This window comes from Equus caballus, chromosome 2, assembly GCF_041296265.1.
Source record: "Equus caballus isolate H_3958 breed thoroughbred chromosome 2, TB-T2T, whole genome shotgun sequence".
NCBI lineage: Eukaryota > Metazoa > Chordata > Mammalia > Perissodactyla > Equidae > Equus > Equus caballus.
This window is the reverse complement of record NC_091685.1, coordinates 71,803,866-72,092,223: the sequence shown is the minus strand read 5'-3', so window position 1 is coordinate 72,092,223 and position 288,358 is coordinate 71,803,866. Positions and strand designations below refer to the sequence as shown.

At 36.3% G+C, this 288,358-nt stretch overlaps 1 protein-coding gene, 1 non-coding gene and 1 pseudogene across 35 annotated transcripts; 2 read left to right on the top strand and 1 right to left on the bottom strand.

Moving 5' to 3' along the window:
* Positions 1 to 58,446: 58,446 nt before the first annotated feature.
* NEK1 (NIMA related kinase 1) lies at positions 58,447 to 278,490 on the bottom strand. 34 transcript variants are annotated; one of them, XM_070261351.1, is made up of 36 exons: positions 278,310 to 278,486; positions 277,867 to 277,990; positions 277,360 to 277,420; positions 269,936 to 270,084; positions 269,191 to 269,287; positions 262,415 to 262,512; positions 242,197 to 242,280; positions 239,540 to 239,607; positions 239,322 to 239,408; positions 236,841 to 236,895; positions 234,492 to 234,692; positions 229,941 to 230,001; positions 226,647 to 226,798; positions 205,961 to 206,020; positions 205,654 to 205,713; positions 205,516 to 205,563; positions 205,278 to 205,352; positions 198,047 to 198,210; positions 187,924 to 188,026; positions 153,491 to 153,574; positions 152,976 to 153,063; positions 152,457 to 152,530; positions 151,598 to 151,693; positions 138,920 to 139,051; positions 136,951 to 137,016; positions 136,643 to 136,871; positions 121,957 to 122,109; positions 98,775 to 98,951; positions 95,180 to 95,300; positions 87,646 to 87,737; positions 86,755 to 87,002; positions 80,314 to 80,465; positions 67,218 to 67,426; positions 66,055 to 66,185; positions 65,751 to 65,883; positions 58,447 to 59,700 (listed from the first exon to the last, which is right to left on the bottom strand). In XM_070261351.1, exons 4-36 carry the CDS (start codon positions 270,050 to 270,052, stop codon positions 59,687 to 59,689), a joined length of 3,729 nt encoding a protein of 1,242 aa, XP_070117452.1. In that variant the 5' UTR covers positions 270,053 to 270,084; positions 277,360 to 277,420; positions 277,867 to 277,990; positions 278,310 to 278,486; the 3' UTR covers positions 58,447 to 59,686. The 34 variants fall into 34 exon arrangements, 33 of the variants coding, with proteins under 33 accessions (XP_070117452.1, XP_023492078.2, XP_023492079.2 ...); XM_023636310.2 differs by having other exon boundaries at positions 152,457 to 152,534; positions 152,980 to 153,063; XM_023636311.2 differs by having other exon boundaries at positions 87,646 to 87,734; positions 152,457 to 152,534; positions 152,980 to 153,063.
* On the top strand, positions 68,809 to 69,373 carry LOC138920123 (divergent paired-related homeobox-like; annotated as a pseudogene).
* On the top strand, positions 238,216 to 238,318 carry LOC111772629 (U6 spliceosomal RNA). The gene has a single exon (XR_002806633.2). It is a non-coding gene; the product is annotated as a U6 spliceosomal RNA (small nuclear RNA).
* Positions 278,491 to 288,358: the final 9,868 nt, after the last annotated feature.

Below are 288,358 nucleotides of genomic sequence, written 5' to 3'. Positions count from 1 at the left end.
CTGGCACTTTCCAGGCAGTCCAAAGTGCAAATGGTTTCTGCAGATCCTGATTCTGGCTCCAGGCCAGCGATATGCTCACTTGAATTGTAGCCAAACACCCGCGGACTCATAGCCCGAACGTGTGACTACTGTGCTCGTGTTTCTGCTACAGTATGCTCTTCTGCAGACCCACTGACATCTAATTCTCAGAGATCCCATTTCATTCTTTATAGACAAGTGTCTTCACCCTTCCAACCATAAAAATAGAAGTGTGATGAAGACATAGTTTGGAGGGTCTTAAAAGTTCTATATAAAGTCCTCCAAACATTTAAAATCCTGAGATTCATTTCTGGGAAACAGTGCTTCTGATTATCTTAATTTACAGCCTATTCTGGAAATTTCCCTCCTGGGAAAAAATCCATCTCCAAAACTTTCCTGTTTGTAAATAAATTATTTCCTTAAATGTCAAAGGAAGATATCAGAAAGTAGAAAAAGAAATGAAAAGTGGGATAATTTCTTGAAATTACCCAAGTTGATTATAGGCAAGACAACCTATAGCTTTCAGGAAAAAATGAGAATAAGATTAATGTGGCCATATCAATAGCTTAGTTTGACTTATTTTCACAGGGCTGCCCAAGCAAAGACAGAGAAAAGGAATTATTTTGCCACTAGATGAGGCTAAATCATCTCTAGGAAAGGAAATCCAAAGGAATATTGCTGCTTATGCAAGAAAGATCATGTCTTTGCTGACTGATTCTTTTGGGTTTCCTCACATCATATGTGCCTGTGCAGTTCTGTCCTGTCTGTGGACCTGCTTCCTGGCTGAATGTCCCCACAAGGCAGACTGCATGAATGCCCGCAGGACACCACTTCTTGCCAGAATTTTAGGGACAATGGACAATGGAATTTTGCTTCCCTGGTCTGAGAAAAGAGCAAAGAAATGCTTGTTTCCCCCAAAGGCCAATTGAAAAATGTCATGTTGCGGCAGAAGCCCAGCCCAGGACCTTGCCCACTGCTAAGCGTCCGTCAGCGCCCCTGGGCCTTGGTCCCCCTGCTGGCGGACTGGTGCAGAGGGAGGCATCCCTGGGCCTCATCTCAGCTCAGCCCTTTGAGGCACTCGCAGCTGCTGCTGCTGCTTACACTTTCTCATCCCAAAAGAGGAAGTAGCTTCCAAAATTTCTGAGACATAGCTCCCAGTCTAGATGTTTGAAAGGGTAAAGCAGTTTTAATATTACCTTAAAGAAGCATTTTGTATTTATTTACACAGTGCATGGTTCTTTTTTATTCTATGCTCCCCAGGGGACATGTTAATTGAAAGTGTACGTCATCCTACGTCAGGAAGGGATGAAGGTTGATGGATAGATTTTCCTCTGGTTGTTAACACTCACCTTTCCTCCCCGCTGGCTTTGCCGAGTTCTATCCGTCACATCTAAAAACCTGGTTTGAACTACAAAATGGTTGAGAGGATTAACGGTTGAAAGCATGAAGTTTTCTCTTTGATAACTTATTCAATAGGTGCTGAAGATTTGGGGGACTTCTTGTCTTGATTGAATAGTGGGACTTTACTTGGGTTAAGTCTAGTGAATTTGTGAAAGAATTGCATAGAATGGGCACAGAAAATTGTACATTGTATAAAAATTTGTATAGCATTATTTTAAATATAAATCTATATTCCTCCTTCACCATAAAGCTGGTCATATTGATGACAATAATGTATTTTTGCTTGTTTTTGGAAAATATAAAATCACCAGATTAACGACTGCAGCACCTCTGGAATAATGGTACTGATTTCTTGAGCACCTGCTAAGTGCGGGCCACCTTATGGATATGATTTCTAAGCACCATAAAGTGTGTATTATTGCTTCCAATTTACAGATGAGTAAACTGAAGTTCAGAGAGAGAGATCCTTTGTTCAAAGTCTGAGCCCCATGGGATGGAATCCCAAGTCTACTGGGATTTAGCAGACCAGGTAGGTCTGAAGTTCCTAAAGCTGAGCACAGTTATTCAGGATAAGTGTAAAATGCATGAAATGCTGGGACAATAGGCAAACCAGGACAAACAGTCACTTAAACTATATGGCATCATCTTGAAAATATGGGCACCACCACCTCAGTCTTTGCCAATAATCAAATGTACAGGGGTTGGGAAAGTGAAGCATAGTTATAGGGAGTACTTAACAGAAGAGTGAAGTGTGAGAGGATACAATTGGAGGGTTAATTTCAGAAAAGTTGTCAGGGACCTAAGTCCCAGGAAAGGAGTTTGAACTTTATCTGTAGGCAATGCCACATAACTACTAACATCTGTAGAGTGTTTGACAAGTGCTTTCACACGTTATTACACTTGATACTGAAAATGTGATGAATCGTTTATCCAGAGAGGTTAGGTAACTTTCCCAAAACCACTAAGCTGTAAGCAGTAGAGGTCCCTGTTTCTGTAAAACTTGGGCTTTTCCCACTTTCTCACACAACTTTCTAGCTTCCAAACCACACAGTCCTTCAGGATTTACAAATTGCCATCAGAAACCTCCAATAAAAAGCAAAATATTTTACATGGGGGAATAGCACATGGCCAACCCATTATTCTGTTTGTGTGCCTTATAACAGTTTCCTAGTAGAGGGCTGAGTCTTAAGGAGTAGATGTTAGGAACAAGAATATAGTTATTCGTAACCTTCTCTTGATTATGAAGGTAATAAATACTTTGTAATTTTTATAACTAATTTAAAACTGGGAAATAAGGAATATAAAGAAGAAGACAAAGTCATCCATAACTTCACAACTAATAGATAATTTTAACATTTTGGTGCATTTCCTTCCAGTCTTCAGTGTACCCCAGCAAGGAACTTGAATGTCACCCTTCCCTCACACAGTGCATCTGACCAGTCTCCCCGTCCTATGACCCTGTCTGCAGAATACATGCCAAATCTATCCAGTTCCACCCAGCCTCTACCCTCGTATAGACTCCCATCATCTCTTGCCTGGATTATTGCAACTTCCCCCAACCAGTCTCCTTAGCTTCAGTCTGGCACACCCTCTCTCTATTCACTCACCACACTGCAGCCAGAGTAGTTTTTCTAAAATGCAAACTGATTGAAAGCCTTGGATGGCTTCTCTTGCCCTTAGGATAATGCTCAAGCTACTTACCCCGGCTTCCAAGGCCCTTCCCCTCACAGCTCCCACCTCACCTCGGTCTCCCCACCTCCAGCCACCCAGACCTTTTTACCATGCTCTGCTCTCACACCTCTGAACGGCACTCTATAGGCTGGAACACTCTTCCCAGGCTCTTTGCCTGACTGATTTTCAGCTTTCAAACCTCAACTCTCATTTCAGCTCCTTTGGGAAGAGGTATTTGACTCCCTTTCTCTCTTTGCATGGGATTAGAGGCTTCTGCTATAATCTCAAATTCTCCCCCTATCATGACACTTATCTCACTATATTATTATCTTGTTGTTTAACTGCCTATCTCCTTCACTCCTTGTAAGCTGTGACGGCAGCGTCCAAATCCCCTTTGTTTATCGCTCCATATTCCACATGTAGCACAGTATGTACCTGGCAGAGGGTGGGCATTCAATATTATTCACTAACCATACATGCACATTCTGATATATAACACATAATGTGCTTAATACATTTTAATATTTTTTTCTGTAGATTCTCTTGGATTTATAACTAGAAATAATCTGGAAACTAATGTTATCTGTGAGTAATGACAGTTTGGCTTCTTCCTTTCTGGGCCTTCTCCCTTCTATTGTTTCCCTCCTCCGATGGTGCAGCTGAGACCTCCAGTGCAGTGTGAATAGATGTGTTGATAGTTGGCATTTTTGTACCTGATTTTTAAAAGGAAGGATTTACTTTCAACATTAAGTATCATGTGTGATGTAGACTTTTGACTGATGGTTTTGATTATTTTAAGGAAATTCCCTTCTAGTCTTAGTTTACTGCATTTCTCTTTTTATAAATTAGGAACACGGAATTTTATCCAGTGCATTTTCTGCTTTGCTGAGATGGTTTATCTTCTTTAATCTACTAACATGTTGAATTATGTTAGATTTCCTAATGTTAAAACATCCTGCATCCTTGCATTAGTCATGATGTGGTATTGTTTTATACATCACTATATTTGATTTATTAACATTTTATTGAGAATTTTAAAAATCTGTGTTTATTAGTAAATTTGACCTATAATTTTGTTTTCTCTTCCTGTTCTTGTCTGGTTTTGATATGGAGAATCTTTCTAGTCTCAGAGTTGGAGAAACTGTCTCTTTTTTCTATTCTCCAAAGCAGTGTATTCTTAAATGTTTGGTAGAACTCATTTATAAAACTATCTGGGCCTAGTGCAGGTTTGTACATACATCCATTAGCTGAAGTTTGTTAATTGTTTTGTTCAAATCATCTGTGTCCTTCATCCTATACCTTTGTGTTTTGGAAGGATTCTTAAATTTGTCTTTTATGTTTCAAATTCTGTTTTCTGCACTGTCAATTCTGCTCTATATTGCCTTCATAAGTAGTTTTGTTACGTTTTACTTTTGTTTTATCCTTTTCATCCAACTCTATTTTTGTCTCAACCCCCATCCTTATCTGTTGATTTTTAGTATCTTGCCCATCAGTTTGTGAAGTTAGTGTTTCTTTGTAACTGTTTGAGATCACAAAGAGGCTCCTTTCCAAGGTTGACTTCCATTTTTCCTATAGTAAATCTTCTTTAAAAGTACGAATTTGCTCTGCATCTTCAGGGCCATGCTCTTCATACTTTTTAAGATTTTTATGGCTCCTATATTGTTGCTATTTCAGTTCATTTATCCTAAAGTAAGGAAATCTGGAAAGATCATACGTACATTGACTGTTGGAAAATATCTGGATATCTACTGGATGTCTATTATGTTGAATAACACTGTTGTGCCTGAAAAGTTACACATCATTCTAGGACGCATTTTTCACACAATGCCTTAATAAGAGAGGCTTTTTCACAATGCGCAGCACTTGCCACGTCCCCCAAGGAGCTCAGGCCCTCACTGCTTTTTCAGTCTGGTGTAGTCTATATGCTATTTACCATTGGAAATGTCATGTGGGTCCTCCCTCTGCTGATTGGTCAAGGCATGATAAAAAGGTCATTGGTTAGTTGGCTTGTGATAGCACACGACAGGGATAACAAATACGCCAAGTCACATACTGGGGAGTGACTGCCTGTAGAACTTTGTTGAGAATGATTCTGAGGCCCTTTCTGGCTCAGTGGGAAAGAGTGCTCTGATTAATTAGTTATATCTGCTAGGGGCGTGGGAGTGGGGAGTGGCAGAATGAATGCCACTATTTGCTGCCCCTATCTTAATGACTGCCAACAGGTGTGGCATAAGGTATAGAAATCAATAGCCAGCAGTATTTAGAGGGCCCTGGCCTCCTTGAAGCTTATAAGGGACTCAGTTCCACGTGACCCAGCGTTATTGACAGCAGATCTGTCCTTGTAAAGTGCTTACCCCAGACACTAGTGATCAGAAATTGGCCAAAACTCCAGAGATGGGCAGACTAACCCAGGCCAGCTGTGTGATTAATTAAGTGGCGCACTCCCTAAGCTACCGAATGCCTAGATATGGAGGCACCCAGCTTCTTCACAGCCATATCAGAGCTCCGTCTTAATAAGCCTTTGGAAGCGTGTAGGATCTGGCGAGGATCTCCACCCCACACTCTCATTCTCCCCTTCTCAAAAGAACTGGCCATTCTTTGGGGAGCTTGGCCTTCCTCATTCCATGTAGCGCTGGTGAGGCTGTCACTGCACAAGACTGGGCATGTGACCCAGGCCTGCCCAGTCCAGAAAGTGGTCCCCAAATAGGTATGTGACCTAAGCTGGAACTGAGAGTCCTTGTCTTGGATTTAAATATGAGCACTTGAAGGGAACCACTCCCTCTCCTCTAGAATTGCTGAGCAGGGATTATAGAAGCCTGGAGCTCTCTGACTCCCACACACTGGGGAAGACATCCGTATGCAGTGGAGGAGAAGGAAGGTGAGAGAGAAAAGCAGAGGAGAGAGAGAGAGGCAGAGACACAGAAACAGAGAGGGGATACTTCCTGACATCATTGGGGTTTCTTGAGCCTTTGATATATACTCTACTCCTGGACTTTACGTGAGTCAATAAATCCATTTTTAATTGAACTTGTTTGATTTGGGTTTGTGTCCCTTATGACTGAAAGAGTCTTGATAAATACCATGATTACTCCTTCCATTTTGGTGTTGGTTGAGAGTGGTTGATTTGTCTTTCTGTTCTGGGAGGAATTAACAAACGGGCTCCATTCCCTTGGCCTGCCTCCATTGCCTTTGAGCCTTTCCAGAGGCCCCAGTGTACCACACCCTCCACCCTCAGCCACATTCCATACAGGGAGTGGAAGTTACAGCATGAATGTGTTGAGAGTGGAGTCCTGCAGGCAGCTGGCACAGTTTGCATGGCTGGAAAGAGAGTTCTACAGTATGGAGTAGCTGTCAGCCCTCTGGTTTTCACATCCTCGCTACACTAGCTAGAGTAAGATTATAGCAAGATCTGAACCTTCTCCACTTCTTTAGGCCCCTCCCCACTTTCTTCAAAGTAAAAGGCAGCATGTACACCACATAGAAATGTGTTTCTCAATTCAACCCACCAAAGATACAGTTTCCCAGGTGTTGGCGTATGGTTTTCGGTCTATAACGTTACTTACTTGGGTCTTCTGGGGCTCTCCATGAGTGATTTAATTGGAAAGCAAGGAAGGATGAGTGGGGCGCTGTTAGTCAGCAACAGGTACAGTGTGGAAATTCTTCGACAGGTATGTTTTGATGGTATGTTAGGGATTGGGGGAGGACCAGAGCTTTGGCACCGCTGATGACAGCCAGCCGCAGCTGGGAGATAGCGTGCAGATCCTGGTGTAAGGTGCTAAAAGGAGAAAAGGAGTAGGCGGTGCTGGAGACAAGCTGAAACGGTTTCCTGACTGCCTCCAGCCTGCCCTGACCAGCTCGGGCTTGTGAACTAAAGCATTCTTCCTAAGCCTTTCTCCTGCCTAGTTCTGAATGATGACAGGATTGTTGATATGATGCATTCGCAACATTTAACCATGAATGGCACCAATTAGTCATTTCATGAAGTTCAACGTGCACCAATACGATTCCTTATCTCAGCTCTCTGGGGCTGGTGGAGGCATTGGGAGCGGAATATGTGTCTCTTGCCTGAAGAAAAGTTGTCAACTTTTCTTCATCTAATTTGAGGTGACAAGTTGAGATGATCTAGTCTAACTAAAGCCTTCTTGACTCTATCTAACTTTGTAAAGATAAAATTTGTTCATATTCCTATGTTCATCAGTGTCTCCACTCCTTGACTTTGCAAATTTTCAGAAGCAAAAATTTCCCTCTTATTTACTTCCCTTCCTTAACTGATGAAAATGTGAAATGGTATAATCAATCTTTTTACAATTTATCTGCTTCTTTGACCAATAATGTTCACATACTTTTAGAGAATTGGGAGGGAGGGGATAGATTAAATTAGGCATTTACAGAGGGTGGGGAGAGAGCTAAAGTGGTACTCACAGCTTCATTACAGAAGATTTAAGAATAATATCTGTCAATAACTGTGAAGAGGCTGAGATGTAACCTACATTCAAATTGACAAGTGAATTTGCCTCAGTGTCCTGGATGCTGCCAGAAGGTGTGAGACTCCTGGGGTTAGAGACAGCAGACAATTTGTTACTCACAGTCATAGCTGTAGCCAAAATATCAGCATTTTGCACCAGTCCCCAAAGCCCCAGTTCCCACAGGTGATGTGAAGAGGGCCAGCTCACACCTGAACACACAGTGGACGCATTGCAGGGGAGAAACCAGAGTTTAGGAAACCCAAAGCTTTTATAAGGGGCAATAATCCTACCTGCCATTTGCTCTGAAGGGAGACACTGTATCTTCCAAGGCTGTTCCTTAAAGAAAAATCCTTGAAAAGATAATGTAAGGCCAAGTCAGTGCCTTGCTTGAAAGACATACAGAAAAATGAGATACTTAGGGACAAATTTCTCCCCCAAATATCCAACCTTCATTTCAACGCTGTTGTATCAGTTTCTCGAGAGTGCCCTAACAAATGACCACAAAAACTAGGTGGCTTAAAACGACATAAATTGATTCTTCTGCAGAGGCCAGGGGTCTGAAATCAAGCTGTTGGCACAGCCATGTTCCCTCCAAAGGCTCTAGGGGAAAATCCTTCCTTGCCTCTTCCAGTTTCCGGTGGCTGGAAGGCGTACCTTAGTTTGTGGCTACATCCCTCCATCGCTCCCATCTCTGCCTTTGCGTGGCCTTCCCCTTTCCTCTCCTGTGTCTCTCCCCTGTGTATGTCTTATAAAGACACTTCTCATTGGATTTAGGGCCTACCTGGATAATTTAGGATGATCTCATCTCAAGACCCTTCATTTAATTAATCCATAAACACCATTTTTCTAAATAAGGTCACATTTATAGGTTCTGCGGGCTAAGACATGGACATATCTTTTGGGGGCCACCATTCAACCCAAACTTCTCAGCTTCTAGTAAATTTTCGCATGAATACACCACTTTGTCAGTCATGCTGATTCATCTGACTGACAGAGGCTAAGACCAAATCCACTCAACTTTTTCTTACAGCATTTAATTAAAGCTACTATTAGCAGGACTCCAAGCACCAAGATGAGGCTAATTTACAGAGTCAGTCTCAACCATCCTCCCCAGAGTCCAAGGCCCAAGTTGAACAAATCTTATAAACTATCAGGGTTTACCTCAGAAATCCAGGTGGCTTACTCTTTCTCTTATGACTTGTCTGCTTGGCTTGAGGCGTTACTCCAAGTACAGCCAGATGTATTACCAATTGCACAAAGTGGAAGTCTTGGGCAATTCTATCATTCCTAACAATCCTGGCCAGTGAGTTGAAGTTATCTGACTACCTTCCAGGGCTGAAGTTTTGTTTCCATAAATACTTGAAGATCTTTATGACTATTCCAAATATGCATGTCACTATGTTTCCAGGAGTGAGGCAAGTTAATGCCTGGCTTCCACATAAGAATTACAGTCTCTGGAATATACATGGTACCCTAGAAAGAAAATTTTGTTTACACTTGCTGGTGCCACTCAAGTCAGACATCAGTTGGGTACCACAGTTGAAAGTACCTCAAACATGATCTCCTGGCTGGCTGGTAGGCACTGGGGCAGGCCAGTGCAGTAGAATAATTGAGTCTAATCCTTATTTTTGGGAAGACTGCCTTACAGCAATCAGTGCAACCTGTCCTTTTGTCCATCCTACCAGTAGGTGGCATATGTTTACTACATGGAATGATTGAGTGATGCCTCAAAAGAAGGAGAGTGTGAAGACATCTAGAGTCTTGACAAGTGTGTTGCAAGAACTGGGCCTATTGCCTGCTGCTTCCGTTAAACGTCTTGGTAAGATTAAGGGGAATGGAAATCAAATTCTGGTCAGAGTTGTCTGGCAGGGGATGGCAGACCCAGCAGCCAGCTAAAGGAAAGGTGTTTAATGCAACAAGCACTTTCTTTCATGGGGAATGCTTCAGGATTCTTTCCCTCCCTCATATTTTCCAGTGTCTGAGGTATTCCCTTCCCAGGTTCCACCACCACAAATTCCAGTAGCTGTAACTTTTTTCTTATCATCAATATTTGCACCCAGACCTTTTGTCTTGACAGCTTAGGCGCAAGAGGGACAGGGGTATTTTTATAAAACTTATAGAGACCCATTATATCCTCCATTTCGGCCCACATAGGTTGAGCAGTATACTCAACAAGTGGCCATTATCCTGATGATCTAGGACATGTTCATCCAACAAGAGAATCCAGGTATCTGAACCAGAAGTAAATTTGAATTCCTAAGATTCCATTTTGGACAGGCTGCCACAAACCAGGCCAAGCTAGGGTTGCTCTTAGGGGAAAGAAAGACACACCACGTCCAAGAATTGTTAGGGCAGAATCCTGAATTTCTAAAAAAGATCTTCCTTGGGCTAGCCTGGTGGTATAGTGGTTAAGTTCATACACTCTGCTTTGGCAGCCCAGGTTTTGTGGGTTTGGATCCTGGGTGTGGACCTACATACTGCTCAACAAGCCATGCTGAGGCAGCTTCTCACAACAAAATGGAAGAGGATTGGCACAGATGTTAGCTCAGGGCCAATCTTCCTCACTAAAAAAAAAATCTTCCCTCTACTTTTGTCATGATATTACTTAGGAAGCCATCAAGAGGAGATGATCACTTTTAGGGCATAGCCAATTCAGTGACCATATTGCCTTAGATAGGTGTGGGAACCTGGATGAAGTGAGGGAGATTGACTCAGAAATCTTGTTGAATTGAGTGTTGAGGAGGCCATTCCAACAGTCAAAAATATCAGATGCCTATGGATTGTAGGGAGCATGGAAGGTCCACTGAATACCTTAACTATCAGCACTTTTTGAACAGCTGTTGTGATAGAAGGTGCACCGTTGTCAGACTTAAATCATCTAGAAAGACAAAAGCTTGCCACAGATAAGTTTCAAGGGCCATAATGATGTGGGCAGACTCAACTGTTCAGACTACAACAGCAACACTGTAAACTATAACAGTGTCAATAACGGTGAGGCATCACCAGCAGCCTCTAGAAAGATCAAAGGTTCAGTTGATTCAATCTGCCAGGAGCTTACAGAGGTAACAACCCGTGCAATGTGGCCTTACTCACCACAATACAAATGGGTCAACTTATGCCAGGAATCCCAAGCCTAACATGCAGTGTGACCTCTGCATCAGACACAGAATCCTCTACTTTGTACCACGTCTCTGATGGTGGATGTGCTGCCATGTCAATATGATGATGGATCCAGGCAGTGCTGGTGGCAATCTGGAAGGTGCAGACTCAATAGGCAGCTTGATTCCAGTTGGTCTTATCAGAGAATGGGCCCTTAGTGTGGGTATCTATGTGAATGACCCAGATGGTTCAATCAGCAGCCACAATTTGTTTCCACAGTTCACAGCCCCAAAGATAGATGTCTTTAAAATGCCAATCTGTAGCTTTCAAAGTGCATCTAGACCATTGACAACAGCCAAAGAGTTAGTAAAAATATAACCTTCTTCATCAAGAGGAATACTGACCTGAGTTATGAAAATGTCCTTGATTCTGCCCACAGAGCAAAATGACCACCTCTATTCTTGGTTCTGCAAAGCTTGTGCTGAAGTTGAATAGACAGGGCAGCCCAGTGGACACCATCAGTGAATACAGGCACTTAGGGGAACCACTGTGAGTCAAGGACCCCATTTAGCCAGCAGCTTTGCTGCAGGTGGTAGAATGGGGATGGTTTCCCCAAAGAAATAGCTTTTTCACATAAAGCCAATATGTCACAGGAGCCAGGTTCTTGAATGTATCATTTCCATTTGACAAATGAGGCCCACTGGGCCCTTTCCACTTTGTTAGTCATTGAGTCAAAGTTGATCCACCACAAAATGAGAATGTAGGATGGAGAGTCACTTGAATGCCTCCATGGATCACTCACTCAGTTTCAATAAAAGCCTAGAAGCAAGCTAAGAGCTGCTTTTCAAAATGGGTATACCAGGTCACCATGTCATGGAAGCAACAAGTCCAAAACCCCAAGGACTGACTCTAGGTGGAGGCTGCCTCCCTTTGCCAGAGACTCCAATAATAATCAGTCACAGAGACTTACAGCTCAAAGGGTTCATTAGGATTGTTGAGCCCCAAAGGTAGAGTGTGTCACAGCTTGCTGGATGGCGCTAATACAGTCTCTTTGTTGGGGATCCACTCCAAGAATCCTGATATAAAGGAACAAGTTGAATACCCACTGAGGTTCATATTGTCTCTAATACCCAAAGAGTCCATGAAGGTTCTAGGCGTCCTTTTTGACGGTGCTGGTGGTAAGGCTGAAGTGACAGAAGTTTTCCCTAACTGCCGAGATGACTCAGCATTGTAAATCTGCTCCTGATTTTGTCAGGGTTTATCAGTTTCACCTGCTGGCAGAGGTATGACAATATCACAGTCAAGGTCACTGAGACTGATGCTTCTCACTTGCCAACCAATAGGAAGTCATCTACATAATGAAAGCTTTGGACACTAGAGGTAGAGGCGCTCACACTAAATTCTGACCTGCCCACTACTGGTGAGTGGCAGGGAAATTTAGGTACTCCTGAAGGAATACTGCAAATATATGTTGGAGGCCTTGCAATGTGAGTGGGAATTGTTCTTGACTCTTAGATGCCAGTGACACGGCAGAAAGGCATTGGCAGCATCCAAGACAGCACGCCAAGTGCCATTGGTCTGTGTAATGGATTCAGTTACACAATGTCTGGAACAGCTGGGGCTATGGGATCAGTAACTGAATTCAGTTGGCAATAATCTACTGTAAGCCTCCAGCTTCTTTTAGCTTTTTTCACTGGCCATACAGGACTACTATATTAAGATACCGCATCTCTTACAATCTCTGCTGCCTTTAAATTCTTGGTCAAGGCTGTTCTCCCCCTGGAATTCTATACTGTTTCTGTGGGACCAGGCAGGAGGGTCAGGGAGGTGAGTTGAGGAGCAATGTATGTATTCCACCAGCACATCTCTCAATGTGGCTCTTCTCTAGGAGGAGAATTCCCTCGGGACTTTATGAACATTCACAATACAAGTAGGTAGAACATCAATAACAGTTGTGCACACAGCAGTGGACCCACAACAACAGTGCCCTGAATCGGCCCAAAGGACCCAGGTGCAAGACCACTTCTGCTTCCCTTCCTAATTTCCTAAATTCCATCACTTGATTGGGAGCCTCCTTCTCCCCAGGACCACATAAGATATTGCCTTGGGCACCTGTATCCAACAGAGCCATACAATTTTAAGTCCCTTCTTTTCCTCCAAATCTCCAGCATGCTTGGACAGGTGAGTACGGACTTTGATTCCCTCTTGTGGACAGAGAGACCCAGCGTCACCTCTAATTATTTTTCCCTTAAGGTGATTGAGGTTAGACTAGTGTAGGAGGGAGGAATCGGGGGCCTGAAGGCAGAGAGTGCCTGTCTTGTGGACTGAATGTTTGTGTCCTCCAAAATGCATAGATTGGGGCCCTATTCCCCAGTGTGATGGTATTAGGAGGTGGGGCCTTTGGGAGGTAACTAGGATTGGATGAAGTTATGATGATGGGGCCCCCATTCTGGAATTAGTATCCTTATAACAAGAAGAGAAACCAGAGCTCTCTCTCTGCCATGTGAGGGCACAGTAAGAAGGCAGCCATCTGCAAGCCAGGAAGAGGGCTCTCAAGAGGAACCGAATTAGGCTGCACCTTGGTCTTGGACTTTCAGCCACCAAATCAACTTCTGGAGTTTAAGCCACCCAGTCCATGATATTTTGTTATGCCAGCCTGAGCAGACTAATACAGTGGCTCTGTCCATTAAACTAGGCTTTTAATTTACTTTCAGTTTCAAACAGCATGGCAGTAGCTCATTGCTCAACCCACTGAACTCCCACTGATTTTGGCCCTCACAGTGTTCTACAATGGGGCTGGTGACATCCCCGTGACTGATACTATTTATTTCAGCCTTGGGAACTCTTGACTCTGCAGTTACAGCCACAGCTGCGTTGTTTTCTGGGATCATGGGGTTTGCACCCTCTGTCACCTTGAGTGTGGCTCATACAGCTGTGACCTTCTTTGAAGAGTTCATCTTAATCTAGAACAATGGTTAGCCCACTACACAGACATCTCATGTTCTTGTCTTGTTTCCACATCAGGGTCAGGTGAATTTTCCATGGTGGCAGGACTGACCACAAGAATTTGTCTAATTTCTCTGAGTCAGATTCTCATTCTTCAGTTGGTCACCTTCAACAGCATTTTAAACCCTATCCAGGGCAGTCAGAGCCCAAATGCTGGTCAATGCCTCATCTACGGTTTCCTATGAGGGTCAGTTTGTCTCAGGGAAACCTCTCTGAGATGGCCAAAGCTTCTCTATAGCAGCCAGGACCTGCTGCAACAAACCCTGAGTCTTTTACTCTTGTCTCCAAATGGATCTAAGGTTGTCCTAATAGACTGCAGGAGGGGTTGGGCTGTAAGACACACAGCTGTTTCTAGTCTTTCTTTTCTTTTCTTTTTTTTTTTTAACTTTTTATTGAGACTTTGATAGTTTACAACCTTGTGGAATTTTAGTTGTACATTATTGTTTGTCATATTGTAGAGGCACCACTTCACCCTATGTGCCCACCCCCACCCCCCCTTTCCCCTGGTAACCACTAATCTGTTCTCTTTGTCCACGTGTTTAACTTCCACATATGAGTGGAGTCATACAGAAATTGTCTTTCTCTATCTGGCTTATTTCACTTAACATAATACCCTCAAGGTCCGTCCATGTTGTTGTGAATGAGATGATTTTATCCTTTTTTATGGGTGAGTAGTATTCCATTGTATATATATGCCATATCTTCTTTATCCATTCATCAGTTCATGAGCACTTAGGCTGCTTCCATGTCTTTGCTATTGTGAATAATGCTGCAGTGAACATAGGGGTACATGGGTCTTTTTGAATTGCTGATTTCAGGTTCTTTGGATAGATAACCGGTTGTTTGTAGTCTTTCTTAATAAGCATTATAGGTCTCGAGGTACCTCATCTCCCATGAAAACCAGCTGAAGTTCTAATGGTCTACCTGGTTTCTGCCCATTGTTGCCTTAAATTTCCCTCCTTTTATACTAAGTGTAGGTGCAGATCTCAGTAACTGTTATTTGAAGGGGGAAGACCTTTCTGCCCACCCGGGACAAATCTTGATGCTAATGGTTACAGTAGGGTGGGCCTGAGGCTGACCGCCAGATTGGCAAGGAGATCCTCCATCTGGAGGTGAGTTAGCAACAACCAGGGCACCATTTGGGCAGCTGTCTTTCATGAGGTCAGCCTTATCTGCACCCCTCTCCCCAGTTTCTCCTCATTAATAGGAAATAAAGTGGAAGACTATTTATTACCTTATTGACTATAAAATTTCATCAGCATGCTTCCTGCCAATTCCCATGGACTTTCCTCAAACCCCATTAGGTATCTTACAAGGCCCTCATCCTTCCTATTCCAGAAAGTCAGCACGCCTGTCCTTTGCTCTGAAGGGAGACACTCTCTCTTCCAAGGCTGTTCACTAAATAAACCTCCTTGAAGAGAGAGTCCAGAACACAGAGCAGTCAGCGCCTCACTCACAAGACGTGCAGAAACACAAGAGGCCCATGGAGCATTAGCTCCCAACAATACGTGTTCTCATTTGACAGAATACTTTTACAGTTGTTCACAGGTATTTTGAAATGTATTTCTGTGGCATAAAGTTTTAAAAGACAAGGCAACAAAAATTTTATCATCAAAATCATAGGGAGAGAATATTAAATATTCACCTCCAGAATGACTCTGAGATGGATAATAATGATGAAGCCTTTCTGCCAATCACTCACCTAAGAAACAGCAGAGGAAAACCTTTTAGGGGATTTTTAAAAGCTAAACTTTCTCATTTTGAGATAATTGTAGACTCACATACAGTTGTATGAAATAATACAGAGAGATCCTATGCACCGTTTACCCAGTTTTTCTGATGATAGCATCTTGTAAAACTATAGCACTATGTCACTTCTGGGATGTTGACGTCAACATAGTCAAGAGACAGAACATTTCCATCACTACCAGGATCCCTATGCTGCCTTCTTGTAGCCAGCAATATCTTTTTAACCATCCCAGTTTTCTCTAAATATGCTTTCTTAGCTAACCAAAGCCTTCATTTTTATCTGTGAAGAAATAGGGTTTTAAGTAACCCATCTGCTTGGTTTTAGGGTAAATCAGTCTTCAACTGATTAGACTGTTTGCCACAGACCAAAAGCATAAGATGATTTACACTTAACAGGAAGATATTTTATATTTTATTTTTGTAAGTATCAATAAAACAGCTCATTATAGAACATTTAGAAAGCACAGTAACAAAGTGGGAAAAAAACCATCTACTGCCCAGAGACAACAACTATTTACCAATTTGGTATATTTCCTTTCAATCTTTTTTCCTTTGCTGAGAGAGAGAGAGACAGAGACAGAGAACTATTATTTATCTATCTACATGTCTGTATATCCATGTATAAATACATTTCATTACATTCTGGAGATTAATAACAGTGAGAGAGACAGACAATTCTCATACCCTTTTCCTCTCACCTTCACTACAGGAAGACAAAGGAGGGAGGCAGCAGACTTTGTGGGCAGTTCGTCAGGTCTCCACGATTCCAACCAATTACGATTACCCTACGCCTCAGGCATAGGGACCGTCCCTCAGCAGGCAGGTAGCCAGGGGCTCCTGCGGGGGCTGAAAGAGAAGAAAGCCCTCTAGTTTCTGGGTTTGGCCAAAGATCGGAAGGAGACGGGAGAGCTGAGGAAGTGGTTGTCCCCTACAGAGTGGCACATTTTCAATAATCATTAGGTTTATGATGCAAAGATATTGGAAGCAGTGGTATGATGTATGTGAGTGTCTCCTCAGAGGTCAGAGCTCGAGCTGCCCTGAATTAAGCAGTCAACAGTGGCCCTTGTCGTGCACCCACCTCGTCTCATCAACCAAAGGCACTGTTCCTCTGTCCCTCTCTCTCCTCTTCAGTGCCAGGCCCTAGCCACAGAGCTAGTGGTGACAGGGGCATTCTGCCAACAGTATTCCAAACGCCAGTGGACTGGTTAGTCAATGCTGACTCAAACAAGCCTTCCCAGTGAAACCATAATTACCTCCCACTCTCAGAATAGGATTTACAGATGCAGTTATTTCTGTATGATCTTTTCACACATGATCTCACATATTTTACTCATGCTAATTTGATATTTCCCATTAGATTTTATGTTTCTTATGAGATTTTACTATGAGAAAAATCCTCTTATATGGATGTCATTACAAATAAGTTATCGGCACAAAAAAACCCTTGTTAACCACACATGGCCATGAGGGTAAAACTGTTTATCCCTTCATACAATAATACATTTCTCTTTTTATTTTTCCTTCTTCTCCCCAAAGCGCCCTGGTACATAGTTGTATGTTTTTAGTTGTGGGTCCTTCCAGTTGTGCCATGAAGTCGCCTCAGCATGGCTTGATGAGAGCACTGGGTCAGCGCCCAGGAGCTGAACTGGTGAAACCCTAGGCCGCTGAAGTGCAACACTCGAACTTAACCACTTGGCCACGAGGCGAGCCCTCTCTTTTTATTTTAAGAATGTTTCCTTTTATTTAATTTACAAACAAGGATGGGAACCAATTAAGTTTTAAGTGCTAAGACAAGGGATATGATTTCTAATAATAAAACAAAATAATTTGGATGTCCTTTGGAGGTAATTATAATAGGATTTTATTTAAAAGCTCCCATAGAATCTACTAGAACTATGAGACCTTATGAAAATTTATCTGAGCACCAATTTCATCATCAATAAGATGGGGTAATTGGTGACAACTTCATAGAGATGTCATGATCCAACAGTGGAGGCTCATCTTGTGTGGTCATTCCAGGAGTCCCAAGAACAGGTGCTTCCCAGTGTCCTGACAGCCTAAGGGAGTCCTGCTGGTGAAAATCTCAAGTTCAGTCACTGGCCCTGCTTGTTAGTCAGGAAAACAGGGCTAAATTGAAGTCGTAAACTATCATTAACCAGCTGCTGATTATGAACAAGGCTCAAACTCTCCGAGCCTCACTTCATCTACAAGTGAATGGGGAGTAGCTAGACTAGATCAGAGGTCCTTAACCCCCATGGCACATTAGCAGCACCTGGGGATATTTTTAAGAGCCTAGCGCCCAGACCACACCTGAGGCCAATTAAATCAGAATCTGAGGGGTTAAATTAACATCAATGATTTTTGAAGCTCCCCAGGTGATTCCACTATGTAGCTAAGACTGAAAACTAGTAAACTAGATGTCTGTCACAACTCAGCTCAAAAATTCAAGGATTCTGGGGTTCGCCCAGTGCCGCAGCGATTGGCAGCCCTGGGTTAGCTAGTTCAGATCTCGGGTGTGGACATGGCACCACTTGACAAGCCATGCTGTGGTAGGCGTCCTACGTAAAAAGTAGAGGAAGATGGGCATGGATGTTAGCTCAGCACCAGTCCTCTTCAGCAAAAAGAGGAGGATTGGCAGCAGATGTTAGCTCAGGGCTAATCTTCCTCAAAAAAAAAAATTCAATGATTCTAAATAAAATATTTAATAGTATTCTGAAAAATAAGATACTACTACTGTTATTCTTAGGTCCATAAAATTCCAATCCAAGGACCATGGTATTCTCCATAGGGTGAGGGTGCCAGAGATGAGGACGTAGGGTCTACGAGAGGATAGAATTCTTCATAGAGGGATTGTGCCGCACGTAGTCCTCAAGCCTGCTTCAACCGTTGTCCTCTGTGACAAAGACTTCAAGAAGAATCTGTCATAAGATCTGTGAGGAATAATGCGGATGCTAGCAGTGCAGCCTGGGGAAATTAATCTCATCGTACTGGCCTGTTCTCCTCTGGAATCTCCTTTGACTAGATTATGTACCTCCATGGCTCGCTCCCGCTTTAACCTTTAATGATTCCAGTGCACTGTTTTACTCATAGTAGGGAATTAAATGTCTGTGACAATAGTGTTTTTCTAGAGGAAGACATGGAAATGTGTCTAGTAATTCCACTATTTTCAAAGGAAATCAGAACCCAATGCTTTTCAATCTTGGAGTGTATTTTTAGGAAGAAATTTTTCTCGCGCATTTAGAGAAGGATGTTAACTATTTTATTTGAAGGAGCCAGACACTTTGGAGATAGGTATAATACTTCAAAAAGTTATTGGAGCCGGCCTGGTTGGTGCAGCAGTTAAGTTCGCATGTCCCACTTCAGTGCCCAGGGTTCGCCATTTCAGATCCCGGGTGCGGACCTGTGCGCTGCTTGTCAAGCCCTGCTGTGGCAGGTTTCTCACGTATAAAGCAGAGGAAGATGGACACGAATGTTGGCTCAGGGCTGGTCTGTCTCAGCAAAGAGAGGAGGACTGGCGGCAGGTGTTAGCTCAGGGCTAATCTTCCTCAAAAAAAGAGAAAGTTATTAGTTATGTAACTTAACCACAATTTTCTTTTTAAGTTTGGCCCCTGAGCTAACACCTATTGCCAATCTTCTTCTTTTTCCCTCTTGCCAAAGCCCCCCAGTACATAGTTGTATATTCTAGTTGTGAGTGCCTCTGGTTGTGCTATATGGGATGCCACCTCAGCACCGGCCGATGAGCGGCACCATGTCTGCGCTCAGAATCCCAACCAGTGAAACCCCAGGCCGCCAAAGCAGAGCCCACAAACCCAATCATTTGGCCACGGGGCCGGACCCCTTAACCACAATTTTTTTTTTTAAAGATTTAATTTTTTTTCCTTTTTTCCCTGAAGACCCCTGGTACATGGTTGTATATTCTTCGCTGTGGGTCCTTCTAGTTGTTAACCACAATTTTTATGCTTCATTTTGAACCATTATAATGCTAAATTTTCTACTTATTGAAATTTTATTTGCAAAACACAGGCAAGACTATTTAATTAAATCATCTAAAACAATGATGAATTCATAATTCCCAATACAACATAAGACTTATCAAGAGCAAACTGCAGCTCAGAATTATGTTTTTGTTGATAAATTATAACCATATTTGAGTTATTACTCAAATTTTAACCAGGAGAGTAACAGTTTTGAAGTCTGTTTTTATATGTGTATATTTTAATAGAATACAAAGATCCTATATTGATCAAAATTTCTCCAGCTTGCTTGATAGTTTTTCTGTAGAATATGTAGAATGAATAGTACTCATCTCCTTTCCTTTTAACTAAATGAATATATGTGTATATAATTCCATTAAGTTGAAAGTTTCTCTCTCTTTTCTGCGTTATTTTATCTAGGGTGTGTTATTAGTAGTGAAACTTAAATGGATTGTAGACTATTGGGCCAAGGTTGTGCCCAAACTAGAGGGGGAAGGAAGCTGTTTATGCAGAGTATAAATGTAGTTTTTCTTGTGTATTTTGATTACATAAATATGCTTCTTCACAAATATAGGTACCAAAAAAAAAGCATGTGTGTGTATGTTAGGCAGGCAAAGGGGTGGACTGGAGTTGATAGTTGTCATTATTTTGCTGTCCAGGATTGGAACCTTCTTATGTTTAGACAATTCTCCATTGGGTAAGTGTGGAAAGACACAGAACCCTCCTTTCACTATAAAGAATAAAAAGATCAAATCAGAAAAAAGATTTTTAAAAAATTACTACTCGTTTTCTCCATTTCCCTTGCAACTAGAGAATGATCATGTAACTAAGGCTCAGCCAGTGAGAGGCTCCCACCCAGGCCTCTGAATCAGGAGTGGTGATATAAAGATAAGGAGGTGGTGGAGAATCCCTTCTGTTGGCAGCAGTGGCAGCAGTGGCAGCAACACCCAGTTTCCAAGGGCAGCAGGCACAGCAGGGACAACAGACCCCACTGCTGCCGGCGGAGGTGATGGTGCAAGTGGAACATCCAGAGTTCAGAGCAGCAGCGTCCTGCCCGTGTTTTGCGGGGATTTAGACTCTGCTTCTAGTTGCCTGGCTGCCCTGTGTTCCTGACAATTCCTCAAGCAGGGCTCTCCAGCACTCCTGGTGACTTCCTGACCCACCAAATATCCTTTAAATAAATCCCTTCTTTACCTGTAATCAAAAACCGAGAATGGCAAGGCTCTATAAACAACTTTGGCAAGGATGCTTTTCTGGGGAAAACAGCAGACAGAACAGAGAAATCACCCATTATTAGGTTTTCTCAAAAGAATTGGACAGGTGCTTTGGTCTTTTAACTTCCCTTTTCCAGCTGATATTTGTTGCCATGGGAGATGACAGATTTATGTGTATATTTCTCTGTGTATTTTTCTTCCATAGCACTTAAGACAGCTTATTAAAAAATTATGTAATATACCAAGATCACATTAATTAAATGTAGGTAAGAATATGTTGCAAAGGGAAAAAATTGATAGCGATGTAAGCTAGAACTGGGAGTGAAGTTAATGCAAGAACATACACCATGAAGTTCTATATACTTGCTAAACATTAAGCAACAAATTTGATTCTAAATTTGCTACCAGCAACAGAAATGTGATCAATTACACAATTCATAGTTGAAGAAAAACACAAACTGATTGCTTGTGAGAAATGTATCTATTTCTAATATTAAGACTGGGTCATGATTTTCCCCAAGGGTTTTTAACTAATAGGGTACAGTGTAATGAAAGGAACATAAATCTCAACAAACAGGGGTTGTAAGGTTTGTTTGTTTGTTTGTTTTGAGGAAGATTAGCCCTGAGCTAACATCTGCCTCCAATCCTCCTCTTTTTGCTGAGGCAGATTGGCCCTGAGCTAACACCTGGGCCCCTAGTCCTCTATTTTATATGTGTCACACCACCACAGCATGGCTTGATAAGCAGTGCGTAGGTATGAGCCCAGGATCTGAACGAGCAAACCCCGGGCCCCTGAAGCAAAGTGTGTGAACTTAACTGCTACACCACTGGACTGGCCCTGTTTGTAAAGTCTTTTAGTGCATTCAGTAGCTATATTTGGAGGGCCTGAGTTACGGAATATCTTTCACTCTCTTCTGTTTTGCTCATGTATCTGCAACCATGTCACATGTGCACTGGGACTGTTCAAGATAAAACCTGAAAGAAGAGAAAAGGAAGCAGCATATACTAGGTCTCACTTTGGGCCAGTTTTTATATCTTATCTCCCTTAACTTCACCAGGGCATTATATATGCTATTTCACCTCACCTCCACAACACCTTGAGACAGTCCCATTTTACAGATGTGCCTACTGAGGCAACTTGAGCTAGGTTACCAGACTAGAAATCACTTCTTTTGGGAGCAAATTTTATCAATCTGACAACTTCAATTTAACAAATATCTGATGCTGGACACTGTAGGGAAACCAAGAGGAACCAAATATAGTCCCTTTCCCAGCAATGAAACTCACACCTCAGAGAGTTATCCCTTGCGATGTTTATTCATTAGGGGGTTACATATTTCAAATAGACCTGAGAATTCCGTTACAGAGTTCTGTGCCCACAAGTGAAGTCTTAATTCTGTGTTTTAATCCTTACTTTAAAGACTATATTGTATTTTGTAACGGCCCTAGGCTAAAAGCATGAATTAGTTGACTCTTTTTAAATTTTAAATCATCAAAGCTAAAAGATCTAAGTTGGAAATTTATTCCCGGAAAGAGGAGTGGAGAAGGAAGTAAGACCTGAAATACTTTTTGAGGCCCCTTCAAAATGAGTCCCCCCTCTTCCGTCGTCTCACCCCTTCCAGCCTGCCATAGAGCCTAAAACCCATACAGAGTTGCTTCTTTGAGTAATTTTAATCTAAGAAGATTAAAAGATTGGCCATTAATAGATTTACATAGATATAAGTGACAGATTCCAAACTGACTAGATATTGCCTTAGAAAACAAAAGGATGGTCTCCACAAGCAGAAAACAGGACATGCGAGACCTCCTGAGGGGGTGGGTGGGGGCTCAAGCAGGCAAGGGGCCGAGGGAAGGTGCTGACCATTCAGAGAAAAAAGTGAAAGGGACATGAGTAAAGTAGCCTAGTAGACAGATTCCAGTTTTGTGGGGAGCAGCAGTAGGCAGCACATGGAAGAACGGCAGACAGATGGTTGAGAGATGAGAGCTGAAGAGGGAGACGCTAAAATCTGAGAAACAGACATTTTTCCATGTCTAATCTGGAAAAAAAGGCAAAAGTATTCACCCTATCCAAGTGAGTTTTTTCTGCTCCCCTGAATATCTATAGGTCACCTTTAATCAGATACTACATTCCATTATAATTGTCCGAAGTTTCAATGTTCTAAGAAGCATTTTTGTGCCATTAAAAAAAATCAACTCGTTTTTTAAAAGTCATTGTGATTCCCTCAGACTGCACCATTTGGAGCTTGGAAGCAATAATGGCGACCAGCTTATGCAGCTAATTAGCTGATGACCTTCCCAGGGTGACGTCAAGGAAGGGCATGGCCAGCCATGAATACTGCATTTGGCGGTGCAAGAAGCCGTGACTGCCAAAAGGTGCTATTTGTTGAAGCGTGAAACCAAACTGGAGCAAGATAAAAGGGGCTTAGTCCCTATAAAAATAGTATTGTTTTTCGTTAATGAGCTCTTTTTAATCAAGTGCTCTTAATCAAGAATGCTTTTTCTCTACTAAAGTTTTAGGTTTCCATCTTCAGGTAAGAATCCTTCTGTGCCAAACGTAAAAGCTATTTGATGAGACTCAGTAACTTTTATTGGCATGCTAGAAGGAGTTTATAATTTTAATTGCTTTTGTCTCATTAGTACAAGATACAAACTTTAAAGATAAAATTTTTTTCTAGAATTTCCACAGACCACAAAGAATTTATGTATTCATCCTTTTGTCAAACATTTACCGAATACCTGCTATAAGCCAGGCATGGAGCCAGACCTTAGAAATGCAAAGATGAGTAAGCCACAGTTATTGCTCTAAGAACCTCACAAAGCCTTGAGGGAAGGAATGTTAAATCAATAATTTTTATGCAATGTAGGAAGTACAAAAATTTGTGGTATGCATCAAGTGTTGAGGCGTTCACGGAGGAAGGAGGAATTAGCACTGTCTGGGGATAGTAGGTGGTCACGGAGAATGGCAAAGAAGATTGAAGTGGCCACCACCAGATAGCATCTCAACTCCTGAATATGGCGTGTAAATGAAAACAAACACCCAAACCAGCATGTGTCAAACTTCAGGCATCTTTATGCCAGTTTAATCATTTTTACCTTACCTATCATTCATACCACTATATACTTGGCATTATTCTTTTAAATGACTGAATTTAACAAATGCAGTCTTTGATGTGCTGGTTACGTTTTCCTAACAATATTTGTAGCGGACGATATCCCCTCAGAGCGCTTTTGGATATTTTTGTGTGCTCTGTGGGCTTCAGTGTGCTTTTGCTTCCAACAGTCAACACTTGTGACTCTCTGACCAACTGCCCTTGGGCTATCCAAGCCACTCTGTCAACACATGCAGAGCCCCGTGCCTGGAATTGACATCCCGGGGCTGGCAATTAACCAGTACTGGAGAGGTGTAAGAGTAGGAAAGCCCGCTCCCTTACCTTGGGGCTGGACAATTTGCCAGCGCTCCCTGGGAACAGCTGCAGCTACCCTTTACAAAAGTGCCTTCAGCTGCACCCTTCCCTCTTCTACACCCACCTTCTCCGTACCAGCCTCCCCTGGAGGCACTTCCTTAACAAATCACCTGCACACAAATTCTTGTGTCAGATCTGCTTCTGAGGAAGTTGATTTAAGACAATATGAACCCCACTCCCCACGAAGAAGAAAACTGTTCTTCCTTGTACTCACAACATATCTTGTCCACCTACCTCAGTGACACACACAGCTCCTGGAACACTAATCTGACTGTTACGTGTTAAATTCTGCTCAATAGGGGCGGGCGCAGTGGCGCAGCGTTAAGTGCGCTTGTTCAGCTTCGGGGGCCGGGTTCGCCTGTTTGGACCTCAGTGTGGACATGGCACCGCTTGGCATGCCATGCTTTGGCAGACATCCCACATATAAAGTAGAGGAAGATGGGCACGGATGTTAGCTCAGGGCCAGTCTTCCTCAAAAAAATAAATAACAATTAAAAAATTAAAAAATAATTCTGCTCAATAGAAAACTCAGTTACATGGCAGAGACTTTGTATTCTTCTCCAAGAAGGAGCTATCTAATGAGACTGATTCTCCTACTAGAAATAGTCATACTTTTTTTAGTTTTCTTGTCTCTGTTCATTTGCTTACCATCAATCCTTCAGCTACTTGGTTCTGTCTCTGCGAGCCCTCAGCCCGGAGGTCATGCCTGCGTCGGCTGCGTCTGATTCTTCCTCCCTGCACGGAACCCCATTTTCACATATCTTCTATTCTTTAAATTGGAAAATGAACTCCCTGCCCTTTTTAAAATAATTTTTAAAAATTCTTCTCTGCCAAGCTTTAATAATTCTTGTGAATTATAATTAATTCCTTGTCATTTCCCTTAATGGGATTATAGCTATACAAATCATTCTAATACATGTTTGTGTTTATTCATTCATTCTCTGTTGCCTCACTGGAAGCTAAGCTCCAAAGGGTAGGACTTTGCTTGTCTCATTATTGCTAATTCCCAGTGCCTAAAACAGGGCGGGGCACATAATAAGAACACAAATATTTGTTGAGTAAATTGTGTGGAATTTTTCAACAACATAATTTCAAATTCAATTCTTTATTCTAATTCTTTCTGTGATTACTAAATACACCTATATATGTCTATCACATTTGTATAGATATGCTTGTGGCTTTTTCATGAAATAAAAAATGGATGGACCATTCCTGATCTATCTTGGTCATCTCTGAGGGTCTAAAGTCTTCGGCAAATCAATGTAATATCCAAAATATTTATGTGTATAAAATTTCATGTTACCATCAATAATAGGTCACACAGTAGAATCAAGCTTGTCTGCACTGTTGGCATATCTGATTTTTCTTTAGTCCATTCATATGAATACTCTTGAGGGAAATGGAAGGCACATAGTTTGACCCCTCAGAAAATCTGCATTGGAGTCTAGCTTTGCCTCAGTCTTGTGGACATCGCAGACACTCTGAGCATCAGTTTCCTCTTCTATAAAATGAAGATAATAACAAACTCCCTCAATCTCATAGGATATCTATAAAGATTGAAGCTCCCATCTGTTCAGCCTTAAAAAGGAAGGAAATCTGTCATTTGGGACAACATGGATGAACCTGGAGGGTATTATGCTAAGTGAAATAACCCAGACACAGAAAGGCAAATACTGCATAGCATTACTTGTATGTGGAATCGAAAAAAAAAGGAAAGTTGAACTCATAGAAACAGACAGTAGAAAAATGGTTACCAGGGGCCAGGGATCAGGAGAAGTAGGTAAAAAAGAGTATAAACGTTCAGTTATAAGATGAATACAGTCTAAGGATGTAATGTATAACATGGTGACTATAGTTGATAATACTGTGTTGTGTAACTGAAATTTGCTAACAGAGTAGAACTCTCACCAAAGGAAAAAAAAAAGGTAAATATGTGAGATGATGGATGTGTTAATTAGCTCAGTTGTGGTGATCATTTCACAATGTATATGTATATCAAATCATCATGTTATGCACTTTAAACACCTTACAATTTCATTTGTCAATTATGCCTCAATAAAGTTGTGGAAAAAAGGATTCCAGCTTCCAAAAAAAAAAAAAAGTGTGAAGAAAAGAATTATATGCCTTAATGGTTAGAAATTATGTCTGAAATTGCGGGGTTTTCATACTTACTAGCTGTATGACCTTTATTAACATCTTAACTTCCCCTAAATCTTTGTTTCTAATGTGGCACATCATAGTGTTATTGTAAGATAAAGTGAAATAAAGCACTTCCACACAAAAGATTAAGCTTGCAAATTTATGTAAAAACTGGTAGTGTAAATTGTTAGATATTATACAATTATTAATAATGGTGTTTTCCTTGAATATCACAAACAACCTTCAGTTTATGCACATCTTTCAACTTCAAAACACATTTGAAACAGAAATAGAAGTTGCATAAGTGAGGAATATGATAACTGACATTAAAAACTAACTGTGATGGGGCCGGCCCCATGGCCCAGTGGTTAAGTTCTCATGCTCGGCTTCTGTGGCCCAGGGTTTCGCTGGTTTGGATCCTGGGCGCCGACATGGCACTGCGCATCAGGCCATGCTGAGGTAGCATCCCACGTGCCACAACTAGAAGGACCCACAGCTAAAATATACAACTATGTACTGGGGGGATTTGGGGAGAAAAAAGAAAAATAAAATATTTTAAAAAAGGAAAAAAGCAACTAACTGTGACGTAGGCTTGGCAGGGATGTGGAGCAACTGGAACACTCCTACAGTACTGGGGAGTGGGGACTGGAACAGCCACTGTGAAAAACTGTTCAGTACTGTCTACTAAAACTGAGCATATACACATCTTACAGCTGAAAAATTACATTTCTAAGGATATACTCAACAGAAATTCATACATGTGTTCACCAAAAGGTAAGCAGAAGAGTGGTCACGACAGCTCTATTCAAAATATCCAAAAATTGGAACAGTAGAATGGATAAATAAATTGTGGAACATTTTAATAATGAATACAGGAATGAAAATGAACAAAGCAAGCAAACTACACTAAGTACCACAACATGGATGAATTTCACAAACACAGTGTTGGCCAAAAGAAGCCACACACAAAGTAGTACATATCACGTGATTCTGTTTATATATGGTTCAAAAACTAATCTGTGACGTTAGAAGAAAAGTTAGGTGTACCCTTGAGGGGTAATAGAATGGGACTTCTAGGGTACTAGAAATGTCTCTTTCTTTATCTACATGCTGGCTATATGAGTATTTGAACTGAACAATTATGATTAGGCACCTTTCTATATGTATGTTTATATTTCAATAACAAGTTTACCTAAAGAAGAAAAAATTCAATGGAGTTTTAAAGAGTAGATTGGACTCACTGGTGTGCTGGCATACTGACTTTCAGGGGAAAAAGGCCTTAATTTGTAGTGTTTGCCAAATTCTATGGTGTAAATACTCTTACCACGTTTGATTTCAGGTTATCAATGGTTTAACAACCACCTCATAAAAGTCTGGAATATTTAATAATCAGATCTCACAAGTTGGGACGAGCCATTCCAACACACCAATGAGACAAGACTGATGAGAGCATTAATTCAAAGAATGCTTTTGACCTTATAGTTATCTAATGTTCTTTAACTCTTGATGTGCTTTTTGCCTTATAGTTCTCAAAATTACCATATTATCATAAAAGGTGCAATTTATAAGAATAATATGCACCTAATAATATAGCTTCAAAATACATAAAGCAAAAATGGACAAAACTACAAGAAGAAATGCACAAAACCATCATCATAACGGGATATTTTAACACATCTTTCTCTGTAATTTACAGAAAGTCAATAAAGATCAATAGACAATAACAGATAAATAACACTAAATTAAAAGTTTACCCACTGGATATATAGAACCGTGGTCTCACTTCTGCAGAGTGCACATTCTTTTAGGCAAAGGCATATCTCAACAAATTTCAACTAATTGGTATCATATAGGAAAAAAGTCAGAAAACTATGGTCTGTGGGCCAAATCTAGCCCACCACTTGTTTTTGTAATAAAGTTTTATTTGAACAAGTCATGCTCACTTGTTGATGTGTTGTCTATGGCAGCTTTTGCACTACAATGGCAGAGTCGAATAGTAGCAACAGAGACCTATTGGCCCACAAAACTTAAATTATATGCTATCTGGCTGTTTACAGAAAAAGTTTGCCACCCCCTGACAAAGACCATATTCTCTGACCACAATGCAACAAAATAAAATAACCAAAAAATGTTTATAAATTTAAAACCACAATTCTAAATAACACATGGGTCAAAGAAGAAATCACAATGGCAATTAGAAAATAATAAAAGTTGAACAATAACAAAAATAATATAAACCTTGTAGAAACCAACTCAAGGAGTACTTGGAAATGTATAGCTTTTAGGATTATAACGGAAAATAGGAAAAGCAAAGATTAATGCACTAAACATTCAAATTAAAAAATTAGCTAAGTACAGCTTTGAGCCAAGATGTGGTAACAGGGATTACATACCCTCCTGCATAAAACAACTAAAAAACTGGAGAAAACAGATGAAAACATGATTTTCAGACATTGGACATGAAGCACTAGTTTTTTTTTTTATTGCTATGTAACAAATTACTACAGAATTAGAGGCTGGAAACAACACCCACTTAATATCCCACAGTTCTGTAGGTTGGAGGTCTGAAATGGACTGGAGCGTCTGCATTCCTTCTGGAGTCTCTAGGGGCTGTTTGCTTGCCTTTTCCAGGTTCTAGACACTGCCGCATTCCTCAGCTCTTGGCCATGAATGCAATTAGATAATCATATGGCTTTTCCTATTTTTGGTTAAGATGGTTTATTATCCTTTTTATATATTACTAGATCTGATTTGCTAAAATGTAGTTAAGAATTTTTGCATCTGTGTCTGTAGTTTTCGTTCTTTATAATGTCTTTGTTGATTTGGGTACCAGGGTAATATTGGCCTCATAAAAAGAGTTGGCAAGTATGTCCTCCTCTTTGATTTTTCTGAAAGAGTCTGTGAAGAGTTAGTATTATTTCTTTGTTAAGTGTTTGGTAGAATTCATCAGTTAAGCCGTCTGGACATGGAATTTCCTTCGAGGGAAATGTTTTTAATTATAAATTCAATCTCCTTAATAGAGATAGAGCTATTCATGTTATATAATTCTTCTTCAGTGAGCTTTCATAGTTTGGGTTTTTCAAAGAATATGTCCATTTTATCTAAAGTTGTTTTTAATATCCTCTTATTGTCTTTTTAATATGTATAGAATCTGTAGTGATGTTATAGCTCTCATTCATGATATTGGTCATTCATTCATTCTAACTCTTTTTTCCCAGATTAGTCCGGCTAGAAGTTTTTCAATTTTATTGATCTCAAATAATCCAGTTCTTTGTTTCATTGAGTTTCTCTATTGTGTTTATATTTTGTTTTCTCTTATTTCTGCTGTTGCCTTTATCATTTTCTTTCTTTTGATTACTTTTACCTTAATTTCCCTTATGTAGAGTCTTAAGTCTTGATTTGAGATTCTTCTTCTTTTTCAAAATAGTCATAGACTTGAGACTTTACTTATTTCCCAATAGAGGCATTTAGAACTATGAAATTTCCTCTAGTTACTGCTTTAGTTGCATCACACAAAATTTTTTCATTTTATTTCAGTTTAAAGTATTTTATAATTTAATTTCTCATTTATTCTTTGACCAATGTATAATTTGAAGTGTGAGTTTCCAGTTATTGGGAATTTTCCAGGTGTCTTTTTGTTATTGATTAGTAAGATAATTCCATTGTAAACACAGATTGTATGATTTGAATCCTTTTAAATTTATCTTTATTGAGATTTGTTTTGTGACCCAGAATATGGCTTATCTCAGTATATATTCCAAGTACAGTTGAGAAGAATGTGAATTCCACTGTTTTTGGGTACAGTGTCCTATAAATGTCAATTAAAGATGCATTGGTTTATAGTTTTGGTCAAGTCTGCTATAACTTTGCTGATTTTCTGCCCACTTTTTTTTATCAATTATTGGGAGAGGTTGTTGAAATGTCCAGTTATAATTGTAGATTTTTCTCTTCTTCCTTTCAGTTTTTTTTTCTTCAAGTATTTTGAAGCTCTGCAATTAAGTGCATAATTAATAATGAATTAATCTCTTTATCATTATGAAATGACCTTCTTTTTCTCTGGTAATACTATCTGTGAGGAATCTATTTTTTCTGATGAGTATATAACCACTACATTTTTCTTTTGATTAGTGCTAAAATCGTATATCTTCTTCCATTCTTTTACTTTTAGTTTCTTTATATCTGTATATTTAAATTGGGTTTCCGTTAGGCAGCATAGAATTGGATCTTGTTTTTTCATCCAAATTGACAATCTCTGCTTTTCAATTGGAGTATTTAAACCATTTACGTATAATGTGATTATTGATATGGTTGAATTTAAGTCTACCATCTTGTTATTTGTTCCATTTCTTCTTTGTTTTCTTTGTCCTCTTTCCTTTTTTTCTTGATTAATTGAATTATTATTATGATTCTATTTTATCTCTTTGTTGGCTTATTATATATAACTTTTGTTTTCCTTCTTTTATTGGTTGTTTTATAGTTTATAGTATACATCTTTGCTATATACTATACAGCAAAATTATAGTATAAACTTTTGCTGTCAGTTGTAAGTAAAAAAAGGTGGAGTGAGAACATCTGAAAATTTTCTTGTCCATAAAAGGAATGATAAAACTGGAAAAAGTAGTCAGAATCAACTTTTTCAGAAGACTGAAAATTAATCAAAGGCTTTCAGCAGCCCAGGGAGCATTTATTTAAGAAAAATGCCTGAATCTCAGTGAGCAGTGAGCTTTGTGGCGTTTTAGTTTGCCCTATTCCCATCCTCTCTCTCTAGTTCCACAGAAGCCTTGAAAACCAATAGCCCACAGTCACAATGAAAACCAGCAGCCTGGCAGTCAGCAGAGGGGAAAAAATTGAATCGGAGCTCTTTCAAAGCCTCATCTCCAGAGACTTGTCATTATTTAACTTGTTTGGTGGTTCCTTGGAAGACCCTACTGGCAAGACTGTCTTTAATTTAACTTGACTCAGAGCTCACTCAAAACAGCTCATGGCAGAAAGTTTTCTCTTCAAAAGATTTGTTGAATAAAATCAGAGGCAATTGTTGAATGTTGCAGCTGCCCCAGGTGGTGAATAACAGTTGGGGCAATCAATAGGCTAACCAAGGGTCTGCCCAGTGGTGCAGTGGTTAAGTGCACACATTCTGCTTTGGCGGCCCAGGGTTTACGGGTTTGGATCCCGGGTGCAGACGTGGCACTGCTTGGCAAGCCAGGCTGTGGTAGGCGTCCCACATATAAAGTGGAGGAAGATGGGCACGGATGTCGACTCAGGGCCAGTCAGAAAAAAAAAAAAGAAAGTAAAATAGGCTAACCAAAAAGCTTAAAATGAGATTCTGTGGTGTGAGATGTGCATAGGGGGCTTTGAAAAGTTGTGGCATATTCCTGAAAATTTAGAAAGCTATGTGCTTGCATAGGGCTGTGCACATGCTCAGGAAAGATCTGAGAGGGCCCTAAGCTTTCACCTTTGTCTCTCCCATGCAGGAAGTGAAAGCTAAGGCAGAATTGTCATCTGCCTGGCTGAGTGGTGAAGGCATACCCAAACATTCACATAGAACTACCTGGCAAAGACTGGGAGACTAATGGGTTCCAGGTGTTGAAGGAAATCTCTCAGTCATTAGCTGACCACTAAGCTAACTAAGCAGAGATTTTAGTGGCCATATATGATAATGAATACACATTTTATGGAATTATTTCAGAAAAGCTACTAAACAAAGGGGGTGGGGTTGGGGAAGAATTTGAATTTCAGATTTGCCATATTATATTATTTTAAATGTCCTATTTTCAATAAAAAAATTATGAGACATGGAAAGAAAGAAGAAAGTATGACCCATACACAGGAAAAAAAATGAAGCAATAGAAACTGTCCCTGAAAAAATTGAGACATTGGACTTACTAGACATATTTTAAACATGTCCAATGAATTAAAGGAAGTCATGTCTAAAAAACTAAAGAATATTATGGGAAAAATGTCTTATTAAATAGAGACTATCAATAAAGAGATTGAAATTTTTTAAAAAGAACCAAATTGAAATTATTCAGTTGGAAAGTGCAGTAACTGAAATGATAAATTCATGAGAGGGGCTCAACATAAGATTTGAGCAGGTAGAAGAAAAAAATCAGCAAACTTGAAAATAGGTCAATTCAGATTACCCAGTGTGTGGAAGAGAAAGAAAAAAGATTGAAAAAAAGTGACCAGAGCCTCAGAGACCTTGGGACAACAACATAAACATAATGAGAGTCCCAGAAGGAAAGGAGAAAGGAAAGGGGGAAGAAAGAATATTTGAAGAAATAGTGACTGAAAACTTTTCAAGGTTGATGAAAATCATTACTCTATACATCCAAGAGGCTCAATGAACTCCAAGTAGGATAAAATCAAAGAGATCCACACTGAGACACATCACAAACTTTTTTTTTTTCCTGCAGTAACATTGGATTATAACATTATATAGCTTTCAGATGTACATTGTACTATATTTCAAATTCTGTGTAGATTACATCATGTTCACTTCCCAAAAACTAATTATAGTCCATCATCTCATATGTGAGCCTAATCACACCTTTTGCCCTCCCACCTGCCACCTTCCCCTATGGTAACCACCAATCCAATCTCTGTTGCTATGTGTTTGTTTGTTGTTGTTTTTATCTTCTAATTATGAGTGAGATCACATGGTATTTGACTTCCTCCCTCTGACTTATTTCACTTAGCATAATACACTCAAGATCCATCCATGTTGTCACAAATGGCTGGATTTCACCACTTCTTATGGCTGAGTAGTATTCCATTATGTATATATACCACATCTTTATCCATTTGTCCCTTGATGGGCACCTAGGTTGCTTCCATGTCTTGGCTATTGTGTATAACGCTGTAGTGAACATAGAGGTGCAGGTATCTTTATGCCTTTGTGTTTTCAAGTTCTTTGGATACATACCCAGCTGTGGGATAGCTGGATCATATGGTAGATCTATTCTTAATTTTCTGAGGATACTCCATACTGCTTTCCATAGTGGCTGCACCAGTTTGCACTGCCACCAGTAGTGAAAAAGTGTTCCCTTCTCTCCACATCCTCTGCAACATTTGTTGTTTCCTGTCTTGTTAATTATAGCCATTCTGACCGGAGTGAGGTGATACCTCATTGTAGTCTTGATTTGCATTTCCCTGATAGCTAATGATGTTGAGCATCTTTTCATATGCCTGTTGGCCATTCATATATCTTCTTTGGAGAAATCTCTGTTCAGATCTTTTGCCCATTTTCTAATTGGATTGTTGGTTTTGTTGTTGTTGAGATGTATGTGTTCTTTGCATATTTTGGATATTAACCCCTTATCTGATATATGGTTTGCAAATATCTTCTCCCAATTGTTAGGTTGTCTTTTTGCTTTGTTGATGGTTTCCTTTGCTGTCCGGAAGCTTTTCAGTTTGATGTAGTTCCATTTGTTCATTTTTCCTTTTGTTTCCTTTGCCTGGTCAGAGACGGGACTTGAGAATATGCTGCTCAGACCAATGTCAAAGAGCCTACTGCCTATGTTTTCTTCTAGAAGTTTCATGGTTTGGGGACTTACATTCAAGTCTTTAATCCATTTTGAGTTGATTTTTGTGCATGGTGTAAGACAGTGGTCTACTTTCATTCTTTGCATGTGGCTGTCCAGTTTTCCCAACACCGCTTATTGAAGAGACTCTCCTTTCTCCACTGTCTGCTCTTGGCTCCCTTGTCAAATATTAGCTGTCCATAAATGTGTGGGTTTATTTCTGGGCTCTCGATTCTGTTCCATTGATCTGTGTGTCTGCTTTTGTGCCAGTACCATGCTGTATTGGTTACTATGGCTTTGCAGTATATTCTGAAATCAGGGAGTGTGATACCTCCAGCTTTATTCTTTTTTCTCAGGAATCCTTTGGCTATTCTGGGTCTTTTCTTGTTCCATATAAATTTTAGGATTCTTTGCTCTATTTCCATAAAAAATGTTGTTGGAATTTTGATAGGAATTGCGTTGAATCTATATAGATTGCTTTAGGAAGTATGGACATTTTAACTATGCTAATTCTTCCAATCCAAGAGCATGGAATATCTTTCCATTTCTTTGTGTCTTCTTCAATTTCTTTCAACAATGTTTTATAGTTTTCAGTGTAGAAATCTTTCACCTCTTTGGTTAAGTTTATTCCTAGGTATTTTATTCTTTTTGTTGCATTTGTAAATGGGGTTGTATTCTTAATTTCTCTTTCTGCTACTTTATTGTTAGTGTGTAGAAATGCAACCAATTTTTGTATGTTGATTTTGTATCCTGCGACTTGACTGTATTCATTTATTATTTCTAAAACTTTTTTAGTGAATTCTTTAGGGTTTTCTATATATAAAATCGTGTCATCTACAAATAGTGACAGGTTCCAATTTGGATCTCTTTAATTTCTGTTTCTCGCCTGATTGCTCAGGCCAAGACTTCCAACGCTGTGTTAAATAAGAGTGGTGAGAGTGGGCATCCTTGTCTGGTTCCTGTTGAGGGAAAGCTTTCAGGTTTTCTCCATTGAGAATGATATTTGCTGTGGGTTTGTCATATATGGCCTTTATTATATTGAGGTATGTTCTTTCTATACCTATTTTATTTAGAGTTTTTATCATAAACGGGTGCTGTATCTTGTCAAATGATTTCTCTGCATCTATTGAGATGATCATGTGATTTTTATTCTTCATTTTGTTAATGTGGTGTATCACGTTGATAGATTTGTGGATGTTGAACCATCCCTACATCCCTGGAATGAAACCCACTTGATCATGATGTATGATCTTTTTAATGTATTGTTGTATTTGATGTGCTATTATTTGTTCAGGATGTTTGCATCTATCTTCATCAGTGATATTGGCCTATAATTTTCTTTTTTTGTGTTGTCCTTGGCTGGTATTGGTATCAGGATAATGTTGGCTTCATAGAAGGAGTTAGGAAGCCTCCCCTCCTCTTCAATTTTTTGGAAGAGTTTGAGAAGGATAGGTATTAAGTCTTCTTTGAATGTTTGGTAGAATTTACCAGGGAAGCCACTGGGTCCTGGACTTTTATTTTTTGGGAGGTTTTTATTGCTGTCTCGATCTCGTTGCTGGTGACAATCAAAGTTTTTTAAAAAATTATTTTATTTATTTTTTATTTTTCCTTCTCCCCAAAGTCCCCAGGACGTAGTTGTATATTTTAGTTGTGGGTCCTACTTGTGGCATGTGGGATGCTGTCTCAGCATTGCTTGATGAGTGGTGCTAGGTCCATGCCCAGGATCCAAACTGGCAAAACCCTGGGCTGCCAAAGCAGAGAGTACAAACTTAACCAGTTGGCCATGGGGCCAGCCCCCACAATCAAACTTTTGAAAGCTACAGAGAGTATCTGGCAAGCAGCAAAAAAGAAGTGACTCATCATGGACAAGGAATCCTCAATAAGGTTAACAGTTAATTCCTGTTAGAAACAATGGAGGCCAGAATGCAGTGGTATGATATGTTTAAAGTGCTGAAAGAAAATGACATCAACATTTCTATACCCAGCAAAACCATCCTTCAAAAATAAAGGAGGGACTGGCCCCATGGCTGAGTGGTTAAGTTTATACGTTCTGCTTTAGTGGCCCAGGGTTTCACTGGTTCATATCCTGGGTGCGGACCTGGCACTGATCACCAAGCCATGCTGAGGCAGTGTCCCACATAGCACAACCAGAGGCACTCGCAACTAGAATATACAGCTATGTACTGGAGGGCTTTGGGGAGAAGAAAAAAGAAGATTGGCAACAGATGTTGGCTCAGTTGCCAATCTTTAAAAAAATTTAAAAAATAAAGGAGAAATCAAGACATTCCAAGATATACAAAAACTAAGAGATTTACTAGAAGGAAACCTGTCTTACAAGAAATACTAAAGGGAGTCCTTCAGGTTGATATGAAAGTACACTAGACAGAAACGCAAAAAGAATCCACATGAAGAAATAAAGAACATTGGTAGAGGTAACTACACAGGTAAATACAAAGGACAGTATAAATGTATTTATTGGCTGTAACTTTTTCTCCTATCTTATTTAAAAGACAACTGTATAAAACAATTTGAAATCTGTGTTGATGGTCACACGATGTAATACAATTGTATGACAATAACACAAAAGAGGGGAGGGAATGGAACTATTGCAATTAAATTGCTATTAATCCAAACTAGATTGTTATAAATTAAGATGTTAATTGTAATCCCCAGGCTACCACTAAGAAAATAACTTAAAAATATGTAATAAAAGAAATGACAAGAGAATTAAAGTAGTACACTAGAAAATCTCTATTTAATACAAAAGAAGGCAGTAATGGAGGAATAGAGGAGCAAAAAAGACATAAGATGTATCAAAAACAAATAGCATTGAAAGCTTACATCCACGCAGAAACCTGCACATGAGTGTCTATAGTAGCTTTATTCATAATTGCCAAAACTTGGAAGCAACAATATTCAATAGGTGAATGGATAAACAAACTGTGGTACACCCAGATAATAGAATATTGTTGAGTGCTAAAAGAAATGAGCTATTGAGCTATCTTCACATACTTTACCTTTACCCCTCATTCTTTAAGAACTCCATTGATACATATATTAGATCACTTGAAGCTGTCCCATAGCTCACTGATGCTCTGTTCACTTTTTTCCATTCCTTTCTCTTGTTTTCTCTCTGTGTCTCATTTGGATAGTTTCTCTTACTGTGGCTTCAAGTTCCCTAAACTTGTTTTGCAGTGTTTAATTTCCACTAATGCCATCTACTGTACTATTCATCTCAGATATTATATTTTTCATTTCTAACAGTTTAAGATCTTTTTTATATCTTTAATGACTCTTCTTAACATGATCTCACATTTCCCTCTATCTTCTTGAACATGTGGATTATATTTATAATAATTCCTTTAATGTCTTGGTCTCCTAATTATATAATCTGTGTGACTTCTGAGTAATTTTCTATTGGTTTATTTTTCTCCCTATTGTAGTTTATATTTTTCTTCTCCTTTGAATGCTTTTTAGCTAGACGTTGTGATTTGTTTACCTTGTTGGTTGTTAATTTTTTTGTTTTCCGTAAATATTCGTCAGCTTTGTATAGAAGAAGGCCTGAATAGAACAAGAAGACCAGCCTCCCAGAGCAAGAGAAAAATTCCCTGGCAGACTATCTTCAGATTTCATCTGCACCATTGGCTTTCCTGTGTCTTTGCCTGCCAGCCTTTGCACCATTGACTTTCCACCGTCTCCAGGCTGCTGGCCTTAAGACTGAAACTACATTATCACCTCTCCTGGGTCTTGAGCCTGCTGGTTCACACGGCAGATTTTGTACTTCCCTGCCTCCATAATCATGTGAGCCAATTCCTTATAGTAAATATATCTCCTATTAGTTCTGTTTCTATGGAGAACCCTGACAAATACAGAGGATCATGTTATTCCATCATGACTGGAACAGAAGTTAATGATGCATTTTAAAGCTATAGGAATGATGAGTTTGGCATTTATGCATTGCAAAGAAAATAGGATAATGGACTAAAATAGAGAGCCCTGAAACAGATGCATAAGTTATGGATACTTGATATATACCATGATTGTAAATTATTGGGGGAAGGATGGCCACACAACTATTTTTGCTTGGACATTTGTTATCTATACAAAAAATGAAAAAAAAAATGGTAGCATTATGACCAAAAATCCATTTTAGGAGAATTAAAGGCTCTAACTAAAACTTTTGGAAATTAATAATGTAAAATATATTCATAACCTCTGAGTATGAAAAACCATTGTCAACAAGCCCCAAAACGCATGACTTATCAAAGGACTACATTTTTAAAAAATGAAAATCAACGCATAAATTCACAGTAGGTACATGTAATACATATAGGAGTCAAAGATTTTTATTCAGAAAATATTTACTCCTTAAATCAACAAGATAAAGAACTCAATTTTAAAAAATAAGCAAGATACTTTAACAGGCATATGCCAGAAGAGAAAAACCTAACTGGACACTAGAAAAGTCAGAGGTGCTCAGCCTCATTAGTAATCAGGGAATTCACACGGAAACCACCGTGCAGTACTATTTGACACCTGCTGGAGTGACAACAATTAACAAGATTGACAATAATGAGTATTGGTGATGTGGTGCAAAATGAAGGCGTACTTCTGGTAAATGTATGAATTGAAAGAAAGACTTTGGAATACACTTTGACATTACCTTGTAAATTTGAACCATTCTTATAACTCAGTAATCCTATTACTATGAAGTAGGAATTCTTGATACATGAAGAAGAGCACCATTATTTTAACAGGCAGAAAAAACTGGAATATTTCAAATATCCATTGATAGGAACGTGGAAAACTAAATTGTGATATGTTCATACATTTGAATACTTTTTAGCAGATAAAATGAATGAACTTCAACTACTTTAGTCAACACTGATGAATCTCATGAATATAGTGTTAAAATTTTAGAAAGCAAATTGTAGGAGAATAATATGATAAGACATTATTTATACAACATTCAAACACAAGAAAAACTATATAATATATATTTTAGGTATAACCATAAGCAGCAAATCCAAAAGACAATAAAACTCAGAAGGATGGTTATCTCTGAAGGGGAGATGGGTGATGTGACCAGGGAAGGGCAAGGTAGGTTTGATGATGATGACAATATTTTTTATTTATTTATGGTGAGGAAGATTGGTCCTGAGCTAACATCTGTGCCAATCTTCCTCTTTTTGCTTGAGGAAGATTGTCCCTGAGCTAACATCTGTGCCAATCTTCCTCTATTTTGTATGTGGGCTCACACCACAGCATGGCTTGATGAGCAGTGTGTAGGTCCCCACCCAGGGTCTGAACCTGCAAACTCTGGGCTGGCGAAGCAGCACATGAGAACTTAACGACTACACCATCAGGCCAGCCCCATATTTTGTATCTCAAGCTGGGTATATAAGTGTTTATTTCATTATTGTGCTTTATGAATTATGTAAATTACTTAAATTCCATATTTATCAGGTAATTCATAAATTTTTTAAAAGTTGAAGAAGAAAGGAGGAAAAAGGGGCTGGCCCCGTGGCTGAGTGGTTAAGTTCGTGTGCTCTGCTTCAGGGTCCCAGGGTTTCACTAGTTTGGATCTTGGGCACAGACATGGCACTGCTCATCAAGCCATGCTGAGGTGGTGTCCCACATAGCACAACCAGAGGCTCTCACAACTAGAATATACAACTGTGCACTGGGGGGCTTTGGGGAGAAGAAGGAGAGGCAGAAGGAGAAAGAGAAGGAGAAGAAGAAGATTAGCAACAGATGTTATCTCAGGTGCCGATCTTTAAAAAAAAAGAGGAAAAAGAAGTTGAAGGAAGGAGGACAAAGAAGAAGGCAGTCACAAGAAAAGAGATGAGAGAATTAGGATCAATCAGTCAAAACAGGAACTTGGGTCAAGAGCTGATCAGGAAAAATACTTGCCCCCTAGAAATCCCAGAAAGTGCATGCTGGGTTTCCCACAGTGCTTGGAATGAGGGCTCAAGCCATTTTATGTAAGTATTAAAAGAAGGGATTTATTGAGTACCTGTTGTATCTAGTCCCTGTACCCAGTGCTGGTAATGAGGCTTATTTCTCAACGTTGGTCTTTATTTAATACCTGTCCTATTTAAAAAATTATGTTGTTGGGATACCTATTAATTTAGACATCCCTATTAATCTGGTTCTGATTTCACTTTAGAAAGATGGTGATGATGAGAAGAGTGGAAAATTATTCTCTTGGAATTCTGTGCCACCCTAAATTAATAGATAAAAATATCATTCTATGTAAAACTGTTGTGCAGATTGGTAAAGTACCAAATAAGAGAATTAACATCTTTGAGAGCATCCACATGCAACCTTAGGAAACAGGTTGTCCATGTCAGTACTCTCCTGCTTGACATGAGTTAAGAACAATAGACGGTTTTATATTCACAGGTCACATCTCTGGAATGTGTAGTTCTACAAGTCCCATTCATTTGAAATTGTTTATAACCATTGTCTAGTCTGGAGCCACAGACACCAGATATATCCATATTAGCAAGAAAGTTCAATGATTTACCTTAAAGTAATATTGGTAATGGCTGTGAGATTTGAATGTTTAAAGCCATTTGGGAAACAGAAGAAGATGATTTCACTCCGAAGTGAATTAAACTAGCTATGTGAATGAGTCCTGCATTCCTTTCAAATGAGAAAAAAATGTTCCAATGCTCATCGTGAGGCTTTGGTAAATGAAACACTGTGTTGCCCACTCCATCCCTGGACTCATTCAAGATTTAGAATTTCCACAACCAAGGAACCAAGTGCAAAAGCGAATTTACCTTAGAATCTAAGATAGGCCCATAATCTTCTTGTCTAGAGTCATGACTCAACCTACAAGACCAACATTTTAATTTTAATTCTCTAAAATGATTTTTTTTGAATAATTTACAAAATTACTGTAATTGTCATAAAAAGCAATCCCATTATGCTTGATTTCCTTTCTAACTATTGGGAACCTTGATTTATGCATAATTAAATAATTATAACTGAGTGTTTTTAACCCATTAAATGTACATTTCAATGATGACGTAATATTAGATACAATTTTAAGAAACTGTGTCTTGCATTAAATTTATTTTTACTATGTAAATAAAATCAACTATATTTCCCCCTGGAGACCAAATTCATATACATATATATTTTTCCAGTTACGTTTTTAAAATTGAGGTCATAGTAGTTTATAACATTATGAAATTTCAGTTGTACAATGTTATTTGTTAGTCACCATGTATGTGTCCATTTACCCCATATGCCTACCCCCCAACCCCCTTCCCCTCTGGTAATCACTAATCTAATATCTTTGTCCATGTGTTAGTTTATCTTCCACATATGAGTGAAACCATACAGTGTTTGTCTTTCTCTGTCTGACTTATTTTGCTTAACATAATACCCTCAAGGTCCATCCATGTTGTTGCAAATGGGACGATTTTGTCTTTTTTTATGGCTGAGTAGTATTCCATTGAGTATGTGTGTGTGTATATATATTTATATATATATATATCTTCTTTATCCAATCATCAGTCAATGGGCACTTGGGTTGCTGCCACATCTTGGCTATAGTGAATAATGCTGCAGTGAACAGAGGAGTACGTAAGTCTCTGAATTGTTGATTTCAAGTTCTTGGATAAATTCCCGGTAGTGAGATAGATGGGTCATACGGTATTTCTGTTTTTAATTTTTTGAGAAATCTCCATATTGTTTTCCATAGTGGCCGCACCAGTTTGCATTCCCACCAGCAGTGTATGAAGGTTCGCTTTTCTCCACATCCCCTCCAACATTTGTTGTTTTTTGTCTTGGTAATTATGGCCATTCTAACAGGTATAAGGTGTTATCTCATTGTAGTTTTGATTTGCATTTTCTTAATGATTAGTGATGTTTAACATCTTTTCATGTGTCTGTTGGCCATCTACATATCTTCTTTGGAAAAATGTCTGTTCATATCCTCTGCCCATTTTTTGATTGTGTTTTTTTTTTATTGTTGTTGAGTTGTATGAGTTCTTTATATATTTTGTAGATTAACCCCTTGTTGAATGTGTGATTTGCAAATATTTTTCCCAGTTGGTGGATTGTCTTTGTCTTTTGTTCCTGGTTTCCACTGCCTTGCAGAAGCTCTTTAGTCAGATGAAGTCCCACTAGTTTATTTTTTCTTTTGTTTCCCTTGCCTGAGTAGACACTGTATTTGAAATATCCAAGACTAATGTCAAAGAGGTTACTGCCTATATTTTCTCATAGGAGTTTTATAGTTTCACATCTTACCTTCGAGTCTTTGATCCATTTGGAGTTTATTTTTGTATGGCCAAAGATAATGGTCTACTCTCATTCTTTTGCTTGTGGCTGTCAAGTTTTCCCAATACCATTTGTTAAAGAGAGTTTCCTTTCTCCATTGTATGTTCTTAGCTCCTTTGTCGAAGATTAGCTGTCTGAAGATGTGTGGTTTTATTTTTTGGCTTTCACAGAATTCATATATTTTTAAGACTAGTGGGCAGTTGTGAAGGTGCAGTTAATGCTCCAAGGAGTCTGCCTTAATGTGATGCCAACTCCTAACAGAACATTTTTAGAAAGACAGCATTCCTCATGGTACCTGGCTAGGAGTAATGTTTCTCTAACCCCTCAAAATCTCAGTTTTATACCCAGAAAACAAAAGTTCAAATAGGAACAAAGCAAAAGTCTTTGGTGAATTTTTGAAACATTTAAAAGAGAGATAAATTTGCTAAAATTTTCAGTGAGCTACAGTTTATGAAACATTCCCACAGATATTTCCTCCTTTGATAAAATCACCCTGGGACTCACTTGGCAGTGGAGAGCACCAAATCCTAACCACTAGACCACCGGGGAGCATCTCCATGTCAGCTGAATAACAGACTTAGGTCAACTGGGATCAACAAGTGGTGGAACCAAGCCTGCGATTCAGCTCTTCTCACTACATGCCCAGCAAGAAAATTTAATAAGCATATACAACCACTCGTTTTGCATTTTGGTACATTATAGCCACAGGCATAAATATGTATACCCAAATCTGGTAGCCTGAACATAATTAAGATTGTTGATTAGAGCACGTTGTTGGTCTTAATCAACTCTGTAATTTGTTTCTCTCGAGTTGGTATTTGTGATCATACACTCACGTGTGTCTGCCTTTGTAGTCCTTTGGACAAATCCAAGACCTTGGCTCACATTCAAGACAAATGTCTATATATCTACCTACCGATGGGACAATTGCACCTGGATTCCCTCAAATTCAATAAATCAAAAATTGAACTTATTGTCTTCCTTGAAAACCTGCTTGTACTCAAAATGTCTTCGTAAGCCTGCCTTATTCCCCCCTTTTACAGGAACCGCCCACTGCCTCTGCAGATTACATATGGCCGTGCTATATTCCATAGGATATTGCATCTCCTCATCACAGTTGAGTGGAAAGGGATGGATGCTTCACCTAAGGCCGTAGGATGGTATGCAACAACTTATTTATATTTCCAGGCTCGAGGCCAATCAGACTCTCCCTCTTTGAGACACAGAATGAAGTACTAGCAGTTGTTCGAGGTTACTGAAACTGAAGACCATAGAGTTAAACTCTAAGGAAGCTGTTTTGGGGCCTATGGATTACACTTGATGCCAGGGTCTCAGGAGCACCCACATTAATCTAGGGAATCTCTTGATGATCTTGGGTAGGGGCTGCATGTCATGAGATGCCAAGAGACCACAAGACAATAACTAGAAGAGATTTCTGATGACAAACATCTCTGAATTGGCAGGTTTACTCCTCTTGTCTTTCTGACACAAGAGAATGGCTTTATTGTTTTTCATGGGATAGGGGTTATTACAACAATAGTTATGTCTATGGGCAGGGAGTATGTGGGATTTTAATGGAATGGGATTATGAAAACGCTACAAAGTGAGGTGTTTTTAAACCAACGTAAAATGGGATCTAAAGCTCTCTTTAGAGTAGGGCTTAGAACATCGCACTACTTGTGGGAAGTCCATCAAGTTTCCCTAACGTTCTGCAAACCAGACTTTTCTATGAGACTTTGGCAGTGCCATGAAGAACATATCTGTCAGGGACTTTAGTCCTGGAAGTGATAAGAAGCATTTAAGTGTATAAAACTGCACTAATTTGAACAGGGATTGGCTTTCGTAAACACTCGTTTAAACATGGTATCAAGTAACAACATAAAACATTGGAGGGCCACAGCTTAGAATATTTTCAAATACTCTTGAGTTCTTTAGAAATCTACTTACCTATGCATACTAATTATCTAGGAGGATCACCACAATCTTTACTGTTCACAGGGTTTACTTTGTTTGGCTTATGGGGTATAGTTGGGTGCAAAACATTTTCTAAAATTCTTCTTATGACTCCCCTCCTTAGTGTGAATTAGTAATACTATAATACAAAATCGAGTGCAATTCTCTTCATAAAAGCATTTCTTGCAAAAAGTACGTGAAACATATCTGTACAGTTTATCTAATGGTTACAAAGGAACATCTGTGTTGTCACCTCCCAGGTCCCATGCCTAGAACAGTTCAGGCAAGCCAGAGACTACCACCCCATGAGTAGCCCTTGTGTTTCCTTCTGATTACAACCTGGCCTCCCTTTTATGATAACTTATTTCCTTGTTTTTCTCTATAATTTTACCATTTATGATTGCTTCCCTAAGCCAGTCTGTTTAAAACTTTGGATAAATGGAATCCCATTGGGTGTATTCTTTGTTAGCTTGCTTAAATCACTCAAAATTCCTTAAATAAAATTTATTTCTGCTTTTGAATGTTGTGTAATATTCCTTCATGTATTCATATGAATATAGTACAATTTTGCCATCCATTGTAATGTTGCTGGACATTTGGGTTTCTTCCAATTTGGGGCTCCTAAGAAAAACGCTGCAACAAGCATTCTTGGGCATGAATCCTATTGAACATATACACATATTTCTGTTGGTTGTATACCTATGACTGGAATACCAGTCCTAAGATACGGATATTTTCAACATTCTACAAGATAAGGTCAAATTGTTCTCCAAGATAATTCTACCAATTTATACTCCTATCACAACATATGAAAGTTTATTTTGCCCCACGAAATTGCCAAGAATTAGATTCATCTGACTAATTTTTGCTAATTTGATGGGGGTGTAATGGCTTTGCATTGTGGTTAATTTGCATTTCCTTGTTTATCAATGAGATTGACCATCTTATCATATCTTTATTGGCCATAAAGGAGCTCTTTGTATATTCTAAATACTAGTGAAAATTCTTTACTCAATGGTTTGTCTTTTCTTTTCCATTATGGTGTCTTTTGAAGAATAGAAATTCTTAACTTTGATGTACTTGAATTTACCAATCCCTCCTTTATGGTTAACACTTTTGGACATGTTTAAGAAATTCTTCCCTACCCTGGGTTCAGAAGATATTCATGTCTAAAAGCTTTCGTTTTATTTTGCACATTAATATTTTGCCTGGAATTGATCTTTGCATGGAGTGAGTTAGAGTCCAGTTTCCTTCTTTCCTTTCTTCCCCACCCCCCACCAACTCCTCCATTCTTTCTTCTTTCTTCCTTTTCTCTTTCTCTCTCTCTCTTTCTTTTTTCTATATAGATACTCTATTGTCGCAGCACTATTTGTTTAAGAGATTGTCTTTTCTCCACAGTCCAGATGTGCTACCTCTGTGACATATCAAATATCCATATATGGATGAATCTGTTTCTGGGCTCTCTACTCTGTTCCATTGGCCTACTCACATCTTAATCACTACAGTTCTATAATAATTCTTGATATCTGGTACAGCAAGCCCATTCTTTTTATTTCCAGAAATGTCTTTGCTATGTCTGGCCTTTTCTATTCTCATATAAATTTAAGAATAGACTTATCAAGTTAAGATTTAGATGGTGTTTGCACTGAATCAATACATCAATTTTGTAGAGATTGACATTTTTACAATGTTGAGTCTTCTAATTCATGAATATCCTTCTCCATTAATATAGGCTTTCTTTAATGACTCTTGATAATGTTTTGCAATTTTCCCTTTGGAGGTTTGCACATCTTTTGTTGTTGATATTTTTGATGCTATTATAAATGGGACCTTTCATTTTCTACATGTTTCTTGCTGATGTAGAGAAATATAATTTACTTTCATATATTTACTTTGTGTCTAGGAACCTGACTAAAATCAGTTATTAATTCTAAAATTTATTTGAGAGGTTTTGGGTTTTCTCTACACACAATGATTTCACCTGAATTATGATTTTCTTTCTTCCTTTTCAAAACTTATAATTTTCTTACATTATTGCACTAATACCTCCAGAACAATGTTGAATAGAAATGAGAATAGTCAGCATCCACAGTTTATCTCTCCATTTCTTTAGGTCTTTTAAAATTTCTCTCAGCAACATTTTATACTTTTCAATGTGTCTAACTGTTTCACATATTCTGTCATATGTATCCCTAGGTATTTCAAATAAGTTACACAACTTAAATGGAAGTTTTAAAAATTCAATTTCTGATTGTTGCTAGAATATAAGAATACAGTTGATTTTTGTATATTCACCTTGGATCCTGCAATCTTTTTAAATTCATTTGTTAGTTACAGCAACTATTTTGTATATTCTACCATGTTTTCTATATATGTTGTCTGTAAATAAAGACAGTTTTACTTCTTCCTTCCAATCTTGATGACTTCTATTTTCTTTCCTTGTCTTATTGTAGTGACTAGAACCTTGGGTACAATGTCAAATGGGAAGAAACATTACAATTTTCATCATTAAGGACAATATTAGACACAGGTTTTTCCATAGATGTCCTTTATCAAGTTGAGGAAATTCCCTTGTATTCTTAGTTGCTTAGAGATTTTATTAGGAATAGGTGATGAATTTATTCAAGTACTTTTTCTGTGATTATTCAGGTAATAATTTGATATCTTTTAGTTTTGTGTCCTTATACATGAAGAGCTTTCTTATAGGCAGCATATAGTTGTATATTGTGTTTTTATCCAATCTGACCATCTCTGCCTTTAAATAGGGTATTTAGATCATTTACATTTAGTGTATTATTGGTATGGTTAGATTTAAAAATATCATCTTGTTATTGCTTTCTATTTTTCCCATGTATTCTTTGGTCCTTTTATTCCTTTTTTTTCTCTAAATTCTTTTGGATTGAGTGTGTTTTATGATTCCATTTGCTGGCTAATTAGCCATAAGTTACTTTTGTTACTTTAGCGGCTGCTTTAGAGTTTATAGCATATACCTTTAATCTATGATAGTCAACTTCAAGTGATATTCTCCCACTTCACCTATAAGACTTACAGTAGTATACTTCTATTTCTCCTTTCCAAGTCTCTGTGTTATTGTTTTAATATATTTTCCTTTTACATATATTAGAAACAGCAGACTATGTTGCTATTATTTTTGTTTAAATAATGTGTCTTTTAAAGAGATATAAATAAGAAAAAACTCATATATTTGATGACAAATTTACCATAGCTGGTGCTCTTTATTCCTTTATGCAGATCACTATTTCAATCTGGTATCATTTCCTTCTTCCTGTTGACATTCCTTTAGCATTTCTTGTAATGTGGGTCTTCTGGTGATGAATTCATTTAGCTTTCGTGTATCTGAAATGTCTTCACTTCACCTTTGCTTTGAAATATATTTTCATTAGAGACTCTTGGTTGACAGTTTTGTTCTTCCAGGACTTCAAGGATGTTGCTCCACTATCTTCTTGCTAACATTATTTCCGACAAGAATTCCTCAGTTATCCCTATCTTTGTTCCTTTTTATGTAACATGTCTTTTTTCTCTGACTGCTTATAAGATTTTCTCTTTGTCACTGTTTTTGAGAAAGCTGATTAGGATGTTCCTTGGTGTAGCATTCTTCATGTTTCTTGCACATGAGGTTTGTTGAGTTTCTCAAATCTTTGTATTTATAGTTTTTATCAAATTTGGAAAAATTTCAGCCATTATTTCTTCAAATATTTTTTATGTCTCCTCCCTTTCCATTCTTCAGAGATTCCAGTGAGACATATATTAGGCCCGTTGAATTTTTTGCAAAGCTTACTGGTGCTCTGTTCTATTATTATTATTTCCTCTCTTTGTTTTATTACTAGAAACAGTAGTTTCTACTATTACGTTTTCAAGTTCAATAATCCTTTTTTTTGCAATGTCTAATTTTCCATTAATCCCATTCAGTATATTTTTCATCTCATACATTGTGGGTTTCATCTCTAGAAGTTTCCTTGGGTCTTTAATTATTTCTTCTTCCATGTCTATACTTATCTTTTTGAACATATGTAATATAGTTATAGTAACTATTTTTCTATTAGAAGTTCCTTCTTGTTTTTAAAGATTGATATCTGGGCTAACAACTGTTGCCAATCTTTTTTTTTTTTTTTTCTGCTTTATCTACCCCCCCGCCCCCCCCCCCCCCCCCCGCCGGTGCATAGTTGTATATCTCAGTTGCAGGTCCTTCCAGTTGTGGGATGTGGGATGCCACCTCAATGTGGCCTGACGAGCGGTGCCGTGTCCGCACCCAGGATCCGAACTCTGGGCCCCTGCAGCAGAGCCCGCGAACTTAACCACTCGGCCACGGAGCCGGCCCCACTAATAGAAGTTCTTATTGAGATAATTGTAGATTCACATGCAGTTGAAAGAAATAATAGAGGCCCTATGTATGCTTTATCCAGTTTCACCAAATGTTAACATTTTGCAAAACTTTAAGGTACAATTTCACAACCGGGATGCTGGCATTGATATAATCCATCTATTTTATTCAGATTTTCCTAGTTTTGCTTATACTCATTTATGTGTGTGTATATATTTAGTTCTATACAATTTTATCAAATGCATATGTACTTTGTTCTATACAATTTTATCACATGTAGGTTCATGCATCCATCACCAGAGTCAAGAGAAAGAACAATTCCACCACAAGAATCCCTCATGTTGCCTTTTTACACATTCTATTATTTGGTTGCAGTTACTGCCTATTGCCACTAGGTGGGGGTCGAGAGCCCCGTAATCTGAGCCCTCTGCCTTCAGCTGAGAGCCCAGGCAGTGGAGCAGGTGTGGGGCGGCTGAGGGGAGGGAGGTTATCTCCTGTGTGCTCTCAGGGTTTTTCTCTCTCTACTCTTGCTATCTGGTCTCCTGGGGTGTTGGTTTGATGAGGTCACCCCCCTCCCACACCCACGAAAGCTTTTGACCCATTAGAGGACTTTCCTCTAGGTTGCAAGGGCCCTAGGGAGTACTTGATGTTCCAGCAAACTAGTGTCCCCTCTCCCATTCCTTCCCTCATGGAGCCTCCTGTGGTCGCAGATCCCAGTATTTAGGGGAGGGAGCGACGTTCTCTCTTACCCTGTTCCAGCTCCTCCAAGGTGGGGCACCAGCCTCTCCACCCTCCATTGCATGTCTCTCTGAGGTTTTTGTGTTGTGTTAGGGTGTCCTCTGTTGGAGTATGGATGTTCCTTTTTGTTATATGTTGGAAGGGAGAGAGTCCCGGGCAAGTTCACTCCACCATGATGCTTACATACTAATGTTGCCTTTTTGTAAACACACCCCTTGTCCCTCCTCCTGGCCCATTCCTAACCCCTGGCAACCATTGATGATCTGTTCTCTAATTCAAAGATTTTGTCATTTTGAAAATGTCATGTAAATGGAGTCATACAATATCTAACCTGTTGGGACTGGCTTTAAAAAAATTTATCACAATTATCTGGAGACTCATCCAAGTTATTCGTTGTTATGCGTATCAATAGTGTGTTCTTTTTATTGCTGAGTAGTATTCCATGGTATGGACGTACCATGTTTGCTTAACCATTCTCCTGATGAAGAACCTGTGGGCTGGTTATAGATTTTGGCTATTAAAAATAAAGCTGCTATGAACATTTCTGTACAGGTTTTTGTGAAAATATGTTTTAATGGCTCCTTTGATAAGTGCCTGAGATATTTGGATCATATAGTTGTTGTATGTTTAGTCTCATAAGAAACTGCCAGACCGTTTTCAAAAGTGGTTATAACATTTTACATTCTCATCACCAGTGTATGAAAAATCAAGTTTTTCTGTACCCTTATCAGCATTTGGTGTTGTCTATATTTTTTATTGTAGCTATGCTGATTGGTGTGCAGTGATATCTGATTGTGGTTTTAATTTGCATTTCCCTGATGGCTAAGGATTTTGAACATGTTTTCACATTCATATTTGCTATTTGTACATTCTCTATGGTGAAATATCTGTTCATGTCTTTCACTCATTTCTTTAATTTTTTTTGAGGAAGATTAGCCCTGAGCTAACTGCTGCCCATCCTCCTCTTTTTGCTGAGGAAGACTGGCCCTGAGCTAACATCCATGCCCGTCTTCCTCTACTTTATATGTGGGATGCCTACCACAGCAATGGCTTGCCAAGTGGTGCCATGTCCGCACCCGGGATCTGAACCGGCGAACCCTGGGCTCCCGATGCAGAATGTGCACACTTAACTGCTGTGCCACCAGGCCGGCCCCTTTCACTCATTTCTAATAAGATCTATTTTAATGTGGAGTTTTGAGAGTTCTTTATATATTCTAGACATTAGTCCTGTGTTAGATATGTAGTTTGTAAATATTTTCCTCAGTTTGTGTCTTTTCATCCACTTCACATGATCGTTTGCAGAGTAAAAGTTTTAAATTTTGATCAGGTTCAATTGATCAATTTTTCCTTTTATGGATCATTCTTTTGGTGTTAAGTCTAAGAACTATGCCTACACCTAAATCCCAAAGACTTTCTTCTATTTTTTTCTAAAAGTTCTATAGTTTTACGTTTTACATGTAAGCCCATGGTCCATTTTGAGTTAATTTTTTATAAGTTGTGAAGTTTGGGTTGCGTTTCATTTTTTTCCTATAGATGTACATTTGCTCCAGCACAATTTATTGAAAAGGCTATCTTTGCCCCACCGAATTGCTGTTACACCTTTGTCAAAAATCAGTTGGATATATGTGTGTGGGTCTGTTTCTGGCTTCTCTGTTTTCTTCCATTGATCTCTATGTCTATCCTTCCACCAATACCACACTGTCTTAATTACTGTAGCTAAACAGTAGACTTAACTTGGGTAGGGTTAGTCCTCCCACTTTCTTCTTCCTTGTTAAGATTGTTTTAGCTATTCTAGGGGTGTGCCTTTCAACATAAATTTTGTAATAAGCTTGTCTGTCTCCAAAAATCCCTAGTGGGATTTTGATAAAAATCTCCTTAGATCTATAGGTCAACAATGGAGAAAATTGACATAATTACTATGTTAGGTCTTTAAATCCATGAATTTGGTATGATTCTCCATTTACTCATCTTCTTTGATTTTTATCATCCACATTTTCTAATTTTCATTTTGTAGATCATATCAATCCTGGATATGATTGGGAAGTATTTCATTCACTTTGGAGTGATTATGAATGATATTGTGTTTTTAACTTTGGTTTCTCATGTTCATTGTTAATATATATAAATGAGATTGAGTTTTGTGTATTGATCTTGTATCCTGCATGTTTGCTGAACTCACTTATTAGCTGCAGGAGTTTTGTTTCTGTATTTCTTCCTTTCCAATTCACATGATTTTTTTTCTTTTTCTTGCCTAATTGTAGTGGCTGGAATTGGCAGTACTGTGTTAAATAAGATTAGTGAGAGCCTTGTTCCTGATCTGAGAGTAAAAGCCTTTACTGATTCACTATTAAGCATGCTGTCAGTTGTAGGTTTTTTGTAGATACTGTTTATCAAGATGAGGTAGTTCCTCTCTATTTCTAACTTACTAAGAAGTTTTATCATGAATTGACAGTTTTCTTAGCTTGCTGACATAGTAGACTATGTTTGATTTCTGAATGCTGAACCATCTTTGCATACCTGGAATAAATCCCATTGGGTCACGGTGTATAACTTTTTGTATAGTGTTAGTTTTGATTTGCTAAACTTTGTTAAGGATTTTTGCATCTAAGTTCATGACACACGTTGGTCTGTGGTTTTGTTTTTTTTTCCTTTCTTCCTCCCTCCTTTCCTTCCTTCCTTCCTTTCAGGCTCTTTCTCTCTTTTCTTTCTTCCTTTCCTTTCCTCCTCTCCTCTCCTCTCCTCTCACTCACCACAGTATTTGTCTGGTTTTGGTATCAGGATAATATGGAGTCATAAAATGCGTTGGAAATTTCTCTCTGTAAAAATTCTAAGTCTGTTCATTAATCCAAGTTTTATTTTCCTTCAAACCCTTTAACATATTTACAATAACTTCTTTAGAATCTTTGTTTCCTAATTGCATTATCTAAAAAGCTTGGGGTTGATTTCTTGAGCCTTTTCTCTTGAGCATGAATTGCATTTTAATGTTTCTTAGCATGTCTAATATATTTTCAAAAATCAACTTGATTGAGGTCTAATTTACATGTAAGAGAATAAACCCATCTAAGGGTACAATGAATTTTGACAAATGTAAACCTTTGTGTAACCAAATTCACAATAAAAATATAGAATACTTCTACTACCCCCAAAAGTTCTATTTTGCTCCCTCTCAGTTATACAATGCCCTGCCCCCTACCTCGTCTCAGGCAACCATTGGTCTGCTTTCTATCACTGCAGATTAGTCTTTTCTAGTTTCGAATGAATGAAATTGTATAGTATGTTTAAAAGCACATTTTTGTGACTCAAATATGTTGTATCAATAGCTCATTCATATTTATTGCTGAATAGTATTCCATTTTATAGATGTGCCGCAATTTATCCATTTATCTGTTGATGGACATTTAGGTTGTCTCTAGTTATTGGCTGTTATGAATAAATTTGGTATGAACACTCAGGTACTTTGTTTTTCCAAAGTGATTATATCATTTTACACACCCACCAGCAGTGTATGAATTATGCTGCACCATATTCTCAGCAGCCTTTAATTTTAATCATTTTAGAGAGTGTACTGTGATGTCTTATGGTTTTCATTTGCATTTCCCTAATGAATAATGTCAATATCTTTTAATGAGACTATTTGTTATCTGTTGATCTTCTTTGATTGTGTATTCAAACATTTTGCCAATTGTCAAACTGGGTTGTCTTATTGTTGAATTATATGTGTTCTTTATATAGTGTAGATAACATTTTTGTCAGATACATATTTGTCAACGTCTTCTAGTTTGTGGCTACGCTTTTCATTTTCTTAACAATACTCTTTGAAAAGTAGGAGTTTATAATTTTGATGAAGTCAAATTTATTTTTTCTTTTATATTTTGTATTTTTAAAGTCTGTTTAAGGATCTTTTGCCAAACCCAAGGTAACTAGGATTTCTCCTATGTTTTCTTCCACTTAACAATATTGCATCTTTTGATGTATAAATATCATATGTATGCCCACTTAGGTCATCTTTAAATTCTCTCAGCAATTTTTTGTAGTTTTCAGTGCACGGATCTTGCAAATCTTTTGTCAAATTTATCTTTAACTTTTTCATAATTTGTGATGCTATTATAAATATCTTAAAATTTTCTATTTCTGATTGTTCCTTGTTAAATAGAAATTGATTTTTAATATTGACCTTGTATCCTGCAATCTTGCTTAACTCTCTTTTTAGCTCTTGTAGCATTTGTGTAGCCTTCTCAGGACTTTCTACACAGACAATCACATCATTTGTGAATAAGGACAGTTTTTATTTCTTTTTTTTCAGTCTGTAGGTGTTTACACTGGTCCTCCTTCATCCTCAGAGAATACGTTCCAAGACCCCCAGCAGATGCCTGAAACCACAGATAGTACCAAACCCTATACATACCACGTTTTTTCCTATACATACATACCAATGATAGAATTTAATTTATGTTAGGCATAGTAAGAGATTAATAACAATAATAAAATAGAACGATTATAACAACACATTGTAATAAAAGTTATATGAATGTGGTCTCTTTCTCTCTAAAAATATCTTATTGTATTGTACTCACCTTCTTATGATGTGAGATGATACAATATCTGTGTGATGAGAGAAGGTGAGGTGAATGATGTAGGCATCACGATGTAGGTTATTTTCAGACAGTGGCTGACTACAGGTAACGGAAACGGAAAGTGAAACCGTGGAAAGGGAGGACTAGCATTTTTTCCGCACTACTGCAATAGCTAGAACTTCCACTACAACGTAGAATATAAGTGCTGAGAGCGGAAACCCTTGTTCTTTTTCCATTAGGCAGAAAACTTTGTTTTCACCATAAGTATAATTGTCCCTTGGTATCCACGGGGGGATTGGTTCCAGGACCCCTCTCAGAAACCAAAACCTGTGGATGCTCATGTCCCTTAGTCAGCCCTCGGCCATCATGGGTTCTGCATCCACGGATTCCACCAACTGAGGATCGTACACAGAACACATCTGTGATTGGTTTAATCCGCAGATGCTGAACCGCAGATATGGAGGGCAAACTGTATGTTAGCTGGGTTTTTTTTTTGTTTTTTAAGATGACCTTTATCAGATTGAAGCATTTCTCTTCTAGTCCTAGTTTACTGAGAACTTTTATAAGAAATGGATGTTGAATTTTGTCAAATATTTTTTCCTGCATCTATTGAGTTGATCATGTGTTTTTTTTCTTTTTTAGTCTGTTATGATGATGAATAACATTTCTTGAGTTTTGAACGTTAAACCAGTCTTGCATTCCTGGCATATATGCCACTTGGTTATGAGGCTTTGTCCTTTTTATGTATCGCTGGGTTTGACTTGCTAACATTCTGTTAAGAATTTTTTCACCAATGTTCATAAGGTTTATTAGTCTCTAGTTCTCTTTTCTTGTAATTCGTTTTGTTTTGAGAACAAGGTAACACTGTGCTCTTAGATTAAGTGGCAAAATGTTCCCTCCACTCCTATATTTTGGAACAGCTTGTGTAGAATTGGGACTATTTCTTCCAGAAATGTTTGATAAAATGCACCATTGAAGCCATCTGGGCCCACAGTTTTCTTTGTGGGAAGGTTTCAAATTAAAATTAAATTTCATAATTAGATACAGAGCTCTTCGGATTTCCTATGTGTTCTTGGATGAGCTTTGGTAAAGTCATGGACTGAATGTGCCCCCCTGCCAAGTCATTACGTTGAAGCCCTAACCTTCAGTGCGCCTGTATTGTAGATGCGGTCTCTAAGGAAGTAATCGAGGTTAAAGGAGGTCATAAAGGTGAGTCTCTGACCCCATATTAGTGTCCTTATAAAAAGAGAGACACCACAGAGCTCTCCCTCTGTGCCCACACACAAAGGAAAGGCCATGCGAGGACACAGAGAAAAAGGTGGTCCTCTGCAAGCCCTCAGCAGAAACCAAATCAGCTGGAACCTTGATCTTGGGCTTCTAGTCCCAGAACTGTGCAAAAATAAACGTCTGTTGTTTAAGTCACCCAGTTTTATTGTGGCAACCCAAGGTAATATAGGTAGTTTTTGTCTTTTAAGAAATGTCTTCATTTTTACTAAGTTGTCAAATACCTTGGCATAAATTGTTCATAATATTCCCTATCCATTCAATCTCTCTTAGATCTGTAGTGATGTACCCTTTTGTTCCTGATATTTCTAGCTACTTTATCAATTTTATTCCTGTTCTTAAGGGATTAGCTTTTGGATTCTCTGATTTTCTGTTTACATTTCATTGATTTTTCTGGCTTTTAAAGCAAAAAATCACTTCCTCTTTTCTGCTTACTTTAGGTGTAATTTGCTCTCTTTTTTTCTTCTGGATGTGTAAGGTAGAAATTTAAGTCATTGAATTGCCTTTTTTTTTTTTTTTTAACAATATAAGGGTTTAATGCTATACATTTCACTCTAAGTTCTGCTTTAGGTCTATCACACAAATTCAGCTATGTTACATTTTAATTTTCATTCAGTTCAAAATGTTTTCTAACTTTGCCCGTGATTTCTCATTTGATCCATGAGACGTGTAGAAATGCATTTAGTTTCCAAATTTGGGGGATTTTCTAGCTCCTCTGTGCAGCTCTCTCCTTTCTGCTACTCTGCCCTGCAAATTGTGGCTGCTTTCACCTCGTTAAATTTTAACCTCTATCATCTCAATTTAGGGAGAATCCTGGGTTTTGTATGGGTCCCCTGGCCCCCGTGCTATTTTTATGCAGTAAACGTGGGCAATCACAGGGCTTACCTCATTTGCTTCTCTTCTTTCATGGATCACTGCCCTTTGTTGTCTGTTGCCCACTGTCTGAAAACATTGAATCATGCATTTTGTCCAGTATTTGAGTTGTTAAAGGTGAGAAGGTAAATTGTTAAAGGTGAGAAGGTAAATCCTTTCTCTTTTATCTCATCATGGCCAGTAGTGGGAGTCTGCATTAATTTTTATTCACTCATGAAACACATTTTTGCTATGCATATAATGCTAGAATGATGATGATTTCCTTTTGGCCCATTGAAGATACTATTCCTCTGTTCCATTACTGTTGAAAAGCCAACTGTCAGTCTTTAACATACCTCTGAAGGTAGTATGCCTTTTTATCTTCGACTTTTAAGCTTTTCTTTTTGTCTTTGATTTTCCAGTTTCATTCTGAAGACACAAGGCATGCATTTACCTCATCCTGCTTGAAATTCACTGGGGTTCTTCAATCTATGGATTGGTGTCTTCCAATAGTTCAGAAAAATTCTCAGCCTTTCTCTCTGCAAATTACTCATTCTTTCTCTCTAGGACTCCAAACAAACATACATTAGACTTTCTCACTGAGTCTGTCTCTTCTCTTCTCTTCTGTACGTTCCATCTTTTTCTCTCTCTGTGCTATATTACAGATAACTTCTTCCAGTGCTTTAATTCTCTTCTCTGCTAAGTACAGTTTGCTGTCAAGTATGTTTACTGAGTTTGAAAATTTTGGTTATTGTATTTTTCATGTAGATGAATTCTATTTGGTTCTGCAAATCTATATTATTTTTCAGTTTTTCTTTCCCTGCAGATATTTTCATGTTTGTTGATTGTTTTAAACATAATAAGTAGTTGTTTTATAATACCTCTCTGATAATTCCAAATCTAAAGTCTGTGCAGATCCTGCTCCTCTTATCTCACTCTTACATTGTCTTTATTTCTTGCGCACTACTTTGACCATGTCCATCATTGGTCTTAAAAATTTATTTATGGTGCTTTTCAAGACACAAAATAAATGTGCCTTCCTTTAGACAGGCACTGGAATGGCTTCTGCCAGGTTCCTGGGGGCAACTACCAGTTGGGAACCACCTCAAATTATGTTTGAGTCCAAAGTTTCCCAGCCCACCCAGGTTTTGGTGCTCAAGACACAAAATCTCTTGGAGGCTGGTTTGTGGTCACAACTGCTCAGGGAACTTTTTGTCATTTTCCTTTCCTACAGTCCCTGAGTTTTGGATTGGGTTTAGTTTTCCCCCTTATTGTGATGATGTAACCTTTTGGAGTCTCACTGTAACGTAGGATTCTCCAACTTGGATGGGCGTGTGGCCTTGCCTTTTACCCGCTTTGCTCCATGAGCCCACTACACCAAAGTATGAGGTACTGGACATGCCCTCAGGTCAACAGTGCCTTTTTTCTCTTCAATATTCCACTAATCTCTAGGTTGAGGCTTTCTGCAAAGCTCTGGCCTTACGATTGATCTCCTCACCTCTTCTGTGTTTCTAGGTGTCTACAGTCATGCCAATGGGGATACATTCTGAGAAATACGTCATTGGGTGATTCTGTCATTGTGCAAACCACACAGACTGTACTTACACAAACCTAGATGGTATACCCTACTACACCCTGAGCTTTATGGTACTACTCTTATGAAACCACTGTCCTGTATGTGTACTGTACATGCTGAACAGTGACTGAAACATCGTTGTGCAGCACAACTGTACTAAACACACACATACATACACGTGCTTGCAATTTTGAAAGATCCATCATCAATAAAGTGATAAAGGGTAGAGTACGTACTAAATTATGGGGAAAAACCCAACTTTACTTAGCATTTAAAAGTTGTTTTCAGCAGAGAGGTTAATTAGAATAATATACTATTTCCAGAGACAGGAAATCTCTGTAGAATTCTTAATGCATTAATGCTAAATGTATTTTTCCTATTAAATCTATTTTTTTCACACTCTATAGGAGATAAACTTTAAAAGAATGTGCAACTAACAGCACAGTGTAAGACTTGGAACTGGTCTGACCCTGGCCATTTACACAAGTGACTTCATTCATGTACCAACTCAATGTCCTTGCCTGTTAAATGGAGAGAATACCAGATTATCGTGATTAGCTATCCTCATAATACTAAATTAGCCCTTTTCAGCTACAACATTCTATGAATCTATAGATGCTTCCACACTTCACCTCCAACTCCTATAAGAGACTTTACTGAACAATAGTCCAACATCTGTAACAGACTTTATTGAACAGTAACAGTCGTCTGCCCCACTGGCACAGACAACCTTTCCATAATAACACTCCAGATCCACTCATACCGATTGACTGGAGATAGCAAAAATTCTGTTTGTCAGCTCTATTCTTGTATATATGACATCTTTTGAAATATGCCTAAATGACCTTTTCTACCATGTTATACCCTTAATTGGTTTTCTAATAGTTGTAATATGTGAAGAATTAGCAAATAACCCCCTCCCCCCAAATCACTCTCATCTTTCAGGATTGTAGAGAGAATTAAAGTGCCGAATTCAAATATTCTTCCATTTAAAAAAGAGAAGGAAATCATCAGGTAAAACAACCAAATGAAAGTATTCCCAGCTCTGTATAATAGCGTTCTATTGATAATAGTGCTAATAAATAAAAGAAAACCAATAGTGCACCTCAGGTAGATAATACGAATTTAATAGTAAGTAATATCATAAAATAAACAAACATATAAAAATCAAGTATTTAGTTTTGGATGTTAGAAATAATATACATAATAAATTCAGCATAGTACAGATAGTGCTGCAAGAAAAGATTTTATTGTTCAAATTACAGATTATGCCAATCAGGCTGCTTTGTACTCAGAGTTTCAAAAATCCTGCTTTTATTACCAAAAGCATCTGGACCTTTGACCTCGCTAATGAAACCATGTAATACCTGGCATATTGCAAGTGAAGCTGTGTAACCATCGTCTTAATGACCTAACTAAATCCTCTCCTAATGGAAATAAAAGAGGAAAACATTTCCCCCCTTTGGAATGCTAGTTACCAAAACTGTCACAGTGTCCAAGTACAAATGATTCTTTTCTCCTTTTTAATCTCATATTGCCCTTGAAGCACATACATGAGAGAAAGTCAGAAACAAAAAGGGCAACTTTATGCTATACGCTAGGTCAATGTTAAAATTCAGACTAACTTTTAGATATAATATTCCTGGTTCTGTTCTTTAAAGAGAAGCAGAAGTAATTAACCAACTTTTTAAATATCAGGAAATATAATTTTTCTATTCTTTCATAATCAAATTTTTCAATGATTTTTAAGACTGTTTCTACAGCCTGTTTCCACTGAGCTAGTTCAAGAGACACACTGGTTGAAAACGGATCGTGAATATGAACTTTAAGGCTAAAACTTCCATCTTCCAAACCTAAAGATTTAAATAGAGCCCTTGACAAGGTTATTTAATACAGAATTGCTGGTCATTAAAATAAGTAGACAGAAAAAAGGGGCACGTTTAAATACTTAAATGAAAACCCATAGGCAGGTCTTTCACAACATAGGTAATTCTTTTAACCTAAAGACACCTGCTGAAAGTGAAAGTTCCCTTACCGCATGGTAACTCTTCAAAACCATTAAGTCCGGTTCTGGACCGATGTCGCTTATGCTTTGGCTGGATGATTTAATAAAGTATATATTCTGTAGGAGGTAACTATAGAACTCAATGAACAAAATAAATAGATAAAATACTAGAATCTTAATTGAAAAATGGCATGTTTCTCCATATTTTTCATGCAATCTGCATGCCCATCTTAAATCTGATATTTCATTTATAAAAAATTGCTACATTTCCCACGGAAGCTTGTTATTCTGATGAGACAAATTTAAATGCCTTCATACAGTTGAGGATTAAATAATGTTCTGAGGATTATTCATCATTATCTGTAGAAAAAAGAAAAAAATTTAATTCACTTCATTACAAATCAAGCTGTATATATCTTAGTAAAAAACTCATTCTTTTTCATGTTAAAGGAAAAGAGCTTTTATGTAGTTTTAAATGTAGTTTTTATTATAATATCACATACTCAGTATAAAAGTATTCAGATAATACAATGAGGATAAAGTGAGAAGCAAAAATCACCTATAAGCCAAAATCAACCAATGTTAATAATTTCATATAAATCTTCCCAGATTGCTTTCTTATGCATATACAAATATCTTTTTAAAAATTACAACAAAATGCAGTTTTGAGACATGAGTTTTTCCCTTTAGGACACATAATGGATGGAAAGATGTATAAATAAGCGATAAAGCAAGATTATAAAATGTTAATGGCAGAATTTAGGTGGTGAGTATATGGGTGATAACTGTAAAGTTCTTTAAACTTTTCCATATGATGAAAATTTTACAATAAAATGTTGAAAAAGAATAAATCAGGGATATATTGCATGTCAACTTGAATGGCTGCATGATATTTTATTTTATGGACATGGCATAATTAAATTAACCATTCCTATTTACATACATTTTGGTTATTTCCAATTTTTCTTTACTCTAAAAAAACACTGTTGAATGAATTAAACAGACTGCTTAATTTGATCTTACATGACAATCACTGCCTTCCACACTCTAGAACAGTGACTTTTCACTAAAATCCAAGTGTCATCTCAAATCACTGCACTGCTCAAACCACCCCCCCCCCCCCCCCCAGGTCCCCTCTGCCTCAGGACAGAACCTATGCTCCTTATATGGACTGCAAAGCCCTTCATGATGTGGCCTTTAAATATTTCCAGCTTTATCTGCTTTCATTGCCCACCTTCCCCAACTGTCTCTATAATTGATGCTTTAGTAACACTGAATTACTTATAGTTCCCCTGATACATTTTGCATCCCTCTATGTATAAGTGCATGTACTGATTGGGGGACAAATTCCTATTCATCTTTCAAAATCCAACTTTGCTGTCCTCCCCTCTAGGAAGAATTACCCTGACACCTTTATTTCTTCCAATATAGCTGAATTATTACTTTATGTAACACACATTTTATTGTTCCCAATGTTACACATCACTCTGTACTATAATTTACTTATTTTTTACAATTACAAAATGTTTCAAATAGGAAAGTACAGAGAGTAAACTAATAAACACACATGTACCAAATACTTAGAATTAATAAAAGTTAACTTATGACCATATTGGTTTAGACTACTGATTAAGGAAAAACATATTATAGATAGAGAGTACCCTTTTCCAATCTTATTTTTTGCTGAGGACGATTTGCCCTGAGTTAACATCTGTTGCCCATCTTCCTCTATTTTGTGTGTGCACTGCCGCCACAGAATGGTCACTGACGAGTGGTGTAGGTCTGTATCCAGGAACTGAACCCAGGCTGCCGAAGCAGAGCATGCTGAGTTGAACCACTAGGCCACCAGTGGCTGGCCCCTCTTTTCCAATCTTACTGCCTTCTCTTCCTCCCCAGAAGCATTATCAGTATCCTGAAATGGATGAGTATCCTTCCCTTTCATGGTGTTTTACTTCTATTATATATATGCACACCTAAACAAAATTGCTTTTAAATATTATATAAATGGTGCCATGTACTACTTATTCAACTCATCATATTTGTGGGGCTTATCCATATTGATAGATGGAAATTTAGTTCATGTGTTTTGACTGCTGTATAGAATTTCATTACATAAATACAGCACAAAATTCTACCTAAAATGAATGTGGAAGGAAGGTATGTGTTTCCTTCTTAAGAATCTACAAGCTTGGACTGCTGAAATCAATGTTCTCCATGAGGACTTGGTGGCCCCTGCCCATCTACCACTGGCAGTAGTTATACTCCTCTCCTTGTGGAGAAATTTTTTAGGAATAACATAAAGTAGTCTGCACTCTGGATGACTTCTGCCTCTGGATAGTACCTAGTTATGGACTAAGGAGTATTAATTCTATCAACAGCTATAGTTGTAGATGCTCACAAAACCTGCAGTGTAACAGTGTGGGGGAGTTGAATAGTTGAGGCCATCTTTTGAGGTCTCAGATAATTCCCAGTGAAATAAAACAGGAAAGTGTTTTAGACAATCTTTTTAACTTGTACCTTGATGACTCTGATACCACTTTTGGGTAAACTAGATATAATTTACCTATCCCTTCCCTTTATTACCCTCCCCCTTCCCCAACACAGAAAATAAAATTGTGTAAGCACCATATGCAGATGACATGGTTTTATCATCTCTTAGATGTGGCCTAAAAGACAATGTCTATAGGACAGGTAGATCTAAGTATTTCCAATAAGAAGGGCTCTAAATAGTTATTCCAAAACCATGTCTAATATTTAGCTGATTTATGATTAACAATACAAAACAGCATGTTAATTTATTCAGATAATTCTATATATGTGTTACAACCAGTTTACTGAGTTGATATATTAATAAGTTGGAATGGGCTTTAATGAAATGTTTTAAGAAAGGTTGCCACGGTAGGCATCTTCTTTAATTGCTTTACATTTTTTTTTAGGCTAAAGGAGTTGCTGCTAGGCTTGCTGAGACAGAACCTGAAGGTCCTCATCTCTTTCTCATGTGTGGCAGAGAAAATCTGGTATCGCTTCTTGAGGCATGTATTAGCTTAGCCCGATTCTTGGTGCTTTGGAGGGAAAATGGTCTTCTGTGTAGGCACGTATCCTTTTGAAGCTGCTCAGCTGTCAAAAGAGGGTGTCAATTCTACCTTGTGGCTCAGTTGACTGTTATAGGTTCTCCACTTAAGGGGCAATACAACATAAAACTTCTCCAGATACTTGTCAAGCAAAGCTGAACCCCAAGCACACTGTTCCTGATGACTTATAAAAAGCTGTATTGAAACAATCCTTCTGGAGAACTGCCTGAAGTATGAACAGTCTGAATATGAACAGAACTAGTTTGATACTCTCCACAGATTGACTTAAATGGAATAATTTTCTGGCCTCATGACACTAACTTATACTATGCCATACTATGAGAAAGAGACCCATGAAACCAAAATATTGTAAAAATTACTGAGGATAACTATCAGTCCATTATTGTACTGTTTTATAAAATGGGGTCCAAGACCTCAATGAAATCAAGTATCCGCAAGTTCCAGATAATGTTTAAATTTTATATTTTCATTTTGATGATAAAAATAGTCTTTTAATATTTAGGGGAAAAAACTATGTTTTACAGTAATACTTCACAACTGATGGTCATTTTCAAAGACTAAGACTTGAGTTTTTCATGGAGTCTATGGACTTAGATTCTTGGAGTCTGAAAAAAACTTTCCCCTTTAAAGAATCCACTTGTGTATTCAAATTTGAAGAACACTGTACCATAGTCCCTTCTTTTTAAGAATCATGGGAAAATTCTTCTTTTGTTTCAATACCGAAAACAGCTGTCCTTGAGTAACTGACATGTTTTGTCTCAGGAACACTGTGACTCATGTAATTAATTAGGTTTCCTTCGTTGCTAGAAAGATTAGCACCAAATTTGTGAACTATTTTCACAAAACATAGAGACCTATTGGACACGAACTTTGTATTCTTACTTCAATCTTGGCTTAATAGTATCTTGCTTGAGCTCACTTGCCTGATATGTTGACTTTCCCAAACATTGTTTTTGACAATTTTGTCTTATACTGTATATATTTTTAGATGCAATCTTAAACATTTTTGGAACAAGATGGAATATAAATAAATCTTTTAAAAATTTATATTGCCAAAATCAAGCATCAACATTTAAAATCTCAATTTTAGTCTACAAATCCTACCTTTAAAGTAATAGGAGTAATTTTGTCACAAATATTCTAGAAATCAATTATTGTTCAAAATGTCTAGAATCAGTTTACAAATTCATTTTAAAAATTAGGCTCATTACTTCATGGTGAAATACTCAAAACAAAAAGACCACTTATTATTTATGTTGATTACCCACTTCAGTCACTAAACGTAGTTTCAAGTAACTTTAAGCCTTTTCCAAAAAAATTAAATGCTCCCAAAATAGAAACTTGTATCAAGAAGGACATTCAAAAGAACCTAGTATATAAGTTTCAGGGAAATTCCAAAAGAGAAGTTTCAAGATATTTTGTGTAATGGAACATCTTCATTAGAGTAAGTCTGTATCTCTACTTTGAAGAAGCTAGTGTTTATTTGGATACGTAAATTCTTACAGTTTTCTCCAAATTGGTGTTATAGTCTTTTAACAATTTTTTAATAGAAAAGAGCTCCCTTAAGTTTCTATTGATAGATTTCATAGCAACCACCATAAATATGAAACATTATTCTGTTTTTACCTTTTTATCTGTGATAATCTTAACTACTAAGGGGGCTAAAGAAAACCATAATGAAGAATAAATGCAGCACTAATTACTGGCTTATGAAGGAGTGGTTTATATTCAATACATTACACATTGCTAATGGCCCTAACATTTTCCTGACAGTTATTCTGTTAATTTAAGAAGAATAGGAATGAAAATGCAGTGGTATCTGAAGCTATAAGAGTACCTACTGTACCTGAAGACTTTCTAGTTTTGATTTAACAATAACTATTAGTTTTTACAAGATTTTTACTTCCATTAAAGCAATTCAAAGAAGCATTTTTGCTGAGCTTTATGGTGAAGGTAAGCCTACATAATCGCAAAATTGTTCCAAAAATAAAAAACATTCTTGAATTTTATTTAACAAACTTAATTTTTCATAAGTAAAAATATAAAATATTTTCATAAGAACCCTGGCTCTGAAATACCTGAATTGACTATTAACACTATTCCTATGAACACTAAATCCAGGTATTCATGATCTCATGCCCAAACGCATCTACAGTTTAGAAACAGACCTTCTTATTTCCAATATCAGTACTCTCCTAGGTATCCCAAACATGCTGCTGGGTTGAACTTTATAAAACACCTGTTTCACTATGTCAGTCCTTTCAGTTAAAAAATCTTCACTGATTTCCCCTATGTGTTTTAAACAGTTCACAGTATCTAATCACAAAGACTAATTCTCAACAATAAGCTTCCAATATGGTAAATTTAATCCTAATACACATTAATTATTGGTTCATTCTATTTTCCCCTAAGTTATACCCCCTACATTTATTTCCATTTTTTACAGTCCAATCTCCCTTTCTCTAACTCCTACTACACTGAAAAGTATTTTAGAATGAGCATTTCTATACATAGTTTTATACTTTCTTTCTTCTATTTACGTTTCATCACCCAAGAAAATTATAAACAACATGTAAGGAAAGACTATGTCTTTTAATGTCCACAGTAATGAAGTGCTAGGCATACAAGAAGCACTCAACAAATACTTTGAAAACTAACCACAGTCCATTAGACTGGAGAGCATTTCTTTGTTTTATAGCAAAGGAAACTGAAACTTAAGACAAAATAAATCACTAATGTCACATTACTAGCTTGTTGCAGAGTCAGGACTATAACCTGGTCTCTTGGTTCCATATTTAGTGTTCTTGACTAAATTTAAGGGGAAAAACCATTTTTAACTTTAATAACTTTTAACAAAGTCCTATTATATTTGAGTGATTATGTAAGTGTTTTCCAAATACAAAAATGGTTCCCATTCAAAACACTATAGATGAACTCCACTAACTCTGAATGGAAGAGATTACATTTGGTATTATTTAGGAGAAATTGCACATATTGCTGAAGCCTATGTGTCTAAAAGTTTAATACTACATCTAATTTCTACAGTTGTCCAATAAGGAGGCTTTTAAAAAAGTCTCATTCAAATGTTACTTATAAATTAAATAAAAATATTGACTTACAGAACTGAAGTCAACAAAAGTATATGCCAGAATCAGTAAAAGTACCTGACACAGTTAATTTTATAATTGCTTCAAAGTACTAGATACGGTTTCAATATAGACTTCACCAAAATGCATGTGATATAAGCTCATCAATTAATATTTGTCATTTCGTTTTTTGCACATCTATTTAAAATATAAAGACCTGAGGAAATCTTACCTTCTTGATAGGCTCCATCTGCCATGACTAGATGAAGAATCTTGGCATAAAGATGTTGATGTTCATTTCCCAAAATATTCTGAACTACTGTTGAACTAATCTCAATATTTTCATCTTCATCTTCATGAATAGCCTATATTAAATTCCCAAATATAAATTAATATTTGAATACCAACTTTCTTTAATTGGAGACGTCATTTATTATTTGTAATAAATCTATTGGCCAATAAAGATCACTGACATTTCACTAGTCATTAAAACAGAGCATATTTCAAAACTAAGTTTTAACTGATATTTTACTTACTTTTATTTTCTCATAAACCTCAAAGAACTTTTCAAAGCCTATTTCCTGCTCCAGGTGAAGTCTCAGTTCCTCTAAATGGTTAAAGACACTGTCATATTCACATTCACTAGTTACCTCACCATCGCTGTTATCTAAAAAACACAAATAACAAGAAGATGTTTTACGATTACAAAGACTGAATAATTCTTACCCTAATAGACTAAAATTCAATGACAAGTGAATGATGTTACTGAAATAGACTACTTGTACTTAGATACAGTTTCTGACATTATAATATTTGTCATTTATGTAAGTAAGAAATGTACATATAAATCTGTCTTAAAAAATTGTTACTTTGGAAATCTTTTTTTTATAGCCTTAAACAGTAAATCAGGCTAGGATAAAAACACTCCTAGAGATGTCTTCTAATTTAGTAAGAAATAGAAAAAGCATACTCATATGTTCTGCATTCAGGCAACTAAGCCTATTATTTTTAAAAGCTGATATTAAACATGGGCCAAAACATGAAAAAAAGGCATGCAGAAGGCAGATGACCTAAGATACACATCATAAAACTTCAGGAAAGCACCTAATAAGTATTATAAATGCTCTATATGTTTTATGTCATGTATATGCCAAAGATACTTTGAAAAATTCTAGTAAAAGACAAAATTACTGAAGAATCATTCCTTTTCACATTAGTTCTTCTTCCCAAATAAGTACAGTTATTGAAACATACAAATTTTCAATGCACCTTAGGGGTAATGCTATCAACAAAAAATAGTTTCTAAACAACAACAAAAAATGAGTGTCAAGATCTTAAAAACTGCTTTTACTATTAACCCTGCTGGTTAATCACCGTATGTGGAAGCTCTTTGTAAAAGATAAACTGCTAAGAAACTAAGTTATTATCTTTACTACTAGAGAAATAAGTCAAGAAATGGAGGATTAAAGAATAAAAATGCTTCAATAAAGCATTTCCATAATTTAATGGGAAAGAAATGGAACTGTGTATACACATTTGTGTGACAAGAAAAAAAATGGATAAAAGTCAGAGAACAGAATCATGCTTCAGTTTTATTTACAGTTGGAAATAGTTCATATCAGATATCAGAAAAATATAATCTACTTGAAATATTTGTACACACTGAAAAAGGAAATGGCCCAGAATCATGATCACGCACCCGAGTGCCATTCTTCATTTAGGGCACTTTCACTGCTGGGATTGTCATCCTCATCCGCCAGCTCTGTCCCATTTGCAGTCTGCTCTATGTCACTGTTCTTTAAGACTGATTCCTCCTCCTCGCTGTCTTCTTCCCCAGGTTGTTCCCTAAGTAACTGCTCCATAGAGGCCTGAAGCTCTTGTAAGTCTGTGTCAGTTTCTTCAAACACACTAAAATTCAAAAAATGAAACTAAACATTACCCAAACTCTACCTTATTCTGAAATTTTACAACTCAATATGCATGCACTCCTTTCTACTTAATAGTACTAATAGAGGATAAAAAGAAATCTGAAAAAATTTACATTGTTTTTAACAAAGGAAACGAGGATTAATACAATTGATAAATAAAGCACACGACACACATGCTCAAATAAATAAACCAGAAGATGACTTGTTTAAAATGGTCCTGATTTGTCAAAGAGAATCACATAACTATCACTATTATTCACGCTTACATTTTGAAAGAATGTTTCAATATTTTAAGAGGCCATACTAAAGAGATTTTTCACTTGCTTTCTAAAACAAATACTTAATACTCAAACATTTTTCTTTTATGCTATTTTGTAAGTTCAGTAAAATCTTGCTGTGGATGTACAATAGTTGTACACTATACAAAAAGCTTTCCATATAAATGTTCACTGGGCATTTGAACTCTCAGAAATGGAAATACTTAGGGAATTATACGTTCAGATTAATAGGATGATCTAGTAAATAAAATAGTCACCAGAAATCTTATCTTTAGATGGTTATTCTTGAAAATATTTCTAAAGTACATAATTAATACATTTTACTGTGTAATTAGAATACACTAACCATAATAATTTTCACTGGGGAATCTTGTTTCCAAGCATTGCTCTGGATATTAACTCTATTTTCATGGGATTATAGATGCTGGAATGAACTAATTTATGCAAATATCTTACATTTATGTTGTACTTTTAGTTTATTAAGCAGTTTGATCTTATTATTTAAATTTTATCCACACAAAACTAACTTTAGAGGCATGGAAACTGTGAATCAAAGTGTTTAAATGACCTGTTCAAGGCCACACAGTCAATAAATGACAAATACAGGATTGACATCTAGTGTTCTGACCACTTCTAAAACATTCAAGAAATGTGCTCATCAACTTTATTTCTCTTATGATTTGCTTCTTTCTCCTAAAGTACCATGCAAAATGAAAAATTTGTAGACTAATATTTAATTGAGGTTTTAGATGTATGAAGTCTTATGAAAGAGATTATGTACCCACATTGAGGATTTTATCCACCAGAAAAGCAAGGCTAAATAGAATATAAGGGCTGATTAAGGTCAGTCTTAAATTTTGGACTCTAATCAAGTAAACAAATATTTACTGAACTAAAATATAAACAGTGTTATGTGAGAGCTTGAATAAAATTTCCATTAATGGAAAAAGAAAATCTTTTAATGTAGAAATATCTTTATTTTGTATTTATGTGTACAAACGTCTACATTTTGACTTTGTAGTGGCCATAGAAAAGCAAGCATTGGTTGCTGGACCAGAGCATAGGAACATACCTAGGTTACAGGATGTCAGCCCCAGGAGACCTTCCTAAAAGAAAGCACCAGAAATATCCACAAAGGAAACAAACCATGTTCACTGAGAACCAATGATCAGATTTGCAGCTCCTGTTCAGTAAGAACCCATATCCCACCTCCAGCCTTCAGAAAGAAATGGCCTCAAAACTGGAGATACATACAACAGTAGTGCAGGTTTTGTTCAAGAACCACAGAGGAAAACTGAAGAAAGCCAAACACAAGCATATTCAGCAAAAAGAACAAGAAGCTCAACAAGAACATTTAGCTAAGGGAGGAGTCAAGACCAGCTCTTCAAAGACAAATATGGATACACCTCCCAGATCCCCTAATGGTGGCTACCCTGCATCCCTAGTTTTATACAGATCATCTAATACTTTCATTCCAACTCAGCATATGCCCCGCAGACCACTTTGTTGGCCACAAAACAGTTCATTTTGGTGGCTGCAAAGACCCTAACATATACTGCCTCTAACCCATTTTGGAATCCCAAGTTCTTTCCACAAGCATCAATGCTAATGCTTTCTGCTCTTCATCTCCACAAAGAACTTGTCAGTGAGGGAAGCTAGACACAAAAGGTCACGTGTTGTAATGATTTGTAATGATTCCCATACAGGGAGTACTTTTCAGCCATAAAAAGGAACAAACACAAGATACGCACAACATGGATACATTTCAACAACATTATGTTGAGTGAAAGAAAAAAAGACACAAAAGACTACATATTGTATAATTCCATTTATTTGAATTCCTAGAGCAGGAAATATTGTAGTGGCAAAAAGCAGAGTAGGGGCTGCATATGTGGTAGAAGGAATTGAGCAGACAGAGGCACTAAAATTTATTGGGATGATGGAAAATTTTCATGTCTTAATTAAGATAGAAGCTACCTGGGTGTACAAATTCATCAAAACAGAGAACTGTGATGCTGAATTGTATACTTGAAAGTGGCTAAGAGACTAGATCTTAAATGTTCTCACCACAAAAAAAGAGACAATAATTATGTAACAGGATAGAGGTGCTAGCTCCCACTATGGTGGTAATCATTTTGCAATATATAAATGTATCAAATCAACAGGTTGTACACCTTAAACTTACACAATGTTATATGTCAATTATATCTTAAAGTTGGAGAAAACAGTTTTTAAAAAAAGAATAAAATCTGTGCATTTTAGTTTACATAAACTATATCTCCATAAAAATAAATATATAATGAGGCTAGGATGGACAGTATCTTTTTCTCTTTTTCCTGCTTCTTTGTCTTGACTTTATTTTTTTTTCCTTAAGTATTGTTCAGCTAAGAAGTCAGTGTCAGTAAGTGGAGAGTTGGCTGATTTTTCTACTTTTTATTTTTCAGTCACCTCCCTGGGCATCACTTTATATCACAATAACCACCCAAATGTCTCCAGCCCCCAAAGATTTCTATTTTTTCCCCCCCCCCCCACTCTTCTTAAGACAATGGAAACACAATAAACTCTTCCAAGGAAGTTCTCAAGCCTTCTGATTCCTTCCTACTAACCCTTCTCTCCTTGAACATGTGATATCTATGAATAAGGTGACATGCGATCAATTAAAAAAAAAGAAACAAAAAGCATCTAATTAGAATGAGAAAGAGAGAGTGTCTAATCTGTTGGACCACTCTACTAGTAGTATTTAACTTAATATTTAATTATAAGACTAACATACCATGCACATCTGCTGTGTACCATTACTATAGTGACTAAACATCAACTTGTTGATAAAATCCTGTAGTGGCCAGCCTAGAGGAATTAGTGCCCTCCACAGATGGTGTTAAAGTAAGTGGGGGCTGCTAAGTCTGCCATTGTAAGAAAAGTATGAGAAGATTAAGATCTTTTATGAAATAAGCACTCAAAAAAGTGTCTCAGGTACATTAAAACCTGGTCCTAAATTCGCTTTTTAGTGGGCTTTCTTATTATATGGCCTTGAGTAAAGTTTGTACCAGAAAAAAAAATTTCCATGGAAAAACATCAAGTGAAATTTCCCTATATGGACATGGAATAACTTACTTTAAAAAATAACTTAGGGGGAGTGACATCAGCATCATGGTAGAGTGAGCTCTTCCCTTAGACTCTCCCCCATAAGATACAATGAAAAGGACATTCATAAACCAACAGAGGGCATTCACATAATACAAAAGACATCTGAGAGACCCATGCAGCCATATGACTGAAGGTGGAGGTGCTGAACCCCCTGGAGGAAGAAGGTAAGGTCATCTTCTCTCCCTCCCCTAATAGCAGAAACCCAGGGTGTAGAATTGTGCGTGGCTCTGAGAAGAGAGAGGGGAGGGGTAGCTCTCTGCAGGACCACCTTCACTCTTCAAGTTCCCTCACAACCCATGGGAAAGCCCCACAAAGAGATGGCTAAGCTATTGCAGGGATGTATTCATCAAGCCAGTACACCAGGAGATCAGATAACGAGGGCAGACAGAGAACGTACCTGAGATCGCGCAGGCAAAAGAAACTGCCCCTCCCCCCACCTGGTGCTCCAGTTCAGCCAGTCTGCTAGAGTGCTCATGCATATGTTAGAAAAGCAGCAGCTGTGAGCAAATGAGGCAGGGATCATGGTGGGCTCAGAATACACAGCTCTTAACCGCCTCCAGTGGTGGCAGGTGGAGCTGCGACCACATACTATCACTATGCAGAGGCATAAATCCATGCCATCGAAGAGTATGAAGAAATATATTAATACTCCAGGCCAGAAGGAAAATGACAAGCACCCAGAAATCAATCCTGAAGGCACAGAAATTTATAATCTAAATGACAGAGAATTCAAAATACCTATCATAAAAAAAACCCAATGAGTTACAAGGAAATACAGATAGACTGTTCAATGAAATCAGGAACAAAATTAATGAATAGAGGGAATTCTTCAAAGAAGATATTGAAACTATAAAGAAAAACCAATCAGAAATGTTGCAGATGAAAAACACAATGGATGAGATAAAGAAAAGTCTGGTTTTCCTGAACAGAGCTGATATTATGGAGAAAAGAATCAGCAGTCTAGAGGACAGAAATATAGAAATGCTTCAGATGGAGGAGGAGACAGAACTAAGACTAAAAGGAAATGCAGAAATTCTCTGAGAAATATCTGACTCAATTAGGAAATATAACATCAAGATTACAGGTAGTCCAGAGGGAAAAGAGAAGAATAATGGAGCAGAGAGCTTGTTCAAAGAAATAATAGCTGAGAACGTCCAAAACCTGGGAAGGAGCTGGAAATATAAGGGAAAGAAGCTAATATACCTCCCAATTATATCAATGTAAAAAGTCTTTCTCCAAGGGATATAGTAGTAAAGCTGGCAAAAGTCAATGACAAAGAAAAAATATTAAGGGCAGGAGGCAGAAGAAAATAAATTACAAAGGAACCCCTATGAGGCTTTCAGCAGATTTCTCAGCAGAAATCCTAGAGGCTAGGAGAGAGTGGAATGGTATATTCAAAATTCCAAAAGACAAAATCTTTCAGCCAAGAATAATCTATCCAGTGAAAATATTCTTCAGATATGATGGACAAATAAAAACTTCCCCAGATAAACAAAGGCTAAGGGAGTTCATAGCCACAAGACCCTCCCGTACAAGAAATGATCAAGAAGGCCCTCATACCTGAAAAAAAAGAAAGGGGTTATAAAGCCTTGAGCAAGGAGATAAATAGGTAGACAAAATCAGAAAATTGCAGCTCTCTATAAGAACAGGTTAGCAAACACTGAATTATAACATTAAAGATAAACGGAAGGAAAAGATCAAAAATAAATATCTCGTCATTTTAACCCAAACTCACAACACAAGATGGAGTAACTTGTGACAATAACTTAGAAGGGGAAGACAGAAAGGATGAATCAGCTTAGTTTATCAGACTATCAGAATAACAGGAAATAAGAGGCTATCAGAAAATAGACTATCTCATCTATATGATTTTTTATACAAACCTCATTGTAACCACTAAACAAATAAGCAGAACAGACACACAACTGATAAATACACAGAAAACTGAGAAAACCATCACAGAGAACTACCAAACTGAACAGGTAGCCTCAAATACATGGGACGAGAAACAAGAGAAATGCAGAAGAACCAGAAAATGAGTGAGAAAATGGCAGCATGAAGCCCTCATATATCGATAATCACTCTAAATGTAAATGGACTGAATTCTCCAATCAAAAGACACAGAGTAGCATGATGGATTGAAAAACAAGACCCAACAATATGCTGCCTCCAGGAAACACATCTCAGCTCTAAAGACAAACATGGGCTTAGGGTGAAGGGATGGAAGACGATACTCCAAGCTAATGGCAGACAAAAGAACGCAGGTGTTGCCATACTTATATTAGACAAAGCAGACTTCAAGATAAAATAAGTAATGAGAAACAAAGAGGGGCATTATATAATGATAAAAGGGACACTCCACCTAGAAGACATAACACTTATAAATATATACGCACCCAACACAGGAGCACCAAAGTACATAAAGAAACTATTCACAAACTTAAAAGGAGATATTAACAACGACACAATAATAGTTGAGGACTTATCAATGGATAGATCATCCAGACAGAAAGTCAACAAGGAAATAGTGCATTTAAATGAAAAACTAGACCAGATGGGGTTAATAGATATATATATAGAACACTCCATCCAAACACAGCAGAACACACATTCTTCTCAAGTGCACATGAAACATTCTCAAGGATAGACTATATGCTGGGAAAAAAGGCAAGCCTCAATAAATTTAATATTGAAATCATATCAAGCATCTTTTATGACCATAATGCTAAGAAATTAGAAATAAACTACAAGAAAAAAAGCTGGGAAAGGGACAAATATGTGGAGACTAAACAACATGTGACTGAAAAACCAATGGATCATCGAAGAAATTAAAGGAGAAATCAAAAAATATCTGGAGACAAATGAAAATGAAAATACATCAAACCAACTCATATGGGATGCAGCAAATGTGGTCCTAAGAGGGAAATTCATAGCAATACAGGCCCACCTTAACAAACAAAAAAATCTCAAATAAGCAATCTTAAACTACACCTAACAGAATTAGAAGAAGAGGAACAAACAAAGCCCAAAGTCAGCAGAAGGAGCGAAATAATAAAAATCAGAGTAGAAATAAATGAAATAGAAACAAACAAAAAAACAGTAGAAAGGATCAATGAAACAAAGAGCTGGTTCTTTGAGAACATAAACAAAATTGACAAATCCTTAGCTAGACTCACTAAGAAAAAAAGAGAGGTCTCAAATAAATAAAATTAGAAATGAAAGAGAGGAAATTACAACGGATACCATAGAAATACATAGGATTATAAGAGAATAGTATGAAAAACTATATGCCAACAAACTGGACAATCTAGAAGAAATGGATAAATGCTTAGACCTCCCCAAACTGAATCAAGAAGAAATAGAGATGGGTCAGCCTGGCGGTGCAGCAGTTAAGTTCGCACGTTCTGCTTCAGTGGCCCAGGGTTTGCTGGTTCAGATCCTGGGTGCGGACCTATGCACCACTTGTCAAGCCATGCTGTGGTAGGCATCCCACATACAAAGTAGAGGAAGATGGGCATGGATGTGAGCTCAGGGCCAGTCTTCCTCAGCAAAAAGAGGAAGATTGGCAGCAGAAGTTAGCTCAGGGCTAATCTTCCTCAAAAACAAAAAAGAAGAAATAGAGAATGTGAACAGACCAATCACAAGTAAAGAGATCAAAACAGTAATCAAAAAACTCCCCAAAAATAAAATTCCAGGACCAGATGGCTTCTCTGGAGAATTCTCTCAAACATTCAAAGAAGATTTAATACCTCTCCTTCTCAACTACTCCAAAAAGTTGAAGAAGATGGAACACTTCCTAACACATTCTATGAGGCCAACATCACCCTGATACCAAAGACAGATGAGGACAACACAAAAAAGGAAAATTATAGGTCAATATCGCTGATGAACATAGATGCAAAACTCCTCAACAAAATATTGGCAACCCGAATACAGCAATATATTAAAAAGATCATACACCATGATCAAGTGGGATTTATACCAGGGATGCAGGGATGGTTTGACATCTGCAAATCAATCAATGTGATACACCACATTAACAAAATGAGGAATAAAAACCACATGATCACCTTAATAGATGCAGAGAAAGCATTTGGCAAGGTACAGAATCCATTTATGATAAAAACTCTCAATAAAACGGGTATAGAAGGAAAGTGCCTCAACATAGTAAAGGCCATATATGACAAACCTACAGCCAACATCAGACTCAATGGGGGAAAACAGAAAACCATCCCTCTGAGAACAGGAACAAGACAAGTGTGCCCACTCTCGCCACTCTTATTCAACATAGTACTGGAGGTTTTGGCCAGAGCAATTAGGCAAGAAAAAGAAATAAAAGGAATCCAAATAAGCCAATAAGAAGTGAAACTCTCGCTGTTTGCAGATGACATGATTTTATATATAGAAAACCCTAAAGAATCCATCAGAAAACTATTAGAAATATTTAACAACTACAGCAAAGTTGCAGGGTACAAAATCAACTTACAAAAATCAGTTGCATTTCTAAACAAAAAGAATAAAATACCTTGGGGTAAATTTAACTAAGGAAGTGAAGGACCTATATAATGAAAATTACAAGGCCTTTCTGAGAGAATTGGATGACGACATAAGGAGATAGAAAGACATTCCATGTACATGGATTGGAAGAATAAACATAGTTAAAATGTCCGTTCTACCTAAAGCAATCTACAGATTCAACGCCATCCCAATCAGAATCCCAATGACATTCTTTACAGAATTAGAACAAAGAATCCTAAAATTCATATGGGGCAACAAAAGACCCCGAATTTCTAAAGTAATCCTGAGAAAAAAGAACAAAACGGGAGGCATCACAATCCCTGACTTCAAAACATACTACAAAGCTACAGTAATCAAAACAGCATGGTACTGGTACAAAAACAGGTGCACAGATCAATGGAACAGAATTGAAAGCCCAGAAATAAAACCACACATCTATGGACAGCTTATCTTTGACAAAGGAGCTGAGGGCATACAATGGAGAAAAGAAAGTCTTTTCAACAAATGGTGCTGGGAAAACTGGAAAGCCACATGTAAAAGAATGAAAATTGACCATTCTTTTTCACCATTCACCAAAATAAACTCAAAATGGATCAAAGACCTAAAGGTGAGACCTGAAACCATAAGGCTTCTGGAAGAAAACGTAGGCAGTACACTCTTTGACATCAGTATTAAAAGGATCTTTTCGGACACCATGCCTTCTCAGAGAAGGGAAACAATAGAAAGAATAAACAAATGGGACTTCATCAGATTAAAGAGCTTCTTCAAGGCAAATGAAAACAGGATTGAAACAAAAAAACAACCCACTAACTGGGAAAAAATATTTGCAAGTCATATATCTGACAAAGGCTTAATATCAATAATATACAAAGAACTCTCGCAACTCAACAACAAAACATCAAACAACCCAATCAAAAAATGGGCTGGAGACATGAACAGACATTTCTCCAAAGAAGATATACTGATGGCCAATAGGCACATGAAAAGATGCTCATCATCGCTGATCATCAGGGAAATGCAAATCAAAACTACACTAAGATATCACCTTACACCCGTTAGAATGACAAAAATATCTAAAACTAATAGCAACAAATGTTGGAGAGGTTGCGGAGAAAAAGGAACCCTCATACACTGCTGGTGGGAATGCAAACTGGTGCAGCCACTATGGAAAACAGTATGGAGATTTCTCAAAAAATTAAAAACAGAACTACCATACGATCCAGCCATCCCACTACTGGGTATTTATCCAAAGACCTTGAAGTCAGCAATCCCAAAAGTCCTATGCACCCCAATGTTTATTGCAGCACTGTTTACAATAGCCAAGACGTGGAAGCAACCTAAGTGTCCAGCAACAGACGAATGGATAAAGAAGATGTGGTACATATATACAATGGAATACCACTCAGCTGCAAAACAGAACAAAATCATTCCATTTGCAACAACATGGATGGAGCTTGAAAGAATTATGTTAAGTGAAATAAGGCAGCGAGAGAAGGATAATCTGTGTATGACTCCACTCATATGAGGAATTTAAAATTATGGACTAAGAACAGTTTAGTGGATACCAGGGGAAAGGTGGGGTGGGGGGTGGGCACAAAGGGTGAAGTGGTGCACCTACAACATGACTGACAAACATTAATGTACAACTGAAATTTCACAAGATTGTAATCTATCAATAACTCAATAAAAAAAAAATTTAAAAAAATCAGTTGCATTTCTATACTCTAATAATGAACTAAAAGAAAGAGAATTCAAGAATACAATCTCATTTACAATCACAACAAAAAGAATAAAATATCTAGGAATAAATTTAACCAAGGAGGTGAAAGATCTATACAATGAAAACTGTAAGACATTATTGAACGAAATTGATGACAACATAAAGAAATGGAAAGATACTCCAAATACATGGATTGGGAGAACAAATATAGTGAAAATGTCCATACTACCTAAAGCAACCAGATTCAATACAATCCCCATCAGAATCCCAGTGACATTCTTCATGGAAATAGAACAAAGGATCCTAAAACTCATACAGGGCAATAAAAGACCCCGAATAGCTAAAGCAATCCTGAGAAAAAACAAAGCTGGAGGCATCACAATCCCTGACTTAAAATATACTACAAAGCTACAGTAAACAAAACAGCATGGTACTGGTACAAAAAACAGACACACAGATCAATGGAACAGAACTGAAAGCCCACAAATAAAACCACACATCTACAGATGGTTAATCTTTGACAAAGGAGCTAAGAACCTACAATAGAGAAAGGAAAGTCTCTTCAATAAATGGTGTTGGGAAAACTGGACAGCCACATGCAAAATAATGAAAGTAGACGATTACCTTTCACCATACACAAAAATAAACTCAAAATGGATCAAAAGACTCGAAGGTAAGACCTGAAACCATAAAAATCCTATAAGAAAATATAGGCAGTACACTCTTTGACATTGGTCTTAGCAATATCTTTTTGAATACCATGTCTATTCGGACAAGGGAAACAAAAGAAAAAATAAACAAGTGGTACTTCATCAGACTAAAGAGCTTCTGCAACGCAAAGAAAACCAGGAACAAATGAAAAGACAACCCACCAACTGGGACAAAATATTTGCAAATCATATATCTGATCCAGGGTTAATCCTCAAAATATATAAAGAACTCACACAGCTCAACAACGAAAAAACCAAATAACCTGATCAAAAAATGGGCAGAGAATATGAACAAATATTTTTCCAAAGGATATATACAGATGGCCAATAGGCACATGAAAAGATGTTCCACATCACTAATCATCAGGGAAACGCAAATCAAAATTACACTAAGATATCACCTTACACTTGTTAGAATGGCTATAATCACCAAGACAAAAAATAACACATGTTGGAGAGGATGTGCAGAAAAGGGAACCCTCATACACTGCTGGTTGGAATGCAAACTGGTGCAGCCACTATGGAAAACAGTACGGCAATTTCTCGAAAACTTAAAAATAGAAATATTATACGACCTAGCTATCCCACCACTGGGTATTTATCCAAAGAACTTGAAATAAAAAATTCAGAGAGACTTATGAACCCCTGTGTTCACTGCGGCATGATTCACTATAGCCATGATGTGGAAGCAACTCAAGTGACTGATGACTGGATAAAGAAGATGTGCTGTACATACACAATGGAACACTACTCAGCCATAAAAAAGACAAAACTGTCCCATTCGCAACAAGACGGATAGACCTTGAGGGTAGGAATGTTAAGCAAGATAAGCCAGACAGAGAAAGACAAACACCATATGATTTCACTCATATGTGGAAGATAAACACACAAAGAGAATAGTTTAGTGGTTGCCAGAGCCAAGCAGAAGAAAACAAGGATAAAAAGGTAACTTTTCCTCAAAATTTTGAGGGCACCAGCAAAAATCTAGAGAACTCTGTGAAAAATGAAAAAAAAAATGGCAATTTTTAAAAGATAAAGTTTGGTTAGAAACTTAAGAATCAAAGGGCAAGGCTTAAGAAAAACAAAAACAGAAAATGAAATGTACCAGATGCAGTAGCCCAGCTCAAATATCATAGGGGAAAAATTTGTGAGACTAATATAATGCTTTCAGTCAGATCAAAACACAAGTTCTTTCTATTGAAAGGCAGCTAAGAGCGGAAACTTAAGTTCAAACTAGAAATTAAATCATACAAATTCTAATATTATGTAACGTATTTTCCTGGTGACTTGGATACACTGTACCTTCTCAAACACTTTATTCTAGGGTTTGTCATTGTTAGTACCAGTTGAGTTGATTCAGACTCACAGTGACCCTGGGTACAGCAGAATGGAACCTTGCCTCGTCTTTTTGCACAATCCTCTCACCTTCTGGCGCTGTATCAGACAATGCTTCATAGAGTTTTCATGCCCAATGTTTTTGGAAGTGGATGGCCAGGTCCTTCTTCCTAGTCTGTCTTAGTCAGGAAGCTTCACTGAAACCTGTCCACTATGAATGACCCTGTTGGTGTTTGAAATATTGGTGGCAAAGCTGTCAGCCTCATAGCAACATGCAGCTGCCACAGGATGATAAATGACAGATGCATGGTGTGGTGCCCTGCCTGGATGTGAACCTGGGCCAGGGCAGTGAGAGCGTTGAATTTTAACCGCTAGACCACCAGGGCTGGCTAGTGGTATTCCAGGGTAGCATGGTTTTATTTCCCTAAAAAGTTCGTAATATTTGTCTGAGGGCCTGAGAGACTGCTAGGTGGTGAAGGAGGATTATTGTCTACGGGGCCATCGCTTCCCATCTCTCTCAGGAGTGTTGGTTAAATTTCCCTCCTGGATTCTAGACTCCCCATGAATCATGAAGAAAGGGATTTTGTAAATGCAATTAAGTTACATGCCGAATTCACATGTGAGCACATGTACACACACATAAAACCAAACAACTACGTATTCTACTTACTAACTCCCCACTGCCATGATTTTGAAATCAGACATGGCAGGAGATAGATGTGGATGGAGCTTTCTGGTTATCTTCCTGAGGAATTGTATAGTAGTAAGTACTTCATAATTTCCCATTGCAATCCTTCTATCATGTGGTGTTACACTATTAAATAGTCATTATCCTGCTAACGTTCATTCATTTAACCAATATTAAACACTTACCATGTGGCAAGCCATTGTGCCGGATGATCAGTGGTGAATAAGACAGAGAACACAAATAGAAACTATTTTCTTATAATCCTTAAGTGAGATTAAGTCATATTATTTAGAGGCAGATATACAAATCAAAATTTGCATGACTGTACTTTAAATATGTTGTAAAGTTAAAGCAGTAGCGAAAAAGCTACAGATCATTTTTAAGAACTATCTCTGTAGGTCACCGTCTCTAGAACATACATAAATTGAGAAATCTGCTAGTGTTAGCATCTGTTAATGACATCATGCTCACATGTCTTCAGAATCAGAAGGTCCGTCTTTAACGTGCTCATCTTCAATTTCATCTATTTCAAGATTGTCTTGACGTACATCTCCTACAGTAGGAACATCCATCAGCGTTCCGAACAATTTTGAGAGATCTGGAAGGGAACAGGTCCTCAACATCTAAAAAAAAGTCAACAGATTTATTATTAGGAATAAGACAATCAGAAAATAAAAATGAGAGAAAAAAATTAGAGCTAACAGTAATTTTATATATATATATATATATAATATCATATATTTAGAGCTAGAAGCTTCAGAGGTGACTTGTCCAATTCACTTGAATTTCAGCTCAGTATTTTTTCAGTGAGGAAATTAAAATTGCAAGTTATACTTGGGTTTTAACATACAGGTTTCAAGATAAAGTCACCTTTAAAAGGTAGGGAGAGGTGCCGGCCCCGTGGCTGAGTGGTTAAGTTCGTGTGCTCTGCTTCCGTGGCCCAGGGTTTCGCTGGTTTGGATCCTGGGCGTGGACATGGCAGTGCTCATGAAGCCATGCTGAGGTGGTGTCCCACATGCCACAACTAGAAGGACCCACAACTAAAAATACATAACTATGTACCAGGGGGCTTTGGGGAGAAAACGGAAAAATAAAATCTTAAAAAAAAAAAGGTAGGGAGAGGTGCCTGCTTGGGTATGCACATGGAATGGAATTGGAAATATGTCAGGAATCAGGCAGTGCTAGAAACTGACAATTCTCTCCTTCTCACTCATGGCCCATATGGTCCCTCTTTCAGGGTATCTCTGCTAAGTCTTTCTCTCATTTTCCTATGGCCAACCCTCTCCATATATTTTTGCCCAAATCCTGAAGTCAGTTAGTCTGAAGCTTGGCTAGGCACCAGCACACGTAATTGGTGGCCCTTTGTATCACTTTGTCCTAGGAGTTGCTGGCTAACCAACACTGGTTAAATCAGGGGCCTCAAATTAGGGCAAAGAAAGGCCTAACATCGCCTCCCTGAGTAATGGACTGTGAGTGAAGCCTTTCCCATTAGAATGGAAGGCTAGAGAGACAGGCACTTTGATGTTCATACTGAGAATCATTTATAGCAGCAGAGTGAGAAGGAATTCAGCAAAATGAGTTGGGAAAAAGCAGTGCACAGTTGAGGTGTTTAAAATCTGAATTTGTGTTGGATAAGACCAGAGATAATAGGAATAGCATCAGCGCCTCAACCTTTCAACAATCAGAATGTGATGAATAGACAGGGCTATGAAACAAACATCTATAAACATAAGACTCGGGGTTGGGTTAACCCTAAAGGAATCTGCGAGATTTGAAATATAACTCCTAAGGCCCTGATAAGAACCCTATACCAGATGGGAGACTGTGAAGAAAACACAATGTTTAGCATATTAATGAAAATTTATATACTTGGCCAATTTTATTGGTACAATCTGTTTTTGAGAATTAAAAAGAATATATTTCCATTATTTGAACATAATTTACATATTATAGCACTCAAGAGGAAAAAATGGTTATGAACTACAAGATGGTGAAGCTACACTGCTTCTTAATGCACTTAGTAATGGTACTGAAAGTATTTCTTTTGCTGAATCTCCCACTGTCAGCAGAATTTATGCCTCACCTGTTTATTATTTTAATGGTCTGAACCATGTATATTATAAATGCACAGTATGCAAAATATGCACCCAGTAACAGAGTCTCCAGACACATGATAATCAATAAAAATAAGTAACATATATGCATTATATATCTAAATACAAGGAGACTACACAAAAGGGTGCAATATTTTTTAGGCCAAGATGAATTTTAGCCCTGGTAAAATAATCTCAATTCTAGTTTCTTTCTTTCACTAAATAAAATACCTTTCATAATCTAACATAAAATAATATAGTTGGAAAGAAATTTCAAGTGGTGTGTAATTTGACAAGCTTCCTCTTGGAATGGGTTTACACACCCATCAATCCAACAGCTTTCTGTCCTATATTAAAAACTCTTTTTGTTCATGGTCTTCTTGACAGACTGTTAAAGTTTTAAATAGGATATTCATCTTCAGTCAGAAAAATTTTACATAAGAACCCTTTCAGTTCTATAATTCTGATTCTACTAAATTTTTTTCATGTCATTTAAATAATATTCTATAGTTTTAACACTCATAGAAAGAAATCCTCCTGAAAATAGCTGTCCATCCATAACACGTTGCTTGAGATTTTACTTCATTTATGGGTCAGACTAACTTTTTTCTAGATTCTTTGTAGCATGATTTTATGCAGCTAGCATTTGATACCATTATGAATCAAATAGGAGAGCAACATTTTAGGAAAACTGAAAACATTCTTTTAAAAATATATACTTCCTTTGGATTTTCTCTTGTTGGTTAAGTTCTGTTTTTTCCTCAAAAATGAAGAGAATCAAGTAAGATAGTGAATGAATTAAGTACTAGCTGCACTGACAGAACTTCATATGAAATTCTACTTGAAAGAATTTTGTCAACTTACTTTTTCATCTGTGGTATTTTTCATATAAAATTATAAATTAGTAATACTCAGTTACACTACAAAATGCTTTATGATAAGTATATTTGTTTAGCCTCTGCTCACTGCAATTAAACTATAACATTGTGCCCTCAAAATAGCTTCTACAAATATCCTGCTTACTTCAACCATAAAGTGGGTTAAAAATGGATTTAAAGCATTAATTAAAACACTATAAACACTTACCATAGGCAAAAACTATGAACATTATCTAAGAATTGATATTTGAGCAAATCAAAAGAAGGCACTTAAGGTACAGGTCCTCTTTGTAAATTGCACATTAATATTCCCCCCCCGACCCCTACATTTGCTCTAACAAGAAAAGAAATTCTCAAGTTTTCAGAGAGTCAGTTTTCCACTCCATTCACAGACCAGAAAAGTAGCAGTGGAACACATCTGGTCTCTCTCCATTCCTTATTCACTATCCCCTAAAGTAAGGAAGGTTTAAAAGGAAGGACAAGCAGCTTTTTCATTTGGCAACCAAAATTCTGTTCTTATGTAAGTCAGACACAAGGACACAAGTAATTTACCTTAACGTTTTTTAAAAAGAACTTTTAGCAAAAATCTTTGTAGGAAGCTAAATTATCCCATTTTAGTAAACAGATTATATAAATGCTTATAAATAATTTTTAGCTTTTCTTCATGATCCAGGGCCACCATTACGAACACTGATTATTTACTATTTTGGCCCAATGATGAACTTGCATGATCTCACAGATTTATGGGGTAGACAGGTATGGCTTTCTTTCCTCGCCTTAAATGGCTACAGATTGCTTTGATTTTCTAGTGTTTTTTCTTGCCCCTTCCCTCTACATGAAATCTGCTTTGCTGTGCTTACTTCCAGGGTAAGTACATCTATAGAACTACTAAGGCTGAACTAAGGTCATGGAAAAAAATCAAATAATGAAATGTATTATGCAAGGAATATTAACTTTATAGACAGCAATAAGTTATTAAAAATCCCTGTGCTAATGATAGCTATGCACCTTTACCACAAAAGAACGTACATGAATTATATAATAATCCTTCTCTGTCCCACCAAGGATTACCAAGTTTATGTCTTTGAAAGTCTGACTGCTTTTAGGTAAGTGACAGAATTTAACAATCTCTACATTTAAGAGAGGCATAAGAAAATTTTTCATAAAATAAAAACATACCCAACTGGAAAATTAAATTGAAAATCAAAATGACATATTTAAAAAACAGTCAAGGACAAAAGAATCCAGGCAATACATTCATATACAGACTTAAATATACAAAACAAACAACCCGATCCAAAAATGGGCAGAGGATATGAACAGACATTTTTCCAAAGAAGATATACAGATGGCCAACAGGCACATGAAAAGATGCTCAACATCACTAATTATCAGGGAAGTGCAAAATCAAAAGTACACTAAGAGATCACCTTACACCTGTCAGAATGGCCATAATTACTAAGACAAAAAATAACAAGTGTTGGAGACAATGTGGAGAAAAGGGAACTCTTGTACACTGCTGGTGGGAATGCAAACTGGTGCAGCTACTATAGAAAACAGTATGGAGATTTCTCAAAAAAATTAAAAATAGAAATACTATATGGCTCAGTTATCCTACTACTGGGTATTTGTTCAAAGAACTCAAAATCAACAATTCAAAGAGACTTATGCACCCCTATGTTCATTGCAGCATTATTCACGATAGCTAAGACATGCAAACAACCCAATTGCCTGTCAACTGATGAATGGATAAAGAAGATATGGTATATACACACAATGGACTACTACTCAGCCATAAAAAAGACAAAGTCATCCCATTTGCAACAATATGGATGGACCTTGAGGGTATGATATTAAGCTAAATAAGCAAGACAGAGAAATCAATGCATGGTTTCACTCATATGTGGAAGATAAACAAACACATGGATAAAGAGAACAGATTAGTGATTACCAGAGGGGAAGGGGGTTGGGGCATGAGCAAAAGGAGTAAAGGGGCACATACGTATGGTGACACATAAAAATTAGACTACTGGTGGTGAGCAGGATGCAGTGTATACAGAAACTGATAGGTAATGATGTACACCTGAAATTATACAATGTTATAAACCATTATGACCTCAATAAAATAATTGAAAAGAAAAAAAAAATCTCATGAGAGAAATGCTGAGTGAGAACTACCTGGCTTATTCCTAGTCTCGCTTTCAAATTTGTGAGCAAAATAAATGATTGTTATTGTCTTAAAAAAAATGTGTGTATATATATATGAAAAATGTTCAACCTCACTGGTAAACACAGAAATACAAATTTCAAAAAATTAATACCATTACTCATTTATTAAATATACAATTTTTAAGTAAATGATAATAGCTGGTGCTATTTAGGATACAAACTCTCATACACTATTGATGGTACTATAGATTGTTTCTTGAAGGGAAATCAGGTAATATACAATATAGTTTTTTGCATTCCTCTTACAAAAAAATTTGTTTTATGGAAATAATTGTGGATACATACAAAGATACAAATGTAGGTGGTTACAAAACCAAAAATTGAAACCTCAAAGCCCAACAATAGAAATAAATTAGCTAAAAAAATTATGATAGACCAGCACAAATGGAATTTGTGATGATTATTAAAGATGACATAAAAGAAAATTTGACCATATGACAACATATTATTTTTGTAATAACATTATTTGTAATAATATTTGTAATCATTTTATAATAACTATTAAACAGAAAAGCAGGTTACAAATAGTATGCATAACATCCTATTTTAGTAAAAAGTTATATATATATAAAAATTATATATATGAAAAGTAATACTTAAGGTATACTTTGCTTATGGCACTTTGCAGATACTGCGTTTTTTACAAGACCCTCTACCAGCAAAATGTTTACAACTCCTGAAGGTTCAGATGACAGTGAGCATTTTTCAGCAATAAAGTATTTTTAAATTAAGGTATATACATTGTTTTTTTAGACACAATGCTATTGCATACTTAATAGACTACAGTATAGTGTAAACAGAACTTTTATATGCATTGGGAAACCAAAAAATTTGTGTGACTTGCTTTATTGCCATGCTCTGGAACTGAACCTGCAATTATCTCTGAGGTATGCCTGTATAACAAAATGATATGTGATTTACTTTGTATTTCTAAGTTTCCTATAAAGAGGACATTCTAGTTTCTTTTTTTTTTTAGAGATTGGCACCTGAGCTAACAACTGTTGCCAATCTTTTTTTTTTTTCCTTCTTCTCCCCACACCCTCCCAGTACATAGTTGTATATTCTAGTTGTAGGTCCTTCTGGTTATGCTATGTGGGACACCACCACAGCATGGCCTGATGAGTGGTGCCATGTCTGTGCCCAGGATCCAAACTGGCAAAACCCTGGCCTGCTGAAGCAGAGCATGTGAACTTAACCACTTGGCCATGGGGCTGGCCCTGACATTCTAATTTCTTAATAAGAAAAAATTGTTTACATATTTTTAAAACAGCAGGTAAGAAAAGATAAGAGGTCTGAAGACTTTTACCAGAAAGTGCATATGAACATCTATTAAAAATTTTGCTAGGTACAAATTAGGCAATATAGCACTTCTATCCATTTAAGACATTTTGCTTAAGCTTAGTCTCATGCTAAAAATGGAAGTTGGGTTGGGTAGTGAGAAAGGGGGATAGTGTAAGAGGGTGTAAGAGGGATCTTTTGCTCAAATAAAAGGAGACCCTATAAAAAGAATCCTGAATAGGGAGCCAATGAAACAGTCTTTGTCCTAGTGGTACTCTTAATGGGAATTTCTTTGCAGCATCTCAGAACATGGAGGTTTCTTGTTTTTGTTTTGATGTGTGTTTGTGTGTATGTGTTGGTGTTTTTAAGGGATTAAAATTCAATATAATGGTTTATCAAATGGATAACATTTTCCATTTGAGGAGCATACTTGCCTTTGGGTTGTTTGCATCAAAGAGACCAGTTGAAAGTCCAATCAGCAAGGAATTCTTGTTTTTGCTTTTTGGTGGTGAATCAGAGCGAGATCGCAGTGGAAAGGATTCTTCTGGTGAACACAGAATTGATTGAATTTGAGACACGACATTCAAGTGCTCAGAATGAACCATTTTATGGAAAAATGGTTCTGGTTGCATAGATTTATCTACATCACATTTAGAGTGCTGGGAATCATCTATTCCAGGTTCTGTGGTATAAAGGAAAGATTATGTGGTAAGTCTGTATAGTTCTCAGAGTTCTAAGTGATACTGAAAAAGCATAGTATTTAACACTAATTCTAGCAAAAAACTCCATGTTTATCAGAAAAACAAAATCAAAATATATCCGTGATTGTATTACCTTATAAATAATCTTTAACAGAATATAATGTTTTATTTTCAGAAAGCAGATTTAATATGCTATCTATGTCCCTTATCTTGGAAGTTCTAAAATATAGATGCAAATGCAAGGAAGTGTGAAAAAATACTGTTTAGACAGTCATATTTAGTTCCAGTTTATCTTTGTTCCTATAGGCTAGAAAGAAAAAAATTATACTTCTTAAATTTTAATTAATACTATTAAAAACAAGAAGACAACTTATTTAATGTCCTTAGCATATTGGCTTAGTTTTGGCAAGGCCATTCAATAAAACAACTGACCTAAAAGTTTTACTGCCCACGTTGCCAAACAATCCAGGCTTATAAATGCAGAGTCCAGTGCTCTATGCCTATTATGTTTTTTAAATGATTGGTGTGACTGATAAGGAATGATTTGTATTAACATATTGTCCAAATAAAACAGGTTAGTGTTAAAAATCTTCCAGAAAATAATCAGACCAATATGATGCTTACCCATATGAACTTCACTAAGCTGATCCAAATTCCTCAGAATTCCATCTTCAGAAACTTCATTTTGCTGAATGTTGATCCTATCTTCCAACCTGCTGCAGAGATAAACCAGTGGCAAAAAAACCCCAACTCAGTTTACTAGAAATAAAAGCACTCTCAAATAGAAAAAAATGAAACACAAATTCACCAGCATCCTGTGATGTCTCTTGCAAATATTTTTCTCATTTTTATGTATACTTTTTCTCATAAGCACATTGTATTTTTCACCCCTTTCAAATCTTCACCAATCATAATCATTCACAGCAACCAGCCACACCATTTCTTATAACAGTGGTTCCCAAAGCATGGCTCCTAGACATCAGCAGCAAATGGAAACTTGTTAGAAATGCAAATTCTCAGGCCCCAACCTAGATGAATGAATGAGAAACTTTCAGAAATAAGGCTTGGTTTCTTCAGCTGGTTTCAGTTAGGGTTGAGATAAATCATATAATAGCTAGTGGTCAAGACAGAAAAATTAGCCATAAGTATTCTTGGGTAATGATTAATGTTGAAAGCATGAATGATCCATTTATTAGTAGGACTGATAGTAGAATTATTGCTAATGTTACTTCACATGAAATTGTTTATGCTACTGCTTGTAGGGCTCTAATTAATGCATATTTTGAATTTGAAACTCAGCCTGATCAGAGAATGGAATAAACATCTAGGCTTGATATGGCTAATATTAATAGTACTCTTGGGTTTACATTAATTAGTAGTACGGTATGGGTAGTGCAATTCATATTGTTTGTGCTAGGGTGAAGGCCAGGATTGGTGCAATAATAAATATGGATGTTGATGACGTTAGTGGCTGTTGAATAGAGATAATTAATAGGAGAATGCTATTATGAACATCTTGTTAGGAAGAGAAATTGAACCTCTGGTAAAAAATGGTTTAAGTTTTAGGCAATTACCGGGCTCTGTCATCATACTAAACCCTGTTCTTGAGCAGAGCTGGGCATAAATTATTTAGATTGAGATTACATCATCTATAGTTTGAAGGTGCTTTTGTAAAGTGGGCCTTATTTCTCTTGCCCTTTCATACTGGGAGAAATGTAGAACAGATAGAAAATGACCTGGATTACTCCAGTCTGAACTCAGATCACACAGGACTTTAATCAGTGAACAAACAAACCATTAATAGCAGTTACACAACTGAGACGCCCTGATCCAACATCGAGGTTGTAAACCCTATTGTTGATACGAACTCTAGAATAGAACTGCGCTGTTATCCCTAAGGTAACTTGTTCAATATCTTGGATCAATAGGTGATAAAATATTTTGACTAGTTGGTCTAGATTTTAATCACTTGGAGCTTATTTTATTCTCCAAGGTCACCCCAACCAAAACTGTTCGTCCATTTAAAGTTTCGTTATCCCTTAAATTTGGTTAATTTTTGTTCTTTATGGACTAGTTAATTAAAACTCCATAGGGTCTTCGCGTCTTACCATGTCATTCTTACCTCTTTATGGGAAGATGAATTTCACTGATTAAAAAGTAAGGGACAGTAAAACCCTCATGTGGTTATCCATACAAGCCCTTATTTCGAGAACAAGTGATTATGCTTCCTTTGCACAGTCAGGATACCACAGCCAATAAACAGATGTCACTGAACAACACTAGAAATGCCAGAGGTGATGTTTTTGGTAAATAGATGGGGTATGTGTTTGCTGAGTTCCTTTTACTTTTTTAAACCTTTCCTTAAAAGCATACCTCTGTTGGGTTAACAATTAGTTCAAAAAATGATTTATTACTGGGTTAGATTTATCTTGCTGTTAAGTATCAGTGCTTATTCGTTCTGATAAAAGCTCATGCAATGAGAGAGGATTCTTGTTACTCATATTAACGATACTGTTTCTATTAATTAATAGACTAATCCAGTATTAGATTAGAGTTGGTTTTCATTGTTGGAATTAAGTGCGTTGTTGAGCTTGAACGCTTTCTTAACTGATGACTGCTTTCAGGCCTACTATGGTGTTTTATACTTACTGTCTAAGGACGTATCCCGCTTCTCAAAGGCTGTACCCTTTTAGACGAGCATTTAAATTTATATTAGAATTGCTATTTCTTCAGTTAAATTTAAATTTGAACTAAAATTCTATTCTAGATAATCAGCTATCACCAGGCTCATTAGGCTTTTCACCTCTACCTATAAATCTTTTCTTTTGCTACATAGATGAGTTTGTTCTTTAAAACTGTTCATAGGTAGCTCATCTGGTTTCAGGGTATTTAGCTTAAGTTCTCTGTTAAACTGTTCTAGTTAAATCATTATGTAAAAGGTAAAAGGAGTAAACTTTGCTGTTTAATACTTCTTTCATCATTTACTCACAGCGCCAATTAAAATTTCTATCGCCTATACTTTAATTTTGAGCAAATGTTTTATTTATTTATAATAGTCGAATTTGGTAAGTTTGGGCTAGCTTTAGTTCAAAGCGGCCATTTAATACGACATCTCCTGGGTGTAAACTAGGTGCTTTGTTTAAGCTGCACTTTGATATATCCAAGCCCACTTTCCAGTGTGCTCACCTTATTACAACTCCTCTTATATATTTCGTACTTATTAATACATTATGCTGTAGGTTTATGACATTTGAGGAGGGTGATGGCAGGTGTGTGCGTGTTTCACGGCCTAATTAAGCTCTCTGTTCTTAATTTACTACTAAATCCTCTTTTAGCTTTTAACTTCATAAAGACTTTCATGTAATGTTCTTAAAAGAGAAAATGTAGCCCATTTCTCTCCATCCCATAAGCTACATCTTGACCTAATGCTTTTAGGCCTAATATTTACGCTTACCAAATGTTTACTACAATCCTTTTCAGGGTTTGCTGAAGATGGTGGTATATAGGCAGTATTAGCAAGGGTCAGTAAGGTTTATCAGGGTTTACCAATTATAGAACAGGCTCCTATAGGAAGATCTAAAGCAATGCCAAATCCTTTGAGTTTTAGGTTGTTGCTTAGTAGCATCTTGTGAGTAATTTTGTTAAAATAATTATTTGGGTTTAGGGCTAAGCATAGTGGGATACCTAATCCCAGTCTGGGTCTTAGCTATCATGTAATGTAGTCGAAAATATTAAAGTCATTTTCATAGTTTATTATTATTTTAGTTATAGCTTAATTAAGTTTTAATTTTATTATAACTATATCTTTAACATGCTTTATGCTGGAGTTTTATTAATTTGGGTTAAACATATGACTGTGGTGGCTGGCATGAAATTTACCAGCCCTAATTAATGAAACTTAGTCAAAGTTTCATTTTTGTCTTAATTTTTATCACTGCTATCTCCCATGGGGGTGTGGTTAAGCAAGGCACTGTGAGCTACTTTTTAGCGTGCTTGATGCCTGCTCCTTTTAATCACTGGTGATTAGAGGGCAATAACTTATCTCTGGGGGTTTGGTTTACAGGAAGTTTTTATTTTCTTAATACTTTTTAATCCATCTAAAATTTAAATAACTTTTAAATTTTTCAGTTTTAAATTTTGAACAATTTTCCATGTTTGTTTTTTAAAGTTTTTTTTAATCATATATGTAGTACATTTCTTCATTCAAAATGCAACGTTCGTTGGTTCCTCAAAAAGTTAAACAGAATTACCACATGCCACAGCAATTCTGCTCCTAGATATACACCAAAAAAACTGAATTCAGGTCTTCAAATGGAAACTTGTACACAAAATGTTCACAGAAGTACTATTCACAATAGCCAAGAGGTAGAAACAACACTGGAAATGAACCATCACCATCTGCTGAATGTCCATCAACTGATGAACAGACAAAAATATATGGTATATTCATATAATGGATTACTCAGCCATAAAAAGAAATGAAGAACTAATACATTCCACAACACAGATGAACTTTGAAGACATTAAGCTAGGTCAAAAAAGCCAGATACAAAAAGGCACACATTGTATGATTCCATGTGAAATATCCAGAATAGGCAAATCCATAGAGACATAAAGCAGATTAACGGCTGCTAGGGACTCAGGAGAGGGGAAAAGAGGGAGTGGCTGCTTAATGGGTACAGTGTTTCCTTTTGCAGTGATGAAAATATTCTGGAACCATATAGTGGTAATGGTTACACAACACTACGAATGTTGTGTACCGAATGTACTGAACTGCACACTTTAAAATGGTTAAAATGATAAATTTTATGTTATATGAATTTTACCTAAATTTTAAAAAAAGTAATGTTTCTTCTAAGGATTTCCCTAACCACTCAAATCCTAGTTGCCTTTACTAATATCAGTTGGGTGTACATCTTACCACACTTCTTCTTTAAATTTACATATACATGAGTACATATATAATAATTTTACATAGAATTATCATAGTATCATTCTAATATATGGAAATGCTTTTTTATTCAATATAATTTTATTTCATTAATCATTCGATATTTTGGACATATTTTCATATTAATACATGGAGTTCCATTTTATTCTTTTAAGTGCTGCATACTATCCATGATGCAGTATACAGAAACACAACAGTACTTTTAACCACTTTCTTATCAATGATTAAACTTTTTTAAATTATTTGCCATGATTCTACTGCAATAAATTTTCTTGCATATGCTTCTTTATGTCAATGCCCAAGTCCAGACCACTACCTGTTTTTATAGATAAATTGTATTGGAACAGCCACTCTACTGTTTATGTATTAACTATGACTGCTATTGTAGTACAAAGACAGAATTGAATAGCTGCATCACAGATCATATGGCCTACATAGCCTAAAATACTTACTATCTGGCCCTTTACAGAAAATGTCTGACAATCCCTGCAATAAAACATGGTAAAGGAAGGAACTTTGTTACTTTTTATGAAGAAAGCATAACAAGAATACCGAAATACGACAATGATTTCCCATAACAAAAGGGAACTACAGGTGACTCTTGCAAGTATTAATACAAAAATCCTAAAATAAAGTATTAGCAAACAGAAGTACATTAAAATAATAACATATCAAGACCAAGCAGAGTTTATTTAAGGTACGCAAGATGGTTCAATATTAAGTAATCTATTACTATAATTCATTACAGCAATAGATAAGAGAAAACATTTATATGAATGGTTCCATAGAGGTTGAAAAGTCATTTGACAAAACCCATTCCTGATTTTTTTTTAATCAGTAAAATATGAATAGATACCTAACTCAGCTAAAAAGTAGAGTCATGCCTAGTTTAGGGTTAACATTAAAATTATCTTCAGTAAAGTCAAGAACAGGACAAAGACACCCCCCATTTCTAATATTTAACATTGTATATAATGTACTAACCAAAGCAATTGGAGAGAAAGAAACCAGTGTTAAAAAAATTGAAAAGACATAAAGCCATCACTATTTTCATATGATGTGATTGTGTATCTGAAAAATACGAAAGATTCAACTGAAAAGCTATCATGAACAATAGTAGAAATCAATAAGACAGAGGGATACAAAACCAATATAAAGAAATCTACAGTTTTAATATATACAACCTTTTAGTTACAAGATCTCATAGGAGAATGGGCACCATTTATAACATCAAACAAAAGATAATATACCTGGGAATAAGCTTACCAATAAAAGTGTAAAACCTAGATAAAGGAAACTCCAAAACTTGATCAAAAAGAAAGGCCTATCATGTGCTTCTTGGACAGGAAGAACATAGCATGTTGATTTTCCCCATGTTAATTTATGAATTTAACATCCTGATAAAATACCAATTGATCTTTTGGGGGAGGTTAGGGGAAGGTGGGCTAAATTTAATAAGTTCTAAATTGAGATAAAAAATTACACAAGCAAGAATAGTCAGGAAAAACAAAAAGGAAAAGCAATGAAAATGAATTAGCCTTAAATGATCTTAAAATATATTTTACATTTTAATTAAAACAGTATGTACCAGCATACTGAATAAAGGCCAATGGAACAGGAAAAAAAAGTACAAGAATTTCAAATAATTAAGAAAATTCAGTACATACTAAAAATGGCATTTTAAATCTGTGTAGGAAAGATGGACTTTTTAATAAATGAAACTGGAACTATTGGGTAGCTATCTGGAAGAAAACCAGAATCCATACACCAAGTTAAACTGCAAACAGATCAAAGGCTTAAATATAAAAAGTACCTACATAAAAGTACTAGAAGAAAAGATTGAAAAATTCTTTGATAACCTTAGAAAGAACAAAGCTTCTCTGAATAATTACCAAAATTCAGGTAAAGATGACAACTTAAAAAAAAACACTTCTGCACAGCAAAAAAAAAAAGAAACATAAATGACCAAGAGGGAAAAAATAGTTGCAATTTAAATAATAACCAGGGAAAATATCTCTACTATTTAAAGATTTCTTACTAATTTATAAAAGACCAACAACTAAATTTTAAAAATGAGTCAAAGATTTAAACAGAGAACTTACAGAAAAGGAAATACAAAGAAAACTTAAACATTTGAAAAGGTGTGCTCAACTTTACCACAATAAGAGAGAGATTAAGACACCAAACAGAGATCCTATTTTTTACCTATCAGATTGGTAAAAATCAAAACTTTGGTGATAAAAGTTTGGCAAGGCTGTAGGGAAAACAGGAGGTTTCATACATTCTTTCCTTATATACTAGTTGATTGCTGAGCCCCATGAACGTAGTATCTATTCAAAAATTAAATTTTTTAATACCGTAATATAATAGGATTGAATGCAATATTAGGTTATTAGAGTACATCTTAAAAAGGTCTTATAAAAAGGGACCCAGGTTTTGAAACGTAAAAAAAAGAGGTAACACTTCGGTCAGAATAGCTATAATTAACAAGATGGGAAACAACAAATGTTGGAGAGGATGTGGAGAGAAGGGAGCCCTTGTACACTGCTGGTGGGAGTGTAAACTGGTGCAGCCACTATGGAAAGCAGTATGGAGTTTCCTCAGAAAATTAAGAATAGATCTACCATATGATTCAGCTATCCCACTGCTGGGTATTTATCCAAAGAACTTGAAAATGCAAAGGCATAAAGATACATGCACCCCTATGTTCACTGCAGCATTATTCACAATAGCCAAGACTTGGAAGCAACCTAGGTGCCTATCAAGGGACGAATGTATAAAGAAGATGTAGTATTTATATATGATGGAATACTACTCAGCCATAACAAATGATGAAATTCGGCCATTTGTGACAAGATGGATGGCCCTTCAGGGTAGTATGCTAAGCAAAATTAGTCAGAGGGAGAAAGTCAAATACCATATGATCTCACTCATAAGTAGAAGATAAAAACAGCGACAAACACACACATAGCAATGGAGATTGGACTGGTGGTTACCAAAGGGGAAGGGGGACAAGGGAGGGCAAAAGGGGTGATTAGGCTCACATGTGAGGGGATGCACTATAATTAGTTTTTGGGTGGGGAACATGATGTAATCTACACAGAATTCGAGATATATTACGATGTATATCTGAAAGCTATATAATGTTATAATCCAATGTTACTGCAATTAAAAAAATTAAAAATTAAAAAAAAAGAGGCAACATACTCTGTTTCCTTTGTTTCTTTTATCTCACTAATCCACACGTCGATAACAGTGCATGGCAAGCTACCATCTTTGTTGACTCCACTTGGCTCTTGTAGAACTTCCGTTTCCAAGTCATCAGGTTCTGAAAAGCAAAAACATCACAAAAAACATATTTTGAAGCAAAATTCGTTTAGAGAAAACTGAATAAATTTTCCGTAAATTACCATCACCTAGTTTTAGGCGAATATGTTAATTATAACAGAAAAAATTAAATATTTTATCTCTAGATCTTTAACCTTGTTACTGTGTTAACTCTCTAGTTCAATTATTTCTGAAATGATAGACTTTCCCTTTGCATTTTCACTGTAGTAAAAACACCCAAAAGAAATATTGTACACCCTATATTTTTCATTATTACACAAAATTTTCTCTTCATTAAAATTTCAGTAACATGTAAATTGCTTTAAAGAAGGGATAAAAACAAGTTGAAAGAATAACGATATCTGTGGTTAGAAATATGGAAGGAGAATAGACTGTAATATCATTGATTAGTAACTGACAGGAAAGTTCGATCATCAAAATCTTTCAACCAAAAAAGAAAACAAATTCTATTAACCTGTACTTTTACAATGATATTGAGAACATAACTGAAGTGCACTAAATCTATTTTCCTAGACCCTCAAATAGTTAATGATTAGGGTGCTACGTCTGTTTACTGGTGGTGGCTCACATTATACCTGGTAGATCTTTTCTGAAAGTATATAGGAATAAAAAGAGAGTTTCTTCCTTCATCTGTGAACTCCTCTTTTTCCTCTCCATGTCAGATTATTAATACTATCTTGTTTAAGCCACCATCACCGCCTCTTTTTTCCTGAAATCCAGATAATCTTTCCTTATCTATTTTAAAAGTTTCCAATGAGCTGTCCTATTTAGAAAGATAATCGATATTGTACCAATCCTTAAAGTTTCTATCTTTCAGTAAAACGATTTTTTTGTGGTCACTTATATAAGGTAAGCACTTGGGGCAGGGGAAATCTTTTTTATTTATTTTTTAATGAATAATCGTTCTCTAGTACCTTAAGCCATTTCAACATGACTCATTCTACAAACTATATTTGTGACTGTTCTGGCTGCAAAGTCTAAAATATTTACTATGTGGCTCTTTGTAGAAAAAATTTGCCGACTCTTGCACTAGGCTATATAGCCTCTATTATATGCCTAACAGAGTTTTGTTTTTTTTTAAAGAAAAGGCAAAAGATATCTACTAACTATGATTCTAATGAATAAGACTATTTAAGTTACTGTGGTGAAGTAAAGGCGGTCACACATATAGAAAGGTCTCTGATAGTCCTCTCATCTAGAGTGGGGCTCTGTTTCCTCTCTCTTTGAATTCGGGCTGCCATTGTGATTGCCTTGACCAATCGAGCACAGCTGAAGTGTTCCAATGCCAGTCTCAGGTCTAGCCTTTCAGAGAACTGGCAGCTTCTACCTTGGAATCTGGAAACGTAAGCCACCAAGAAAAAAGTTTAGCTATTTTAGAAAGACCATGCGGCAAGGCCCTGAGACTAAAATGAAGGCGAGGGACCCAGCTGAACAAGTCCAGCCGATCCCTGTCAAGTCACCATGCATGGATGGGAGTGACATCAACTTGTACCCAAAATAAGCCCAGCTGACAGCTGAATACCACTGAGTGATACCAGCTGATGCCACATGGAAGAGGAAGAGAAGACCCTTCCCAATTTTTAACCCACAAAAGTGAGACATAAAATAAAGTAGTTATTTTAAGTTTGGGGAGTAATTTGTTTTGCAGAAATAGATGACTGAATCAGAATTTTCTATCTGAAAACGAGGTGCTGACATAACAAAAGCCTAAAACATGTGCGCTGGTTTTGGAAGTGGGCAGCAGGCAAAAGCTGAAAGGGCTTCAAGGACTCTGTTGGTGAGACACTAGCCAGTGAAAAAAAGTTATTGGAGGCTGGAGAAAATGTAATTTTTGTTATATAGTGGCAGAAAATTTGGTACCTGTGATAACAAAGACAATAGAAAGGTACCTAATAGGTTCAATGACCTGGCTAAGGAGCTATCTAAGCAGAATGTTGAAAATAACAGCTAGCTTCTAGTAGCCTCTGATAAAGTATAGGAAGAGAGAAATTGAAGAAAGAACTGTTTAGTTTATGAGCAGACATTAGAAGAGAAGCCCAAGATAATGCCTTTTAGGCAACAAAAGCTTCTCAAGGGAAGACATGGCCTCATGATAAACACTAATTTTAGGGCAGTAAAATGCGGTTTCATGGCAAAAATGAAGGGTGTGACCATAAGACCTTTTGTTATGGCACAGAAAGATTTAACAGCATGTCTCACAGACTCTCTTTGCTGGACAAAAGGATTTCTAAGAATCTCAAGTGTACTATCTCACAGCATCTTCACAGACAACTCAAGGCAAAGAATGGCCAGTCTCAAAAAAAAAAAAGTGGTTTTTGTCTAATATCGTGAATATCAGTAATATTCATACAAAATCCACAAATTAAGAAAATTTTACTTGCAGAAGCACCACCAGCTTGGATTGAAGGGAAAAGACACAGTTGTAAGAGAAGAGCCCTTGAGGACCCCAACTTTTGGTCTAAAGGAAGCAACCTCTCAATGCTACTCCTGGCTGGATTTCAGAATTTCTATGGAGCAATGATCGCTATGTGCTTCCCATTTTCCTTTTTTTTGAAAAGGAGTCTCTATTCCTGTTTCACCATTTTATCTTAGGTATATAGAAGGCAAGTAACTTCCTTTTTTACTTATAGGTCTTCAGACCGAGAGTAACTGTACTCAAAGAACTGTACCCAAGGAAATTCATCTGTGCATAGGACTGACGTTGATAACAACATCTTCAGACTTTGAGCCAATGTCATAATAAGATGAGGGTTTGAGAAAGGGTAAATGTATTTCACATGGGGGAGAACGTAAGTAATTTTTGGTCAAATAGCAGATTACGACAGATTAAAGATGGCTGCAAATTCTTTAACAGTCTCACCTTTGAGAGGTGGGGTCTGTTTTGCCTCCCTTTGAATTCAGGCTGGCCTGTGACTGCTTTGACCAAGGATGTATAGTGGAAGTGATATTGTGCCAGTTCTGACACTAGCTTTTAAGAGTATAAGCAACTTTTACCTAGTATCTGTGTGCCCTGGGCCACCATATAAGAAGAGGGAGAGGGGCCCGGCTTAGCCCAACCCTCTAGCTGTACCTGACAAGACACCAGTTAAGCCATCTTGGACCCATCAGACCAGCCTGGCTGCCAGCTGAATATCAGCAAGTGATCCCAGAGACAAAAGCACATGGATTAGAAAACTCACATTAGCCAAGCCTTGACTCATTCCTGACACACAAAATCATGAGATATAATAAAACGATTATTGTTTTAACACTAAGTTTTGGTATGATTTATTACGTAGCAATAAAAAAAAACAGACCTGTTACTAAAAGTACAAAAATAGTGAACCTAATTTGAGATGAATCACCCAAACATATACACATATTTCGATGATTTGTTTATGAAGAGCTGTTTATAAAGAAGAAACTACAGTATTATTAAATCAAATATTGCTCATTTTGACCAATTAAAACGTACCATCCAAATTCCCTTCTGATTTCAATGATGTCTGTGGAGATGCCTCATTAAACTTTGGACTATTTGTCTCAACAGAAGAATCAACAGTAGCTAATGGGTTCATTTCAAGTGAAATAGATTTTACTTTTTCTTCTCCAGTAATAAAAGGTTTGTAATTCTCCTCATCAGGAGAAATCTCTGAAACAACAAAAAAGGAAAAAAATCATACTACATTCTCAAAACGACTTGAATTTTATTTGTAACAGCATTTACAGCAAAGTTCAGTAACTGTATTTTTACAACAAGAAATTACTGGTTAAGCTCTGTTATGTATTAGAAATTAATAAATGTTTAAAGTAGATGATAGCTGAATTTCATCTTAATTATACATAATGATTTCTAAGGTAGTTAATATACAGTTTACTTTTTCCTTTCAATGAAACTGATATATGTGTCAGAATGGTATTTTTAAAATGGTATATTTTAAAATTATTACCTAATTATTTTTGCTTGTTTCTGGTAATTGCTAATTACTTCGAATTGTCAGAAACTGCCCATATTTTTAATTGATGCCAAAAGAGAATGGATTTACTTCAGAACAAGACCCCCAGGTCACTCCCGTTCATTCCTTGAAGATGTTACTTTTTAGCTCACTGTCAGGAGATTGCCCCAACACTAATTCTGTCTTAACTAAGTTAGTTGATTTCCATACGTATGTCAATAATTCTTCCAGTATTTGGGCTTTTCAGTTCCTCTCTAACGATCTTATCTTTACCGTACCTCAGTCACTCTAATGGTCATAACTTGGAGACCCTGCCATTAAGTTCAGCTCCTAAAAGTGTTGTGTTAAATATTTCACCTTCTAATTTCTAACATCTTATTTTTCCACTTAGCTCCCTCTACTACCCCAACTCTAAAAAATGTTACCCCACCAGTATCTACACCACATTGATCTTGCCAAATTTTCTCTCCCCATCACCCCCATTAAAATCCATCTAAAGTCTGTCATTATAATCTTTCTCTTGCATACATCCTCAACTCATTGTACTCACATGCCAAAATCCAAACTCCACATAAATTCAATTTTCTGCCTACTATGTCTGCACACACATGGCTGAAATGAGTGGATAAAAACAGAGATCCTTGCTCATTGGTCTCGATTTCAATTCATTATCACTAAAGTCAAGTGGGCCCTTTGTGTTGCCTGCTGTCCTACTAGACATAACACTGGGTAGCAGAACTGCCCCTGGTTCAGTTAACTTCCTTAGGAAAAAAAAATTGTATACAGCTATGTGTGAGTTGTTTTACCTCTTATTTCTTCCTAGTCAACAGAGGATAAAACTATAGTGCTGTGCATGTTTTGGAATATCTTTCCTTCAACAAGCTTCATCAACAAATTGATTGTGTTTTTGCTCATTCAGCCTTACCATTCTGCTATAAAATCATGTCTATTAAGATAAGGAACAAGGATGCCAGAGAGCATCATTATTATTAAAGATTGCTTTGGGGTGTCTAACAAATACAGCAAGAACAAAAAGGAATAATGAGAATAATATTAAACAAAAAACTATTTCTTATACTGATGATATAAGCTGCAAATCTGGAATATCTAAGATGTCAAGGGAAAAAATTTAATAGATTTAATAAAATAATTCAGTAAGGAGTTTGGATATAAAATTTTACATAGATAGACAAAAAGAATGAATAGCTTTATTTTAACTAGAAATAAGAACACAGAAAGGGAAATGGAAAAAATATATCATAATAAAGACAAAAATATAAACATTATATAAGAATAAATTTACCAAAGAAGTTTAGAAATTAAATGAAGAAAACAAAATGTTACTGGCAAACACAAAATGAGATTGGTGCAAATAGAAAGACAGACTTAAAATCTCGAATTTAATAGCATAAAAATGATACTACAAAAATCAACATATAAATTGAATACAATTCTAATCACAATACCCAATTAGATAAAATGAACTTAAAATTTGTTTGGAATAATAATTGTCTAAGAATAACCAAGAAAAATATTTTTAGAATTCCAGATAGACTAAAGACTTTGTATATATGCATGTGTGCACGTACTTGCATGCATACATGTGTCTGTTCTCTGCCTATTTATCTAATCTAAGGATTTGAGAAAACTTTCCACCCAATGAAGGAAATTCAGAACACAGAAATTAAAAAGGCAAACTGGCAAAAAAATTACCAAAAAACCCTGAATGGCCAAAAATAGCATAAAATAAGTGAAATAGAGAGTGACGTCAGCATCATGGCAGAGCGAATTCTCTTGGCAATCTCTCACCTCCATGATACAATGAAAAAGATATTCACACTCCAACAGAGGACATCCACACAACACAAAAGACGTCTGAGAGACCCATGCAACCATACGTTGGAGGTTAGAGAGGCTAGAGTGCCCCTCAGAGGAGGTGAAACAGGGTAAGGGGAAACATTGCTCCCTCCCCAAAAAAAGACTGTGATCTGGGACTGCGTGCAGCCTCCAAGAGGTATGGAAGGGAGGAGGGGATGCTCATTTGCAGAACATCAAAGATCCCTGAGGTTCCTCGAAGTCTAGGGGGAACCCCCTACCGAGGTGAAAGCTGTTGGGTGGGGGTGACCTTATCAAGTCAACATCCCAAGCGAGCAGATAGCGAGAGCAGTGAGTAAGCCCACGAGAGTACACAGAAGAAAGCGTCCCTCCCTGCCCCTCCACTCAGCAGTGTTTCCAGTGCTTTGGATCCTAGCAGACCCAGAGGGCTCAGGGTATGCAGCTCTTGACCCACAACCAGTGGTGACAGGTGGTAACTGCGACCAAATAATACCAGGATGCAAAAGAACAAAGGCACAGCCTATAGAAGTATCAAAAATTATATTAAATCTCTAGGCTATAGAGAAAATGTCAAGTACCAATAAATCAGTCCTGAATATATAGAAAGATGTAATCTAATAACAGAGAATTCAAAATAGCTATCATCAAAAAAAATCAATGAGCTAAAAGAGAATGTAGAGAAACAATTCAATGAGTTCAGGAGCTACTTCACAAAAGAGATTGAAACTATAAAGACGAATTCAATCAGAAATATTGGAACTGAAAGACACAATCAATGAGATAAAACAAAATATGGATTCTCTGAATGCTCGTGCGGATGTCACAGAGGAGTGAATCAGCATAATCGAGGATAGACATAAAGAAATGCTCCAGATACAGGAGAGAGAACTAAGACTAGAAAGAAATGAAGAAAGTCTCTGAGAACTGTCTGACTCAATTAGGAAATGCAACATAAGAATTATAGGTATTCAAAAGGGAGAAGAGAAGGAGAATGGAGTAGAAAGCAAAGAAATAATAGCAGAGAACTTCCCAAACCTGGGGAAGGGGATGGAAATCCATGTGAAAGAAGTTACCAGATCTCCTAAATATGTCAATGTAAAAAGACCCACAGCAATGCATACAGTGGTGAAACTGGCAAAAGTGAATCACAAAGAAAAAATACTAATGGCTGCAAGGCACAACAAAATAACCTACACAGGAACCCCTATCAGGCTTTTAGCAGATTTCTCTGCAGAAACCTTACAGGCTAGGAGAGACTGGAATGACATATTCAAATCCTTGAAGGACAAAACCTTTCAGCCAAGAATAGTCTATCAAGCGAAAATATCCTGCTGTGGCAGGCATCCCACATACAAAGTTGAGGAAAATGGGCACGGATGTTAGCTCAGGGCCAGTCTTCCTCAGCAAAAAAGAGGAGGATTGGTGGTAGATGTTAGCTCAGGCTTATCTTCCTCAAAAAAAAAGAAAGAAAGAAAGAAAAAAATCTGAAGACAAATGAAAATGAAAACATACCATACCAACTCATATGGTATATAGCAAAAGCAGTACCAAGAGGGAAATTCATTGGAATACAGGCTCACCTTAACAAACAAGAAAAATCCCAAATAAGCAATCTCAAACTACTCCTGACTGAATTAGAAAAAGAAAAACAAACAAATCCCAAAGTCAGCAGAAGGAGAAATAATAAAAATCACAGCAGAAATAAATGCAATTGAAACAAAAAACGCAGTAGAAAGGATCAATGAAACAAAGAGCTGGTTCTTTGAGAAGATAAATGAAATTGACAAATCCCTAGCCAGACTTACAAAGAAAAAAAAGAGAGAAAGCTCAGATAAATAAAATTAGAAATGAAAGCAGAGAAATAATAATGGATACCACAGAAATACAAGGATTATAAGAGACTACTACAAAAAGCTATAAGCCAACAACAATCTAGAAGAAATGGATAAATTCTTAGACTCTTACAATCTCCCAAAGCTGAATCAAGAAGAAATGGAGAATCTGAATAGACCAATCACAAGGAAAGAGATTGAAATAGTAACCAAAAGCATACCCCAAAATAAAAGCCCAGGATCAGATGGCTTCCCTAGAGAATTCTACTAAACTTTCAGAGAGGATTTAATATCTATTCTTCTCAAGCTATTCCAAAAAATTAAGGAAGATAGAATGCTTCCTAACTCATTCTATGAGGCCAACATCACTCTGATACCAAAGCCTGAAAAGGACAACACAAAAAAGGAAAACTACAGGCCAATATCACTGATGAACATAGATACAAAAATCCTCAACAAAATATTGGCAATCCAAATACAGCAATATACATCAAAAAGATCATACATTATGATCAAGTGGGATTTATACCAGGGACATAGAGATGGTTCAACATCTCCAAATCAATCAATGTGATATATCACATTAACAAAATGAGAAACAAAAACCACATGATCATCTCAATAGATGCAGAGAAAGCATCGGACAAGATCCAACGGCCATTTACAATAATAACTCTTAACAAAATGGGGATAGAAGGAAAGTACCTCAACATAATAAAGGCCATATATAACAAACCCACAGACATCACCATACTCAATGGGGAAAAACTGAATGCCAGCCCTCTGAGAACAGGAACAAGACAAGGATATCCACTATCACCACTCTTATTCAACATAGTACTGGAGGTTTTGGCCAGAGCAATTAGGCAGGAAAAAGGAATAAAAGGAATCCAAATAGGGAGTGAAGTGAAACTCTCGCTGTTTGCAGACAACATGATCTTATTTACAGAAAATCCTAAAGAATCCACCGTAAAACTATTAGAAATAATTAAAAATTACAGTAAAGTTGCAGGGTACAAAATCAACTTACAAAAATCAGTTGCATTCTATACTCTAATAAGGAACTTACAGAAAGAGAATTCAAGAATACAATTGCATTTACAATTGCAACAAAAAGAATAAAATATCTAGGAATAAATTTAACCAAGGAGGTGAAAGACTTATATAATAAAAACTATAAGACATTATTGAAAGAAATTGATGATGACATAAAGAGGATGGAAAGACATTCCACGCACATGGATCAGAAGAATAAACAAAGTTAAAATACCCTCAAAAATCTCCAGATTCAAAGAAATCCCAATCAGAATCCCAATGACATTCTTCATGGAAATAGAACAAAGAATCCTAAAATTCATCTGGGGCAACCAAAGACTCCAAATTGCTAAAGCAATCCTGAGATAAAAGAACAAAGCTGGAGGCATCACAATCCCTGACTTCAAAATGTGTTACAAAGCCATGGTGATCAGAATGGCATGGTACTGATACAAAAACAGGCATACAGATCAATGGAACAGAACTGAAAGCCCAGGAATAAACCTGTACATTTACCGACAGCTAATCTTCGAGAAAGGTGCCAAGAACGTACAACAGAGAAAAGATAGTCTCTTCAATGAATGCTGTTGGGAAATCTGGACAACCTTTTGCAAAAGAACGAAAGTAGACCATTATCTCAAGCCATATACAAAAATAAACTCAAAATGGATCAAAGACTTGAAGATGAGTCCTGAAACCATAAAACTCCTGGAAGATAATATAGGTAGTACACTCTTTGACATTGAACTTAAAAGGATCTTTTTGAATACCACATCTTCTCAGAAAAGGGAAACAATAGAAAAAATAAACAAGTGGGACTTCATCAGACTAAAGAGCTTCTGCAAGGCGAAAGAAACTAGGATCACAACAAAAAAACAACCCACCAACTGGGAGAAAATATTTGCAAATCATATATCTGACAAGGGGTTAATCTCCATAATATATAAGGAACTCACACAACTCAACAACAACAAAAAAAACAGCCTGATCAAAAAATGGGCAGAGGATATGAATAGATATTTTTCCAAAGAAGATATACAGATGGCCAATAAGCACATGAAAAGATGTTCAATATCACTAATCATCAGGGAAATGCAAATCAAAACTACACTAAGATATCATGTAACACCCGTTAACATGGCTATAATCACTAAGACTAAAAATTATAAAGGTTGGAGAGGGTGTGGAGAAAAGGGAACCCTCATACACCGCTGGTGGGAATGCAAACTGGTGCTGCCACTATGGAAAACAGTATGGAAATTCCTCAGAGAACCTAAAAATAGAAATACCATATGACCCAGCTATCCCACTACTGGATACCTACCCAAACAACTTGAAATCAACAATCCAAAGTAAGATATACACCCCTATGTTCATTGCAGCACTATTCACAATAGCTAAGACATGGAAGCAATCTAAGTGCCCATCGACTGATGATTGGATAAAGATGATGTGGTACATATATACAATGGAATACTACTCAGTCATAAAAAAAGACAAAATCATCCCATATCAACAACATGGATGGACCTGGAAGGTATTATGCTAAGCAAAATAAGCCAGACTGAGAAAGACAAACACCATATGATTTCACTCATACGTAGAATATAAAGAAACACATGGACAAAGAAAACAGTTCAGTGGCTACCAGGGGAAGGGTGGCGGGGGTAAGGCACAGGGAGTGAAACAGAGCATGTATATGGTGACGGACAAGAAATAATGTACAACTGAAATTTCACAATGATGTAAACTATTATTAACTCAATAAAAAAATAGAGGAAATAAAAAAAAAATAAGTGAACTAGAAGAATGTGGGAAAAAATGTGATGATAAACTAGATAAAGATTTTCAGTACCAGATCAAATATTCACAAGAAAAAGATTGGCAATGCAATATAAAAAAGGCAAAGAATAAAATACAATTTACAGAGAAGTAAGTCAACATGGCCAAAAGAATATGACACAATAAAATTCACTCACAATCAGAAAATCACAAATGAAATCAATGAAATACATCATTTATACGACTGGTAACAATAAAACAAGAGATAATATTGACAAAGCCTGTTTAATATTTGAAACTCAATCAGTGCTATGTGCCACATTAATATAAGGCAGAAAAATCATATGATCATCTCAACTGATTCAGAAAAAAAGTTTGATAAAATTCACTGACTCTTCGTAAAACTGGACTAGAATTCCTTAATCTGATAATGGATATTTTTTTAAAAACTTGAGTTAATATGATATATTCACTCCCTTGAATCAAGAACATGACACTTCTATTCAACATTCAACTGAAGGGTGTATTTTGAAGAAAAGAAACTGTTAATTTTAGTATAGCCCAGTTTATTTAATCCTTTTATTTACAGTTAGAATTTTTAAGGACAAGTTTAAAAGGACAAATCACTAGAGGACAAAATATATTTACAACACATATAACTAACAAAGGGTTTCTATCCAGAATATACCCACAACTCCCAGAAACCAAAAGAAAATCAACAGAATGGAAAAATGTGCAAGACAATTGAATAGACACTTGACAAAAGAAGATATAATCTTGACAAGGACTTTTTGGGTATGACACCAGAAGCACAAGTAACAAAAGCAAAAATAAACAAGTGGAACTATATCAAACTAAAATGCTTCTGGCACAGCAAAGGAAACAATAAACAAAATGAAAAGGCAACCTATTGAATGGGAGAAAATATTTGCAAACCATATATTTGATAAGGGGTTAAGATCCAAAACACATAAGGAACTTACACTTCTCAATAGCCAAAAAAAAAATGTAAACTAAAATGAATTTGCTATTATTAATTAGTGATAGCAATTTAAAAATGGGCAAAGGAACTGAGTAGAAGACTCAAAAGAAGTAGAACTCAAAAGACGACATACAAATGACCAACAGGTGTATGAAAAGGTGCTCAACCAAACTAATTACCGGGAAAAATGCAAATCAAGATCACAATGAGAGATCACCTCACTCTTGTTAATATTATCAAAAAGAAAAGAGATAGCAAATACTAGTGTGGATATGGAGAAAAGGGAATCCTTGTGCACTGTTGGTGGGAATGTAAATTGGTACAGTTATGGAAAATAGTAGGGAAGTTTCTCAAAAAATTCAAAGAGAACTACCATATGATCTAGCAACTCCACCTCTGGGTATATATCCAAAGGAAATGAAATCAGTATATTTAAGAGATAGCTGTACTCCCATGTTCACTGCAGCATTATTCACAGTAGGCAAGACATGGAAACTACCTAAGTGTCCACCAATAGATGGATTATAAAGAAAATGTGGTATATATACACAATAGAATATTATTCAGCCTTATGAAAGAAGGAAATCTTTGGAGGACATTATGCTAAGTGAAATAAGCCAGACAGAGAAATACAAACATTGTATGATATAACATAGATGTGGAATCTAAAAATGTCGAACTCAGAGAAACAGAGGATAGAACAGTGGTTGCCAGGGGCTAGGAGGTGGGGGAATGGGGAGATACTGGTAAAGGGTACAAACTTTCAGTTACAGGATGAATAAGTCCTAGAGATCTAATATACAGCATGGTTAACTATAATTAATAATACCATATAGTATACTTGAAATTTGCTAAGAGAGTAAATCTCAAGTGTTCTCACCACATGTGCATACGCACACACACACAAAATGGTAACTGTGAGGCGATGGTTATGTTAATTGGCTTGACTGTGGTAAACATCACACAAGGGATGCTTATATCAAAACTCTATGTTGTATACCTTAGATATAGTCAGTGTTTTAATTTTTCAATCATAACTCAATGAAGCTGGGAAAAAAATTAAAAGCCTATTCACATGGCCACATCCAGTTGCAAAAGGAAGCTGGGAAACGTAGTCTCTGCTTAGGCAGCCATGTGCCAGCTCACATCCTTGCAGGCATGGGGAGATCTATTAATAAAACGGAGGAAGGGAAAATTGGAAACTGCAGGACAGTAGCAATTTCTGCCACACATGGACACACATACACACATCATGTCAGTAAAATGTGAGAATAGATCATGAAAAAGGAAGCCATGGGCTCCAGGCAATAAGAGATCTAACATCAGAACAGGTTAGGGAAAGGCTAGGATGACATCTTTACAGCAGGCCAAAGGAAAAACTTGTCTGGTTTGGAGAAGCTCAGAAGGGATTCCAAAGAAATGTTTCCAAGAAAATTATATTAATATAATACCTAATTTATTTAAATGCTCTGAGAACAGATAACCATATCTAGGGGAGAGCCTGGCAACAAACTAGAAATAAGCATGTAGAAAACAAAGCAAAAAATCACACATTCAATAAAGGGAAAATGAAATACTGTGCAAGAAAGAAATGTAGTCATGGTACAATATATCTTAGCTTTGAATAGAATATATGTGGTCATAACAATACCAACACTGTATATTGATTTAATTAAAATTATATTTGGAGGATGTGGGGATGGGAAGTATAGATGTACATGGTGAGATCAGGGGGAAAAAAATAGATGGGTGAAATGCAGCTAAATCCTTATCTTCCAAAGGACGAAGCCCACAGATAATGCCTAAAACTAAAATAAATAAATAAACATTTTTTAAAAATTAAGAAGTAATAGTACCGGTAACTGATTTATAATTATATTGATACAAAAGAAAAGAAATAGTTAAAAGAACTGAAAGTGGTTGACTCTGGAAAGCAGAAAATAAGGTGAGGAATGAGGTCTAGGGACCGCTGTTTGGTAAAAGACTTCCAGAACTAGTGGGCATTTTAAATTATGTGCATAAACAACTTTCATAACAGAAGAACTAAATTTTTAAATAAAAACAAAATTCATGTGAAAAACAGAAACATAATCTCTAGGTGGCAGGGTTATGGATAATTTCAATTTTCTAGCATAGTTTTTGGTATTTTTGAAATGTTTTACAATGTAAACATACTATTATAGTCACGGGGAAAAAATGGGTAGTTTAAAAAAAAAAATGTAGTGGAGGGGCTTTTGTTCCTGGCCATGACAATGTAACTCATATTGGATTAATCTCCCACTAAAAGTAACCATAAATGATGGACAAAAAATACATTTAAAAACTGTTTGGAATAATTGATGCAGGCAAGGCCTAATGGACAACAGTGGAGAGAAGGCAAATACATGAGATGAGCTCCACTTCGTCCCAGCTTTTTCCCTGAGGGCATTTTCTACATATTAGCACAGATAAACAGATACAAGCAGAAAGCAACAGTCTTACTGGGCTGTGAAGTCTCAGGCTACCAAAGTGACTCAGACTTCAAGGACAAAATCAGGAAGGGAAGTAAACAATTGAAAAGAAACGCTTAAATCTATGTAAAAGTCCCCTAACAGCAGCAGCAGCAGCAGCAAATCCCCTCTATTTTTGGCTAACTCTGCATCCACAAAGCAACACTCCAGGAAAACCAGCATAAAACAGCAGCTAGGAGGATAAAAGGCTGAGCAAAGATATGAGCAGCTAGGCGGTATTCGGGAGAAAGATCAGAGATCAAGTCCCACGAACGTGGAGGGGACTTGGTAACATCAAAAATTTTTAGTTGAGATCGCAGAAAGATCAAGACATAGGTATAAGGGCTACATGTTAGAATAAGTTAAAAACTAGAAATACAAACAAACAGAACCTAGCGAAGTCTAATACAAACCTCAATAGTGTCAAGGTAACATACTGGTATTATTTAGTTTTAAGAAGAAAACAAATTTCTTTGAATAAAGATAACATTATCCAGAAGCTATTAAATTTTTCAACCACAACGTCTGACATCCAATCAAATATTGTAAAACTTGGGTACAAAAACTACAACCTGTCCCCTGGTTTTGTATAGCCTACAAGCTAAGAATGGTTTTTACATTTTTAAAGGGCTGTACAAAAATTTAAAAAGAAGAATAACATGGATAACATGGGCTCACAAAGCCTAGAATGATTACAATCTTGCAATTTATAGAAAAAGTTTGTTGACCTCTGTTACAAAGCATGGGTTATTAAAAAAAAAAAAAAAAAAGGAAAAAAAAATGACTGAAAACCAAGAAGAAAAGAGAGAACAGAAACAGAACAGACACAGATAACAATAGAAACAGATATAGATAACTCAGATACGAGATTTACCATGCAGGGATTTTAAAATAACTTCAATTAATATGTTTAAGAAAACAGAGGAAGAGATGGACCAAATGGATAAATCTATGGATATTTTCAACAGAAAATTGGAATCTATAAAAGAATATCAGATGGACATTTTAGAATTGAAAAACACTATCTGATATTTTGAGCTCACTGGATTCTTTAAACATAGGTTAGAGACAGCAGAAGACAGGATGAGTGAAATGATAGAGAGATCCAAAGAAATATCCAAACTGAAGCAAAAAGGAAAAAATGTAAAAAAGCAGACTAGAGCATAAAAGATACATGTGATAAATATAAAGGGTCTAAGACATGTGTAACTGGAGTCCAAAAAGAGTAACAGAAATAATGGAGCAGAAGCAGTATAGGAAGACCCAACGGACAGAATTTTCCCAAAACTGAAAAAAAGGTTTATGAAGCTGACAAAACTCAAAGCAAGTTAAAGACAAAGAAAATTATATCTAGGCATATCACGGTAAAACTGTGGAAAATCAAAGAGAAACTATTAAAGCAGTTTGAAGAAAAATACATATTGCTTTCAAAGGAACAAAATAAGACATATAACTGACATATAATTACGAATGCCAGAAGAAAATGTAGACACCTTTAAAGCACAAAAAAACAAATGAAATAAAGCACAAACAAAACAAAACAAAGCCCCCTAAACCCCATCTACCTAGATTTTCACACACAGTGAAAATATTCCTTTAAACCAGAGGTGCAATAAAGATCTTTTCAGACAAACAAAAGCTGAGGGAATTTACAAAGAGCAGATCTGCACTACAGGAAACACTAAAGGAAGTTCTTCAGACTAAGGGGAAAAAATGTCAAATGGAAGTATGTAACTTCAAGAAGGAATAAACAGCATTATAAAGAATAAATTGTGGGTAAAAGTAAATGAATACTGACAGCTTAGGATAATAATGTCTTATGAACCATATAAGACATATGGAAATAAAATATATAATAACAATAGTATAAAAGGATAGAAGGGGATAAATGGAGTAATATTGTTAAAAGCACATGCATGGTTTGAGAAGGGATATAAATACTAAATTAAGGTAGATTTAAATGAGCATTATGGTAGAATTAAACAAGAATGCAAATTATAACCTCTAGGACCACAACAAAAGGGTAAATATGAAAAATATATTTAAAGACAAATAGAAGAGAAAAATGAAATGCTTGATCATTCCAAAAGGAGGAATGAAAAGAGTCAAAGGAATAAAAGAATAAACAAAGAACAGATGGGACAAATAAAAAACATACAGCACGACAGTACACAGACTAAAAATCAAACCATATCAGTAATTACATTACATATAAATAAACACCCAGATTAAAAGACAAAGATTTTCAGGCTGGATTTGAGGTAAGAGATGCATTTAAACATAAGAAGCCAGAGAAATTGAAAGAAAAAGATATACCAAGCAAACATTAACCAAAAGAAGGCTTGCTGGTGTAGCTATACAGTATGAGATAAAGGAGACCTTACAGGAAGTAATGTTACTAGAGATAACAAGAGACATAAAATATTAAAGAGTCAGTGCAACAGGAAGATGCATAAAAGCACTGATGCTATAACCTAAACAATCTAATGCAACAAGCTAAACAATCAATGCAATAATCTAAATTGCTCTGTACTAAATAACTTAGCTTCAAAATATAAAGAGCAAAGATGGACAGAATTGAGAAAATGACAAACCCGCAAATATACTTAGAGATTTTAACACTCCTCTTTCAGTAGCCAATACAACAAGCAGACAAAAATAATCAGTAAAATTATAGAAGATTTGAACATCATAATTAAACAACTCAACACAGAATATACATACATACAACTATACCCAATAACTGCGAAATACACATTCAAGCACATGCGAAATATTTACCAGAATGGACTATAAATTGGGTGATAAAGCAAGTCTCAAAAATTTCAAAGGACTGAAATCATGCTCAAGCACGATGTTCTGTGACAATACAATTAAACTAGAAAGCAGTAACAGAAAGATAACTAGAAAAAACCCAAAGTGTTATAAAATTGAATGCAAAATACTTGCAAATAATCCAAAGATCCAATGGGAATTACAGCATAAATTTAATCTGAAATTTAAATCTTTCCACAGAGGGGCCAGCCAGTGGTGTTGCGGTTAAGTTCGCGTGCTCTGCTTGGCAGCCCAGCGTTTGTGGGTTTGGATCCTGAGCACAGACCTATACATAGCTCATCAAGCCACCATTGCTCATCAAGCCATGCTGTGGCGGTGTCCCATATACAAAATAGAGGAAGATTGGCACAGATGTTAGCTTAGGGACAATCTTACCCACTTCCCCTCCCCGCCCCCACACCAAAAAAACTTCCCCAGAGAAAACTCCAAGTCCAGATGGCTTCACAAGTAAATTCTTCCAAATACTTAAAAGAAAAATAATAGTACTATTTCACAAACTTTTCCAGAAAGTAAGAAAAAAGGGAATATTTTCCAACTTGTTTTCTAAGGTCAGTTTCATAATTGATACCAAAATACCATAAGCATCTTAGAAAAAAGGAAAATTACAGGCAAACATCTCTCATAAATTACTTTCCATCACAGTGGGTGTAGGTGTTACATGTTTAGAAGGGAAAAACAGTCAAATGTGAGAAAAATGTTTATAGCAACATCATCCATGTTTAAATAATTAAAGACAAATAGAGAAATTCTGGGAAGATGGCAAAGAACATAGTTTTGTTTTTTAAAAATCTCCCTGATACCTGCACAAAAGAGACGAAATCAGGACAGCAAAACCAAATACCTATGAACAACATCTAAACCAAATCTAGGTGACAAGATATCCTCACAACCCCCAAAATACATGTGAATGGGGAAAAAAATCACTGACAGCCTCCAGACTCAGGTAGTTACAGCATCTGTGCAAAAGAAAGCAGAGAGAAACAACAGGGCACCTGACAGACCCCAGATCAGGAGAACGCCAAAATAGCCAGTAGGTATTCCCAAGCAAGTGTTATGGGCCAATTTAAGAATAGCAGCTGAAATGGGAATGGTTTTCACACCTTCCAATTTGCAAGTAAATGGAAGGGATGAATGGAAAAGTCGAAAAGGGTTGGGACAGTCTGGACACTAAGAATTCTCAAAACTAACTGATTAAAGCTCCCTTCTAGAATAAAGCCCACACTGAGAAGAAAATTCTGGAAGGAGAATCCAAATTGACCTGTGCAGGAATAATAGAAACAAAGAAAAGAGAAAAGTGAGGGAAGAGCAGAAACTACAAGGCCGTAATTTCTAAACATTTCATCAAAGTAACAGAAGAGGAAGCTCTAAGCTATGAAGTTAGAAAAGCTATTTTGACTAATTCTTCCCTTCTAAAAGTTTAGCAAATCTAATTTCACATGCAAATAACATAATAGGGTCATCACTGAATTCCGTACAAAGTTATTATAAGAAAAAACAGAAGTAAAAGAATAATATCCCTATTGACTGGAGTTTCCCAAATTTGGCACTATTGGGTCAGGTAATTCTTTGTTTGGGGGAGCACCTGGCACAGTATGCACTGTAGAAGATTTACCAGCTTCTCTGGCCTCTACCCACTAGACACTTGTAGTACCTTTCCCTGGTGGCAACCAAAAATGTCTCCAGACAATGGCAAAATCATGCTTGGTTGAGAACTGCTGCTACAGACAATTAAAACTCACAAAACAAATTAAAATTATAACCTAGCATTGCAAAATTAACTAGAAAAATTAAGAACATGATATGACACGAGAACAAATAAATTACAACGAGAAAATAATCAAGAATGAGGCAGCTGATAGAGCTCAGGAAAGACTAGGAAAAAGAACTTAGAAATAAAGATTCTAGAATAAACACAAGATCATATAAACAAAACAGACTATGTCTTAAGAGATATGGAAGGTGAGCAGGAGAAAAATATTTAATTAAAGAAAAAAGTGACAAAAAGGATTCAAGAGAAAGGGACACATACAGAAGAAAGGCAAAGAAGATCCAAAATACACATAGTAGAAGTCCCTGAAGTAGACTTAAGGAACAAAACAGAAAACTGTGACTCAGGAACACTTTCCTAAAATTGGGGAGGGAGAAGATTGGAAACCACATGTAAAAAAAACACACCACAAGGAGGAAAAACTACAAAACTGATGAAAAAGATCAAAGAAATACAAAGTAAATGGAGATATTATCCCATGTGTATGGATAGGAAGACTCAATATTGTCAAGATGTCAGTTCTTACCAAGATGATCTATGAATTCAAAGCAATCCCAACCAAAATCCTAGCAAGTTATTTTGTGGATATCGACAAATTGATTCCAAAGTTTATGTGGAGAGGCAAAAGACTCAGAACAGCCAACACAAGATTGAACAAAGGAATGACACTACTAAAAGATACAGTAATCAAGACAGTGTGATATTGGTGAAAGAATAGGAAATAGATCAATGGAATAGAACAAAGAGACTAGAAACAGACTCACACATATATAGGCAACTGATATTTAACAAAGGAGCAAAGGCAATTCAATGGAGAAAGGATAGTCTTTTCAACAATTGGTGCTGGAACAACTGGACATCCATAGGCCAAAAAAAAAAAAGGTATCTAGACACAGACTTTACACACTTCACACTTAAAATCAATCAGAGACATAAATGTAAAAATGCAAAACTATAAAACTCCTAGAAGATAACGTAAGAGAAAATCCAGATGACCTTGGGTTTGGCAAGGACTTTTTCAGATATAATGCCAAAGGCATGATTAGTGAAAGAGAGAATTAATAAGCTGGATTTCATTAAATTGAAAACTTCTTCATTAAAATTAAAAATTTTTCATTAAAATTAAACAGTGACAGAAACACACTGTCAAGACAATGAGAAGACAAGTCACAGACTGGGAGAAACTATTTGCAAAAGACAAACACAAAAAGGATTGTTAACCAAAATTTACAAAGAATTCTTAAAAGTCAACAGGAAAACAAACAACCCAAGTAAAAAATGGGCAAAAGATCTGAACAGAGACCTCAGCAAAGAAGATACACAGATGGCAAATAAGCATACGGAAAGAGGCTTCACATCATATGCTATTAGGGCACTGCAAATTAAAACATGTGCTACCACTACACATCTATCATGATGGGTAAAATCCAAAACGCTGACAACATCAAATGCTGCTGAGGATGTGGAGCAAGTGGAACTCTCATTCTTTTCTGATGGAAATGTAAAATGGTACAGCCACTTTGTTAAACAGTTTGGCAGTTTCTTATAAAACTAAACATATTCTTAAGCATACAATCTAGCAATCATACTCCTTGGTATTTACTCAGATGAACTGAAATCCTATGTCCACATAAAAAACTGCACTCAGATTTTTACAGCAGTTTTATTTGTAACTGCCAAAACCTGGAATCAATCAAGATGTCCTTTAATAGGTGAATACCCATATAAACAAACTGTGGTATAGCCATACAATGTAACATTATTCAGCACTAAAAAGAAGTGAGCTATCTAGCGATGAAAAGACATGAAGGAATCTTAAATGCATATTATTAAGTGAAAGAAGCCAGTCTGAAAAGGCTACGTAACGTATGATACCAACTGTAGGACATTCTGGAAAAGGCAAAACTATGGGACAGTACAAAGGTCAGCGGTTGTTAGGAGTTTGTGGGGAACATGGGATAAACAGGTAAAATGTACACTACCAAGAGTGAACCCTAACGTAAACTATGGGTTTTGGGTGATAATAATGTGTCAACGTTGGTTTGTCGACTCTAACGAAAGCACCCCTTGTGGGCGGCTGTTGATGGCTGGGGAGGATAAACATGTGGGAGGAGGGGGTATATGGAAATTCTCTGTACTTCCTGTTCAATTTTGCTGTGAACCCAAAACTACTCTAAAACAAAAGTCTTTTAAAAGAATAAACCCAAATACACTAAATACTAGAAAAATAAACCCAACACCAAAATATATTTTAAGAAAACTACTGGACTTTAAGGAAACAGATAGATATCCTTTGAGTATTCAAGCAGAAAGACCAAGTCAGTTACAAGGAAAAGAAAATAAGATTGTCACCAGGCTTTCTGAAAATTATGCCTTATGCCAGAATATAACAAAGTTATATTAAAGATATTCAAAGAAAGGAAATGTAAGCCAAGGAGGTATATTCAGCCAAACTGATCTCCCAGAATAAAGTCTTCAGACAAACTGTTATGAACGTGCAAAATCTCTGGTTATATTGTTCACACGAGCCCCTCCTAAGGAATCTATTATAAAAGGAGCTTAAGACAATCAAAATGATGAGATGGACAGAAGGATTGGAAGACTAAAGAACATCACAGGTTCTTTATGTTTGTCATTTAATCCACAAAGCAATCCTTGATAATAGTGTTTCCATTCCACACATGGAGAAACTGAACGTCAATGTCAGAGGAATTTGCGCATGGTTTCTGGGCAAGTGATGGAACCAGAACTGGAACCAAAACCCATTCCTTATCCACAACATAAAGCTGCTCCCACATACACATTAAATAAAGCTTTGCGTCTTTGCATATACAGTCATGTGTTGTGTAATGACAGTGATATATTCTGAGAAATGCGTTATTAGGCGAGTTCGTCATTGTGCATCCTAAATGACATAGCCTACTACATGCCTAGATGGTATAACCTACTATACACGTAAGCTATCTGATATAGTTCATTGCTCCTAGGCTACAAACCTGTACAGCGTGTTACTGCCCTGAATACTATAGGCAACTGTAACACAATTCTAAGTATTTGTGTATCTAAACATATCTCAACATAGACAAGGTACAGTAAAAATATGGTCTAAGAGATAAAAAATGGTATACTTGTATATGGCAATTACCGTGAATAGAGCTTGCAGGACTGGAATTGCTCTGAGTGAGTCAGTAAGTTAGTGGTGAGTGAATGTGAAGGCCTAGGACATTTCTGTACACTACTACAGACTTTATAAACACTGTACACTTACACTACACTAAATTGATAAAAAAATAATTTTCTTTCTTTGAGAATAAATTAACCTTAGCTTACAGTAACTTTTTACTTTATAAACTTTTAAATTTTTTAAAACTTTTTGACTCTTTTGTAATAATACTTAGCTTAAAATACAAACACATTTTATAGCTGTACAAAAATATTTTCTCTTTGTATCCTTATTCTACAAGCTTTTTTCTATTTTTAATTTTTTTTTTACTTTTTAACTTCTTTATTAAAAATTAAGATACAAACACACACATTAGCCTAGGCCTACGCAGGGTCAGCATCATCAATACCACTGTCTTCCACCTCAACATCTTGTCCCACTGGAAGGTCTTCAGGGGCATTAACACGCATGGAGCTCATCTCCTATGATAACAATGCCTTCTTCTGGAACACCTCCTGAAGGACCTGACTGAGGCTCTTCTTCAGGAGGTGTCACTCTTTTCAGAAATATGTCCACGGTGGTTTGTTTGGTTTGTTTCTTTTTTTCATCATAGATCTGCTTATAAGCAGATAATATACCATGAACATTCCCCTCTATTAAGGAAAATCTTTCAGTGCTGGCATCCATGTTTTCAAACTTTTTAAAGAGCTCGTTGAGGTCTGCAAAAGCTTCTGCTAAACTCTTCACTGTGAATTTTCTTGAGTGCTCTTATTTTTCTTCTCCTGCAGTTTCCTTTTCTCTTGCCTCTTCTTCAGCTATGTGTTCCTGTTCCAGTTCCAACAACTCCTCAGTAGTCACTTCCTCAGGAACCACCTCTAGGAACTCCTCAGCGTCATCCTCAATCACACTCAAGTTAAAGTTGTTTGCCATCTCAACCACAGCTTTGTTGATTTTTGCCACCTCCTTATCCTTGGCAAGTCCTTTGAAGGCATGGACGAACTTCTTGAGTGTCTTCTTCCAGATGCCATTCACACACTCCTTGGTGACATCACCCCAAGCCCAAGTAAGGTTCCTGATGCAGTCATAAATGTTGTAATCCTTCCAGAATTGCATCAGTGTCTTCCTCAGTTGCAGCAATAGCCTGGGCAAAAGTCCTCCTCAGGCAGTAGGCCTTAAAAGCTTCTATAACTCCTTGATAGACCGGATGGATCAAAGAGGTGGTGTTTGGAAGGAGAAATACAGCTTTGATATTAGGATGAAGATCACCAATAAAAGAAGGATGTCTGAGAGCATATCAACAATAAGCAATGGGGCCGGCCTCATGGCCAAGTGGTTAAGCTTGCGCGCTCCACCGTGGCGGCCCAGGGTTTTGCTGGTTCAGATCCTGGGCGCCGACATGGCACTGCTCATCAGGCCACGTTGAGGCGGCATCCCACAGGCCACAACTAGAAGGACCCACAACTAAAATACACAACTATGTACTGGGGGAATTTGGGGAGAAAAAGCAGAAAGAAAAAAAATAGATGGGCAACAGTGGTTAGCTCAGGTGCCAATCTTTAGGAAAAAAAAATGAAGATTGGCAACTGTTGTTAGCTCAGGTGCCAATCTTTAAAAAAATAAGTTCCTTTAAAAAAAAATAATAGTAAAATCTTGAAGGTTATGTTATTCTCCAAACCATATTTCTCTATTTTGCAGCATAGCAATTCAGGAGGGCATCTTGGAAGAGAAGCTGGGTCATCCATGACTTCTTATTACTCCTGTAGTACACTGGCAGTATGTGCTTACTGATATGTAAGGCTTGAAGGCCTTGGGGTTCTCACTAAGCCAGATCACAAAGCATTTCAATTTGTAGCCTGCCACATTGCCCCCAAGCAAGACTGTTACCCTATCCTTAGAAGCCTTGAAACCTGGCTTTGACTTGGCCTCCTTATGGATGAAAGTCATTTTAAGGATCCATTTCCAGAACAGGGAGGTTTCATCTATATTGAATATTTGCTCTGGCAAGTAATTTTCCTCCACAATCAGCTTATCTAAAGTTTCCAAAAATTTTTCAGCTGCCCTCACATCAGCATTTGCAGACTCACCACTTAATTTCATATTATGTACTGATAATGATTCTTGAATTATTTAAACCACCCAGAGCCAGCAGTAAATTCAACATCATAGTCAGGTCCAGCCTTTTCTTTCAACATTGCAAAGAAACGTTTTGCTTTGGCTGTGATCATCAAGATACTGAGAGGGATATGCTTCTGTGTCTGGTCTTTATTCGAAGTCATTAGAAGTTTCTCCATGTCTGATACAGGCCCTTCTCAAATTTTTATTAGTCTCATTGCCTTCAATGAGGCAGATCCTTTGAAAGCTTCTGTAACTTTGTTCTTCAAGATCATAGGGTGGAATGGGACATGCCCGACTGGCAAGCAATAACCATCACTGATTTTCCACCTACGTAGTCCTTAACCACTTTTTTCTCTTTCTTAATCACTTTTAATTTTGTTTTCAGGTCAATCACTTGACGTGATCTCTTACTGGCAACATTAGCAGCAGATTTTGTATGCTTGGGGGCAACAATGAACAAAACAACATAAGATTAAATCAAACACAAGAGAAAATAGTGCGATCAAAAGATGTAGTAAGCATGAGATGTCCGAGGCTGCTGTCAGAATAACACAGCATGCTATATTACAGTAAAATCGTTTTTGTAAGTACAGTCAGAAAAGTACACTCTAAAATAACAATAAAAAGTATAGTGGGGTAAATATATAAAGCAGTAACATAGTCATTTATTATCATTATCAAGTATTATGGACTGCACATAATTGTATGTGCTATACTTTTATACGACTGGCAGTACAGTAGGTTTGTTTACACCACCATCACCACCAACAGGTGAGTAATGTGCTGTGCTACAACATTACGACAGCTACATGGGACCTCTGTTGTATATGCAGTCTGTTGTTGACCAAAACGTCGTTATGTGGTGCATGACTATACTGGAATTGCATTTGCCCTGAATTTCATTTTCTTCCTTATCTACCCAATGAGCTCTTTTTTATCTTTGGCCTAACTCAAAATCACTTGCTGTCTCTGTGGCTTTCCCTTACCCAAAAGGGCCATATTATCATCAATGAAACTGGATAGCATTGATAACATAAAGCCTCCTGAACTGTGGCTCCACAGCTTTTCACACACAACACCTCTAACGCAGACTTTGTCACACATGATTTCCTTGATGGTAAGAACTGTGACATCTGTGTCCTAAAATCCCAGCACAAAGCATATTATTCTAAGTAAATGTAGTTGGGGAAAAACTTAAAAAGAGGGCAGAAGACGACTCTGGGAAGTGTTTAACTATCCAAAATAAAGTTAATTACTTAAACATCTCTGCACTACCTCTTAACTTTGTGCATATTTTATTCTTACTCTTTTCATGCAATATTATCATTTATTTGTTTTCATTTGTTATGTGTCCTCTGAGAGCAAGGATAATTTTTTACTCTTTGTAGCTCTAGCACCCACCGCATAATAGTACACACAGCCAGTAAATGTTCAATAAATAGTTGGGAAATTGAATTAAAAAAATAAAATAAATGATAAACTAAATTACTTCTCAGTTCCAATTCTATGCAGATGGATAATTTTAATACGTAGAAGGAAAGCCTTGCTTTCACATTGCCTATATATTATCATACATCAAATTACAAATATTTAAGCAACAAAAATTTTCCACAAGAGCTATCAGAATCTGATGTTTTTAAAGTAGGAGTTCTAATGGGAATGAACATATATAGGACTTTTAGACTACAAAATAATCTGCAATTCTTATCATTATTTTTGAAAGTGTTTTGGCCTGGAGGCAGTTTTTTCCTGAATAAAGCCTGAGGCATTTTGAGAACAGGCTCAGACTGAGACATAAGCATATTAAATTACTAGTATTTTTGGTTTTGATTGGTATTTGGGATACAACTGCACAATTTCCAGACACGAGAGTGTGAACAAATTAATTAGGAATACACACACTTTGTGTACTTGCCCTTTCTTCAAACAAATGATTATATATACTTCTTTATTCAAATTTTTTTCTCTTTAATATTAAAGAAAATGCCAGAATCATTAATGGCTAGGAGATTCACCCTTAATAAGGAAATAGCAACTCACTTTTGCAGCTTTATTAACACGTGTATAGGTTCACTTCACTGGCTAATTATTAGTATCTGACTAACTCCTACATATACAATGTGAATAGCCTCACCCCCTAGGTTATTTTTCTGTTAGTTTTGGATATGAGTTTCACTCTAAGCTTTAAGGAGAGACAGATAAAAAGAATAAAAGAGAGAGAGACAGAGGTAGAAAGAGAGAAAGAGAGCAAAAGTGACACATACACACACTACACTCATGCCTAGACACAACTTAAAAAAAAAAACTATATTCAACTTCCTCTTCATTTGAATAAGATGCTAAATCTGAAAACACCTCCTTTTACACAGACACTCTTCCTTATGCATAGTTATAATACCAAGACCCACAATACTCATGGATCATAAATATTTTCCTCCTGCCTCACAAGAATTGATCCTCCCCAGTCCTAGGTTAATGTATGTCAAACCTGTTAGAGATATCTTTTAGTCAACGTGATTCCTGAATCCACATTAAAATATACACGATTCATCTCAACACACTGCTTTTATATCTTTCTTCATGCAAAATATTGCTGTGACTATTCTACTTTTCTGGCTCCCTCCATACACATTTCCTTTTCCTTTTATATTATATCCTATTCAGATTATAACATACCAAAACTCAAGACTGTCATTTGAGACAGCTCCCCAGAAAATACAACCATTCTCCATCTAACTAGAAATTATAACAAAAAAGATGATCTTTTACAAATAATTCACTTAAAATAGACACATCTTAAAAAATACAATTTGATTTTTAATAGTATTATTTCTAGTATGGAAAAACAGCTACTCTCTGCTTACCCCTTCCAACGGCTGTGTTCTCCAATAGTTCTGTCTGCAGTTGTAGTTCAGCTTCTCCAAGTATCTTTAGAACAGAATTGGTAGGGCTTTTTCCCCAGACTCTTCTTGGAGATCCACCAGGATCTAATTTAATAACCTCTCCCACCGTATGTTCTAGAAGAGAAAGATACAAAAAATAATTTTCAATGATAGAACGTAATAATAATAATCCTGCATTATAAGTCAGATTTAAGGTCTTCTACCAGTTAAGTGTTTCGTGAGAAAAAGTTTTTGTAAACAAACAGCATATAATGATGATGTTTAAAGAAAGACTTTCAGGGAATGAACGACGAATGATAGAAAGAACAGAAGCAACTGACACTAGTAACAAGAAAAATATCTAGTATTGCCTTTTTAAATACTTAAGAATTAAATTCTAGTTTTAGGGAACATAAAGCATAAATTATAATATACTATAATTTTAATTCGAGAAAATAAAAAATGAAGATAGTTAAGCAATAATTTTGGGGAGTACAAAAAAATAAAAATATTTTGTTTCTATAAACTTAATTATAGAGAATAGAAAACAAATCCTAAGATAAATGTGCATGTGAATTAAAAGTAGAGAAAAGTATTTCTAAGAAATTTTGTTTTATTTTATCTTATACATCATAAGTAGGCAACTGACACTTTCTGACATTAACAATTTTGGGTAAACCTTATAAATAAAATTTAGCAAGCAAAAAATAGAAAATTATCTACTAAAGTCTGAGTCTTTAGAACGTTTAATAGTAGTACATTTAGTATATAGGTACCTAGCAGTAATAGACAGGATATAACCTCAAATATTATGGAGTATAAGACATATAAACTTTCCATGGTAACCAAATACAAGTTGGTACAAATTTCTGTGTACCAGTTTCATAAAAGTAAGCACCTGCAAATCAACGGGTAATATTCAGTTTTGTACAGCCAAAATGATTACCAATAGGGAACTGATTTTCAAAAAGATGGCTAAAAGAGAGTAGAGAACCCAGAAATAACTTACAGCCACTTGGTGTCTGACAAAGATGCCAAAGCAATCTAATGTCGGGGGAGGCTCTTTAACAAACAAAACTGGAAAAACCGAATGTCCATATGAAGACATTTAGACTTTATCCCCTTTGATGTGGGGAAGGAAAACCATGTGGAGTTGTGATCTCTCTGAGCAGAGGTCACAGAACTGGAAGTCCAGGGAGGCAAAAGCGGTTAATGTTGGCAGAACAGAGCCCTGAAGAGTAGAAAGCTACACAGAGAGAGAACTCAGGAGAACTGTGAAGAGCCTGGTTCAAGTCGAGCTGAATACCGATCAGCACATGTGTGAGGAAATAACTGCAGTCTAGAGAAAAGACTACCCAAAAGGAGTAGAGGGAATAATACTTGGACTTCACAAAGGATCAGAAACAGTCCCTACTCCCACCAGCCAGAAAAGAAAGTCTTATAATTCACAAGGCATCAAGTAGATTACTCAGAAAGGTTTTTGACACAGTAAAGGGGGAAACATCAGCCACAGACTAAACATTGCTCTGGTTCTACCTAACAAAGCTTAAAAGCAAGACCTAAAAGGGTCAAGCTATTTACAAGTAACTGAACTGTGTCTCAGAACAAAGGTCAAGAATATTTATAAGAACACAAAAATATATAGCACGCATCAAGGTAAAATTCACTGTTTGGCTTCCAAACAAAAATGACCAAGCATGCACAGAAGCAGTATTCAACCTAAGATAAAGAGGAAAAAAAAAATCAACCAATCAAATCAACCCCAAAATGATAGACATGATGTAATTAGTAGACAAGGACATTTATAACTGTCATTATAACTGAATTCCATATTTTCAACAAGCTAGAGAGAAGATTGATGGTGATTATTAGAGACAAGGAAAACATTAACAATATCCATACTGAACTTCTAGAAAGGGAGAGAGAAAAAAGGTGGAAAAAATTACGGCAAAGAATTTTCCAAATTTGATGAAAACACTATACTCACAAATCTGAGAAGTTCAACAAAACTCAAGCAAAAGAAACAGGAAGAAAATGACACAAAAGCATGTTATGGTCAAATTTACTAAAACCAAGGCTTAGGTGAAAAATCTAAAAAGCATCCAGAAGAAATAAGGCATATTATACACAGAGGAATAAAGAATAAGAATGACAGAAGACTCTCATCAAAAGAAATGCAAACTGAAAGACACTGGAGCAACATAATTAAAGTACCAAAAGAAAAAAAGTCAACTCAGAATTCTATACCAGAAAAAATATCTTTGAAAAAGGAAGGCAAAATAAACACTTTCACAGACACACAAGAGCTGAAAGAATTCATCACGAGCATGAATGCATTACAAGAAATGTTAAAGGAAGTCCTTCAGGCAGAAGACAAATGATAACAAATGGAAATCTGATTTACACTAAAGAATAAAGACCACTGGAAGCAATAAATACATGGGTAGATACAAAAGATTTTTTCCTCTTATTATTCAAAACTCTTTAAAGGATAAATGACCATGATGTATTGTGGGGTTTATAGCATAAATTTTTTAAAAAAGAACAGCACAAAGACTGGGAGGGAACAAATATAAGTACATTATTGTAAGGTTCTTACACTAGATGTGAAATGTAATAAGTCACTTGAAGTCACTTGAAGATAGACTGTGGTAAGTTAAAGATGTATGCTATAAACTCTAAGGCAAATGCTAAAATAACACAACAATGAGCTATAGTTAATGAGCCAGTAACAGAGATAAAAGGGAATCATAAAAAATACTCAATCCAAAAGAAAGCAAAATAGAAATAGGAGAGCAAAGAGAACAAAGAATAGAAGAGACAAACAGAAAAACAAATAGCAAAATGGTATATTTAAATCCAACAATATCAACAATCATATTAAATGTAAATGGTCTAAACATACTAAGTTAAAAGTTGTAAGAGTGGATTAAAAAAGCAAACAACAATATGCTGCCTCTAAGAAATCTACTTTAAATATAGAGACATAAATAGATTAATAGAAAAAAAAGAGGATAAAGATATACCAGGCTAACATTGAGCAAAAAAGAGCAGAAGTGACCATATCAATATAAATACTTTAAAAAGAAACAATCCATTGATAATCAATTACAACACAGATGAATCTCAGAAAGCATTATGCTGAGTTAAAAAAGCTGGACACATTTAGATTGTCTATTTGGGATTTTTCTTCTTTGTTGAGGTAGGCCTGAATTGCTATAAACTTCCCTCGTCGAACCGCTTTTGCTGTATCCCACAGATTTTGGCATGTCGTGTTTTCATTTTCATTTGTCTCCAGGAATTTTTTTATTTCTTCTTTGATTTCTTCATTGACCCAATCATTGTTCAGTAGCATTTTGTTCAATCTCCACATTTTTGTGGCTTTTCTGGTTTTCTTTCTGTAGTTGATTTCCAGTTTCATACCTTTGTGGTCAGAAAAGATGCATGGTATTATTTCGATCTTCTTAAATTTATTGAGACTTGTTTTGTGGCCTAATATGTGATCAATCCTGGAGAATGTTCCATGGGCATTTGAAAAGAATGTGTATTCTGTGGTTTTTGGATGGAATGTTCTGTATATATCTACTAAGTCCATCTGGTCTAATGTGTCCTTTAAGGCGAGTGTTTCCTTATTGATCTTCTGTTTGGATGATCTATCCATTGGTGTAAGTGGAGTGTTAAAGTCCCCTACTATTATTGTGTTACTGTCTATTTCTCCTCTTATGTCTGTTAATAATTGCTTTATATATTTAGGTGCTCTTATGTTGGGTGCATAGATATTTACAAGTGTTATTATTTTCTTGTTGGATTTTTCCCTTTATCATTATGTAGTGCCCGTCTTTGTCTCTTATTACAGTTTTTGATTTTAAGTCTATTTTGTCTGATATAAGTATTGCTACCCCCGCTTTCTTTTCTTTGCCATTTGCATGGAATATCTTTTTCCATACTTTCACTTTCAGTTTGTGAGTGTCTGTAGGTCTGAAGTGTGTCTCTTGTATGCAGCATATACATGGATCTTGTTTTTTTATCCAGTTGGCCATCCTATGGCATTTGATTGGAGCATTTAGTCCACTGACATTTAACGTAGCTATTGATAAATATGTATTGATTGCCATTTTGTCACTTTTTCTTTTTTTTGGGGTGTTTTAGTAGTTGTTCTCAGTTCCTTTCTTTTCAGTTGCGTTTCTATACACTAACAATGAAGTATCAGAAAGAGAAATTAAGAATACAATCCCATTTACAATTACAACAAAAAGAATAAAATACCTAGGAATAAACTTAACAAAAGAGGTGAAAGATCTGTACACTGAAAACTATAAGACATTGTTGAAAGAAATCGAAGAAGACACAAAGAATGGAAAGATATTCCGTGCTCTTGGACTGGAAGAATTAACATTGTTAAAATGTCCATACTTCCTAAAGCAATCTATAGATTCAACGCAATCCCTATCAAAGTCCCAACAACATTTTTTACAGAAATAGAACAAAGAATCCTAAAATTTATATGGAACAACAAAAGACCCAGAATAGCCAAAGGATTCCTGAGAAAAAATATTAAAGCTAGAGGTATCACACTCCCTGATTTCAAATTATACTACAAAGCCGTAATAACCAAAATAGCATGGTACCGGCACAAAAACAGACACACAGATCAATGGAACAAAATTGAGAGCCCAGAAGTAAACCCACAAGTTTATGGACAGCTAATATTCGACAAGGGAGCCAAGAGCATACGATGGAGAAAGGAGAGTCTCTTCAATAAATGGTGTTGGGAAAACTGGACAGCCACATGCAAAAGAATGAAAGTAAACCATTCCCTTACACCATGCACAAAAATCAACTCAAAATGGATTAAAGACTTGAATGTAAGACCCGAAACCATGAAACTTCTAGAAGCAAACATAGGCAGTATGCTCTATGACATTGGTCTGAGCAGCATATTTTCAAGTCCCATGTCTGACCGGGCAAGGGAAACAAAAGAAAAAATGAACAAATGGGACTACATCAAACTAAAAAGTTTCTGCACAACAAAGGAAACCATCAACAAAACGAAAAGACAACCTAACAATTGGGAGAAGATATTTGCAAACCACATATCAGATAAGGGGTTAATATCCAAAATATACAAAGAACTCATACAGCTCAAGAACAAAAAAACCAACAATCCAATTAGAAAATGGGCAAAAGATCTGAACAGAGATTTCTCCAAAGAAGATATATGAATGGCCAACAGGCATATGAAAAGATGCTCAACATCATTAGCTATCAGGGAAATGCAAATCAAAACTACAATGAGGTATCACCTCACTCCGGTCAGAATGGCTATAATTAACAAGACAGGAAACAACAAATGTTGGAGAGAAGGGAACTGCTGGTGGCAGTGCAAACTGGTGCAGCCACTATGGAAAGCAGTATGGAGTATCCTCAGAAAATTAAGGATAGATCTACCATATGATCCAGCTATTCCACTGCTGGGTATTTATCCAAAGAACTTGAAAACACAAAGGCATAAAGATACTTGCACCTCTATGTTCATTGCGGCATTATACACAATAGCCAAGACTTGGAAGCAACCTAGGTGCCCATCAAGGGACGAATGGATAAAGAAGATCTGGTATTTATACATGATGGACTACTACTCAGCCATAAGAAATGACGAAATCTGGCCATTTGTGACAACATGGATGGACCTTGAGGGTATTATGCTGAGTGAAATAAGTCAGAGGGAGAAAGTCAAATACCATATGATCTCACTCATAAGTAGAAGATAAAAACGACAGAAAAAAAAAACAAAACACATAGCACTGGAGATTGGACTGGTGGTTACCATCGGGGAAGGGGGAAGGCAAAAGGGGTGATTAGGGTCACATGTGAGGGGATGCACTATAATTAGTGTTCGGGTGGTGAACATGATGTAATGTATACAGAATTTGAAATATGACGTACATCCGAAAAAAATGAAAATTAAAAAGAAAAGAAGCTGGACACAAAAGGGTACAAACTGTTAGAGTCTGTTTAAATAATATTCTAAAACAGAGTGAGTTAATCTAAGATACAAAAAATTCAGAAAAAGTTGCCTCTGGGAGGCCAGGAGCAGAGACTGACTGGGAAGAGAGATGGAACTTTTGGGGGTGATGGTAATGTTCTGTATCTTGATAGGGGTTTGGATTATGTAGGTCTAGGCATTTGTTAAAACTCAGCAATGCACAGTTAAGATTTTTGCATTTCATTGTATGTAAATAAATATTGAACTCTTTTTAATGATATATATGCTGCAAACTACTTAGGGCAAAGTGCACCGATGTCTGCAATGAACTCTGAACTGCATCAAAAAATATGATAGACTAATTGATGGATAGAAGGATGGACAGATACGTGATCAAGCAAGCATAGCAAAATCTTAATGGCAGAATCTAAATGGAGGGTCTATGGTGTTCATTTTGAAATTATTTCAATTTTGCCACATTTGAAATTCTTCATAACAAAATGTTGGGAAAAGTAAATCATGTATAATCATACGATGGAACATTACACCGCTATAAAAAAGAACAACGGGATTTTTTTATGTACTGGTATAAAAAGATCTACAAGATATATGTATAAGTAACACAAAAAAATAAAAATATAGATAATATATAATAATGTAAAATGCAAGGAGCAAAAAATATGTCCTTTTTCATGTACACATACATACACAAACCTATGTGTGAACAAGCTCTGGAAGTATAAACAGTGAACTAGTATCAGTGGTTACTTGGTAAGAGAAAAGGAAATGAAATAAAAAGTGTTGAGGCAGGAGAGAAACTTCAACAACAAACTATTGATAATATGTGATGTTTTTATCACATGAATACATTGCCTAATTAATAAATTAAACATGATTTTTGAAGTCATGAGACAAAATATTTGTCTAACAGTATTCTCAGTCTCATATTAACTTTTCACAGGAAAGTGCTTTTAATAAGGTAATAAGGTACCTGATAGGTCCTCATATATTTGTCTGAGATAGGCTTATACGATCATTCAAGATTATCCAATTCCCAACAATCAACAAAGTGAAAAGATACACAGAATGGGAAAAAATATATGCAAACCATATATCTGACAAGGAGTTAATATCCAAAATATACAAAGAACTCATTCAACTCAATAGCAAAAACGCAAATAACACAATTAAAAAAACGGGCAAAAGACCTGAATAGATATTTTTCCAAAGAAGACAGATGAAAGGCCAACAGGTACATGAAAAAATGCTCAACATCACTAGTCATTAGAGAAATGTAAATCAAAACCACAATGAGATATCACCTTATGTCTGTTAAGATAGTCATCATCAAAAAGACGAGAAAACAGGGGCTGGCCCAGTGGCGCAGCAGTTAAATTTGCACGCTCCACTTTTGATGTCTCAGGGTTCACTGGTTCAGATCCTAGGCAGGGACCTAAGCACCACTTGTCAAGCCATGCTGTGGCAGGCGTCCCACATATAAAATAGAGGAAGATGGGCACACATGTTAGTTCAGGGCCAATCTTCCTCAGCAAAAAGAGGACCACATATAAAATAGAGGAAGATGGGCACACATGTTAGTTCAGGGCCAATCTTCCTCAGCAAAAAGAGGATTGGTGGTGGATGTTAGCTCAGGGCTAATCTTCCTCAAAAAAAAAGACAAGAGATAACAAATGCTGGCAAGGAGGTGGAGAAAAGGGGGACTCTCATGCACTGCTGGTGGGACTCCACAGTAAGGAGTTTCCTCAAGAAATAAAACATAGTACTACTATATGATCCAGCAATTTCACCTCTAGGAATATACAAAAAGGAGATGAAAACACTAACTTGAAAAGATATCTTCATCCCCATGTTCATAGCAGCATTACTTACAATAGCTAAGACATGCAAACAACCTAAATGTCCCTGGACAAAGGAATGAATAAAGAAGGTGTGGTATATATATACAACGAATATTATTCAGCCATAAGAAATGAGGAAACCTTGCCATTTGCAACAACATGGACGGACCCTGAGGGCATTGTGCTAAGTGAAATAAGTCAGACAGAAAGACAAATACTGTATGATCTCACTTATATGTGGAATCTTAAAAAACAAACAGAAAACCAGACTCAGATAAAAAGAGATCAGATTTGTGGTAACCAGAGGCGAAGGGTTGGGGTGGGGCAACTGGAGACAGGTGGTCAAAAGATACAAACTTCCAGGGCTGGCCTGGTTGTTGCAGTGGTTAAGTTTGCATGCTCTGCTTCAGCGGCCGAGGGTTTGCCAGGTCAGATCCTGGGTGTGGACCTATGCACCGCTTATCAAGCCACGCTGTGGTAGGCATCCCACATATAAAATAGAGGAAGACGGGCACGGATGTTAGCTCAGCATGTAATCTTCCTCAAAAGAAAAAAAGTGGAGGAAGATGGGCATAGATATTAGTTCAGGGCCCAGGGCCAATCTTCCTCAGCAGAAAGAGGAGGATTGGCAGTGATGTTAGCTCAGGGCTAATCTTCCTCAAAAAAAAAAAAAAGACACAAACTTCCAGTCACAAGATAAGTACTAGAGATGTAAAGTACAGCTTGATGACATAGTTAACACTAGTGTATGATATACAGGAAAGTTAAGAGAATAAATCCAAAGGTTCTCATGACAAGGAAAAAGTCTTTTCCCGTTTTGCTCTCTCTTTTTATTGTATCTATATAAGATGATGGATGCTAATTATTGTGCTAATCACCTGACAATTAAGGCAAGTCAAGCCATTATGCTGTACACTTTAAACTTACACAGTGATGTATGTCAATTACATCTCAATAAAACTGAGAAAAAGAAGACCCAATTCTTTTGGTTTTGGTCTGCATATGACCTTTCTTCCCATTTTTAAGAAAGTATGGCAGGGATTTTTTCATCCTCTATAAGACTTACTTGCACCTCTCTCCCCTTGCCTCTATCCCATCCTGTCACACTGGTGATAGTCTACTGCCTGAGAGCCGCTCTAAATTATCTCCAGCCCCACCATCTGAGAGGTCTCACAACACGAGCTGTGTTTGTCTTCACATTTATCTAACGACTACCTTTCCTATATAAAATCTGTGCCATATGATATGGAATACAAAACATGCAGTACAAGTCAGATGAGCTTATTTTAAAAGTTTGCATCATAAAAGAAAACACAGGCAAAAGATATTTGAATAAATGAAGAAAACATTTAGAGCATGTGATTAGCTCCTGAAAAATAATAAATAATATTCTATGATTTAAAAAATAATAGAAGAGGTTTACTTTTAATAGAGTACAGAAAAGTGAAGAAAGGTTTCCAGAAAGAAGGGGTGGGAAGTGTGGATACTAATCCAGTATGTCAAATGTTGTGGATACGTAAAACAAAGAGAGGTAACTAGCTTTCAAGTTACCAATGTGAAGGTCTTTGGTAACCCTGAAAAGAACAGTTGCGATGGAGAAGTGGGGACGTCGGCTAAGCAGTGGCTGAAGTGAGTTAAGGGAGACTGGAAGGAGAGGAACTGGAGCTGTGAACAGATCACACTTTCAAGAGTTCTGCTATAAAGAGGACTTCAGAAATGGGGTGAAAGTCCAAGAACAGGGACAGAAAAGAAAAGAAAGCAGCAGCTATGCAAAGGACTTGGGAGGGAGTGAAGAGCACAACGGAAAGGAAAGAGCTTGGCATGTTTTGAGAACTGAAAAGTGCGAAGTGAGTAGGTAGAAAGAAATGGATAGAAGGAGTGGGCCAGGGAAAACCACAGGAGAGCCTTGTAGATAATGAAAAGGACTTTGGATTTTTATTCTAATGCAGCAGAAATCAATTAGGTTCTAAAGTGAGAGAGTGATGTGATATACTTTGCCCTTCTAATCAGCATAAAACATTTTCAAGTCTCTTTTTCATAAGGTTACACTAACTCTACATTCCTCCCAAGTCTACATCTCTCTTCCTCTTCATAGCTCAGCTTCCATAAAAGGTTCTAAACTCCTTTTACTTGCTCACCTTCCATCTGCTTCTTAATTCCTGGATTCTATTTCTGCCCCTAGCACTCTAATGACAGTGCTTTCATTAAGGTCACAGTGCCTCTTCCCGGACAAACCCACTGTAAATTTTTTAGCCTTCAACTTGTCATTTCTCTTCATGAAGTACTCTCTTTTTCATTTTAAATCCATATCACACTCTCAATTTTCCTAACTCTGACTATTCCTCACTTTCTTTTCAAAATCCTTCTTCCTCTGACAAAGTCTTAGAAGAGTTTCACACGAAGCCCTTAGAAATCTGTCCCCTTAGTATCTCTTAAATATGTCATCTTCTCTTTATTATCTTCCAGTAAGTTAGTGTTAAGGTCATCAATAATTTTTGTCTAAATTACTGCAAGAGCCTCTGAAAACTGGTCTCAAGGACTTCTACTTCTGAATAAGATGGAATAGGGTAACTAGAGTTATGCTATTGCCTAAATAACCAAAACAACTGGACAAAATAAATAAAAGAATGGTTTCAAGACACTGGACAAGAGACAATTAAGAACACAGATCCCCAAGAGAAAAGGAACAAACAAGATGATTCCTATGATTGCCCCAGCTAGCTGCCTTGAGAGAGTTTCCAGGCTGCAGCCCAGGAAAGGGAAGCCAGGCAGAGTCCAGAAGACTCTAATTTCAGGAGATAGAGCTGGGATTCTTGGGAGACCAAGCCAAGTAGAAAAAGAATTCCAGAGATTTGCAGAGGGAAGCCCTTGAGTATTCAGCAGAGTAGTGATCCAAGCAAACATGTGAGAAAACTACCCAAGGTAAAAAAAGAACTACTCAAAAAGATGACAGGAAACACAGGACATAAAATATCTGCTCCCACCAGTCAGACTGGAAAATGGTATAACTCATGGTACACTGGGTACTGAGAAGGGTTTTATTTCTGCAGTGGGAAATAATTAGCACTGGACTAAACATGGCTCTGATTTCACCTAACAAATCTCAAAAACAAGACATGAATGGATCAAACTGAGCCCAACTAACTTACATGCATTCCAGAACTAAGCTCCAGAATAATTATAGAAAGACAAAAATACCTAGCACTCAACAAGGTAAAATTCCCAATGTCTGGCATCCAATCAAAAGTTGCCAGTCATGCAAAGAAGCAGAAGAATATGACCTATAATGAGGAGAAAAACCAATCAATCAAAATGGACCCAAAAATGAGACAGGTGTTAGAATCAGCAAGCAAGGGTATTAATGAAGTTTTTACAACTGTATTCCATATGATCAAAAAATTAAGTAGAGACATGGCAGCTATAAAAAAAAAATCCAATCAAACTTCTAGAGATGAAAACTATAGTATCTGAGATTAAAAATACAGTGGATGAGATTAATAGTAGATTAGGCAACGCAGAAAAAAATAAGTGAATTTGAAGATAGAGTAACAGAAACTATCCAGAATGAAACACACAGAATAAAAAGTATCTAAAAAATGAAAAGAGCATTACTGAGCTATGAGATAACTTCAAGCTGCTTAATATACATGAAATTGCAGTCCACAAAGGAGAGAAGGGGGAGGAGACACAGAGATATTTGAAGAAATACTGGCAAAGAAATTTACAATTTATGAAAATTATAAACCCCCAGATCCAAGATGCTCAATGAACACCAAGTAAAAGAAACATGAGAAAAACTATAATAAGGCATTTCACAATCAAATTGCTCAAAACCCATGATAAGGAGAAATCTTAAAAGCACTCAGAGAAAAATGTCATGTTATGTACAGAGGAGTAACGATTTCTTGTCAGAAACAAAGCAAGTGAGAAGACAATGGACCAACATCTTTAAAGCACTGAAAGACGAAACTGCCAACCTAGAACTCTATACCCAGAGACAACATCTTTTAAAAATTAAGGTAAAATACTTTTCAGTATACAAAAGTTGAAAGAATCTATCACCTACATTGCAAGAAACATTAAAAGAAGTCCTTCAGTCAGAGGGAAAATGATACCACATGGATATATGAATCTAAACAAAGAAATTAAGAACACCAGAAATGGTAACTACATGGATAAATACAAAAAGACTTTTTTTCTTAGTATTTAAATCTCTTTAAAGGATAATTAGAGTTCTGATTCCTGGGAAGATGGAGTAAGCACACATCAACCTGTGCCTCTCACTAAACACAGCTATAAAAACCAGGACAAAATGCATGAAGCAGCTACTTGAGAACTCTTGAGAAGCAAACAGCAGCAGCCGGATTAGGGAAGAAGAGAAAAACTCAAAGTACCACCAAACTGGTGAAAATTTACCATGCTCCCCCCTCCAGTATTCCCCAGTCAGGCTTTAGTATGCCAGAAACCCATAAGTAGGCACCAGGGTACAGATAGAGAGAGCTCGAAGAGAAGCCTTCTAGTTCTAGCTCAAAGAATGGAGAAGGGATATTCTAATGCTTGGAGAGAGTAAGGAAATCTTTCAGTACTTTTCTTTCTTTACTCTGTCATCTCCTTTACCAGCCCCCCTCCCCCAATCCCATGGTGGCAGGAGCAGCAGCTGGTAAACAGAACCCACAGCAGATAAAACTAGGGGAGAGAAGCTCCTTTTCTGTTTCGTGGAAATGTGGTTCCGAGAGGATGGGGCCAACTCTCATTGCTGTTTTTTCTTATATTTCTATATTTTTCTATGTTTCTCACCATATGGAGTAAGGTAACTAAAGCCTCAGCTTTCTGACCAGATGACCAAAGAGAGGAGACCCAGGGAACCAGAAAAAACTAGGGAGATAGTGAAGAAAAAAGAACTCAAGAAAGCAACTCCATAAAGCTGTTTATTATTACCTGGGCTCACCACCCACCCTCCCCACCCTGCAATATGTGCATGCATGGATCTGATCCTACTCAGCATATCAAAGAATAGGACAATGGAACTAACCACAGATGACTGCCCAGGTCCCAGACTAGTCACTGCCAGATAGATCAAAACAGCACTGACAGGCTTTGAAAAAAGAACGGCTATTGGAACCACAGGCCACAGAGAGCGGACAGGAACTTGTGACCTGACTCTAACTAGGTCAACTGCCTGCCAAATATTGATAAAAATATCAATATTCTCCATAGGATTTAAACAAGACCCAGAGTCTCATAGGGAAATACTCAAAATGTTGAGGATGTAATTCAAAATTACTCAGCATAAGAAGAACCAGGGAAATCTCAACTCTCGTGGGAGAAGATGGCTATCTCATGGGAGATGGCTATTCACAGCCAACACCAACATAACACAGATGCCGGAAATATCTAACAAAGACTTTAAAAACGGTCATTATGAAAATGCTCCAGGAAGCAATCATGAACACTCTTGACAGTGGAAATAGAAAAACAGAACGCAATGGAAAAAGAAAATTTGAGGAAAGAAATAGAAGATATAAAGAAAATTACATGAAATTCAAATTTCAGTGTCCTTAAATAAAATTTTAATGGAAACAAAACCATGCTAACATTTGCATATTGTCTACTGCTGTTTTGCAATGATAGAGTAGAGAAGATGCAACAGAGTCTATATGGCCTCAAAGCCTAAAATATTTACTATCTGGCCATTTACAGAAACATCTACTAATCCCTGTTAAAGACTCCCCTCCGTACTCAGAATAAGTTCATACGGTTTGACAGAGCCAACGTACAAGACTCTTCATGATCTGGCCCTGCTCGCTCTTTCAAGGCTTCTTGCTTGCCATTCTTTGTCTTGAATTCTGAACTTTAGCCATCCAAGCTGAATTGTATCCAGTTTCCTGAAGTTCACACGCTCTCTCACTTCTGGGTCTTGGCTATTCTCTGCCTAAAATACTGTGTGGCTTTTGGTTTAGCTAACTACTTATCCTTCAGCACATCGTTTTTTCCAGAAATCATTTCCTTGGCCCTCCTAAGACTGATTTATGCTCTGAAACATATTCTTACAGTAGTTTATGATTATTCCTAGCTTATTACTTATCAACTATAATTGCCTCTTTACATGCCTCCCTTTGCACTAGACCCTAAGCTCCTTAAAGGACCTGACTATGTCTTAACCGTTATTATATCCTCACTGCTTAGGAGTGGTGTAGAATTGGACTCAATAAGGAACTGTTGAATAAGTAAACAAAATAAATGCTATGGAGTTTTTGGTTTTTTTTTAATGCAAAGAACTTTAATAAAAATAGTCCATCAAAAAAATTACTTAAAACTATACTTAGTTGATAGTCAGACTTGTCCTTTTTAGAATGTAAGTTCCATAAAAGCACATATGTTTTTGTTCGTTGTTTTATCTCCAGTGCCTAGGACAACACAAGAAAATAATAGGTGCTCAGTAATTATTGTTGAGTAAATGAATCATTGAGTGAGATCATCTCAATACCCTTTCTAAATTCCTAAGGGATCTTTCTGAGATTTTATGAAAATTCATTACCCTGCTTCTCATCAAGAATTATTCCTGGTAATAGATTAATTTAACATGGTAGAAAGAGTTAAAATAATACAATTTCAATATGTATCATTCATTTCCTTTCTCACACTACACTTTTGTAGTAAAAATTTTTCCTATTCTTAAGGTTGAATAGTTTTCTCCATTTTTCACATATAGAAATTCTCCCAGCCTCTCTCAATCCCTCTAAGTATTCTTTCCTTCAGAGCCCCCATCTATGAGTTTGCATGGGTGCTAGACCAAAATAGGATTATACACTTCTACACCTACTTTCAGTTGCAGAGAAGGATGTATCCAATGTTAACTCATCCAGAGGAATCACAAGTTGACCTCCTGCCTCCCATTTCTTGCGATCAGATGAAACTGATTTTTCTTTCTCATGCTCTTTGGCTTCTTCATGAACAATTATCTCGCATGTATCAGGACGACACTGCTTTCCTGTTTCATCTTCTTGAGCTTTCAGGTGTTGATTTAATCTACGTAATATTTCTCGCTTACTCTGAAAGAGTTAAAATGTTGTGTTTTAATATGTATATAAGTAAAACGACTGACAGAGAAAATTTGAAAATTGTACCTACTGAAATAGCATTGTTAGTCTTTTGCATTTCTTCTGAGGTTTCCTGGGTATCAGTTACACTTCCGTCCTTTAAACACAGATAGTTATAGAGTAAGAAATAATGTCATTTTTAAATTTATTTAAAAGTCTACCTTAAAAATTTGATAATTTTGTTACTTTGTTTTTCATTAAATTGCTTCTTGTGAATATTTTTATTCCTGTAAAATGTTAACATAGTTTCCTTCATTATCAGCAGTGAGAAATAGTTAAAGATAGTCAAGTAACAGACTTAATATATAGTAGATGAGCCAATTCTCAATTATTTGCCGTATGTTTGGATTTTTGATCATATATTTAACTATATCTTCTTTTTTGGCACCCAACTTTGGTAATTTTAAGTCAATGGTAGAATTAAAAAGAAAATTAATTCATATATTCTCTTAATTAGAACTAGGAAAAGTTTTGATGGATAAAGTAATTCAAGATAGGCAGTGTCATTTTGAAGTCGTCTTTATGTTTCATGTATATATATTCTTATTAAGCCATGCTACTAAACATAATTGAGAATTGGTTTTTCTCCCTAAGCAAAGAGAGTAACTATAATAAGTTCTGAGTCCTTTGTACTATTGATAATATAAACTTTTTCTTTTCATTAGTATAATCATAGCAATCTAAAGCACCTAGAATTTTTAAATATATGAAAAGAAGAAATTAGTAGTTATGAAAGCCACAAAAGCAAAGGTATCTGGAAGACTCACAGTAAATTTTCAAAGTTTTACGTAAGCAATATTTACCAAGAAAACACACTAAGAAGAACCATTTAGTTACATGGATTACCTCAATTTTGTAATATTTGAAAAAAATACAAGAGTATAGTGGTCAGTTTTAAAGTAATACATGTAAATGAGACAAAGAGCATTTTACCCAGTAGTCAGGAATTAGCAGTCGCTACAATCAGAGAGATGAACAGCTACTTGAGATGTGAAACTGGGTACCAGGAAGGGAACCACACAGTGGTATGTATCTAAAGTAGTGAACAACGTAGCACATGCAAAGTCGTTACCAGAAGGAAAAAGAGACTAAGCCTAGTTGAAGAACAACAGTTTCTTATATGCAGTTCTTGAGAGTGATGAAGAAACTTGTATTTTCCTACTCAGTCTTATTTTCAAGATAAACACAAAGGCAGTAAAAAACTGGTGTAGCAATAACAACAGGGTTGTCTGCAAAAACCTAATGAAACTCAAAAATTAAAAGGCACAGACATTAATTACCAGGAAAGGAGAAAATCAGGTTAATGTGTTATATTATGATTCAGTAAGACATTTTCCCCTCTGTCAGATGAATTTGAGGCTGAAATCCCATGTCATAAACCCATTTCCCTTAATCCCAGAACAGAGTTTTCACATTTTAGATGAATACTCAGCACATACTTCCAAGTTTTAATTTTTCACTTGTGCACATTTCTTTGTTTCACTATCTATATGACACGATAGAGATTCAGAAGTAGAAGGTAAAAGAAATAATAGACGAATTAAGTGTAATTATGCTGAGTCCTCTAACATTTCCTAAGCCAAAAAATTTAAAATAAATGTAAACATGTCTTGGACTTTATTCCTAGAGTCAATTACTTTAAGTACCAAAGACATTATTTTTCAAAAAGTGAAAGCTTTTGTTTCATTGTGAAAGCTAGGGTATAAAAATGTTTGCTGCATTATTTTTGGTACATTTTCATATATATTTGTTCACTATTCTTTTAAAGTAAAAAAGAGAGAATCATTTCAATATATTTTTATCTACAACGTGGTCCTACATATAAAACTTACGGCAGCAAGGCTCCAATATTCAGAGTAAACCATACACAAAAATCCTAAGAAATAATTTTTTTCCCCAGAAAAATCTAATAGGACATTAGGAATTAACATAATTTCATTAAATTTAATCCTTTTAATAATCTTTTGACTATGAGGAATTCTTAATTTTAGGAAACTTACCATACCCACTTCTTTCAAAGCTGAAGTCACAGAAATAACAGATCTCATCTGTTGCTTCGACGGAGAGCCGCCTGCTTCATGCTGTCCCGAAGGTGGAGACATATCAGAACTCTTTACTCCTTTAGCCACCAACTATAACAAAGAATTTAAATACATTGGGAAATTCAGATTTTCATGAAGAAATAAAATGGCATATATAAGATCACTGTTTATCCATTCTATCCACAAGTAGTCTTTTTTCATTCCTCAATTTTTAGCGTGCAAAGCAACATGCTAGGTGCAGAAACATCAGTGAATAAAGAGAAACTTCTCTGGCCTGAGATGTAAAATAATCATGTGTCATGTAGTACTAAATAACTCCTTTCTATTACATTAACCACGTTTCATAAAATTATCTTAAAAAACAAAATGTCTTCTAAAAGATTAAATATTAGTCTTCTCATTTTAATTTTAATCCATTACAACATTTGTGGGAAGAAAAGACATTTTACTTATTCATCTTACACTTCAAAAAGAAAGGCTTCTGCAATTTCTGCAAGTTTGGTACAATCTTCTTAAAGTTTGAACATTAATCACCCAACATAAGAGCCCTCATTATAAAAATGTCAACATAAATGAGAATGTAAGAAGTGACATGTAAGGGTAATAAGATTTACTTCACTAAAAATATCGTTTGTTATATTCATATGTGTTCATTTCTATCTTGCCATTTAGACTCTAAACAATGTGAAATAGGATTCTGAATCCCTAATGTATATAAGGAAATGGTATTCGCAGGTATGCTCATAGTAACATGGCAGCAAATCCGCTCCCTACTTCTATCTCTTCTTCAAACCAGTAAACAAGAATTTCTGGTGAGTATATACTTGAAACGCAGTTTTTATTGAGCATCTTCTAAGCATAAGGTAGTAATACAATTCTAATATTTAGTCTCCTGGATGTGAATTTTACACTAGTATCTATATTATTCAAAAGAAGATGGAGGTAGCCAATATAGCACTGAAGGAGAAGAACAAAGTTGGAGGAATGACACTACTTAACTTCAAGACTTACTACAAAGCTACAGTAATCAAGACAGTACGGTATTGGCAAAAGAACAGACAAACAGATCAATGCAACAGAATAGAGCTCAGAAATAGACCCTCACAAATATAGTCAACTGATCTTTAACAAAGGAGCAAAGGCAATTCAATGGAGATAGTCTTTACAACAAATGATGCTGGAACACTTGGACATCCACAGGCAAAAAAATGTATCTAGACACAGACCTTACATGCTTCATAAAAATTAACTTGAAATTGATTATGGATCTAAATGTAAAATGCAAAAGTATAAAACTCCTAGAAGATAACACAGGAGAAACTCTAGATGACCTTGGATTTGGCAAGGACTCTTTAGATAGAACACCAAAGCCATGATCCATGAAAGAGAAAATTAATAAACTAGACTTCATTAAAATTAAAAACTTTTTCTCTGTGAAAGACACTGTTGAGAGAATGAGAATACAAGCCACAGACTGGGAGAAATTATTTGTAAAACACATAAGGGACTGTTAACCAAAATACACAAAGAACTGTTAAAACTCAACAATAAAAAAACAAACAATCCAATTAAAAAATGGGCAAAAGATCTGAACAGACACTTCACCAAAGAAAATACACAGATGGCAAATAAGCATTCAAAAAGATGCTCCACATCATATGCCAATTAGAGAACTGCAAATTAAAACAATGTGATACCTCTACACATTTATCCTGATGATGAAAATACAAAAAACTGACAACATCAAATGCTGCTGAGGATGTGGAGCAACAGAAACTTTCATTCATTTCTGATGAGAATGTAGAATGATATAGCTGACAGTTCGGCCATTTCTTACCAAACTAAAAATACTCTTACCATCTGACACAGCAATCATGCTCCTTGGTATTTACCCAAAGGAGCTGAAAACTTATGTCCACACAAAATAATGTACACAAATGTTTATAACAGTCTTATTCATAATCACCAAAACTTGGAAGCAACCAAGACGTCCTTCAGGAGGTAAATGGATATAAAAACTGGTACGTACATGGAATATTATTCAGCAAATAATGTTTAGAAACCTTAATATTAGAAACTTTATAATATTAAGAAACCTTAAATGCATATTACTAAGTGAAAGAAGTCAATCTGAAAAAGCTACATACTGTATGATTCCAACCCTATGATATTCTGGAAAAGGCAAAACTATGGAGACAATAAAATGATCTGCGGTGTTAGGGGTTGAAGTGAGATTAGAGGTGGTAAGAGGGATGAACAGGTAGAGCACAGAGGACTTCTAGGGCAATGAAAATATTCTGTATGATGTTACAATGATGGACATATGTTATTGTACATTTATTCAAACCCATAGAATGTACACCACCAAAAGTGAACTGTAATGTAAACTATGGACTTTCGGTGATGATGTGTCAACGTAGGTTCATCAGTTGTAACAAATGCACTACTCTGGTGGAGGAAGCTGATAATGGAGGAGGCTACACACGTGTGCAGACAGGGGATATATGGGAAATCTCTGTACCTTCCTTTCAATTTTGCTGTGAACCTAAAACTGCGCTAAAAAGATAAAGTCTTTAATGAGAAAAAAAAAAGATGGAAACATTGCTTTAACCCCACAGTTCAGCACTGTTGAGAAAGTATACTGATGTTTAAGATGTTATAATAAATAAAAAAAATTTAAAAAAATCTAGAGCTCACACAACCAAGTAGTATCTCCTTGAAAGATTATATAGAAATATTTTGAAACTTTATGATTGTCTTATTACCATAGAGTACATTCAAATTTTTACCACAAATTCTGAGGAAATAAAAATAAGCTCCAATTGGTTCTGAAAAATAGCAGCACTTTTAAAACAATTATGTTATTTCTCTAAATGATTATTTTGAAGCAAACAAATGAATTTGGATATACAAATTCTGCCATTTTATTTAAATTAGTAATTACTTCTCTCTCACATAGGATATTTATCAATTGTATTACACTAATTCACCTAAAGAAATGATTTCTGCCATTTCAATAAATAAGTCTGATGTGATCTGTGAGAAAATGAATAAATAATATCTGATTAAAAATTAATTAATCAACATATTCAAAGATGTGTTAAGCACAGTGCTAGATAATAGATATCTCAAATGAATGATATATGGTAACTATGTGAGGTGATAGATGTTTTAACTAACCTTATTTTGGTAATCATTTCACAACATATACATATATCAAATCATCACGTTGTACATCTTATACCTACACAATGTTATTCAACAATTATCTCTCAATAAAGCTAGAAAAAATCCCAACATATTGTAAACGAGAACTAATTACAATAAATAATTTTCAAACCAAAAAAAAAAAAATGGATGACATTATGGATTTATAAACCAGAAGAGAAAGGGGGACACATAAATCAATCAGTATGTTATAGAGAAATAAAAGTAGATAGATGTGTGCTACATGATCTGGAGAAAAAAAAAACAGAGTAAAAGCCAGAGAAAGAACTAACTGTATAAAGCCAGGAGGGGAGATGGTGAGAGTGGCCTTCATGGAGTAGCCAGTTTGAATAGCCATACATTGTTGAAAGAAAACACAGTTGAAGCAGGACAGTTCTGCACTCAAATCCAAAAACTCTCACTTCCTAGTCCTGTGATTTTTTCACTATTTCTTATCCTCTCTGAACTTCAAACTTTTTCTCTCTAAAATCGGAATGCTGTACTCATTATCTTCTTGTTATAGGGATTAAATGTGATAATTTACATAAAGTACACAGCTGTGTGCCTAATAAGTGGTATTAATTATTATAGTTCAGCAAACACTTATTTAGTTTCTATAAAGTAAGGTGATTTGGCTTAAACACTAAAAAGTCTGGTTTTAGTCCCTGATAAAATGAAGAAACTCGCACAAACCAAGTTTCTGATCTCTAGAATGTAGAACAAACACAGAAACCTCCCATTTGTGCATAATCAGAATTTAAAGTTTTAGCACTGCATAACGTTTTATGACACAGAAGTCAATAAGAAGCAGAAATCTGAAAGACAAATATTTTACATCATAAATTTTTTAAAAACTAAGATTTTTTTTTTAGATTCACCCTGAGCTAACATCTGTTGCTAATCTTCCTTTTTTTTTTCTCCCCAAAGCCCCAGTACATAGTTGTATATCCTAGTGGTACGTCCTCCTAGTGCTTCTATGTGGGATGCCGCCACAGTGTGGCTTAATGAGTAGTGCTAGGTCCATGCCCAGGATCTGAACTGGTGAATCCCAGGCTGCTGAAGCAGAGCGCATCAACTTAATCACTATACCACTGGGCCAGCCCCTAAAAACTAAGATTTGAAAAAGAACAGTCAAGAGTAATTTAATTGTATGACTAATTAAACATGAGAGAGAATACAAATTTAAACAATTTCACTAAAGTAAGAACAGCACCAACTTCCCTTCTCAACCTATGATACAGTTTTCACTTACGGTTATAAAGATTATCTCAAAAGTCATTTCCAAAATTATCAGGCAGAAGCCTATGATAGGAACGTTAAGGAAACTCTTAATGAGAGAAAAAAAGTCACCCACACCTACTGTTCTAATTATATTTTATTTATCTATACTCTTTCTTAATGCTTATCCACATGCACGCATAATTCTTATTTACTTTAGACAAGGCACTGGCACAACTCTCTGAAACTGTAGACACATGGCCTAAGAAAAATTTAAAAACCTCTAGGGAATACTCAGCAGATCTGTCCATAAACAACGGTAAAAGATACATAAAGGGATTGAAAATCCCTTATCTTGACTTTATATTCTTAAGTTGTAAAACACATTGAATAGAAATATTTCTATATTAATCTCAACCTTAAGAAAAACCTACAGTAACAGAGAAAAAAATATGTTTATTGATAAAGTGCTATGAGTAAAACAGAGTATGAGACCAAAGATAACCAAACTCAGCGGAGTTGGGATTATGCTAAGATATGGAAAATTTCTATTAAGTTCTCTTCATACTACTCATCTTTGTACCTACAGAAGCAAATCTTTTCTTTTAATCAACAGAAGAGAGATACAGTTTTGTTTTTTTTTTTTTTTTGGTGAGGAAGATTGGCCCTGAGCTAACATCTGTGCCAATCTTCCTCTACTTTGTACATAGGATGCCATCACAGCATGGCTTGATGAGTGGTGTGTAGGTCTTTGCCTGGGATCTGAACCGGTGAACCTTGGGCCACCAAAGTGGAGAGCGCTAACTTAACCACTACACCACCAGGCCAGCCCCAACAGAAGATATTTTTATTGAAGAAAATGTTTCACACATTACTATTAAAAATTTACTTTGTATTATATTAAAATGTGTCTAGCTGCCATATATATGGCTAATGACTTATGATATACAGTTTATGATCTAAGATATCTGATCCAATGTGTAAGAGAAAGTTACCTTTATAATAATGAGCATCAACAGCCTTCAGTAAATGCTTATGTTCTATAATCAAACATATACTAGTCTCTCCCCTCGGTCAACTAAGCTAACCGATTAGAAGAACCTGAAACAGTGAACTAGTAAAGAAACTCAGATATACGAAAAGAACAAAGACAAACAGAACATCCTACTAACTCTTAAAAGTACTTAATAACAAAACTAAGTCAGTTATTGAAAATTCAAAGGTAATTCAGGGTAACTACTGAGATGTGGCAACATGATTATAAGCCAAGGTAACACATAGCACAAAACTTATTAGTACAGTAGAATCTGGGCCTTCTGTGTAAACATCATGGATATATTTATAATCTGAATATTACTGCTATTCATTGTTAACCAGATCTTGAGACAGAAGATAATAACGTATTTTTAAATTGTCACAGGAGAAAACTGAGACAGAAATTAGACTGAGCCCTTAATTCAGAAGGTTGATCCAATATGACAAACAAAAATTAAATTAACTAAAGTAAGAAAACAAAGTTTCATAGAATACAAAAACATAAAATTTCAAAACAAAACATAAAACAATTTCGTTACAAAATTGATTACCATTTAAGACCAGGATACATATTTCATTGTAAGTACAGTTTTTCAAAATTCAATCACAGTTTTAAAAAAAACTTGTGAAAGGAAGAAAACATTGACCTGAAAGTTTCCTGTCAGGTTAAAAAACCAAATCGCTTTAGGGGCTTTTTTTTTCCTAGCCATTTTCTCACCAGGTTCATAAATTCAAGACTTCTCCACAATGCTTATATCTCCAGGAAAAGTTTTTAATTATTACTGTAAAACTGCTTCTGTTTTATCTGTCAATTTTACTATTTGCTGAAAATTAACCAGCAGTGCTACCAAATGACAAAATTCAAAATTTCAGCAAATACTGAGGCCAAGTTTATAAACACATTCAACTATCAGTTTACCTATCTTGAAGCATAAATAAATACAAATACAAAATCATTTCTATATGCTAAATGATGAGTAAGAATTTAATGTATGTTAGGAAAATATTAAGTGGCCTTTCATCTTTTGACTATAGAGACAATTTCACACATAATTTTATACAGCCTAAAGATACATCATAGCCAAATTTTATCAAATTCATATTTAACTTCTCAGAACTCTGAAGAACTAAAAATATAAAAGTACTCGTATCTGAATAATTTTTCTGAACTAGTATTGCTATAATGCATTTACAAAAATGTCTAAGAATAAGAACATTGCAAGACAGCCAGAAGGGGGAAGCATTTCCACCCTGGAGGAAGCCTTATAGGTACATATGGTAGGTCCAAAGAACAGGCAAAGATAGAAATGAAATAAACAAGAAAGAGTTCAACGCAACTTTAGGGAACTCATCATATCCAAAATATAGTCTGTGACCTAACCAAGGCAGAATTTCCTTTATTCTATTTTTCATTGAATTTTAATTATTAAATACATTGCTACCCTTCTTAAAAACTGAATCTATCGTTCTTACATGTTTCACTCACAATATGAGCACATATGCTGGCTGAGAAAGGCAATACTATATCAGTTGGGGAAAAAAACCCTAACATCATAAATGAAAATTATTCTCCATATTAAAGTTCTATTTAATACTATGGCTTTTACCATTAAATGTGACAAAGAGAAAAATTTATAAAATTGGATATACATGCCAAAGATCAGAATAATTAAGATAGTGATTTTTACCGTTTGTTAGATCAAAGACACTTGAGCATTGAATGAAAGATATGTAGTTTTACTGAAGAAAAAATGCATCAACATACATAAATCAAACTTTTAATGAACATTTCAGGGAATTTAATAATACTAACTCCAACTCTGAATGCCATGTTAACCACACCTGAGTTAGAGTAATGGTCAATAAGTAAATATAGACATATGAAGCCTCCTATACTACATGTAGATTACGCTAAATTAAGCTTTCTGTTGAAATAATTACTTGGTAAAATAACTTTAATTCATTTTCTGTACATTAAACTGAATTTAAGTACTTACATTACGAAGACTATTTTTCTAGGCAGTTTTGACAGAGCAACATTAGAGATCAAGCCTTTCATTTAGGAGATGAGGAAATAAAGGCCTGCAAACATTAAGCCAGTTCCCCAAACAGGCTAATTAATTGGCAGAGCTGAGACTAAAAATCAGGTATCCTGATTCCCGCCCTCATTTTTTTTCCAGTTTTATTGAGATATAATTGAGACACATCACCATATGAGTTTCAGGTATACAGCATAAAGGTGTGACTTACATACATTATGAATTGATTACCACAGTAAATTTAGTTAACGTCTCATATACAATAAAAAGACTTGGGGGGAAAAAAGGAAAAAAAAATTCTCCCTGTAATGAGAACTCAGAATTTACTCTCTTGACTTTCACATATATCATACAGCAGTGGTACCTATACTCATCATGCTGTACATTACATCCCTAGTACGTATTTATCTCATAAATGGAAGTTTGTGCCTTTTGACCACCTTCCTCCAATTCCTCTTCCCTCCAGGCCCCACCTCTGGTAACCAAAAATCTGATCTCTTTTTCTATGCGTTTCCAGCCTCATTTTCTTCCTCACTATACTAGGATGCATTCAGTAAACTGAATACTTCTCTACGCATAGCTGTGAAATATCACGAGCCACAGAATTCCCAATGAATTTATTTATTTGTTACTATTCACCAGGTACCATGCTAAGCACTTTCAATGGGGAAATAGTTAAGGTTCCTTGGTTGAAAGCAATAGAAACTAACTCTGAAGGGAGAAGAAGAAGGTGGGGAGCCAGAAGAGAGAAAAGATCCTGTAAGTAGGATCACAAAAGGCAAAGGAAAGCTCTCTAAAAAACCTGGGTAGTTGTATAGATCTAGGTACCAGAAACTAATTTACGGTTTCATGAGGTTCTTTTACCGGATCAAATAAACTCCAACTTCTTGTGATATTCTGCTTAAGCTTCAAACCTTGAGAGAGAAATCAATTGGTCTACTTCAGATGACCTGTCTATCCCTCTGCTAGAAGAAGCCAGGACACTTTGTTTGACAGTTTTACCAAAAGGGCACACAATAAAATTCCCCCAACACACTTGAAAGTGCATTGACTGGGCATAATTAAGTCTAGTCCAGCCTTCTGGTAGTAGAGAAGCCTGGCTCCAATTGGTCATCTGAGGAAACAGAACTATGCTACTATGCAGGTGTAGAGCTGCCCAGTAATAAAAGTATTATATAATAAGAATATAGAGCACCTGCTCAGAGCTGAATCATTGTTGGATATAATTTATAAAATGTACTTGTTGAAATACAAAACCTAACGGTGCTTCCAGAGGTGCTCCCCTTTCTCCTCTCCCTTCCCCTCCTCCACCACCACCACCAGTGAAACTTCTGCTCCTGTTGCTTAGGGAAAGTTAACTACATGAAAAAAGATCATCAGAGGAGTGGCTTTGAAATAGGGGTCCTTGGCGTAAGTGGAATCATGATTCTCTTTGATGCTCTTGGATCCTTTGATGTCAAATAAACATATTTTGCAGAGATCTCTGGAACTCTGTTAATGTCCAGTGTCACTTGACAAAGGGAGCATGATTCTAAATTGAGCTCATGATGTGTCTATTTAAATGGATGAGATTGCACTGCAAGACTAAGGATAAGAACATTCTGAGGTAGCCAAAGATGGGGAGTGTATCCACTGGAAGCCTTATAGGCCTACATGGCAGGTCCAAAGAATGAGACAAAGATAGAAATGAAATACACAACAAAGAATGAAATTCAATAAAGGAGGAACTCATCATATTCAAAATATAGTCTCTGACCTAACCAAAGAACAGACTTCCATAGATATTTTGCTTGAATTGATGCTAAGAAATATGCAGATTGGGCACCATGTTATGATAATTTAGATGAAAAATAAGGTAAAACAGCTCCATTTACACGTATAGGACTGAAATCCAGGGACGTCAATGGAGGTGTCAAGCACCAATGAGAATAAGAAGGTAAAGAAAGAACTGAGACAGTCAACCCAATAGAGAGATTATATACATAGCTACTGAATGATGAAGCATATGTTTATACTGATGCTTGGACAGTGGTTATGATCTTGTCAGATGAGCAGGACAATGAGAAACAAGCTATAAAAAGGCAGCCTGTTTAGGGAACTGCACTTCAGAAAACCATTACACAAGATGTACTTAAGACCACATTTAAAGGTGTTTGTGGGCTATGTTTCAGCCCACTAAGGGCTGATTTTAGGAAAGAAAAATAATGACAAAGCTCATGCTTTGCCTTCTCTGAAATATATTAACTTGAGCTGTTGGAAGTATAACATTCTGAATCACTAAAATAAGTAGTCCCTATCTGACTGGGAGAAAAGGAAACATCTCCCCTTGATAAATGCACTACTACAGTATCCCACATGCCAATCACAACATGAACTAAGACACAGCCATTCATTCTACCTTGGGGAAATACACAAGGTGTATAGACAGGTGGCACAGTGTAGCAGGTGGATTATATAGGCCTGCTGCCAAGATAGGGTCTATGCATGTATATTGACAAGAATGGATACAGTTTAGCTGACCCATCTCTAAGACTACAGGATATCACATAATCAAAGCCAAATAGACTGCTCTTATCAAGTACTTTCATACCCTTGTGTAATTTTGCATAAGAGATCACATTTTTAAAATAAGGCTAATTTGTACTAAGCATAAGTTGATCATATTTAATGGATATATTATGATCCCAATCACCTTCATGAGCTATGTAGACTGCTAGATTGGATTATTAAACACTAAACCAGAAACTAGACGGGGGCAATGGCCCTTAAAGCTTGTAACCACGGTATTGTAGCTGAACACAAGGATAGCTGCGGGCTTACTATGAGGAAAGTTGATTAAAAAGGAACACACACGGAGTTTCATACTGAATCATCTTGCTATAATCTTTGCTCCACTGTGCAAACCAGCACAGGATGAAATGTTCTTGTTTTTTGTTCTGAAGATATAACCCCAAGAGAACAAATAAATTGTTCCCTATTGCTATATATGTATGCCACCAAAGGCAGACTCACATGATTTTCCACATCAGAGTAAGCTTGCAAGGGATTTGGGTAATAGAAGAAATCATTGGCTCTGACTATGGAGAAGAATTATTTCTACTTCTCACAAATTTGGTTGCTACAACACTCTCTTGAGGAACAGCCGGTAAGTTAGCACAGTAATTGATTCTTACTACTGCCCTATTCATGCTATGTCTGAAACAAAGGGAAGGAAAGGGGGAAATAAGGAACACTGGATTCAAAACGTGGTTTAAACAGCATAATAACCTAAAGCCAGTTAAAATTTTGGCCAATGGGTCAGGAGATAATTATTAGACACTCTTGGTTGGATAAGATACATTTTCACAGCTATTGTTTCATATTCAAGCATTGTTCATACTATGTCTGAAGTCAGGAAATAAAAGAGAAATAAGATGAGAGTTCTCTACAACTAGATTTTTGAAACCAAAGAGAAAAACATAACTAGCAGAGGATGGAAAAATACAGCAGTTATTACCTAAAATTACAATGAATAGAAAACAAAAGGGAATTAGCAAAAAATCCTTAATACTTATTCTGACTTCTGGAGTTCTGTCTCTTTCACTCATTCTCTTATAGATAAATGGTTCTCTTTCATTAAGAATCTGGTAAGAAGAGAATTTCCCTGTATATTACATCAATGGGTGGATTAAGAAGAAACTAAGCATATTAACAGGCACACAAAAGACATTTGATAAAACTCCAAAATGCATTTCTCATAAAAACTGTAAAACCTAGTATATTCCTTACTATTTTACCATACCCAACAGAGAAATGGCTGGAGTATTTCCACTAAAGACAGGAACAAAATATCTCTATTATTATTTAACACTAGCCTAGAAGTTCTGGCCAATGCAGTAAGAATAAAATGGTAATAACAGGCACAACTTAAAGAAAGCAGGGGAATTTATGGTGCAGTGCCTAAGAATAAAGACTTCAACACTGAGCAGATCCAGGTTCAAATTCCTGTTCTGCACTTACTGGAAATGTGACCTCATCTAATCGTTTTATCCTTTCTATATCTGCTTTGTAAAGTTGTAAAGATTAAACAAAGCAAAACATGTGCAGTGGTTATAATGTGCCTGACATACAATAAATAATAAATTGTAGGAATTACTGTTATGATGTACAACATGACTACCTGCCAATGATATAGTCACATGCTAAAAACCCAGAAAATTAACTGAAAATCAGTAGAATAGATCAACTAAGCATAAAGATAAGCAAAAACCAACAATTTCTCCAAACTTCAGCAATATACTGTTAAGGGAAAAAAATCCCACCTTTTTTAAAAACAGAAATGGAATTATAAACTATCAAGAAATAGCCTTTACAAGAAATATAAACAAGTATGAGTTGAAAATGATCAAAATTGTGTAAGAGATATAAAAGAAACAATGAGTAAATGTAGATATTTAACATGCTCCTGGATAAAGACTATTATACACATATCAGTTCTTCTTAAGTTAATTTATAGGTTTAAGGTAATACCAATCAAAATTCCAACAGGAATTATTCTTTTTTTTTAAAAAAAAAGAACAAAAGTTACCCTACCTTGTATCTGGTAAAGAAAGAGAGCAAACAACTAAGGAAAACAAATGTAAAAAGAAGAGTAAAGGAGAAATGAGGGGAGAACCCTATCAGAAATTAAAATATACTCTAAATCTAAAATTACTAATACGATGAGGTACTGGCAGAACAGACAGAAAGAGTAATGGAGCAGAAAAGAGAGCTTGATGCATTTACGCTATAGATTCATTCTCTAGTATATAGAAGAATTTAATATATCTTAAAGGTAGTATTATAAATCAGTGCAGAAGGAATGCCCAGCCATTAAATGATGCTGGGACTTTGATTAGCTACTTGGAAATAATAAAAAATAAAATGAACGAATAAAATAAATTAGGTTCTCACCCCAAATCAAACCCTAAAATAACTTCTGTATACATCATCCTTAAATATGAAAGAGAGAGAGAACAATTCGGGCTGGGGGGGAGGGAGAGGGAGAATGCACGAGAAAAAAAAATAGAATTACAAAATTATAATGCTGAAATACTACTCAGTAAGAGATATAAGAACATTAACACGACCAGGATTAAGAATACGAGCTAAATCTTACATGCTCTTCCCAAACTTTCTTTTCTCTCTCATATGCCTCCTTTCTCTTTCGTTCTAATTGCTCTTTTAGTACAGCAGCACGTGCACTTGCTTGGGCCTGAAAATAACAACAAAATTACTTACCAGAAAGAAAGCATAGGGTTTTGTGCTTTTTTTCCCAGGTCTACAAAGATGATTACATTTTAGCCAAAATAGAAGTAAAACTACGTGTGTGTGGCTCCAGAATAAAAATGTAAGCTCACTGTATATCCCTAACACCTAAACCAGCAGGCAGCAGCTGCTCAGTAAGTATCTGTTGAATGAAAATAAATGCAGATACACTCTAATGGAAATACAAATATAGGATCCCTGGTGTGGACCTGTGCACCGCTTGCCAATCCATACCATGATGGGTATCCCACATATAAAGTGGAGGAAGATGGGCATGGATGTTAGCTCAGGGCCAGTCTTCCTCAGCAAAAAGAGGAGGATTGGTGGCAGATGTTAGCTCAGGGCTAATCTTCCTCAAAAAACAAAAACAAAAACAAAAATTTTAAACTATGATTATTATACATGGATTTCATTTGTCCAAATGAAAAAATTATATTTTTCATCTTTAAGGTTATCATCTTATCTTTTTCTAGGTTACTTGTGTGACAGTTTCATGTATTTATGTCATGGTTTCATTAAACTGCTCACCATAAATCTGTGATATAAAGAAAGAAAAACACTATTTTTCAGAAACCAAAAAGTGAGGGATAAGGGGAATGAAAAATTAAGGCAAGAGAATAAGGTGATTTAACTATGCAAGACAAGAATACAATTTTCTATCTTAGATTTCAATTTTATCTAAGAAAACTCGTATCATTTCTAGTCTATACCTTAAGTGCTTCAACTTTTTTACGCCTTGTGTCAGCGTCCTCACTTCCTTCTTGTCCTTCAGAACTATCAGCTTCTTTCTACAAAATAAATAGACAAGCAAACCAGTTAGGATAGAACCTCAAATTCAGTGCAGAGCTCTGTGGAAGATAATATGAATAAACTAACATCTAGAAATGTAAAATGGTAAATTGTTCAATGCTACTAATTTTCTCCCAGAGCTGCAGGTGAATGCTCAACAACTATCATCTCTTACAGACAATGGAAAAAAAGATAAGAAGAGAATGATATAAGATGTACCATTTTATGTGTTCATAGGTACTACTTATCTTTTCCTCTCAGAATTCCTCTGGAACAAACAGTCTTATCCAGTTTAAACAAGATTTATTTTATCCCTATGTATAGTTTTCTCATCTTTGACTGTCTTCATCGGATTTTACTTTGTGTTAGTGGCACAGCATTTTTAATCTTAATCTATTACAATGTTATTCAATTACTTTTTAAAAAATTGAATTTTCAACCTGCCTTTTCACCACGAAGTTTGGCTCTAATCTGTTGGCGCTCATTGAAATTCTGCAGTCTTATTTGTCTTAGCCTTGCCAGATAAACCTACAAGGAGAAAAAAACAACATTTTAATTCAAAAGAAAAACTATCAACATTTTTACTGCCAAAATTTTTTTAATTTAAAGAAAAGTGTTAATCTGAATATAAGAAATAAAAGTTTTGAAATCTGGTTAATGGAAATGTATTATTAGCTTTCAAGTGTGTAATTTAGATCAACTTATTTCTGAAAAGAAATACATTATAATTACAAATTTTTAATTTTATCAAAAGAAAAGAAACTGAACTCAGAATACTGGATAATAGTTATGGGGTAAAATTATAACACAGTATGTCAGTCAAAATATATTAACAGGTCCCTACAGACCTACAAAATCCTTGAAAAATTGTTAAGAATTTAAACCATGCAAAAAGGAAGGCAATCAACTCAAAAATGGCTATGTGGCGGAGGTAGCGAACATGCGGGAAGCATACCTCTTCCTCTTTGTTTCTTGGCTTCCCTCCTCTTGAAGAGCTGGACCTGCCTCCATACATAGCTGCCAGGTTTTGCAGGATTCCCTGTTCATCATTTAATGTACTAAGTTTAAAGAATGACTAAAGCTATATCAGCATCTTACCTAGGAATATCCAGGTGCCACTTTATTTCTTTTGGCAAATACTGATCATTTCTAGCTGATAAACTGATAACAAACCCTGGCATTTTCCTATATCAATTTAACCAATACATTCAGTGAGAACAGAAGGAAGCAATTAAACCCTAAACATAATTATTCAAAACAAAGACCAGCTATGTTTTTATTAGCCATTTTAGTAAAAAGGTTTTAAAAATTGCTTTGGAAGTTAGCTAAACCCCAAATCAAATGTTTCCTTTATAAAGAGGCAATCATTTCCACATGTTTGTTTCCATACTAAACACACACACACAATATAAAATATCTGAGCTCAAACTCCTTGCACTTGGGCACATACTATTACTAACAGGATGCAAATGGTCACACCCAATCACAAACTGACTCATTTTTTAAGTTTCTCATTAATATGGAATTATTTCTTTGTTAGAAATTATTAAAGAACTTCTAATTCAAAAAAAGTATCAGACTGTCAAATTATTAATGTTCTCTTCCTTCAGCACACAACTATGCTTCATATTCCTCCCAATTTAAAAAATCCTCAGTCCTACTTCCCTGTTGAATGTCTTTTTTTTTTTTAAAGATTTTACTTTTCCTTTTTCTTCCAAAGCCCTCCGGTACATGGTTGTGTATTTTAGTTGTGGGTCCTTCTACTTGTGGCATGTGTGATGCCTCCTCAGCATGGCTTGATGAGTGGTGCCATGTCCGCGCCCAGGATTCAAACTGGTGAAACTCTGGGCCGCTGAAGCAGAGCACGTGAACTTAACCACTCGGCCACAGGGCTGGCCCCATCGAATGTCTTTTTATCAGCTTGTTGAAAGCATATTTTTTATATTCATCACCTCCATTTTCTTGTTTCCCATTTATTTTTTAACCCAGTACAATCTGGTTTCTGATCCTACTATGACACTGAAAATTTTCTAAGGTTACCAATAACCTCCTAGCTCATTCAAACGGACCCTGTTGAGCAAATTTTGCAATTAACATTTCCAGTGGAAATCAGTTTGGACTGAATCCACTTAATTTACATATGTATTTTTTTCTCTCAAAATGTATATATGTTCACTACAGAAAATTTACAAAATAAAGAAAGCATAAATCATTCCTAATTCTACCATCTGAGAAACCTGAAGTTTAAGGCCACCCCCTTCCAAATTTTCTTCTATGCATATGTATGAATACATATATGTTTGTTTTTACAAAATTGGAATTTTGCTATATTTATTCTGATTTTTTACTTAATATTAATTAATATCAATATTCTGAGTCTCTTCTCACATTCAATATCTTAAAAACATTATTTTTAACTGACTATGCACTATTCATCATATTCCTGTAAATAGTGTTCTAGAATTCACACATTTAAAAAAAATCTCTCTCTTTCAATATTTATAACAGCACACTCTCCTGGGTTCTTCCAATCTTCACTATTTTTCACAGGCTTTTCTCTTCCTTGGCTCAAAGCTAATGTCAATATTTTCTAAAGATTCATTCTTTGGCCCTCCTCCCCTTCTCATACCCAGGCTTTAACGTATGCTGCCAAATCCCAAATCTAAACCAAGCTCACAGCCCTTTTCTCCTTAACTTCTGTGTATATGCAACAGATATCTGGACGACTCCACTCATGTAGCAAACATACCTCCAACAATTTATAAACCTGACGTCATCATTTTTTTTATGACATGATCTTATTTCTATGTCAGTTATTGATCACAATCAGCCACCCAAGTCAGCAAGCTGGGAGTTATCTTTGCCTCTCTTTCTTATCTGCCAAATACAAATGACTGCCAAATTACCAGTTCTGCCTCCTAATAACTCTATGATTTATCCCTTTAGTTTCTGCCTCTTTTCTTTAGACTCCTGGACTTCTAAAAGAGTTTTCTAAACTACCGTCTCACCTCTAGTCTCACATTCTCCCAGTCTATTCTCTACAAGGCAGTCAGAGTGACCTTTCTAACATTCTCTTTCACATCAAGCCCCACGTTAATCCTTCAATGGTTCCCATTATCTTCAGAATATAACCCACATTCTGTTGAATGGTAGATAAGGCTGTTTGTGACCTAGTATCTTTAGTCTCATCTCCGCCACTGCTCAGTCGTAAGGCCTACATTCTAGCCATGACAACTACTTGTGATTTGTGGACTATGCCACGATCTTACTCATCTCCTTAAAATGGCTAACTCTATTCATCTTCCAAAATGCAAATCCAACATTTCACCCCTGGAAAGCCTTTCCCATGCTTCCCCTTGTGAGTTAAGTGTGACCTACCATACCATTTTTTATATATACCTCCTACAGTAGCACTCATCAGAGTATATTCTAATGGTGGAAGGACAATATACTACAACAATTAAAAAGATGGACAATGACAGACCTTGAATTCTGTCAGTTCATATATGTGTCAATGTCACCTAACCACTGCTGACCTTCAGCAAAATTACTTAATTTGCTGTAAGCTGGGTATAATAATACCACCTACTTCATGGGTGTGCCAGAACAAAAAGTATTATTATATGAGCATGCTCTGCCTTTCTCCTCTTCTAGCCTGACAAAAATCTTCTGCTTACTCAGTTTCTTCCCCTCTTCAAGGAGATCTTGCCATTAGCTTACAAATTACTTGAGCTTTTGGGATATAGTTCAGAGAGTAGGGGAGGTGAGGGAAAACAAGTAACAAGCAGGGTCAAACAAAGATGTGAGGTGAACAATAAAAAGATGTATGGGAATACCTACAGAGTTACAGGAGAGTGGGCAGTGGAGAAGTGAATATTGCTGTAGACTATATCTTCCCTTCACGGTCTTTGAGAAATACAAGTAAATAAATCTGAGTTACTTTGAAGTAATTCTTTTAACTTTATAGTTTGAAATATTACAGATTCACAGAAAGGTGAAAAGTAATGTACAGGGAGGTTCCGTGCAGCCTCTCCCAATTTTATCATCTTGCATAACTATAGTATGCAAAACCAGGAAAATGGGACTGGTACAAACCAGAGAGGTTTCACCTGTTGTACATGCACACATTTGTGTATCTGTATCAATGCAATTTTATCACACATATAGCTTTATGTAACTACCACCATATTCAAGGTACTTAACTGTACCATTACAGTCATAATGACTGGGATACGTGCTGAGAAATATGTTGTTAGGCAATTTCATCACTTTGTGAACATCATAGAGTGTACTTACACAAACCTAGATGGTATAGCCTACTACACACTTAGGCTATATGGTACTAATCTTATGGGATCACTATCGTATATGGGTCCATTGTTGACCAAAAGGTCATTATGAGGCACACGACTGTACTATAACACTTCACAGACACATCCACTACGCCCTAACATGTGTCAACTACTAATCTGTTCTCCACTCATCTCCATATTTCATGAATTTTATACATATGGAATCATACAGTATGTATCCTTTTGAGATTGACTGACTTATTATTATTTCCTTGCAGAGCATCCAAGGTACTGAATACATGCATCAAAGGTTCCTTCCATTTTAGTGCTGAGCAGTATACCATGGTATGGATATACCATAATTTGTCCATTCATTCACCCACTGAAGGACATTTTGGTAGTTTCAAGTTTTTGGCTATTAAGAATAAAGTTGCTAAGAATATTTACATACAAGTTTCTGAGTGAAACGAAGTTTTCTTTTCACTGTGACATATGCCTAAGAGTGGAATTATCTGCTCTTGGTACGGTAAATCCATTTTTAGTTTTAAAAGAGACTGCCAAATGGCACTGGCTCCGTGGCCGAGTGGTTAAGTTCGCGTGCTCTGCTGCAGGCGGCCCAGTGTTTCCTTGGTTCGAATCCTAGGCACGGACATGGCACTGCTCACCAAACCACGCTGAGGCAGCGTCCCACATGCCACAACTAGAAGGACCCACCACAAAGAATATACAACTATGTACTGGGGGGCTTTGGGAGGTAAAGGAAAAAAATAAAATCTTTACAAAAAAAAGAGACTGCCAAATTATTTTGCAGAGTGGCTGTTATCATTTGACATTCCTATCAGCAATGTGTAGATGACCCAGTTTCTTCACATCCTCGCCAGAATTTGGTTTTATCACTAACGTTTTACTTTAGCCATTCTGATGGGTGTGTACTGATACATCATTGTGGGGTTTTTCTTTTTGTTTTCTGCTGAGGAAGATTAGCCCTGAGCTAACATCTGTGCCAACCTTCCTCTATTTTATATATGGGTCACCACCACAGCATGGCTACCGACGAGTGGTGTAGGTCCACGCCTGGGAACTGAACCCAGGCTGCCGAAGCAGAGGGTGCTGAACTTAACTACTAACCCACAGGTGGTTTCAACAAACCAAGCCCTTTGTTGAATATGGGGTTTAAAAATATTTTCTCTCAGTCTGCAGTTTGCATTTTCCTTCTGTTAATGGGGTTTTTTGCAGAGCAAAATTTTAAATTTTGATGAAGTCTGGTTTATCACATTTTCCTTCTACAGGTCATGCTTTTGATATCAAGTCTACAAATGTTTTGTCCAGTCCTAGGTCCTGAAATTTTCTTTTTTCTAGAAGCTTTACAATTTAATGTTTTACATTAAGAGTGGATGATCTGTTTTGAGTTAATTATTTTATACGGTGTGAGGTTTAGGTCAAGATTCATATTTTTGCCTACGGATGGATGTCCAATTTCTCTAACACTAATACTGAAAAGGCAATACCTCCTCCACTGAATTGCTTTTACTTCTTTGTCAAGAATCAGTTGGGCATATTTGTGTGGATCTATTTTTGGGTTCTCCATACTGTTCCACTGATCTTGTGCCTATCCCTCCACCAGTACTATATTGTTCTGATTACTGTAGCTATACGTAAGTCATTCTTCCCACTTTATTCTTCTCCAAAATTACCTGGGCTGTTTTAAGTCCTTTCTCTTCCCATATAAATTTTAGAATAAGCTTGTCTATAAAAAAATGTTTCTGAGATTTTACTAGGAATTGTATTAAACATACACATCAATTTAAAATGATGTGCCATTTTTACCACATTGAACATTCAGGAACATGTTATGATTCTCCAAGTATTTATGTCTTCTTTGATTCTGATTTCATCATTTTGTCATTTTAATCACACAAATTCTGCATGTTTTGTTAGTGTTCTTCATGTCCTTTGGAGAAATTGTAAAAGGTATTGCATTTTTTCAAATCAGTTTCCATTTGTTCATTGTCAACGTAGAGAAATTCAGTTGATTTTTGTGTACTGATCTTGTACCTTGTAACTATAATGAATTCCGTTTTTTTAGTTCTAGGAGTGTGTTTGTGGTGTCCTTGGAATATGCTATGCAGATAATCATGGCAACTGGAAATAGCAATAGCTTTTTTCCTTCTTTTCAGATACGTATGCCCTTTATTTCTTTTTCTTGCCTTACTGCAGTAACTAGAACTTCCAGTACTAGGCTGATTAAGAGTGGTGAGAGCAAGATTCCTTGCCTTTTTCCTAACTGGAGAGGGAAAGCATTCAGTCTTCTACCTGTAAGTATGAAGGCAGATGTAAGTTTTTTGCAGATGCTTATTATGAGGTTGAGGATGTTCCTTTCTATTTCTACTACACTGACAATTTTTATCATGTGTGTTAAAGTTTATCAATAGATTTTCCACATCAATTGATGTGATCGTATGATTTTTCTTCCTTAGCCTGTTGATATGGTCGATCATATTGATTTTCTAATATTGAAATAGACTTGCATTTTCAGACTAAATTCCACTTGGTCACAGTTGGATTCAAGTTACTAAAATTTTCTTGACCATTTTTGCATCTAAGTTCATGAGAGATATTAGTCTGTGTTTACTTTTTTGTGCTGTCTTTGTCTAGTTTTGGTATGAGAAAACAGGCCTCAAAATGCATTGGGAAGTGTTCCTTCTGTTTCTATTTCCTGGAAGACATTACATCATTCTATCAAATTAATGTTAATTTTTCTTTGAATGTTTGATAAAATTCTCCAGTAAAACCATTTAGGCCTGGAGATTTCTTTTCTTGACAGTTTTTAATCACAAGTTCAATGTTAAAAATATCTTTTGGGCTATTTAAGATATCTATTTTAACTTGGCTAACTTTTAGTAGTTTGTGCTTTTTGAAGACTTGGTCCATTTCTTCTAAGCTGTTGAATTTATGAGTGTAAAGTGGTTTGTTATTTCCTTTTAATCACCATGAAACCTGTAGTGATAGCTTGTTTCATTCCTGATACTGGTGATTACTGTTGTCTTTTCATCTTTGTCAAACTTGATAGAGATTTATCAATTTCATTCTTTTTTTCCTAAGAACCAGTTTTTCGTTTCATTAAATTTCTCAATAGTTCTGTTTTCAAATTCACTGAATTCTATTCATAATGGTTTCCTTCATATTGCTTCCTTTGGCTCTATTTCACTCTTCTTTTTATGGCATCTTGAAGTAAGAAATTAGACTACTGATTTGAGACTTTTCTTCTTATCTAATGTAAGCTTTTAGTGCTATAAATTTCCCTCTAGCAGTGCTTTAGCTGCATCTCACAAATTTGATACGTTGTGTGTCTATTTTCATTCAGCCCTATGTATTTTAAAGTTTCCTTTTAGATTTCCTCTTTGATACTGTATTATTTGGAAGTGTCTTCTTTAATTGTTAAGAGTTGGTAGATTTTCTTGTCATCTTTCCATTACTGATTTCTAGTTTGATTCCATTAAGTTCAAAGAATATACTCTGTGTAATTTTGATTCTTCTGAATTCCTTAAGCTTTGCTTTATGATTACATAGTCTGTTCTCGGTGAATGTTCCATAAACACTTGAAAAAAAATGTATATTCTGCTATTGTTGTGTAGAATGTTCTCTAAGTGTTCCGTAAGATCTACCAGATTAGATCTTGGTAGTTTGTGGTGGTGTTCAGCTATTCTATATCCTCGCTAATTTCTCTCTGGCAGTTCTACTGATTGCTGAGAGTAAGATGTTGAAGTTCCCAACTAGACTTGTGGATTTATTTCTCCTTTCAGTTCTATTAGTTTCTGCTTTATCTATTTTGAAACTCAGTTCGTTGGTGTATGTCCATTTAGGATTGAAATAACTTCTTACTGGATTGATTCTTTTGTTCTTATGTAATGTCTCCTTTGTCCCTAGTAATTTTATTTGCTCTAAAAACAAATTCTTTTAGTTTAATGCGTTTAAGACTGTCTTTATTTCCCCTTCATTCCTGAAGGATAGTTTCATCAGATAATAGGATTCAGGATTGATAGTTCCTTCCTCAGCACTTGAAAAATGTTATGCCACTTCCATTGGACTCCAAGGTTTCAGATGAGAAATTGGCTGTCATTCAAATTCGTGCTCCTTTATGGGTAATATGTCATTTTTTCTGGGGCTATTTTAAGATTTGTTTTCTTTTTTTATTTCAGAAGTTTAATAATATTTCTTGAGGAAGATTTCTTTAAGTTTATCCTGTTGGGGGATTTGCTCAGCTTCTTGAATCTGTAGGTTTGTCTTTCACCAAATGTAGAAAGTTTTTAGCTTAAGCGTTTCTTTAGATACTTTTTTCAGTCCCACACTCTTTCTCTTGTCCTTTGAGCTACAATGATACAAATGTTAAATCTTTTCTTATTGTCCCACAGATCCTTAGAACTCTGATAATTTTTTTTTTAATCGTTTTTCTATCTGTTGTTCAGATTAAGTGAATTCAATTGATCTGTCTTAAAATTCAGTGATTCTGTCTTCTGTCATCTTCACTCTGCTGACTCTATGCACTGAATTTTAAATTTTGGTTATTATATTTTCCAATTATATAATTTCCACTTGCTTCTTTTTATAAATTTTATTTGTTCACTGAGATTTCCCCTTTTTTCCCATTCATTCAAGAGAATTTTTAATTGCTTGGTGAAGTACTTGTTTTAAGTAGCTTTAAAATCTCTGTCAGATAATTCTAATATCTAATTCATCCTAGTACTAGTATCAACTCAGTGTCCTTCCTCATTCAGGTTGTGGTTTTTCTGGCTCTTGGCATGACAGTGATTTTTTATTACATCCTGAATATTTTAGTTATTATGTTACAAGACTCTTGATCCTCTTTATATCTTCTATTTTAGCAGGTAGTAGCACAGTTTAGGTTTAGAGTTTAGGTTTTGGCCTACTTTTATGGCCTTTAGTTCCAATGACAGTTTCGTTTTTTGAACCCTTATTTCACTTAGCATAATACTCTCAAGGTCCATCCATGTTGTCACAAATTGGGGGATTTCATCATTTCTTATGGCTGAGCAGTATTCTGAACCCTTGTAATGTTATTCTGGTCTGCTTGATTGTTCCGGTGCTGATGGCACTCCTGCTCAACCCCTTCTGGTACTATCTGTTGAGAATGGAAGTTGCTTCCCTGGGCCACCTGCTGCTATTGGAAGATCTCTTGAGGGTGGGAGGCAGATGCCACTGGTCCTGGTCTCCTTATATCACTAAGGATCCACTATCACTCCTTATATCACTACTGTTGCTGTGGATAGATGGAATCACCTGCTAGTGCCCTAGTTGTTGAGCGGAACTGGGATGGTTCACGGATTTCTTGCCACTAATGAGTCAAACTGCCCTCCAAGTCACCTGCCCATGCTCCAGTTGTAGAATATGGTTGGGACAGCCTGAGGCTTCACTGCTGCCCACAGCTTAAACCACTCGCCAGGATCCCACTGTGGCAGTTACAGAATTCCTCTTTCTGAGTACTATGGCGAGAGAGAGCAGGATTTTCTTGTGTTTTCTTGTCTATGTCTATGGTGGATCTGGGTTTCAGGCATGTTCAACACCCTGTCCAAGATACATAGGAGATAAAAAGAAAACCCAGGGAACCACATTGTTATTCCTCAAGTCCTGAGGTCCCTACCCAGTTCATCTTCTTCTTTCTAGCATTTAGAATCCTATTATCATTGTATGTTAAGTAATTTCCAGAGTACTTAATTGCATTTAGAGGGGAGGAGCAGGGAAAAGTGAGTCTATGCCATGGTTTCGCACTGCAACATACTCTAGAATATGACCAGCACCATCAAGGTTCAACAGAGTCACATGAAATTGTTGTAAAGCCTTGAAAGAGACTGTTAAGGGTTGAACTGTGTTCCCCCAAAATTCATATGATGAAGTCCTTACCTCTAGTACCTCAGAATGTGACCTTATTTGGAAATAGGATCTTTATCAAGTTAAAATGAGATCATTAGGGTAGGCCCCAGTCCAATAAGACTGGTGTCCTTATTAAAAGGGGAAATTTTGAGACGGACTTACATACAGGGAAAACACTAGCTGAAACGAAGGCAGAGACTGGGGTGATGATTCTTCATGTCAAAGAATGCTAAAGATTGCTAACCAACCACCAGAAGAGGTATGGAATAGATTCTTCCTCACAGCCCTAAGAAGGAACCAACCCTGTTGACAGGTTGATCTTGAAATTCTATCCTCCAGAACCATGAAGTAACAAATTTCTGTTGTTTAAGCCACTTAGTTTGTGGTATTTTGTCACAACAGCCCTAGTAAACTAATACAGAGATAATGCATATAAATTGATTAACATAATGTCTGGCATAGCAGGCTTTCAATAAATAATTATTATCACTTAATTATTGGTTTAATTGTCTATCTCCTTTTTTGCTTATCTTAAATTCTCTTGCTGGAACAGAACCTAATATATTACAGTCAAAAAATGTTTGTGTAATAATAAACAAATGAATAAAAGAGTGAATGAAATATTTAACAACTTAACCACATTTTAAAGACATTTTTCCATTAGTTTAAGTAAATACAGAATGATTTAAGATGAGTTAATAAGTAACATTTCTAAAAAGAAATAATAACTGCTTCATCATTTTTTCTAAAATTCAGAAATTTTTCTAAGTTATCCAACAGAAGAAAACAGATAACCAAGAAAAATTCTTGTACATGTATACCAGCAGACATGTATAAGAATGTCCAAAACAGGACTGGAACCAATCTAAATACCCACTATCAGGAGAATTAATCATTGTAGTATATAAACACAATGGAATACTATACATCTATACTCAACTACATGAATGAATCTTAGAAAAATAATGTTGAATAAAAAAAGGAAATCCCAACATGTATAATTTTTATAATGCTCAATAATAAGCAAAACAGAACAGTACATTGTTTAGGTACGTATACATAAGTGGAAAAAAGGATTTAAAAAATCCATAGGAATGATAAATCCAAAATTCAGGACGATGGTCACCTCTGGGAGAAGACAGACAGAGGAACAGGGCAAAACCCAGTCCTCCACCTGTTTTTGTATGGTCCATAATACAATCGTTTTTCACACTTTCAAATGATGGAAAAAGAGGAAAAAAGAGTATTTCATGACTACACATAAATTATATGAAATTAAAATTTCAGCATCCATAAATAAGTTTTATTGGAACTCAGCCACACTCACTCATTTACACAGTATCTATGGTTATTTTTATTTCTTCTCTCCAAAGCCCCCCAGTACATAGTTGTATATTCTAGTTGTAGGTCCTTCTAGTTCTGCTATGTGGGACGCCACCTCAGCATGGCTTGATGAGTGGTGCTAGGTCCGCAACCAGGATCCAAACTGGTAAGACTCTGGGCCGCCGAAGCAGAGCATGTGAACTTAACCACCTGGCCAGGAGGCCAGCCCCTATCTATGGTTATCCTTGTGTTACAATGCAGAGTTAGCAGTTATCATAGAGATCTTATGGCTCAAAAAGCCTAAATATTTACTATCTGGTCCTTTACAGAAAAACATTTGCCAATCCCTAGATTAGGAAACAGAACACAGACTGACTTACTGCTAGTGTTCTACCTCCTGCGTATATTACTCTGCTTCATAATTTACACATATATTACAAATATTCTTTTCTATGTGCCAAATGTTATGTTTTAGAAGGATAATAAGAGAATAATTTTTAAAGAAGAACTGAAAAAAAAATCTTTTAAATTCAGTGTTGAAGAACTAATTTACTATTAGGATACACTATAACAAGAGTCAGCAAACTATACTCTGCAGGTCAAATCTAGCCTGCTGCCTGATTTTGTAAAAAAAGTTTCACTAGGACACAGCCATGCCCATCTGTTTAGGCTTTCACTACCATGGCAGAGTTGAGCAGTTACACAGGACACCATTTGGGCTGCAAAGCCTAAAATATTTACTATCTGCCCTTTTACAGAAATGGTTTGCCTATTCTTGCTCTACAAAATTATTATGCCTACAAGTTTTACCTAAATTAAAGCAAATCCTAAAATGGAATTTAAAAAGGAACAAATAGCAAAGTAAAATAGTTGAAAGCATAATCCTGAAAGTCAGACACTGGGCTTGTATCTTGCCTCTGACATACTATGTGATCTTGGACAAAGTACTAATGACTATGAGCCAGTTTCAAAACCTGTAACTTTGGAATAATAACCCCCACACCAGAGAATTGTTGTCAGGATTAGATTCTCAGTAACTTTAGTTAATTTTTATCAATACTTCTTCAGAAAAACAAACCAACCAACCACTTGGTTTGAAGTCTTCCTTGTTAGAGTTTCCTGATAATGTATTGTTTGAAAATTTCAGTTACCAAAAAAGGGAAAATTTTGAATATGTATACAAGCAGATGAAATTATTCTGAAATCTGTGGTTTCTTTAAATTACAATTCAACCTAAAAATTATTTATGTTCCAAAATGTTTATTCATAGGTCAGGGACTTTGATTTCATTTTGCCATAGAAACAATGTTGTAATTAATTATAATTTCCCAAAGCAGTTAATAAAATGTACTGATCAAAGAATCTAACTACAGCAGTTTCCAGTTCCAGAGGGATTAATCTGTAAGACTGAAGACTTAATCTTAACTGTTTACATTTGTTTATTTATAATGTGATTTTTAAAAGCACTAGAAAACACATGCTAGGTTTAAGACCTGCATCTGTCACCTCTTTAAGACTGCTTCTCTTTATCAGCAAAATGGAGATTTCATGAGTGGTTATAAGGATAAACCACAGGGTAAATGTATATACATTTTCACAGTGTACAAACAAATTATGAGTATTAATATTTACCAATGGAAAAATATGTGCTGCCTTAAAATCACCGATGTTGATATTTTTTTCTTGAAGAGTTAGAGTTATTATTATAAATATCCATCATTGTACTGTGCTATAGGTACAGTTATTATATAAAGATTTCAGCAGTTACAATGCTGAATTGAGAAGCAAAAGTTGCTACAGACCAAAAATATGCATTAATGACCACTATAAAATTAGTCCTTCAAAATATTTTGAGTACTAAAAAATTAAGAAGTCACCTTAGGAAAACTGCCAAAGTCTCAGCCATTTTTGCAAAAATGGCTCTTTCTTACAATATAGTTATAAAAGTAAAACATATAAAAACATCAAGTGTATACCATATTTCATCAATTCCAACATGAATATCTTTTCACATTTTAACATCTCTGAAATGAGGTGAATCTTATAATCAGTGGCTTCTTATAATATGTTATAATCTTACAAACTGTTGGCCAGGCAGCAATTACAATGCAGATGTTACTGCCTGAGTGATGTACGAATTTTGTTAATTTTTCTTTCTTGTTGCCACAACCGGACAACCATAACCCCTCAAAGTTTCACTTAGAAAAATCACTTATGGACTTGTTTAAGAGGAAATACGAGCCCTAGTAGTTGTTGAAAATCTTCCACTGATTCTTCCTGTTAAGAGCAAGAAAGTGCTAGCATTAAAACTTGCAAACTGGTGTTGACTCCTTGAGAGAAAATCCCAGAGACAAAACTGGAGTAATTTTTTAAGAAATGTTGAAATCTCAATGTAGTTGGTGGTACAGAGGATAATATTATTTGAAAAAACATGATCATCAATGACTCATTTAAAAAAGAAATGATTGGAAAGCCAAATTATGAATGTGAAGTAGATGTATGAACGAATACCTTTACCAATTTATTTCATTCATATTTTCCTTTTTATGGACACACAAGAATGATATAATAAAGAATAATCCTCAAAAAGTTATTTCTGCAAGTATAAAATAAAAAGGTTATGGGATAAAAAGCACTGTAACATAGTTAATTGGCAACATTTTTTCTCTTTCAGTTACACGTAAAATAATATGCTGTACAGTCATATCTTAGATTTGATAAAATACATATAGTATTCATTATACAATTCTATCATAAAAATTATAATCCTCAAATTAATTACTTTCAGAATTAATACAGACTTGCAAATATAATCAAAATTCTGATAATTTTAAATTGCATTTTTCAAGACCCCAATCAAGCCTTTTTTTCACTCTTTACTACAAAATGTGGACTTCTATTTTAGCTGGCCTTACTTTAAGTGGTCTTTTTCCAGTGTCAACAATGGTGAGCTAAGGAGAGTCTCCTACACATGAATGACTTAGCACATCACTATGAGCAACCGCTCCCACAGACGTCTGATTGTTTTCAAAGTAGACTCTGAAGTACTCCATGAGTTGTCTACTATACTCCTCTTTCTCACTCCTCTCTAAGCCTCTCTAATTAATTAATTAGAGCTGATGAACTCTTAGAAGGGGTCAAGTCTTACTGTTGTATCCTTAGCACCCAATAATGCCTTGCACAACATAGATGTGCAGTACATACTTGTTGCATAGCATCAATTGTTTGCTTAGGGTGATAATACAATGTCTATAATACAAAATTGCAATGAAGATAAATGAAGGCCCCAAAAATCAGAAAGCTTTTTTAGAAACTATAGAAACAACTACTATTAATATGTACAGCGTGCTCTATGGTTAGTCATCATCTCCTCCACAGCAGGAAACCAACTCAGTGGTACTAAAAACATGTTGTTACTCTTCCCCCTTGAATCTCTCCCATATCCTCTGCAGTAGGCCTCAAGCCAACAAGGCAACAGGAAGGTACCATGAAGTCTCTTTCTAAGAAGATAAGGGAGATGGAGTTTCAGGTGAAACTAGGAAACAGCACTTTTAGGGAACTGCAAATAGCCTGGTATTGTTGAAGTTTACGGGATGAAGAAGGTAACAGTGATAGGAAAATCAAGAGCAGTAAGAAAGCCAAAAGATGGCAACTTTGTGCTATGTGAAAGAGGTTTTAATTTACCCTCCAAGCGATAAAGAAGCACTGAATAATTTTAAGCAGATGAGCAATGTGTTCAACTTTGCTTTGATCACATTGGCAGTTGAAGTAAAAGATGCATTAGAAGGATCCAAAATTATAAGTATAGAGATTAAAAGACTAGCAAGACATAAGGATCTCAACGAGGGCAGAAATAATAAAAATAGAAAGGAGAAGGATACAGAATACTTAGAAGGTAGAAAACATGGGATTTGGTCACTGATTAGATATGAGTTGGGTAGGACAGTGACAAAGAGAAGATAATAAAAGATGACTTGAATTTCCAGTAACTCAAACCAGAAACTTCAAAATCAAGCCATCTTTAATGGTGAGTCTCTACAATGAGACGGGTAATACAGGAAGGGCAATGGGTTTGAAGACAATGAAATGAATTTAGTTTTGGAAAAATTAGGAATGAGGTCCCAGAAAGCTCCAGTTCCTGTTAAGATGGAATAAGCACATGCCACCTTTCCCCTCCCACTGAATGCACATATAAAATCTGGACAGACCAATCTGGCAGCAGGCAAATTAGAGAACACCAGAACTCAAAGTACCACCAGATATGTGGTGATCGTACCATTTTTAAAAAACTATGGCATCTTCTGGCCTGGCTGAAAACTCGGAACTGAGAGCTCTGGTAATGACAAAGAGATAAGAGAAACCTTTTAGTTCTAGCTTAAGGAGGGGGAGGGAAGTTATAGGGAAAACAGGGAAAAAGGAGAAAAATCTCTCTTCTTTTTTTCTTTCTCTCTCTTTTGTTCCTTTCTTGTGCCTCAGACCCCAGGAAAGCTCACTGCTGTAATGGCAGCCAAGACAGCAACAGGAGCTTACAGGAACCAAAACTCTGAGGGAGGGGAACCTTTGTTTCCTGTGACATGCTCTCCTTCTGCCACTTGGCCCCAGAGGTGACAAAATCCTAGATGTATGAGGCACATACCTAGGAGAATGAAAAGTGGAGCCCCAAAGATTAGGAAAGCATCAGGTAGATGGTAGAATGGCAGGAGCTCAGGAAAATGACCCTATAAGTTCTTTATAAAATCTGGACTCACCTATAACCTAAGTATGTGTAGATATAATCCTGTTCTTTTTTTTTTTCTTTTTGAGGAAGATTAGCCCTGAGCTAACTACTGCCAGTCTTCCTCTTTTTGCTGAGGAAACCTGGCCCTGAGCTAACATCCATGCCCATCCTCCTCTACTTTATATGTGGGACGCCTACCATAGCATGGCGTGCCCAGCGGTGCCATGTCCACACCCGGGATCCAAACCAGCAAACCCTGGGCTACTGAAGCGGAACGTGCGCTCTTAACTGCTGCGCCACCAGGCCGGCCTGATATAATCCTGTTCTGCATACTGAAGACTTGGAGCACAGAGCTAACAAACAGACTTCTACCCAGATCTCAGACAGATCACAATGGGCAGTGTTCATGCGCGACAGATCTGAAGGGCACTGTAAGACTGAGGAAAGAAGTGTAACTAGAACTACAGCACATGAAGAAAGGTAGGAACTTGTAGCTTAAGCCTGACAGGTCAACTGCCTGCTAAAACAAACAAACAAAAATCTTCATAAAATTTAAACAAAATCCAGAGTCTAATAATGTAATATTCCAAATGTCCAGCATACAATCCAAAATTACAAAGCATGTGAAGAACCACAAAAATATCAACTTACTTGGGGATACACAATAAACAGATTATGATTAGATGACACAGAATACAATTATCTGACAAAAACTTTAAAGATACTACTATAAAAGTGCTTAAACAGCAATCATGAACAGTCGTGAAAAAACGTTGAAATAGGAAGTATAAAACAAAGAAAGAAAACATACAAAGAAAAACCAAAGGAAAACACAAGAAATGAAAAATACAATTACCAAAACACTCATTGAATGAACCAAATAAACAAAATGAGGATGAAAGAGGAGAGTAAGTGAACCTGAAAACAGAAGAGAAATTATCCAATCTGAATAAGAGAGAAAAGAAATTGAAAATAATTGAACAGAGCTTCACAAACCTGTGGAATGGAACAAAAGGTATAACATTCATGCTATTAGAGAATCAGAGAATAAGAGAGAGAGTACTGTGCTGAAAAAATATTCAAAGAAATAATGGCAAAAAACATGGCATAAGGCATAAACCTACAAGTTCAAGAAACTTAGAAAACCACCAAGACAATAAAGCTAAAATATCCATGCTCAGAGACAACTTAATAAGACTGCTAAAAACTAAAGACAGAAAAACATCTTGAAGCCTCTAGAGGGAAAAAAAGACATTAATTATATGAGAAAAATAATTTGAAAAGGTGAGGATTTCTCATCAAAAACTATGGAAGATAGAGTGAAGTGACTTTTTAAAATTTTATTTTATTGAGGTCATATTGGTTTATAACATTGTGTAAATTTCGGGTGTACATTTTTAAATATCAGTTTCTGTATAGACTGCATCGTTTTCACCACCAACAGTCTAGTTATTATCTGTCACCATATATATGTGCCCCTTTACCCCTTTCACCCACCCCTGACTCCTTTTCCGTCTGGTAACCACTAATCTGTCTTCCTAATTTATGTGTTTATCTTCCACATGTGAGTGAAATCATACGGTGTTTGTCTTTCTCTGTCTGGCTTATTTCACTTAGCATAATACTCTCAAGGTCCATCCATGTTGTTGCAAATAGCATGATTTTTGTCTTCTTTTATGGCTGAGTAGTATGCCATTGTGTGTATAAATATATATATACAATATACACACACACACAATACACTTGAGTTGCTTCCACATATTGACTATTGTGAATAATGCTGTGATGAACCTAGGGATGCATAAATTTCATGTTCTTTGGATAAATACCCAGAAGTAGAATAGCTAGATCATATGTCATTTCTATATTTAATTTTTTGAGAAATCTCCATACTGTTTTCCACAGTGGCTGTACTAATTTGCACTCCCATCAGCAGTGTATGAAGGTTCCCTTTTCTCCACATCCTCTCCAACACTTGCTCTTTTTTGTCTTGTTAATTATAGCCATTCTGGTGGGTGTGAGGTGATTCTCATTCTAGTTTTGATTTGCACTCCCTTAATAATTAGTGATGCTGAACATCTTTTTATGTGCCTGTTGGCCATCTGTATATCTTCTTTAGAAAAATGTCTGCTTATGTCTTCTGCCCAGTTTTTGATCAGGTTGTTCATTATTTGTCGTCGAATTATGAGTTCTTTATATATTTTGGAAATTAACCCCTTGTCGGATATAAGATTTGCAAATATTTTCTCCAGTTGGTGGGTTGTCTTTTCGTTTTGTTCATGGTTTCCTTTGCTTTTCAGAAGGTTTTAATCTGATGTAGAGCCATTTGCTTATTTTTTCTTGTTTCCCTTACCTGAGGAGACACAGTATTTGAAAAGATATTGCTAAGACTGATGTCAAGAGTGTCCTGCCCATATTTTCTTTTAAGAGCTTTATAGTTTCAGGTCTTATATCCAAGTCTGTAATCTATTTTGAGTTAATTTTTGTGTATGGTGTAAGATAATGATCTACTTTCATTCTTTTGCATGTAGCTGTCCAGTTTTCCCAACACCATTTATGACAGAGACTTTTCTTTCTCCATTGTATGTTCTTGGCTCCTTTGTCAAAGATTAGCTATCCAGAGACGCGTGGTTTTATTTCTGGGTACTCAGTTCTGTTCCATTAATCTGTCTGTTTTTCTGCCAGTATCATGCTGTTTGACTACTATAGCATGGTAGTATATTTTGAATTCAAGGAGTGTGATACCTCCAACTTTGTTCTTTTTCTTCAGGATTGTTTTGGCTATTTGGGGTCTTTTGTTGTTCCATACAAATTTTAGGATTTTTAATTGTTTTCTGATGGATTCTTTAGGGTTTTCTCTACATAGAATTGTGTCATCTGCAAATAGTGAGATTTCTACTTCTTGCTTTCTAATTTGAATACTTCTTATATCTTTTTCTTGCCTAATTGTTCTAGCTAAAACTTCCAGTACTATGTTGAATAAGAGTGCCAAGAGTGGGCACCCTTGTCTTAATCCTGTTCTTAGAGGAATGGCTTATAGTTTTTCACTAAGTATGATGTTGGCTGTGGGTCTGTCATGTATGGTGTTTATTATGTTGAGTTACTCTCTTTCTATACCCATTTTATTGAGACTTTTTATCATAAACGGATGTTGGACCTTGTCAAATGCTTTCTCTGCATCTATTGAATCATCACGTGAGTTTTAGTCTTCATTTTGTTAATGTGGTGTATCACACTGATAGATTTGTGGATGTTAAACCATCCCTGCATCCCTGGAATAAATCACACTTGATCATGGTGTATGATCCTTTTAATGTACTGTTGTATTCAATTTGCTAATATTTTGTTGAGGATTTTTGCATTTATGTTTATCAGTGATATTGGCCTGTAATTTTCTTTTTCTGTGTGTTGTCCTTGTCTGGTCTTAGTATCAGGATAATGTTACCCTCATAGAATGAGTTCGGAGGCATCTCATCCTCTTCAATTTTTTGGAAGAGTTTGAGAAGGATAGGTATTAAATCTTCTTTGAATGTTTAGTAGAATTCTCCAGAGAAGCCATCTACTCCTGGACTTTTGTTTTTGGGGAGGTTTTTGATTACTGTTTCCATCTCTTTACTTGTGATTGGTCTATTCAGATTCTCTATTTCTTCTTGATTTGGTTATGGAAAGTTGTATGAGCCTAAGAATTTATCCATTTCTTCTAGGTTATGCAGTTTGTTGGCATATAGCTTTTCATAGTATTCTCTTACAACCTTTTGTATTTCTGTGGTGTTTGTTGTCATTTCTCCTCTTTGATTTCTGATTTTATTTATTTGAGCCTTCTCTCTTTTTTTCTTAGTGAGTGTGGCTAAGAGTTTGTCAATTTTGTTTACCTTTTCAAAGAACCAGCTCTTAGTTTCATTGATCCTTTCTACTGTTTTCTTAGTCTCTCTTTGTTTACTTTTGTCCTGATTTTTATTATTTCCTTCCTTCTACTAACATTGGCCTTTTTTCGTTCTTCCCTTTCTAGTTCTTTTAGGTATAGTGTAAGCTTGTTTGATATTTTTCTTGTTTCTTGAGGGAGGTTTGTATTGCTATAAATTGTCCTCTTAGTATAGCTTTTGCTCCATCTCATAGGTTTTGGTATGTTGTGTTTTCATTTTCATTTGTCTCTAGGTATTTTTTTATTTCAACTTTGATTTCTTCATTGATCCAATAGTTTTTCAGTAGCATGTTGTCTTGTAGTCTCCACATATTTGTGAGTTTTCCAGCTTTCTTCTCGTAGTTGATTTCTAGTTTCATAGCATTGTGGTCAGAAAAGAGCTTGATATGATTTAAATCTTCTTAAATTTATTGAAGCTTGCTTTGCTTTCCAACATATGGTCTATGTTTGAGAATGTTCCATGTGTACTTGAGAAGAATGTGCATTCTGTGGGTTTGGGATAGAATGTTCTATATAAATCTATTAAGTCCATCTGGCCTAGTGTTTCATTTAAGGCCACTGTTTCCTTGTTGACTTTCAGTCTGGATGACTTCTTCATTGACATAAGTAGGGTGTGATGGTTCCCTACTATCATTCTGTTGCTGTCAATTTCTCCCTTTAGGTTTGTTAGTAGTTATCTTATATACTTTGGTGCTTCTGTGTTAGGTGCATATATATTCATAAGTGTTATGACTTCTGGATGCAATGTCCCTTTTATCATAATACCCATCTTCATTTCTCATTATCTTTTTTATCCCGAAGTATGCTTTGTCTGAATCAAGTATGGGAACAACTGCTTTCCTTCGTTTGTCATTTACTTGGAGTATTGTCTTCCATCCTTTTACTCTGAGCCTGTGTTTGTCTTTAGAGCTGTGTTTCCTGGAGGCAACATATTGTTTGGTCTTATTTTTTTAATCCATCCAGTCACTCTGTGTCTTTTGATTGGTGAATTTAATCTATTTACATTTAAAGTGATTATGGATATATGAGGGCTTAATACTGTCATTTTATCTTTTGTTTTCTGGTTGTTCTATATTTCCATTGTTTATTTGTCCTTGTGTTTTTGTCTGCCACTTCTGTTTGGGGGTTTCCTGTGATGGTTTTCTCAGTATTCTCTTTATTTATGATTTGTGACTCTGCTCTGATTTTTTGTTTTGTGGTTACCAAGAGATTGTATAAAAGAGAAGAGACAGCTGTTTTTCTGATCACCTCTCATTTCCATTGCCTATGCAGGTTCCACTCCTTTCCTCTTCTCTTCCTACGTTTTTGTTGTCATAAATTATTCTTTTTTGTGTTGTGAGAATTGACCAAATCAAAGTATTTATAGTTATTTTTGTTGCTTTCTTTCCTTTTATCCTTTATAAGTGTTTGCTAACCTATTCTGATATAGGGCTGCAATTTTTCAATTTTGTCTATTTATTTCCTTGCTCAAAGGTTTGTAAACCTTTGCCTTTCTGTTTCAGGTAGGAGGGCTCCCTTCAACATTTATTGTAGGGCAGGTGTAGTGGTGATGAGCTCTCTCAGTTTTTGTTTGTCTGGGAAAGCTTTTATTTCTCTGTCATATCTGAAGGATAATTTCAATGGATATTCTTAGCTGAAAGTTTTTGTCTTTCAGTATTTTGAATATGTCATTCCACTCTCTTCTAGCCTGCAAAGTTTCTGCTGAGAAACTGGCTGAAAGCCTGATGGAGGTTTCTTTGTAAGTTATTTTCTTTTGTCTTGATGTCCTCAACATTTTTTCTTTGTCCTTGACTTTTGCTAGTTTTACTATTATATGCATTGGAGAAGGCCGTTTTGCAGTGATGTGATTAGGAGTTCTATTGGCTTCATATACTTATAAGTCCAGTTCCTTCCTGAGGTTTGGGAAGTACTCAGCTATTGTTTCTTTGAACAAGCTCTCTGCTCCTTTCTCCCTCACTTCTCCCTCTGGCATACCTACAAATCCTTACGTTACTTTTCCTAATTGAGTCAGATATTTCTCAAAGAATTTCTTCATTTAAAAAAAAATGTTATTTCTCTCTCCTCCTCTACCTGAATCATTTATAGGTTTCTACCTTCAAGCTCATTAATTCTCTTCTCTATAAGGTCTACCCTATTTTTAATGCTTTGTACATTATTTTTTTATCTCATTAACTGTTTTTCATATCCAGAATGTGTTTGGTTTTTTTTTTAGAGCTTCATTCTTTTTGTTGAAGTATTCCTCCTGTTCGTTAATTTTATTCCTGAGCTCACTGAACTGTTTTTCTGAGTCTTCTTATAACTCACCAAGTTTCTTTATGACAGCTATTTTGAATTCTCTGTCAGTTAGATTGTAATCTTCTGTGATTTCAAGTTTCGTTTCTGGAGAGTTTTCATTTTCCTTCTGTTCTGGCATGTTTCTGTAGTTCTTCATAGCATTTGAGGAATTGGTCCTCTGCCAGCACATTTGTGGTAGTAACCACCTTTTCTTAATTGAGTATGGCCTCAGTCACCTTGGTTATTAGCTGCTTCTGATGGTATTTGCGAGCCTGCACTTTCCACCCTTCACTGCCTCTGCTGGTAGCATCATCAGTGCCCTCCTTGTGCTGCTTGTGCCTCTGGAGTTCCTAGTGCCTTGCTTCTTAAATGTCATGGTAGTCTCAGATGACGCCACCAGGGTCAGTAGGCTGCAAGCACTTCTGCTGCCTCTGGGGTTGCCTGGGTCCTGTGATCCTTTATTGGCTGTGAGTTCAGATGCTGTCCATGCATTACCTGCGCTGCTGTTCTTGAGTTGTCTGGGGGTGCTAGGTGCACTGCTGTCAGGGGTGATGGGTCCACAGGTGTTACTGGCAGGGGCTTAGGGACCCAGGGATTTGTATGCAGCCTCTGTTGCTGGTAGAGATGGTGTTGGGGGTGATGCCACTGGTGTCTTGGTCACCATTCTGCTGTGGGTTCCTGATACTTCTGGTTGCAGGTTCCACCTGCCACCACTGGGGTATGCAGGGGTTGTTTTTTTCTGCTCCTGCCTTGCCTGCTTATAGTTGTGTGGGTCAGGCCACTGCTGCCACCATGCCACCAACCATAATGCAGGCATGGCTGCTGTCACACTCCTGTTGCTGTGCAGCAGGCATTCATGTGTGGCTACTGCTCTGCAGGCATTCGTGTGCTCGTACAGGGCTGACCCACCTTTGCCTCCACTCAGAGTTGCATAGGCCACTGTGTGAGGACCCATGCCCTGGACAGGTGTCGCTGGGGGAGTGGGGGGGGGGGGGTTGCTCCCCTAGTTATACCACTTCCTGGGGATCCAGTCCACCCACTTTTAGATGTATAGCTGCATGGATCTCTTAGGTGTCCTGTTGTGCTGTGTAGGGAATCCTCTGTTGGTCAGTGGATGTCTGTTTGGTTGTAACTTAGAGGGGAGAGACAAAGGGAACAGCTCACTTTGGCCATGATGCTGACATCACCAACATTTTTAAATGATAAAAGAAATGAACTGTTAACCCAAAATGCTATACCCAGTGAAAATATTGTTTAGAAATAAAGATGAAATAAAAATAAGACAATTTACAGCCAGCAGACTTTATCTAAAAGAACAGCAAAAGGAATTTTTTCAGATAGAGGGAAATGACATAAGAAGAAAACTTGGAACATTAGGAATAAAAGAATAATAACAGAAATGGTAAATATTTGTGGAAATATAACAAAGTTATTCCTGTCCTCCTGAGTTCTTAAATATGTTTGAAGTTGCAAGCAAAAACTATAACACTGCCTGATGGGGATTTAAATGTATGTAAATGTGACATATAAGACAACTATAACATAAAGGGGAGAGTGCAGGGGAACTACATGATGGAAAGATTTCTACATTCCAATTGAAGTAGTAAAATATTGTTTATTGTGAAAAGTAACGTATGTTTTTTAATCCCTTTAGCAACCGCTAAAAAGATATGTGAAAGAAAGATATAGCCAAAATCACAACAAATTAACTGAAATGGAATAACAAAAAGTGTTCAAATAACCTACAGTCAGCGAGAAATTGGAAAGAGTGAAACAAAAACAGAAAACAAATAATAAAACATTATACCTCATTCTAAACATACCAATAATTACATTAAATGCCATCCAAGATAACAGTATAATGCAATTACATTACACGCATCAATTTAAAGGAATTGTTAGAACGGATTTTTAAAAACCCACACAAACCAATTATAGATTCATGACAACAAACCCATCTCAATCAATCATGACAGGTAGATTAAAAGTAAAAACATCGAACAAGATATACCATGCCAACACTAGTTAAAAGAAAGCTGGAATGATTATATTAATATCAAAGAAAGTAGACTTCAGAACAAAAGAATTTAACAAGAATGTGGCACATGGAGGTAGACTCCATGATCCTCGCCTCCTAAGGTTTACACTCTTGTATAATCCTCTCTTTGAGTGTGGGGAGGACCAGTGACTTGCTTCTAAACATAAGAACAGGGCAAAGGTAATTACAGGCTGTCACTCCTGTAATTGTTACATTATATATCATTCGGTTTTGCTAGCAAATTTCCTCCATAGACTACCCTTGCTCAATGAAGTAAGCAGACGTATTAGAGAAGTCCTTGTGACAAGGAACTTCAGGTGGTCTCTAGGAACTGAGGGAGACCTCTAGCCAATAGCCAGCAAGTAGTTGGGGCCCTCATTCATTGAGCCACAAGGACATGAACTGGCTCACCAATATGAATGAACTTGGAAGTGGATCATTACTTCAACTGGGCCTCCCGATAAGAATGTAGCGCAGCTGATCTTGATTGCAGCCAAGTGAGATCCTTAGCAGAGGATCTAGCTAAGCTGTGTCCAGACTTCTAACTCAGAGAAACTATGAGATAATAAATGTGTATTATAAAAGTCACTAAGTTGTAGTAATTTGTTACACTGCAAGAGAAAACTAATACAAGGAATAAAAAGACATCACATTTTCATAAACATGGTCAATTCACCAAAAAACTCCAACCATCCTAAATGTGTCTGCTCTTTAAAAAAAAAAAAAGGAAAAACTAACAGAACGGAAAAGAGAAATACATAAATCTACAATTATATTTGAAGACTTCAACACTCCTACCTCAGTATCAAATAGAATGTAGAATTTCAAATAGAATTTCAGCATGGATCAAGGACCACTGAAAAACACCATCAAGTATCTGGATCTAACTGAAACCTATATAATGCAGTTAACGTGCCACATAACAGTGTTTCAGTCAATGATAGATGGCAAATATGAAGGTGGTCCCATAAGATTACTACCACATAGCCTAGGTGTGTAGTAGGCTATACTATCCAGGTTTGTGTAAGTATACTCTACAATGTTTGTACAACAATGAAATTGCCTAATGATGCATTGTTCAGAATGTATCCCCATTCTTAAGAGATGTATGATGGTACTCCACCCAACAACAGCAGAATACACATTTTTTTCAAGTGTATGCAGAACATTCATGAAGACATCATTTCTTACATCAAAGTAAAAACTCTAAAAAATCTAAGAGGATTGAATGAAATCCTACAAAGTATGTACTCTGACCATAAAAAATAAAACTAGGAAACAGTAACAGAAAATAATAGGAAAATGTCCAAACACTTGGAAATTAAACAACACACTTCTAAGTAATCCGTGGGCTAAAGAGTATGTTTCAAGGGAAATTAGAACACATTCTGAACTGAATGAAAATGAAAATACAACACAGCAAATCTGTGGGATGCAACTAAAGTAGCACTTAGAAATTTATAGCATGCAATACCAATATTAGAAAAGAAGAAAGATCTCAACTATCTAAGCTTTGACCTTAAAACACTAGAAAAGAGCAAAATAAACAGAAATCAAGCAGAAGGAAGACAACACTGTGAATGTACTTAATGCCACTGAATTGTATACTTTCAAATGGTTAAGATAGTAAATTTTATGTTACGTGTATTTTACCATAATAAAAACATTTTATCATGGATCATAGATCTAAAGGTGAAAAGTAAAAGCATAAAAATTTTAACAGGAAAAAACAGGGGAAAATCTTCATAAGTGTTGGACAGGCAAAAGTTCTTAGATGTGGCACCAAAAGCATGATCCATAAAGAAAAAAATGGACAAATTAGACTTCATCAAAGTTAACACCTTTTGCTCTGTGAAAAATATTGTTAGAGAATGAGAAGCCAAGCTACAAACTAGGAGAAAATACTGGCAAATCACTTATCCAATAAAAGACTTGTATCCACATTATAAAGAACTCTCAAAGCTAACAACAAGAAAACAACAGAATTAAGGGAGCTGGCCCCATTGCTGAGTGGTTAAATTTCCATGTACTCCCCTTTGGTAGTTCAGGTTCGCAGGTTTGGATCCCAGACGTGGACCTACTCCACTTATCAGCTATGATGTGGAGGCATCCCACATAGAAAATAGAGGAAGACTGACACAGATGTTAGCTCAGGGCCAATCTTCCTCATCAAAATTAATTAATTAATTAAAAAAAGAAAGCAATTAAAATGGACAAAGTACTTAGACACTTCTCTAAAGAAGACACAGGGATGAGAAATAAGCACATGAAGAGTTATCAACATCACTGACATTTAGAGAAATGCAAACTAAACTACAATGAGATATCCCTATATGTGGATTAGATGGCTAACATAAAAAAATACTGAATATCAAATGCTGATAAGGATGTGCAGCAACTGGAACTCTCATATATTGCTGATAAGAATGCAAAATGGTACACGTACTTTGGAAAATGTTTGGTATTTTTTTAAATCAAGCTAAATATACACTTACCATATGATCCAGCAAACCCACTCCAGGGTATTTACCCTAGAGAAAAAAAAACTTACACTCGTACAAAAACTTATAAATGAATGATCAAAGCAGCACTACTCATAATTACCAAAACCTGCAAACAACCCAATTGTCCCTCAATAGGTGAACGGATAAATAAACTGTAACACATCCATATTATGGAATACTACTCACCAACAAAAAAGAGAAAGCTATTGTTACACGCAATAACTTGAATGAATATCATTAAGGTGAATCAAAGAAGCGAACTGCAAAACTTTACATACTATTAGGTACATGTACAATCTAAGACATTCTTGAAAAGACAAAACTGTAGTAATGGAGAATAGACCTGAGGATGCAAGGGTGATAGGGTAGGGGAAGAGTATGACTTTACTGAGAGAGAACACAAGAGCATTTTTTGGGTTGTGGAATTATTCTATATCCTGATTGTGGTATTGTTTACATGAATTTATATACGTATTAAAATTCAAAGAAATGGAGATGAAAATAAAGTTAATCTTACTGCATGATAATTTAAAAATTAAAAAAAAATTTTTTTAAAAGAGGAGCCAATGCAACACCTAGGAAACAATGTCCAGAAGGTAGCCAGATAGAATATAAGTTAGGAAAGTAGTCTGCGTCACTGATAGAGATTTTGAAGTCACTGGTCCCTGGCAGAATAAGTAAGATCATCCCAGGATATTATTTATAGTGAGAAAATAACCAAGGACAGAATCCTACAGGGTATCAGCATTTAAAGACTGAGAAGAAGAAAAGAATCCTGTAGAAGAAGATATTAAGAAATAGTAATCAGAGAAGTAAAGGATAAACAAAGAGAATATGGTATCACAGAAGGCAAGGAAGCAATTCTGAAGCAGTAGCGCATGAGATCAAACGCCACAGAAGGATCACATAAGATAAAGATTTAGGGGCGAGCCCGGTGGCGCAGCAGTTAAGTGCGCACGTTCCGCTTTGGCGGTCCGGGGTTCGCCGGTTCAAATCTCCCGGGTGTGGACATGGCACTGCTTGGCACACCATGCTGTGGTAGGCGTCCCACATAGAAAGTAGAGGAACATGGGCATGGATGTTAGCTCAGGGCCAGCCTTCCTCAGCAAAAAGAGGATTGGCAGCAGATGTTAGCTCAGGGCTAATTTTCCTCAAAAAAAAAAAAAAGATAAAGATTTAAACTACCCTATCTGGCAAGACGGACAGTGGTGACTTCTGTTTCAATACGATTACATGGTGATAAGCTGTGCACATGAATGGAAAATTGAATAATAGGTAAGCAACTAGAGACAGCAGCTGCTTCATTCATTTGAAGTGTCTGGCTATGAGGAGGAGAAAAGAGACAGGATGGTGACTACTGAGGAATGTGAGAAATGTGAATATATGTATAGGTTACAGGAGGGTACCAGTAAAGAAGGAAAGTTCAGAAAAGAGAAAACAATTGATGGACTAGGAAGGCCCTTAAGTAAACAGAAAGTATGGCGCAGAAGATAAAGAAATGAAAGTGCGGGCTCTAAAGTCAGACTACAGGAATTCAAATACTTACTCCATCATTTAGTAGCTGCAAATCTTGAGCTAGTAACTTTAATTTCTCTATGTCTCAGTAAGATGTAGGATGGGAATACAACAGAATCTACCTCAAAGGACTGCTCTGAGAATTAACTGAGTTAATATAGGTAAAGAACTCAGAACGATGCCTAACACGTAGTAAGCATCCAATAAATGACAAATGTTAACAATTATTAGTATTAGAATTATTAAATAGGATGGAATGGGAAAGACTACTTTTGAATGAAGGAAGTTATATCCTTCTCTGAGATGGGAGAAAACAAAGACTGGGTACAATTATGGGTACATTTAAAAGTATGGAGACAGAAAATCTGAGGACATGTGGGACTCTTAAGCCCAATTTTCTCTGTAAAGTAAATTATCTTCATAGAGAAGGATGAAGGACAAAATCATTGAGGAAAATTCCCACCGTGGGCAATGGGAGAGGCTGCTGACCATGAAGATATAAAACGATTACTGAGTAGGGTTGACAGTTTGGCTGAAACCAGAGACCATAAACTGATCTCACATTAATCATCGTAGCTTTAATTTTCTCCAGCAGTGTTCAAAACCTTGAATGTAAAAACAGTCATTAGTTAAGTTACACATAATGAGAGATATGCCAACTCAGAAAGAGGGCTGCCCAGGGAGGACAGGCTAGTTAGTTACACAGGTATGCATATAAGTGAGTGCATTTAATTTTCACATTACTCTGATGAGTTTAAACACATCTTTTTTGGAAACTACACAAATGTTCACCAACTGAGGAATGAATAAACAAATTGTGGTATATCCAAACAGTGGAATATGACTCAGAAATAAAAAAAACAAACTACTGATACATACCAGCCTCAAAAAACTATATATTATATGACTGATAATTTTAAATGAAATTCTAGAAAAGACAAAACTATAGCAACAGGAAGCAGATCAGTTGTTGCCTATGGTTGGTGGTAGCTTTCAAGGAAAGGGACACAACGAAACTTCCCCCTACCGCCAATTTTACTGACATACAATTGACAACACTGTATTAGTTTAAGGTGTAGAACATAATGATTTGATACATGTATATATTAAGAAATGATTATCACAGTAAGTCTAGTTAACAACCATCAACTCATAGAGTTGCAAATTTTTTTTTCTTGTGGTGAGATGAGGAAATTTTTAAGAAATGATGGAACAGTGCTATACCATGATATGGCAGTGGTTACATGACTATATACATTTGTCAATACTCATCGAGATGACACGTAACATTGGTGAACTTCCTTGTCTTTACATTATATCTTAATAAAACCAATTAAAAACAAAAAGTTCTTGTTTGGAGACCTGGGTAGCATTTTTTACTATCAAGCATGCTGCTAAAGACAGCACGTAAAAGCAGCTCCTTCACTTAGCCTAGTCTACTGCCCCTGATGTAGTCTCTAAAATTACAGGAAGGGAGTATGGTAGGCAGAACTTTAAGACAATCTCCAAGGTTTCTTGCCACCCCCTCCCACCCCCCCACTCCACCAGGTTTACAAAGCCTACCTAACCCCTAGGACTGTATATATGGTAGATTTTACCCACATGATTAGGTTACGTTAAATGGGATGACTCCATCGAAACAGATTGTCCAGCGGGCACGACCAAATCACATGAACCCTTCAGAAGCAGTTTTCTCTGGCTGGTTGTAAAAGTGGCAGTCAGGAGTTTGAAGTATGAGAGGGGTTTGATGGACAGGAAGTTCTTTGTTGCTGAGATGAAGGGGACCACGTGGCAAACACCTGAGAGTGGTCTCTAGTCAAAAGTCAATCAAGATGGAGACCTCAGACCTACAGTAGGAAGGATGTGAATCCTGCCAACACCGTGAGGGAATAGCGGAGAAGATTTTGCCATACTTGAGCCTCCAGATGAGGACACATCTGGCTGACACCTTGATGAAGCTTTATGAGACTATGAGCAGAGGACCCAGTTAAAACACACCAGATTCTTGACCCATAGAAACTGTGAGTAATACATTTACGTTATTTTAAGCCACTAAGTTTATGGCAATTTATTACACAGCAATAGAAAACTAACACAGAGAGGTAAACTTTATTTATTTATTTATTTATTTTGAGGAAGATTAGCCCTGAGCTAACTACTGCTGCCAATCCTCCTCTTTTTGCTGAGGAAGCCTTGCCCTGAGCTAACATCCGTGTGCCAAGCAGTGCCATGTCCGCACCCGGGATCCGAACCGGCAAACCCCGGGCCGCCGAGAAGTGGAACATACGAACTTAACTGCTGAGCCACCGGGCCGACCCCAAGAGGTAAACTTTAAATAGTATCTCTACCTCATCATAAAAAAGTTCAAATTTAGAACTTAAAATCTGTGAGGCCTCTTATCCTTCCCACAGTTAACCTCAGCCTTCACTTCCATTCACTGCCTCACATTACTAGCATATATATTCTTGTCCAACATTAGATTATAAAGTACTCTAGAGACAAACTATGTCTGATTAAGTCTTAATTAAATAACTTTAATTAATTAACCTACTATCCCCAAAGTGCTTAACAAACTGCCTGTTGTTAAATTAGTGAATAAAACAGTCATGGATGATGCACACACCCAAATATACTGAAAAATAGAAATTATTTACTTTTAGCCACATCTTTCTAAGATAAAGTTTTATGTACACATTTAGTCATCTGAGGAACGAAGAAATTCTACACAGTTAACAAAATGAATCTTAAAAATTCATATAAAAGCCAGTCAAAATGTACTGCTGATCTCTAAAGCACGTTTTTTTAAACGAAAACTAAACAAAATGAAAATAGTAATTTCTGATTGCAAGGCGGCAGAGTGACACTATAGCCTCCCTTCTTGCAAAATTCTAGAATAGAGAAGTTGTTGTTTTAAGTGAATACATATCAGCACTCAAAAACAAGCAACACTCTTGCTAGTCCCAAGAATAGAAGGAATCCAGAGACAAGGAATGTACACAAAATCAGTTTAAAGTAAGAAACTTCATGAGCAAAAGCACGTCAGAAAGAATACTACCAGAGAAGATGTGAGCAACATGAAGCATGCTCTAAAACGTGTTGGAAACTAAGAACATGAGAAGGCCTAACAGCAGACAATAGTGGTTACAATAAGAGGGTTACCCCCAGTACACTATCCATCTCCACAATTCAGGAAGCGGAGTCTGTTACCTTCAGAAAGGAGTGAGAAGAGAAAGCTTAGAGGAAAGGACAGGCCTACGCTCTGGGTGACTGGTGATTCCTAGGAAGAATGGGAATCTCCTAAGCCCAGAAAATAAGCTGTGAAGGTATTTGCCCGGAAGAATATCAACATGTCCCATCCCTCCTCTAATGTCAGTGAAAACTGTGCAAAGGACAGGTCAGTAGCACTCTTCTGTCTTGCCAGGGGCCACTCAAACAAGGTAATGAACAATAAAATAGACACTCCCAAATATGAACACAACATCAAGAACAGCGAACATTTGAGGAATGCCAACACTATGAAATAGGTAACAAACACAAAAACTGAAGAAACCAGGGTAACATGGCTGATCGCACACTAAGTACAAGATTTATAATAACGAAAGTATTATCATAGAAATAAGGATATGATCAAGGAGTTTTAAGGAAAAACTAATTAGAATTCATGGACATGAAAATACAAGTTTCTAAAATTAAAAGAAATTCATTAGATGGGCTGAACAGCAGAGCAGACAAAACTGAAGAATGTATTAGTGAGCTGATATTCAGGACTAAGAATCCTTCCAAAACATAGTAATAAGAGAAAAAGAGATAAAAAAGATGAAACAAAAGTACATTAAAAAGAACATTTGATGCAGAGGTTCTAATCTATCCATCTAATAAAAGTCCTCTTAAGGAGAAAAAGGAGAAGAAGCAATATTTGAAGAAATGTTAATTGAGAATGTCCCAGAAGTGAAGACAAGTACTCAGATTGAAAGCATCCAGTTAGAGCCTGAGTCAGGTCAATGAAAAAAAGTCTGAGAAATATTCAAGTGAAATTTCAGAACATCAAGGATCCAAAAATAGTCTTAAAAGCTATCAGAGAGAAAAGAAAATCCCTTAAAAAGGAACATGAACCAGAACATATCACATGTCTCATTAACAACACTGAAAGGAAGATAAGGCAGTATCTTCAAATCACTATGGAAAAGAACTTCAGACTTAGATTTCTTTACCCAGCCAAATTATTATTCAAGACTTTCACTTGTAGCCATGATGGAGCAACAGGGACCAGATCTACCCTCCTACCTTAAACAACTCAAAGTCTGGACAAAATATACAAAACAATGGTTTCCAAATACTGAATAATAGGCAACACAGGACAGGGATTCTTGAAAGAAGAGAAACAAGTGAGGTAAGCCCAATAATTGCCCAACTTACTGCCTGGCAAGAGTTTCCAGGCTGCGGCGCAGGGAGAGGGTCCCCAGACAGAGATTAGCAGTCTCTCTAAACTAAGGAAACAGGAGTCAGAGATTGGGAAGTTAAAGATCACTAAAACTTGCAGGATGGAGTACCAAAGAATAGAGAGCTGCAGAGAGCCAGCAGTGGAGATCTGCAGATGGTTTCCTCTGAGTCTCCTCTGAGTGACCCTTAGCATAATATCAACAATACCTGAGGCTCACTCAGGGCTGGGAATATTTTATGCTGAAAGACCTCCGAATCAAAAGGGCACTGGGTACTCAACTAGTGTCTCAGCAGTGGGGCCAAATTAGCTCTAGACTAAAGCCTTTCTGGATCTGCCCAGCAAATCTTAGAAGCAAGCCTTGAAAGACTCAAACTGTTTCCAAACAACTGCATCCCAGAACAAAGTCCCAATATATTTAAATACAAAAAAATCCAAGATAAAATACACAATGTCTGCCATCCAATCACAAATTACCAGGTATGTAAAGAAGCAGGAAAAGATGACCCAAATGAGGAGAAAAATAAATCAACAAACACACTCAGAAATGAAATAAATAATAGAATAAGTAGACAAGGTCATTAAAACAGCTATTATAATTATATTCCACATGTTTAAGAAGGTAGAGAAAAGTATAAATATTATAGAGAGACACATGGAAAGTATAAAAATGACCCAAATAAACTTTAAGTGATAAAAAATACAATATCTTAGATTAAAAAAATACACAACGTCTGGATGGGATTAAAGCAGATTAAACAAAGCAGAACACAAGATTAATGCACTTGAAGATAAAGAAATAGAAACTACACAAATGAAGCAGAAAAAAGACTGAAAAAAATGAAAGAGCATCAGTAAACTGTTGACAGAGCATCACATGGCCTAGTACATAGGTACTGAGCATTCTAGAAGAAAGAAAAGGGGGGACAACAGAAAAACATTTTTGAAGAAATAATGGCTGAAATTTTTCCAAATCTGACGACAGTTATAAACCCACAGATCTAAGAAGTTCAACAAATCCCAACAAAATAAACATGAAGAAAAATACACCAAGCTACATCATAATCAAATTGCTTCCAGTGATAAAGAGAAAATGTTAAAAGCTGTCAGAGAAAAAAGACATATTACTTATAGAAGAAAAAGACAAGAATGACAGCAGACTTCTTGTCAGAAATAGTCATGCCACAAGATAAGGGGAGAGACATCTTTAAAGTAATGAAAGGTAAAAAACTTTCAACCTATAATATTATACCTGGCAAAAATATTTTTGAAAAGCAAAAAGGCAAACTTTTTCAGACATACAAATGCTAAGCAAATTCACCCATGGACCACCACTACAAATTATCATTTAAGTGTGGGGACAAAATAAGGACATTTCCCAACAAATCTTGGAAAGTTTCTTTCCAGAAGGACTGCCAGAGAATATTCTCCAGCATGAAGAAAAATACACTGAGGGGAGAATATTAGGATGTAAGGACCAATGCTGAGGAACGAAATCTGTAAATCTCCATAAGTCTAATAATCATTTTATAATATTTTAAATTTAAATCTGTAACTAATATCCAGATGCTATTAACATAGGAGATATGGGGCAAGGAAAATGCAGGAGGTTCTCTTCTACTATCTATAGGAAGGATACAAACACAGATTAACTCCAGATATTAGAAAAACATAAACTGATGTAGGTTAAAAATATAAAGGGCATCCATTAAAAAAATTAACTATTTTCCTATGACATTATTTCAAAGAAAAAATACCCTAAATTGGAATAATTACATTAATTAACTCACAAAGATGTCACTTATGAACTTACAATAGACATGCTATAAGTCTAATCCAAATATACTACCATTGAGTTGACCTATTTCCTATGTGAGCGTGATGCTTCATGGGATGCTGAGCCAACAGAAACAATCATCAGTTGTTCTGTTGACAAAGGTCAAAAGGCATTTGTGCACCTCTACAAGTCAAAACTATTACGTTTCAACTATTGAAATGATTATCTAAAAGCTGTTAATATTTTCTTGGATACATGAGAATTTAGTTAACTGGCATAACTGGAGGCTTTAATATACTGTTGCTCTTAATTTGCTTTTGAGTAAATGCATAGTTACACATATCTTTATTCAAATGTTTACTTCCCATTTTTCTTCTAAAATTCTTTGCATACTGGGAAAAAAGTAAGCAATGTAAGAACTTATCATTTTAATATAAATATCTGGGTTGCTATACCTACTTCCATTCTTTTTAAGGGAAGGATACAGCTACGAACTTATTCTCAATTAACCAAAGCAATGATAGAATTTCACCCTTGGTATAAAAGAGAGATTAAATAAGATATATCACAACTTTATACTCTGCAAAAGTTTAGAGTAAATGTTTGTAAAAGGTTCCACTTCTTTTCATTTATACCTACCTTATTCCAGACCTTCCCTTGGAATACTAACATGTTCAAAATTTAGAAAAAAAGTCATACCATATGTCCTTCAGCTCGAGCTTTATTCTGCCTTGCTTCCCGTTTCCGCTGCAGAAACTCTTCCACTTGTTTAGCTCTTTCCACAGCTAGCTGTCCCTTTTGCCTGAGTAATTTGGACAAATAGCAAAGTCAGAAATTCTGAATATTAAATATTTCAAAAAGTTAAAAATTATTCTAAATACTTTCTTTGTTGCAGAATACTAAGAAAGGCTGATATGAAATAAAACCTTCCTCTGTAATGAAGAAATAGCTACATGCATATCAGTAACTACTACCTAAATCATATTCTTTACTATTTTAAATAGAAGTAAAATCTATACTACTACTCCAAATCTTAACAAGAAGTTTTCTCTGACACTTATTGAATCTATTCTACTTATAGACACATACAATTATTTTAGACTACACTTAATTACAGAACAGTCTCAATAGTTTCCAAGTAGTTAATCTTATTTCAGAACTCTGTATTAAATATATTTAAGAACCTTCTTTAATCAGTATTGAAGTAAAATTAAAGCAGTACAGTAGCAATTTCAAAAATGAAAACAAAGAATGAAAAGTATATTTGTGTGAGTTTTCAAACATATAGTAAAAAGCAATGTCTAAATTCCTTGCATATCACAAATATTAAAAAGTACAAGGGATAGATTAGGAAAAAAATTAAAAGCAGTTATTTGTTTTAATCTTTCCCAATTATATTTCTGTGTCTTTCTCTGACAATTATAAAAGAATGTAAACATGTTGTTGAGTTCAGACTACACATAAAAAATATCAATAACAAACACTTATTGAACATCTAATATATATTGTGCCTGTTACCATGCTAAGTATGGAAGATACAAAAATAAACAAAACCCAACTCCAGCAATCAGAGAATTCAGAGCATATTTCAACTGCAGTTAATTTTGTAGGTGAGGAAGAAAGATGAGCAAGTTATTGGCAGTGCATCTACTCAGATTTTGGCTACTAAGACACACAAACTTCCTACATCCTCTCTTTAGGATCGTTACCAAGTTATGTTCTGAAAAATACATGAAATAATGTTTGTTCTGTCTTCCAGTAGGTTTAAATACTTCTAATTTTCGTGCCCCAAATAATTATTACCTTCACACATTTTGGTAACAACTACTAATTGAAACATATAAAAAATATTTTAAATATACTTCACTTATAAGTGGAAGATAAAAAAAACGACAACAACAAACACATAGATCTAAAGATTAGACTGGTGTTCCCAGAGGGGAAGGGGGAGGAGGAAGTACAAAGGAGTAAAAGGGCACATGTGTATGGTGATAGATGGGAGCTAGTCCTTGGATGGTGAACATAAGTGGTCTACACAGAAATCGAAATGTAATGATGTACACCTGAAATTTATATAATGTTATAAACCAATGTTACCTCAATAAGCAAATGAATGAATGAACAAACGAAATTAAGCTGTAAAAACCTAAAATCTGTTTCACCAGAGTTATGAATGATTGTGGTCTAAGGTTCATTTACCTTATATGGTACTTAAAAGAGATTCTTGTGAAACTTCCATCACTGGAATTTTCTAGGATTAGATAATTGCTATAGCTGATTAAAGACCTTTTATTATGACTCTTAGATGTGTGTAGGTAGCTAAATCTTAATTTAGTTCCATGTCACCAAATTCAGAAACGCACTTCACCTAAGCCATGGTAACCTGAGTAGATTAAGAATAATGAATGAGAAATTTGTTATGCCTCTGTAGTGCACATGTGCTGTCCTCTAGCAGTCATATTATGCACTGTATAACTATGAGATTAATAAGGTACTTCTGGTCTGGATGCAACATATCTCCTGCATACATCCAGGCAAAGCTATATCCTGGTCTTTTATAGCCCAATTTATATAAGGCTGGGCCCGAAGAGGACAGATAAATTTTCAGAGGGTATGATGTTCAGACATATCATACGAAACTGTATGTCTACTGGCAAAGCTCTTTGGGGGGTCCTAAAAAGTTACAGCACCATCTGCAAATAGATAAAATTTCTGCTTTCTCTGCTGGGTATATTGACTGCATTGACTTCCTTCTCTAACCTTTACAGAAGTAAAATGTGTTTGATTCCCTGTTTTAAGCCACTGACTACGTCCAGTGTTTGTCAGTCTGAACCTTCAATTGAAATACATTAATACAACAGTTGCACAGAAATATTTTACTATAAACCTTCTCATATGCATAACAGCTTTGATTTACAGATTTTCACACCGTTTATGTATATATAGTACTACCTGCTTTACCTATTAATTTATATGACTTACAAGTTGTATTTCACTGAATAGTCTTTTCCTAAGCTGGTTTAAATAAGCAGGTTTACAGAACTGGCTGCTTTCAATCACAAACTTAAAACCTGTAGTGATTTTTACTTAACATTATTTCTTTTGTCCTCTCATTTATTAAACAAATACTAATTGTCAAATACCTGTCAAGATTATATCTGTCTTTGAAAATATAAAGATGTATGACACAGAATTCTAGGAATACAAGGTTGGTTCAACATAGGAAAATCAATCAGAGTAATACGCCTTATTAAAAGAATAAAGCATAAAATTAGTTTGATTCTATGACTCCTTATAATGTTTAAAAACCTATACACTGTCTATTTTCCACACACATTTTTGTTTACTACTTCATATACACCAAAAAGAAGAACCCATACTCATATTCTTATTTCTCTCTAAAGTAGTAAAACTGTGCTAAAGTGCAGAGGCACAAATTATATATTTGTCCTAGGCTCATGGGGATAAAGAGAAAGCAGTCAATTTACTTCTTAATAGTGATTCTCTTCATTAAACATTATTAAGAATTCATACACATATACTTTGTTTTAGGCAAATTTAACAGACTATATCTTTTGAGTTCCAGAATTATACCACTGAAAATCAGTAAAACAGTAATCTAGATTAATAGCAAAGGAATGAAAATAAAAACACTATATAAGCCACAAATATATGGTAAGAAATTAAGAATTTGGAAAGTAAAATACAGAGACATTAAAATGGGTTAAATAGAATTAATTATTCTAAGACAACTCCTTTTTTTTCATCCTGACAAGAGGAAAAAAGGACTAAGTTCTTTTCTTTCCCTTTCTTATTACAAATACATGAATAAGTGGCAAGATCTGGGTGGGTACTTCATATCCATAGCTCAAATCCTCTACTGATGAAGGAAATTTAAAATTTTTGAAGGATGATTACAAATGGATTATTTTAAAAGGTAAAAACATAAAAATAGGTAGCAGAAATAATCCGAGACATGAAAAATGAGTCAATGTGGCTTAAGGTAGAAAAGTTGGGGTGGTATACGGTTAATAAGATGAAAAGAGGATATAGAGGGTTTATTCATCAAGCTTCCTCTGCTGTTTAAGTGGCTTAATGTCTACCTGATGGAAGAGAATTGTTGTCAGCTTTACACCATTAAATAAAGCAATATAAAGGAAAAGATTTGGAAAAGTAAAAGCTCTATAAAACACAAATGGGAGTATAGGAACAACGTAGGAAGATTGGCAACAGATGTTAGCTCAGGGCAAATCTTTCCTAGCAAAAAAAAAAAACTAATTGAATGTAAGTTCATCAGTTGTAAGAAATGTGCCACTCTGGCAGGGGATGTTGATAATGCGGAAGGCTATGTATATGTGGGGAGAGGGATAGTATATGGAAAATCTCTGTACCTTCTCCCTTAATTTTGCTGTGAATCTAAAACTGCTCTAAAAAAATAGTGTCTTTTTTTTTTTTTTAAAGCTAATTGAAGGGATGTCTTATTAAGACACGGATAGAAGTAAAGTCAGACTGGCCAGAGTTACCAATAAGAAGGAAAGAGAAAAAATAATTAATATATACAGAAGGACCAGCCAAATATGGGTGAGCCAACATACGAGGAAAAGAGAATGTAAAAGCCTTAAATAATGATAGAGTTCAGTTTGCTGATTCAGTCTGAATCAGGGAAAAGAACTGACCAGGAATGACATACAAATTATAATAAAAATGAGAAGTTACGACAGTGTGGAGAAAATGTTCTGTAGTGCCAATGGTCACTAAAAAGTACAAGACAAAAGAATTATAATAGTCAAATTGGAAGAGACCTTGGGCGTTAACTAGTCCAATTTCTTGCTGAATAAAGTATTCCTATATTCCCATCTAAATATTCCTGACACACGGTCATTTAAATGGATATATGAATACTAAATTAGTGAATACTGAACCACTACCCCGAGAAGAAATACAGGGTTAGGTTCCTGGCAGCCTCTTGTTACAACATTTTCAACAAAAGATTAATATATAACCCTGTGTTATGTGTGTTTCTGTTTAAAGACACTTTATTTAATATATACTACACATAGTCGACTCATTAACACTGAACTCTTGGCCAGCAACACTGTAATTCACACCTGAACGAAGCATACCTGGCACAAATATTTTCTCCGTAAGGCACAGCACAGCCTTCCTGAACTTAGGAACACCAGACAGCACTCCAGCTCTATGCTTGAGGCCCATGTTAAACAATGACAACACCAACAAAATGCACAAAAATGCAAAAAAGTTGGTACTCAATAGACCACAAAAAGTATTTGTTAATGTGGGCTGAAACAGGAGAGCAGAGCACTGCTTTGTTCAACCTCAGCTGGGAATACGTACACTACGCAATTCAAATTTTTTGCTGCTCTGTGCACGTCCACAAATGACCATGAAAGCACTGGGAACATTGATTGTGGGGTCACAAATAAATCTTAGCAAGGAGGCAGACATGCAATTCATGAATAATGAGGACTGACCTTATATGTCAATTACTTCAAACTGGTCATGGCACAGTGCCCAATTAAATATTAGCTCCTATTTTTATTATCTTCATCATTATACTCACTATCACTATTCTTATAGGTGTCCAATTTGTGAATATCCTATTGTGTAACTAGTATAGAATATAGTGAAAACTTCATCTTCTCTAATACTTTAATCTTAAACTTTACGTTTTTTAAAAAACTCCTTTAGCTCCTAAAAAGCTATTGGTACCGGCCAGGTGGCAATAAATGGGCACTATCACATACTGTTAGACTGAGTATAAATTGGCACAGCTTTTCTGGAAAGAAATTTAGTAACATTTAGCTAATAAATAAATTTCGTTAAACTAATAAATTTAGTAATATTTTTTCCAGAACCTTCACCAAGAACACAACTGACCAACTCCTCTGACTCAATAATTGTCCTTCTAAGATTCTATTCTACAAAAATAACAATAAAAAATGAAATATGGCACGAAAATGTTCAAAAAAGTAAAAAGTTATAAACAATGTGTTATATTAGGGGATTTGCTATATAAATTATGGTAACTCAGACACTAGAATCTTATATAGACATCAAAAACCCCTTGAAAATGTTTTTTAGCATGGGAAAATTTTACGGTAAAAATGTCAAATAAGAACAGATTGAAAAAGAAAAACCAGATACAAATTTGTAGATAGAATTCGATCTCCTAACTAGGGAAAAAATATATTACAAAAAGAATTCGAGAAAATAGACCAAAGTCTTCAAACTGACTGCCTTTGTAGGGATGAGTAGTGATTTTCCTTCCTGTTTCCTAACACCCTCCTATATATTCTGATTTTTCTAAAACTAACCTATTAACACTTTGGCAAGCAGAAAACAGGACAAAAAAAATCACTTGTGAATTTCCTTGGGGTTTCCTTTTTTCCCTGAGCAAAAGGGAGAGAAAAAAGAGGTATGAACATTTGGTTAAGAATCCTAACTGACAGGGAGATAACAAGGTAGTCAGCTGCTAGTATTTTTAAAACAGGAAATATGTGAGCAGTCTTGAATTCAGCAAAGAAAACAGTATGAAAAGGGAACTTGAAGATGAGAGGAAGATAAAAAGAGTAAGTGCCCTCGAGTAAAGCTAAACGTTGAGGGACAAAGACAATAGTTTGTTTGATGGAGTAGTAAAAGTTGTTGATTCACGACAGTAGAAAACAATTACAGTATAAATGTAAATATGAGACAACGGCCATTAGTAAGTATGAGATTAGGAGAATATCATACACACAGTAGTTAAGTTTTTTCCTTACCAACAACTACCAGCTATAAAAGATAGAAGATAATGGCATTTTTATCTTTATAGCAAAATATAATACTAGTTTGAAGGCTTTTCTGTTATTTTTCATTTATAAGGAGTTTGCAGGAGAGAAGTAAATCTTTCAAACATGTTTAAACTTGCTGATTTATGAACATGTTTAAACTTGCTTCCTTTTCCCTCATTTAACCTACTGGAGTATATACTCCACCAGGATCTGAAAATAAAGATAAATAAATTTGAAATTCCACTAAATTGTAAAATCAACACCCTAAAAAAAAGCTGTAAAGCTACCCTAATGAGAAAAAATGGCATGCTGACAAAGGTAAGGTTTTGTTTAAACCTAATGATATTAACATGTACAAATAAAAAAAAAACCTCAGATGATGATAGTAGTAGTTGCAAAGGTGGTAGTGATGGTGGTTGTGATGAGGGGTGCCTGAGAATTTCCCCAAGGAGCTATCCAAGCAGTGACCAAGGGAGGGGATGCCCAACTCATAGCCTCGCACAGGCTTATTTCTACTACACAGAGGCATATTCATCAAAATGTGAGAGCATCCTGGAAGACCAGCTAATACAGGCTTAGAACAACAGTAGCGACTAGCCAGTGCTTGTTCTCTGACCCGGGGTAGTCCGTCACTAAGTTTTCAATAGTTGTCAACAATATAAAGAAACTATATAATTTTTAGAAATCCAAATTTATTTACTCCAAAAAGATAAGCTGTATTCTAAGATTATGTCATCCTAACTTTTATCATGTTAAAATGTCCATTCGTTTACTAAAGGATGGGATTAGAGCTAATAACTCTTTTTTTAGTGAGCTTACTCGGAATAATTAAAAGTTGGAAGTTCTCAATCAGGTCCCATGTTTTATTTTATTTTATAGACCCAGTAAAGAAGTGCCAACCTAAACCAAAGCCAGAATAATGAGTTGGCATTAGCCAGGCAAAATGGGCAGAGGCAAAGGTATTCTAGGCAGCTGGAGCAGCAGGTGCAAAGGAACAAGGATAAGAAAAAAGATGTCTTCCTCTCCACACCCAGAAGCGGAGAAACAGAGTAGCAAGATAAGGCCATGGAAGTATCAGGCCTTTATGAGAACTTGCAGGCCATTTGGGGGCTGCAATTTGATCCAAGGGGCAATGAAAGGTCATTAGTTCAATTTCTTTAATCTATGCTACTTATAAACCTTTTCTAAATATGTATTTGTTTGGTCAGATAATTTTTCAGACTCAAAAGTACATCAAATTTATTCCTGTTAAATTTTATCTAAATCAAGTTGGTTGTAGCTAAGGTCTACTAAGATTATTTTGTTTCCTGATCAATCACACAGCATATTTACTATTTCTTTCTATTATGTCTTCTGGAAATATGATGACTACATCCTTTGAATGTTTTGTCTATGCCTCTCCTTAAAAATGAAGATCAGTTTGAGGACAAGCCTCTAAAACTTTTTTATTTGGATGACATCAAAATATTAACCAGCATCCTCTGAATACAATTCTTTAACCAGTTACTAACCCATCTAATAATCTTTATTTATATTTCTTCACCTTATCTACATTGAGACACCCTGGCAACAATATATTGCTGAAGTTTATATACTCTACTAGGTAACTAAGTAATTTTTCCATAATGCCCCTAGGCCAGCAGAAATTCCTAGCAGTTCCATTAATTAAATAGTTAGGTCCCAACTGCTTAACAGTCGTGGTCTGTGCTTTGTCCAACAGATGTAGTTGTGTTTCCCTCAAAATTGTAAAATATCTAAGGCACTGTGATGCTCCAAGACACCTTAGTACACAGTTTGAGAACTAAGGTTCTAGCCTATAACCCTAAAAAGAAATAAAACATATATTTGACATAATCTATTCTCCATGAATTTATACTACATCAAAGTGATTACTGCTTCCTTCTAAAACGTTTGCAGGTCCTACTTCTAATCTTGCTGAGGTCAGCTTGAAGAAAACTAGTCCAGTATATAGAATCTGCCTTTTGAAAATTATATATACTTGATGACAGTATCCTACTGATTCTCCATTTTCCTTATCCTCAGATAAAATCAAAACAAATTTAACCAATATATATGAAAGTTCATTTAGTACTTGGCATCATGTTTTATTTTTAAAGTTTCCAATGTTTTACAATTTTATAACCAACTAAATCAATAACTCTTTAGCTGGTTTGCTAGCAGAATCTAAAGAAGCTGAGAAATCTTCATAACAATATTTAAGAAGCTGAACTCTACAGTCAGATGAACTTAGTTTAAATCCAAAACACTTACTAGCTGACTGACCATGCAACAAGTTTTAAATCTCTGTAAGGCCAAATTTCATGTCTATTAGAAGAATAATATCTAATTCAAAGGGTTGCTGTGATGAATAAATATAACTTGGTATATAATAAATAATATCTATCATCAATAAATAATATTTAATAAATTCAATAACTTCAATGCAACATACAAAAATGTATATGTTTGAGTACTGCTAAGCCCACCAAAGTTGATATAAATGGAATGATAAATGATCTCACAACCACAAATGGTTTAAAGACTGAAAATTAAAATAATGAAACTATATCCAATGCTCAAAGATTGAATGGAAAGTGTGGTATAGTGGAAGAGGTTACTGAGATACACAGCCATTTAAGACAATTTGAAACACAAGTATACATATATGAAAACATTTCAAGGTTATAATAGGAGATGGATGCAAGTGGCCCAATGTAGTCCATTATTTGTCACTCCAACTGTGAAGAACTAAGAAAGATTCTGGATGATGAACAGTGTGAAGAAGCATAGCAGAGTTTTCCCCATTTTCTTTGCAATGTACATTCTTATTTTAGGAGACGTGATTAAAATAAAACAAAATAAAGCCAAACAAATTATATACTAGAAAGATCAACAACACCAGAGGATAAAAGGCACACACAAAATTTGCTCTGCCATTTAATAAAACATATGTATATGTGTGAGTGTGTAGTCTTCCTTCCTCAAAAATGGAGAGAATCTACAATTAGCTTAACACTTCAGGCTGCTTTATATAATTCATAATGTTAATTTATATTCACTTCAATCATTTACCTCTGCTCAACTACATTTTAATTTTAATCCATCTTTTATAACTGAGGAGGATCATAAAGATTTTTATTACACTCAAAAGTATTTTCCTTAAAATGACAAGGCAAAAGCAATGTAACAATTTTCACAAAATATTTGCTTTTCCTTAAGCAGAACATTTTATAGAAGTGGAAAGGTCTAAGAAAGAATATATGCATAGTTAGGAAAAAAGGAGCTATGAAAATTAAAACTATTAACTGCTACCGCATTAAATTAATTCAATGAAAGAAAAGGAAAAATTTAATGAACTGGATCATAGAGAGCCATAAATCAGAGATGAATGTGAAAACAAGCAAAACAACAAAGAGAAAAGTGGGGTTCTAAGTGATGAAGAAAAGGAAGACAAAACAGCATGCTTTGGAGTTTTACATAATGTGTGATTCCATCTAAATATATTCTGATTTATTTCAAGCAAGTGGATAAAGTTATTACCACCATATGTTGGCTCAAAGTTATCACATGTTCCTTTAAATAGTATATTCAGCCTACAATATTTAAATACGCTACAAAAATTAGGTAGAATTGAGGACCTACATGTTTGCCACATGTAATCAAGGGCCAAATTTGAAAGTGAGAAAATTATTGCATCCAGAAGCAAAAGAGATTCTATGTAATCAATGGAGAAAACATCACAAAGTATAGGTACTGAGCTATACAAGACATAAGACAAAATTACACACGAAGATGAATTTATGGATCATCACAGTAAAACCTGTTTGCATTGGCTTGTTTAGACACGACATTCAGTCTTTTCAAGCTTTTCTAATAGCATCAGCATCAGGAAAATGGTGATGACCTGCAGCCCCATTAGGGAATCCTGGATGTATTCCAGGTGGAATTCCTCTGAAGATAAATATGCACAATGACTTTCATCACTTTCTCTAAAGTAAAGCATAAGCAACTTCTGCAGAACATAGTCATACCTTTCTGGAAGCCTTCGGCCACGTGTCTCTCCTTTCCATTTAGCTTCATTATTTTGTGCTCTTTGTTGCTGCATTTGATCAAAAATAGCATGATAATGTTCATATTGTCCTCGAGAAGGAAAAGGTGATGGGGCCACAGCCCCTCCACTGCCAAAAAATGGAGCCTAGGAATGAAACAAGGAGCTCTCACAGGTTTATCTCATGAGGCCTAAAACGCCCATACTATCCTCAAAAGAAAAAATGTCAACACTTGACTTTTAAAATGCAATTACCTAATTTGAACATATTAATAAACATATAACCTAAAGCAAAACGTTTTCCTATTACAACTATTAACAACCAAATAGTAGTACCCTTTGTTACTAACAAAAAAGTATAATTTAATATAACAAACAAAAATTTAAAATGTCACTAAATTCATGTAAATATGGAAAAATCTCATCCTAAGTTCTAAAACAAGTTTCTAGTATACATTTTATGTGATCTCATCATATTGTTTAAATATGTATAGCTTATAAGTAAGGCAGAGCTTGCTTTTCTAACACTCAAAATTATATTTAACAAAAGCATCTGCATATGGCACTTAATATACCCCAAATCCTTCAATTCAACAAGAAAAGATATAAAAACCATTGAAACATACTCAGGGTATAAATAAAAGAGGCAAAACATCATATCTATCCATAAGCAGTTTACAAACAAGTTGGGAAACAGCACAAAACTAGAGAACCAACTCACGCCTGTGGTAAACGAATGGTAATAAGCACACTCTAAAGTAGTAAGTACTGAACAAATTTATAAAATAGGAAAAAATTATCAGAAGTAAAAAAATCCTCAAAAAATTTTTTTAAACAGCATTGGAGAAAGATATTATTCAACCTAGCCTTGAATGCAATGTAAAAAAAGATTAAATGATTAACTAGGAGCCAAAGTATTAATGTAAAAATAAGTAATGTATGTATATATTCGGGTGTTGGTAGTAGAGTGAGGAAGGAAGTATGAAGACAAATATAATTAGAAGGAAGGCAAATATGGAGCATTAAGCTTGATCATAAAAGGTTGATACAGCTAACTGCTATCCAGCCTGGGTATTTGAGTTCATGTAACAAACAACAGAAAGCAATTATAAACTTTCTAGCAAAAGTAGCATTCCAAAATGGTTTTAAAGAAGGTCAAATAAGACAGATTATTCAAGATAAGACTAAGAGAAAGCAAAAAGTAGAGGAACTGATTAGAAGGCTTGTAACATTGACACCAAGCCAAGAAGCCTAGAAGTAAAGACAATCAACAAAAAAGTAAACGATGAAGGGAGCTGTGGATTCCCTGTACAAATGACAACCGATAAAGGCCAAGACACAAGGATGCATCCTCAGAGATATAAAAACTCAAGCACATGGAAAACTCATGGTTAGAAAACGGAGATGGCAGAAAAGGATAAGTTCAAAGTAAATAAGTGTATGCTACAGAAGTCATCGTGGAAGAATTTCACTGAGAAGAGGAAATCAATAACCTCAAATGCTGAGAGCAACAGCACTGAAAATAACACAAACTGATATGACTAAAGTTGATTGATAGCGTTAAAAAAAAAAAACATTTTTTTGTGAAGTGATGAGAACACAAGCTAGAGACAGTAAAGGAAGAAGAGCTTCCAAGTGATAGCATCTTAAGGAAGAAGTCTGGCTAAGAAAAGATCCAAAGAAAAATATTAGAATTAAATAAAAGAAATTTCAGTGTACACAATGAGATAAAATTTTTGTTAATATCTTGACACAGTAAGCTGCACACAATGTTACAAAAAAGCTTGACTTTTAAAAAATCAGCTCAAGATAAATACAGATAACTAAATATGCTTGAATCGTAAGAGATAAAAGTTGCTAGAACTTAGAAATTATACTAGCAATCACATTGCTAGAAAAAACTGCTGGCAGGAAGCTCTACCAAGGCGATTCCCACACACGTCTTCAAAACATGCATCTCAAGGCAAGAATCAGAATCGGAATTCTGGTAAAAGGTGGTCACTTCTCCTCTGAGACTGGTTATTCTTTGAGTTTACTCTGGTGCTAACATCATCTTAACCTGAATTTGAGTGTTCTAATGTTTCTTCTTTAGCAAAAACAAAAGTATATAAACAACTCTAAGGATGCCCAAACTCAAAATAACGTTGAAAATACTATACTAGAGTACTGAAGCAATATGATCTTTTAAAAATCACCTTATTCACCAATTATAAGCACAAATTGGTGTTTGGGCAAATATATATACTGGTGTAACCAATAGCATAATGAAACACATATTCATCACCCCAAAAGGTTCCCTCATGTTCCAATGCTCCCTCACTCCAGCAACCCCTGATCTGTCTGCCCTATAGATTGGATTTGCCTTTTCTATAATATTATATAAATCGAATCATGCAATACATAGTCTTGTGTCTGGCTTCTCTCACTCACTATGATGTTTTTGTTTGATTCACGTTGTTGCATGTATTTAACAGGCTACTCCCTTTTATTGTTGAATAGTATTCCAATATATTTCCATTCAACAACAGATACACCTCTTACATATTATGATCACATGATCAAACTATATCTGTGGAATATTTCATAATTTTTCCAAAAACACACATTCATAAGAGATACATCAAAAATGGATAAAGCAAAAAAGTCCCAGATTTTTCAGATACTAAATAATCAAAGACAGTTAATTGTACTGCGAATATCTTATTACTTAGAGGTATATAATAATAACATTGATTTTGAAATATTTCCCTTAATGTTCGTTCAGTTTTTGTTTTTATTTTGGGGATCTCCTTAATTTGACTCACTTTATACCAAGCCTCCAGGTCCTTATCAACTGTACAGAAATCAAACAGCCTAAAAAGTTAAATATTTCAAACCCCATGGGGAATAAGTACAGAAACTAGCATAGAATTTGCTTTAAGTCAGGAAAAATAAATTGCTCCTCAAAACTCTCAATGCTCCTCATTGAAATTAATCCTCAATGAAAGCACAATGTATGTGAAACTGGCAGAGTTAGCCATTGATGATTAAGTAGCGAGGAACTAAAGTTTTTTTTCCTTCTTCAATTACTGATTGCAGCTTTTGGCTGTTTGATGCCATTGTTAACGGTGCTGCTTAGGCAATATGCTAGCTGATTCCCACTGGGTTCCTATAGATAACATCTCCCTGGAGCCTGGATCACCATGGTAATGGGTGTGCGAGCTGTTTTTCAGGAATTAGAACTCCTTGTCCACTTCAGGCTGGTTGAGACCACCAACTCATCAACTAGGCCTGCGTAGATGTCCGATAGGTGACCTTTTGACGTCAAGAGGCTAAAAACTCCACCCTCAGATCACACTAATGCCACATTTGGTGAACACGTGTCCTATGAAGAGGGATGAAGTCTGACCACACTTGCACAGATCATCAATTACCTCACCTCCAATCACCTCTCTCCACATTTTAGACCACCTTGCCCCCATCCCATAAACATCCCCAAGTCCCTAGGTTTGGGCAAGCGAATTTGAGGCTCAGGCTGTCGCTTCCTCACATGGCTGCCTTGTGATTAAACTCTCTCTGCTGCAGTCTTGCCGTCTTGGTGTTTGGCTTTCTGGGTGGCAGGCAAAAACGAACCTGGTTCGGTAACATAAGTTTATAAAGTGAAGCAGAAATCCATTAAGCACATAGTATCTAACACTGTTGAAAAATTATCTCAATTAGTTATGAAACAATACTGATAAAACTGGACTTTCAGATTAAATACAGCTTTATTCATCATAGGGAAAAAAGATATCACATAGAAGAAGACCTATGCAAAGCAGGAAGAAAAAATCAAATTCTCAATAAAATGCTTGACAAAATCTGAGGGCCTACACCTTGGTAAGTTTTCACTTGACAATCAGATAAGATATAGGGTTAGTTATCTTAGAATGGGCCAAATTCTGTCTGATAAATGATAAATTCTTATCATTCAGGAGGTAATAAATTCTACTTCACAGTAAAGTAGATGCTAAAGTACAAAAACAGTAAAGTACAAAATTGTACTACTAAAAAACTGTATGTCTACATTAATACAGAATTAGAAAGAGTGACTCTTACTGAATTATTGATATGTAATATGAAAAACTTGTGCATCTCAAGAGACTGAAAAAACAAATCAAGAAAGCCAGGACAAAACATTTAGGTCTACATAAAATAGACAAACCAAAGTTTTAGTCAATGTATAACTTTTGGGGATGATAAACAAATGGCAAACAATAGGATATATTACAAGAGTATATGAAGAAGCCATTTGGTGTAAAACTAATTCGGCCTGACCTTGTTTTTCCAAAAGGACCTGACATGGCCATTGAGCATGCGTTGTATATCTGCTTTAAGCATTTGCTATGTCCCAAGACAAGAACATATACCCTTAAGATAAAGATGCAACTTCCCCCACGTTGGCATTTCCTTAAGGATGACAAATAAAAATGGCAAGCAATAGGATATATTGGAGAATATGAGGAAGCCATTTGGTATAAACCTAATTCAGCCTGACCTTGTCTTTCCAAAAGGTCCTGACTGTGGCTGTTGAGCATGCATTGTATATCTGCTTTAGATTTTCCCTATGGCAAGAACAAAGGTCCTTGAGATAAAGGTGCAAGTTTCCTCCCCCTCCCAACGTTGGCATCTCCTTAAGGATTAAGCATCTTTCCTTAGGCTAGAAACTGATTGCTGCGCTCACCTGTGACCACCCAGCTCCAGACAATCGACTTGCCTCCTGCTACGCCCACCAAGATAGCAGACCCACTACCTGCTGTGTCCATCAAGCGCTGTGCCGACAGGGCAATCTTGTGACTATTGTGGGAGGGACATTTCAATCATATGTGAAACACCCTGTTGGGGGGTATATAACCACTCTGTGCACCCCACTTCTTCGGTGCCCTTTCTTCTTTTGGGAAGAAAGGCGCCGGGCCATGGTCCTCAGATTTCAGCTCAGAATAAACTCACCCAAATTTTCATTTACAGATTGGTTATGGATTATTTTCGTAGACAAGGATAAGCATCTCTCACTAGGCTAGAAATGGATTGCTGCACCCACCCTGTGACCACTCAGCTCGAGACAACAGACCTGCTACCTGCTACCTGCTGTGTGAATAGCTGTGCTGTGCCGGCTAGGCAATCTCATGACTGTTGTAAAAGGACATTCCTATCATATGTGATGTTATGCTCTTTGTTCCAAGATGGTATGTAATCCTTCTGTACACCTCACTTCTTTGATGCCCTTCCTTCCTTGGGGAAGGAGGACCCCAGGCTAGTCCTCAGATCTGGCTCATAATAAACTCACCCCAATTTTGATTTATAGATTGGTTATGGATTATTTGCATCGACAGGGGAGAGAAACAGGTAAGAATGGTAATCATTTCAATTTTACAAATACCTAATCGGGCACCTAAATATCAAGTTTAATGAGCATGGCTCAGGAGAATTCACAGTTTAAAGACAGGCTGACTAACAGTTGAACAGATGATACAAATTAAAATTATAATACAGAGGAATAATAGTGTACTCATTTTTTACTGTTGTGTAACAAATTACCACAGACTTGGCAGCTTAAGGCAATACCCATTTATTATTTCACAGTTTCCCTGGCTCAGGAGTCTTGCTACAGTCAGCTGGGTTCTCTGCTCAGGATCTCACCAGGCAGAAATCAAGGTGTCAGCCAGGGCTGCAATTCTCATCTGAGGCTCAGAATCCTCTTTCCAAGCTCATGTGGTTCTTGGCAGAATTCATTTTCTTGTGGCTGTAATGGCTAGGTGACCTTTCTTGCTAGTTGTTGCCCAGAAACCACTATTAACTCCTAGAGGCCATCTATATTTCATTGGACGTAAATGTTTGCTTTTTTCCAGGCCAGCAGAAGTACATCTCTCTGACTCTCTTCTCCCCTTCTCGCCTGCTATGAGCAGTCTTATAAAATGTTAAGGTAATCACAGGAGCGACTATCCCACCACCACTTGCCATAGAACATAATCTAAACAAGGGAACCACTATACCATCATATTCACAGGTTTCACACACACTCAAGGAGGAAATAACCAAGGTATGTACATCAGGGGTCAGGAGTTTGGGAGACCATCTTAGAATTTGGCCTACCATAGATATGCAAAGGGTGCTACAAGAACAAAGGAAGAAATGCAAGATTCAGACTGGCAGAACAAAGAAAGGAAGAGGAGGTTAACATATGAGCCCTTGCTAGCCAAGCTCCAGGCACTGTTGTTGAATTTTTTTTTTCAAATGAAGAAGTTAAGGCTGAAAGAAGTAACTTGTCCAAGGTTATATAGTCTGGCTCTACCCAAAGGAAATGTTTCAATTAACATATCTAAGTAAATGGTTAGCTAGGTAATTGGTTATCTAGGTAAACGGCTAGAGATGGGAGTGAGGAGGAAGCGAGGGGCATTATCAAGAGAAACACAACTGTAAAGACAGAGATTTAACAGGCTACACTCAGTAAGGAAACTACAGTTATAGTCTTTAGTTCCAAAGGCTACAGTACACAGTGAGTGGTAGGGAACAGATGGAGATAAGTTTGGAGAGACTGGCAGGAGCAGATTAATAAGGGTCTTCTGAAAACTTAATCTTTAAGGCTACAAGAAGCTACAGAAGGATTTTAGGCAGGGGTGTGACAAATTGCATATGATTTTAAGAAGATTCCTCTGGCAGGAATGGTGAATCACAACCTTCACATCAAACCTTTTAAGCAATTTTAACAGTCACATATTACATATCAAACACATGAAGGAAAACTAAGCTTTTTTTAAAATAAAAAATCAATCCTGTTTACTGCTGCTTTTGTTTTTTTGTGTTTTTTTTGAGGAAGATTAGCCATGAGCTAACATCTGCCACCAATCCTCTTTTTGCTGAGGAAGATTGGCCCTGAGCTAACATCTGTACCCATCTTCCTCTATTTTATATGTGGGATGCCTGCCACAGCACAGCTTGATGAGCAGTGCATAGGTCCACACCTGGGATCCAAACTGGTGAACCCTGGGCCACCAAAGTGGAGCATGTGAATTTAACCACTACACCACTGGGCTGGCCCCTAAGAATTCTTAATAGACACTGAAGAATTCTAGGTAAAAAGTAAACGTAAACTAAAAAAATAAAAGTCATTTATGTACATTTTAAAGAGCAAGTTGAAACTGGAGAAAAATAGCAGCAGTGTGATACTACTATATATATTGGTATCAAATGCCTACCTTTACTTCACCACTTCCACCAGCACTTAGCACGTTTCTCCATCCTTGTTCCCTGGCTCTGTTTATTCTCTCCAACTTTTGGGGATAAGAAACAAACAAAACACCATTTCAAGTATTTAATAGAAAACACATCGCATACATTTACTAATAAAATGGAAATCAATGTATTTCTTTTAAAAAGGAAGTATGTGTGTGAAGAGGGGTGGAATATACCATGGAAAAATGGATTATCTCTTACCCTTTCCTTTTCTTGCCTTTTCATCTGTTCAGCCTTTATTAAACTAATCTGTAACAATTTTAAAGACAAGCTTCTTAGAACTTTTCAAACTATTATCAATAATTTGGCAAGGGAAGAAAATAAGAGCAAAAAAACTACCTGTTCCTTTTGTTTCTTTTCTTTTTCAATAAATTCCAATCTTCCTTTTCTTGCTGGTTCCTTGAAAAAAAAGAATAAAAACATTTTAATCAATAATAATTCCTACTTTTTCTATTTTCCTCAGGAAAGTTAGTACACCAATGGCAGAGGCATGCCCAGGGAGGTTAAAAAAAAGAGAAATGTTAGAGGTATTTGTTTGAAAGAAATAAGGAGGAAAGGTTTGGAGGTTTTCTATGTAAGATTTTGTTTCTTTTTTTAATAATTATTTTGGCAAAGCTTTAAAATAAGCAGACAGATGTCTTTATACCTCAAACATTTTCCTCCTTTCTTCTCCAGGATTCACTTTCTTCACTGGAGTTTGATGGGCCTGGACAAAAAGTAAAACTACAAATTAGATAAGGATTTTGAGGTACCCAATTAAAAAATTCAAATTCATGGAAATTTAAAATAAGAAAAAAGGTAAAGCCAATACTGCTATAACTCTCTTTCAAAATATACTATCCCTAAAAATAAAGAACCACTGTAGTGTTTGATATGCTGTTTGTTAAACAAAAGAGACATTAGATTAAAAGAAACTGTGGAAAAGCATTCTTGCCTAATCATCAGGTAAAGTTTTGTCCTCAGACACAGATGCTAATTTTAAGTTTTCTAATATCATGAAAATACAATGTTATTTAGAAAGCCCAACATTGAAGAGAGAAATTTTTCTAAAAAAAAAAATTAGTTACACAAAATATGTTCACTATGTAAAATTCAAACAAGAGTAAAAAGTTAGTCTACTTCACTCCACCTCCAGAGGTAACCATTATTAATATTTTCATGAGTATCCTTCCATTGTTTTATGCACTTAAATTCACACATAATCATATACAAACATAGAATCTTAGCTTTTTACACTTTTTACATAAATGTAATAATGTATTATTAGATGGAAAAATGTCTTTTACTATTAACAATGTTTCCAGAAATTTCCACATCATGGTAAGGAAACTAACAATGGCAATATTCCATACTATGGATATAATTTATTTATCCATCCTTCTAGGGACAGACATTGGGTTGGTTCCAATTTTTTCCTACTCTATACGCTATAAGGAACTTCCTTATACATACATCTTTGAGCCATAAGCAGGTAGTTCAAAAGGGCAATTTTTTTAAACAAGGAATTATAGAGCGAAAACATAAATGTTGAGAAAAATTGCCCTCCTGAAAGCCTGCATCAAATTTTACTCCTACCAAAGAACTCATTTCCCCACAATACCACAAATATTGGATATTATCCATCTATCTTGAATTTCTGCTCTTTGGAAAGGCTGAGAACATTTTCCAGTATATTAGATATTTACATTTCTTCTTTTATATACTAATTGTTCATCCAATTTTGGTGGTGTTCAATTTTAAAAGCTCTGTATATTACAGAAAATAAGACTGTCTTACAGATGTTGCAAATATTTTTTCCCATTCTGTCTTTTAGTTGCTGTTTATTGTATCTTTCACTGCATGAAAATTTGTAATTTATATTTAGTTAAATTTGCCAATCTTTTACTTTACGATTTGCATATACTGTTTTTCTAAGGAAGACATACTATATCTCAGTATTATATTTGCTTCTGCCACTTAGTTTCATTTTTATATTTAGATCTTTTAATTTATATTTAGATTTTTAAATATTTACAGTTAGATTTTTGTTTCTAGATCTAGTGGAATAAATTTTGTTCATTGAATGAGTTAGGAATCTAATTGTTTTTCTCTAGAAAATCCAATTATCTCATAAACATTTATTGGCTGATACATCTTTTTCCCCATTGATTTGAAATGCTTTATTAATCATATAATACATTCACATATATGGGTCAGTTTCTGGAATTCTCTATTCTGTTCCACTTATCCATCTCCCCTTTTGCTTTTTTTACTGTGGTATAAAGTTACCTATAGAAAAGTAGGCAAAAGATATACACAGAGGTTAGCAAATATAAAGGAAATACCCATGTAACTACCACCCAAGTCAAGAAATAGAACATTGCCAACCTCCACAAACCCTCTACCTGCCCTTCCACAAGTTCTCCCTCTACCACAGAGGTAACCACCATCCTGACTTTTGTCATTATCATCTTGCTTTTCTTTATTGTTATGCCCCTTATACATGCCTTCCTAAACACTACAGTTTAGTTTTTTTCTGAGTTTTATATTAACAGAATTACACAATACATATTGTTTTCTATCTTGCTTAGTTGCTCAACATTGTTTGCAGGATTCATCTATGTTATTGTTTGTATCTACATTTGCTTTCTTTGTTGATATACAGTATCACACTGATGTTGCTTCCTTTCTTTCACAGTTATTTTCTACTTTCTTCATTAGGTCTATTCTAAAGTATTTGCAAGAGTTTGTCCCAATCATTTTCTAACTGATTATTCACTTTTGCATGTTGAACTTCTATCAGGTCCCTTTACTGAATTCACTAATAGTTTTTTGCTGCTTCACTAGCATTTTCTATATAGGTAATCATATAATCTGTAAATAATGTCTATGTTTTCTCTTTTCTCCAAATACTTAAGTTTCTCATTTCTCTCTCTTTTTAATTGCATTCACCAGGACTTCTGGCATATTAAACAACAGCAATCATAGCAAATATCCTTGTCTTGTTACTGACTTTATTGGTAATGCTTCCAATTGTTCATCTTATGCATAATGCCTGACAGAGGTTTCTGGTATATATATAACCATATCAAGTTAAGTACTCTCCCTTCTGTATTTCTTGAATCAAAGAAGTTTTTGTTGTTTAAACTACTTTACTGAGGTATGATTGACATACAAAAAGTTGTACATATTTAATGTATACAACGAAAGAAGTTTTTAAAACAAAAATGTGTTAAATTTTACTGAACTTTCAGTATCTACTAAGATAATTTACACATAGTCTTTCTCTTCTAATCTGCCAATGTAGTGAAATTACAGTAATCAGTTTCCTACTATTGAATCATCCCTGGTATTCCTGAAATGAATTCTATTTGATAAACATTAAATTGTTCTTTTAATAAATTGCTTGATTTCATTTGCCTTTTAAAAAAAAACTTTTTAGGAGTTCTGCATGTATGCTCATAAGTGTAACTGACCCATGGTATTCCTTTTTTTTTAATCCTTTGCTAACTACTCAAATTTTGTAATCAAGGTTAAGCGTACTGTATGATCAATTTTTCAAACAATTCAAAATACGTTCTACATACCAAAAAAGATTACAAATACTTGCAGGAAACTCTAAGTAATGTATCATACCACCAGTTTTTACATTTTTCAGCTACCTTAGAAAAAAATGAATATACAAAGGAACACTGCACAAAATTATTTACCTATGTTGGGTTTCAATACAAAAGAAAGCAGATACTACTTTAAAAAATTACTTCAATGGTCATTTGTGTTATTATTAAACTAATTCAGCATTTGATTAAATCATTAAACGCATCTCCACTTACAACTTCATTATAATAGCAGCAGTATTTTAGCAGAAGTCAATGTTATGAAGCACTTATTGCTTCAATTTTCTAAATTTTGTAAAATGACCAAAATTCTGAAAGCAAATTCAGAATATTACAAAATAAATATGACGCTCAATCAATATGAAATAAAATTAATTTCAGAAATATATCACTGTTAAAATATTATATTCCTCACAATATATAAAAGAGAACTAGAAAGGCAGATATAAGTTTACTTTTATTAAAAAAAATTTAAAAATATGTTTAAAGTTCCTGCTTCCTTAGAGAGCAAAATGACATATAATTTAAACATAATTTCCTCCTTATGAAATGCAACTAATTTATTTTAATGAATACATTATTTAATATGAGCACAATAAAAAGATGATATTTAGAATATGTAACACCACCCAATGGGCTGATAAACTCATAAAATGAATGTAATGATTTTCTTATAATGCGCTTAGGCATTTTAATCAAACCATCATAAAACAAATCCATTTCATTGATTCAATAATGTTTTAACTGGGGCTGGCCCCGTGGCCGAGTGGTTAAGTTCGCACGCTCCGCTGCAGGCGGCCCAGTGTTTCCTTGGTTCGAATCCTGGGCGCAGACATGGCACTGCTCATCAAACCACGCTGAGGCAGCATCCCACATGCCACAACTAGAAGGACCCATAACGAAGAATATACAATTATGTACCGGGGGACTTTGGGGAGAAGAAGGAAAAAAATAAAATCTTAAAAAAATAATACTAATAAAATAAAATAAAAACCAATATGTTTTAACTAAAAGCTATATAATAAACCTCACAGCATGACTAAATAGTAAGTTTACTCCTTGACAAAATGACCCAAGCAGTAAGTTCCCAGGACTATCCCACGCCCTCACTGCATTATTAGTTCCTAACTCCTAACCTCTAACTTTCGTTAGTTATTTCAATTTAACTCTTATTTAAGCTAACCATATAACTCACCACTTAACTGCAGAAAAGACACTAGGGTTGAGATGACAATAATACTGAAATACTTATTTATTTATTTTATGCTTTATCTCCCCAAATCCGCCCTGGTACATAGTTGTATATCTTAGTTGTAGGTCTTTCTAGTTGTGGTATGTGGGATGCCACCTCACCGTGGCCTGACGAGCGGTGCCACGTCTGCATCCAGGATCTGAACCAGTGAAACCCTGGGCCGCGGCAGTGGAGCACGTGAACTTAACCACTCGGCCACGGGACTGGCCCCTGAAATATTTAAATAGCGATAGCTTTCAAACTTTTTCTAAAAGTAACCCAAAGTAAGAAACATATTTCACACCCAGACTCAATGAACATACACATACGTACACACACACACACACACATATACACACACCCCTAAGTTCCATAAAATACTTTGTGTAGTAGAGTCTGTTACTTTCCATCTATTACTTAAAAGAAAAAGTGCCTGTTTTTCACCCACTAAAATTCAACTAAAAGTCATGGTTTTGTCACGACTAATAGATAGCACAGTCCAATTTTAAAATAGTCAAGAGCTGTGTCTAGAGCTCTATGGGCACTATGACTGAAGTACAAGAAAAAAAAACAATTTTAGGTAATGCTCTTTATTGTATTACAAACACACAGCTAACATTTCGAAGTGTGTTCTGTGTATACGGAATTTAAACTGGTGGGAATGTTACACAAGAGTTTTATAAAAATATATATTCCTTCCATACAAAGGAATATTTGGCAATAAAAAGAAATGAAGTACTGACACACGCTACAACATGGATACATGTTACAACCTTGAAAACATTATGCTAAGTAAAAGAAGCCAGTCACAAAAGACCACACATTGTATGATTCATTTACATAAAACATCTAGAATAAGTAATCTATAGAGAGAGTACATTAGCGGTTGCCTAGGACTACAGAGGTGGGGAAAGAATGGGGAATGAATGCTAACGGGAAAAAGACCTTTTGGGGAGGTGATGAAAATGTTCTAAAATTGATTGTGGTGATGGTTGCACACTCTGTGACCTCACTAAAAGTCATTTGATTCAAAACTTTAAATGGATGAATTGTATAGGATGTGAATTACATCTCAATAAAGCAGCTTTTAAAAAACACATATCTCCAAGAGTTACTGAATCATAATATCTGGAGCTAGAGCCCTGCATGCCATATTTTGCCAAGTTTGACAGGTTAACTCTTAGGCAGCAGGTCTGGCACTGGTATCGAAATTTGTGAACCACAATACCAAACAATTAAAAAACATTAATGCAAATAATACAGCATCTCACCATAAATAACCAGGTTTTTACTAGATTACACAATAGTGTGCAAAAAGAAGAAGAAAATGTTTAACTAATACACCTACATACTATTGGGTAAGTTATATGAAGGCAAAAATGATATTCATCGTTTGACGTTCCATTTGCCTTATATATGATACTCAAATATTTGTGAAATAAAAATCCCAAGCTGTTCCTCTCAGATCATACAGGTATTTTCAGAACACTATTTCTACACAGAAGAGAAAAATATGGTAACATAAAACATCCATACTTGGAGAAATGTTTTGTTTTGTGTTTCTTTTTTAAAATCAGAACCAAAATACTGAAACATATTCATGGAGCTCCCTCTGGTGGTTTAATAATTACTCCCTTGTTTTAACAGAGGCCTTTAAAAAAATAAGCGATTATTATGAGAACTGGAGTAAAGAAAGTTTTTATGACGTGCAACTATTTTTATGATATGCTGAGTAATAATACCAATCCATATTAGCTTAACGTTTTGCAATTAAAAAATGATAGACAGTATCATCAAGTGGTTATGGTTTTCCTTATAAACTTTTCATTTTCAAGCTTAATAGGAAGTTAAATTAAAAATTCCAAAAAGCCATTATGAATCTGAATCCAAAATATGCTTTAGATTGTCTGGGAAAAAAATAAGGCTTTTCAAAAGAAATATAAGTTACGTAAAAACCAAAGAAAAAATATTTTAAAAATCATAATTAAAATAATTTAGACATTTAGTTTTTTCCTTCAATTCTTTTGTTAGATTCAAAAAACTTTTCACATATTTGATTGCCATCTCCTTTTTTCTTTTTTTAAAATATTCCTCTTAAATTTTTTTCTATTTTTTTCATTGTGGTAAAATACACATAAAATTGACCATTTAAACCATTTTTTTAGTGTACAATTCTTTGGCATTAAGTACATTCACACTGTTGTGCATACAGATTTAGTTTTAAGCGAAATGTTTTTAATTAAGCTATATGATATTTCAAGTGCTGGTTATTATTTACTTCTCAATGGTCTGGTTTAGAAAATCATGCTTATTTGCCTAAAATTTTTAAGGGCAACAACCTTGCCTGAAATCCAAAACACTTATAACAATCAACTAAATTATTTATCAGTCATTCAGAATATTTGATAGAATGGTATCTATTATTCAGATTAACTGGAATCTGAAAATTCCACAGCATGCTGCTCTTGCATACTGAATAAATATTAACTGAAAATGAGAGGAAACATTAAGAAAACCAACATATTATTTGATTCCATCAGCCATACGAAAAAACAGATTAAACACTTGGCTACGATCCTGCCCAAAGCTGAGGAGCCTTCTTTTGTTTTATTGAAGTATAATTGACAGGCAATATTATATTAGTTCCAGGTGTATGACATAGTGATTTGATAATTTTATACATTATGAAACAATCACCACACTAAGTCTAGTTACCATCTGTCACCATACAACATTACAATATTATTGACTATATTCTCTATGCTGTACTTCAGATCCCCATGACTTATTAATGTTATAACTCGAAGTTTTTACCTCTTGATGCATTTCACCTATTTCACCCATCCCTTCACCCGTCTCCCCTCTGGTAACCACCAGTTTGTTCTCTGTATCCATAAGTCTGATTCTATTTTCTTTTGTTTATTCATTTGTTTTGGTTTTTAGCTTCCACATATAAGTGAAATCAAACAGTATTTGTCTTTCTCTGACTGAGTTATTTAACTTAGCATAATACCCTCTAGGTCTATGCAAGTTGTTGCAAATGGTAAGATTTCATTCTTTTTTATGGCTGAGTAATATGAATAGACACTTTTCCAAAGAAGACATAAGGATGGCAACAGGTACATGAAAAGATGCTCAACATCATTAATCATCAGGGCAATGCAAATCAAAACCACAATGAGATACTACCTCACACCTCTCAGAATGGCTACTACTAAAAAGACAAGAATTAACAAGTCCTGGTGAGGATGGGGAGAAAAGGGAACCCTTGTGCACAGTTGGTGGAAATGAAAATTGGTATAACCACTATGGAAAAAACTATGGAGGTTCCTCAAAAAATTAAAAATAGAACTACCATATGATCTGGCAATTTCACTTCTGTGTATTTATCCAAAGAAAATAAAAACACTAATTCGAAAAGATATACACATCTCAATGTTCATTGCAGTATTACTTACAATAGCCAAGATATGGAAACAACCTAAGTGCCCATCGATAAATGAAAGGATAAAGAAGATGTGGTATATATATATACAAAGGAGCCTTCTCTTATATCATTGGTCCCATCTCACCAAGAGTTTTGATCTCTCCATTCTGTCAGGCTAAAACTTGGTCAAGAAACAGGATGACTGTATTTCTACAACTCCACCGAAGTGTATATTCCTTATTGAGCTAATAACACCCCTCCTCTCCATGGTAATTTCATTCCTTGGTAGGACGTAGATTCTGTATGTGTATAAACCAATTGTTAAAATGGACTGTATTCATAAAAACCATTTTGGAATAAACAAAAATCTGAAAAGTCTACATTTCATATTGATGAATATCTTTATGGTGAATCCGTATTTCACTGAACTCCATGAGAAGAAATAAATATATCTCCAAAGAAATTTTGATTCCAGGGCATGATTTTTTAAAAAGACATTTATAAGAATGCAATCAATCTGACTGACTTCATATCAATGAAATATAACCACTGATAATAATAAATAAAAATTTACAAAGAGTATATACAATATTAAATAAAGACATCAGAAGATATGCTATCTTCTGTATGCTATCAGAGCCACAATAAAAATACAGGCAATGTATATTTGAATAAAAACTGGAAGGGCCCACAACAAAATTAAGTTAAATTAAATGTAGTATTTGGATATTGGGAATATGGTTCTTTCTTCTTTTATTATATAAAACTGTCAAAACCATACTAAAAGACTACAGAAAATTTATTAAAATACATACTTTATAGAAAAAAGTTGAAAATAAACATTATATTACTTAAATAACTTCAAAAAACCAAATAACTTTAATAGAAATCAGTTTCTATCTCAGAAATTAGACACATATGTAAAGAACTGATTTCAAATGCTCTAAAGCTTTCTCTTCATTATCTCACACTGAAGTAGTTACCTTTAAGCATTAAGAATAAAAGCTCAAGGGTGACATCAGCATCATGGTGGAGTGACCTCTTCCCTTGGACTCTCCCCTCTAAGATACAACCAAAGGGACATTCATACACCAACAGACGACATATACACGTCACAAAAGACGTTTGGGAGACCCACACAGCCATACGCCTGAAGGTGGTGGTGGGGCTGGATCCTCTGGAGGAAGTGGAAGCTGATCCACAGGAATTCTGTGGTGAGAGATAGGCTGTGGCAGCGGGAAGGGTGCAGGTGAGAAGGGTGCCCCATCCCCACCCTACTACAGTCCCAGAATCATCCAGAGCACAGTGCAGTGAGGGGGCTAGTGGCGGCGGGGAAAGTGTGCAGCCCCAGAGCCATCTGGAACTCGGTGCAGAGACAGTGGCAGCAATGGAGGGGAAAGGGCATGGCTGAGAGAGCGCCCAGCCCCTACCTGGTACTCCAGCCCCAGAGTTGTTCGAAGCTCAGTGCAGAGAGAGTGGCAGCCACAGAAGGGAAAGAGCGCAGGGAAGAGAGATGCCCTGCCCCCACTCAGTACTGCAGCCCCAGAATTGTCCAGAGCATGGCACGGAGAGCTTGGCAGCAGTGGCAAAGAAAGGGAAAGTGCACAGTCCTGCAATCACCCGGAGCTCCATTCAGAGAGACAAGGAGGGGCTGGGGGAAGCACTGGGGAACGAGAGTACCCCTCCCCCTGCCCGGTGCTCCAGAACTGCCATCGATCAGTCGCTCAGAGAGAAAAGCAGTCAGTGGCTGGAGCCCCTGATCGTGCCAGGCCCAGAATACACAGTGCCTGATCTCCATCCAGTGGCAGTACATGGCAGCTGTGACCTGATAAAAACAACAGGAGGAAGCAAAAATCTACCCCATCAAGCAGTATGAGTAGGAATATTAAAGTCCCAGAACACAAGGAAAGTGACAAGTACCCAGAAACCAACCCTGAAGGAAGAGAAATCCATAACTAAATGACAAAGAATTCAAAACAGCTATCATAAAAAAACTCAACAAGTTACAAGAAAACACAGAAAGACAAATTAACAAATTCAGGAGCTTCTTCACAAAGGAGATTGAAACCATAAAGAAGAACCAATCAGAATTGCTACAGATGAAAACCACAATGGATGAAACAAAGAAAAATCTGGATTCCCTAAACAACAGAGCTGACAATATGGAGGAGAGAATCAGCCAATTAGAAGATAATACTATAGAAATGCTTCAGAGGGAGGAGAAGAGAGAACTAAGACTAAAAAGACATGAAGAAGCTCTCAGAGAAATATCTGACTCAATCAGGAAATGCAACACAAGGATTATAGGTATTCAAGAGGGGGAAGAGAAGGAGAATGGAGCAGAAAGCTTGTTCAAAGAAATAATAGCTGAGGGCTGGCCCCGTGGCCGAGTGGTTAAGTTCGCGCGCTCCGCTGCAGGCGGCCCAGTGTTTCGTTGGTTCGAATCCTGGGCGCGGACATGACACTGCTCATCAAACCACACTGAGGCAGCGTCCCACATACCACAACTAGAAGGACCCACAACGAAGAATATACAACTATGTACCGGGGGGGCTTTGGGGAGAAAAAGGAAAAAATAAAAAAAATCTTTAAAAAAAAAAAAAAAGAAAGAAATAATAGCTGAGAACTTCCCAAATCTGGGGAGGGAGCTGGAAATCCTTGAGAAAGAGGCCTCCAGATCTCCTAGCTTTGTCAATGTAAAAAGACCCACTCCAAGGCATATAGTAGTGAAGCTGGCAAAAGGTCAGGGACAAAGAAAATATGCTAAGGGGAGCTGGGCAGAAGAAAACTTACAAAGGAACCCCTATCGGGCTTTCAGTGGATTTCTCAGAAGAAACCTTACAGGCTAGGAGAGAGTGGAATGATACATTCAAAATCCTGAAAGACAAAAACTTCCAGCTAAGAATAGTCTAGCCAGCAAAAATCTTCTTCAAATATGATGGAGAAATAAAAACTTTCCCAAATAAACAAAAGCTAAGGGAGTTCATTTCCACAAGACACGTCCCCCCCCCAACAAAGAAATCCTCAAGAAAGACCTCATACCTGAAAAAAAGAAAAAAACCGGAAAGGGGCTACAAAGCCTTGAGCAAGGAGATGAATAGGTAGGCAATAATACGAAAATGGCAGCTCTCTATCAGATCAGGTTAGCAAACACTTAACTCTAACATCAAGGATAAAGAAAAGGAAAACATCAAAACAAAAATGATCTCATCTTTTTAACCACAAATTCACAACACAAGTTGGAAAAAGATATGACAGAAATAACTTAGAAGGGGAAGCGGAAAGGGATGGAATCAGTATAGTCTAAGGAAACAAGAGGCTATCAGAAAATGGACTATCTAACTACAAGATTTTCTATATGAACCTAAGGGTAACCACTAAACAAATAATTAGAACAGAGACATCTATGATAAACAAGGAGAGAAAGCAGAAAACCAACAGAGAAAACTACCTAATCAAATTGGAAGTCCGAAATACACAGGATGAAAAACAAAGGATATGCAGAAGAATTGGGGAACGTGTGATAAGATTGTAGTATTAAGCCCTCATATATCAATAATCATTCTAAACGAAAACGGATTAAATTCTCCAATCAAAAGACACAGAGTGGCAGGATGGATTAAAGAACAAGACCCTACAATATGCTGCCTCCAGGAAAGACATCTCAACTCTAGAAACAAACATGGGCTCAGAGTAAAGGGATGGAAGACAATATTCCAAGTTAAGCGTAAACAAAAGAAAGCAGGGGTTGCCATACTTATATCAGACAAAGTAGATTTCAAGATAAAACTGGTAAAGAGAGACACAAAGGGGCAGTATATAATGATAAAAGGGACTCTCCACCAAGAAGACTTAACACTTATAAACATGCATGCACCCAACACAGGAGCACCAAAGTACAGAAAGCAACTATTAACAAACCTAGAAGGAGATATCAATGACAACACAGTAATAGTAGGGGACCTCATCATCCCACTTATATCAATGGAGAGATCATCCAGACAAAAAGTCAACAAGGAGATAGTGGACTTAAACGAAAAACTAGACCAGATAAACTTAGTACTCCAGCCAAAAACAGTGGAATATACATTTTTCTCAAGTGCACACGGAACATTCTCAAGGATAGACCATATATTGGGAAACAAGGCAAACCTCAACAAATTTAAGATTGAAATCATATCTACCATCTTTTCTGACCATAATGCCATGAAACTAGAAATAAACTAGAAGAAAAAAGCTGGAAAAGGAACAAAAATGTGGAGACTAAACAACATACTACTGAACAACCAATGGGTCATTGAAGAAACAAGGGGAGAAATCAAAAAACATTTGGTGACAAACAAGAATGAAAACACACCATATCAACCCTTATGGGACGCAGCAAAAGCGGTCCTAACAGGGAAATTTATAGCAATACAGGTCCACATTAACAAACAAGAAAAAGCTCAAATAAACAATCTTAAACTGCACCTAACAGAATTAGAAAAAGAACAAAGACCAAACTCAGCACAAGGAGGGAAATAATAAAAATTAGAGCAGAAATAAATGAAATTGAAACAAAAAAACTGTAAAAAGGATCAATGAAACAAGGAGCTGGTTCTTTGAGAGGATAAACAAAACTGACAAACCCTTACCCAGACTAAGAAAACAAGAGAGAAGCCTCAAATAAATAAAATTAGAAATAAAGAGGAGAAATTACAATGGATACCACAAAAATATGAAAGATTTTAAGAGAATATTATGAAAAACTATACACCAACAAACCGGACAATCTAGAAGAAATGGATAAATTCTTAGACTCTTACAACCTCCCATAACTGAATCAAGAAGAAATAGAGAATGTGAATAGACCAATCACAAGTAAAGAGATTGAAACAGTATCAAAAACCTCCCCAAAAATAAAAGTCCAGGACCAGATGGCTTCTCTGAAGAATTCTACCAAACATTTAAAGACAATATATTACCTATTCTTCTCAAACTATTCCAAAAAATGAGGAAGATGGAAATATTCATAACACATTCTACAAGGCCAACATCACCCTGATCACAAAACCAGACAAGGACAGCACAAAGAAAGAAAATTACAGGCCAATATCAATGATGAACATAGATGCAAAAATCCTTCAACAAAATACTGGCAAACCGAATACAGCAAAATATTAAAAAGATCATACACCACGATCAAGTGGGATTTATACCAGGGACACAGGGATGGTTCAACACCTGCAAGTCAATCAATGTGATACAACACATTAACAACTGAAGAACAAAAACCACATGATCATCTCAATAGACACAGAGAAAGCATTCAACAAGATCCAACATTTGTTCATGATAAAAACTCTCAATAAAATGGGTATAGAAGGAAAATATCTCAACATAATAAAGGTCATATATGACAAACTCACTGCCAACATCATACTCAATGGGGAAAAACTGAAAGCCATCGTGCTGAGAACAGGAACAAGGCAAGGGTGCCCACTATCATCTCTCTTATTCAACATAGTACTAGAGGTTTTGGCCAGAGCAGTTAGGCAGGAAAAAAAATTAAAAGGAATCTAAATAGGCACTGAAGACGCAAAACTCTTGCTCTTCGCAGACAACAGGATTTTACATATAGAAAACCCTAAAGAACCCATCAGAAAACTACTAGAAATAATCAACAACTATAGCAAAGTTTCAGGATACAAAGTCAACATACAAAAATCAGTGGCATTTCTATACTCTAATAACTAACTAACAGAACAAGAACTTAGGAATACAACCCCATTTACAATTGCAGCAAAAAGAATAAAATATTTAGATATAAATTTAATCAAAGAGGTGAAAGATATATACCAGGAAAACTATAGGACATGACTGAAAGAAATCAATAATGACATAAAGAAATGGAAAGATATTCCATGTACATGGATTGGAAAAATAAACATAGTTAAAATGGCCATACTACCTAAAGCAATCTACAGATTCAATGCAATCTCAATCAGAATCCCAATGACATTCTCCACAGAAATAGAACAAAGAATCTTAAAATTTATTTGGGGCAACAAAACACCCCGAATAGCCAAAGCAATCCTGAGAAACAAGAACAAAGCTGGTGGCATCACAATCACTGACTTCAAAACACATTACAAAGCTATAGTAATCAAAACAGCACGGTACTGGTACAAAAACAGGCACACAGATGAACGGAACAGAATTGAAAGTCCAGAAATAAAACCACACATATACAGACAACTAATCTTTGACAAAGGAGCCAAGAACATACAATGGAGAAAGGAAAGCCTCTTCAATAAATGGTGCTGGGAAAACTGGACAGCCACACGCAAAAGAATGAGAGTAGATCATTATCTTTCCCCACACACAAAAATAGACTCAAAATGGATCAAAGACTTAAAGGTAAGACCGGAAACCATAAAACCTCTGGAAGAAAATACAGGCAGTATGCTCTTTGACATGAGCTTTAAAAGGATCTTAACAAATATGATGTCCACTCAGACAAGGGAAACAAAAGAAAAAATAAACAAGTGGGACTTCATGAGACTAAAGAGCTTCTGGAAGGCAAAGGAAACCAAGATCAAAATGAAAAAACAACCCACCAACTGGGAGAAAATATTTGCAAATCATATATCCAGTAAGGGGTTAATCTCCATAATATATAAAGAGCTCACACAACTGAACTACAAAAAAATAAACAACCCAATCAAAAAGTGGGCAGAGGATATGAACAGACACTTTTCCAAAGAAGATATACAAATGGCCAATAGGTACATGAAAAGATGCTCAACATCACTAATCATCAGGGAGATGCAAATCAAAACAACCCTTAGATATCATCTTACGCCCATTAGAATGGCTATATCACCAAGACAAGAAATAATAAATGTTGGAGAGGTTGTGGAGAAAAGGGAACCCTCATCTACTGCTGGTGAGAATGCAAAACGGCACGGCCACTATAGAAAACAGTACGGAGATTTCTCAAAAAACTTAAAATAGAATTACCATATGACCCAGCTATCCCACTACTGGGTATCTACCTAAACAAGTTGAAATGAACAACCCAAAGTAACATGTGTACCCTATGTTCATTGCAGCATTATTCACAAGAGCCAAGACATGGAAGCAACCCAAGTGCCCAATGACTGATGATTGGATAAAGAAGACGTGGTATATATATATACAATGGTATGCCATTGTATACTACTCAGCCACAAAAAAAAGACATGATCATCCCACTCACAAGCACATGGATTGGTCCTTGAGGGCATCAGGTTAAGCGAAATAAGCCAGACAGAGAAAGACAAACACTATACGCTCTCACTCATATGTGGAATATAAACAAACTTAGGGGCAAAGAGAACAATTTAGTGGTTACCAGGAGGAAGTGGGGGGGGGGGGGCGGGGAGAGTGGGCACAAGGGGTGCAGGGGCACATTTTCATGGTGTTTGACAAATATAAATGTGCAACTGAAATTTCACAATTTTATAAACTATTTAGACCAGAATTAAAAAATTAAAAAAAAAAAAGAAGGGGGAAGAAAAAGGTAGCAAAACAACAAGGCAGGGAGGTGGTGGTAAAAAAAAGAATAAAAGCTCAAAAACACTGGCTTTCTGCTTGTGCCTAAAAGCAGAGGTTTTATTTGGCCTTTAATCCTATTAAGTGCTGTTAAAATATTAAAGAATATTTGTTTACTGATTTGGAATTCACTCTATTCAATCATTTTTTCACTCATTTTTTAAAAAGAACCTTACTAGGAGCTTACTCTGTGCACAATGTATAACACACGGTCCCTAGCTTCAGAGAGCTGACAATTTTTTTAATAAAAATAACATTAAGAAGACACATATGAGGTGCTAAGGAGTTCAGATAAGGAAGAAATTATTTTCCTGCTTTTATTTGAGGGAAAGGGATAATTAGCAAAGAAACAAAAAAGGTTTTTGGAAAAAAAGTTATTTGAGGTTTCTCCTACCTCCCTTAGAGCAGTGGAAAACTGTAATCCCATGTGGCAGTGTCCTAGGACATAGAGCGAACATTATATTCTTTAATATATAAGCTAACAGTGTGAACATTTATCACACAAACGGCTCCTTTTGCTTTTTTTCAGAGCTTTGTCTTTTTAGTTAGACTATAAGATTTCAGGGAAGAACAAATATGGTCTTTACTTTGTACTCTTTGAGGGCTCACAGAATAGTACATGATCAATGTCACATGTACCTATGCAGAAGAAAGAAGAAAAGAAAAGAACACTTTAAAAGGAGGAGAGGGTATGTAATGAACAAAGACAAGAAAGGAAAAAGTACATACAGGGTATAGTCATTAACTAGTGCTACATCCAATTTAGCCCTGACTCAGAATTCAGGAGCATTATGGGAGATTAGTATATTGCATGCAGTTCAAACCTGGGGCATGAGTATGACATTTATTTGGTAGGGTGGGACTTTGCCACTAAACGTTTTCTACATGAACATACTTTATACATTTTTTATGTCAATAAGCCTGACTCTAAGGATCATTAGATTTGAATTTTGGTGTTACAACAGGAAGTTAAAGGAATTATATTAATTTTTAGTACCTTTACTACTACTATTAATAATAATCTTAGCAGACTACTTATTTTTCTAACTATAGAAATCAGTTACTAAAACTATTTTTTTCCTACTGTTGACCTTTTGGAATAAAGACATATTCCAGTGTTCTCAAGAGAGTTGACTATGATTAGTTTTTCTCTCCAGGTTTTATTTTCAATAGTTATCAATTTCCTAAAAATAATAACAAAATGTCTTTTATAGAGAGCTTGACTAAAATTTTTGGTTTTTATTCATTCTTTTAAAGAATGAGCAGGCAGTGACTTGACAAAGTCTAAGTTACTACTCATTGAACTATTCACTCATCAATTTATGAGGTAAATATTTATTGAGTGCCTACTTCTTGCCAGGAACTATTTGCCAGGAACCAGTGAACAATAACAACAAAAATCCTTGCTCTCATAGAGCTTACACTGTAATGGAAGAGACCAGCAACAAGCAAAGACATGAAAAACACATAGTACTTTAAACAGCGATAATGCGGAGAAAAACAAAGCAGATAAATCGCTGTGATGGGGTGGAAGGACAGTTGTTATTTGACATAGTGTGATCAAAGATGAAGGTTCTATTCATTAAGCAAGCTTTGAGCACAGATCTGAAGGATGTAAGGGAGAGAACCACACAGTTTTCCTAAGTGAGAGTGCTCCAGGAAAAGTGGACAGCAAGTATAAACACATTTTTTCAGATAAGTGCTTGGCATGTTTGAAGGCAACAGGTTTAGCATGGCTGGATTGGGAGTAGCAAGGGGGAGTAGAAAATGAGGCTTGGAGAGGTAGTAAGGGCATCAGAGGGCTCTGTAGGTCTTTGTAAGAATTCTGATTTTTACTCTGAGTGAGATGAAAAGCCACTGGAATCCTCTGAGCAGGAGAGTACAATGACCTGACCTTCATCGTGAAAGTATTTAGGCTGCTCAAGAGAGAACAGACTGAAGGAACTAAGCTTGAAAACAGTAAGACAGTAAAAAGATTACTATTATAGCCCAGGTGAAAAATGAGGGTGGCTAGGACTAATGTGGTGATAAAACAATGAAAAGCAGTCAGACTGTGAATATATTTTGCAGGCAGGGTCAACAGGATGTGATGTTGAAAGGGTAGTCAGTGATGACACCAAAAGTTTTTGATGAGAACAAATAGAAGGATGGAATTGCCATTTACTGAAATGAGGAAGATCAGTTTGGGGAAGGGGTGGAATCAGGAGTTCAGTTTCACATATATTAATTTTGAGATGTCTATTAGAAATCCAATTAGAGATATTAAGACAGATATGAGTCTGGAGTTAAGGGAAGGAGTCCAGGCTGGAGATATAAATTCGGGCGTCAGTTCACAGATGCTGCCAATTAGAGAGAGAGTATGGTACAAGAGACAAGATATCCAAGAACTGAGTATGTAAGTACTTCAGCATTTAAAAGTCAAGGACATGAGGAGGAACTTGAAAGTAGGCTGAGAAAAGCAGTCAATTAGGTAGGAGAACGAGAAGAATGTAATACTTTGGATTCACGTAAAGAAAATATTCAAAGAAGGAGGCAGTAATCAAGCTAGTCAAAAACTGAGATAGAGGAAGAAGACAAGTGACTCCTGGACTTCACAATATGGAGGTCTTTGGCAACAGCTGTTTCAAACCAACCGTGACAAAGAAAGCCCTGAAAGCAATAGGGTCAAGAGAAAATGAGAAGAGAGAAACTGGAGACAGCACTGACAGTGCTTTAGGAAAGTTGTGCTGTTAAAGGAAGCAGAGATATAGGAAAGTAGCTGGAAGAAGATACGGGAGATAAGAGAAGGGTTTTCTTTAAAAAAGACTGAAGATACAATATACAATGTTCTTTTGCTAACAGGAATGATTCAGTAGAGAGGAAAAATCAAATGATGCGGAAGAGAGCATGAAGTACTTTAGTAGGCAAAAAAATCCATAATAATAATAGTACACAAATGGCAGGGGTGGCTCTAGATCAAAACAGAGACAGATCATCCAAAGTAATAGGAAGAAAGGCAGAATATTTACAAACAGATATGACTAACTGGAAGAAATGGTAGTGAGTGTGGGAAAATTTTCTTCCAATTGCTTCTATTTTCTCAGTGAAAGAGAAAGCAAGGTTATTAGCCTGAAATGAAAAACAAGAAGGTAAGAAATAATCATCTAGAAAGTGGGAGAGAAAATGGACTGAGGAAATATAATAGGGCGGCCAGAAGGTACTCACTTGACACTGTTGGTTATAAATTTAAAGTGAGACCAGTTAGAATGGTTGTACGTTTTCTCCAACCACATTCTATTGCCCAAGATCAGGCACAAAAGAGGTGGAGAGTTGGATTTCACCAAGTTAAGTTTTTGCCAGGTAATTTGTAATAATGGAAGCGAGGGGCAAGAAAGAGTAGAGGTTTTGGAAATTATTATAATGAGAGAACATGGAATTTAAACGAGAAAAGGAAAATGAAAACTAGGAAGAGAGGGACAATGAAAAAACTAGTAAGACCCATGGATCCAAAATAGGACAAATTAGTTTTGGAGACAAGAGTCCTCGAGGAACAAGCTAGAAACATAGGAAGTAGTGGTCAGGGAGAGGGATGCTTATAACTGAGACCATGGAACAGCTGCTATTGTCAACAGTGACAAATTTGATGGCATGACTACAGGTTTGAGTTCTAAGGTAAGGTGGGAGACAAGATCACTGAACAAGAACAATCAAGAAAATAGACCATGTACCCTTGGAAGGACCACCTTTTTTGTATACAGAAATCACCAACAATTATGACAGTGTTGGGAAGACTGACACTGAGTTAGGTGTTAAAATCCTCAAAAAACAAGGGTCTGCAGATACCCCTAACACACAGGGATAGCGGGTGATACAGTCTGGTAGCATAAGCTCAAAGTTTGGTGGGGTGGGTTAGGGAGCAGGGAAGAGTCTGGCAGTGAGAAGCAAGGAAAACACCTTCCCCATCCTACCTCTAGACCCAGTGGTCTTAAGGGATTAGAGAGGAAACAGCCACCATGTAAGAGAGCTGCATGACAGTGTGTTCAGGGACAGGGCAGGTTTAGAAGAAAAAGGTAAAGACGATCTTTATAAGTTTAGACTACAAGGGATTTTGCTGATAATACACTATAAGAGGGCTTTGTGGAAGATTTTAGTGAGCCACGCAGAAGGGTGGGACACATAGTGACACTCACCCTGTGGGCAGCTTCCAGGAGAGTTCTGTCAGTGCCCCTGCCAGCATCCCTGTGAGTTTCAGCAGCCCCTCAAGGCCAGCTTCCCACCAAATTCTGCTGGTGCCCAGCTGGCATCCCAGCCTGCTACCCAAAGAGTTCAGCAGCACCTGCCAAGTTCCACCAGGATCCAACAGCTTTCCCAGTAAGTTCAATGGTTCCCAAGCAGCTTGCCAGTACATTTTACTGGTACTCTGGGCAGGTTCCCAGGGAGTCTGATCAGCTCCACACTGGACAATTTCATGTCTGCCAGCCTCAGCTTGTGGCACCTCAGTGAACGCTGCCATCCAGTGGGTTACAGCCATACCACACCCAATAAGGTCTGAATCTCAGCCTTAAGGGTGGGGTTGGGGATATATTTCAAAATTTGTCCTTCTTTGGGTACTCTGTCTGAGTACTAGGAGTAGTGGCTGCTTCCTATATTTGCTATTTCCGTATTCTTTTAGAGTTCTCTTTATCCCTTAAAAATTAATTCCCTAAAAACAGTTAAGGATTATTTATATTAAACTTTCCCTGATCAAATTATTTTGGTTTTTCTGTTTCCTGACTGGATGCTGACTTATACAACTTATTTGATGACTGCTTCACAGTAATCATTTTGAACTACTTTATGATCTATTTTAACCAAAGTGATCATTATTTCTACTGTGAAGTTTATCTTACAGCAGTGTGTACACATATGTATCTAAACATGTGTGTGTGTATATGTACATGTGTATACCTGTAGTCCAAAACAAAACAGGTTCCATATGCCAAAGTATGCAGCTATTGACATGAAGAAAAACGTCAAAGTCCTGCAACTAACACTGAGTGTTTCTTGGGCATGTCACCTAAACACTTACAGGCCTTAATTTTTTCATCTGAAACACAATAGAGTAGACCACATGATCACATTTCTTCCAGCCCTATGATTTTGATTTGTTTAACTGATTGTGAATTCTCAAATACAAAATTTTTGCAAATTTTTATCAAGCGTATCACAGATATTTACTTGTTTTATGCACAAAAATAAATGGCTCTGCTTAGGTTGTTCAAAAGTGATTTAATGGATGACGTCACTTTCTTTTATATTGCACCAACTACTTTACCTAATATAGCTACTTAATTTGTTTTATGACTTCTGTAAGGCTTCTTAGTTTTAGAAGACTGGAGAAGACTGGCGAAGCAGAGAACAGCAATGTTCTTTAGTAACTTAATCAAAACAATCCCATGAATATCAAGAAAACTGAATTGAGCTGCAATAAAAATAAGGTCAAACTGAATTTGTTACTAATATACAGTTTGTAACATGATCATACCTGTTTATGTTTTTGGAGTGGTTTCTTTTCATGTAGTTTTTTATCTCCATATTTCTTATATGTTAAAGGTACTCCATATTTAGCAGCAGGCTTTGTAATTTTTGGAGCAGACACAACAGAAGCCAAGCTTTGTCCTGAAGCTGGTCTTTTAGCTATGTGAAAAGATAGAGTTCTTTATATTATATCTTTAATCTCAAAATTCAAGATATCACTTTTTCATTTTTACAATCATTTGAGAGACTCTGAGACTTTTCAATAAACATCTTATTTACTCCTTAGAACATGCTAATGCCTTCATTATAACTATTTTACACTAAAGCCACTTTTTTTTCTTTGCAGGGGAAGAGTCGTCCTAAGTGAACATCTGTTTGTCAATCATCTTTCTGTTCCTTTTCCCCCCTGAAAGCCCCAGTACACAGCTGTGTATAGTTGTAAGTTCTTCTGGTTCTTCTGTATGAGTTACCAACACAGCACGGCTACTGACAAACCAGTGGTGTGGTTCTGAGCCCAGGAACCCAACCTGGGCCACTGAAGTGGAACATACCAAACTTTAACTGCTAGGCCATCAGGGGGGGCTCAAAAAGCCACTTTTTGAAAGAAGTAAAAAGCCATAGTCCTCTAAGATGTTGAAATTTCTCGTATAAAAAAAGCACACCCCTAAAACTGACTGTGGGTGATGACTGCACATATCTGTGAATATACCAAAAAACACTGAATTGTAGACTTTAAATGGGTGAACTGAATGGTATGTGAGTTATATCTCAATAAAGCTGTTAAAAATAAATTTAAAAAAGAACATTCACTATTTTAGAGATTACTTTCAAAATCAGATATAAACTTCAAGAGCAACTGTTACACATTAATTCCATCACTATGAGAAACTTTAATATTTTCTTCATATGTAGTCTGAATGATGTCTATACCCACACACCTACTGAAGAATAAACACTGAAACAATCATAGCTAAGGTCCCTTGAAATGGGTTCCTTTGTACACTGCTGGTGGGAATATTAAATTGGTCCAACTTTCTGGAGGGCAATCTACATCAGGAACAATGTTTATGAACTGATTTTAAAGAAATTATCAGAGAAACACAAAAATTTATACACAAGGATAAACCCTGCAGCATTATGTCTTAAATTCTCATTGAAAGCTAGACAAAGATGAGGCTTAGAGCAATGATAAATTCAAGAAAAATCATTAAACCATAGTAATTAAAAGGAAAGCCTACTACTTACATCTCTCAAAGATATCAAAGGATGTCAAAGAGTAGTCTACGTCAACCCTGTCCAGAACCCTCTTTCCTCTCCTAACCATTTCCCACATCTGCTAAGGTGCCTCTCTGCTCAAACTCCCCCACAGCCTGAGTAGCAGATTGCTTTCTTCTGCTTCCAGCCTGCTCGCTATCTCAGGATTTTATCATTTGCTAAATCAATTAAATCAACCTCTTCCAACAGGTATTCTTCCTTTTTAGGAGGGGGAAAGGAGAAAAAAATTTAACTGGCAAGTTCACCATGAAATACCACCATTAAACTCACTTCTTCAAAGAATCTTTGAATATATTAGAAAATGTTCATCATATAACACTGTGAATTAAAAGAAACAAACCTTTGTTTATAAAGCAACCCTAATTTAATCATTATGCATGTTATCACAGAAAAAAATATACTAAATATAACAGTGTGTGTTAAAATTAGGGGTAATTTTTATTTTCTTTTTAGTTTTTATAATGAACACATTATTCATATAATTTAGTAAACTCTTATAAAAATAAAAATAATATTAGCCATTTGATTGGTATTTTAGAGATTCATAAGTAATTTGTGTTGAAGATATGAGATATAGTGTGATAAGGTAAGGTTTTCCAAACTTACTCCAACTATATCCTAACATGAACCAGGAAATGCGCAGAAAAAATATTTCCCTTTGAGAGTTCAACCGTAAAATCAAATCAAAACACAGATATACCAAGTCACACTGTAACCTGGCTACATGTATTAACATAATCAAAGAAATACTGTGTATGTCAGAAAAGGTGCTGGAGGCACAAAAGCATAAAAATGAAGATTCCAAGAGACAGATACGAATAGTTCCCATTCACTTCCAGAGAAGAGGGAGAATGACTTATCTGATTTTTGAGCATTTCTCAGGCTCAGTGACAAGGCTACTAGTAGGATGAGGCTTAATATGGGAAATTGGAGCCCATAAAGTATTTATAGGCCTATTAGCAATACATCTCCATTTTAGCCCCATGCTACCAAATATTCCATACTTCCAACTCCTCTTACAACAAAATAACTTCCTACGTAGGCTTATCTATGTGGAAAGAATGTGCTGACATGGAGTATTTCTGACTTTTGTGACAATGAGACTTTTGATTAAGACTTGACTTCTCATGAGGCTTGACAGCCAGGAGAAACAGGCTGATTCTGCTGTGTGACTGTCTCTCATGAATTTTTTTAGAGCAAGTTGATTTCTCAGGGACTGACAGTCTCTGCGCACTGACAGGATGGATCTAAGCATCTTTAAGAAGAGCTAGGTATAGCTGGCCTTCCTAGGATGCACTGCCACACCACTTTCAGCTTATATGGACTCAGTTTTATGATACAGTATATATTTTTATTTATTTACTCAAACTCAAAATGGAGTAAAACATGAGAAGCACTAGGTTTGAAAAACAATGTACTCTTCAAATCTTAAATAACTTCCACTAATTTTAGAAATCCATTCTGAAACCACCTTACGTAGAAAAAATGTAATTTCCCTCTCACAAAAATCTATCTATCTATATATATATATACACACATAATATATAACCATACCCACAATCCTACAAATATTCTGCTGCTGCTGGCCACATTTAAAAGAAAAATGGTAAGGTTACTGACCTCACATTAATTTACTTGTTAACATTTTAGAATATGAAGTATTTCTCAAAGAAAAATATTTTACATAAAGATTTACACTTAACCAAGACATTTTATAACATTCTATGACAATATTCTAAGAATATCAGCTAAGCATTTGATAAAGACAGAAGATATCAAGATAGATTTCATTTAAATAAGGCAGATAAGAACTGGAAATTTTGTTATTAATTCATCAGAAAGTGTATATTGTCATATATCATAAATAATTTAAAGATACATTTTCTCTGGATCAAATTTACATACAATTATCCCAACTTATTATATCTACATAGATCTCTAGTACAATTAGTAGATATTACTAATTAGTATAACAGTATATTGATTATCACAAACAGGTGAAAGGATTCATATTAAATTCATTTACCTGGTATAGGCTGTGCTCCAAACTTGGAAAATGCTTTTAGGCAAAATTCTTCTGCAATAAGCTTAGATTGAAAGGGGAGGGGGAGTTAGAAAAGATGTTAAATTTTCAAAACAAAAAACCTACCCATTAATCAGAATACATTTTTTTTTTCCGTTTTCAGTCACAATTATGCTGTCAAATAAACTGTACTAACTAAACCCAAGTAATCCATTCACAGAATTCCTCTCATTCAAACTCCCTCCCAATCTTACCCATTTATTTTTTTCACTTCTCCAGACAAGCTTCCTTCTCAGACTAACCTAATGTACCACAAAGACACCAATACACTGCTTGCCTGTTCTATATCTCAGCAATTCAACACAACTACCTCCTCTCTGAAATAACCTCTATATTCTATGTGCATCTATAGCCCTCATTTACTTCAAAACTGATAAAGAATCATCTTATTATCCCTTTCTGATTAACCACTGAGTTATTTCAACTCTACTCTGAATCTTCTCAGCATCTTCGATGAGTTTTAACTCTTATCAATATATAACTGTAAACATGTTATTGGATAAATATTTGAAAATTCTTACATAATTTATCAAATGTCTCTTTCTACCATTACTAAAACACCGCACTTCTTTTTCTCTAGCATTTATGAATATATTTTGAGAAGAAAAAAATCATTAGTTTTTCCTGCAAGTAATTTTCTCTCCCTACTCACTACATTTTTTTCCCCTCTTTAGGTGCAAAACTATGATGCCAACAAAGATTTAACTCATTTTAAGCCTACTTTTTTTCTTACTGGGTAAGGAAGAGGAAGGCAAGCAAATTTTCTCTTTTTTTAGGAGAAAACAGGCCTGGTGGAGAGAATATTCCCACAGTGGTAGCAGACCAGAAACTCCAACAGGCAAAAAACCATGACTGAGATGGTCATCTTTCCCGTTAAGGATCCTCCAACAGCAGTTGTTCTCAAAGTCTCATACTAGCAGAATCAGCATCACCAGGAACGTATTAAATATGCAAATTCTCAGGCTCCACCTCAGAAGTACTAAAATAGAAATTGTAGTGGAGGGACCCAGCAGTACCCTCCAAGTGATTTTTACATATGCTAAACTTTGAGAACCACTGCACCAGAAGATAAATTAAGTGAAACTCTATTTCACAGTCAATTCAGAACAACTGTGTGAATGTGTTTTCTCTTCTAAACATTTGCATTTTTTCTCTTTCTTTATCATGGAAGAAAAATGGGTGCCTTATGATCTCCAGCTTGTCCCAAACTGGGTAAATTTTTCCACTGTTTGAATGTCTTTCTTTTCCTTGTGTAAATGCAAATATGAATTAAAAGATGGGATATGTAGGGCTGGCCCAGTGGTGGAGTGGTTAAGTTCGTGTGCTCCATTTCAGCGGCCCAGGGTTCGGGGTTCGGATGCCAGGAGAAAACCCAGTACGCTCGTCAAGCCACACCATGGTGGCATCCCACATAAAATATAGGAAGACTGACACAGATGTTAGCTCAGTGACAATCTTCCTCAAGCAAAAAGAGGAAGAGTGGCAACAGATGTTAGCTCAGGGCCAATCTTCCTCACAGAAAAAAAGGATGGGATGTGTAAAATCCAAGAAGATTCTGGAATTCCTAAGCTGTGTTGCCCAATACAGTTGCCACCCATATGTAGCTATTTGGATTAAGATTTAAACTGAATGTAACTAAAAATTCAGGTCCTCAGTCAAACTGCTGCATTTTAAATGCTCAATAACCACATGTGGCTAGTGGCTACAATGTTGGACCATGCAGATATAAACACTTCATCATCATAGAAAGTTCCACTGTACAGCACCTATATTACTCCTATATTAGTAATATAGATTCCTAATGAATCAGAGTTTATCTGTGATTTGTCAAGCCACATCCAGGAAAAAGTTTCCAGGGTTTGCAAGATTGAGAAGTAGTCCCTATTAACCTTGGCTGATGGCATTGAAAGAATTAAAGGATTAAAAAACAAACAACTGTACAGACTATTACAGTGATACTGGAAACAATAGTTCATATGTTCCAGGAAAGCTCATAAATTATTTCAAAGTTAAAGCCTTAAAAAAACGTATCACAAACTTTCTTGCTAGAATACTGAACAAGTGATATATAGTAGAAAATAAATCTTAAGAACAAAAGATAAAAGTTTTTATGAATAATGAAATCTAAGTGGTGCCTAAATAGCGACGAGGGGCTATGTATATACTAAACATGTAATGTCAAATACTCCATTTATTAACAATCGTAATCTGCCCCTTTTTCTTTCCACATAAGTTTTGCATATATCAGGCTTGGATATTTTCTTTCATTGCTGACTAGTTGGATTCCAGTGCTTCAGCCTTGAGACTGTATGTCCTAACTGCTGGTATAGGGGGAAAGAGACCTCAGCAAGATTAAATGAAGTCTTTCTTTCTTCTCTAGTAGTTTCCAAAAAACAATAGTACATTGCATCATAAAACTGTCCTTTAAAATGTTTTTTATAACAAAGGAGTCTTGTAAGACACCCACGTTTCAGAGACTGTTGCTATGTCCTATACAAGTAACTTTTAACTTTCAAATTTTAATTGGCTTTCCTGCTTACCAATGTGTTCTCCTGGTAATAATACTTAAACCCACATCTCTGTTTTCTGAAGAGTATTTGTTCCTACAGATGTTTTGTTAAGCCAGAGGATTTGGGCACCTTCCTCACAATAAAACTATGAGTTTGCTAGATATCTGATTTACAGAAGAATTTAAGTGATCATTTAAAATTAATAAAAGTCATACAAAACATGTAAAATAATTCCAGTTTCAGATGATTGTATTTATATCAATAACTGATGCTATTTGATAGAGATTTTTCGTAAATCCTGGCAAATTAAAATTAAATTCAACTCAATAAATATTTATTTTGGACCTATATGTGAGTACTATAGGAAAAATCGTGAGTCAACAATCTATTACACCCACATACAAATGCCCATAGAACAATGGTTTCCAATCATTTTCTATCAAGTAGAATATAACTGTAATCATATAAATTATGATGATATATTTATATTAGGATAATAAAGTGATATATTGATAACATTTAATATATATTGAATACATTGAGCACTTACTGTGTGCTAGACATTAAGTACTTTACTTAATAAAAGTAAAGTGCTTTATCACTGTTAATTCTTGTAAAAAACCTCATGATGGCAATATATTTATAATCCTATTGTTCACAGGTGAGGAAAGTGAGGCACAGAAAGGTTTAATAATTTTACAGCTAGAAACCCAAGAAGACAAAGTTAAAAGGTGGTTGCCAGGAGCTTGGGGGAGAGGGGAGTGGGGAGTTACTGGTTAATCGGTATAGAGTTTGTTTTACAAGACGAAAACTATTATAAAGATGGACGGTGGTGATAGTTGCCCAGCATTATAAAGTATTTAATACCACTGAACTGTACATTTAAAAATGCTTAAGATAATAAATTTTATGTTAAATACACTTTAGCACAATAAAAAAAATCAGAAAACAAAACAACAGAAACCCAAGAGACAGAGGAATGATTCTGTGCTATTGTGACTTATAATAAATATATATTTGGTCTTCATCTAGTTCTTTGCATACAGTTCCTAAAACCTTGGAATTTCCTAAGTGGTAAAAGCATAAAGGCGTCTTTTTTTTCATAACAAGTCCCTTTCAACCACATCTGAATTTCTGTTAATGAGGTGACTTGTGGAAAGCCCCTAAGGATGGTCCCCTCCCCCTGAGGAGGAAAGGGGCTGGAGTTTAATCAATCACTAAAGGCTAACGATTTCATCAATCACGTCTACGTAAAGAAGCCTCCACAAAAACCAAAAGGACGGGATTCAGAGAGTTTCTGGGTTGTAAACATGCCAGAAGTGCAACCCACATCCACAGGGACAGAAGCTCCTACACTTGAGACCCTTCCAGAACTTGCCCTGTGTACCCCTTTCATCTGGCCATTCAGATGTATCCTTTATAATAAACTGGTAAATGTAAGTAAATGTTTCTCTGAGTTCTGTAAGCTGCTCTAGCAAATTAATCGAACCTGAGGAGGGGGATCGTGGGAACCTCTGATATATAGCTGGTCAGTTAGAAGCACAGGTAACAACCTGGACTTGCCGTTGGCTTCTAAAGTGGGGGCAGTCTTGTGGGACTGAGCCCTTAACCTGTGGGATTTGATGCTATCCTAGGTAAATAGTGTCAGAACTAAATTGAATTCTAAGACACCCAGCCAATGTCACAGAATTGCTTGGTGTGGGAAAACTACCACACATTTGGTCATCAGAAGTGTCAGAAGTATTAACTGTTAAGACAAGACACACAAGAGGAATCTCTTCCTCCCTACAGATTCACAACTGGTAAGCAAACAGGAAGGGGAGGAGTTATAAAAGAATGGTAAGGAAGGTGACCCCAATGTAGTTTGAAAAAGGTGCTTCATTACTCAAAGATTCTGACGTACTCTCGTCAAAACAGGGGAGGGCATGTCCTAGTTAAGCACCATAACCCTACTGTTCAATTTTAATAAAGTAAAAGAACATACCTGAGGGGAGAGAAACTTTTCAATACGTTTGGCTATAAAACCTTTCTCCAATATGGAGTTGACTGATGGTCTATCCCTAGGATTTCTTTTAAATAACTGTGAGAGCAAACTGCGGAGCTCATAAGAATAATGCAAAGACACAGGTGGAAAAGATCCAGATATTATCTTCAGTACCAGGTTTTTCATATTGCCAGCTTCAAACTAAAATCCAGAAAATAAATTAACATATATTAAATGTACATAAATTGAAAATGGGAATATAAACAAGGAAAAACAGTTCTTTTCCTATCAAAATACAACAGAAATACAATCCTGTTCCAAATATTTTAATCAGCATATGTTCTCTATGTATCAGCAAGGTTTACTTAGTTATTTATAAACATATTTAAAAGAGACCAGCAGTCCTCCTAAAATGTTATAACTTGCTATAAGACTAATTTTTATTCAAAACACAAAAAGATGGGATACAGGTATTAATTAAAATGAAGATTTTATAAAAACATGACAACAACCAAGATGGTAAAACAAACAAACCTGGCGGCCTTCACTTAAGACCTGCCTTCCTGGGCCCCTACTGGAGTAACTAGAACAAGAATTAACTACAGGACTAAAAGTATTTGTGGAAATAAAATAAACAAAAGTACAAATTACTTTCCTTTTAAACACTGTTCCCATTATTTTTTTTAAGCATGTAATGCTCCCAAAAGCCACAGAATCAGCAATGTGGCAAACATTCCAAAGGAGATTATGAGCCATATTAACAGGAATATATATTTACAGGATTTAACACAATATAATCTCTACCTGAAGTTAGAAAAGAAAAAAAAAAAAAACAAACAGAGGCGGGGCAGTTTAAAATCTAAAGATTTCATTTTGAAAGTAAGTAAAATTAAGCTTCTGTCATCTCTGCTAAAATAGTATAGAACAGTTGTACACTGTCAATATGTTCCTAACATACACATAAGGAAATAAAACATACTATAAATAAGGCATTGGTGACTATACCAATTATAAAAGAGTTCTGTTCAATGTTGACTTCTCCTGTCACATTTAAAATATGTCATTCAGTTTATTAAAATTTGAATACAATTCAAATGTCTAGAAATATCTATGTACCTAAGAAGGAATCCTAAATGCAAAAAGATAGGTTACTCTTATTCCTTCACTACAGTGAATTTTCATTTATTTCTCAACTGACATATTCTTCATAAATAAAGGTTAGTGAATTACTTAATTTCATGTGTCCACTTAAGAGTAAACAATTCCAAAACATAGAAGCAACAGTGATGAACAATGTAGATGAAAATATTTTTAAAAAATACACTCATTTAGACCTAAAATGACTACATGTCACAGAAAAACTGACCAATTCCTTCAAATACAGATCTGATAACTACCATCCCACATCACTTTGGCAGTCTATGTTTTTCGCCTTAAGAAAGAAAAATAAAACCTAAGGCAACAGAGTAGAAGAACATGCAACCCTGAAGAAACACAACAAAGAATAATACTCTCCAAATAATATCAGGCAATAAGAACACGCTAAAACTGCTTATACAATATAATCAAATTTTTGAGGGGGAAAAAAAAATCTCATTCTATAAATTAATCTAGAAGAAATTTTAGAAGGTAACCTCAAAATATTACAAGTACTCATTATTGACTGGAAGAATTACTTTTAATATTCACTTCTTTATATTTATATGTACTTTCTTAAGTTTTCTGTAACAAAAATACATGATTGTTTAATCAATGAGGGAAGCATTTTTAAAAAGCAAGATTTTTGAAACAGAAAGTGATTAAAATTCAACCTATTTAGGCTTAGAACTTCCCCTTTTTAGTGTATTACGTGCTATCTCAAAAAAGTCTCAAAAGTGAAAATTTTAAATACTCTGAACTAAAGAGTATTTAAATTGATAAAATCTCTCAATGAGTATGTTAAAAAGCATTTGTTTGATAATTTAAATTCCAAACTCAAATAATTTTGGTGTTTTGAAAGAAATTACTAAAATGAAACTAATAAAATTTGTTAAGCTAAAATATCAAATTCCTGTATGAATCTAACATTAAAAAGATAGCAAATTTACTTCTGCCTTTAGAAATAATTTTCTGGAAAAAAGTATGATACATATATAATAACAAATATATAACATGCATATGTAATACATGCATATATGTTAAAAGAAAATCAATTTAAATTTATACTTCAGAGGAGAAATTTTAAAACTGACACAAGAATTTCTAACACAAGAGGTTCACCTGAAAGATGACTTGTAACTTTTTAAAAATAGAAATATTATAGGTACTTTTCGACATAATTTTTAAAACATCTCAGAAAATTCTACTTACTGCATGTTTAAGTGTGCACATCTCATAAAGGACACATCCCAGAGCCCAAATGTCACTAAAAAAGAAAAAGATGAGAAATTTTCTCTAGGTATCAGAATTTACTTAAAAATTTTTTTCATTTAAAGGAACCAAGAACAGCATAAAAATACTTTGCAAAAATATGAGTTCCATAAGACATCGTTTAAAATTTAAAATTTCAACCATAACCAAATGATAAAAGCAGCTATCCCAGATTATAAAAAGAATCTTTGCTCAAGTAATTATTTTAAAGTTCTTCATGATAGAAATTTGATATTTAAAAGAACAAAATGAGTAAATTTCATGGATATTCCATTTAGTTATTTTATTCACAAGTCAAACTGCTATATTCAATTATTTGCAAAATACTCTGACTTAGAAAATATTATAAAAGCAAAATACTGCTTTAATGAATGTAAAAATATTAATTTACTAAAATTAAGCAAGAATAAACTTGTGACAGCCAACTGAAATGTTATGAAAGAGTAAATGTATTATTTTATTTTATCCTAATTTAAAGACTTAGTTACACTACCTTCTTTATACATGGTCTCTTCCTCTCTTTTATTTTAAGTAGATATTTTTATAATGAAAAGAAAAGAAGAAAAGACCACGGGCCAGCCTGATGGTGCAGCGGTTAGTTGGCACGTTCTGCCTCAGTGGCGCAGGATTTGCCACTCTGGATCCTGGGTGTGGACCTACACACTGCTTGTCAAGCCATGCTGTGGCAGGCGTCTCACATATAAAGTAGAGGAAGATAGCCATAGATGTTAGCTCAGGGCCAGTCTTCCTCAGTAAAAAGAGGAGGATTGGCAGCAGACGTTAGCTCAGGGCTAATCGTCCTCAAAAAAAAAAGGACCATTTCCACTTTTTAAAAGGATGAAAAAACCCTCATAGTTCAGAGCTACAGTGGCTCTCAGAAGTCAACAAAAGCAAATCCACTGTTCCCGAAAGCTGAACTTATTGGAAAAGAATAAAATCCATTATTGAAATCCTAAGGTTATCTTTACCTGAACTCTCACAAAAAAATCTACAAATATAAACTCGTACCCCACAAATCTATTTAATTTCAAGATTCAGCTGGGAAAAATGGAAATGAAATTAAGCTATTTAGTGATTTGTACATGTTACATACTGAACAGTATAAACAAAAACATTAAACTAATGATCCTATTAATACTTTAAAATACATTTAGAAAAATATGCTCATCTGTTATATTTTTCGTGTTTTTTTTTTTAGATTGGCACCTGAGTCTACACCTCTTCCCAATCCTTTTTTTTTCTTCTTCTTCTCCCCAAAGCCCCCCAAGTACACAGTTGTACATTCTAGTTGTAGGTCCTTCTAGTTGTGCTATGCTTGCTTCAGCAGTACATACACTAAAATTGGAACAATACAGAGAAGATTAGCATGGCTCCTGCACAAGGATGACACACAAATCCATTAGATTTTTAAAGCGTTTTTCCCACAAAATTAATTTTATATAAAATTCTCCAATGGATGATTAAATCCATTCTAATTTAAAAGATAAAGACTGATATTTTTCACAGTTGATTTATCCACAAGAGACAGAAATAGCTTTAAAATGTAAAATTACTTTAGCTCAAAGAAAATGCTGGTATCCTTTAGAATATCCACTAATAATACATTCCATAGACTAGACTGATTAGTGTGATTTAAATTGATTTCAAAAATACATTGTTAGGATAATGGTCTCAGCCTCTATTGCTCAGGTTGAAAATACAACTTCTCTCCACCCTCAAAAAAAAAGCTGGGGGGTGGGGGTGGGGGGATAACAATCATGCATACACGCATTACTGCCAGCCACCACTTTCTTCCTTGCGGCTTCTATAGGTGCTTTCAAAATTAAGACCAATGTTTCTTGGTTGGGATTTTTCAATTAGAAAAAGTGAGAGAAAATAAAGTGTAATTCGAATTCAGCGGCAGAATTCCTCTTTCCATCCCCATATTGGACAATCTGTTAGCCATAGGATAGCTCAGGGACAGGAATTCGGGCTTGGGAGCCAGATGCCCAGGATCTCTCCACATTATTTTTCCTTATAAGGAAATGACTAATGATGAATACCTACAACTCAAAAAGTTATTGTGAAGATTAAAAGAGTTAATACATAGAAAGCATTCAAAACAGTGCCTGGTATACAGTAAGTGTTCAATAAATATTAACTATTATAATTCAATAGGAAGTGACTATTACAAAGAGAAAGACCAAAGAAAGCATTTTATTTCCAACTATCACTTAAATAATAAAGTGATTCTTTCTATAGTTCCTTTAGTAAGATAGTGAAATAGCTTCTTTTCAATTCTCCTCATCATATATTAAAAAAAGTATATATATGTTTACATATGTGCATTATGGATTTTAGAATAATACTCTGAAGGTTAATAAATACAACAGAGAAAGACTGAAAGGAAATATATCATGTAATGAATATCATTTTAAATACCTTTTATTATTGTATGGTTTGTTTTCACAGATTTCAGGTGACAAGTAGTATGGAGTCCCTATGCAAGTTCGAGCCAGCTCCACAGTACTAGAACAAAAGAGCATTATTGTAGACACTTAAGATACTTAAAGATATTACAAATCATCATGTATACATCATCATGAATTAAAATTTCACTGAAAACATTATATTAAAACAAAGTTTAAAATGGATGTTACCTATTAAGAACTCTAGCAATTCCAAAATCCCCAAGCTGTATTGTCCCATCTTTGGTTAAAAATATGTTCTGTAAAAAAGAGAAAAAAATCAGAAATACTATTATAGTCCAGTTCCAAGTTCAGAACTTTTTCCATAAAAATGAATCCAGTTAAAAAATACGCTGGGATAACTGGATATCCACATGCAAATGAATGAATGCAGACGCCTATCTCACACCATACACAAAAATTAACTCAAAATAGATTCTAGACCTAAATATAAGAACTAAAACTATAAAACCCCTAGAGGAAAACACAGGAGTAAATCTTTGTGCCACTAGTTTAGGCAATGGTTTCCTAGATATGACACCAAAAGGACAAGCAAAAAGAGAAAATATAGATAAATTGGATTTCATCAAAATTAAAAACTTCTGTGCAAAGGACATCATCAAGAAAGTGAATAGATAATCCACAGAATTGGAGAAAATATTTGCAAATCAGGTATCTGATAAGGAATTTGTATCCAGAATAAAGAACTCTTACAACTCAATAACAATAAAAGAAAACCAAATTTTAAAATAGGCCAAGTCACATATTATATGATTCCATTTATAAAAAATGTCCAGAATAGGCAAATCTATAGAAACAGAAAGTAGGTTAGTGGCTTCCAGGATCCAGGTGGAGGGGGAATAGGGAGAGACTGCTAATGAGTATAGAGTTTCTTTTTGGAATGATAAAATATGTTCTGGAATTAGAGAGCAGCGATACTCTCACAACTGTGTGAATACACTAAAAATCACTGAACTGTACACTTTAAGTGGGTGGATTTTATGGTATATAAAATATATCTCAATAAAGCCTTAAAATTTTCCAGTAATTTACCTGATTTACATTAGCAAATACAGAACTCCAATGCTCTATCAGTGAAGCCAGGAGTTTTGGGGTAATATGAATTAAACTCCATATCAGTCAGGAGACTTGACTCAGGGACATGCTCATAGCCAAAGATGACATAAAGTGAGGTTAAGTGGAGTAAGTAAGATGGGGTGAAATGGAATAAGGTGGCAGAGGGTCAAGGGACAGGAAAGATGGGGTATGGAGCTCCCATCACAGTTTCTCTTCTTTCTACTTCTCATCCTGGGACTATTAGGCTAGAAGCTGCAGGCCTAAGAAGGTAAGAAGACAAACACACAGCCTTGACACCAGGAATGAACTCCCTGTGCACTCCCTTCCCTGGGAACTTAGAGAGCCCACATGAGGCAACCATGAAAGAAACCTCTATGCAAAATGAGTGGGCTGTGGGGACAAAACATCTCCACAAAAGAGCCTGCCCTCCCCCCAAGAAAATCCAATATACATGAAGAAGTCTAATGCGAAGAAAAACAGCCAATACAATCATCAGAACAAGAATTCACTTCAGATAGAATTTTATGAAACAGTTCAACAAAAACTTTACCATAGACATGTTTAGAAAACTGCAGAGATAAATGAAGGAACAGATATTCATTTAAAAAGAACAAGACATTATGAAACACAAAACAACCAGAATGAAAAGAGATGTATATGAGAAAGCATTTAAAAATACTGGAGAGAAAAAAATAGTCAATGTAATAAAAAAGTGAATAAATGAGATAAGCACTAGTTTACACAAAATTAAAAAGGGATTTAGTTAACTAGAAAGAAGGTTGAGAAATTCACCTAAAATGCAGCTGAGAGAGACACAGAGATAAAAGGTGAAAGAACAAATAGGATAACTTGAAAGGATAAAGAAGTTTCAAAACACGTCTAGGAAAAAAAATCCATAAGACGCCCATGAAGGCAGTGAACAACAATATTTTAAAAAAATATAGCTAAACACTTTCCAGAGGAAACATACATTCTGAGGTCAAAAGTACACAGGATAGGGGCCGACTTGGTGGCATGGTGGTTAAGTTTGTGTGCTCAGGTTCCATGGCCTGGGGTTCCTGGGTTGGGATTGTGGGCACAGACCTACACACTGCTCAGCAAGCCACACTGTGGTGGCGTCCCACAAACAAAATAGAGGAAGATTGGCACAGATGGTAGCTCAGTGACAATCTTTCTCAAGCAAAAAGAGGAAGATTGGGAACAGCTGTTAGCTCAGAGCCAACCTTACTCATTAAAAAAAAAAAAAGACAAAAAAACCCATACACAGAATAAAGAATAAAAGCTGAACCTCATCAATGTACAACTCTGTGAAATTTCCAAACAATGGGGACAAAGAGAATATTCTAAAATCATCCAGAGAGAAGAAACAAGGATAAGAAGTCATAATGGCCTTAAATTCCTAAAGAGTAATACTAGAATTCAAAAGACAAATGAGCAGTATCTTTAAAATTCTGCAGGAAAACAATTTCCAACCTAGGAGTTTATATCCAAATTATTATTAAAGTAAGAGAATAAAGTCATCTTCAGACACACAAAATCTCAAAAAAACGTAGCTTCCACACATCCATTTTTTGGATTTTTTCCAACATAATGAGAGAATAAACCAAGAAAGAGGAAGATTTAGGAAGTAGAGAGGAGATCAAACACATGATGGTTATGAAGAAGATTTATAGGATATGCAAACTGGATTGGGTTCCAAAATTTTGCCCCAAGACTATGCTAGCCCCATGTCCATATCCATTTAGAAATTATTAATGACGGAATTAACATACCTGTGATTTTATGTCTCGATGAAGAATTTTTCTATCATGTACATGTTTCAAGGCCAAACATATCTGTACAAACCAATCCAGAATCTAGAGGGGAAAAATCAAATCTGTCATTTCTTTTACAATTCACATTTCATAGTAGTCTTTCCTTGACTATTAAAAAGACTGAGGAATATTTGGGGTTGAGGGGAACTAAATCCTTAAAAAAAATTTAGGCTATAATCTATTTTTAGTTTGTAGTCATTAACGTTAAGTAGATATTCAAGCAACTGACACTATGTGCTGGGCACACACTAACTTTAAAATGTAAGAGACTGCTACTGAAGCATCTTTTATAAATCAGAATAAATATGGAAAGAAATTTTCAGAGAAGAGTGAAAACTGGAAATAATTTATATTTTATGATAGTAGGATGGTGGATGACTTTGTTTTTAAATGTATCTTTTTTCTACATAAATGAAAATCACATGAGGAAAAAATCAGGCTGGAAATTTGGGAGACATCTCTGACTTTTTTGTCTCCCCACATTCACTAAATATAAACACACTCTCTGGAGTTGGCCCTTGAAAGTAAAAAGGGTTAATTTCTACCTCAGTCCTGAATTCCAAGTAGATGACATTTTTAAACATGAAAAAATTAAACTATAAAATGATTAAACATAAGTTAATTTTCTATGATCTTTGATTGAAGCAGGACTTTCAAAACATGACACAAACACCACAAGTCACAAGAAAAAAGACTGACAAAGCTTACTACATAAAATTCAAAACATCTGCCCGGCAAAATACATAATCAAGTTTAATAATTATTTGAGAAAATACCTTCAACATAACTGATAGATTGCTAATTCTCTAATACACAGAAGTTCTTCCAAATTTCTAAGGAAAAGACTTAGCAGCCAAAATAAGAAGCAGACAAAAAACTGGAAAGGCAAATGACAGAGGAAAAATAAACCAATGAACACGCACAGAAAATACCAATATCCTCCAAATTAAAAAGAATAATAATTAAAACAAGATACCATTTTAACTTGAAAAAGTGAAATAACACACAGTGTTGGTCAGAATGTGGGGAAATAAGTCTCTGTACACCTTGTTTGTGGAAAAGTTAATTAGTCACGCGACAAAGTATATAAAAATTTTAAATTCACATATCATTTGAAAGAGCAATTAGAATTTCAAATTTATTCTAGAGATACAATATCACAAGTACAAAAGGATATGTACAAGGATGTTTACCCCAGCACTGTTCATCAGAGCAAAAAAATGTAAACACCTAAATATCATCAAGGATCCTGGTCAAATATATTGTGATATCACCGTACTAGAAATATTATGCAGCCACTGAAAAGAATGAAGTACTTCTGTGTATACTGTTAAATGACAGAAAGAAAGTTGTAGAATAGTATGCTCAGCACTTTTTTAAGGTATATGTTTATGTATAATACATAGCTGAACTCTCTATATATGTACATGAGAGAGAGAGAGAGTGTGTGTGTGTGTGTGTGTGTGTGTGTGTGTAGGAAGGAAGCACAGAACGATTGCCACCCATCAGTTAACAGTGTTGACCTCAGGGAAGTGAATTTTCAGAAGACAGGATAAAAGGTAAGTAAGAAGCCTTCTTTTTACTCTTCTCTCTTCAGTACTTAAAAAAAAAATACTACATTAAAATAACCTAAAATTAATTTTCTTTAAAAAAACAAACCTCTCAGTTCAGTTCAAAAGATATTTACTGAGGACTACACAGATTTTTAAGTTCCTTTCCATATTCACATAAGGCACCATAGGTAGAAAAGTGAAACACCATTCTCTGACTCTGAGTTCATATGGTGGCAGAAATATACTTATAAACAAATACCGATAATAAACTGCACAAGCTTTATAACAGCAGTATGTACATTGAGAGAGTAATTAATTCAACCCCTCAGGGAAGGGACAGGACAAAGTACAAAAAGATGAAAATAAAGCACACTTGAGTCTTACCATTACACAGCCTACCAGGAGAACAAGAACACATCTTAGAAATCACCTGTGCCTCATTTTACAGATGGGGTTTGTCATTACCAGACTTCCCATACCTGTACTCCTTTATAATTTGATAAATATGTATTCAGGACCAACAATGTACCTAGTAGGTGCAGGAATCGGCAAAAAAAGTTAACAAATAACCTCATAGACCATGAGTCAGCCAATTTATTCTATAAAGGGCCAGATGATCAATATTTTAGGCTTTGCAGGCCATAGGGTCTCTGCCTCAACTTAACTTTGGCATTGCAGCGTAAAAGCAGCCATAGATTGAGTTGTCGTCAAGATGGAGCTGTGAGCAGAGGTTGAACTCGCCTCCTCCCACAAACACAACCAGGTTACAACAATTTTAGGAAGAATCACCCTGGATTGAAAACTGAAAACTGGATAAAAAGAAGCCCCGCAACAAGGGACAGTCCTGACGAAAGCAGAACAGGCAGTAACTCCGGCCAGAGAGGAAAAAAGCCACCTTTGGGAGCAGCGGAGCTTCTCAGCTGGCCAGGCCGGAGCCAACCTAAGGTACGCAGCCCTCCCTGGAGGAGTGAGGTCCGTAGCAGGGGCAATACTGCTATAACCATCCTTCGGACTCAGCCCAACTGAGAGGGGGGTCTTACTGTCTGGCTTTGCTGGCTATTAACTGCAGCGAGGACACCCCAGAAAAGCTATCGACTGAAAGTCGAAAAGATCTGGGTCTTAAAGGGCCCACGCACAAACTCACTCATTGCAGCAACCTAAAATCACCAGAGAGAAGGCTGACTGTCCTTTGGTGAAACGAGACTCACCTGGTGGGCTCTGGGAGCATCTTGGTGAGAGGAGGATCCTCTCCGGAGACTGAGACATTGATGGGGGCCGTTGTTCTGAGCTGGTCCAGGCATGCTGATACGGACACAGGTGGGGGCCATTGAGGTGCATCCCTTGGGCTGTTAGCCCAGGGGTCTGCCACACCCACTAGAGCACAGATTTAATCCAGTTCAGCCAGGGCAGGCAACCCACCCTAGGGACTGGCCCCACCTAACAGCAAGCTCTCAGGCTACTTTTCAGCCTGTATTAACTGAATGCCTTGATCCTCTACAGGCAGGCAAAGGTGTCTGCCTCTGTGGGGCAGGGCTTGTGTGAGGACCTGGTGAACTGTGGGGGGCATTGGGGCAGAGGTGGGGGCCTCTGCAGTGTGGCGGTGGGGTATGCTCCAGGGGGTTGAGAAGTGTGCATGGACCAGGACTGTGTTGACTGTGTATGTGGTCCAGAGGGGGGTTGAGGCTTATCGGTGGCAGAAGGCTTGTGCTTCACAAATAGCCATAAAAAGGATCAGGCCCACATTCCAAAGCCTGAAAGAAGGGAGTGCCTCCATGCCAAGGGCTAGCCCTACTCACCTGCACTCCTAAGAGAACTGACATCAGCCTTGTTGGCTTCAGGCCTATCACAACTGTACGCCCCTGAGCCTAGCAACCAGCTACACTGGGTACCAACCCATTTAAGAGGACAATTGCAATAAGAATGTGCTAATAGGCAGGACCATGATGGCAGAATGAGTGGTATTCTTTGTCTCTCCCCCGTCGAATCTACAACTAATTGGACATTCACCGATTAACAAAGGATATCCAGATAGCATCTCAAGACGCCTAAGAGTCTCGTGCTACTATACATCGGAAGGCAGACGGACTTCCCCCCAGGAGGAGGTGGAAATAGGTGAAAACTCTCTGACCCCCAACCCCCGGACAGCATAGTTCCTGCAGAAGGCTCTCTTCCAGCAGACTCCCCCATAGCATCACCACACACCAAGGGAGGGAGTGTGCACTCACCAGCGGAGCGATGGTGGAAACAGATGACAACAGCCCTACTCAAGCCCCCCACAATTACACCTAAGCCCAGGGGGAATCCCCAGGGTCCCGCACCCACCGTCAGGGAAGGCCTCTGCTCACCATTAGGAGGGAGGCCCCGCCCAGAATCCAGAACAAAGGGAAGCTCCCGGCAGGCAGATTCCCCGGCAAGGCACCAGACCGCAAGCTGCTGCTGGGCCCACAGTCTCTGGCTCACGGGTCGGTGCAGGGGGCGCCCGGACTTCCCACAGATGTACTTGGGGACACGGTTGGAGCTCTAGCACCTGGCTCTGCGGTCCGGGTGGAGGCTCCGGGGTCCCGCACCTCCCCAGCAGGGAAAGCCTCTGCTCGCCATTAGCAGGGAGGCCATGCCCAGAATCCAGAACAAAGGGAAGCTCCCGGGGGGTGGATTCCCCTGCATGGCACCAGACCGCCAGCTGCTGCTGGGCCCACGGTCTCCAGTGCATGGGTTGGTGCAGGGGGTGCCCGGACTTCCCGTGGATGTGCTTGGGGACTGGGTGGAGCTCCAACACCCAGCTCTGCGGCCTGGGGGGATGCTCCAGGGTCCTGCACCCCTCAGCACAGAGGGCCTCTGCTTGCCATTGGCAGGGAGGCCCCACCCAGCATTTGGAACACCAGGAAGCTCCCTAGAGCAGAATTCTCCACAAGGCAGCAGCTTACAAGCCACCGCCAGGCCCATGGACTCTGGCCGTGTCCCAGACGAGCCAAGGGGCTCCCAGAGATCCTGTGAGACTGGAGTGGGGCAGAGTGGAGCTCCAGTGAAATGGCTACGTAGCCCAGGGGGGAACTCCAGGTTCCTACAGCAGCCTCAGCGAAAGCCTCTGCGGAGAGGTCCCGACTGGCAATCGCAAGCCAGGAAGGCCCTGGGGCAAAAGTAGCACAGCTAGGTGAGCTAACGACAGACTGCAGAAGATACCCATAGCTCTGCTGGGACCTACAGTGTGATCTTGTGGGCTCTGTTAGGGTAAAAGTCGTGATTATAGGTGATCCTGCTCCTGGCTGCTGGGAAAGCCCACAACACTGCTGCAGACCACAAAGAGGGAGCGCGTCTAAGTGGGCTGCAACAGTAGGCATCAGCAGCCTGAGGCCCCCTTGCGAGTGCCCCCAAAACGGCCAAGGGACCCCACAGGACCTCTGTGACTACGAGGAGGGGTCCAGGTCCAGTCAGTAATAGCTGACAGGGTTCCTGGTTGGTGCACTTTAAACAGCTGCCCCCCCACACACACACCAGTTGCAATAAGTGGAAGCAGCGACTAAACTCTATCTCTATGCGGAGGCACAAATCCACGCCATCAAGCAGTATGAAAAAATATATTAAATCTCCAGAATAAAAGGAAAATGATAAGCACCCAGAAAATCCCAAAGACAATGAAATCCATAACCTAAATGACAGTGATTTCAAAACTGCCATTATTAAAAAACTCAACAAGTTAAAAGAGAATTCAGATAGACAACTCAGTGAGTTCAGGAGCTATGCCACAAAAGAGCTTGACACTATAAAGAAGAACCAATTAGAAATACTGGAGATGAAGAACACAATGGAGGAGATTAAGAAAAATCTGGACTCTCTGAACAGCAGGGTCGATAATATGGAGGACAGAATTAGCAATTTGGAGGATACGAATATAGAAATGCTGCAGGCAGAGGAGGAGAGAAAACTAAGACTAAAAAGAAACGAAGAAACTCTCCAAGAATTATCTGACTCAATTAGGAGATGCAACATAAGGATTATAGGTATACCAGAGGGAGAAAAGAAGGAGATGGGGGCAGAAGGCCTGTTCAAAGAAATAATAGCTGAGAACTTTCCAAACTTGGGAAGAGAGATGGAACTTCATGTGACAGAAGCCAATAGATCTCCAAACTTTATTAATGCAAGAAGACCAACCCCAAGGCATATAGTAGTGAAACTAGCAAAAGTCAATGACAAAGAGAAAATACTAAGGGCAGCCAGGCAGGAGAAAATAACTTAGAAATGAAACCCCATAAGGCTATCAGCAGATTTCTCAGGAGAGACCTCATAGGCTAGAAGAGATTGGAATGAAATATTCAAAACTCTGAAGGACAAAAACCTGCAGCCAAGAATACTCTACCCAGTGAAAATATCCTTCAAATACGATGAAGAAATAAAAACTTTCCCAGATAAACAAAAGTTAAGGGAGTTCATCACCACAAAACCTCCTCTTCAAGAAATGCTCAGGAAGCACCTCATTCCTGAAAAATCAAACAAAGGAAAGGGGTTACAAAATCCAGAACAAAGGAGATAAGCAGAAGGACAATAACACAAAGTAACAGCTCTCCATCAGGACAAAATGCAAAAGAACCGGAAAACAAGTGATAAAATGGCAACAGTAGGCCCCCACGTTTCAATAATCATTCTAAACGTGAATTGATTGAACTCTCCAATCAAAAGGCACAGAGTGGCAGGATGGATCAAAGAACAAGATCCAACAATATGCTGCCTCCAGGAAACACACCTCAGCCCCAAAGACAAACACAGACTCAAAGTGAAGGGATGGAAGACAATACTCCAAGCTAATAATGAACAAAAGAAAGCAGGTGTTGCCATACTTATATCAGACAAAGTAGACTTTAAAGCAAAACAAATAAAGACAAAGAGGAGCAGTATATAATGATAAAAGGGATGCTCCACCAAGATGACACAACACTTATAAATATATATGCACCTAACACAGGAGCACCAAAATTCGTAAAGAAACTATTAACAAAACTAAAAGGAGACATCAACAGCAATACAATAATACTAGGGGACCTCAACACCCCATTAACATCAATGGACACATCATCCAGACAGAAAATCAACAAGGAAATTATAGAATTAAATGAAAAATTAGATCAGATGGACCTAATAGATATATATAGGATACTTCATCCAAAAACAGCAGGTTACACATTCTTCTCAAGTGCGCATGGAACATTCTCAAGGCTAGATCATATCTTGGGAAACAAAGCAGGCATCAATAAGTTCAAGAGGGTTGAAATAATATCAAGCATCTTTTCTGATCATAATGCTATGAAACTAGAAATCAACTACAAGAATAAAGCTGGGAAAGGGCCAAAAATGTGGAGACTAAACAACATGCTACTGAACAAACAATGGATTATTGAAGAAATTAAAGAAGAAATCAAACATTATCTGGAGACAAATGAAAATGAAAACACACTGTACCAAATGATTTGAGACACAGCAAAGGCAGTCCTAAGAGGGAAATTCATTGCAATACAGGCTCACCTCAATAAGCAAGAAAAATCTTACATAAACAACCTCAAATGACACCTAACGGAATTAGAAAAAGAAGAACAAACAAAGCCCAAAGTCAGTAGAAGGAGGGAAATAATAAAAATTAGAGCAGAAATAAATGATATTGAATCAAAAAACACAGTAGAAAGGATCAATGAAACAAAGAGTTGGTTCTTCGAAAAAATTAATAAAATCGACAAACCCTTAGCCAGACTCACTAAAAAAAAAAAAGAGAGAAGTCTCAAATAAATAAAATTAGAAATGAGAGAGGAGAAACCACAACAGATACCGAAGAAATACAAAGGATCATAAAAGAATACTATAAAAAACTATATGCCAACAAATTGAACAACCTAGAAGAAATGGATAAATTGCTAGACTCATACAACCTACCCAAACTGAATCAGGAAGAAATAGAGAATCTGAATAGACCAATCACAAGTAAAGAAATAGAAACAGTAATCAAAAACCTCCCCAAAAATAAGACCCCAGGACCAGACGGCTTCTCTGGAGAATTCTACCAAACATTCAAAGAAGATTTAATACCTATCCTTCTCAAACTATTCCAGAAAATAGAGAAAGATGGAGCACTCCCTAATACATTCTATGAAGCCAACATCACGCTGATCCCCAAACCTGACAAAGACAACACAAAGAAGAAAAACTACAGGCCAATATCACTGATGAACATAGATGCAAAAATCCTCAACAAAATTTTGGCAAACCGAATACAGCAATATATCAAAAAGATTATACACCATGATCAAGTGGGATTTATACCAGGGACACAAGGATGGTTCAACATCTGCAAGTCAATCAACGTGATTCACTACATTAACAAAATGAGAAACAAAAATCATATGATCATCTCAACAGATGCAGAGAAAGCATTCGACAAGATCCAACATCCATTTATGATAAAAACCCTCAATAAAATAGGTATAGAAGGAAAGTACCTCAACATAATAAAGGCCATATATGACAAACCCACAGCCAACATCATACTCAACAGACAAAACCTGAAACCCATCCCTCTCAGAACAGGAACAAGACAAGGGTGCCCACTTTCACCACTCTTATTCAACATAGTACTGGAGGTTTTGGCCAGAGCAATTTGGCAGGAAAAAGAAATAAAAGGAATCACTCTCGCTGTGTGCAGACGACATGATCTTATATGTAGAAAACCCCAAAGAATCCATAGAAAAACTATTAGAAACAATCAACAACTACAGCAAAGTTGCAGAGTATAAAATCAACATACACAAATCAGTAGCATTTCTATATGCTAACAGTGAACTAACAGAAAAAGATCTCAAGAACTCAATCCCATTCACGATCGCGACAAAAAGAATAAAATACCTTGGGATAAATTTAACCAAGGAAGTGAAAGATCTATATGACAAAAACTACAAGACCTTCTTGAAAGAAATCGACGACATAAAGAGATGGAAAGACATTCCATGCACATGGATTGGAAGAATAAACATAGCTAAAATGTCCATACTACCTAAAGCAATCTACAGATTCAATGCTATCCCAATCAGAATTCCAATGTCATTCTTTACAGAAATTGAACAAAGAATCCTAAAATTCATATGGAGCAACAAAAGACCCCAAATTGCTAAAGCAATCCTGAGAAAGAAGAACAAAGCTGGAGGCATCACAATCCCTGACTTCAAAACATACTGCAAAGCTACAGTGATCAAAACAGCATGGTACTGGTACAAAAACAGATGCACAGATCAATAGAACAGAATTGAAAGCCCAGAAATAAAACCACACATCTATGGACAGCTAATCTTTGACAAAGGAGCTGAGAGCCTACAAGGGAGGAAAGAAAGTCTCTTCAATAAATGGTGCTGGGAAAACTGGACAGCCACATGTAAAAGAATGAAAATCAACCATTCTTTTTCACCATTTACTAAAATAAACTCAAAATGGATCAAAGACCTAAAGATTAGGCCTGAAACAATAAGCCTTCTAGAAGAGAATATCGGCAGTACACTCTTTGACCTCAGCTTCAAAAGAATCTTTTCGGACACCATAACCCCTCACATGAGGGAAACAATAGAAAGAATAAATAAATGGGACTTCATCAGACTAAAGAGCTTCTTCAAGGCAAGGGAAAACAGGATTGAAACAAAAAAACAGCCCACTAATTGGGAAAAAATATTCACAAGTTGTTTATCTGACAAAGGGTTAATCTCCATAATATACAAAGAACTTACACAACTCAACAATAAAAAATCGAAAAACTCAATTACAAAATGGGCAGGGGACATGAACAGACATTTCTCCAAAGAAGATATACGGATGGCCAATAGACACATGAAAAGATGCTCATCATCACTAATCATCAGGGAAATGCAAATCAAAACCACACTAAGATATCACCTTACACCTGTTAGAATGGCAAAAATATCCAAAACCAAGACTGACAAATGTTGGAGAGGCTGTGGAGAAAAGGGAAACCTCATACACTGTTGGTGGGAATGCAAACTGGTGCAGCCACTATGGAAAACAGTATGGAGATTCCGCAAAAAGTTAAGAATAGAAATACCTTATGACCCAGCCATCCCACTACTGGGTATCTATCCTAAGAACCTAAAATCAGCAATTCCAAAAGTTCCATGCACCCCTATGTTCATCGCAGCATTATTCACAATAGCGAAGTCATGGAACCAACCTAAGTGCCCAGCAACTGATGATTGGATAAAGAAGATGTGGTATACATATACACACACACACACACACACACACACACACACACACACACACACACAATGGAATACTACTCAGCCATAAAAAAGGACAAAGGCGTCCCATTCACAACAACATGGATAGACCTTGAGGGCATTATGTTGAGTGAAATAAGCCAGACAGAGAAAGACGAACTCTGTATGATGCCACTCATAGGTGGTAGTTAACATATGGATAAAGACAACTGATCGGTGGTTGCCAGGGGAAAGGGGGGTGGGGGAGGGCACTAGAGGTGAAGTGGTGTACCTACAACATGACTAATAATGACGTACAACTGTAATTTCACTAGGATGTTAACTTTCATAACCTTAATAAAAAAAAAAGCTAAAACAAAACAAAACCCCACAATCTATAAAATGCTACATAAAACCACTTTAAAACTACGAGTAAAAATTGACATCCAACAACAACAACAACAAAAAAGCAGCCACAGATTATATACAAACAAAGAAGTGTAACTGTTGTTTTAATAAAACGTTGTTTACAAACACAGACAGTCAGCCGAGTTTGGCCCATAGGCCACTGTTTGCTGACCCCTATCAAAGACTACTGAGGGAGATGAGTAAGCAAACCAGAGGGGATGGTCCAAGTGCTGAAGAAGCAGAGAAAGGCAGCCAACTCAGCCTGGAGGTAATAAAATTGGACAGAAGAGGGGATTCCAGAGCTAAATGCCGATGGAAGGTATAAACAAAGCTGAGGAGGAAAGCACAGCCTGTACAAGTGTAAGCATACAGGCTACATTTCCATTCCCTCTGTCTATTCGGTTCAGACTAACTACCCGAGGGTTTGATTACTTGGAGTTGGGTTGGGGAAGGAGGCCCTTACATTATAACCCTGCTTCTAATCTCTCCTTTTGACTTCCTTGAACACATTAGTTCATACTAATATTTACGAAATACTGTTGGGATAATGGCATTCTCTTGCTCAAAAAGGCTTTCAAATTCAAATATTATAAAATATGGAACCAGCCCAAACACCATATAGTAATTATCAAACACTTGTGTAAATTACAGTTTTACGTTTACATGTTATTTTCATTACTATAGTCTTTCATTACTTCTTTCATTACTATAGACTTTAGAGATTTTCATTACTATAGAACAAAACAATAGCACAATCCACCTTCTCGGCTCCAAAACTCAGGTTTCTCTGTGCAAAGAAATGTTTTAAAATTTTATTAAAGTGTGCTCCGTTTTGATAGGTTTATCTTTTAAAAAAAGTGTGAGAAACTTTTACTGCCAAATATTCTATCAAGGAAAAGATAGATGTTGGCTGTCTATTAGAAACATAAATTGATCTTAGAGCTCTTAATAAGAGGTAATAAGCTTATTTACTATATACCTTCTGTGTAATCTGCCCAGAAAGCAGATATTCCAGGTCCATCAGAATAATTTTCTCTGCTTTGTGCTGACTTTATCATTTGATTATTTTTTTTGAACAAAAGTTCCTCACCTATGAGAGAACTAACAAACCTTATAATTGCATTGCCTTCATGTAAATTTTTTCAATTTTTTGATTGTAGTAAAATGCACATAAAATTTACCATCTTAACCTTTTTTTTCTTTTTTTTGCTGACAAAGATTTGCCCTGAGCTAACATCTGCTACCAATCTTCCTCTTTTTTTTTTTTTTTTAAAGATTGGCAACTCAGCTAACAACTGTTGCCAATCTCTTTTTTTTTCTCTGCTTTTTCTCCCCAAGTCCCCCCAGTACATAGTTGTATACTCTAGTTGTGGGTCCTTCTAGCTGTGGTATGTGGAATGCTGCCTCAGTGTGGCCTGATGAGTGGTGCCATGTCTGCACCTAGGATCCGAACCAGCAAAACCCCAAGCCACTGAAGGGGAGCATGCAAACTTAACCACTCAGACATGGGGCCGGCCTCTGTAATCTTCCTCTTTCTGCTTGAGGATTGATGAAGATTCACCATGAGCTAACATCTGTACCAATCTTCCTCTATTTTATATGCAGGTCGCCACCACGGCATGGCTGCCAATGAGCTGGTGTTAGTCCACACCCGGGAACTGAACCTGCATTGCCCAAGCAGAGCACACTGAACTTAACCAATAGGCCACGGGGCTGGCCTCTCCATCTTAACCATTTTTAAGTGTATACTTCAGCGGTATTAAGTACATTCATAATGTGTACAACCATCACCACCCATCCGGCTCCAGAACTCTTTTCATCTTGCAAAACTGAAACTCAATACTCATTAAACAATAATTCCCCATTCCTTTCCCCACGTAGTCCCCAGCAATCACTATTCTACTTTCTGTCTCTATGATTTTGAGTACTCTAAGTACTTCATATAAGTGGAATCGTATGGTATTCATCTTTTTGTGATTGGCTTATTGCACTTAGCATAATGTCCTCAAGGTTGATCCATGTTGCAGTAAACATATGTCAGAATTTCCTTCCTTTTTAAGGCTAACTGACATGAAGGGACTTACTTCTATCATTTTGCTATTTGTTTTCTACATGCCTTGTAGCTTTTCTTTCCCTCATTTACTGCATTATTGTCTTCTTTTGTGTTTAGTTGATTTTTTATAGTGAAATATTTAAATTCACCTCTCATTTCCTTTTATATATATTCTATACCTATTTTCCTTGTGGTTACCATGGGGATTACATTTACCATCCTAAAATTATAATACTCTAATTCACATTTGTATCAGCTTAACTTCAATAACATACAAAACCCCGCTCCTTTACATCTTCACTCTACTCCTTTCAATTGCTGATGTCACAAAATTACATCTTCATACAATTACATCTTTGTGTGTCTAAAAACATACACTGGTAACTTTTAAAATGCATTAGTCTCTTAAATTATGTGAAAAACAAATGTAGAGTTACAGGTTAGTTACAATAATACTAGCTTTTGGACAGATAATTGCTCAACATCGTTATTCATTAGAGAAATGAAAATCAAAACCACAATGAGCTAGCACTTCACCTCACATCTGTTAGAATGGTTATTATCAAAAAGGCAAGAAATAACAAGTTTTGGTGAGGATGTGGAGAAAAGCGAACCCCTGTGCAGTGTTGGTAGAAATGTAAATTGGTGCAGCCCCCATGGACAACAGTATGGAAGTTCCTCAAAAAATTCAAAATAAAACTACCTTATGATCCAGCAATTACCTGAAGAAAACAAAAACACTAAGTCTGAAAGATATATGCACTCCCACGTTCACTGTAGCATTATTTACAACAGCTAAGATACGGAAACAACCTAAGTGTCTATTAATGGATGAATGGATAAAGAAATTGTGATATATATACAATGGAGTATTATCAGCCATAAAATAGAATGAAATCTTGCTATTTGCAACAACACAATGGACTTTGAGGGCATTATGCTAAGTGAAATAACTCAGAGAAAGACAAATATCGTATGATCTCTCTTATATATGGAATCTAAAAATAACAAAAGAACCAAGTTCATAGTACAGAGAACAGATTGGTGTTGCCAGAGGCAGGGGTGGTGGGCAGAAAAAAGGGGTGAAGGGAGTCAAAAGGGAAAAAAACAGCTGAAGTTAACCACAGCATTCATATTGGATTAAAACAAAGACAATAAAGCTGACTAGACCTTTAGTAAAGAATCAGGCTTTTATAAAAGGTACCTTTCCTACATATCTGAAATCTGTACCTTATTAATTTTTTTTAATGGAATAGCAAAGTTATTTACTTGTAGCCATTCATGCTCCCCTTCCTTTTTTGGCAAATGGTACAAGATATTTCCTTGTGAAAGTCATTTATTTCCAGGTGTTTTTCTATCAAACATTTAAGTGACAAGAACAGCTGTTCAAAAAAATGTATCAGTCTCTTAAACCATGCAGAAAACAAAAAGGGGAGTTACAAACTGTTGTTAAGATAATACCAGCTTTTATAACTGCCCATGTATTTACCTTTACTAGATCTTCATTTCTTCATACAGCTTTGAGTCACTGTCTAGCATCCTTTCATTTCAATCTGCAGGAACCCCTTTAGCATTTCTTTCAGTGCAAGTCTAGCAGTAACAAATACCCACAGCTTTTGTTCACCCGGGAATGTCTTAACTTCCCCCTCCTTTTTGAAGGACAATTTTGCCAGATACAAGATTCTTGGTTGACAGTGTTTTTTTCTTTTAGCACTTTAAATATATGAGTCCAGTGCTTTCTGGCTTCCAAAGTTTCTAATGAGAAATCTGCTGAAAATCTTATTGAGGCTCTCTTGTATGTGATAAGTCACTTTCTTTTTGCTGCTTTCAAGATTCTTTCTTTGTCTTTCAACAATTTGATTATAATGTGTTGGTACAGGTTTCTTTGAGTTCATCTTATTTGGAGTTTACTGAGCTTCTTGGATGTTTATAATCACGACTTTCATCAAATTTGGGAAGTTTTCAGCCATTATGGTCATGTGCCACTTAACAAGAAGGATACATTCTGAAAAATGCATCATTAAGCAATTTTGTCATTGTGCAAACATCATAGAGTGTACTTACAAAAACTCAGATGGTACAGTCTACTACACACCTAGGCTACATGGTATTAATCTTATGGGAGCACCATCATATATGTGGTCCATCATCGACCAAAACATCATTATGCAGTGCACAACTGTAATTTTTCAAATATTCTCTCTGCCCCTTTCTCTCACTCTCACATTCTGGGACTCCTACAATGCATATGTTAGTCTGCTTGATCCTATCCCACAGGTCCCTTATTCTCTATTCGCCTTTCTTCAATCTTCTTTCTTTTTGTTCCTCAGACTCAATAACTTCCATTGTACTTGCTTCAAGTTCATTGATTCTTTCTTCTGCCTGCTCAAATCTGCCTTTGAATCCCTCTAATGAATTTTTCATTTCAGTTTTTGTAATTTTCCACTTAAGAATTTCTTTTTTGGTTTCTTTTTAGGTGTTTATTGATATTTTCATTTTGCTCATACATTGTTTTCTTGACGTTCTCCATGTTTTCCTCTAGTTCTTTGAGCATCTTTAAGACAGTTGTTCTAAACTCTTTGTCTGGTAGATCTACCATCAGGTCTTTTTCACAGACAATTTCTGTTAGTTTACTTTTTTCCTTTCAATGGGTCATATGTTTCTGTTTCTTCCTTGCAGTTTTTTGTTGAAAAGTAGTCATTTAAGTCTAATAATGTGGTAACTCTGGAAATCAGATTCCTTTCCTTCCCCAGGGTCTGCTGTTTTTTGTTTTTGTTGATTGTTGTATGCTGTCTCTGAGCTGAGGATAAGCCTGAGGTTAAACTTAAAATCTTCTCAGGTCTTTTCTGAGACTGCATCTTTCCCTGGGTATACATGGTGACTTTCTAATTTCCCTCATATATGTACTTGCTTTTGAATGTATTCATTTTTAATGTCTGGCTCCCCAAATGGGAAAAAAGACATGAAGCAGGGAAAAAAAGGGGTACTGGTCCTTTAAGTCCCCAGTAAGTCACTTCAGCTAGAAGGGGTGGGACTTGCAACAATGGGAGGCGGTGCAATAACAATGGCTGCCCGCTTCTTTGTCTGCACCTCTGAGATCAGAAGTAGCAATCAATGATCAGAGCACAGATTCCTAATATTTGAAGCACAGGGACCTTTTTGCCCACCCTGGTTCCTAGAAGGTGCCTGCAAGCTGCTTCTGAAGGCATGCATGGCTGGCTGCCTTGGCGCTGGCAGGTAGGAAATGGGTAGCTGCTGCTACCTAGCTAAGAGCTGAAATTGATTAAAACTAACCGCAATGTAACATCCAAGCCTTTCCGTGAAGTTGGAAGCCTTCAACAGACTCCAGAGATCCAAAACAGTTACTTCAGGCAGATTCTGCCACCAAAAATTGCTGTGTAGGTGGGGACACAGATTCCTAAAGCTTCCTCCTGTACCATCTTCCCCAAATCCTCTCCATCTTTATTTATTTTAAAATATTTTGTTACTTTGATTAAATAGCCAAATTTTTTTTTCAGGTACTGGCGACCCTACCTTAACCAAGTGAGCAAATATCTGACAACTCTTTAGATTTTTGCCTTCCGTAGATCCTAAATTTAGAAAAATAAAACAAAACTTTCCAGCTACCTCTCACTATATGCATTAATCAGATCAACACTGTTGTAAGAGCTGCATGGGAAGACTGGCCCAATCAACAAAGATACTTAGCCTTTCCTAGGTTAAGTTTGTATAAGTAAAATATTATTAATATAAATCTTTCAGAAAATGCATGCCTTATGGGACAGTCTTAGAAATTTGTCAATGACTTTGCTGTCCAATTTTACCCTTAAGGAAAACTATTCATCAAGCCCTTCTCAAATATCCCTACAGAGAATTTTATTCTCTTATTGGTTACTATAATAAATTAACTTCAGCCTTTCTTAATGCTGGCCAGAAGGCTCCTGGAAAGGACTTCACTAGGAACACTGAACTATTCATACTTCAAAAACTAGACTCTTGAGTACAGCCTTCTGAGTTGACATCGCTTAGATAGAACAATGGGCTGAGTCAAGATTTCTAGGACTTTTTTAGTCCAGAAGCTGACAAACATCACGAAAGCAGACTGCCCCAAGATCCAGCAGAATAAGAATTACTAGGACTGACTGAACTAAATGAAATTTAATTGTTGTTATTTGTTTGGAATATGATATTATTTTTAGTCTTCTATTTTCTATATTTAATGAATACATAAAGTCCTTTTTTTTTCCTCTTAAGCTATCTCTAATGCTCAGTTTAGTAGACTATGCTTTTGTACACCAAAATGTAACATCTTAAAATGATTATCTGATTGTCACTGACCCACTCAGAATTCAGAAATAAATGGTTTTACTTTTCAGGACTATATTGTCCTTTTCATTGGTTCAATAAAAACCTATACTCCTTTTTACTAGAATACAACTGAACAAATCAATTATGCAACCAAGGCCATACCTGGAATGTCTTATTTGAGAATGATTTTCAATTAATCAATTATGACAAGCCTACTACTAAGAAATTTATGTAGAACCAATTCCTGTATCGTGCTGCCAGGAAAAACTGGCCTAGTACCTGACTTACAGGGTCACAGCATAACAGGTGGCAAGGTCATTTCCTAGTAGTCAAGAACCTTGGAAAATTTGGAAACACTCAAGAAGAAAGAAATTCACCCAAATGTATAGGTACTGCTGGTGAAATGTGGTGGAGAATATACTGACCTTGGTTTCCTGAATTGGGATGGAAGAGCAAGTAATAGTTTCTTTAAAAATCCCAAACAAGATCCCTTATGAAAACTTGTGAACAGAAATCAATTCTGTGGCTTTAGTAGTTGTTCAATACCATAACGCTCTAGATTTTCAGAGCAAACTCAAGAGGCCTATATGCTTAATTAACACTCTCACTGTACCTAAATATTAGGTTCTGATGAGACCAGACTTTCTTTTGAAAGAATAAATATTTGTAAATTATTTATGACCACAAGAGTAGACTATCAGAAAATTTATCCAAAACTTGGAAATAAAGCAAAAACAGTCAGTGGTACACCTTTTTAACATCTACGTGGGCAAAAGCCATCCAAGGATCGTTTAGGACAATGTACTGAGTTCATCTCATTGTTTACTACTGATTAAAAGTCACAGACTTAGGTTACTTCCTAACTTGATTAGATTTCTGTCCAGTAAAGATGCAAACAAGGAAGCATCACTGAAGAGAATGGCTTCAGTAGTTGGAGAATTATCTTGTTTCACAGGCCTTCCTGTTCCCATTTCCACTCTAGAAATAGACAAAAACCATCTCAGATGGATGCTCACCTACAGCCTAAGACAGAAATGGCCTCTGGCCTCTATATTTTTCTGCTTCAAAGCCCAGAAAGTAGTAGGATGTTTTTTATAAATAATCTCCATTTCAGAAAAGCTAAAATAAATAACATTCTTATTCGTGCTAACAAAACTTGTCATTCTGAAAGGTAGAAAAAACGTTATTAACTTAAAAGAAAGACTTGCCAAATTTCTATTGTTTTTTATGGAATAATCTCAGAGATGGTCAAAAATACATAAGGTGAATCTCCATAATAATTTCTAGAATGTCAAGATACATATATACACACACACACACATCATTATGTACTAAGAATATTTATCCAACAGTAGAACCAAATCCATAGATTATCAACATACTTTATAGTATGATGTTATACGATTTAATAGCAAGCATTTTAAAGTTCAATAAACACAAATGAATAAAAATAAGAACAAGCAACGGGACATATCAGATAAAACTCTAATAAAAAAATAGAATAGTATGTAAAGTAACATACATTACAATTGGATCTTCACTACAACAGCAAAGTCAGCTACATCGTAGCAACATCTCTATTAACCAATAAGGAAATAGTCTCAAAACAGGTAAGCAACTTGTAACATAACAATTACCAAGCTGAGAAGTAGAACAAGGACTCAAACCCAAGTCGTCTTCTCCCAGTTCTGTGCTCTGTCTAGTAGGCTTAATTATGTAAACAGAAATATGACATAACCCTCTTTAATAGTACTTAATTAAAATATAACTCAAGATCTCACCATACCATATATTTTAGTTACTGCCAAGAACCTAAAAGTTCCCATCTGTATGGCTTTATCAATTAACTGATCAATTGTGCCAACTTGGTGCCTACCAGAGACATAGCTTTCCTAAGCACCCTGAGATGACATAAGTAAAAACTGTGACCTCTGCTCTACAGTAAATTACAACCTAGTTGGAAAAATAATTCTAAAGTGAAATTATTCAGAGTACATTAAGAAGGGTGTATGGTGCAGCAAAAGTAAGTGTAGACTCAGAAGAATACTATGGAGCATTATATAGTAGTTAGAAGCAACAGATTCACAGATAGTAAAACAGATCAGAAACACAGTACTTAGAGAAAAAAGTAAAACTGAATGAGATATAAAACAACAACAGGTATGCATTTAAAAATACATGTATACAAAACAATGAGAGTCATTTTGCAAAAATACATAGATGTTCGTTAAAGACACTGGAACACTGCCTATGGAGGAGGGGAATGGAAAGAAAAGAGACTATGAAGATTAAAGAGTAAAAAGAAACAAAAAAGCACAGGGTTTGCTGGACTGGAATGTAATGCAGCTATTAAAACTAATAAAATTGATCTATATGGACTGACACGTAAAGAGAATCAAGATAATTTTTAAGTGACAAAAGCAAGACAGAACACATGTATAATATTCCATTTCTGAATATGTGTGTCTTGTATAAATGCACACGTGCAAGTATGAAAGACAGAGTCTGGAAGAACACACCAAACTAAAAACAGGGGTAATCTCAGAGATGAAACAGTGAGGAAAGAAGACTTTCTATTTCTGAACTTTTTAATAATTTTACAATTTATTTTAAGTTTGTAAAATGAAAATCTTATAAACTTTAGAGTTAGACAGAAGTAGGTTCAAACACCAACTATGCGATTTTGGGCAAGCTACTTAACATTTCTTAGATTTTTTTTATCTATTAAATAGAGAAAACTACACTAACTCATGGGGGGTTACAAGAATTAAAAGAGACAACAAATACAACACTCCTAGCACAGTGTTCCTGCCATTCCCTTATGTAAAAGCATGCAATTAAAACTAAGAATGGGTGATAATGAGAAAAGCAGTAGGTATTTAGAGAAGAAAAAGAACACGGAAGATGAGAATAGTTATAGAAAATTTAAAGAAAAAGCTGGGACTTGAGCTGAACCTTAAAAAATTGTAGAATATTAATAACACAGAGTTGGGACAAACGTATTACTAAATAAAAGAAATAATCAGAGTAAATACATAGAAAAGAGAATGAGATATATAAACATGTGTCCCAGTGCCTACCAAAATACATGCTCCATAAATATCTGTTAAATAAATGAAAAAGGGTACACATTATGGAATAACAGAAAAAAATAAGACTGTTTAGGTAGGATAGGGTCAACTTTTAGAATTCCTTGAAATCAAAACAAAGATTAGATTTAATGCGGTTGCCAATGCAAGGCTTCTAGAGATGAAGTTATCTGGCAAAACCACATTTTAGGAAAATACAGTGTGGAAATAAGCCAGATTGACAGGGCATAAAATAATTAACCAGTTATAATGAATAAGTTATATATATAAATACACACACACATAGGATATAGCACAAATTACACATATAACAATATTATTACAGACAGGAAATGAGATGGGGAATTGAACTAAGCTGGAAGCTGATTAGAGCAGAAATGTAATTAAGATACTAGAATATGATACCAAACTGCCCTAGTAATTACAATTAGCATTTGTAGTTACAAATAGATACATATATAAATAAACTTCAAATTACTTCTCAAGAACATTATACAGTAAGAGTCAATCTCCTACATGTTAACTCACCTGATCCTCTTGAAATAAAACGCCTTTCTGAGCATTTATTCGTTTAAACAGATCCCCTCCTTCACAGTAATCCATCACTATGTAGAGAGAGCCATTTTCTACAAAATATAAACAGTATATTCCACTTTAAAAAATGTATATCAAAAGCATAGCTAAATTAAAGGTACTTAAAGGTTTACTAAAAAGCAGTAGTTAATAGTGTTCTGTTAAACCAAAAACAGAACTATACTCAAAAGAATTAGAGTGCAAAGTCAAATCACACAGGCTGTACAATAACTTGGGTTAATAGGCAGCTCCATCATTGATGATATTTTTACCAAGAATATAGCATCCTGTTGGATAGCACTGTCCCTACTGACCTAAACATCTCTGGAACATAGACAAAAAGAAGACAGATATACTTGATTTCATTTAATAGATATATTTCCTTAAACATATCTATAAAATGAAGTTTTTCCACCAATTTGTCAGAGATGGCTTATCTTAGTTTCCAACTGACGGTTACTTTTCAGCTTTGATTGATCCACTTAATCAATTACTCGTTAAACAAATACAATAATAGATGCTGCAATGAACACTGAGGATTCAACAGTGAATAAGACAGTCTCTATTCCTTTGGAGGTTCCTTTGATTTTACTCTCTTTTTAAAAATTGCATAAAATCTGTGAACAAACATGAAGATGGGGCACTGCCCTATTCACCTTTATGCCTCAGTCCACAGAAAAACGGACTTCCATGACTTCCCGTGGGTGGGCAGAACTAGAAGAACACTTCTAATCCTTCTCTCCACCTTTATTCTTATATAAGAATAAAACTAAGCTTATTTTTTCCAATTAAGGAAGAGTGGCTGATACCATTTCTAACGTGTACTAAACCACTACTTACTAGTAAGATTATTGCAACTTAAAGAACAGTTTCCCTGGTTTTCACTTTTCTTACTACCCTGCGCTTATGGCCTTATTTCCAGCAGTATTTATTTCTTGCACCTTGTGGTGGTGATCTTGTTACTCATAGTGCTCATATCTCCCTTTTGATGTACTAATTCTAATGTGCCACTGATTGGGAACATACGTGACTGAGCTAATTAAGAAGCTGCATAACTCTTTATTATTGATATGGAAAGATCATCCCAATATACATGTGAGAAACCATAACATGAAAAAAAACCAAAAAACCCCAGAAAACTGTACAGTCCACTATTTACAAAAAATATGTACAGGATATCATCATTTATGAAGCATAAGAAAGAAAAGGCAAAAAATTATGTAAAGTAAGCTATAATTTACATATGTTTATTAATGCTTAGAATAGTTCGGGAAGGAAATACAAGACAGTAATAACAGTGGTTAACCCCAGGAAAGGAAAATAGGTGGCTCAAAGATAGGAATAGAAGGCAAACTTTTTACTGTTATGTAACATTTGAATTTTGTACCATATGCGTGTATCAAAAAATAAAACTATCAAAAGATTTTTTTAAAAGGTGAGTGTGTGTGTGTGTGAGCGAGAGACACACACTCAAAAACAGAGACAGGGAGACAGAGAAGTCAAACAGGACCTGAGAAAGGGATGAAGAAGCAATCCTGAAGTAAAATGTTTGAGCTTCAGTACGAGTTTCAGTACATTAACTCTGTAATGTTTTCTGCTGCTTAAAATTTTATTATTTACTTTTGGGATAAATACTACTTAAAATGTAGGTTAACAGAAAAGTCTTTTCTCCAAGAGGGAAGTACTAATCTGTTTTGTATTCCTTCAATCATTCAAACAACTGAGTGCTAACCATGAGGCAGGCATTTTGCACAAGATGCTAGGGATACAGAAATATAACACACCATCCTTATTACCAGTGGGCTCACACATTAATGGAGAAATGCCCTCCAAAAAAACCCAAAAACCACCACCACATAGAAACTGCTTGAAGTTGAAGCAAAAAGACTGTAAGGCAAATGACAAAGCCTCAATGCACGTTAGAAAACGACGAAGAGTGAAAATGACTCAGCGAAGCATGCACTGTTGGTTGGCTGAACCAACAGCTAATTTTAACACTCTTCTCCCTTCATGACCCCTCACTTTAAAAGCTGAAAAACTCCCAAATTTTCTAATTCCCAGTCTCTCCTACAGGAGAGAGGTGGTCATTGACCCAGTTTGGCCAATAAGACCTTAGAGGAAACCTGACAGTGGCTTCTAAGAAAGCATTTGGTTGTCTGATTAAAGGAACAGATTGAAGAGAAGAGCTGCTGGTGCTGCCATTTCCTCCCTCTTTTGGACCTGGTTGCAGACATGTGCCTGAAGTTGCAAGAGCCATCTTGGGACAAGGTGAAGGGCACTAGGCTGAAAAAGTGACATACTCAGGATGGCGGAGTGGAAAGACAGAAAGAGTCTGGATCTTGGTAACACTGCTGAGCTGCCATATATGCCCTGTTACAGGACTGCTTATCTTTAAGACTTCCTGTTAGGTGAGACAAGTATCTTTCTCTTAAGCCAATATTGGTCAGATTTTTTGTTACCTATAGCAAAAAGTGATCCAAATTTAGCCTCAAAGAAAAGCTTTCTTCAAATAGAGAAGTTAGATTTTGGCAGCACTGATGGGGAACAAGTAGAATGCCAACACCTATCTCCATATACAACATTGAAAGCTTCCATGAAAGATATAAAAACTAGTTTAGAAACAGTAAGAAATAAAACAAGCTTAAGAGGATAAAAAATATAAAATGTAGGAAAATAAAAATAAAAAAATGAAAGGAAGTAGATGCTAGCTACAGGCAATTAAAGATAGAAAGTAATATATGAACAACAGAGTGGAGAAAGTAAAAATGTCCAACACAGATCCCCAAACATACAGTGATACATGATAATCCCCTACTTTCTCAATGAGAAGATTAAAATTTTTTGAATTTATAAATGTTAGGGATATAGATGAAACAGTAAAGTGTCTGATTATAATATTTAATATTATAATCTAACTATACATTTATATACCTAGAAATATTGTTTTCTTCACACTCTCATGTTTTATGAAACAATTTTATCCAAACTTTTGACATCTATCTTCAATATCAATGTCTTTTATTGATTCATCTGCTAGTTTTTCCAACACACATGATCTTCATTTCCATTTAACAAAAAGAGAGCACTTTTTAAATCTGTTTATGTTGTCACTGGAATTTTTCTATGCCATAACTCCTATACGTATAATATCAGGACTTTAAAAATCATCCTAGAGGGCTTATATGCATGATTGTCACAACACAACCATACTGCCTTTTAAGTGACTTTAGAAGACTTACTTATGACGGTATCTAATGTCTGCAATTATAACATCAACATTAACTTCTTTGATGCCTCTTTTGTAAACTGATTCTGCCTAAGAATCTCTCTAAGCACTCAAAACTAACTCAGTGACATCTTCTTCCCCTGAAGTATTCTGTCACTTCAATGCATTAAAAAATTTTGAGAGCCCATCCTGTAATATGAGAAACTTTAGAAGAAAGAATTAGTTTATAAGCTAAGACAATTTTCTGGCAAACAAATTTTGGAATATTTTTCCTTATATTGAGATATATGCATTTTTTTTTAAATAGTGAAATGAAAACTTTTCTGCAACAAAGGAAAATCAGGGGCCGGCCCAGTGGCACAGTGGTTGGGTGTGCATGTTCTGCTTCGGTGGCCCGGGGTTCACCGGTTCGGATCCCAGGTGTGGACATGGCACCGCTTGGCAAAAGCCATGCTGTGGCAGGCGTCCCACATATAAAGCAGAGGAAGATGGGCATGGATGTTAGCTCAGGACCAGTCTTCCTCAGAAAAAAGAGGAGGATTGGCAGTGGTTAGCTCAGGGCTAATCTTCCTCAAAAAAATAAAAAATAAAAACAAAGAAGAATCAGAATCTGCAGGAAGAAAAGGTACAAAACATTCTAAGAGAACAGATTCAGAATTCTATTAAGTCATAGTCTGGTGAATTTCAGTGCTAAAGAAAGAGCCTGTTGGGGGCAGCCCCATGCATAGGGGTTAAGTTCAGCACACAACTGCTTCAGCAGCCGGGTTTGTGTGTGTGGACCTACACTACTTGTCAGTCAGGTTGTGGTGTGACCCACATATAAAGTGGAGGAAGACTGGCATAGATGTTAGCTCAGGGCTAATCTTCCTCAGCAAAAAAAAAAAAGACTCCTTTCGGCATCAAGAAAAGATAAAGCAAATTACCTCCAGAAAGCATTATATTGGACTCAAACTTTTTCTTTAAAGATTTTATTTTTCTATTTTTCCTTTGTCTCCCCAAAGCCCCCTGGTACATAGTTGTATATTTTAGTTGCTGGTCCTTCTAGTTGTGGCATGTGGGATGCTGCCTCAGCATGGTTTGATGAGCAGTGCCATGTCCACACCCAGAATCTGAACCAGCGAAATCCTGGGCCGCTGAAGCGGAGCGTGCAAACTTAACCACTCAGCCACAGGGCCAGCCCCATGGACTCAAAGTTTTCTAGAGAAACATCAAATGCCAGAAGACATAGTGCACTTGTAAGGGGAAAAGAGTAATCAAAATACTTATTCACATATAAAAGCATCAGTCAGATACTCTCAGAAATGCAAATATTAATTGCATCGAGGGAATACAGCATCCATAAGCTCTTCATGAAAAAAATATTGATAAAACCTAGCCAAGCAAGAGATGAATTCAAGTAACTCAGGAAAGGGGAAGGTAAGGTATAAAGAAGTAGAAATAAGAACTGAATCTGTCTAAATATAAAAGAACCAAGGCCAAATAACCCTGAGCATTATAATTTCAGAACAAAAGATAAATTGTTTTTATCATGTCAAGATGAACAAAAATCAGTTAGTGGGGAGGAACTGTAAATCCACTAATTTCCTCATCTTTCATGGCAGACATTCAAAATAATGTCAAAATTGAGATTTTTTTAACCAACTTTATTTTTAAAATGGACAGATTTGAAATGTTTGCATATATATGCTATTTTTAATCATTTCAGAGAATAATTAAATACTTGTGTTTTAGAGTTCCCAAAAGCTCTACTGAGAAGCTAAGGAAGTCCAAAGAGCTACCTGGATTAAAATGAGAAGGATTCAGGTCAGGGAGAAATAGGGACTGTGACAAGATACAATCACCAGATAAAGTTACACCACATAAATTTTAGAATAAACTCATAAGCCAGGGCTGGAGAGCTTGTGAAGAACTCTCATTCCCTTTAGTCTAACAATTCCACTCCTACAGAAATACTGCTCTAGTACACAGATACCTGTAACAACGATGTTCAGTACAACATTATCTATAAGCGAAAAACTAAAGACAACCTAAGTATCCAGAACAGAAAACTGGCCAAACGAATGGTGATAGAGCCATAAAATGGACACATGGGGATACACGACAGATGTTACAAAAAAGTTGTAAAACATGAGGTGCATCAATACATAACAACATGGAAAGATATCCATGAGATACACAGTGAAAAGAACAAGATGCAGAAGTACACTCATATGATCCCACTCATTTTTAAACATTAAAAGCTATCCGTATATGTTTATTCCATGTAGGTAAAGAAAATACAGTAAAGAAAAAACACTGAATTATTAACAATGCTTAGCCCTAGGGAATGGGAATGCAAGTGGAGGAACAGAGCATTTAAGGTTCATGCACATCTGTACTCTTTAAATATGTTTACCATGAGCATTGATTCCTTAAAAAATATAAAGCAATAATAATAAAACTTCACTTAAAGAAGGTGCTACTCCTTTAGAATCATTCATATGTTTCTATGTGAAACATTCAACATAAATAGAAAATGTCTGTTGAAATATGTGTTGACATATATTCAAATCTTTTAACTTGAAATATTAAAATCTTGGCGACGAAAGAGAAAAGAAGCTACAAGATAGATGTCAGGGGAAGATAAATAAGGAAATTCAAGGTCCTGGGAAGAAAGAGATGATTAACACTACTCTTTCATATGAGGTATAGATACTCATTTCACTGCCATCATAAAATAAATAAACAAACCGAGGACCTTATGACATAATGTGTTAAATGACCCTTTTTTAAAGAGGATGTTCTCCTTTAGTAGATACCAAGTTTATCTGGGAACGAGGATACTTTCACTCTAATTCAGACTCTGAAACTGGTATGTGATGTGACCTTGAAATAGTCATTTAAACTATCTTCTCCTTTCAATGTAGGATCCTTTTTTGTAATTCATAGGGATTTATAATAATAATAATGGGAAGGACTTCAATAAACCACCTTGACCTACCTTTATTTAGAAAAGCTTTGCCTTATCTTTCCTCCATTACCAAACATAATGGTATATATTTCCAAGACAGCAATATAGCTATAAAACTTTTAAGAACTTGAGAATACTTCCAATACACCTCACTATTATAACAATGAGGTGTATACAGGAGAACACTAACGAGTAGGATACTTTCTAAAGATCAGAACATTTTCTCAGTGGCAGTAGTGGTAGCACTTAAAGCGAGTTTAGTTGAAAAAGATGTAAATTACTGTTCTTGCTTCATCCACATTGTTGCACTTACCACACTGCTTCTTTTTAGCCATCACAGTAACAGTGAGCCACTATTAAACTACACAGAGACAGTGTAGTATTAGTATTATCCTAGAATCAAGCTGATATTCATATGCATATGTATTAAAGCAAAAAAGATATACTTGTTTTCCTGAGAGTACACTCATAAAAATATTCCTCATAAGAAAAACATTCAAAACTTGTCATATGGCTTAGAAGTTCTTTTGAACTCTCTTGCAAAATTTGTCTGACCTTCAAAGGATTCTCTGTACTGGACAATATTTGGATGCTTCATGTTTGCCAACACTGCAACTTCTCTCCTTGATTCTTCCCTTTCTTTATTGGACATCTTAAATGGGATGGAAAAAGAAAATATTAAACCACCAATAAACAACCTAAACAGTCCACCAGTAAGAGAGTGGTTAAAAAATAATGGTTCCAATAAAGCATAATCCAAATAACAAAATATAGCCAGAAGTTAAAAAGAATGAGTTGAATCCACAAGTAAAAACATTTTAAGATGCTCAAACTAGATTAAGGTACAGAACAATAGGTGTTGTATTTTTATTTTTTTCTTAAAGATTTTATTTTTTTCCTTTTTCTCCCCAAAACCCCCCAGTACACAGTTGTATAATCTTCGTTGTGGGTCCTTCTAGTTGTGGCATGTGGGATGCTGCCTCAGCGTGGTTTGATGAGCAGTGCCATGTCCACGCCCAGGATTCGAACCAACGAAACACTGGGCCGCCTGCAGCGGAGCACACGAACTTAACCACTCGGCCACGGGGCCAGCCCCTGGTGTGGTATTTTTTTTAAAACACACATATACAAGCACACATCATAGAAAAAAACCTGAAAGGATATACAGACTATTCTGAAATTAGTGGTTCTCTATGAAATTATGGCAGTTATGCAATGCCATATATTTTTTTATTCTCTAACAATGAGCCCTTTGGTAACCAGACTATTACTTGAATAACCAAACGAAAAACATACTTACTCTTGAGATGTTAATTTCCTTGATAACATATTGTCTCTCATCTTCTGTAGATTTAACAAGAACAGCTTTTCCAAATGAACCTTCTCCAATCTTCTGTAGTCTAACATACTTCTCCATGGCTCTTTTTCTAAGGCATCTTAACAGCTATGCTAGACATAAAAAAAAAAGTAACAGTTAACAGTGATAAAGTATGTCTTCTGTGACAATTATAATGTTTAATTCAAATTCTAATTCCTTAGTGATTTGCTTACTTAAAAAAAAATATTCAAAATCTTTACTGAAAGTTAAATAAACTTTATCTCAATTTTACTCATGCAACCTAATTACAGCTAGAAAGAAAACCAGTAACATTTCAATTTTATAAGAATGCTTTGGAAAGTCGAATGTTGTATATACTTAATGTCTACGGAAAGAAAAGCAAACTTCTTCCCACATCAATTAATTAGCAGCATTACTTTATTATCTCCAATAAGAACACAAGCTTAATAAGACCATTTCCCAAAGTTATTTAATTCCCTCTTATCAGACATTTAAATTGTTCATTGACATTTAAATTGAAAAATTCTTCCACATTTCTTGAACGTTTGTATTTCTTCTCTTTTGAACTATTCACTCATGTTCTTCGTCCATTTTCTACTTAAACAGTCTTCTTTTTATTAATCTGTAAAAGCTCCTTCTCTAATGAAGATTTTTTCCTTTATGCTATTTGCCTTTCAATTTGATTTAAAACAAATGTTTATTTTGATATGAACAAATTTATTAATCTTTCCTTTATATTTCTGCCTTTAGTATCATAACTAGACCTGTACTATACCAAGATATTTGATTAAGGTCATTAGTAGCTTTAGCAATAGTAATTTCAGGAGAGTGGTGGGGACAGAAGCCAGAGTACAATATGCTAGGTGGTAAAAGCTTATAAAAGTGAACTAGAAGGGAGAGGAAGGGAGACGGAGGGAGAGAAAGGGTGAGAGAAAGAGTCACAAAAGCAGTCACTAGCACTGCCTACTGGCAAGATTACCCTTATTGTGGGGATACATGAATGCACATTATTAATTAATTAATTAATTAATTAATATTTAATTAACCTAACTCGCTATTTTCTATTTCCAATCACAGCAAGCAGGCTTTCTATGTATGATTTCCTTCTAGGAGAAAATGGGCTTGTCATAAAGACTATATTAAAATTTCTGTGATAGTTTACAATATTTCTCATCGTAAATTAACAAATCCATGTTCTCATTTCATCCATCAATACTAAACTTGTTTAATTTTACTTTGCCTCTAAAAAAATGATCCAATATCCTAAATGACAAAATTTATATTCTGGTCTGTAAGACTAAAGGCCAGAATCCAGCCTGTGGTAAAAATCCATGGCATAATTATGCCTTATGAAATTTTGTGGGTAAGAGCCTTCCTCTATATTAGAAAACATTATAACCATTTTCCATTTCAAAACTTCTATAAGAAATCACAAGGCTCTTAGCAACTGTAAGAAAAATAAGACATTAACTATTGCAATAGCACTACAGCATCATCAGTGAGTTAAAGAAGAAAAGTCATTACAAACATACTTCCAAGTTCAAATTTGGTCAACCAGCATAATATAACAGCTCTCTGGACACCAGCCAGAATTTAATGCTTTCTCCAAGACATGAAAGTATATTACATTACTATGCCATTTAGAAAAAATATCAAGATAAACTCATCTTAGAAAACTAAATTTCATAAACCAAATTACATTAAATAACCTCATAATAAGATTATTTCACAATCATCATTATTCTGTGACTTTTGCCAAGAAAGAAAAACAAAATTAGTCTATTTGGCCCTGCCTCAAAACTCAGTTGCCAATACCTTTCGAGGGACCATACTAACAAGATGGAAGCTCCAAGAGCCCCTACTATTGCATTCTACTGCCTACCACATTACTGAGCATTGCAGCTCTGACAACTCGGTAAACTAGAGGAGAAGCTACTGCCTCACGTAGAGAAGAAAGATGACTTTAATTGCCATCAAATAATGTCAAGTGCAGACACTTTTCTGAACAATGAAAGACTTGTGATCGATGACTTTCACAGCAAGTGACAATCCCTCTTCTTCTGCAGAGTCTACACCAGACTAGTGTAGTGCATTACAGGAAGCGAAAGGAAAACAGGAAAAGAGTTTACTTTCAGTGTCTTACAACATATTTAACTGAGCCACTTATTTCCTAGTTGTGAGACTTCTCAGCTGAATTACAATCCTAGAAGATTTTTCAAACCAAATGAAACAAAATAATAAAATGGGAGCCGGCCCCATGGCTGAGTGGTTAAGTTCGCAGGCTCTGCTGCAGCGGCCCAGGGTTTTGCCGGTTCGGATCCTGGACGTGGACATGGCACCGCTCATCAGGTCATGTTGAGGTGGCATCACACATGCCACAACTAGAAGGACCCACAACTGAAAATATACAACTATGTACCAGGAGGCATTGGGGAGAAAAAGGAGAAAATAAAATCTTAAAAAAAAAAAAACAAAAACACCAATGTACTATAGGCTTACACATCCAAAATCATCATGATACATAACTGAAGGAACATAAGGATCCTGTTCTAATTTCATTATTGTAATAAATTCAAATTATAAATAAATGTTTGCCCTTTCTACACTTCAGCTCCTAACATCGAATGAAAATCACAATATCAATTTGACAGTATTCTTAAAGTCTCTAACAACTATATCAGTTTAATGACTATAATACATATCTGCTATTGAAGTATTCAAAGCATACAATCAAAGATGTTTTTTATATTTGAGCTTTCCAACGAGTTATGTGATGTAACAAATAAAGAAATGGGTTCAGAAGAGAAAAGCTATATGACCAAAAGCAAACCACATGACCTCTGTGGGCCTTAGTTACTTCACCTAAAAACACTAAAGATTTCAGCATTATTTAAGCATAATGCTAAGCATAAGCCTACCAACTCTATTAGTCTATGACTCAAGGAGAAGAAAATAAAGAGTAAGTAGGTCAGAAAATAAGAAACTTCAACACTGTTTAGAACTGAATTATTAGCTACAAAGAGCAGGAATGACAGAGAAATATGACCAAAGCTTTTCCTTCTGAAAAATCAAAAGAAGCCATGAGAGTAATTTCTTTATTCTAAATCTTTAAAAAATCAAAAAACAAACTGCAATTTACAATTAAACACACCATATTGAACATACATGTTTACCTCTTTTTCTTCCCCAAACCTAACTAACACAACTTTAAAGGGATCAAAAGGGCATAACAGGAGAGAAGGCAACAGCAATAAAATTCTGGAAGCTGACAAGCACAAGAACAAGCAGCAACTGACTTAGGAGACTAGAGAAAGCTGTAGCCTAAGCCAGCAGTGGGAAATAAGTCAGTTCCCACTACAGACTAGCTCAATAACTGGAAGCACCAGGTGCCTCTGAGAGTGAGGATAATATTAAGACTAAACCAGGATTGGTTGAAAGACTGGGTAAGCAGCAGTTAGACACACAGCTTGCCTCCTCCACCTCTCTCAGTCAGGTGACTACCCCTCTCTCATCTTGGCAGAAGATTGGAGATGACTCTAGATTGGGGATACTGACACAGTCGAGAATGGAAATACCATGTACAATCCGGGAGATAAAGTGAAAATCTATATAATAAAGGGTGAGACTCTCTGTTCCAACCACGATGGCGTAGCTTGTATCAGACCATCCCATCTCCAAAAACAATCATAAACGCTGAGTAAAATACATAAAACAAGAGACAGGAATTGAGGGGCTATAATCATTGAGAGGTGGAACATTCTAGTGAGTTCCACATTCACCCCAGCCTTTTCCCTGAAGACATTTTGCAAACTGAGGCATGGCAGCATGGAGCTTAAGTAAAAAGTAGCAGTCATACTGGGCTGAGGAAAGAGGTAAGTTTAGGGCTGCCAAAATCCTGGAGAGGAGGAAAAACGAGTTCAAAAGTATGCATGTAAACTCCTCTCCTGTCAGTTAGCCCATTCCTAAATTGTGCATACACAAGGCTGACTAAAACAGACTAGTCCTAACAAAGCCTGAAAGCAATCCTTGACAGGATCAAGGTTATCTGCTAATACTCCAACAGCCTGCCAGAACAAAACATAACAATGTTTGGAAGATATATGCCCAGCATCCAATCAAAAATTATGAGGCATGTCAAAAAAAAAAAAAAAAAAAACCAAAACAATAAAAATAGACTCACAAATGACTCAAATATGGAGTTAACAGTAGGGTACTTTAAATAATCATGATTAATATTTTCAAGAAAATAGAGGAAAAGATGAACAAAATGATTTTTTTAAAGGTGGAGAATTTCAACAAAAACTTGAAACTTATTTTTAAAAATTAAATGAACATTCTAGAACTAAAATATAAAATATCTGAAATTAAGAACTCATTGCATAGGTTTTACAGCAAACAGGATACTGTAGAAGACAGAATTAGTAACGTAAAAAATGGACCAATATTCAACAAGAGAATAGAAAAAATAAAGAAAAAACACACAACAAGAAAGAAAGAAAGAAAAATCAAAAGGAAGATTCAGTATTAGAAAGATTTTAATTCTTAATCTTTAAACTTAAGGCCACCCTAATAAAAACACAAGCTTTGGTGGTGAGGGTGATTAGACAAGCTGATTTTAAAGTTAATATGAAAAAAAGAAGAAAGAATAGCCAGAGAAATACTGAAAAAAAAGACCAATGAAGGAAGAGTTGATATCAAGACACATTATAAAGCTACAATAATTATGAAATACAGAGGCAAATCATAGTAAGTTCATAAACATATCAAAAAAGTTCTTTTAACTTGGTGGATGACCACGGTAACATTTCAAACTGGCAGGGAAAAGATGGACTTTGAAATAAAAAGTATTTAGACAACTAGGTAGTAACGTGGGGAAAAAAAAAGCTAAATCCATTTTCTTCACTTTACACCAGTACAATTCCAGATGATTAAAATACTTAAATGTAAAAAATAAAAACATAATAGTAACAAAACAAAACACGGGAAGACGATTTTTATAATCTTGGAGTGGGATAGCTTAGTATCACACAACTCCAAAATGCCTCAAGAGAGTAATATGACTACACAAAAATCCTGCGCAATAAAAACCAGGTTAAGACAAAATTCAAATGACAAAAAGAAAAAATATATTTTTTAGCTCATATCACCAAGGGCTCATTTTTATAACAAATAAAAAGCTCCTACATATTCATAGTACAAAAAAACCAACAGAAAAATGGACAAAGGATATGGAGTTAAAAGTTAGTAACAACAAAAAGGAATATAATTGATGCTAAAATGTGCAAAGGTATCCAGTCCTCTGTAAAGAGAAATACAATTTAAAAGTACAAGAGATAAGTTTTATGTTATGTATATTTTACCATAATTAAAAAAAAAAACACAAGAGAGCATTTTTCACCCACCAGAATGGCAAAATTTAGAAAACTTATTACTGTACTGTGTTGGAGGGGAATATAGAGAAACAGAATATAGTGAGAATACAGATACAAACTGATAAATATACTAAGGAAAATAATTTGGCAATATCTATCAAAGTTATAAATGTTTAGACACTTTGATCTGGCAATTCCATATCTGGGAATTTTCCCTCCAAATGTATGAAAATGATACATGTACAAAGTTATCCTCTGCAGCACTGTTTGAAACAGCAAAACTTAGGAGGCAGGCCGAGTGGTTAAGTTTGCGCTCTCCGCTACAGCAGCCCAGGGTTTCTCTGGTTCGGATCCTGGGCACGGACATGGCACCACTCATCAGGCCACGTTGAGGTGGCGTCCCACGTACTACAACTAGAAGGACCCACAACTAAAATATACAGCTATATACTGGGGGGATTTGGGGAGAAAAAGCAGAAAGAAAAAAAAAAAGAAATAGCAAAACTTAAATATCCTGAAATACGTCAAAGAGAGGCAACATTTATATTGATATGGATTAATTTCTAAGTACCAGAATAATAAATATGACATACTATTATTTGTGTATTAAAATGAAATATATATGTGCATATTTCTACTTTTACTTATATATGTGTGTATATACATATATACGTAATCTTTACATACATACACACATGTAATTGCTTGTATATGTAAGTAATATCTCTGAAGGGATACAATAAACTGGTGATACTGACTGCCTTCATGGAAGGAAACTGAGTAACCGAGAGAAGATTTTTTTTTTGTACCTTCTGAATTTTAAATCATATGAATGTACTATCTATTCAAAACAATAAATAAAATTAAAATGCTGATTGCGACAAGTAGGAAAGAAAGCTAGCTAAATCAATTTCTTTGGTTAAAATCCTTGAACAGTTCCCCATTTCCAAACTTCTAACCCTAACATCCAAAGTTTTTGATATGGCATCACTCTTCTTTTCAACTATAGATACTATGCTCCAGAAAAAATATCTTAGCCTCTAGTCAAATTAGACATCTTTCCTCACATTTTACTAACAATTTCTTTAAGCCACAAACAAGCAATGTTTGACATAATAAAATTTTGTGCACTAAATATGAAAAATGTCAGAGAATATGAATGAAAAACTGTAACCCCACCAATCTGGAACACTAAGCCTCTTCAGCTGTTTCAGCCGTGTGATGGACAAGTTGTCCTGAAGGGACACATTGGTAAAGGAATGGTAACAGATTTCAAGAAGTCCTTATGGCACTGTCTGCAGCTACAATCCATACTCCCAAAATAATAAAATCCACTATTTTTAATGGATTTTATTAATAAAATCCATCCAAAATAACAAAATCCATTTCTCCCCAAATAATAAATACCATTTTGGGTTGTGGGAGAGGGTCAATTTATCTTCTCAGTGAGGAAAAGTCCCTGCCTTATTTCTTATTACTTGAAAAAGCAGAAAGAAAAATGGGATCCCTATAAGACTTTTTAAAAAATATTTCTTTTTTTCTTTCCAAGTCTATGCAGACAATTAACAGCTTCCCTAGTGGAAATTACCAGCATGCAAATAAAGAATTTAGATTCATGAAATGGTGTCATGTCCACGACTTAGATTAGACAGAGTAAAATTTACTTGGAACACAATGTCAATGTATTATTAAAATGACCTCAAAAGAACTCCTGTGGCCAAGTTCTATAACCCTTACTAAACTCCTAATGGTGACTTCTACTATGCAAAAACCTGTTTTCCCACAAAATAGGCTCCTTACCTTTCACCTAGCACAATGGGCAATCTTAAATGAAACAGATCTGTGGATCCCTAACACTAGACAAATCTAAACTAGAAACAAAGGACTACTTCTTTCCATATTTGGTTGCCCTCCATCATCTCTTCAATACTGCTGCATCATAAGAAAAGGCTATTATTAGCATATATTGGATATTACTTTTAATTCTTCATAAATATTTCTGACGTAACTTACCGTGGCAATAAATTTTCTGCTTCTTGGGGGCAGATCTTACATTAGAGAATGAAAATTAGGCCTGTGTAGAAAAGAGCTATGATGAACTCTTAAAGTAGTAGAACTTTTAATGTCTTACAAATGGAAATTGTTTCAAATTATGGAAACTGAAATACAAGATTATAGGTTAACTAACTGCTACTCATTTTCTAATTAAAATGTATATGTAATTTAAGATCAGAGAAAACATATAAGCAATGTAAATGATTGCCTATTCATATCAAGATTTTGATTTATTATTATTTTAATTCTATTATCACTATAGCTTTTGAAATAATGTCCAAGGATTGCTTGGTAATACATACCGTTCCTTAGAGAATGAACATTTTAATGAGATGATGTTATTTTCCGTGCACTTAAGGTGAGTATCCGTGCAATCTCTACATAAGCAAGTCTAAGCAAGGTCTCCTCATTTCCAATATGACTTTACTATTTTGCACATCATTGCTTCCCCCAAGTGCAACTCACCTCGACGACACAGGACGTTAGTAGGAATAACGGTGATGCTCGATAAGTATCAGCCTAGGTGTAGCAGTCTTCCTAGGGAACTTAAAGGGACAGAGGCACCATCCCGCATTTTGAAAATGACATCCTGAAAGAGAAATCAAGTCTGTCTAACCAGCAGCAGCTCACAGCCAGTCTGAAGGGGGGGGGGGGGGGGCAGTGAGACTCCCACGCCTGACAACAGCCTTTTGCTGACCCCTCCGGCTTGACTCCGTCCCGCCTCGGGCAACGCCCCATGAGACAGGTCCACACTACCCGGACTAAACAAACTGGTTTCTGAGCCCCTTGGAAACGGCGAGCGGCAGCAGGGGGAGTGCCTGGGTTACCGCTTCTGCAACTTCACAGCGGTGGTTGCTAGTGGTCTCAGTGGGGTGGGGGGCGGGCAGCATTTGGGACTGGGAGGCTACCTGCCTGCCACGTCCTCCTGCCTCGCAAGGCCGGTTCAAAATTCTGGGCTACACAGAGACCCGCTAAGGACTCCGCGCTCAGGACGCCGCACCCTGGCTCCCCAAAACCCGGAGCGAGCGCAGCGGGAGGGGGAGCGGCCAGCGCGTCACTGGCGCTGGCGTGTGACGTCAGCTCGCGGAAGCCGGCGCGCAGTGGGAGTGACCGGGAAGGAGCGGCGGGGCGGGGCCAGGGCACTGCAGGTGGGAGAGGATGTGGGGGAAGGAAAGAAGGCGGAAAGGAGTGTGAGGCCGAAAGAGTAAGGCAGAGATGAGGCGAGAACTCACTAATAGGAGCTGACTTGGGATAAAGCATATTATAAATTTGCCACATACATACTACAGCGAGAAAGGGACTTTTTAAAATTTGAGGTCTATTACGTAGGGATGCCACATTTTAAAAATTTTAAAGTACTTTTGCTTTTAAAAAGAAAGCCTTTTTCTAGTATATTTTGGATGATTAAAGCAAGAAAGTATTTTTTTAATTTTTATTGAGTTTATGATACTTTACACCCTTGTGAAATTTCAGTTGTACATTATTGTTTGTCAGTCGTGTTGTAGGTGCACCGCTTCACCCTTTTGTGCCCGCCCCCCAATCCCCCTTTCCCCTGGTAGCCACTGATCTGTTCTCTTTGTGTACATATTTAACTTCCACATGTGAGTGGAGTCATACAGAGATTGTCTTTCTCTATCTGGCTTAGCAAGAAAGTATTTTTAAGTCTTATTTAAAAAAATGGTTAATGTGGTTTTCTACATCTTTACACCTAAGGTGTGTATAAATTACTTGCCAGTATTTCGAAAGGTTTGGTAGTCTAAGTACCTTTCTTCATTGCAGGACTTTCAAAGATAGAAATAGATTTTCCTGTAATGAGAGATCAAATCGAGTGTCGTCCTGAGCAACCCAATGGCTAAATTGCCATACCTAGAGTGATCCCGAGGTACTGGAGAATCCACACTTAAAGTTGAAGAAGGATGGTGGCTTGTATACTACCTTAGTTGCACTCCAAGTTGTACCTGTCGTACATGTCTTTTATCTATCATGGTGGAGAGGCCACAGATTTTGCCAGAGACCTCAGAGGTCAAATGATTTCAAATTTTTGCTTCAAAAAAATCTGCTTCCTTCTCCCTCATCCCCTCCCCAACACACCAACACCCAAGACCTCTCTGAGTTTTCCTGCCAGTCTTTGCTGGAGTCTTTGGTTTAGTTGTGCTTACGTGAAATACTTTATTCCCAGCATGGAAACTGAAAGTTTTTGGCTTCTTTGCCAGAAGATGGCACTGCAAGTCATCCAACCTGGCAAGCTGGAGAAAATCCGCCTTGGTTGTCTCCTCCTCAATCTCCATGCCCAAAGACTTGTTCTCCTCAGGCTAACCTCATGTGACCTCCACCCACCCCCAGTTAATCAGTAGGAATTTGGGTGTCTGAATGCACAATAACTCTGGTTCTACCCACATCTCTTTGTACAGCAATGCAACACAAAAACATTGCCAATTGCTAATCTAAGTAAGTTCTTTTTTCTGCTTTCATGAAAAATAGTTAGATATTCCTTTAGATAATTCTTTAGTCTCCTGTCATAAACAGTTGGTGGGGATATAAACTGCTTCGGTCTTTATAGAAGTCATTCTAACAATATGAACAGCATTTAACAGCAATTTCCCTTCTAAGACAAGTGAGCAAAGATGTGTATACAAGGATACGCATTATTATTTATAACCAGAAAAACTAGAAACAATGTAGATGTCTAACAACAAAGAGTTGATTGAATAAATTACAGTATATCCAAACAATGGAATATTCTGAAACCATTAAAAAGGATGGTCGGGATCTATTTTTATTGATGTAGAAAGATGCCCTTGATATATTGTTGAGTAATTAAAGCAGATGACTCTAACCTCGGTTAAGGTTACCTGATTATGTCCCTTTCTGGTTTATATACTTCTGTATGATTCAATATTTTTTCTTTTTACGACAAGAATGTGTTTGGGTTTCTTGGATTCTTTTTATTTAAATGTTTTATTAGCTTTTTCTTTCAAACAAGAAAGAGTCTTTGCTCCTTGCAACAGCTCAATAACACAACCATATGAAGATAAAGCCCGAAGTCTCTGTCTCTAGAACTCACCCCTGTGCTCACTCCTCCAGGAAGCCAATGTTAACAGTTTCACACATATCATCTACATTCTTCTCTAAGCTCGTAAGAACATAAATGAGCATATATTCATTTATATTAGTTTTAATCTTTTAAAATGAGACTATAGTATACACATTATTTTGCAACTTGCTTTTTTTTTTTTTAAAGATTTTTATTTTTCCCTTTTTCTCCCCAAAGCCCCCCGGTACATAGTTGTGTATTCTTTGTTGTGGGTTCTTCTAGTTGTGGCATGTGGGACGCTGCCTCAGCGTGGTCTGATGAGCAGTGCCATGTCCGCGCCCAGGATTCGAACCAACGAAACACTGGGCCGCCCGCAGCGGAGCACGCGAACTTAACCACTCGGCCACAGGGCCAGCCCCAGCAACTTGCATTTTTTTAACAGTATATCATGAACATCTCTCCAGAGATCAACTAATTCTCGTTAATGATATCAATATTCCATGATATGGATGTACCAAAATCTATTCAATCATATCCCCCTCAGTGAACATAGAGGTGGTTCCCAGTGGTGGTATTATATCTAAACAATAGATTCTTAAAAGTGAATTTACTGGGTCAAAAACTATGCACTTTTTTTTCACTTTAATAGGTACTCCTGTGCTTTGGTTATATAATTCTGTGTAACAAACCACCCTAAAACTTAGTGGCCTAAAACAACACTGATTTATTATTTCTCATAATTTTGTGGTCAGGAAATCAGGCAGGGTTCTGCTGGGTGGTTCTTTTGCTCCACATGGCTTCAGCTGGGATTGTTCATTTAGCTTCATTCAGCTGGCAACTGTGCCAGATTGGATGATCCAAGAAGCTTCACTCACGTGTCTGGTGCCATGGTGCTCCTCCACAGCTCTCCTTCTCTCCACATGGATAGCTTGGAATGGTCACAGCATTATGGTCTCAGGATAGTCATAGCCCTTTTATAGCAGCTGGCTTCAAACAAGGAAGAAATAGAAGCTGCTAGTCCTTTTAAAGGCTAGGCCAGAAACTGGCATGGTGCCACTTCTACCACATTTTTGGTGAAATCAAGGCTCAAGGCCAGGCAAGATGTACAAGGAGGGGAGGAATCAATGGTGGCCATATTTGTAGACTATCTACCACATCCTGGACTACTTTTCAGAAGTTTAATAAATTCACACTTTCAATAGCTTCGTTAAAAAGGTGCCTGTTTCCACCACTACTGGATGTTTCTCTCTCAGTTTTGCAAAATTCTGAATTTCCTCCTCTGTCTGCCTTTTATATCCTTGCCCCTTTTCTATTTATCTTATCAATTTGTAGATGCTTTTTGTAAAATATGGAAATTAAACCTTTGTCATATTATGGAACAAATATTTTCTGGTAGTCTCTCACTAATGTTTTGATACTTTTTATTGTATTTTTGGCTATACAGAAATTTGTAAATTTGTATATGGTCAAATCTGGCAGTCTTTTTCTTTGTTATTTAGGTTTCTCATCTTGCCAAACAAATATTACTTCAGCCCCCAAAATTATCCAAATAATCTCATTGTTCTTGTGTTCTGTTTAATAAATCTAATGAATTTGAAATTTGTTTTTACATATGATTAACATAGATAGACTAGCTTTGTATTCTTTTGGAGGAAAGCTAGTTATGCCAGAGTCATTTTTTAAATGTGATTTCCATTGATTTAAAATGTAAACTTTATCATATGTTAAATTTACTATTCATATTTGTATCTATTTATGAATTTCTCTTCCATTTACCTCTTGGTCTCCTACTCATTGTGTCAATTAAAAAAAGAATAAGTTTGTTTTAATAATCAAGAAATACTGTAATAGAGGCCAGCCCTGTGGCTGAGTGGTTAAGTTCACATTCTCTGCTTCCGTGGCCCAGGGGTTCGGTGGTTTGTATCCCGGGCATGGACATGGCACCGCTCATCAGGCCATGCTGAGGTGACATCTCACAGAGCACAACCAGAGGCACTCACAAATAGAACATACAACTATGTACTGGGGGGCTTTGGGGAGAAGAAGGGAAAAAAAAGAATATTGGCAACAGATGTTAGCTCAGGTGTCAATCAAAAAAAGAGAAATGCTGTAATAATATTTACATTTTAAAAAAATGTCAACACTAAATTAATTTTTTAAATTATGATAATTATAATAGACCTTGTATACTAAAGATGGTTATAAAGTTATACTTGTGAATCTCTTTTTTGGTAGGAAAAAGGGAAATTCTTTAAACCTTTATTAATAGTGGTGTATAATATGGGAAGCAGAAAGGGACTAGGTGTATTACTAAAATCTTCTTCTATTAGAGATTTTTCAGAACTATATTCCATCATTCATTCACAGTGAACTGAGCACTATGCTATATGACGAGGATAGACATATTGAAGGCGTGGGTATTTTTAATTCATTCTTTCCAGACAGCAGGCACAAGATGAAACAGACTAGAGGATAACAAATTAGAGCAAATGTTGGCAGTAGACTTACACCAAATATTTTCCCTTCGTGAAATTATTAAAAGACCATGTGTTTGTGTAGGTGTGTGTCAAACTATCCTCACACATAAGCAATCTTTTGTGATTGGAGAAAAGAAGAGCCTTAAATATGAGGAAACACACTCTCTAAAATCCAGATCTCTTGAACATATGCAATATTCAAATCCAAGAGAAAAAAAAGGTCAGTGTCTTTGCATTTAGGGCTTCATCTTTCTACATCCTGAGAGCAATTTTCAGTCTTAAGCTACACTGCTGAAAATCTACTCTATCTAGCCTTGTGTAGTTTGAACTAACCATTAGCTATATAGAACTTGAACTTACACTGTAGCAGCCTGCTGAATTTCTGGATCTTAATCTGGTAGGCCCAGCTCAATATGAAAAGATAAAATATTATCTAGTCAATTCTTGAGTTTCTGGCTTTCCGGGTTGGCTCACCTGCAAGAGCTCATAGGAGAGTTAGCTATCTGAAGAGGGAGATCACAATCTATTTCTAGGAAGAATAAAGCAAAACATTGAGGCCTTAGCTGTGCAGATCCTGAGAAAGGAGTCACATTATGACATTGAATTGAGGATGTACTTCGTTGAAGTAGCTCAGAGTGTGTCAAGTTCCAATGAGGGTTAGACAGGAGTTTTGTAGGAAAGAATCACATGAAGCTGGAAAATTGTTTGCAATGTCAAAGCCTTCAAAATGAAATCAAGAGTACAAATCTATTCAAGAGAATTTCATTTTCTCTCAGGGAAAAAGGCAAAGGACAAGAAAGGATCATTTTCAATTACTTCTGTGATGCTGGTGAAATCTGAAGGAAATTCTAGACTAAAACCATATCACTGCTTTCCAAATAGAACATCTTAATCCCTTTCACTCCCTCTTGCCAATATGTATGAAACATAGACAATGAAATCAGTTTTTTCTTAATTCACAAGTACATGAAGCAGATCCATACAGCCTGTTCATTTCTCTGATTTTCTATGGAACTGTTTTTTAATGTATTTTTTAAGTTGTTATGGAAAATAATCCTATCTCCAGGTTTTTTACTTTAAGGAAAACTTAAAGAAACTTGATTGGGGCCAGAGAGCAAAAATCTAGGAGAAACTGAAATATGGTTCCCAGTGCTCTTTTTTACTTCTTTTGCTGATTCTATAAAATAGCACCATACAACCTGCCACTCTCAGGGTGGCAGAATTGCTGGCAGAAGGGAATGGCTTACATCACTTCTACTCACCGGTAATATCTACTATTTGTTTCTCTGTTTGTATCTGCCCGGGTACCAGCAAGACTAGTGAACAAGCAGTCCTAGACCTGGTTGGAATAGGTAGACCCTTACCACTGTGAGTTATTCTTCTTTTTCCCTTTCCTTGTGGGCTTAAAGGTTTTGTTGGATTGTTGGTGGGGGAGTAAAGCTAGTTTGAATATTGGTCGAGTTTCTGTTATAACTGCTTCAGCTCAGTTCTGACCAAAAAAAATATGACTTAAAGTACAAGAGCCTGACTTTATTCCAATGATTTATTTTGCTATGCCTCCAAATACTTCCTGTACACTGAGGGCTTTTTATGTATTTATTTTTTGTTTTTTGTTTTGTTTTGTTCCAGTTTTATTGAGATATAATTGACATATAGCACTGTATAAGATGTACCGCATAATAATTTGACCTACATATACTGTGACATGATTACCACAATAAGTTTAGTTAACATCCATTTCATAGATACCAAAAGAAAGGGTTTTTTCCTTTGTGACGAGAACTTAGAATCTACTCTCTTAACAACTTTTGAAAATACCATAGCAATACATAGCATACAATAGCAATGTTAACTATAGTCATCATGTTGTACGTTACATCCCTAGTACTTATTTATCTTATAACCAGAAGTTTGTTCCTTTTGACCACCTTCATCCAATTCTCCCACCCTACTGAGGGTATTTTAAAATGCATACTAAGGGGCCAGTCCAGTGGTGCAGCGGCTAAGTTCTCACGTTCCTCTTCAGTCTCCCAGGGTTTACGGGTTTGGATCCTGTGTTCAGACCTACACACTGTTTGTCAAGCCATGCTGTAGCAGGTGTCCTACATATAAGGTAGAGGAAGATGGGCACAGATGTTGGCTCAGGGCCAATCTTCCCCAGCAAAAAGAGGAGAATTGGCTGCAGATGTTAGCTCAGGGCTAAACTTCCTCAAAAAAAAAAAAAAAAAAAAAAAGGCAAACTAAGACCTGTGGTCAAAAGGTGAATTAAGCAACCTATACGTAGACAGAATAACCACCACCCAAAGATGTCCCTGACCCCCAATCCCTGGAAGCTGTGAATATATTAAGTTACATGGCAAGGAGGAATTAAGGTTGCAGATAGAATTAAAATTGCTAATCAACTGACTTTTTTTTTAAAGATTGGCACCTGAGCTAACAACTGTTCCCAATATTTTTTTTCTTCCCAAAGCCCTCCAGTACATAGTTGTGTATTCTAGTTATGAGTGCCTCTGGCTGTGCCACATGGGACGCCGCCTCAACATGGCCTGGTGAGCAGCGCCATGTCCACACCCAGGATCCAATCTGGTGAAACCCTGGGCCACAGAGGCGGAGCGCGGGAACCTAACCACTTGGCCACGGGGCCAGCCCCATCAGCTAACTTTAAAATAGGAAGAGGAGCCTGGATTATCCAGGTGGGCCCAATGTAATCATAAGTGTCCTTAAAAGTGAGAAAGGAAAGCAAAGAAGTCAGAGTTGGAGGGAGATATGACTATAGAAAACGTTCAGAATAATAGGATATGAGAAGGACTCAACCCGCTATTGCTGGCTTTGAACATGGAAGAAGGGGGCAATTTGAGTGGCCTCTAGAAGCTGCAAAACGCCTAGAAATGGGATTCTCCCCTGGAGCCTTTAGAAGGAAACACAACCCTGCCAACATCTTGATTTTAGCCAGTGAAATTCACATTGGACTTCTCACCTACACAACTCTAAGATAATTTGTATTGTTTCAAGCCCCTAAATTTGTGGGAATTTGTTACAATAGCAATAGCATACTAATACAAACTCCTATTCTCTTAAGGTTGTAGGAGCAGAGTACCGGGATCAGGCTGACTGGTAAATTTTCATTGTGTAGAAAAAGCCCACAGCTGGGTCTATAAAACCTCCATGTGGGCAATTAGCTCAGCCCTAGGAAGCTCTGCTGCTTAATCATCCCTGCTAAAGTAAAGGATCTGGTGAGGACGCCAATCAAACAGGATCACTTCGGTAACACTTGCTGAGGAGGAATGAGATCAAGCTGGAAGTATTCACATTAGGGCACATAAAGAAAATGTTCAAGGGATTTGGGTATGATCCTTACCATGTGAAACACCCAAATCTGTTGAAGAGAAGGTTTAACATCACCAGATTCTTTAACAAAAATACCAGAGGAATTACCAAGAAAGTTCTTCCCCAAATGGAATCTATCACCACCAAGCTCTATCGTGGCACATTGTTTAAATAGATTACCCCAGGTACAATGTAGTGGTTCTGACTGCATCCTGCTCATTAACTTGGAATAATTAAAAATATGGATGCTCAAGCCCAAGCTTGGAATAATTAAAATAGAATTTCAGAGAGTGGGGCACAAGCAAGGGTTTTTTTTTTTTTTTTTTTGAGGAAGACTAGCCCTGAGCTAACATCTGCTGCCAATTCTCCTCTTTTTGCTGAGAAAGACTGGCCCTGAGCTAATATCTGTGCCCATCTTCCTCTATTTTATATGTGGGACGCCTACCACAGCATGGCTTGCCAAGCGGTGCCATGTCTGCACCTGGGATCCGAAATGGCGAACCCCAGGCTGCCAATGAACATGTGAACTTAACCGCTGCATCACGGGGCCGGCCCCAAGGGTATTTTTTTTGAAGCTCCTTAGATGGTTCTGATGCAAAGTGAAGGTTGAGAACTACTGGCAGGATGGCTATATATGTCAGAAATCATAGACTTTAAAATAAACAAGTTCCCATAAAGGAATAAGGTAGTGCATAATATAAACGATAATATAGAAAACTAAATATACAAGTAGACTTGTTCTTGCCCATTTATAAGAGATCCTTGAGATAATCCCCCATGTAGGTACTAAGACCTTACCATAAAGAGATTTAGGATTTATTTATAAAAGGATCACAGAAGGCAGATATGATCAATTAATAGAGTGTGATTATTGTCTATTATTCTTAGAATCTATGTGCCTCTTCCCCAAATTAGGCTACGTATCTGCAGTGGGAGAAGAAAACATATAGTGTCTGTAAATCTCTTACGAAAAATTCTGCTTAGTTTGGAAAAGTTTTTGAATGCTTTTCAACATTTTTCTAAAAGAGAATCTAAGAAACTTGTCCAACAGTGTCCCAAGTAAGATAAAAGAAAATCGCACTTGGATATCCCCATGGTTCCATGACTCTACCTTGATAAAAGCAATGAAAGAGTCATAAGAAGTTTGGCTGCATTGTGAGCACCCCCTTATCACATGGGCATGAAACCAGCTCTGAAAAAAAGCCCAGGACTGTATTGTTTGAGAATGTTCAATTCGGTCAGGAAGAAAAGAAAAAAGTAGGATGGACAAAACTCCTATGGTAAGCACAAGTAAATAAGTTACTAACCTGTGAGACATGGTGGACAGGTAAACTCAGTAGGGCATATATTTGTGCACATCGAAAAGGCAGAAAGACCAAGGGATGCCTCATATTCATGAGGCACTAAACATACAATATCTAATATTCATTAAGCATTATATATTCATGACACACTAAATATACATGAGACATTCAACATTCACAGGTCTTAATTCTGCCACCCAGTGGTGACATTTACACTGATCCCACATGTCCTGCCCAAGAAGTGCAAAACCTATACCTGCTCAGAAGGTTAACTGCCAAGCTACGGCTGTGGCTAGGCCTTCTTGCCCCTGCATCTCTCTGATGGAGACAGAGTGTATCATTGCCTTAGGCACTTTCCATCTCTGGACTCTTGTTCAAACCTCAACTCTGGTCTTAATTACCACACCATCAATAGGAAGGCTAATGGGCCAAAAAGAGAGACAAGACATATGAACATTGCATAACCATAGGTTTCAAGTAATGGGTCTTTCCACCCCACTTCTACCCTAAGTGTGTTAACTTTCTTCCCCCCTTGCTTCTCATGGTGTGTTAGCCTTCCACGACCTCTAGGATAGCTTTTCTGATGTATTTGGAAGGTATCATTATTCCAAGATGATTTCCCACACAACACCACGCAGGTAATATCTGGGTATTACTCGCCACTGTATGTTATTAAAAAAAAAAAAAAGGAGTGAAACTCTTTTGCCTGATATCCTATAATTTCCAACTCTTTCCCCTCAAAAGAATACCAGTATAGACTTCCCTGGCAACAAGGGAGAGAATCCCTAATTTTGGCAGGTCCTAAAATATGTCCT

Excerpts from the sequence above, each read along its gene's own strand:
- NEK1 (XM_070261349.1), bottom strand. The coding sequence starts at position 270,052 with ATGGAGAAGTATGTTAGACTACAGAAGATTGGAGAAGGTTCATTTGGA. Across the intron at positions 139,052-151,597 it reads AGAAAGTTTGGGAAGAGCAT|TTGGTGGCTAAAGGAGTAAA; the intron begins GTAAGATTTAGC and ends TCTTTGTTATAG. Across the intron at positions 65,884-66,054 it reads AGGTTTATGAGAAAATAAAA|GCTATTCATGAAGATGAAGA; the intron begins GTAAGTAAAATA and ends AATTTAATATAG.